The sequence below is a fragment of the Oryx dammah genome, unplaced genomic scaffold (genome assembly GCF_014754425.2).
Source record: "Oryx dammah isolate SB20612 unplaced genomic scaffold, SCBI_Odam_1.1 HiC_scaffold_26, whole genome shotgun sequence".
Taxonomy (NCBI): domain Eukaryota; kingdom Metazoa; phylum Chordata; class Mammalia; order Artiodactyla; family Bovidae; genus Oryx; species Oryx dammah.
The window spans coordinates 28,552,057-28,840,414 of NW_024070210.1; the positions used below are offsets into that span (position 1 = coordinate 28,552,057).

Here is a 288,358-nt window from a genome sequence, read left to right on the forward strand (position 1 = left end):
TAAATAAAAGGAACACAAATTGGAAAAGAAGTAAAACTCTCACTGCTTGCAGATGACATGATCCTCTAAATAGAAAACCCTAAAGACTCCACCAGAAAATTACTAGAGGTAATCAATGAATATAGCAGAGTTTCAGGATATAAAATCAACATACAGAAATCCCTTGCATTCCTATACACTAATAATGAGAAAATAGAAAGAGAAATTAAGGAAACAATTCTATTCACCATTGCAATGAAAAGAATAAAATAGTTAGGAATATATCTACCTCCAGAAACAAAAGACCCATATATAGAAAACTATAAAACACTGGTAAAGGAAATCAAAGAGGATACTAATAGATGGAAAATATACCATGTTCATGGATCAGAAGAAGCAGTATAGTGAAAATGAGTATACTACCCAAAGCAATCTATAGCAATGTAATCCCTATCAAGCTACCAACAGTATTTTTCATAGAGCTAGAACAAATAATTTCACAATTTGTATGGAAATACAAAAAACCTTGAATAGCCAAAGCAATCTTGAGAAAGAAGAATGGAACTGGAGGCATCAACCTGCCTGACTTCAGGCTCTACTACAAAGCCACAGTCATCAAGACAGTATGGTACTAGCACAAAGACAGAAATATAGATCAATGGATTAAAATAGAAAGCCTAGAGATAAATCCACATACCTATGGACACCTTATCTTTGACAAAGGAGGCAAGAATACACAATGGAGAAAAGACAATCTCTTTAACAAGCGGTGCTGGGAAGACTGGTCAACCACTTGTAAAAGAATGAAACTAGAACACTTTCTAACACCATACACAAAAATAAACTCCAAATGGATTAAAGATCTAAACGTAAGACCAAAACCTATAAAACTCCTACAGGAGAACTTAGGCAAAACACTCTCCGACATGAATCACAGCAGGATCCTCTATGACCCACCTCCCAGATATTGGAAATAAAAGCAAAAATAAACAAACGGGATCTAATTAAAATTAAAAGCTTCTGCACAACAAAGGAAATTATAAGCAAGGTGAAAAGACAGCCTTCTGAATGGGAGAAAATAATAGCAAATGAAGTAACTGACAAAGAATTAATCTCAAAAATATACAAGCAACTCCTGAAGCTCAATTCCAGAAAAATAAACTACCCAATCAAAAAATGGGCCAAAGACCTAAACAGAAATTTCTCCAAAGAAGACATACAGATGGCTAACAAACACATGAAAAGACGCTCAACATCACTCATTATCAGAGAAATGCAAATCAAAACCACAATGAGGTACCATTTCATGCCAGTCAGAATGGCTGCTATCAAAAAGTCTACAAGCAATAAATGCTGGAGAGGGTGTGGAGAAAAGGGAACCCTCTTACACTCTTGGTGGGAATGCAAACTAGTACAGCCACTATGGAGAACAGTGTGGAGATTCCTTTAAAAACTGGAAATAGAACTGCCATATGACCCAGCAATCCCACTGCTGGACATACACACTGAGAAAACCAGAATTGAAAGAGACACGTGTACCCCAATGTTCATCACAGCACTGTTTATAATAGCCAGAACATGGAAGCAACCTAGATGTCCATCAGCAGATGAATGGATAAGAAAGCTGTGGTACATACATACAATGGAGTATTACTCAGCCATTAAAAAGAATACATTTGAATCAGTTCTAACGAGGTGGATGAAACTGGAGCCGATTATACAGAGTGAAGTAAGCCAGAAAGGAAAACACCAATACAGTATACTAATGCATATATATGGAATTTAGAAAGATGGTAAAGATAACCCTGTATGCGAGACAGCAAAAGAGACACAGATGTACAGAACAGTCTTTTGGGCTCTGTGGGAGAGGGCAAGGGTGGGATGATTTGGGAGAATGGCATTGAAACACGTATAATATCATATGAGAAACAAATCATCAGTCCATGACACAAGATGCTCGGGGCTGGTGCACTGGGATCACCCAGAGGGATGGTATGAGGAGGGAGGTGGGAGGGGGGTTCAGGATGGGGAACATGTGTACACCCGTGGCGGATTCATGTTGACATATGGCAAAACCAATACAGTATTGTAAAGTAACTAGCCTCCAATTAAAATAAATAAATTTATATTAAAAAAAAGAGGCCAGGAATTTTAAGTCTAACACAAGTTGGACTTTCCATTGTGGATGCATCATTAACTCTAAAAAATGAAAGAAAGCTTAGCCACATGCATTCAAATGAATTTTAAGTTGCCCAGTAATCTTCAAGCAAAAAAAGCCAGGAATAATACTGACTCAGTCATCTGAATAATGTCTCAGAAAACAATAAAAAAAAATCAGAATTTTTTTCCATTTTAACATCTGCTGGTACATACTAACAGACTAACACTGATATATAATTGTTTGAAATTGATAGGCTAACTATGTATGGCCATGGGAAAATATCTTATTTAGAAGTAGTTCTGCCTGAAAATGTGAGAAAGCACACTACATACTATGTCAGCATCCATGAATCCAAGAGTGACAAGCACTGATCCAATGAATTTTTCTGAAGCCTATGCTATAGTGCAGGCAATGTTCTTGGTGCTAGGAAGAAGGCAAGGTACAAAATAAAAATCACTGCCCTCGTGCTGTTCACATTTAAGGGTCATCTTTTTCATCCTGGCTTAAACTTGTCCATGCTTAGACAATACAGTGTCCACGTCCACTGTATTTGGGTGTGGAGCTTGCTCTTACAAGTCACTCAGATCCACACATGGATAAAGAATTGGACTCTGAGCACAAACTCCCAGTTACAAGATAAATAAGTTCTAGAGATCTAATGTATAGCAAAGCAGCAATAGTTGACAATACTGTGCTGTATATTTGAATGTTGCTAAGAGTAGATCTGAAATGTTCTGACCACAAAAAAATTGTAATTGTGTAACGTGATGGAGGTGCTAATGTTATAGTCATCATCATGTTAAAATATATAAGTGCATAAGCTCAACACTTCCTACATCTTAAACTTATACTCTATTGTATGTCAATTATATCTCAATAAACTGGAAACAAAATAATAAAGGATTTATTCCTCAGTTGCTGAGCATGTAGCTGTCCACTTTCTTTAGAGATTTGAACTAGCTGAAGAAAACTGGTTTTCCTAAAACCAGACCTCCTTCTAGGGCAGCCCATAGCCAAAGACCAATTAATTATAAATTTCAGGACATGGGACACATCAGCAGAGACTTTTATTGGCTCTACATAGGGGTTCAACTATCCCTTCTGCTTCATTCCTTAAGAATTGGTCCCAGCAGCATTACCAAATACAATCAGTAATACGCCTCCTATATGCCTTTCTCTGTTTAACATGTGCTTCCCAGGGAACCCAAATGGCAACACATTTTGCATCAGGAGTGAGAAAACAAATGCCAAGATGAGAATTTCAAACAGGATCACATGCCCACCTGCTAACAATGCAGATCCATCTCTGACCACAGGAGCAGCATAGACAGTCCCTGGCACAGGGTAACAGTGCAGTTGATGAAACTTGTACACTCGGTGAACAACGTAATGCATTAGCTAAGTTTAAGGGGAAATAGCAACTCTAAGGACAGTGAAGGGCTTCCCTGGTGATTCAGCAGTAAAGAATCTGCCTGCCAACACAGGAGATGTGGGATCAATCTCTGAGTCAGGAAGATCCCCTGGAGGAGGAAATGGCAACCCACTCCAATATTCTTGCCTGGAGAAGTCCATGGACAGAGAAGCCTGGCGGGCTACAGTCCATGGAGTAGCAAAGAGTCAGACACGACTTAGTGGCTAAACAACAGCAACAAAGGAGGGTGAAATAGGGTGGCGGTTGCCATCTCTTAATGCTCTGGACTAGGATAACAAAAAGCTGAGATGGACAATTTGGCAGTTAAAAGCTAAGTGTAAAAGGCAGAGTACTTCTTTGGTCTTGAATGAAGTGGTCTTTATCTCCTCAGCAGGAGGACACAGAAAGCTATGGACCTCACTTAGGAATAGTCAAGTTTCATAGACTAAACTCTCAACTAGGGTAGATTAGGTGTGCCACAGACAGAGCCCTGATTTTGAAGGAATGAGATGCTGACACATGGAATGGCGACATCTACCCTGATGGACTCAAAAATCCTGAATCACAGTGACAAATTCTATAAACCTGCTTAAGTGGTCCAATCCTCTCAGTGAAGAGTAAACCCTCATCTTTTGCTTGAAAGTCACAGAGATCTCATCCATACCAAAAAAAAAAAAAAAGTGCCAGCTCAGGGTCTGACTCCATTCTCCCCCTCCTGCCCACTTGACCAGTAACTACGGTAAAATCACAACATAACTCAGTTGGAGACAGGCTAGAAGGAGGGAGACAATACCCCCAGAGTAACTGCCTAGTGCAGTTGTAGCTCGAAAAGTATAAATAGGGCTGGATTCTTAGTGTGTTGGACCAAGGTGGCTAAAACATAAATGGGAATAGAAGTATTGATACCGGAGTCCTCCTTCATGATACAACAATTAACAATCTGGCAAGAACCATCAGAAATGATGCAAACACAGCTAGGATGAGCCCTCTTGTTGTTGCTCAGTCACCCAGTCATGTCCAACTCTTGGTGGCCCCATGGCACACCAGCCCTCCAGAGGCATGAAAAGGTGATGGCCCAGACTAAGTGAGATAGAAATAGCAGAATTACTGTGCCAGACAATGGAAAAGGGATTTGAAAATGTAGAGAAGTTATGTCCTTGTGGATATACTACATAAGAGAAAAAAATCCACCAGATCACTTTGTTTCTCAGGAGAGCTAGAGGGGATACCATTTACTAAAGCAACAATGAGTGACTGGTGAGAGGGACAAGGACTTCACGAGAAGTTTGGTGGTGGCTCCCTTATGAAGGCCAGAGATGGTGGTAGGAGATGCAAACATGGACTCACATCTGATGACCACTGAGCATGCTAACTCGAAAGCAAGCCAGCCCCCACATCAGCACTTAACCAGTAGAAGCCAGGGAGATGCATGCATTGTGATGAGTGGCAAGGTCAATGTGGTGGCGGACGGAGGGCTGACAAACTAGGGGATATGTAGATCCTTAATAGAAAAGAGTTTTGCTAGGGGTGAACTCAGAGAAGGCAATGGCACCCCACTCCAGTACTCTTGCCTGGAAAATCCCATGGACAGAAGAGCCAGCTGGGCTGCAGTCCATGGGGTCACTAAGAGTCGGACACAACTTAGCATCTTCACTTTCACTTTTCACTTTCATGCATTGGAGAAGGGAATGGCAACCCACTCCAGTGTTCTTGCCTGGAGAATCCCAGGGACAGGGGAGCCTGGTGGGCTGCCGTCTATGGGTTCGCACAGAGTTGGACATGAATAAAGCAACGCAGCAGCAGCAGCAGCAGGGGTGAACTAGATGGGCAGTCAACAAGGATGCTTTTCAATCTGTATCATTCAAAGAAATCCAAGATGATTAATCAAGAATCTGAAGGCAGTTACCCCAATCAAAGTCACGATTCCTTTATCAGTTTCTAAACCTGAGTCAGGTTTCAGAATCAGAAACCATTGATTGAAGGAGATGCTGGATTTCCAGGAGAAAGCACCCAGTGACATCGTGGCAAGTATCAAGAAATGATTCCCCTCAATTTTTCCCCAGAACCTAAGCAATTGATTCAGGGAACTGAACTCTCAAGAAAGGGAAATCCAAACCTTTTAAGGACCTTTGCAAGGGGTCTGAATTCACAGTGACACTAGGATACTCAGTCTGCATCCAGTGACTGATCAACACAGCTAAAACACAACCAGGGGACCTCCCTGGTGGTCCAGTGGTTAAGAATCTGCCTGCCAATGCAGGGGACACAGGTTCAATCCCTGGTCCGGGAAGAGTCCACGTGCTGCGTAACAACTAAGCCCAAGCAACACAACCACTGAAACCCATGCACCCGAAGCCTGTGCTCTGTAACCATTGCAGCCACCGCATCGAGAACCCTGTGCACCACAACAAAGACTAGCCCCTGCTCACGGCAACTAGAGAAAACCTGCACAGCCATAAATGAATAAAGCGTGGAAGTTAATGGTTGAAAAAAATTACCAGACCCTTACTCCAAACTCAAGGGGACTCTGGAGGGGCACTGAAGCCCAGAGCTCATGCGTTTGGATGAGGCCTTCCTTGGGATGACTCTGCATCTCATCTTTCTCTGCCCAGTTCTTCCTTCTCTCCCATCCATGGGTATCCATTGCAAAAACACCTCATACTGAATACCCTACACGTTCATCTTCTCAGAGTCCACTCTCAGGTTAACCACTCTGCAACACTGGGCAACTCAGGGAAACTGGTGGGCAATGAGCAATTCCTTGTATGCAGTCTCCTCCAGGTCCGTTCTCCCTGCTTCTGTTCTCTGGACTGTGTCCTCTAAGCTCCTTTTGCCCACTGGCTTCTCAAGGGAGAACAACAGGAGATCAAAGGGTGGAAAGGAAAACAATGAAAGTATTTGTCCCCAGGTTCTCTCGTGGTTTTGCCACAGATTGGCTCATGGGCCACACTCATCAGGCTGCTTGCCCCACAATTTCCTCATAATTGGTCCAGTTACCATCACCAGTGACATTCACGTTGTTAAAACAGTGGGTTTGTTTCATTCCTAGTTTCATATGACTTCTAGGGAGCAAGCCGCCCATTTCACCTCTCCTGTTTGTCTTCTACAGCTCCATACGTACCCAGGATTTCTGCAACCACTCTTGTCACTTCTTAGATCCTCTGCTTACTCATCCTCTTCTACAAAACGACTCAGTACTGGAGAGTTAGTCTACTAGTTTTCAAACATTAGCATGAATCAGAATCATCTGGAAGGCTTCTTAAACCATTTCTGGGCTCCACCCCCAGAGTTTCTGATTCACTAGGTCTGGAATGGAGCCCAGGGATTTGCATTTCTAATCCCAAGTGGTGCTGCTGGTCTAGGAATCATACTTCAAGTATCATCATCCTACCTGACTCTCTTCTGGACTGCAGATATATGTATTTAACCAAACTATTTGGATACTTCCAGGCGCTACAGATGCTACTTGTCTAAAGCTATTGTCATCATCTAGTACCCACATCTGTTTCTCATCCAGTTGTATATGTCTTAATCTACTCAACTACTTGCTGAAGCCAGACACCGGATGCCATCCTTGATTACTCCCTATCCTTCACTCCCCGCAGGGTTTCCCAGGCGGTACTAGTGATAAACAACCTGCTTGCCAACGCAGGAGATGTAAGAGACGTGGGTTCAGGGTTTGATCCCTGGGTGGGGAAGATCCCCTGGAGGAGGGCATAGCAACCCACTCCAGTATTCTTGCCCAGAGAATCCCAGGGACAGAGGAGCCTGGCGGGCAACAGTCCACAGGGTCACAAAGAGTTAGACCCGACTGAAGCGACTGAGCACCTCACTCCTCAATCAGTTACCAACTCCTGATTTTTTCACCTCTCACATATCTCTCAAATCCATCACCTTCCTCCCCACCACTATCAAATCCTTTTCCCTAGAAGATTGCATAGCTTCCCACCCAATCTCCCATTATTCACACACTGAGCTGTTCTCTATGTATCTGCCAATGATCTTCTCTAAATCAAATCTGATCCCATTATTTTCTTATTTTAAACCTCTACACAGTTCTTCAGATGCTCTCAGATAAATTCAAAGTCCACAGTATGGCCAAGAGGTAGGAGATGTCCCCCGCCAACACACTGCCCTAGTCTCATACCTTGGCACTCTCCACTGGACTCTCAGTTCCCCAATCCTGGGGTCCTGTGTCCTGTTTTTCTCCCTGCCTGGCTCCATCACCCTGCTTCTTGTGTACACCAAATTAACTCCTAGTCTTTCTTGGCTTCCCAAACTAGATTTTTTTTAATTCTATAAGAATTTATTTGTAAATCTTATAAGAAAAATGCCCTTTATGATATTTAAAAAATGTTGATAATCAAATAACACTTCACTAACTACCACGCTTTGAAGAGCAGAAACCATGTGTGTCATTATTTGTGAACCCCCAAAATACTTGCATGCCTGTGTGCTGATTCGCTTCAGTCCTGTCCAACCCTTTGCGACCTTCCCTGCCTGCCAGTGCAGGAGACACAAGAGACGCAGGTTCAGTCCCTGCGTCGGGAAGATCCCAGGGCAGAGGGCATGGCAACCCACTCCAGTGTTTTTTACCTTGAGAATCTCCTGGACAGAGGAGCTTGGCAGGCTACAGTCCACAGGGTCTCAAAGAATTGGACACCGACTGAAGCAACTTAGCGTGCATGCGCACACTCCCTTCCCCAGAGGCATGTCACAAACAGCTAATGCCAAGATAGAATTCTTTGAGTCCTGGCCTTGAATAAATGCTTTAGAGACAAAGTTTATGTGACCACTTCCTCACTGTTGTCTCTCTTCTGTTTTAACAGATTTATATACAATTGTATACAACTATCCTCCTCCCTCTGTGTAGTGGCAGAGCAGGCTTTCAACGTGGTTAAACATCGCCATCTAGAGTAGACGAGCGTGTACTGCAGCATGTCTCCCCAAAGCGGATCTGACCGCAGAATCCCAGAATCACAGTTCATAACTTTGAAGAGAGCAAAGTGGCCATAAGGAACGACATGAAAATCCTTACCTCCTGCGTCTCTTTGAGATGGAAATGCCTCCATTCAGGAATGTATTCAAAAGGATTTATTCACAAGCTGAGGTCAACAAACCACCAGAAATCATTCGAGACTGTACAGATGTGTAAATTCTAAAGTTTATGAAATGATCTTAAAAATTAAGCAATGAATGCACACAAAGATTTATACATTTCTCATCAGGAAGATACTTGTGACACTGAAAGGTTGTTGTTGAATTACGACGCTGGGATTCTTGGCCCCCGGAGGAGAAGAATTTTATCTGGGGCCAGAGACGAGGCTTGATCGCTCAGAGCTTTTGTGTAACAAAGTTTTATTAAAGTATAAAGGAGATAGAGAAAGCTTCTGACATAGGCATCAGAAGGGGGCAGAAAGAGTACCCTCCTGCTAGTCTTTAGCTGGATGTTATATAGTCACCAGCAGTCTGTTAATGAAAGAAAGCAATGTCTCAAACCTTAGAATGGCACCAGGCCCCTCACCCATAGGATGTATTTTGGGATAATCTTGGCTCCAGATGGTTCATCTTGGGCCATAAAAGGATTAACTTGAATCTTGAAGAAGGGCAGAGCACCATACAAATAGTGTCATTTACACAGATTAGAGGAACCATATCGGAGTATAACATACTGGTTCATCAAGTAGGTTCTGAGCCCAAAAGGCGGAAATGACTAGAAGACAGAGTTTGGGGTAAAGGCATAGTACATTAGCTTAGCTTAAGATAAACATTTCCATAAGAAAAAGGCAATGGTTAACTTCAGGTGAAACCAGGTGTCATGGCAACACAGAATTTTAAGAGAAATCTCCTTTTAAATTTGTATAGAGAAGGAAAAAAAATATCGCTAGTTTGTTTCCTCCTGCCACTTAAGGGAGATAAAAATGTCTGACACTTGCAGGCTATTTCCTCCATTTGGAGACCCCTGGCCTTCCTGCCTGTTACCCTCTCAAAACCAGAAGAACCGAAAGAATAGCAATGTCCAACCATAGAGGCTTTTAAAAATTGTGGAGTATACCTGTGGCGGATTCATGTTGATGTATGGCAAAACCAATACAATACTGTAAAGTGAAAGAAAGAAAGAAAGAAATTGCAAATAAAAGTGCAAATTATGACTGAAAAAAATTGTGGAGCATTTTGAGACCAATACTGGAGGAAAATGAACAAATTTGCCTAAATGCTTGTTCCCTTTGTTTCCTATCATTGGTTCTTGTTGCCCTTTTTGATGGTGCCATTATAAGTTTTAATGCCACATCTGGTGACACTGAATATTCCCTGTAGTATTAGAAAGGTTACTAGTCTTCTTTTTGCTGCCTTTGGAATTATCTAACTTCCTCTTTTGTCATATGACTTTAGGAGTCTTAACATTTGCTTTGTCTATGGATGTTGCATGCTGGGAAGCTCACCCAACGCTCTGAACAGTGTCCCCTGTATCTACAGCGCTGAAGGAGGCTGCCAAGTGCTCCTTGGCTGTGATGTAACCAGGCCTAGAGCCCAGGAGAAAATAAAAGGTGATGAAGATGGGCTTCCCAAGTACAAACGGTGCCAAGGAAGGGAAGTTTGCATTTACAGAAGGCAACACAGATCAAGCTACCAGTAGAATCATTAGCTTTTACATGGGAGAAAATAAAAAGAGCCTTTTGTAAGACTTTTAATAATTCACAAAGATGATTTGAAAATGTCATAGACTCTACCACTGCCACAATTTCAGACTTAACAACAATAGCAGGTGATTGAATTCAGAGATATTAATCCACTGGTCCTATTCAACAAATATCAGTGAGCGCTTTCCACGCACAAGCTTGTAGCCTAGCAATGAAAAACAAGACAGACATTGTCCCTGGGATCAGAGGTCTAATAGTCTAATAGTTTACTGGGGAAAGTGATGTCTAGAATGCAGAGCTCTACAAGTTATAATATCCATGGTTGCCAGGCATGCCACTTTTGTGTCCTGATTTTTGTCTGGCATCTATTCCACCTCACAGTCCATCTGAGGGTAGGATATGTGACCTAAAGGCAACCCAGTCAGCTCATTTTGTTCCTCTCTGTTTAGGGATAGGTTCTGGATTGGGTTCAGAGTCCAGGGAAAGCCAGTCAGAACTAACAAGGCACAAATCCCAAACTTCGTGTTGAGCTATCAGAGAAGCGGGCACTCTTTTCTGGTTGGACGGTGGCAGCACCTTATCACCACCAGGGGGAGACATTGGCAAGCAGGCAGCACAGCGGAAGCCTGCACGGCACCAGCCCCTGTCTTAGAGGTTGTCTAAGCCCTCATCCGTTTCCCCTGCAAACCCAGCTATATTTCCAGCATTTGTGTATCATTTAAGTCAACATTTTCCATATTTGGATCGTGTGAAAATGTTCAAATGGATAGGTGAAGTTCATTCAGCGTGCCATTGTGATTTACAGTCACCAAAGTTTTCCCTGAAGTTCCTAAAAGTTCATCAGAGTAAGTAGGGGAGGGGGAAAATGCTCCCAGAAAAGGGACCAGCATAATGGTCAACAGAGCAGGGAGCCTGGACTATCATTTGTCACCAGATACACACTGCCTGCAACTGTTTTCATCTATATATGTACTAGGAATTGGGCCTCATGTGCATTCCTCACTTTAAGATGAGAAAAAGGCAAGATTTTGAAGCCCCCAAACAACCCCATCATTCATAATGAGTGTGAAAGTGTGAGAAGTCCATGTGGTAAAAAAGGAAAAGAAACAAACAAAAAGATATGAAAGAAATCAGAAGCAAGTCACAAAGAAAATACACATATACCAGACTCCCAATGACAGGCTCTTTTTCCAGAATAAATAAGAGATAGACATACTCTCACCACACTTGTGCACACATGTACATATTCCATGGTTGTTTCATGCTCTAACAGTGGTCATTTATTATGCTTTTTTTCAATGAAAGATATAGAAATACTAAGGTGTGCTGATATGAGCACTTTTAGATGCTATAACACAACCATTCTATAAAATAATTTAAGAATACATATTGAGTCTTATAAATATTAACTTGGCTTAGTAATTCCACTCCTAGAAATTGGAAAAGCTTTAGGTATGATACAGACAACATCACCATATTTGTAATATTTTGATATTTATATCAAAAATTAAAGTAATTTAAATATCCAACAGAAAGGTAACATTACTGAACTTCTAATTGAATGAATATTTTATACTAAAGAATGTTTATCAAAAGTTAAGAATCAGTTCAGTTCAGTCGCTCAGTCACGTCCGACTCTTTGCGACCCCATGAACTGCAGCACGCCAGGCCTCCCTGTCCATCACCAACTCCCAGAGTCCACCCAAACCCATGTCCATTGAGTCGGTGATGCCATCCAACCATCTCATCCTCTGTCATCCCCTTCTCCTCCTGCCCTCAATCTTTTCCAGCATCAGGGTCGTTTAAAATGAGTCAGCTCTTTGCATCAGGTGGCCAAAGTATTGGAGTTTCAGTTTCAGCATCAGTCCTCCCAATGAACACCCAGGACTGATCTCCTTTAGGATGGACTGGTTGGATCTCCTTGAAATCCAAGGGAATCTCAAGAGTCTTCTCCAACACCACTGATCAAAAGCATCAATTCTTTTGTGCTCAGCTTTCTTTATAGTCCAACTCTCACATCCATATATGACCACTGGAAAAACTATAGCTTTGACTAGACGGATCTTTGTTGACAAAGTAATGTCTCTGCTTTTTAATATGCCGTCTAGGTTGGTCATAACTTTCCTAAGCATCTTTTAATTTCATGGCTGCAATCACCATCTGCAGTGATTTTGGAGCCCAAAAAAATGAAGTCTGACTCTGTTTCCACTGTTTCCCCATCTATTTCACATGAAGTGATGGGACAGGATGTCATGATCTTAGTTTTCTGAATGTTGAGCTTTAAGTCAACTTTTTCACTCTCCTCTTTCACTTTCATCAAGAGGATCTTTAGTTCTTTTTCATTTTGACAGAAGGGTAGTGTTATCTGCATATTTGAGGTGATTGATATTTCTCCCAGCAATTTTGATTCCAGCTTGTGCTTCCTCCAGCCCAGCGTTTCTCATGATGTACTCTGCATAGAAGTTAAATAAGCAGGGTGACAATATACAGCCTTGACAAAATCCTTTTCCTATTTGGAACCAGTCTGTTGTTCCATGTCCAGTTCTAACTGTTGCTTCCTGACCTGCATACAGGTTTCTCCAGAGGCAGGTCAGGTGGTCTGGTATTCCCATCTCTTTCGGAATTTTCCACAGTTTATTGTGATCCACACAGTCAAAGGCTTTGGCATAGTCAATAAAGCAGAAATAGATGTTTTTCTGGAACTCTCTTGCTTTTTAAATGATAATAGAATACATTTTGCTACAGTAAGTGAAAAGAACTGAATACAAATTTGCAGGTACGACATAGTCTTGACTCTGGGAAAACAAGAGTTTTTCCATGCTCATTCCTATGCTCATTTCAATCTCTTTGTTGATTCAGTTTTAGTTTGTAGGAATAAGATGAGAAATGGATTAAATATATTTCCCAGTGAAACAAATCTTAGCTTTTCAGGTATGATCAAAGTAGTCTGCTCAATTCTCCCCTCAGTTATCTGGATGTTCATTGTGGTCAGCTGCCATGGGTTGTTTTACTTATGGAGGAGCCTTGATTGCCTAAGACTGAGTAGCTGACCAGACAGCAACAGGTGTGCAGGCTGGGCTGGACAGAAATTGTGTCAGTTATCAACAACTACTGCTGATAACTGACACGATTTCTGTTAACAATGTGATCACATGCACTGCTGCTGCTGCTGCTGCTGCTAAGTCACTTCAGTCGTGTCCGACTCTGTGCAACCCTATAGACAGCAGCTCACCAGGCTCCCCCGTCCGTGGGATTCTCCAGGCAAGAGTACTGGAGTGGGGTGCCATCGCCTTCTCCGACATGCACTGCTCAGTGTTTAAGAAATACCTTGTAGTTCAAAGCCTCATCCCTTTCGTTCTTTGAAGTGTACATTATAGATGTGAGTTGCCAAGAAGCTTCATTACTTACATTCAGTTACAATAACCTCACTTTAAAATAGATTTTCTTTCTTCCAGGATATGTGAAAAAATAATCCACTTGGCAAATAGTCCAGATATCTGGTTCCTACATTGAAACTAGGCTGCAGCCTGTTAAGAGAAGAAAAAAGAGACAGCCAATTCAGTTCCCTGATGTACTGATACAAGCAGCCATTGGTGAAAGACATGTCCTTAAGTCATCTCAGAAGATGTTCTGTTACACTATGGAAAGTGGGAAGGGACAATCAAGTTGAGAGTACATTTCACAAACAATAGTTTTCACTTGGTGGACGGAAAAAATAGCATAGGCTTCTACTATAATTGTTTTTTTTTTTTATCACAAGAAATGCCTGAAAATTTTAATCTCCAATAGATGCCTGAATATAATCACCAACAGCCTAAATCTGAAGACCAGTGAGTTCACACTGATGTTGAGAGGAGCAATTGCAAAGGCACATACATCCTCCCTTGGCAGTGTTGGTTCTCGCCTTTCTCACAAACCACGCGGAGCCAGTTACCACAAAACCCAGAGGGTATGGAGTCTATTCATTAAGTTGGTCCCAGCCAAACTAAAGAGCCCCATGGGTGTTGGGACAAGATTCATAGGATCTCAGATCTGGTCTTATATGCCACAAAATACAGCACCTTTGGAGAGTTTAGAATTTTTCCACTTATCTACAAAGCATTTCTACTTCAGTATCTCCTCCCTCATGTCTAACTCATGGACTCAAGGTACCCTAGGACTGGAAGAAGGCCTAAAAGGAGCCTCCAACCTCTGGAATCTGATGTCTGATGATCTGAGGTGAAGCTGATGTAATAATAATAAAAATAAAGTGTACAGTAAATGTAAGGTGCTTAATCGGAAACCATATCCCGCCCCCCACCCCCACCATGGAAAAAATCGTCTTCCATGAAACCGGTCCCTGGTCCCCAAGAGGTGGGGGACCACTGCCCTAGAGGATTACCACATTCACCAGGTGGGGGATGGGGAAAGAGCAGGTGTCAGAGATAGGGATACTTACAAAGGCAGGGATACTTAGAAAAGCCAAATGGCGGTCTGGGGAGGCCTTACAAATAGCTGTGAAAAGAAGAGAGGCGAAAAGCCAAGGAGAAAAGAAAAGATATAAGCATCTGAATGCAGAGTTCCAAAGAATAGCAAGAAGAGATAAGAATGCCTTCTTCAGCGATCAGTGCAAAGAAATAGAGGAAAACAACAGAATGGGAAAGACTAGAGATCTCTTCAAGAAAATTAGAGATACCAAGGGAACATTTCATGCAAAGATGGGCTCGATAAAAGACAGAAATGGTATGGACCTAACAGAAGCAGAAGATATTAAGAAGAGGTGGCAAGAATATACGGAAGAACTGTACAAAAAGATCTTCACGACCCAGATAATCATGATGATGTGATCACTAATCTAGAGCCAGACATCTTGAAATGTGAAGTCAAGTGGGCCTTAGAAAGCATCACTACGAACAAAGCTAGTGGAGGTGATGGAATTCCAGTTGAGGTATTTCAAATCCTGAAAGATGATGCTGTGAAAGTGCTGCACTCAATATACCGGCAAGTTTGGAAAACTCAGCAGTGGCCACAGGACCGGAAAAGGTCAGATTTCATTCCAATCCCAAAGAAAGGCAATGCCAAAGAATGCTCAAACTACCGCACAATTGCACTCATCTCACACACTAGTAAAGTAATGCTCAAAATTCTCCAAGCCAGGCTTCAGCAATACATGAACCGTGAACTTCCTGATGTTCAAGCTGGTTTTAGAAAAGGCAGAGGAACCAGAGATCAAATTGCCAACATCCAATGGATCATGGAAAAAGCAAGAGAGTTCCAGAAAAACATCTATTTCTGCTTTATTGACTATGCCAAAGCCTTTGACTGTGTGGATCACAATAAACTGTGGAAAATTCTGAAAGAGATGGGAATACCAGACCACCTGACCTGCCTCTTCAGAAATCTGTATGCAGGTCAGGAAGCAACAGTTAGAACTGGACATGGAACAACAGACTGGTTCCAAATAGGAAAAGGATTTTGTCAAGGCTGTATAATGTCACCCTGCTTATTTAACTTCTATGCAGAGTACATCATGAGAAACGCTGGACTGGAAGAAACACAAGCTGGAATCAAGATTGCCGAGAGAAATATCAATAACCTCAGATATGCAGATGACACCACCCTTACGGCAGAAAGTGAAGAGGAACTAAAAAGCCTCTTGATGAAAGTGAAAGAGGAGAGTGGAAAAGTTGGCTTAAAGTTCAACATTCAGAAAACGAAGATCATGGCATCTGGTCCCATCACTTCATGGCAAATAGATAGGGAAACAGTGGAAACAGTGTCAGACTTTATTTTGGGGGGCTCCAAAATCACTGCAGATGGTGACTGCAGCCACGAAATTAAAAGATGTTTACTCCTTGGAAGAAAAGTTATGACCAACCTAGGTAGTATATTCAAAAGCAAAGACATTACTTTGCCGACTAAGGTCCACCTAGTCAAGGCTATGGTTTTTCCTGTGGTCATATACTGTGAAGAAGGCTGAGTGCCGAAGAATTGATGCGTTTAACTGTGGTGTTGGAGAAGACTCTTGAGGGTCCCTTGGACTGCAAGGAGATCCAAACAGTCCATTCTGAAGGAGATCAACCCTGGGATTTCTTTGGAAGGAATGATGCTAAAGCTGAAGCTCCAGTACTTTGGACACCTCATGCGAAGAGTTGACTCATTGGTAAAGACTCTGATGCTGGGAGAGATTGAGGGCAGGAGAAATGGCTGGATGGCATCACAGACTCGATGGACGTGAGTCTGAGTGAATTCCGGGAGATGGTGATGGGCAGGGAGGCCTGGCGTGCTGCGATTCATGGGTTTGCAAAGAGTCGGACACAACTGAGCGACTGAACTAACTAACTAACTAACTAACAAAGGCAGGTGTGGGAGTGCTTGGCTGGAGAGAGCATTCATTACAGTTGCTAACTTGAGATCATTTTAGGATCTATGTGCCTTCAAGGCCACCAAGGCTCTTCCTCAAAAGCCAGGGTCTCTCATTAATTCAGCCCGCTGGCTCTCACCAGGGATGAGTGATCAGCTAAGCAAACTGAGATTCTTCAGCTGAGCACACAGGCCCAGATGGCCATCATCTAATAGAGACGATACTTTTCTTTCCTGTGCTGTGTTGCGCTCAGTCGCTTCAGTTGTGTCCAACTCTTTGCAACCCAATGGACTGTAGCCCACCAGTCTCTGTCCATGGAATTCTCCAGGCAAGAATACTGGAGTGGGTTGCCATGCCCTCCTCCAGGGGGTCTACCCAACCCAGGGATCAAACCTGGGTCTCCTGCCTTGCAGGCAGATTTTTTTTATCACTGAGCCACCAGGGAAGCCCGATTTTCTTTCCTATTTATAATTAATTTTGTATTTTCAGTGAGTTCTTTCAATAAAGTTTCTATATATGGTCCAACCACAGCAGGAGCTCATCTTCAAAACTCAGCCTCTTACTTTTGGCTTCCCAGTCTTCCTCCTTCTGGGTAATGGAAACTTCTCTTCATTTTTAAAAAAACCACATCTCCCCAATTTTCTATCTGTATGATATGGAGAATATTCCTGATATACCCTGAATATTCATCGGAAGGACTGATGCTGAATCTCCAAAACTTTGGCCACCCGATGCAAAGAACTGACTCATTAGAAAAGACCCTGACACTGGGAAAGATTGAAGGCAGGAGAAGAAGGGGATGACAGAGGATGAGATGATTGGATGGCATCATGACTCAATGGTCGTGAGTTTGAGCATGCTCTGGGAGATGGGGAAGGACAGGGAAGCCTGGCGTGCTGCAGTCCATAGGGTTGCAAAGAGTTGGACACAACTGAACAATAACAACACCCTGGCTCATCTTGCCTTGCCAACCACCTCCAATTCACTTAATAAAAGTCTACCCTTCTTTTGATCTCCTAGCAATTTTGGAGCTATTCTAGATTCTCTTCTCTTCTTTCAATCCGATCAACCTATTACTTATCCAGCAGTTGGTTCATCTGCAAAGGCTCCCCCCTCATGCCATTTCCTCTGTTCAGCACTTGACCCTGGGATTGATATTGATGCCCTGCTGCTTCCCTTTACTATCACTTCTTCAGCTCAGTGCATACTATACACTATTGTCAGACTAAACATCCTTACAAAATCATTGTCATCCTGCTCGCCCCTTGCTCAAGAAGCTACAGTGACTCTCTGACATCTGTCACTTCAAGCATAAATTCCTCTCCTTTGCCTTTGTGCTGTGCTGTGCTTAGTCGCTCAGTTGTGTCTGACTCTTAGCAACCCCAGGGACTGTAGCCCACCAGGCTCCTCTGTCCTTGGGATTTTCCAGGCAAGAATACAGGAGCAGCTTGCCATTTCCTTCTCCAGGAGATCTTCTCAACCCAGGAATCACACCCACATCTCCTGCGTTGCAGGTGGATTCTTTACCACTGGGTCACCAGGCTTCTCAGTTGGTGCAAGTGGGAAGGAATCCGCCTGCCAATGCAATCCATGGAAGCCCACTGAAGGAGATGGCCCACATCAAAGCAGATAAGAGGGTCCGTGACACAATCTCACCAGAAACCCCACTCCTGGTACAGATGCCCACAGCTTGGAGGGACCTCAAAACCCAGAGCTTCCGTCTGAAGAGTCAAGGGTTTCAATCCTGCATCAGGGACTCCCCAACTTTTAAGACATGTACTGCCAAAACATTGAAAGCCAATGGGGCTCACACCCCTGAGAAATGGCTATTAAAAGGTTTACCTGCTCAGATACACAGGCCCAGCATGGGAGCAACCAGTGGACGAGTGCCCAGACTTTTAAAGAGAGGCTCATTTGCTTGTCTTGGAACCTTAGCCTGAGGGGCAGGCATCTCATTTGGTGCATATTTCCAACTGGGGTGATCTACAGTAGTTCTACACACATCCTGCTGTCCCAGGTTTATATCTGATGCCCCAGTTTTTGCTGCTGCCAGGGGATGCCTATACATCTCCTGGCTATGTTGCCAGTGGGACACACTTGAAGGTCCTATAGGATTATATACAATGGAGAAAAAGTTCTCAGACAGCTACCACCCATGGGGCCAGCCAGCAACAACAGACCCAGGAGTTCAGTCTTCCTGTAACAGAGGCCTATTAGAGCTACAGCCTAAGAAGCAGGCTTCTAATTAAATACACATCTAAGGGCTGACTATAATCCCTTCTACAGGTTACAGCAAGTGGACACTCCCTCTGCTGCCCTCCAGAGCACCAGTACCTCCCAGACTGGAGCTTATACACTCATCTGGAGCCCTGGTTTTCTGACAGTCACCCAGAGGATGCCTCTAGATCACTTGAGATTGGTGGCCAGCAGGGCTGATGCCTGTAGGACTTATAAGGCTTATGCAGCCTATAAGACTGCGTGTATTTGACAACATATATTTTCATACTTTAAAAAGTGCTGCCTGAAGGTCTGGCTTCCAATCAGCCTGAATCCAGATGCTAAATGATATCCTTCTTTTTGGGACACTGATCAGGTATGATTAGCATACCCTCAATTACTGGAAACCATTAAAAATGCGATAGGCTGCTTAGACAATCACAAAGCTTTAAGAGACGAACAAGAGCTAGAGCAGGGTTAAGCAGTAATTTTCATCTCCTACACAAGTCCACTCCCTCAAAACTGGGAGCGGTGGCTATTTTATCTAACTCATAGAAACCAATACAGAGAATCAAGCAAAATGAAAAAAAAAAAAAAAGCAGAGGAATATGTTCCAAATGAAGAAACAAAATCAAAATATCAGAAGAAAAAACTTTAATGAAACAGAGATAAGTAATCTACCAGATAAAGAGTTCAAAGTAATGGTCGTAAAGATATTTACCAAACCCAGGAGAAAATGGAAGAATACAGTGCAAACTTGTACAAAGAGATTTTTAAAATATATGAAAGTCCCAAATAGAAGTTATAAAAGAAAATGAAAACACTGATTGCAAAATACATATTCACTCCCATGTTCTTTGCAACAATTTTTTAATACCATATGATCTGTGTAGAATCTAAAAAAGAAACAATAGAAGAGCTCTTAGATACAGAGAATTGACAGTTGCCAGAGGTAGGGCGTGGAGAGTGGGTGAAATAAATGAAGAGGATCAAACATATGAATTTCCAGTGACAAAATAACTAAATCTTGGGAAATAATGTACAGCATGATGACAATAATTAATAACACTGGATTACAAATTTGAAAGTTGTGAAGAGAGTAGATCTTAAAAGTTCTCAACACAAGATGAGTGGAGAAATGCACATTGTATGTATATGGGTTAATGTATTCAGTAAGATAATTCAATTAATATATTCAGTAAGATAATTATGGTAATATCAATTATGCCTACATTCATCAACACAATCCAATCAAAATTTTGGCAGGTTTTTTAACAGCAATAGATATATGAAAATTCAAAAGGTCTAGGATCACCAAACAACTTCAGGAAAGAAGAAAAAAAAAAGTTAAGTGACAGATACTACCTAATTTCAAGACTTTTCATAAAGTTATACAACAGTGTGTCACTTTTATAAACAAAGATAACTATGTAACTAGAATAAAAAAGAGTCCAGAGTTAGATCCATATCTATGCAAGCAATTGCATGTTGAGAAAGATAAGACGTTTATTCAGTGAAAAGGATAGTCTTTGCAACCAATGGTGCTAGAAACATTGAGCATCCATACACAAAAAATAAAAAGAATCTTTATCCATTCCTTATATCATATAAAAATTGACTAAAATTAATCATAGACATAAATAAATCTCCTAGATGAAAAAATAAAATGAGAATTTGGGGATCAGGCAGATGTTTCCTATAAAAGACACTAAAAGCTTGATTCAGAAATCCAAAAGTTAATAAACTAGATTTTATTAAAACTGAAAAATCTGTAGCTATGTGTGGTGATGTATGTTAGCTAGTTTAGCTAGAAAGGTGATCATTTCATAATATATACAGAAGTTGAACCATTACAGTGTACATCTAAAACTGTGCTGTGCTAAGTCGCTTCAGTCATGTCTGATTCTTTGCGACCCATGGACCAGGCTCCTCTGTCCAGGGGATTCTCCAGGCAAGCATATTGAAGGGGGTTGCCATGCCCTCCTCAGGGGCTCTTTCCAACCCAGAGATGGAACCCACATCTCTTTATGTCTCCTGCATTGACAGGCAGGTTCTTTACCACTAGCGCCACCTGGGAAGCCAACATGTGAAACTAATATGATGTTATGTAAGTATGCCTCGATCTTAAAAGAATTAACTATAATTAAATTAAGCTGGTTTCCTAATGTCCAAACTATTGATTGGATATGGGGATTATTTTGTCTCTATTCATGCTTAAGATACTTTTCTCTTAAAAGTAATACATAATCTTCACTGTGGAAATAAACAGGAAAAAGAAGAGGTTCTGTGGTGTCTCCAGTAGGATGTGCTTACAAGCTGGAATCAAGATTGCCGGGAGAAATATCAATAACCTCAGATATGCAGATGACACCACCCTTATGGCAGAAAGTGAAGAGGAACTAAAAAGCCTCCTGATGAAAGTGAAAGAGGAGAGTGAAAAAGTTGGCTTAAAACTCAACATTCAGAAAACGAAGATCATGGCATCTGGTCCCATCACTTCATGGCAAATAGATAGGGAAACAGTGGAAATAGTGTCAGACTTTATTTTGGGGGCTCCAAAATCACTGCAGATGGTGACTGCAGCCATGAAATTAAAAGACGCTTACTCCTTGGAAGAAAAGTTATGATCAACCTAGAGAGCATATTCAAAAGCAGAGACATTACTTTGCCGACTAAGGTCTGTCTAGTCAAGGCTATTGTTTTTCCTGTGGTCATGTATGGATGTGAGAGTTGGACTGTGAAGAAGGCTGAGTGCTGAAGAATTGATGATTTTGAACTATGGTGTTGGAGAAAACTCTTGAGAGTCCCTTGGACTGCAAGGAGATCCAACCAGTCCATTCTGAAGGAGATCAGCCCTGGGATTTCTTTGGAAGGAATGATGCTAAAGCTGAAGCTCCAGTACTTTGGCCACCTCATGCAAAGAGTTGACTCATTGGAAGAGACTTTGATGCTGGGAGGGATTGGGGGCAGGAGGAGAAGGGGACGACAGAGGAGGAGATGGCTGGATGGCATCACTGACTCGATGGACGTGAGTCTGAGTGAACTCAGGGAGTTGGTGATGGACAGGGAGGCCTGGCGTGCACTGAACTGTTATTAAGTTCAGTGTTCTCAGCGTCTCCAATAATCTGGCAAACATGAATGAAAAAAAATTGTTTTCCCATTAGTCTTAATAAATTTTGTAAAAAGATAAAACAAATAATTTTATTAAAGTGCTATTAAATATAAATTAATTTGGGAAAAACTATATGTTCATAGTTTTCAGGAAAGTGAAAGTGAAGTCGCTCAGTCGACTCTTTGCGACCCCATGGACTGTAGCCTACCAGGCTCCTCCCTCCGTGGGATTCTCCAGGTAAGAGTACGGGTTGCCATTTCCTTCTCCAGGGTATCTTCCCGACCCAGGGATCGAACCTGGGTCTCCTGCGTTCCAGGCAGACGCTTTAACCTCTGAGCCAGTTTTCGGAACTCCCACTCAAGTATATGGTCCCAGCTCTTTCATATATCCTTTTAATACTATGGTAACTCTATTATACAGGATACACTCATTATTACCTTAAATATTTGTTTTTATTGCTATTCTAAATGGTATCTCTATTACATGATTTTTTTTCCTAGTTGATATTTACTAGTTAATCAGAAAGCTAGTTTTTTAACAGCTCCTTATTTAAATGTTTTCTTTACTAATAGTGGCTTTTTAATAGATTATCTTGTATTATGTCTGTAGAAAAATGCCATCTAAAACTAATAATGTCTATCTCTTTTTGAACCCATACCTAGAAATTCTAGGGCACTATTAAATAAAAGTAGACAATAGTAGACGTTCTTGGCTCACTCCTAATTATAATGAAAGTGCTTCTGGGGTTTCATTAAGTACCTAATGTATAGATTTTTGATAGAATGATATTATCATCTTTTAAAAAATTCTTATGTATCTAGTTTACTCAGAGATTCATTTTTATCCAAAATTTTAAATATTCCATTTTCTTGCTTTAACTTACCAATGTAATATGCTTTATCACTAGTTTTCTAGTCAAATCATCCATATATCCCCAAAGTAAAATTAATTTGGTCTTGGTAAAATATTCTCCTAATTTACTGCCAAACTTACTATTTAGAATAAACAAAGTGAGTTTGTTCTTTCTTCTTTGTATTTATTTTATTGTGTTACATATATAACTGAATTACTTTGCTATATACCTGAAACTAATACAACATTATAAATCAACTATATTTCAATAAAATATTTTTAAAAAGTGAATTGAAGAGATAATTTTTTTCTACATTACATAACAGTTAATACATGTCTCCAAAGCTTGAAATAATTCATTGGTGAGAACATCTAAACCCACAGCTTTTTTATTGCTATCACTTGTTTGATAATTTTTTAAATTTTTCTTAGATAATCTATATCTTCAACTTATCAACTTCATGTTTTTTCATTTTTCCAAATTAATATTTAATAAAAAATTTTGATTAAAAAAATCTGTATTTTCAGATTATCTATTCATGTTATTCAGTTGTGGTTATTTACAATTTCTTAGAAAGTTATCCATTTTAATTTGATTTTCACATTACGGGCATAAAGAAAGCTATACATACCTCCTATTTTTCCAAGTTGCCCATTTATGGTGTTATAGCACTGTTTGTAAATCTTTTTGTCTGTTTTTTTAATCCAACTGGCAGTGATGACTCTATTTTATGGTTTGGTTTTTCTGAAAGCTATATATTGAATTTACTTACCAAAGCTACAAATTTCTGTTTTATAATACATTAACTTCTGAATGTATATGCTTTTTTCATGTCTGTTTTACTGTAATATTCTAAATTCTGCAATTGAATGCCTTATTCATCTAATTTCATTTGCTGTTTTTAAAAAAGAAGAATATATATGACTATAACATTTTCTCTGATTGTTATGTTCCACCACAGTATATAACTTTATTTATTTTATATATATATATATATATATATCTTATATACACACATACAATGTGTTTTTTATTTTAAAATAATCTGTATCTTTTCCTCCAATAGAATCACTTACTTTTATTATGTCAAGTTCCATAATGGTTAATTCAGCCTTAAAATACCATGCTTTCAGATTTTATGTTTTTGTACTTATTTTATAACTTGTATCGCTAAATGAGTCAGGAAGATCCTCTGGAGAAGGAAATGGCAATCCATTCCAGCATTCTTGCCTGGAGAATCCCATGGACAGAGGAGCCTGGCAGGCCACAGTCCATGGGGTCGCAAAGAGTCAGACACGACTGAGCAACTATCGCTACTACTACTACTTTGCCTAAATGGAATGCATTTCCTTTGCTTTTACCTTTTTCAGGGTAATAGCTCAAAGTCATTATAATTTTGATACCAAAACAGAAGAAAAAAGAACCATTTCACTACAAACAGAGAAAGGAAATTCCTAAACAAGACCTCAGCAACTCAAATTCAAAAGTGAATTAAAAGAATATGACTGTACAACTGAATAGCATTTATCTTACAAATGTTAAGAATTGTTCATCATTAGGAAATCTATTGAATAAAAAAATGAAACTAATCAAAGCATCTTATCAACAGATACTAAAAATAATTTCAATAAAATTTCACATGCTTCCTAATGAAAATCTAGCTGAAGAAAACTACAAGAAATTGTATACTTAGTTGTGTAACTTTTAAAATATTTCCACAAAGAACAGGACAAAGAAGCCCATTAGAACTGTTATTAGTCAACACTATATCTCAAGTCCAAGGAAAATCTATAACTAAAATGACCAGAAAAAAAGCAATGAAACTACCATTTTTGAAGTTACTCTACTACCTAGGTAAATGAGGTAAATGAAGTAGAAAACTATTAGAGTCAGTAAAGTGGCCAGATAAGATCAACAACAAAATAATCAACAGATTTCCTATAACTCAACAATGATAGCTGAGCAAATTTAATTTTTAAAAATGATCCAATTCTCTATAGCAACAAAGCCCATGAACTAATTAGCAATAAAGCTAAAACGGATGTGCAAAGCCTTAGGGAAATGAACTGTAAAACCCCACTGGATAAAACAACATTGTAAATTAAATATACTTCAATTTCAAAAAAATGCTCACTGGCAGATATAAAAGAAACTTAGAAAAACAGAAAGACTTAGTGTATCTGTAGGTTTACAAATTGATCCCGATACATGGAGGGCAAGGAGAGACTAAAGAAAGATGTAGAACCACCAGATTGGTAGGTGGCAGGTTTAACAAGCTAAGGAATTTATATAAATGTATTAATACCTGTGAAGCTTGCCCTGGGCAGCCACAGATGAATAGATCTCCACAGCTGCCCAACAGAATCTTGAGCTTATACGGAGGCCTTAACTGGGTTCATCCATGTATTCAGATCACATGGTCTCATTAACACCTTCTTCTCTTATGGCTGTGTCCTTGGAATAGTTCCTAATGTGGGAATGGTGGGCAGAATGTACCTTCCAAGGACAGAAAGGAGGTGAGGTGCCTACAATTACCCAGGTGGGGCTCACTGGTCACATGGTACTCAAGTCCTCTAGATGACCTCCCCAAAGGTGTCCCTGTATGGACAAATTTACTACTGTAAATATATAACTTCTCTCCAATGAGTCTACAATAATCACTGACCCTGAGAGCTGATTCCCAGCTGTATGAGTAAGATCATACAGACTTCTTTTTTAATGTGAAAAACAATAGTATGTAGTGGCTTACTCTACAGGACATCCAAATTTCCATTAAGGCTATCATAAAGTAGTGGACCAATGGCAGAAGAATAGGAAAGCATATCAATGACACAGAGGAGCGAATTCAAGAATGGACTCTCATATACATGGAAATTTAATTCAAGGTAAACATTGTCTTTCAAATGATGGGACAGAAAGCCTGGGGTACTCCTGGTGAATTACAAAGTAAGCAGACAAAGGAAAATTCACCACTACTACACATCTGACTCTCAAAAATTAGTATCACCAGATATGGGTTTGATAAAGGACAGAAATGGTATGGACCTAACCGAAGCAGAAGACATTAAGAAGAGGTGGCAAGAATACACAGAAGAATTGTACAAAAAAGATCTTCACAACCCAGATAATCACGATGGTGTGATCACTCATCTAGAGCCAGACATCCTGGAATGTGAAGTCAAGTGGGCCTTAGAAAGCATCTCTACGAACAAAGCTAGTGGAGGTGATGGAATTCCAGTTGAGCTATTTCAAATCCTGAAAGATGAAGCTGTGAATGTGCTGCACTCAATATGCCAGCAAATTTGGAAAACTCAGCAGTGGCCGCAGGACTGGAAAAGGTCAGTGTTCATTCCAATCCCAAAGAAAGGCAATGCCAAAGAATGCTCAAACTATCGCACAATTGCACTCATCTAAGAGTTGGACACAACTGAGCGACTTCACTTTCACTTTTCACTTTCATGCATTGGAGAAGGAAATGGCAACCCACTCCAGTGTTCTTGCCTGGAGAATCCCAGGGATAGGGGAGCCTGGTGGGCTGCCGTCTATGGGGTCACCCAGAGTCGGACACGACTGAAGTGACTTAGCAGCAGCAGCACATGCTAGTAAAGTAATGCTCAAAATTCTCCAAGCCAGGCTTCAGCAATACGTGAATGGTGAACTTCTAGATGTTCAAGCTGGTTTTAGAAAAGGCAGAGGAACCAGAGATCAAATTGCCAGCATCCAATGGATCATGGAAAAAGCAAGAGAGTTCCAAAAAAAATCTAGTTTTGTTTATTGACTATGCCAAAGCCTTTGACTGAGTGGATCACAATAAACTGTGGACAATTCTGAAAGAGATGGGAATATCAGATCACCTGATCTGCTTCTTGAGAAACCTATATGCAGGTCAGGAAGCAACAGTTAGAACTGGACATGAAACAACAGACTGGTTCCAAATAGGAAAAGGAGTATGTCAAGGCTGTATACTGTCACCCTGCTTATTTAGCTTATATGCAGAGTACATCATGAGAAACGCTGGGCTGGAAGAAGCACAAACTAGAATCAAGATTGTCAGGAGAAATATCAATCACCTCAGATATGCAGGTGACACCACCCTTATGGCAGAAAGTGAAGAGGAACTAAAAAGCCTCTTGATGAAAGTGAAAGAGGAGAGTAAAAAAGTTGGCTTAAAGCTCAACATTCAGAAAACGAAGATCATGGCATCTGGTCCCATCACTTCATGGGAAATCGATGGGGAAACAGTGGAAACAGAGTCAGACTTCATTTTTTTGGGCTCCAAAATCACTGCAGATGGTGATTGCAGCCATGAAATTAAAAGACACTTGCTCCTTGGAAGAAAAGTTATGACCAACCTAGATAGCATATTAAAAAGCAGAGACATTACTTTTCCAACAAAGGTCAGTCTAGTCAAGGCTATTGTTTTTCCAGTGGTCATGTATGGATGTGAGAGTTGGACTGTGAAGAAAGCTGAGTGCCGAAAAATTGATGCTTTTGAACTGTGGTATTAGAGAAGACTTGAGAGTCCCTTGGACTGCAAGGAGATCCAACCAGTCCATTCTAAAGGAGATTAGTCCTGGGTGTTCACTGATGCTAAAGCTGAAACTCCAGTACTTTGGCCACCTCATGCGAAGAGTTGACTCACTGGAAAAGTCTTTGATGCTGGGAGGGACTGGGGGCAGGAGGAAAAGGGGGACGACAGAGGATGAGATGGCTGGATGGCATCACCGACTTGATGGACATGAGTTTGAGTGAACTCCAGGAGTTGGTGATGGACAGGGAGGCCTGGCGTGCTGTGGTTCATGGGGTCGCAAGGAGTCGGACATGACTGAGTGACTGAACTGAACTGAACTGGCTTAAAAGCAGAAAAGGAAATCTGGAAATCTTCAGAAATAAACTACTTTTTTTGAGCAGGAGTTGAAGCTATATGTCTCAGATAAATAATTGGATTGGACATTAATACAGGCTTAGGGATTTATACTTTAATATAGATAGCTGCATTATATTAAGAACCAGGAAAGGATGCTCTTGTCAGGAAAATATACCTAACAATACAAAGTTGTAGCCTCAAAGTCTCCTAGTTATTGGTGAAAACGGAGTAAACCCAGAAGCTCTCCCATCTATAGCTTCTCATCACTGGCAAGGAAGACATGGCAGAAACTAGGCCTGTGAACACTGCCCATGCCCCATGCTAAGTTGCTTCATTTGGTCCAACTCTTTGTGACCCTGTGAACTACAGTTTACCAGGCTCCTCTATCCATGGGATTTTCCAGGTAAGAATACTGGAGTGGGTTGCCATGCCCTTCTCCAGGGGAGCTTCTCTACTCAGGTATCAAACCCGTGTCTCTTATGTCTCCTGCATTAGCAGGTGAGTTCTTTACCACTAGCATCACCTTGCTACTGGTAATAAAATCACTGATGCTATTTTTGACTGGATTAAAAAACTGCTGGCCCACTGGTAAAGAATTCACCTGCCAGTGCAGGAGACGTGGGTTCAATCCTTGGGTTGGGAAGATCCCCTGAAGTAGGAAACGGCAACCCACTCCAGGATTCTTGCCTGGAAAATTCCCTGGAGAGGGAATTTTTTTTAAGAATATGGAATTAATTAGATACAGAATATAAAAGTTAACCCATCTAAACAGGGGCCCAGAGAGCTCCTTTTATTCCTCCCCTAGGCTTTCCCACCAGAATCCCCATAAAAACATTTTGCACACACACAATGGCTCGTACAGACTGAGAAGTTGTAAAGCTTCCAAACTGACAGATCCTTAAGGGGGCTGATGGTGGGGTCAAACGCACTCATGCCTGAAGCAGCCCACTGTTTGGTCACAGCTCCAGGCCAGCACCCAGCCTTCCAGATCTGAACCTGGCAGGTTACAGTACATAGGGTCACAAAGAATCAGACACATTAGAGCACACACGCACACAAACTGCTACCAGAATACAGGTCTGTGAGCTTCTTGGTTTAGCAGTTTGAAGACTAGGTCTATTTCTGATATTGGTGATGATACTGAAAATGATAAGAAGTCAAAGTTGGAATTCTCTATTCCCTAGCCCATTGTGTTCCCATAGATGTTGCCAAGCTCTATAACTTCATATTATCACCACCACTGCCTTGCCACTGCAGTAAATCAGAAGGTTATATATGAGATCAGTTGAAACTTCAGTTGATTGAGTGTCCGTATGACACTAACTTTTAGTGCATGAATGGGCTGAAAACCCTGTAGGCATGCCTTAGATTCCTTTACTTCATTCTAATGGTCCTGCCTGCCTTCCTGAGATTATCTATGCCATATGGCCTCTTTATTTCTGAACGCATATGAAATGACATGCTGCAAAAAAAAAAAAAAAAGAAGAAGAAGAAGAAATGACATACTGTAGGCATGGTATCATACCTGCCTGAGTATTCACTTAGTGAATCTTGGAAGCACTGGTGGCCTTGGCCAGTGAGAAACAGGGAATAGGAAGGAGCTGAGCAGATAAATTCTCTCTCCCTTCTCCCCTCCATGGACTATCCAAAGTGCGGCTCCTTTCTTCCAACCTTTCAACTTGCGTGCCAAGTAAATGCTCCTGGTACATGACCTATCGAGTCTCCTCTTACTCTCTGTGAAGCTATTAACCACTGATCCATTTTTCTTGCTTCACTTCACTTTTTCCAGGTCTCACTATCCTTGGCTTGTGCTCCCCAAATAAAGTATTAGTAGTTTTGATCCTTAACTCAGCTTCTGCATTTTTAGAAAACCCAGACTCATCGGCAAGATTATTCCCTGGCGGCTCAGATGGTAAGGCGTCTGCCTACAATGCAGGAGACCTGGATTCAATCCCTGGGTCAGGAAGATCTCCTGGAGAAGGAAATGGTAACCCACATTAGTATTCTTGCCTGGAAAATCCCTTGGACAGAGGAACCTGGTAGGCTACAGTCCATGGGGTTGCAAAGAGTCAGGCACGACTGAGCAACTTCACTTTCTTTCTTTCTTATTTCCTCAAATTTAATAATACCCTAAATTTATGCAGACAGAATTTCAAATCAATCCCCATATCCGATGCCCTCTGACTACATGTGCTGTAGTCACAACTAAGGGGAATTCTGTTATAAAAGATCACCCATAGCAGAGTATACTCATGGATATGGCGCCCACTCAGTTGGTTCAATGTCACCCTTATTAGGCAAACACACTTTCTGCTGTCTGTTGCGTTGGGTCACCCGGTTCTCAATTGTGCCCATGCTGCCGTCGCCTTCAAGCCCAAGGGAAGCATGCAGTTTCTAGTTTGGTGCCCCACTAATTCCAAGCCATCCTCTATTACTAGCTTCCCATTATCATTCCCTAAGGAGATCTGATCAAAGTTACTGGGAATCACGCTCAAGTTGAGCAACACCATAGGTGTTGCTGAGGACTTCCCTGGACGCCTCTTGACCTGATGTATACAAAACATGCCACTGGTACAAAGCTGATAGAGGCGAGGATGAAGAGTTTTCTGAGGCACACAAAGACATGGAGGTTTTAAGATGCACCAATTTTCAGGGCAGGAACAGAGACACAGACATAGAGAATGGATGCATGGATACAGGAGGGGGAGAAGGAGAAATGGGATGAGCTGGGAGGTTGCGATTGACATACATACACTACCATGTACAAAATAGCTAGTGGGGAAATGCTGTATAGCACTGGGGACTCAGTTCCGTGTTCTGTGGTGACCTAGAGGGGTGGGACTGGCAAGGAGAGCAGTCCAAAAGGAATGGGATATAGGTATACATATAGCTGATTCACTAAATTGTTTAGTAGAAACTACTTATGGATTTCATATTGACAGTTTGCTTTGTTTCCAATATTAATTTTAATCTGCTTTGTATTTTTAACTATTGTGTAACTTCTCTGATCTCACTCAACTGCATCTTCACTTTTAACTGAAGCTCAACTAAAATCTTTTGTTTGCAACTTATTCTCTTTTTATAGCTTTCTCTTCCTTTTTTATAGATGCCACACCGTTACACATGTTACTGTAGACACTACTTTTTTTCTAAACACTTTTCTAACTCTGGGGATTATTCATTTAGAAAGATTTCTATTTTTTGAGGTATAAACATTATGTAATATTTCTTTTATTCTGTAATAGTTTTACATGTTGAGCAACACCACAGATATTGTTGAGATCTATTCTTATTTTTAAGTTTACTCCTCATGGAAAGAGAGGAAAATAGTCTAGACTCAATGTTTACCAACTGAGTTTTAGTACGGAGCCTTTACAAGTGGAAGGCATAGTGATATACAAAGCATCTAACTCTATTTCGAGAGCTTGCAGATATATCTCTATTATGACTTTGCTGGATTCAGTGAAATCATTAATCATCCCTATTCTTGCCGTTTGACTCTCTGATATTGTGAACCATTGGAGATTTACAGCTATTTTTGGTTTTGCCTGCACTAAAAGCCTTTTTGAACTGTATCTCCAATAATACAAAACAGAACTCTTTGCCACCTCTCCACCCAAATGCTCATTTCTTGTCCTGTTGTTTTGTGGAAGTTTCCATGCTCAAATTAATGTGTAAAGACAAGTACTAATGAGGCACAGAGAAACAGAGGGATGGAATGGTACTCAAATAGGAGAATAAAGTTCCCAGTCAGAAAGCAACAATGAGACAAGGATGAGGATGGTAAAATTTCATTAAGTTTCCGGTAGCAAAAAGATGTCAGCAATCATTTCAGTTCTTTTTGTCTTATACATTAGAAAATAATCCCAGAAGCCAGAAGCAGATAAACTGCAGCTTAAAGATATGTTGAGTTCTTGGTCTGGTGCATGTGGCAGAGTTGGGGTTGGGGGGAGCTGTAGGGAAAGGGTGCCTTTAGAGTGGACATTGTATTGGAAACTAGAAACTAAGTCAAGGAATTCTTGACATGTACATTTAAACCTCGAAGGCTTTTCCCCCCACATTATTTCCTCAAAATTCAGTTTTATTATTCATATAGGCTGCATAAATCTGTTAAGAAATTGTTGAGATCACCCATTATCTAAAAAGTCCTGAAGTTGATAATTAATTACTGTAAAGGAAAATATAGATACATTCAACCTCTGTTGGTATCAGGTGGAAGAGAATGAAGAGAGATTTTATATTCATATTTAAAGCACAAATTAAATACCATTAATTTATGTTGAAGTTACTGAAACTACTCATATTTTATGAATAATATTAATCACTGCTAGTAGAGCATCCCTTTTTCATTTGGGCTTATAAATATCAGCAGAAATCCAAGTCTATCACAAATTAGTACAATAAGACGGCAGTTCTGAAATATTATCAGATGTAGTTTTTACTTTCAGAAATTCTTGCACCACACATTAAAGCTGAAGCATCCAATGTTTCAGAAGAAAGACAGATACAGACAAGAACAACAAAAGAATTGCCCAACATTGACTTTCAAAATAAACTCTCTAAAAGAGTGTAAGTAGAAACAATAATCTTCAGTTGCCAGAACCAGGCACTGGAGCGAGTTCTTTGAATCCAACAGTGTCTCTTTACATACCCAGAATTAGCCCTGGCTGATTCTCCACCCTTCCTCACCCCAACTCTTACCTAAACTAGTTGGGTTTCTGTCACGTGAGACAAAAAGAATTCTTATTGATATATCATTTTTTTTAATATGTTAAACTCTAGCCTCATTCTAGCCCGTGTACAATACCAGAGGCTACCTTTAAGGGGAGTGGACTGAGCCCTGAGTTTGAAATTAAGAACCCCAAATTGTATATTTACTTACTGCTGACATTCAATAGAAAGTTGAGCAATCATTCATTTATTGCTTCAATGGAAGCACCTACAACTTTTCATGGATTGCTCCTAAAACCTCTTTTTTTTTTCCTCCCTGAAGCCTTTCTAAGGTCTGGATAAAAGCATGGTCAATCCTAATCTTTCCATCTATTCATATGATCTTTTGCAATGTATTCAAAAACTACTATATAAACACTTACCTCCTCTAATCATTTAATCTAGCAAGCTTTTATTTACCTGTTTGAAGATTTTCTCTGACCACACCAGCACCAGTTGTTCTCCATGGCGATGCTGACAGAGATTAGGAATTAGGTCTGTTTACCTTGTCCTGAAAACACCTTCCCTAGCAGCACATCCATTTGTCAATGTGTTCTACTTTAGCATCCGCATTTATTTAGCAGGTCTTTTACTTGGTAGTTTCATTTGTCTGTTAGTTTTTCATTTGCAATATTGATTCTCTTGCATTGTAAACATCTACTGAATAGGAATTGTGTGTTTTGTTGAAAGGACCTACTTTGACTACTATCCTAATAATTAAGTATGGGCCTACCTGAGTTTCACTGTGTGTGAAATGTTGTGTAAAGGGAATTTCACAGCGATGTGTATATCTCCTCATTTATTTATTCAAGAAACATTTATTTAGTTCTTGAGGATAAAGAGAAAAGCAAAAGACACTCTGTTTCTTGAGTTTCAAGGGATAGTGAAGGAGACAGACAAAAATCACAAATTACACAAAGTAACACATCTTTAAACACACTTAATATGAAAACTAAACTCTTAAATTATCTAGCATTTGTTAATAATAATGTTAACTGCATAATAAATAAGGCTTGTGAAGAAACTCTTCGAGTAGTCCAAACTACAAACTCTCAAACAGCTTTGAAATTCCAATTCTCTGCCAAATTGCCTAGCTGTGTTTATCTCCTCTCAAGATGAACTGTGGGAATGGGACTTAAAAATTGGACACATCATTGGTCCCCATAGTACATTCCTGTGAATCAGACCAATAGCCATCTGGCTCGTGGATGTGTTTGCATATACTGCCAAACTTGGGGGAAGGGCTGTTACTCAGGCTTCTGGCCACAGGTATTGAGTCAGATTCTCTGTCTGATTAGTACTCTTTTTTGGGAGAAGGCTTTGTGCTCGGAAGTTTATGGTTGTGGTTGTGTGATTGTGAATATCACTTAGCTCAAAAGAAGATGGCCTGGAAAATACCCAAGGGAAGAATGTTATAGCCATGTTTTACTCTTTGTCCTCTGACATCAGTGCCTTCATTTCATTTGTGGTGTGTATGAGTATATACATCTTAAGTTTCTCCAGCATGTCTTTGGCAGGAAAAAGGGACTCTTCTTTTGAAGCCTCCCATACAGAGATAATTAATACATACACACTGGAATAGAACAAAGCATCTTTTACAGAGAAGAAATGCCTCATGTTTTGAGACCTTTCCTCAGAAGCATCAGAATTATTCACTGGGAAGCATTTTATACCAGGCCTTTTTGGAGGGGATCCCAGGATAAATGGAAAACTAAGGATTTATTATTATTTCTGAATTAGTAGTAACACTTTAATAGATAACATTCAATTTAAAGTTTTTATAAAACATATATTCCCTGTGCTGAACAATACATTTTTGTAGCTTATTAATTGTATACGTGGTAGTTTGCATCTGTTAATCTCATACCTCTGTCTAGCTTCATACTTCTTCCTACTCTGTGCTGGTAACCAGTAGTTTGATCTCTATATTTGTGAGCCTCTTTGTTATATTCATTTATTCATTTTGTTTTTTAGATTCCACATATAAATGATAACATAAAATATTTGTCTTTCTTGTCTGACATTTCACTAAGCTTAATACACTCTAGGGCCTTTTATTTTGTCGTAAATGGCAAATTATTTTTATTTTTATGGCTGAGTAGTATTCCATTGTGTGGGTGTTTCTGTGTATATACCACTTCTTTATCCTTTCATCTGCTGATGGACACTAAGGTTGCATCCATATCTTGGCTATTGTAAAAAATGCTGCTATAAATATTGTGGTGGGTGTATTTTTTTGAATTAGTGTTTTTGTTTGCTTCAGACATATACCCAGGAGTGGAATTGCTGGACCAAGTGAAAACAGTGACAGGCTTTATTTTCTTGGGGTTCAAAATCACTATGGATGGTGACATGCACCCATGAAAGTAAAAGATGCTTGCTCCTTGGAAGAAAAGCTATGCCAAACCTAGACAGCATATTAAAAAGCAAAGACATCACTGTGCCAACAAAGGTCAGTATAGTCAAAGCTAGGGTTTTTCAAGTAGTCATGTATGGATGTGAGAGCTGGACCATAAAGAAGGCTGAGTGCCAAAGAATTGATGCTTTTGAATTGTGGTACTGGAGAAGACTCTTGAGAGTCCCTTGAACAGCAAGGAGATCAAACCAGTCAATCCTAAAGGAAATCAACCCTGAATATTCATTTGAAGGATTGATGCTGAAGCAGAAGCTCCAATACTTTAGCCATCTGATGAGAAGAGCCAACTCATTGAAAAAGACTCTGATGCTGGGAAAGATTGAGGGTGGGAGGAGAAGGGGGTGACAGGGGATGAGATGGTTGGGTGGCATCTCCAACTCAATGGACATGAATTTGAGCAAACTTCAGGAGAGAATGAGGGACAGGGAAGCCTGGAGTGCCGCAGTCCATGGGATTGCAAAGAGCTGGAGATGATTTAGTAACTGAACAACATGGTAGCTGTATATTTGGTTTTCTGAGGAAACTCCATACTGTTTTCCCTAGTGCCTGCACTAATATACATTGCCACCACGATCTACAAGGGTTCCATTTTCTCCACATACTCACCAACACTTATTATTTGTGGTCTTTTTGATGATAGCCATTCTGCTGGGTGTGAGGTGATAGCTCATTGTGGTTTTGATTTGTGTTTCTCTATTAATTAAAATGCTGAGCATCTTTTAATGTGACTGCTGGCTATCTGTACATCTTCCTTAGATAAATGATTATTCAAGTCCTCTACCTATTTTTTTAATCAGGTTGTTTATTTTATGATATTGAGTTGTGGAGCTTTTATATAGTATGGACATTAACCAGTCATTTCATTTGCAAATATTTTCCCATTCATTAGGTTGTCTTTACACTGTTTTGTTAATAGTTTCCTTTGCTGTGAAAAAGCCCTATGTTTTATTAGGACACATTTGTTTAATATTGCTTTTGTTTCCTTTGCCTTAGGAGACAGATCCAAAAAAATATTCCTACAATTTATGTGTTCTGCAAGTTTTCTTCTAGGAATCTTGTAGTTTCCAGTCTTATATTTAACTCTTTTATCCATTTCTAGTTTATTTTTGGATATGGTGTGAGAAAACATTTTAATTTAATTATTTTACATGTAGCTCTCCAATTTTCTGTGTGCGTGCTGCATACATGCTCAGTTGCTTCAGCTGTGTCTGACTCTTTGTGATACTATTGACTGGCCCGCCAGTCTTTTCTGTCCATGGAAGTCTCCAGGCAAGAATGCTGGGGTGGGTTTCTGTGCCTCCTCCAGGGGATCTTCCTGCCTGGGATCAAACCTGCATCTCCTGCATTGCAGGCAGATTCTTTACCCACTGAGCTATCTGGGAAGCTGTTTTTTCCCAGCAACACTTATTAACGAGACTGTCTTTTCCCTATTGTTTATTCTTGCCTCCTCTATCATAGATTAATGGACAGTATGTGCATCAGTTTGTTTTTTTAAATTCTGTTTTATTGATCTATGTGCCAGTTTTTGTGTCAGTAACACACAATTTTGATGACTGTAGCCTTTTAGGATAGCCTGAAGTGAAGGACTATGATATCTCAAACTCTGTTCTTTCTCAAGATTGCTTTGGCTATTCAGGGTCTTTTGTGATTCCATATAAATTTTAGGGTTATTTCTTCTGATTCTGTGAAAAATGTCATGGGTATTTTGATAGGAATTACATAAAATTTGTGGATTCCTTTGAGAAGTATGGACATTTTAAAAATATTAGTTCTTCCAATTCCATGAACATGAACTATTTTTCCATTTATTTATATTATGTTCAGTTCCCTTCACGAATGCCTTACAGTTTTCAGAGTAAAAGTTTTTCCCCACTTGGTTAAATTTATCCCTAGGTACTTTATTCTATTTGATACAATTGTAAATGGGGTTGTTTTCTTTAATTCTCTTTTTGAGAGTTCACTATTAATATATAGAAAAGAAACATTTCTGTATATTAATGTTATATCCTGCAACTTTACTGAATTATTTGTTAGTTCTAATCATTTTTGGTAGAGACTTTAGGGTTTTTTAATACTTGGTATCATGTCATCTGCAAATAGTAATAGGTTTACTACTTCCCTTCCAATTTGGATGTCCTTTTTTTTTTCCTTGTCTTATTACTGTGGCTAGGACTTCCGAAACTATGTTAAGCAGAAAAAAACATTCTTGTTTGATCCTGATTTTAGAAGAAAGCTCTCAGCTTTCACCATTGAGTATGATGTCAACTATGGGTTTGCCATAAATGGCCATTATTATTTTAAGATTTGTTCCCTGTGTACCAACCTTGATGAGAGTTTTTCTCATAAATGGATGTTGAATTTTATCAAAAGCTTCTCTGCATCTATTGAAATGCTCTTGTGATTTTTCTCCTTACTTTCTCTAATGTGGTATATCACATTGATTGATTTGTGGATACTGAAACATTCTTGCATTAATGGAAAAGTTCCGTCTTGGTCATATAATACACCATGGTGTATTCTTTTTAATGTATTGTTGGATTCAGTTTGCTAGTACTTTGCTTTGGATTTTTGCATCTATTTTCATCAGAGATAATGGCTTATAATTTTCTTTTTTGATGAAATCTTTGCCTGGTATGGGAATCAGGGTAATTGTGGCCTCATAGAATGAATGAATTTGATAGTGTTCCCTTCTCTTCAATTTTTGGGGATAGTTTGAGAAGGATAGTTATTAACTCTTCTTTATATGTTTGGTAGAATTCTCCTGTTAAGCCATCTGGTTGTAGACTTTGCTGGAAGTTGGTCTTTTGTTTGTTTTTACAAATTCAGTGTCATTACTAGTAATCAGTCTGTTCAGATTTTCTCGTTCTTCCTGGTTGTCTTACAAGGTTGTATTGCTCTAGAAATTTATCCATTTCTTTTGGGTTGCCCAATTTGGTGGCATAAAACTGTAATACTCTCTTGTGATTTTTTTAATCTTTCTGATATTGATTGTTAAGTCTCCTCTTTCATTTCTTACTTTGTTCATTGGGTCCTCTCTTTTTTCCTTACTATTGCTACTTCTCAGCTTCTTGTCATTTCCATTTACATGAAATATCTTTTTCCATCTCCTTACTTTCAGTCTGTGTATGTCTTTAGACCTGAAATTTGTGTCCTATAAATACGATATAGCTAGGTTTGTTTTTTAATCCAATCAGCTACCCTATGCCTTTTGACTGGAGCATTTCATCCATTGAATGTTTAAAGTGTTTATTGATCCCTATGTATTTATTGCCATTTTGTTACTTGTTTTCTAGTTATTTTTGAAGTGTTTTTCTGTTTTTTCTTCTTCAATTTCTTCCCTTGTGGCTTGATTTTTTTTTTTTTTTTTTTTAGTGACATGCTTGTGTTCTTTTTACTCAGATTTTGTATGTCTATTGTGAGTTTTTGATTTGTGGTTACCATAGGGTTCATACATGTTGACCTATAACTATATATTCTTATTTTGAACAAGTAGTCATTTAAGTTCAAACACATTCTAAAAGGTCTACATTTGTTTTACTTGCCTACCCCATCTTTTGTGTTTTGATGTCACATTTCACACCTTCATGTCTATCACTCCACTGTTTTGAGTTATGGTTTATTTTATAATTTTTTTCATTTTTAATCTTTGCACTAGCTATTTAAGTGGTTGAACCAAAGTCTTTACTATTATATATATTTGCTTTTACTAGTGGGATTTTCCCTTTCCTATAGATTCTTACTTCTTAACTTTTCCAGTTAGAGAAGACCATTTAACATTTATTTTAGGGTAGGCTTAGCATTAATGGACTCTTTCAGGTTTTGTTTGTCTAAGAAGTTCTTTTATCTTTTCTTCAATTCTAGATGAAGAGCTTGGCCAAGATGCCGGAGCAGGAAGACTCTGAGCTTATCTCCTCTCAGAGGCACACCAAAACTGCCACTATTTGCAGAGCAAGTGTTAATCAGAAAGCATAAAGACCTTCTACAATGAAAGATATAAAGAAGGAATCATAACGAGACAGATGAGAGAGGGAGAGTTGTGGTATAGTCAAGACCATACCACGTGGTCTTGACTTCTGGTGCATGATCAAGCAACTGCAGAGACTTTCCACAAGTAGCAATGGGTCTGAGCCTCACTCTGGACTCCCTGCCCAGGGGTCCACAGCAGGGAGGTTAGCCCAGAACATTTGGCTTTGAAGTCCAGTGAGGCTTACTTTCAGGAGACCCAGAAGGCTGTGGAAAATAGAGATACCACTCTTAAAGGTGGTACAGGGCAGAGGCAATAATTTGAAAGGATCTTGGGTTAAATCTACCTGCTGATCTTGGCGTGTATCCTGGAGATGCAAGAGAAGACTGGAGTTCACCCTGGCGGCATAAGACACTGGCTGCAGCCATTTTGGGGAGCTTGTTCAACCACATAAACACTGGTTCTGGCAAATGCCATTTTGGAATCTTCCTCCTAGCACATTAGCATAGGGTCCTGGTATCAACAACCAGCTTGTCAGCACCAGTACTGAAATGCCAAAGGCCAAGAAACTAGCCAGGCAGAGTTGCAGCCTCACTTTCTAGCAGGCAGGCTGCCTTAAGACCTTCTAATCTCACAGCCACCCCAAGACATGGGCCTGTCTACTAGAGAACCCAAGATCTAGCCTGACAAACCAGTACACAAGCACTAGCCCTAGGATTCCCATAACCCTGCAACTAGAGGCTCCAGTATACAACCCTGCCCACCAGTGGGGCAGGCACCAGCCTCGGAACCGCCTGAGGTCCTGAGGGAGCCCACCACCCAACCCACACACCAACTCAGGGACCCTTAAGTCCCTACAGCCAGAGTCCCTGGGACCTGGCTCTACCTACCAGTAAGCCAGAAGTATTTCCAGGAAAAAGACTATAACAAGAGACAAAGAAGGATATTACATAATGACCAAGGGATTAATCCAAGAGGAAGATATGCATGGTCAGGGCATGGATTGTGGCAGACCCAGGCCTGGTCAGAGTTCCAGACCACTCCAAAGATACTAGCATGGAAAGCAACTTTTAAAAAATAGCTTTGCATTTTTCAGGCAACAAGAAATACCCCCAAAGCAAAATATTTAAGGCAATAAGTTTTCCTAGTAAACTTTAACTGGAAAGTCAAGATTTAAAGTCAATACTTAGCCTACAGACTTTCTTTTAAGGATATGTTTTATAGGTGGAGTTGTCTTGAAAAGAACTGGATATTAGAAAAAGGGCTGGAACTATTACTGAACTATTGTCATACTATAATTCAGATATAAAATATACGCTTCTTCACCATGTCTGAGAGCATTTTTCCAGTACTGTAATTTTGATTATGGTTCAGTATGCCACCTGAATTCTCCCAGGTAATGTCAAACTCTACATCTAGGACTATCACTGAGTTTTTGTTCCAAAGCAATAGGGCACAAGTTTATAAAGCAGTGGGCTAGTAGTATGCAAAGAAATAAAAAACTTTCTTCAGATGAAACCCAACCAATGAAAAGAAATTAATTGTGAAGTATGTACAGAAGTGAGAGTAGCAATCACTTTAGCCATCTGTCTGAAATGCACTCACACCCGTAAAGCAAACTCAAAGAAGGAAAAACAATAATACTAAATTTTGGACCCATGCCCAGGGCCTTTTTTGGCTAAATATGAAAATAGGTATTTAAGTCCCTGGTGCATTTTGTATCCATTGTCCAGGTGGTTTCTGTGGTTCTGCCTCCCACAACATGACTGCTTCTTCTCCCCAGGCAAAAAGCTCTCTCCATCTATGCTGACTGCATCAGTTGAATTCCATTCAATTATGCAGGGACCCAGGAAAGTGGACATAATTCAAACCAGAGACAGTGAACTACCTAGTATTTTAGATTTGTCCCAGTTTCTAATGGCCTATCAACTATGGCAGAGTGAAGAGTTTTTAGAGTTGGTTTATTTTGAAAGCTAAATAGAAACGACAGTTGCTGGTTTATTTAGATCTCCTGTTATTTAATATCAACAGTATAAGTTTCCTTGGAGAGTCTGAGATGAGAAGGAGTTTAACCTACATGCATTTTTTAAAAATAGGGCAATCAAGATAAGGAGTCATTTCCTTATTCACAGCAACCACAAGTAATAAGGCTTAGTTAGCCCTGGCTGATATTGGTCTCCATGGTGACACCACAAAGATTGACAATTGAACTACTGCCACCTTTGATGGCAAGATGAGCTGATTTAAAGGGTCCCCCTTTCTTGTGTTGGGCTGAAGCTGACCACAGAAAATGGTTCTGGAAAAACCTTAGAAAAGAAGATAGTTCCCAGAAGAAAGACTGGACTTCCTGACAATGAGGTCAAGTGAGGGTGAAGTTGTTTCAATTTGATAATTAAAAAATGGTGACCTAGTTTGTATCACAAATTGATTTTAAAAAAGAGAATATGAGACATACTGATAAAACTTTTGTTTTTAACATCTCATTAACTACATAAATCACTGCAGATGGTGACTGCAGCCATGAAATTAAAAGACACTTACTCCTTGGAAGAAAAGCTATGACCAACCTAGATAGCATATTCAAAAGCAGAGACATTACTTTGCCGACTAAGGTCCGTCTGGTCAAGGCTATGGTTTTTCCTGTGGTCATGTATGGATGTGAGAGTTGGACTGTGAAGAAGGCTGAGCGCTGCAGAATTGATGCTTTTGAACTATGGTGTTGGAGAAAACTCTTGAGAGTCCCTTGGACTGCAAGGAGATCCAACCAGTCCATTCTAAAGGAGATCAACCCTGGGATTTGTTTGGAAGGAATGATGCTAAAGCTGAAACTCCAATACTTTGGCCACCTCATGCGAAGAGTTGACTCATTGGAAAAGACTCTGATGTTGGGAGGCATTGGGGGCAGGAGGAGAAAGGGACGACCCAGGATGAGATGGCTGGATGGCATCATGGACTCGATGGACATGAGTCTGAGCGAACTCCGGGAGATGGTGATGAACAGGGAGGCCTGGCATGCTGCGATTCATGGGGTCGCAAAGAGTCGGACACAACTGAGCGACTGAACTGAACTAACTACATAAATACTGTGACTGCAATCAAAGTGTTGCCATATTCTGCTTGTATGTATGAACCAATATTTTATTTAATATATTCTTTTTTAATTAGAGAGGAGTAATGATAATTCAACATAACTTGTATTTATACAGTACCATTTACAAACATTTCTAATCGTAAAATTCATGGGGCAACAGTACAAATGCCTTCCAGGGAAGTGAATGTTTGGGATTGGCCCTCAAACTGTGAAAGATATTTAATTCTGTGGACTCATATCAAATGATTTTAAGAAAACTGCCACAGTACAAAGGAATGATTGTGATTATTTAACCAGGACTTTATAAAGATAGGTCCTGGTAGAACTTGCCATGACCATTAATTTAGGTGATAGCAATCAAGTCACAACTAAAGGGCCTGGGCCAGGGCTGGGGTGGACTGAGGTGGGAAAATAATGTTGGGGGAATGGAAAACAAGGGGAAAAGATCATCAAATCCTTTTTTTGTGCTGGGTCTTTGTTTTGAGGTTAAACCTTCTCTGTATATGCTACCATCAACTCAACAATGTTACAATATTTATGCTTCTCAATGTGGCTTATCCAGGCTGTTTCTGTGGTTCTGCCTCCCACAGTATGACTGCTTCTTATCCCCAGGCAGTCATCTGGAGATGCTCTCTCCATCTACACTGACTGCGTCAATTAAATTGCATTCAGTTATGCAGGGATCCAGGAAAGTGGATTCTCATGTAGATTCCAGGCTTCCTAAAAGCAGTACTCTAGAGTATTCACACTTCTTTTACTTTTTAATAATAATAAATTTAAAAAAGCCCATCCTTCTGCAACTTGTGATTTCTCAGTGTGTGTATGTGTGTGTGTGTTCCTTAAATCTTAAATTAGGAAAGAAAATTATAACAACCTGCTTTTGGACTCAAAATAGAGCACAAATGGAAAAAATAAGAATCACTTGGACAAGATTTATTACCATAAAATACACTACTCATTGGTTCCTTATAGATTTGTTAGGCAAAGGGCAGGTAATTCACACCAGGAAGATACATTAATAGATTGCTTCTCTTTCTAGTAGGAAATGGTGTTTATTATCAGTTTTGCAAGCCTGGCAGTGTCCAAGGCACTTACATAACATATAAGGATTTTTTTTTTCACTTTCAGAAACCAATTGGCTCTTTATGTCACCCTCTTAGATGTGTTCATCCATATGTGTTCAGGTTTCCATTAACACATACATGAAAGTCTCTGTAATTTATACAGGTTAGTTGTTCCTAGATTGCTCAAGTAACTAAAATTAATCAAGCCTTTGTCTTGCTGGATGCACAGAGAAAAATGTTTTTGTTGTTCACTCAGTCATGTCTGACTCTTTGCGACTCCAAGGACTGCAGCACACCAGGCTTCCCTGTCCTTCACTATTTCCTGAAGTTTGTTTAGACTCATGTCCATTGAGTCCATGATGCCAATGTTGGTTATTTGGAAACAGCTTATACTTGGGTACTGATTTCCCACATAAGTCAATGGATTATAGGGGACATCATAATAACTGGCTTGCAAAACTGATAATAAACACCATTTCCTACTAGAAAGAGAAGCAATCTATTCATGTATCTTCCTGTTGTGAACCACCTGCCCTTTGCCTAACAAAACTATAAGGAACCAGTGAGTAGGTACATCTGCTGTTCTATGGGTAGAAAAATTATCTTTGACTCTGAGACTTGTGATCTCATACTTGAATAAGACCTAAATTGAGTGAGTTCTGTCGTGTGTTCTCATGACTCACACTATCTAAAAAACATTTCAGGGTCGATTCTAGTGAAAAAATTCACCAAGAGACTGGAAACATCTTCTGAATATTTAAGCAAATTTTGCAATGAAAATAAACTGTTCAAAGAAATATAGCTATATGCATTTAAAATGAGACCTCTGGAGTTGAGGAACATAAGGAAAATGCCATCATTTAAGACCGTCCCTCCCCTACTTAATAAAAGCACCTATATTTCACCAGAAATAAAATTTTATTAGTAACATGTCAAATATGCCTTAAAATACAGTGACCTTTCTTCTTCTTCTAAGTTTAAAAAACAATCCAATAAAAACTAAATCATGACCCAAATATTTTAAATGTGAAAAAGACATATTTTAGATTATGTAACAGATACACATTTTCCCACATAAATGTTGTAGAACACCATCTGTTTGGTTTCTTAGTGCATTCCACAGAACTAAATTTCTGCTTTTCTCCTTTCATTTTGTGACAAACTTATGGCACCATATTTCACAATAGCTATACCAACAATTTAAGACCAAAAGAGAGCCTGACAAAAATCAGTTGGCATGCTCAAATCAGACAATTCAGGTGACTCCCTCTTTCACACCAATCCTCACTCAGACACCAACAGCTTAAGAGAAACAGAATGTCTGTACCAAAGGGAGGACTTTTCATGGTATAAAACTCAAGAAAGAGTTCAAGACAAGAAGATGAAGTTCCAGGTACCATTTTCAGTTCAGGTTTACCAAATTCTTCAACCCATGCAGATATTCAAGAATGGTACATGACTACCTCCATATCCCCTTTCTGCACTTGATGTAGATAAAATTTATAAATCATTTTCTAGGGATTTTACTGTATAGAATATTGTCATATTTGTGGCCAATTTGAAAAATTAGCTTATGATACTTCTTGCCTTTCATTTCTTTGAATAAAAAATTTCTATGGAAAGCAGATATGAATGCATATGCTTTGAAAGTAATAAGACTGTAGGCCTGAGTGTATATTTTCATTCACAAAGCCATGTAGAGCATCGCTACTCAAAGTGTACTCAGTGAGCCAGCAGCACCCATATCATCTAGGAAACGAGAAATGCAGACTCTCAGACTCCACACCAGGCCACTGAAAAGAGTTTGTATTCTAACTTGATGTCTGGTGACTTGCATGCACAAGATTTGAAAAGTGTTAATGTAGAGGAATCTTCTTTATCCACTCAACTGTAGAATAATCTTTATGGAAAGACAGAAACTTTAATGGAGAAATACAATCCAAAGGGTTCAACCATGAAGGTACAAACTTTTAGACATGGCCCACTTACTAAGGAAATAATAATCATGAGACATGTCACATTGCTGATTTACAGTAATGAAGTTTGATGGGAAAAAAAGAACATAAATTTAAATTTCAAATATTACATAAATACTCATGAACCAACTGCTTGAATTAATTACACATGATCTTCCTTTGTTTCCAACCTAAGGTATTTAGCAAAACATGTAGAAATTATAACCATTACACTGAACTCCAGAAACATAAAGATTACCTTAGTAGATATTTAATGACTATGTCGAATAGTATTTAAAATAATTCTATGAAGAAACTATGATGGATTCTAGTTTGATACACTCTGGAAACCTTTCTCAAGGGGGTTCAACCAGCACTGCAAATTGTTGCTTTCTTCCAAATAGTTTTGAACAAATCAGTATCAACAGCATAAGGTAGGTAACTAATAACCTGCTGTATACTACAGGGAACTTTACTCAATACTCTGTACTGGCCTTTATGGGAAAATAATCTTTAAAAACAAAGAGTAGATATATGTATATATATAACTGATTCACTTTGCTGTACACCTGAAACTAACACAGCATTGTAAATCATCTATACACCAATCAAAATTTTAAAAAAGAGAGGGGAGAGAGTATTAGAACCATAAGCTCTACTTCCGACAGACTGAAAAGACAGGGGTTGGCTGAGCTGTGATTCAGAAAGGAAGCAACTGGGAGAGGAGCATGCCTCCAGCAGCTGATGTTAAGAAATCCCGAGGTTCATTTTAGCAATTTACCAATACAAGGCAAATTAAAGAAAACTGCCCTCTAACTTGAACACATTATATACAACCCTCAGACTGTGATTTCCTGATTCTGCTATCCCTTCAGGGATATCATTGACAATATTAACCTGATTTGCTGTGTAAAAGTACATCAAAGTTAGAGAGGTGGGGAGGAGGAATTGTTCTGCACTTTCATTGGTCTCCCTTCCTCACCAACAACTTCTTGTGCCCCAGGGATGAGCGACACCTCCCTTCCGCAGCACTGGTTTTCTCTCATTCTTCCAAACATAAAATACACTGCAAAGCAGAATGTACTCTCCTTCCATTCTAAAATCTAGCTCAGTATACCTTCTCTTCTCCCTGTGCCTCTTCTTGGCTACAAACACCTTTGGAGATACATGTTTGATAACCATCCCAGAGTTTGGAAAAGAGAAATGCAAGTGCTACTCCCAGTAAAGAATTCTTACTTTTAAAAATGAAACCAAGTATCTCTGAGTTCCTCCCTCATCAATGAACAGCTTGGACAAAAGAACTGTGCATTGCTCACCTGTGTATCCTCAACCCTGGCACCACGCCTGACTCATAACAGTTAACCAATAAATGGTGGGGAATTGCCCTTATTTAAAAGTCCTCTAGCACTGACTTTATTACATCTTGGGATGCACACTGAAATCCTTTCATGTGTTTGAGATTAACCACATGTACACCAGCTCACTCACCATTTAGTCTTTCTTCCAACTTAATTTCTATTTTTCCTTTTTTCATCCACCCAAGGAGTTCCATTTTAGGGATATTTCGTAGTGGTACCACATTTCAAATAATCTGTATACTGAATAGAATCTAGTCTTATGCATCAATGGTGAATAAAAGAAAAGATCAATACACTGTGGGTATTCAGATTTGGGGAGTACAGCAGACAAAGGAAAGAACAATTGAGTATAGCAAGCAAGCAACAACCCTCACATGAAACAACTTTCACTTTCACTTACTAATTCTATTCCTCATATCTCTGCACCTCCCCCTCCTTTTTTCTTCCTCTTTTTTCCTCTCTGTTTCTTTTTCTTCTTCTTTATGAGAATTTAAGGCTGTTTGGGCACCCACAAAATTAGTCTACATTACCAAAGGCACTCATACATTTCCCATCCTATCTTACCTTAAGCATGGTTCTTGTTACCAAAGAAAGGATGTCCAGGTTCAAAAAAGTTGTCACTGTTTTCAAAACTTGCCATTGTTTTCCTACCTTTGCATCTCCCATAACAGATCGTGCAGGATGGAGACAGCAGAGCAGGTCCCTATGTAACAGGTTGCCATGGTAAAATCACAGCAATCTCATTGGTTAACTCAGACAAGTTTAAATAGCTTAAATACAAATTATAATTTTTCAATGAGTCAAGATAACATTAGTCAGCTCCTTATCTATGAATTATTTATTGGAAAAGAAATTAAATGCTCTAAAAGATAGTTTTTAAATAACCTGGTTTGAAATCAACACATATTTCTTAAAAAAGAGAAGCATATTCACAAATACCAATGAATTCTAAGACAGTTCCTTCTGTGTATATGAATGCAAAATTCAGAGAGCTCAGTTAATGATGTCATCAAATAAAACAGATTTTATGTCTGTTACAGGTTCATTGCCCAAGAGTTCTTGCTTTAAGATTTCAGACAAACAGTAAATTTTACAATATTACACTTTCTTGGTAATTTTTTCTCCCCCTCTCTCTTCAGTCCCAAAGTATACACATTTATATCCTCAAACAATTTCAATATGTTGCATTTCTGTAAGTCATTCTATTAGCACTGGTGTGTTTTTCTTGTAGATACTGTCCCAAACCAAGCCAAATGTCCCTATTGGTAAGAAGTTTTAAACTATTAGAGAACTAATTCCATTTTTCAAAGTACATAATTATCCTATCAAATTTGGAGTCTGTTCAATTAATATTTTCATTGTTTAAGAAAACTATATTTTAATAAACACATTCTGGGAAGTAAGGTATGGTATAAGTAGTGAAATAAATTTTTGAAATTTGGTAAGAAATTTTGTCCTTAAATTAATTTTTAAATATATTTGTATGTCAAAGCTATCTCACCATTCATACTAAATTGCCTTAAAAATTAGCCCCAATTATAATATTTTAATTTGTTCCAAATCATTTTTCTCTAATTCTGACTGAGCAATTAAATAGAAACCTGATAATCTTATCAGTTATATATTTATGTGGTCTTTAACAATGCATGCTAATTAGGGGACTCATATTCTTTATACCAAAAGCATCCATGTTAATCACCCTGATAATTCATTAGAGGGAGCAAGTAGTGAATCAAAACTAAAAACAAAATTCTCTTGAAGCGATAAAGACCTTCTTGATTACGAGATGGCATTCAACAAGGGAAGATACAATGCTGAAAGGTCACAATGTTTAGATCTGTGAAAACATATGACACTGAAGGCCCAAGCAGTGCCCTTGACTGTTACTATCATGTATGTATAAAGTGCTCTGAAAGCACATTAGTAAGCAAATCACTCCAAATCCCTTTAATAATGTTCTTCCATGTCCTGTAAAATCCTTACTTTCGGTTCTTATCTTCATTATCATAGTCTATCGAACACTCATCTTTGGGTCTTTGGTATTTTCTTAAATGTACCTTTGGCACCTAGTTTTCCAATCTGTTTTATCAGTTAATGACAATTCTTTAAATGATGTGCGCCATGGAACATAAGTCCAGACATTGAAATCAGACATTTCACTCAAACCTCAAAGAACATCATGAACCATTTCAAACAGTTTCAGGAATGTATGCAACTTGTTAACTAATTATCTTTCAAATTGCAAAATATAGGAACTTATCTCAACTTCACCACTAAAGGCATTCTGAAACGTTTTGTCAAATAGTGAACGGTCGACTATTATACAAAAATCAGTGCAAAGGTTCATCTAGACAGCCTTAAATGAACTCTCAGATGAAGAAATAACATTATGTAGGATTTCTTGCAGATAAGATTCTTTAAAGTTTTCTGCCTATTAAAATTGAAGATGACCTGCCTACCCATTTCCTGAGCTTTACGGCCTGTAAATGTGACATCATAAAAAAATTTAAATGCAACTAAAGGCCAACCACAAATTTTAATTGACCCCTAGAACTTAGAGATAAGCCCATCTGCAAGGCTATTTTATAAATTCCACTTTTAAAGAGAAAATCAATGAAGCAAAAAATAAATAAATAAAAGAAATGTAAAATGGATCAGTGTAGAGTGTTCTGGTTGTTAACATTCAGCAGTTAAATTATAGAAGGTTGGTCACATCTTGAATTGCCACTAATGGTAAAAGGAGAATGGTGTCAATTATTTGGCACAATGCTTGACAAACCAAAGCATTTCAGAAAGGGCTGACCCTTCCTTTCGTCATTTACAGAAAATTAAATTTGTTCTACCCTTAATCCTCAGGGACAAAACATTATCTGTTTAATATGAATCTGTTACTTTCCACAAGAAGTGGTAGAATTTGGAAATAGGTGGTTTGAAATATTTAAATTTGCAAAGGAATTTATTTAGGTCCCTTCCTACGCACACTATCTTCAAAAAAAAAAAAAGCAAGAAAACTTAGCTTCTAAAGCACTTATTCTCTGCTTTATAATACGTGGACATATTTTCAATTTGGCTGGATGATACTAAGGACTGCTGAATAATAACCAGGGTTCTCTCCAATCAGTTCAGCATGCATCTCATCTCTGATCTCAAGGGCACTGATAATTAGTGCCTTATATTAACATCTTCACTATGAACAGTTCAGGCATTTAGAAACAAGGTATCAATGGACTTTAACAGTTAATTTAATTCATTTTATAAATAAGCAACTGAGAATTTTGCTCCAAGTGGCTGCTAGTGTAGCCCATTCCATAAATGGCATTCTCCGAAGCATAAGGCACAATATGATACGAATGCAGCTCTTCATAATAGAGAGACTGAGAACAGCATTCCTGTACCATAAACTTCAGCCGTTTTCTTGTATCAGAATAAGCAGTCTTATAACAGGGAGCTTCTTTAAAGTATTCATAGCTCTCTTTCTCCGTCTCTAGATGGATCTTCCTCAGCAAATTGTTAATTAACACAGACCTTCTTAAGTAGGTTTCTGGGTCTTCAAGAAATCTGAGCTTCTCCAGCGAAAGTTTAAGAATGCAGGTCCTGTCCTCAGGCAATATCAGGTGCTGAAAAGCAAATACAACCATCATGCAATCGACATTTCAGAAAAATGAAAACAAGAACCTTTGCTATTGACAAGACTCAAACAAAATTTAAAAGTATACCCTTACTTTTGGAAAATACCCATGGTAATCTTGATGTAAATCTTCTTCTTGTGCATATTTTCTCTTAAAGTAGGCTACTTTCGACGTTGTTAACGTAGATGTTAATACTTTTGTTGGATAAGCTAAACAAAATAAAATAATTGGAGAAAAGTCAGATTTTACTATAGCAAAAGAGTGTTGGAAAGAGTGTTTAAAAACAAAAGTTCTACTTGTCAAAGTAAACTGATGACCCCAGAAACTAACATTCTCTCTTTACTTACTAAGCAACGCAGTGAAGAAGTCAGTGGCAATTGTCCTGTGGCTAAGAAGCCTGTTTCTTAGGCAAATGACACTATTCAGACCCAAAATATAGGTTCAAGGTTGGAGAATTATATTTATTTCCTTATGCAGCCCCTCAGAAACAAAGTGTTAGAATTATGATACATTCTTGAAGTGTTAGTCACTATGTCTGTCCAACTCTTTGCAATCCCATGGACTGTAGCCTGCCACGCTTCTCTGTCCATGGAATTCTGCAGGCAAGAATACCAAAACGGGTAGCCTTTCCCATCTCCAGGGGATTTTCCTGACCCAGGGATCTCCCACACTGCAAGCATATTCTTTATTGTGTGAGCCACCAGGAAAGCCCCCAGTCCTCTATTTAATGTCATGCCATTTAATGTCAAAACATATCCACATTTGAAATTGATGCACAAAATGAATGGAAAGAAATGTTATTTTTCATCATGCTTTTCGTTATACTGCTTCCCTTACAGAAGGCATTTAATGTTTCTCAGTTAACCAAATCTATGTAAAATGATTGGTGACCCAATTATATACTTTAAAGAAATAATCACATGTCTACAGACAAACGCTATTATATGGTCATGGTATAACCATCCTCATAACACCTGGCTTAGCATAGGTTAATCATAAGCAAACAGTTCAAATATACTGATTAGAAAACTTAACCTTCGTATAATTTTTAAAGTAAAAATGTTGTTCTCTCCTTTAATACACTATTGTTGAAAATCCTAACTTGTTTAGGGAAGGATGGTGTTCTGAAGGCCGATTTTCAGAGGTTTGGTTTAAAGGGAATTTTTAGTCTGTACACTAGGTGGTGCTCTTATCATGGAAAAGAGGCAAGTATAGCCTTGAACCCTAAAGATACAGAAGGAGCTTCCTAGTGAAAGCACTGAATGAATTTAGAACAGAAATTGAGTCCAGTTCAGTACTCATTCAACCTCAGTAGACCAGATCAGAACATAAAATTTTACTTAAGCATTATCAATTTTACCCTTAAACACACCTTTGAATATTTCTGGGTGTTGAGACCACCTGATTCACAAAATGAGTAGTTAATTAATGTGTTGGCTAAATAAATTCATGATTAAGACATTTGATGTTTTTTCCCTGACATCTTGAATTTTTTAAATCTTGACTATTAAAAACATACTCTTTAAAAACATGACTCTTCTAAGTTTTCCTCCTTTTGGTGGCATCTGTATAACATTTCCTGAAGCTTTTTGTAGCTGGGTGGTTTTCCTTAACCAGTAGGAAAATCTACCAAAAAAAAAAAATCACACCTAAAACTTTCCAAATTTTCACTGGCACAGCTGTGGATTATAAACCCAAGAGTCTTAAATTAGAGTTGGCATGTTCTGTAAGGGAAATAAGAATTTTAAGCCACTGGTGTGTCTGACCTAAAAAAGAGATGAATGTGTAATGATCATTCACAACTGAAAAAGTCAGTATACAATTCCTGAGTTCAGTTAGCACATCTCAGTTTATATGAAATTTTCACAGATTTCAAAGGTTAGAAAAAAAGGAAAACAAAATTATTTGTAATGAAAACATCAATGAACCTAGTTTTCTCAGGGGCTGTTTTTTTAGTTAACATTTTCTTAGGTATATTTTTGAGCTTCCCCAGTGACTCAGATGGTAAAGAATCTGCCTGCAATGAGGGAGATCTAGGTTAAATCACTGGATTGGGAAGCTCCCCGGGAGAAGGGAATAGCTACCCACTCCAGTATTCTCGCCTGGAGAATCCCATGGGCAGAGGTGCCTGGCGGGCTACAGTCTATGGGGATGCAAAGAGTCAGATATGACTGAGCTACTAACACACTAACCCTTGAAGGACTGAATCAATAAGTAAGCGAAACTTTGGGTTATTCTGTGATAACAATTAATTATTACTTACTGCTTTTTAAAATTTTTGAACTTTTTACTTTATATTATAGCCTGTTAACAATACTGTAATAGTTTCAGGTGGACAGCAAAGGGACTTAGCCATACATATACATCCATTCTTCCCCAAACTGCCCTTCCACCCAGGCTGCCACATAACGTTTAGTAGAGTTCCCTGTGCTATAGTAGGACCTTGTTGGTTAACCATTTTAAATATAGCAGTGGGTACATGTTGATTCCCAGTTCCCTATCTCTTCCCCTCACTCTTCCCCTGGGCAACCCCAAGAATTACCGATTTCTTTTAAACCACTTAACCCGTTGATGCCATTATGGTTCTCAAAAGTCAGGAAGCATCTGAATTGTCTCTCCTAAAAACACAAATTGCTGGGTCCCACCCCCAGAACTTCTAATTCATTGTGTCTGGGCTAGGAGCAGAGAATTTCTATTTCTCACAAATTCCCAGGTAATGCTGAAGTTGAAGACCTGGGGACTGAATTTTGAGAGCCTCTATGTGATAGCATTAGGCAAGTGTAGTAGTAGCACTACAACAACAAGTTGAAAACAGAACGTTCAGCCCATCAACTGATTGCCTAATCGTGAGACTGCCAAGCAATTGACTTGATTGATTTTTGTTGCTGTTATTGTGACATTGGCTACGTTGACTTAGATGTTTTAGCTTTATGAGCAAAGCCAGACTCCATTTAAACTAGTAGTGAAAAATGAATGAGATCACTTTTCAACATAAATTCCTCAGTTCGCATTAAGAAATATCAATGATTGACAGTTATTAGCATTATAAATGACTGGACAGGTCACTAATTTTTTTTTTAAACAAGGCTTGATGAATTACTGTAGTGAAAGAAAGGGTGAAGAAAGATTTGAAAATATAAATATATATATGTATATATATTCACATATATATTTGGAAGTAAACACATATTCATTTATTTTACAAAGTAATGCAATGTCTACAGCATTAATAGCCAAGTAAAGGCCTTTTAGTGAATGACATAAGGCAGGGCAGGTGGCAACTTAGAAAAACAAGTATCAAATAAACCAAGTGATGATCTGGTAAAATACTTTTTATTTAACAATAAGACCAAAAAATATGTATGGTCCCAAGCAAGGTTCATAAAGATTCTGTCTGCTGTATTCAGGCAGTTATCCTAAGATAGAGAATGTATTGGACCCTGGAAACACAGTAAATTCTCAGAGGTTTAGATTTGTGCCTCAGCTCTGTGGGCGACACACTTAGCCACTTAGTTTATTGCTCTTAAAAAATACCCCCATGGGTTGTTGAAATGCTGAAAAGCTTTCACAGCTGGTATCCATTCAACAATTACTTCCTTGCATGCTGTTTAGCTATTCACAATGTTTTCAGCATCAAATTTTGGAGGATGCTTTTAGCCACTTTGAGGCTAAAATATATAGCAAACATAAGTTCCTACATCTGTTTTCTTGGCTGGATGAGAATTCAAAAAATTCAGAGCTGGGAACTATTTATTGATCACGTGTTCAGCCTACATGATCTACAGATGGGGAAACTGAGACCCAGAAGGGTTCAGTGGTTTTCAATTTGGTGTGTGTGGCTGAGAGTCTGGGTTTTGAAGGCAGGTGGAAGTGGTCCAGATCACCACTTCTTAGTTGTGTGACCTTGAGAAACTTACATGAACCTCCACAAATTTCATTTGTAAAGTGGGGATAGAAGTAATACTGGCTCACAGGATCACTGAAATAATTCGTGGAAAGTGACTGGCATTATGCCCAGAATATAGTAAGCCCTCAATCAAATCCTAGTTCTTATTAGGGCCAATAGGCACAGGTCTATCCCAGAAGCAAATCCTAGCCTGGCCTTCTAGCTTTGACCTTAAGATTCTTTCTACCACCCTGCCTCCTAGAGATACTAGATTATAATTAGAGACTTAAATCTGTGTGTGTGTGTGTATGTGTGTGTATGTATGTGTGTGCATGCGCGTGCTCAGCTGTGTCCGACTCTTTGCAACCCCATGGACTGTAGCCCACCAGGCTCCTCTGTCCATGGGATTCTCCAGGCAAGAGTACTGGAGTGGGCTGCCATTTCCTCCTCCAGGGGATCTTCCTGACCCAGGGATAAAGCTCAGGTCTGCTGCATCTGCACTGGCAGGTGGATTCTTTTCCACTGAACCATCTGGGAAGCCCCAACTAGAGAGTTAAACGACTGCAAAAGTGAACTTCAAATGATCAAGATGAAAATAGCACAGATACTATAACAGCTCCAAGAAAATGCTTCTAGATATATTGTCACTGGTTATACATTTTGGGTGAAGGAAATATAACTGTTTTTTAAAATATCCAAATAGTCATTTGAAGAACTAAAATTACTCTGAATTTCCAAATAAGTTTGCCTGTTATGACCCAGTAAACGTATGTAAATCTATTTATATAATTCTCCCATAGCTAAAAAGCCCAACTCAACCCAGACTGTTATTCAAATAAAGCTGATGAAATAGACAAGAAAAAATAAAATGGCCTTCTGTCTTCATAGTCTGTGTCCTGAACTCTGCGAAAAGCATATAAATTATAAAATTGAATGAGGCTGAGCCTAAATTTATCTCTGAAAGTAAAATGGCTAATGCTGACTTGAATATTCAAATTGTTTTTAATACTCTAACCTCTGGGTACATAAAATATCTGTGCCAACCTCAATGTCTTTCCTAGTCTAAAATGTCAACAAACAAATGAAAAGTCACAGAACAGAATGACCATCCTTGTCATTAGAGTTCTGACAGAACAATTTATACATATTTCTTTAAATAAATGTTTAAAATATAATTACAAATGGTTGCTTAAATGCTCTTTCTAACTCTTCTGTTTCTGCCTCCAGACAACTGAAATCCCATTAGCACACAAGTGATTTCATTTGGTGCACAGCCCACGGACAGTACATTAAGGAAAAATCATCAGCAAATTAATTTACAAACACTTCAAGAGTACAGACGATCATAAAAGGACAACTCCTGTGATAGTAAAACCATTCGTTGTCCAAGACTGTAAAAAACCTAAGAAACAGTAAAGAAGTGATGAATTTAACCTATCTTAATTTTGGTAAGGTTTTCATTTTCTACCCCACAATACTTTAATCAAAACAGAAATACCACAAAACAGAGTTTAGACCATCCTATTGGCTGTATGCATCTGTACCCAAAGTCAAAGGAAGAATTTGATCAATGAGGAAAATAAAGGGATTCTAGTCAGATCAACAACCAATCCGTGATGTGGACAAACCACGTGACTCAGCTTCTAGTCTCTCAATGATTTATTTCTCTTTGCCTAGCATTAGCCTGGGATGAGCTTTAAAAAAGTATGTATCCCTGCTGCTGCTAAGTCGCTTCAGTCATGTCCAACTCGTGCGATCCCATAGACGGCAGCCCGCCAGGCTCCCCTGTCCCTGGGATTCTCCAGGCAAGAACACTGGAGTGGGTTGCATTTCCTTCTCCAATGCATGAACATGAAAAGTGAAAGTGAAGTCACTCAGTCCTGTCCAACTCTTAGTGACCCCATGGACTGCAGCCTGCCAGGCTCCTCCGTCCATAGGATTTTCCAGGCAAGAGTACTGGGGTGGGGTGCCATTGCCTTCTCCGATGTATCCCTGCATATACACATAATGCTTTGCTGATGGCAAAGTTACTGAAACCCTTCCTTAAGTGCCACGGGCACACCTGTTTACAAAGAGCTCCTCTACCTCTCAGTGTTACTTACATTCTGCAGTCTTGCGGCACTGGCTACGGACACTACAGCATGGTCTTCCGGGGCACTGGTTCTGATCCCAGTTCTACAGTTCACTTTCTTAGTGACTTAGGACAAAGTATTTAACCTCAAAGAACCCTGAGTTTCCTCATTGATTCAGTTCAGTTCAGTTCAGTCACTCAGTCGTGTCCGACTATTTGCACCCCCATGGACTTCAGCACACCAGGCTTCCCTGTCCATCATCAACTCCTGGAGCTTGCACAGACTCACAGCCATCGAGTCGGTGATGCCATCCAACCATCTCATCTTCTGTCATCCCCTTCTCCTCCTGCCTTCAATCTTTCCCAAGATCAGGGTCTTTTCCAATGATTAAGTGAGGCCAAATATCAAAATCATTGAGTTGTGCATGGATTAAATGAGATGTTTAAAAAGCAGAGAGTCTGTCATACATCCACATATTTTCTGCTCAATATTACACATTACTATTGCAGTGGCCTTATTTTTGAAGCCATATATGTGAGTGTATACATGCCACTCAGCAGCCCTATGTTGTATGGGGGACATCTGTCCTCTCTTTAGTGTTAAGCAGAGGATGCATGAAACATCCGTGAGTGGATTCAAGAAGACAGACAGGTGCAATATGCAAGGCTGTAATGCTACATCTTCTGTAGACCTTTAGCTTTGCTGATGTTTAGCAATATCCCATCGATCTTCTCCCTCATAACCTCCTGCCTGGCACCTTTCTGGATAATACGCTCTAGAGGAGCAGAAATCATTGCGTTTTTAGCTGTGAATCAATGGAGCAACCTGTTCCTTCAGAAGTATCTTTCACTCCAGGCACATGATTGACCCTACTGGCAGTTTAAAATTACCAACAAGTTGCAGCTTCTGGAAAACTTTCTAAGGAACTTCCAAGGGATACTGACAGCCAGGGAGTTACAGAGTTTTTTCAAGAAACTAGCAGCGTAAAAGAGAGCCCCAAGCACAGATATGTAATGTTAAATCAAAGACCATTTGATGTTCCACACGCCTACCTTGTTTCACTGGCGATGGTCTCGGAACCAAAGAGAACATCTTTAAATGGACAGGATCAGCCAGGGAACCATATTTACCTTTGATACTGCGCTGAAGCCTACATAATGAGATCTGGCCCTACTAATGAGAGAGACGCAGTGCAGCAGGTTCCTGGGGGAAGTTTTGTGACTTATCACCCCTTGAAAGTGCATTCCTTATTTTGAAGGATGAGGCTCCCTTACACTCTACCTTTTACCTTAGAAAGTGGGAATGAATCAGAAACAACACTGGCAAAACAACCACACTGACAGGTGGAGGTGACAGGAAATATCAACAATGTCTAGGGAAATGCTCTACTTCCTTAGGCACCCCAATCTGTTGCTCAGAGAAGGGTTTTAAATCCCTGCTATGTGTATGGAAGTAGCCTTTTTTGTTTAAGTATAGTTGATTTATAATGTTAGTTTCAAAGCGAATCTACTATACATAAATGTATATCCAGTCTTTCTTTTAGATTATTTTCCCATGTAGATCACTACAGAGTATTGAGTAGAGTTTCCAGTGCTACGCAGGAGGTCCATGTTATTATCTATTTTATATGTAGTAGTGTATCTATGCGGAGAAGGCACTGGCACCCCACTCCAGTACACTTGCCTGGAAAATCCCATGGACGGAGGAGCCTGGTGGGCTGCAGTCCATCGGGTCCACAAAGAGTCAGACACGACTGAGTGGCTTCACTTTCACTTTTCACTTTCATGCATTGGAGAAGGAAATGGCAACCCACTCCAGTGTTCTTGCCTGGAAAATCCCAGGGATGGCGGAGCCTGGTGGGCTCTCATCTATGGGGTCGCACAGAGTCAGACACGACTGAAGTGACTTAGCAGCAGCAGCAGTGTGTCTATGTTAATCCGAATCTTTCAATTTATCCCCCCTTATACCCTGATAACCAAAAGTTTATGTTCTACATCTGTAACTCTATTTCCATTTTGTAGATAAGTTCACTTGTACCCTTTTTTATACTCCACATATAATATGATATTTGTTCTTCTCTGTCTGACTTATTTCACTCAGTTTGACAATCTCTAGGTCCATCCATGCTGCTGCAAATGGCATTATTTCATTCTTTTTAAGGCTGAGTAATAGTCCATTGTATATATACACCTGCTGCTGCTGTTATTCAGTTACTAAGTCATGTCCAACTTTTTGAACCCTATGGACTGTAGCCCATCAGGCTCCATGGGGTTCTCCAGGCAAGAATTCTGGAATGGGTTGTCATTTCCTTCTTCAGGGGATCTTCCTAACCCAGGGATTGAACTTCTGCATTGGTGGACTCTTTTACCAATGAGACACCCAGGAAAAATATACGTACCACATCTTTGCTTCCATGTCCTCTTGGCTATTGTAAATAGTGCTAAGGTATCACCTTACACTAGTAAGAATGGCCATAATAAAAAAAATCTACAAACAATAAATGCTGGAGAGGGTGTGGAGAAAAGGGAACCCTCCCACACTGTGGATGGGAATGTAAACTGAACAGTCATATGGAAAATAGAACGAAGATTCCTTAAAAAACTAAAAACACAGCTACCTTATGATCCAGTTACCCCACTCCTGGGCATATATCCAAATTTGAAAAGATTTACTTAATTTTACAAATTTACTTAATTTGAAAAGATCCATGCACCCTGATGTTCAAAGCAGTAGTCTTTTCAAAAGTACCTCATTTGTAACACCCTCATTTTCTTCCACTTTGATACTACCATCGAGTTTGGGTAGATCACCAAAAAAATTAAGCCAGATATCCAGAAGTGTTGTAGAAAAACATAAATTAAAACTAATCATTAACTTTACTCACTAAGAACAGAGTCATTCCTCAATTTCAGGGCACTGGTTCCAGGGCCCCCACAGATACCCAAATCTATAGATGCTCAAGTCCCTCATATAAACTTAGATTGTACAGTTGGCCCTCATATTTGTGGGTTCCATGCCCTTGAACATCTTGCTCTGGAGTTGCTTAATTCTCTGCCCTCACTCATTACTGCCTCATTTATGTCACCACCTGGAGTTGTTGTGGTGATAAAATGTTCTTTATTCACTAAAGAGTAATAGATACCTCTTTAAGTTACATTGTGTTCAACTCATGCATACCACTTAGTAGATGTCTTATCCCCCACATAAGATATTGAGCCATAAAGCGGTAAAATAAGACTCCAGGTTTCTGAGTCCTGATTCTCCGCAACGTCCCCAACTTTTCTTCACATCTTAACCCATGCCCCCTTTTAATAAACATTTTAAAAGTAACACAAATTCTGATACACCACAATGGAGGGGATTTTCCAGGTTCCCTGTCCCTCCTCTCCTCTTGATTATCACTAATATTTAGAAGACTCATATATTTCTATCTACCAAGAAGATTTATTTTTTGCATTTTACTTTCTATAATTCATAGCATGAGAAAAGGTTTAAGTTTTTCTAAATATAGTTACATTACAATACTGAACATAACACTAGCAGATCCTTTGTTAATATCCTCCACCACTCCTACTGAGAATTATGGCAGCAAACTAGATAACTGCTTTTAGCCTGTTAAATTTAATCATGAAAAATTAAAAAATAATTGTGTTAAACTAAAAAGTGGAAACATTAATGCAATGTATTGAGACTATCTGGATAGACAGCTTACTAAAAATAAGATGGAAGGCAGGGAGTGCTGACAAAAATTAGCTCCTCCCAATATCTAAAGATGCACTTCAGTTTTCATACTGCACAGTTATGGTAAATTTGCCCCCTGCTTCTGAAATCATTATGTAGGCTTTTTCTGGGGTTCTGAAGCGTGTTGCTTTGACAGATACAACAACCTGAACTGGTTGTGCCTTGGCTTGGCTCTAGAGCTATTGGCTGGGATGTTGGTATTTTGACAGTGAAAGCCAACTGGCATGAGTCCTCAATGGAAAGCCCAGATGTAGAGGCAGTGGTCCCAGCATCTTAAACCTTTCAACATTTCTCCACGTTTCAAAGCATCTTCTAAATCCCACGAAAGCAACATGACATAAAACTGAATGCAGAATGATGTTCATGAACACCTAAAAACTTCCAAATAGAGTACTGGATGAAAAATTGAAACTATAACTTGATTTCAGTTATAACTTGCTTGATCTCAGCCTTAAGTCTTAGTATACTCCTAAGCCTTAAGTATACTCCTCTCTATAAGACGTGATATGTTCAAGTGCAGCTGGTCTTCCCATTGACAAGAGAGACTAGCTACACTGGCTAATTACAAATTGGTGAAATATTTTTTCATGCTCTTAGAATCTACTAATGTCTCTAGGATTAAATGCTTAGGTTATAATGATTTGTTTTCGTTTATTTAAACACCATTATAATATTTTCTGGTGAATGACTTTAAATAGATATGGTCATCAAGATTGCACAGTAAATATTCTGTACATTATACATTCATGATAGAATCAAAATTAAAATTTAAGAACTCTTTTCACTTGACCTTTTGATTATGACAGTGGTTTCAATGAAAGAGCAGACTCATTCACATAAATTGAAGGGCCCTGAATGATTTTAAACTTCTATGCATATTAAATAGGGATAGGATGTATATAAATTACTAATGCAAAGGCTAATAATGCATATACATGAGCCAATACTTATGGTTGCTTTACTCAAACTTTCCTCAGATTGATAGCATGACTAGAACTCTATATGTATCTCATGACAGCTGACAGTAAATCTTATTGGTCTCTTTGGGTTTGTTTCTCACCATAAAATGTAGTAATTATGATGGAGGAAGGAAAACAGGTGGATATGCTAAAGACTAATGAAACAAGCATTTTGGGACTAAGCAGTCATCTTTAGTACTTAAAATTATTAAGCTACAGATATTTCAATAAGTGATCAAAGAGACCAGTACTTGTAAAGTCTCAAGACATCCACAAAAACTAAACAACCAGATTAGAATAAATTTTCAAATAGGTTTCTGAATAAAATTGCTCAATTATTTATTTTTGCAAAAGGAGGTAAGGAAAGAGAAAAAATGTGCCATGGTATATTTTTATGTATTTAATTATAATCTGCTAGACTGGTTACCTATAGGAACTGCACATGGATAGCTCAGTACATGTGAAAGTTACACAACACTGGAGGACTGAACACTCAGTAAAAGACTATGTTATATTCTGAAAATTGAGTTAAAATGCTTGACACTCATGGGTTTCTATCACAATGACTTTAATGCAAATTAAATTTTAAAAATCACCACATTCTCTTTTTGCAGAGAGCTCTCTTTATTGCCTTCATTTCAGACATGTACCAATGTGCTCATAGGGTTTCCGCTTGACATGTTCGCCAAGCCAGGCTACCTAATTTGGCCCCACCCTACTCATATGAGTCTTCAGGAGGAAAATCTGCCAGCCCACAAATGTCCTTTCTACAGAAAACCTCTATTGACTTCTACCCAGCAACCATCTATATAAACAACCCCTTATATTGATCTTGTAAGTTATGGTAATGCTGCATTAGCATTTATTTCTCTGGATACATATTTAAACAGTAATTTCTTTTAAGCTAGTGATTACCTGGTAATGCTGAATCAATCTGAAAAGTGTATTTCTAGGACAGCTTCAGAAAATCTGGTGAAAGTTCCCCTTTTCACAGTGAGCATTTCTCAAAGCCTCAGACTCATGAATGGCTACCTGAGATTTTGAAACAAGGAGAGAAACACAGATCACATTGGAAGAGTCAGAACTGCACTGACTTGAACTGGTTATCAAGTCAGGAGAAGGCATGCAATAGGAAGACACTAAGATGTTTGAGGTGGAGTTGATCTGGACCAAAGAAGTAAGTAAACGTTCAAAAATACACAGTTACTATAATGTTCTCCATTTAATTTAATTGTAAATATGAGAACTCTTAACTATTCTAAGAAATGTGAAAAGAAATGAATAACATCTCATCACATATTTACTGGGCAATTATTTGGGGGACGTTATTAGTAGGTTGACTTAAAAAAACAGGTATAATTAGTTCTTTAAATGCCAGATTTTTGTATGATTTCAAGAAATATTCTCTCTAAAGTAACAATTCAGCAGTTAACTCAAAACAGACTTACTCAATCGTTCACCGGAATACACACTATTTCTCACAAGATTTGAAATTGTCAAAGGGTACTTTATCTTTGAAGACAGTTTTTCTTTAAAGGGCCATGTTTAACTGCACCTTTATTTTTACATGGATGTATGCTTACAGATCTCATCATCTTCTATATTTAGAGAGATGAGCTTTCCAAAGGAAGATAGGCAGCCAATGAGGAGGATCCCGTCAAAAGAGAGGTGAGTTACTATGGTTACTTTTCAGGAGATTGAGTAACAGTGAACTGGCTGCTCCCAGCCAAATGGACCCTTTTCCAGAGCAGGACCTAAAAAGAATGTTGCTCTCCATACGTGTTGATTCAATTAGCCGAAGCTACACTATCCTTTTCGCCTTAACCACAGGTTTTCTTTGGGATCTCCCTGTTTCCAGCCCTCCTAGCTGCACACAGGCAGTAAAGTCAAAGGAAAAACAGGGAGGACTGAAAACTTCCGAGCACAAACCTAACAGCGACGGGCAGGAGCATCTGCAAGAACAATCCCAAGATTTAAAGAGGAAAAATCAAATCATATTGTTCGGGACCACCAGCTAGCTACTTTTCAATGACTGGGGCGGGGTGGGATCCCAGAACACGTTCCGATCCACGCCCTCAATGAAAGAGTCTTTTCTGAGCCTGAGGCGGGCACCTGGCTGGATAAGTTCAGACATACCTTGCAAGCTGGGTCCACTCACCCGGAGACCGGCGCATGCACCTGTTTCATAAAGGCGCGGGGTTCGGTGCTCCCTCCCGCTTTTACGGCGCTGTCACTCTTCAGAAGGGCACTGACGGCGACAGCGACGGCGGTGGCGGCGGCGCGACAGTGGCAGCGGCGGCAACTGCAGCTCGGCGGGCAGCCCTGGCTCCTGCAGGTCCGTCCCTCCAGTCTCTGAAGCGCCTCTCGCTCGGGGTTCGCAACGCGAGGCAGGCGCGCAGCTGTTCTCAGCTCGCATTGGACCAGAGGGAGCAGATGTTATCCGGTTGCTAGGAGCGTTGCTAGGAGGCGATGACGCCCCTCCACAGCTCGGGAGCAACTTTTCTGCAGGTCGGTGCGCTAGTGGGGGCTGCTGGGAGGAAGGTTTAAGAGCAGGAACCAGGAAGGCGGCGAACAAAGAGCCCCAAATAGAGGGTCCTGTGCTCGCCCGAACTGAGGCCTAAAGAGCCGGTTGGGTTGCTGCGGTCGGGTGAACGCCGTGGCTCTGCGTGCCGGGCTGCAGGCCCTGGTGCGCTAGCCTGGGCAGGTGATGATGGCCGCGCCTCTTATGGGAGGGTCACTCGCTGTAGGCCCTGGCTGGGTGTCCTGTAGAAGGATCGGGTGTGGGCATGCGAGAGGGTTGGCACTTTCAGCGGCTGAAGAAGCAGCAGGACTCTGTTAGTGCCTCTAGACCCACTGGGATGCTGTTCACCTTGGGGCAGGTCCCTGGCAAGGTGAGAGATGAAGGCGTGTGCTTGTGTGAGGAGGTGAGGTGCATGGGACAATGAGTAGAGGATCTTCCGCCCTCTGGGACTCTTCTCCCCAGTGTGTTCCTGTTTGTGTCTGCAGGTTTGAACATTTGATAGATTTTGAAGAGGGGAAAAACAACTAATACATGGAAATCAGTCCAGAGTCTAAATCCTTTTGGCACTGTCTGTGGCTGCCTACTGGTATAGTGCCAAAGGTTTCAGAAAAAAATGACCCTGTGGTCTGAAGTACTTTATGCAGTTAGAAAGGCTTTATTTTGATCCAGTGGCTAATTAAAACCTTAGGCTAATAAGCAAACTTCTTTAAAATGAAAATATACAAAAGAAAACGTACTTTTCACAAAGGAGACTGGAGAAGGTATGCAAGTTTCAGTCATTCACACTTTAGTATAAAGTCACCCAAATGCTTGTGCTGTCTCTGTACTGTATCACTCAGGCTATATTTTTATTTTTTTTATCATAACTTCTTCTTGTTGTTGTTGTTCAATGGGGTTGTTGTTCTTGGGTGGAGGGGGATGTTGAGAATGCCAATGTGGGCAAATTTGGGTAGCCAGTGAGCCAAATGAAAGAAGGGAAGATAACAAACATAGCAGAGAAGTTTTGCCCAGTGCTATTCTCAGAAAAGGAATATCATTGAAGAAGTAGATACACAACTTCCCTATAGGGTCAGGTCAGGGTCTGGAAGGAAGAGGACACCTCTGGGAATCAATTAAAAAGAAAAGTTGCTTTCTTTGGAGCCAGAGCAGAGCTGCTATACAGTGTGAAGTTGACTCCTGCAATGGCAGATTTTCTTCACAGTTCAAGGGGCTACAGAAAGTGGCCCTACAAATCTCAGGGACCTCTGCCCCTTGGGTACCCAGTACCAACTTAATACCTATAATAGAATGTAGAGTTAAGAGTTTGTTGGCCCTAAGATTGAAATACTGTAAACTTGTACTAATAATAAACTCAATTTTAGACATCCACTCACGATATATATGTATATCAAATCATTATGTTGTATGCTTTAAATATTTTAGAGTTTTGTCCATTACACCTCTGCAAAGTAGTGGGGGAAAGTTGGTAACTTAAAATCCATCTGGAAAAAATAAATAAATAAGTAGGTCGAAGATCTGATGATTTCATGTCAGCTATAAGGTAAGCAAGGTGGCTTTGAGACTGGCACACCTCAAATCTGGGCAATGGCCACAGCCAGAATTATACCACTACTACCTGTTCTTTACTGTGAGTGAAGAAAAGAGCTGATATCTCAATCAGCCTTGCCTTCTTGGCTAGCTCATTTCCGGAGGCGCTCTCCTTTGCTGTTCGTGGCCCACTTTTTTCAGGTTCCTTGAATGGGGAAGGTTCTCACTGGTCTCAGGTATTTTGTACATGCTGTTTCTCCTTCCTTAATGTGCCTCTCTTTCACCTGGTTTACTCCTACTCAGCCTTCAAGTCTCAGCTTAACTACCACTTCCTCATAACTACTTACTTCTTTACACACTTCCTGAGTGACTTTCCCTCACAGACTCCCACCAACTAGATGAAGCCCCTAATGACGTTCCTGCTGATCTCACTTCACAACAGTCGTCACACCAGGTTTTCAGCTAGTTCCACCTTGTTAACACTGTGTCCCCAACACCTAGCACACAGTACCTGGCTGTGTTGTGTTAGTTGCTCAGTCGTGTCCGACTGTGACCCCATGGACTGTAGCCCACCTGGATCCTCCATCCTCGGAATTCTCCAGGCAAGACTACTGGAGTGCATTGCCATTCCCTTCTCCAGCAGTACCTGGTACGTCAAAGCTAATTATGACGACATGCGTGTGCATGGCATCACCCAGCCTGGCTTGGGGCTTCTGTTTTCACCTTAGCTGTGTGGCTATCAGTTAGTGAACTTACATAAGCCATACGGGTGGCCACTACTTGTTGTCCTTTTTGTTAAGTGAAGGAGAGGAAAAAACTCTATTACACAGAAAACTGTTTTCTTCCCTTAATGAACATTGTATTGGTACAGCAATTCCTCTTCCCTCTTAAACCATTTTATAAAGGTCACTCACTCTCTGTGCACCTACAACTAACATAACATTGTAAATCAACTATGTGAAGTGAAATGAAAGTTGCTCAGTTGTGTCTGACTCTTTGCAACCCTGTGGACTATACAGTCCATGGGTAGCCTTTCCCTTCTCCAGGGGATCTTCCCAACCCAGCCATCAAACCCAGGTCTCCCACATTACAGGCGGATTCTTTACCAAATGAGCTATGTGCCAATATAAAATAAAAATCTTTTAAAAGAACACTGCCTATGGCTGAAAGTGATTAGGAAAAAGAAAACTTTAACTGATTTCCACTAAAAAAAGTCACTGTCTGGATTTTAATGGCATTGGAAAATAACCTAAAAGTCCTTTATACTCCTAATTCTTTTCCTCCAAAGTAGGTGTGAGTCCTCTGAGCTGAACTGTTTCATCTTTCCTTAAAATTCTTTTCCAACCTCAGGTAAAACATAGCCTCCATCATCACATGCTGCATCTCTATGGAGCAAAAGAAAAAAAAAATCTGTTTAGAAGCAGCTAGCTAACTTGACCAACATGGGCAGAACTTCTAGTCTATGTTATTAGAAAAGACCAGGAAACTGCCTTTTTTGCTGTCAATATAACTCATCAAATAGTTACCAAATTCCTCTTCATCTTGAGGGACCACCTCAAGAAAAATAACAGATGTTTAAGGTAATCTCAAGATCACAGAGTTACTTGGTGGTAAAGTCAGAAATAGAAACGGGTGTAAGAGTTTAATCTGTACTGAACTACACAGTGGTATGTCTGCAGATATAATTTTATAAATTCTTTAATTCTTCTGGTAAGTGATTAGAGCATACCTTTCACTAAACAATTTTGGGTTTAAAAATTAAATATTAAAATACCATACCACTCACCTGAGAATTCATCTAAATTCTAGTTTTTCACCATTGAATCTTTTCCCTCCTTGAGATAACCACAGAAATAACACTAATCCTGTCTCCTACTACTTATCTATTTGGTGAAAAGAATTAGATGTTTTCTTATGTAGTAGAATGCACATTAAAATTCACCAGAGCTCTGAATTGTCACCCAAGTCCTCTTGAGCCATGTCTCTGAATCTCCCTGGCGAGATGCTAGAGAAATTATAAAAAGACTATGAGGTTTACAAGACATATAATGTGATTTGATTCATCCATCAAATGTTACTCAAGATAATTAAGATTTTTTTTAATTGCTGCAAAAGACTTTAAGAATCACAGTCATGGAAGTTGTTGCAATTATTTTAACACTTAAGGATGTTTAAGTCTCTGTTGAAGGAATGTCAGGAGACAGCAATCACTTGTCAAGTTTGGTTCTGCAGATGATTGACTTTAAAAATATCTTTCCTTGGCAATATTCTGCTTTTGCTCATAATTTTTATATTTTCTTTGGTGTTTTAAAATATCACATAGGTATGCAGTGTACAGACACACGTAGAAATGCTCGACTGCACTCAGTGTGACTGCTCAAACTCTGCCCTGTGACTTTAGAAATGGGACCTCAAAAGATCTTCATTTGCAGCCCCCACCTACTACCCTAAAGAGTGTTAAAAATGCTCTAAGATGACTAGGGGAACAAGTAGAATTCTTAATCAGCATGTAATGTTCTAGTGCCACCGTAGGTTAGGAAGAACTTCAGCAACTTAAGAAATGAGCTTGTAGTTAGGAAGCTTTCCTTAAATAATTATGGCTACCACAACATTTGAGATAATTTTTCTAAAGAAAAGATAAAAAACTAAGGGTGCTAAATGCTATCTAGAAGATTCTCACTAAATTGATTCATTTTCCTATATGCACAAATAAATGACAATTACAAGCCTTCTTAAATGTAAGTGGAACCAAGTGACTAGTCCTGGTCAGTGGACAGAAGTAGAGATTGCCACCACTTACCCTGACTCCTTAAAGAGATTTGATTCCCATGCTTTTTCTTCCCCCTCTATTTGCATGACTAAATAAATACATATTCCTCTAGAGGCTCTAAGGATTCTGAGATGGGCCTCAATCCCTAAAATGCTAAGATAGCAAGCTGTATGGACAAGAACATCTTAATGAGAAATAAACCTTTATACTACTAACTCATCAAAAGTTTGGTTTATTATAACACATAGCATTAATCCCCTCAACTAACACAGTAGGCAAAATGGTAAAAATAAAATTTCGCTGAAACATCTACAGATTTTTTTCCATTTTCTTTTTTGGTTTTGGGGGATGTCAGTGGTGTTTTTACTGCTGTGGAGGTGTCTGTTCATAACAGTTCTGTTCCCTCTACTTCTGGCTTGCTGCATCTGAGCCTTGTAAACTTATCAGAACTGCCTATACATAGAAGGGAGAGGACTCTGGAAGAGGGCCTTTCAGATGAGTAATTCCCCACACATTCCATTTGTACAGGAATGCCTACATTTTTCTCAGAATCCTCCTCAGATGAAATTATTTCAGGTGATCTTATATTTATAGAGCTCCTTGTGCTGTGTGCTAAGTCACTTCGGTAGTGTCCAATACTTTGCAATGCTATGGACTGTAGCCCAACAGGGTCTTCTGTCCATGGGATTCTCCAGGCAGGAATACTGGAGGGGGTTGCCATGGCTGCCTCTAGAGGATCTTCCGAACCCAGGGATCAAGCTCACATCTCTTCTGTCATTGGCAGGCAGGTTCTTTACCCCAAGCTCCACCTGGGAAGTCCACAGAGTTCCTTGAATGTGTGCTAAGTTGCTTTAGTTGTGTCTGACTGCCCACCAGGCTTCTCTCACTTACCTAACATTCTTAATTTAAATTCAGCACTTTAAGCTAGCATTTGAGTCAATATATACTGATTTGTATCTGTGTTCCACATAAAAGCCTACCTCACCCTAAAACCAAAATAAATTATATGGGTCATAAATGTAATGCTTATAGTTCTAGTATATCTATGTCTGAAGTTGGTATGATTTTGGAGTTAATGTTTTTTGTATATGCTAAAATAAGCAATATCATTCAGGCCCATAAAATTTGCATGTTGATGCTGCAAAACTGTATCTTTTTTAAAGATGCAAAAATTTCACACGTATGCATAGAAGCCATCTGCTTAAACTTTATTGATAAGACCAGTAGCAGCAGTTTTACAAAATTGGAATGATTTTCAGTTTTGAACTAATGTGAGTTCAGTTGCAGCAGACATTTTGTACAAACTGGGGCTAATGCTTCTTCTATGTTTTTGTTTTAAACAAAAAGCAATTAGAATTTATCCTCATGCATTTAAATATCTAATACAGAAATAGTTTTTAGCCTGCATAAAATATGCTTCCAACATCACTGTGAGACTGAACATCTGCCTTAAGGATTATTTGTACATGAGAAACAGTATAATTCTTCCAATCACAAACTTATTCTTTATCACAGGTAAACCATTTTATATTTTCCAACATAGTTTCAAAGGGTATTTCTAATATAAGAGTATTAATCTTGAATTGAATATCAACATTGAGTATTTCACTAGCTTGCCCAGTTAAAACATAAGATATAACAGTGTAAGAATAATACATTAAAACCATTGTTATGAAATCTTGAACATTACAAAAGGTAGAAAGGTAATCTAGTTAAGCTGAACAGTTAAAAAATTTCCAAACCTTTTCCTAAACACTATTCACTGATAGAATTAGTAGTTTTAGAAATGGTGTAGGTCATTACATTCTATAGCTGTTTGTTCTGGTAACAGCTAGAAATACATTCATGCTTCTTAAATAGGAGACACCATAAGTCAATAAGTCATATTGTGAGAAACACGAGGATACCTATATGGAATGTTCTGAACATTTTCAGAAGTTTCTAAAATAAAAATTCAACCTTTTAGGAGAAAAAAAATAATTTGTTTTTCTCTTAAACCTCTGTACCACCCAGAGATTGATTCTCTGCTGGGAAATTGAGCAAATATGACAGCAGCTGGATCTGAAAAGGCCCATGAAGCAATGGGAGAGGTTGGGGACAGCTCCTACCTTACAACCAGCAAGTTGTAAGGCCCTGCACAACAATTTGCCCAGGTACACCTGCTAGTGACTTAGAAACCTAAAGTAGGACCAGCTTTTATATTACACCATATCATAATAAACTTTCCCATAAGTGAAATCCATGAAACTAATAACCAGCATTCACAACCACCAAAAAGTCAGGGCAGTCTGGTACATATAAATAACTCACTGAAGTAAACACAGGAAAGAAAAGGTACAGGTTTACAATATTAATACATCTCCAGCATCCAGCTGTGAACAGAACAGAAATACAAAACACACTCCCTACTAAGAATAGTGTGTTCCATGTAGGGTAGCACAATCTCTCCAAAACAGTTACATATGTTAAAAATGAATGAATCATTCACATTTTTTCATGCAAGTTCCTCAAGAACACCCATCAAAAGTTGAGATATAAAGGAAAACCAATAAAATATTTTAAAACAACAGAGTTGCGCACAGTATGCATATGGTAAAACATAAATGTGTGAATGTGAACAACTGTTTCGGATGCCATATGAAGACCAAAAAAAAATTAAGAGTCAAATTTATCTTGTACTGTGAACACAAAATATTGCTATGAAATCTTGGATGTACCTTGAAAATATTTCTTTTAATCTTTACTTCCTTCTGAGAGATAATAAATGCTATTTAGGAAGAAAATGATTTTGTGGATGAGGACAGTCACTTGAGAGGAGAGAGATGGAGAAGACTGCTTCAAAAGAAAAAAATAATAAAGACTGAGGGACCTTTTTTGATGGGGGAAGAATCTTTCCAAATACTGTATTCAAATCCCATTTTGTGAAAAAAAAAAAAAGCTATTTAATACTTTCCTTGTTCTTGACCTAAATCAAACCCCTTATGATTATACAGTGGAAATGCCAAATAGATTCTGATAGACAGAGTGCCTGAAGAACTATGGACAGAGGTTCGTGACATTGTACAGCAGGCAGTAATCAAACATCCCCAAGAAATGCAAAAAGGCAAAATGGTTGTCTGAAGAAGCCTTACAAATAGCTGAGAAAATAAGAGAAGCTAAAGGCAAAGGAGAAACAGCAAGATATACCCATCTGAATGCAGAGTTCCAAAGAATAGCAAGGAGAGATAAGAAAACCTTCCTCAGTGATCAGTGCAAAGAAATAGAGGAAAACAATAGAATGGGAAAGACTAGAGATCTCTTCAAGAAAATTAGAGATACCAATGGAATATTTCATGCAAAGATGGGCACAATAAAGGATAGAAATGGTATGGACCTAATAGAAGCAGAAGATATTAAGAAGAGGTGGCAAAAATACACAGAACTATACAAAAAAGACCTTAATGACGCAGATAACCACAATGGTGTGATCACTCACCTAGAGCCAGATATCCTGGAGTTGAAGTTAAGTGGGCCTTAGGAAGCATCACCAAGAAGACAGCGTATTAAAAAGTAGAGACATTACTTTGCCAACAAATGCCTGTATAGTCAAAGTTATAGTTTTTCCAGTAGTCATGTATGGATGTGAGAGTTGGACCATAAAGAAAGCTGAGCACCAAAGAATTGATGTTTAGAACTGTGGCATCAGAGAAGACTCATGAGAGTCTCTTGAACTGCAAGGATATCCAACTAGTCAATACTAAAGGAAATTAATCTTGAATATTCATTGGAAGGACTTATGCTGAAACTCCAATACTTTGGCCACCTGATGCAAAGAACTGACCCATTGGAAAAGATCCTGATGCTGGGAAAGGTCAAAGGCAGGAGGAGAAGGAGACAACAGAGAATGAGATAGTTGGATGGCATCACCGACTCAATGGACATGAGTTTGAACAAGCTTCGGAGTAGGTGATGGACAGGGAAGCCTGGCCTGCTGCAGTCCATGGGGTTGCAAGTTCAGACATGACTGAGTGACTGAACTGAACTTATTCTTGAGGTTAAAATGTTCTTAAAAAAAAAAAAAAAGGTCTGTGTTCAACTCAAAGATTGGCAAGCCTACTGAGAAGATATGTTTGTGATTCGTCAGGTGTCTGAGGAAAAGAATTAGAACCTAATACCTTATTTTTAAATTCTCAGAGGCAAAATGGCTAAATACCATTCCAACTTCAACTTTTAGTCAAATTACTAACATTTTATGAATATAGCTCAATGATTGGCAAAGATCTAAAAGCATCAATTGCTTCAATGTAAGTAAGAATTGATTTACCTTTAAAAATAATGAAACATCTCACAGTTCACAAACTCTTAATTCTGCAAAGTATTTTTTCATCTGTTACTTTGTCAGACCTATGGCCCTGCACACAGCAGGGACTCAGTTTGTCATATTAATGGAGGAATGAATGAAATGTATTCTTACAACAACCTGGCAAAAATAAGTAAAATGAATATTATCCTTCCCATCTGACAGCTGCAAAACCGAAGGCTTACAGAAATTGTGACCTGATAGTCATTTTATAGCTCATTTAAAGGAAGACTTGATACCAGAACAAAGGCCTCATTAATTTTAACCTAATCCAATATTCTTTCTACAACCACACCATCTCTGCAATAATGCCTAGTTGCACAGGTTGCTGCAGCTACAAAGCAAAGGGCAGTTACTACACATAAAAAATGACATCAAAATAGTCCCCAGATCTTGATCATCAGTCAGGCTTCTCCCTCCACCCAGTTTGATTATCAGTGTTATCACTCCACACCACCCCCCCCCACTTGCTTGGTCAGCCTATGCATTATCAGAGCAGGCCCTTCCATTCAGCACTCAGAGCTCCTGTGTGATCCAGATGCTACATACCACTTTCAGCTAATTTGTACAATTGACTATGGCAGGGCATGATCACAAAGATTCCTTTCTCTTGGCAGCAGTGGCAGAGATGTAAAGACATATAAACTAGTAACAGAAGGTAGTTTTCTGTCATGAATCAGGAATAATGTAATTAGCACTTTTATCAGTGTATATTTAAATCATTGTTCAACAATAAAAATACCACAGTGTCCCTGAATTTAGGGATTACATTTCAGAGCCTTTGGAATTTTCTCTCATTAGCTTTTGGAACTCCTCTCTCCATTAGACTCTAATGGAGTGAGGAAAGGCTTACACATGTTAACACAGATGATAAAACTGTTTTTATTTTTTTTAATGAATTGTCTCCTCAAATGTAAAATAAACTCAGTTTCACATAGGTGAAATTGATCCCAGATTGTAAGTTGCTATATTTTATTTGATGAATCATATGAATTAATTCATCTATTATTGGATTCAGATCAGACACATTAACAAAATGTAACATAGCAATTAGAACAGTAAATAAAATTAAATAGATAATAAACAAACTGGTACATGCAGACAATGACATATTATTACTCAGCACTAAAAACAAAACGAGCCATCAAGACATGAAAAGACATACAGGAAACTTAAATCCATGTTACTAAATGAAAGAGGCCAATCTGAAAACACTACACACTGCATAATTCCAACCATATGACATTCTGGGAAAAGCAAAACTATGAAGACAGTAAAAAGATCACTGATTGCGAAGTATTATCAGGGAGGGGTGACTAAGCAAAACACAAAAGATTTTTAGGTTTGAGAAACATCCAGGAGTGAAACCTAATGTAAACTATGGACTTTGGGTGGTAAGGATATGTCGATGTAATTTCATCAGTAGTAAGAGATGTACCCATCCTGGTGTGGAGGGTTGATAGTGAAGGTGGGTGTGCAAGTGTGGGGAGAAGGGAGTATATAGAACTCTTCACTTTTGCTCAATTCTGCTTTGAATTTGAAACTGCTAAAAAAAATTAAGTTTATTAGTTTTTAAAAAAGTAAATAGGTCAGAAAGACCATCATGCTTTTTACCCGAAAATAGAGGTCAAATCTTATTTCAACAGATATTTTTATAGAAATTTCTGTCACAATAAAGTATGCAAATACTAACCTCTTACAAATTTAATAATAGAATCTTCAACAAAATAAAATTCAAAATTCTAGAAAAGACTGTTTCATAATATTAATACTAAAGTTTAATTGACAGCTGCATTACTATGGTGGCATAATAAAAGATTGTATTATATTTGGGAGTAGTTGTAAATTGATAAACATTATCATGTCCACAAGGAAATGTGGCAAAATTAGTCAGCTTTGCTTGAAGGTACCAGCTGTAAAGAACTTGAAAAACTCTTGAGAGACATGTATTCCTAGAAAGTGAACATATTATATAGAATAAGTTACATGAAAATATTCTTTTAGTGCATATTTTCTTCACCGATCAGAGTTTTTATTGGCAGCTGTCTGATATATTATCCCAAACATCTAGGTCTTAGTAAATAAGAGATGTGAACTTTTCTATTAGGGACCATCAACTAAGCAACACTAAAAAACTGTCTTCAGTAAGAATTTCTAGGCCACCAAACATTCTGACTTAACTTACATGAATTGAGACATGTTTAGTATTTATCTGAGATAAATCTGAGCTATGGGGAGCCGGTAGCACGGTTTTATTCTAGTGTCCTAGGCTTCCATGCCTGCCTCTGAGTTTGTTCTCGAAACCTCAAGCTGTTTTATCAGGTCCACAGTGGTTATAAATATAGCTGATTATTGTCTGTGTGTCTAGGATACTGCTTCATAACCCGAGGGAAACAAAAACAGTCAAAGCACCCCAGGAGAGGAAATTCACCTGGAGCCTGCAAGCATCCTCAAAGTAACCTAAACAAAGGCCGAGCAGGAACTCCCTGAAGAAAGCCTTCTATGATGCAGGGAAAAATCAATGTGGAAAAATGTCCAAAGGGGAAGAGGGCAGACCTGGTGTGTTGTTACTGTTGATCCTGTTTGCAGGTTATGTGTACAATATCAGGCTCAGAAGGAACTTCAGAAAGACTGTCTTTCTGGGTGCCCTGCTGTTCTCCTTTAGTCAGAACCCACCACTAATGCAAATGTTTCTATTTCAAAAGACTTCCAAAAGTGATGATTCTGTGATCTCTCCAGTGTGACCAAGGCCTGCTCCAAGTCTCAGACTTCCCACATGTTTCTTCCAATAAATTGAATCGATACATGTCACCTCTTTCCAATAACTCAAAGTAAGGAACTTGACTTCTGTGGTATATAATGAGACTAATTGAACAACTGTATGCTGGTAAGCACTGTTATTTATTTTGTGACTAATTGCTTCAAAGTGTAGTCATGGCACTCATAAAAGATTTTAAGTCTTGTGTTATCCCAAAGAGCATGGTGCCATAGACAAGGAAATCCCAAGAATGCATTATGAATTAGCACAAAACCCCCTTCATATCATTCTTCTTACAGCTCAGTTAAACTCTCTTGACTTAAAGCTCTGACTCTGTCCACATGTCAAGAAGAGAGGGGGTGAGTGGTCTTCTTGGTAAGCACTCTTTATATCCTGGATAACCATTCCTAGAAATCACCCCTCAGCCTTCTCAATACTCAGCCAACCCCTTTACCTTCCCTACATACTGAATTACTCCCAGCTAAAACCCCTAAGCTAAGGAATTCTCCAATCTCTTCATGTTTCTCCTTAACTGAGAATAGTAGGATGTGAGTCAACACTTTAGCAACTTCAGAAATGTGGTCTCACACGTCCTCATCTCAGAACCCTGTTCAGTTTAAATCCACTAGTATGCAAGACTGGTTCGTGGCACCTGGTTGTGCTCAATATGATGACTGAATGTCCACAAAGGCTCTTCTAAGTTCTTTGGAAACTCTTTACTGGAGGACAACGGAACACATTTTCTATTGCATCAACAAGGCACTCTTGAAAACCAGTTAAAAAGGACTTAATATCAACCCTGATAAAATTCCTTTCTTTATGGTCTCTGAAGGGAAACAGAGATAAATCATTGGTCCTGACTATTACTTCCCAGTCAAACAGCTAAATGTAAATAGCTGCATCATTAGATCACTAAAAAAAAAAAAAAATTACCTATAAGGATATAAAGAAAGCTGAGCACTGAAGAATTGATGCTTTTGAATGGTGGTGTTGGAGAAGACTCTTGAGAGTCCCTTGGACTGCAAGGAGATCCAACCAGTCCATCCTAAAGGAGATCAGTCCTGGGTGTTCATTGGAAGGAGTGATGCTGAGGCTGAAACTCCAATACTTTGGCCACCTGATGCGAAGAGCTGACTCATTGGAAAAGACCCTGATGCTGGGAAAGATTGAGGGCAGGAGGAGAGGGGATGATAGAGGATGAGATGGTTGGATGGCATCACCGACTCAATGGACATGAGTTTAGGTAAACTCTGGGAGTTGGTGATGGACAGGGAGGCCTGGCATGCTGCGGTTCATGGGGTTGCAGAGTTGGACACGACTGAATGACTGAACTGAACTGAAGGATATAATATGGATATAAGAGCTCCCAAAAAGAATGTTTTCCATTTTGAAAAGAGTGTCAGTAGTGTTAGTTGCTCAGTCTTGTCCAACTCTTTGTGACGCCATGGACTATAGCAGCCAGGCTCTTCTGTCCATGGAATTCTCCAGACAAGAATACTGGAGTGAGTTGCCATTCCCTTCTCCAGGGGATCTTCCCCACCCAGGGAAAGAATCCAGGGCTCCTACACTGCAGGCAGATACTTTACCATCTGAGCCACCAGGGAAGCCAAGGAGTGTCAGTACGTGTGTGTTACTTGCTCAGTCATGTCTGGCTCTTTGCAACCCCATGGGCTGTAGCCTGCCAGGCTCCTCTATAGTGCCACACTATTTATCTTACTTTTCAGGTCAAAGCTGAAATAGGTACTCAAGTCGCCACCTTTAGCAACTCCTTTGATAGGAACAAGATGCTCTGTCCACATATGAGCAGTAGAGAAGAGCTGGGTGTGAGGAGAGATCTTGAGTGTGATTTATCAAGATGTACATACAAGCACCAGAGTGGATAAACTGGTTATCATACAATTATAAATTGGTCAGGATTTGGTCATTATACATCATTTAGGGATTTATTAAGACTTAATTTCTTCCACACACTAGGCTTATCACGGTTGAGGTTGTCCCAAATGCAGACTAGCTTCGTGTAGTGTTACTAGCATAGCGGTGAACATAGCTGCCTTCCAGACTAGCTTCACCTGCCTACCCTTTTTAAAGTATCTGCAAATTGTTCTTAGTACTTCTCTAGCATTACTATTACTTTCACTAGAAAGAGAAACAACTCTTAAATGCATTTTTAAGCATCATCGTGAGAAGGGAACATTGAATGGTTACTATATGCCCATCTCTATATTGTTATTTCATTATCAAAAAAAAAAAAGACCTTTTGAGGTAGGTATTATTTCCATCTTCCAGTTGAATAAGCAGGGTCACAGTGTGGCTAAGCAATTTTCTTACGGCCACACAGTAGGCAGAGTTTATTTAAAACCAGACTAGGGCCACAGCCTGTGCCAACTTCTCTGAATTGTTTAGACTAATTTCAGCCACTCCATCTCTCTTTTCTAGAATTTCACAAGTTGTGAAAAATGATAGTTAATCTAATTTGGCTTTTCATTTATACTCGTTTATTTTTCTCACATATATGCAATAGATGCTGATGGTATCTAGCATATTTATCTTGTAATTCTTCCATACTCATGCTACATCACTTGTTTCTTTTATAACTTTTCCTAGCTTTTCTTTTTGGAATGAACAATTTCTAATACAATAAAAATACTTGGGCCATTTCAGGATTATCTATCATTTGTTTTCCCTGGATCAAATAGACTGGAATGGTCGTTAGCCGCGGTTTATGCAAAGGTTAGACGAGAGGCCACATGTAGTTTCTAGTCCTGTTTCTTCATCATTAAAGGATATGATGCTTGCTTTTGATTTTATGTCATCTACAAATAATCCTTTCATATTCACTTTTCTGATCTTCACGTCTTGAATACTAAGCCCTTTGCTGCAAACGGATAACCAGGCTTTTGAGAAACCCTTAGTTCCACGGTCTTTGCTAAAGATCAATTTAATCAATTCAATGGCTATCAGAGAAGCATTTTCACTGAACCTGATGGGAGTTCCAACTTAAATAATGCATTATTTGAAAGGAAAGAGTTTTGGTTGTCAGATAAGACCATGTGGTACAACCAGAATGCAAACCATAGTGACTGAGAAGTGTTAACAATCTGTCAAATATTGTGAGTGCTACATGTTACAAAGGCAGAGGCTGTGTTTCAGGCTGTAGCACCATGAGGAATACCAACGTTTGAGGTCAATCTGTTACTGTCATGAAAGTTGATGCAGAGTGAACAGTGCCTATAGTGAGCAGCAACATAGTACCATGCTTTCTTTTTCTCTTCTCATCTCCCGTCATGGTAAGGATTCTTTCTCCAACTTTGTGCAGGTGGAATGTCAAGTCTATTACATCCAAAGACGGTACAAGCTTTTTCTATTAAGAGAGATAAGACTTTCCCCTTCACAGTTATGCAACAGCAGCAAAAAGAGGGTCCAAAACAACTGTGCATCACACTGGGAGCCAGTGGAGGAGAGAAGTGAGAGCAGGTGCTCAGCTGCCTGGTGAATGGCCCATTTAAAAATTCAACAACAGTCAAAGGGGTGTAGGGAACACAAGAGCCACCTCCGTGATTGGGGAAACAGGCACTTCCCAATTCAGTGTTAACTCATGCCCTGAAAGAAGGCACGCTGTAAATCACATTTCCATAAACCTCCTGCACCATTTACCTTCCAAAATAATATTTTATAAGCATCCTCATAGAAAGAACTACTCAAACAACAAATTCTAGTGCTTCTTCAGTTTCATATGTCACTATAAGATATTAATTATTAGCTAGATAAAATAGGCAAAAGCAGCTTTAACATGGCAGAACCAACAGATTATCTTTCATAACTCTTTTGAAAAGCAAATGTGGATATAAAAGCTCGAGTGAAAAACACGCTAAGTGCATTGTGTCTAGACTCTGCCAAGAAAACAAGGAAATTTAAGTGCACAAAATAAAGATTTTACTAAACCAGAATTTCAAATCAATGTAAAAAAATTCAGCTTCATATTTTAATGTGTCTTGTCATTAGCATTTTATATTTATACAAGCTTTAGGGTGAATGTGGCTGGATATTCAAGATGTACATGCATCCTACATGGTGAATAGCACCAACATAGTAAAATTATACAAGTGAAAAATGCTTTTCAGGCAGCCCTCCCCTTAAAATTTCTGTAAACTCTACCATAAGCAGACTATGAGAAAAAAGATCAAGCACACAAAGATATTTTCACTATATCAGAAGAAAACCTTAGAAATGGTGGGTCAAGGCAGCAGAAAATGAAGTATAGGTGATTATTGGGTACCATAAGACTACGGATGCGGCAAACACAGCAGGAAAATATGAGGAGGAAAAATCCAGGCCGTCTGTACAAAACATGCAGATTTTTTTCAAATGTAAATTTAAAGTGAATGCTGCTTCTATGTCACTGGATAAAGCAAAGCATAACAAGGCTGCTCTGCTTCCCCTTAAGCACAAGCGCATAAAGAGTAAGGGATGTGAAAAGCCAATTCTTTGTGCCACTACTTAATCAATTGCACTCAGTTCTACTCAATGACACGCCACACTGCAAAGACCACTCAACAGTTAATGGATATGATGTTGGAAAAGCACTTTGAGGTCTTCCAAAGCAAGGTAGGGGAAAAACCCAGTGGAACATGGTTTTACTACTTATTCACAGTAACTGAGCAGCATTATGTACAGAACTCCCATGAAAAGAAAGTAAGATATTCATTTATTTTTCTAACTCTGATTCTTCCATAGGAAATCACTTCTTTCAAAAGCTTGAAATTGGAGTCGAGTTATCCAGTGTCCTAGTCTGGGCTTGTCAGGATAACCATTACAGGCTGCAGGAATAAACATAGCTTCAAGTGCTACAGCCTACGTTTACAATCTGTCAAAATGCAGAGCTGAGGAGGAGTTCTGTGTTTTTAACTGTATACATCCATCACTAGCTATCATCCTTCCCCCAGACAGTGAAAAGTCAACAATGAAACATAAAAGCTAAAAATAAGTGACAGCAATTGCTCAGAAGAGCTGCACATGGGGCTCAGTGTTACACGTACACACATTCCTTCCCTTTTTCATGACTGCCAATTTAAAGGAATTGAAATTAAGGGCTCAGACCTAAGAAAATAAACATGCAATGCACAATAATGTAAAAGTCAGTCAGAAGTAAAATTTCATGCTCATAAACACATGATCAGTGTTCTAAATGGTATGTGACCAGAACACAAGTAGTGACTAATGCACGTTGCTGCAAATACCATGAAAAATGACAATTATAGGCACTTCAAATGCTCAAAGAAGAATCAGTGTCATTCCTCACAAACTGAAAATATTCTTCATTCATGTTATAACATGTTTGTTTCTAAGTATCAATCAAATCAACATTTATTAAAGACCTATTGTATGCAACGAACTATGCTTTGATGGTCAAAAATATTGCAATAAAAATATGGTTTACATGCAAGTACACAATCAAAATATATGTATGAGTGAGTATATTATATTGAATATAGAAAAAGTATCATCTAGGAGACCACTAGATTCAGAAAAACCAATATACCCATGACTTAAATAGGTTTTTTTGGTTTTCTTCTCATTCTATAAGAATTTGTCAGGTAAAGAAAAACAGCATAAAAACCTTGACAGTTTTAATTTTGAAATCTTACATGCTCAAAAGGACACAAGTTGTCTTGTAACAGTAGTTTTCTAATTCTTTTTCAGATTCAAAATGGTTCACCTAACCAAATCTCATAGGAAACCACACTATATAAGATAAAAAGAGCTATTTAATTCATACAAATTTGCTTTATAAGCGCAAGTTTATAACATTTATTTGTTAGTCAAATAAATGAAGGGTTTTTTTAATAAAGAGAAAAATGTGAAATGGGGAATTATGAATGAGAGCTACATTCTTTTATGAGACTTAGGGTCAGATTTATTTCTGTATTTTGGAGTGTTTTGCACCATATTAAGGAAATTCTGATTCCCACACACAAGTGGTTTACAAATCGTAACTTTTAACAGCACTCTTACTGTTAAATCTCAGGGAGCAGAGGCAGCCAGAGAGCTTCATTCCAGAGCCTGACCCAAAACTCAATAACCTACTAACACAAATTAATTTATCATCATTCATCTTAACCATGATGACATTTCCCATAAAGTTTACACAACAGCACACATCTGGGCTTTTTTTAAATTATAGTATTTAAATCTAAATCAAACCTGTGAGAAACTCAAAGACCCTCCCACCCTCACAAGGTCTTAGGGGTTAGTAAAATTCAATCCCTTCTTACAGCTTGTCTGTAAAAAGCCTGCCAGCAAGCACTGAGTTGGTATCAGTAATCGGATCATGTATCACCAGGGTGGGTACAGCCTATAAACACCTCTTGACAAACCTATGATTCGAGTAGTGTGTGCCACCTGCAGACCTGCTGCCCTTTGGTCTCCTTCATTTCCTCCCAGTGGTCTCGCTCCTCCTCTCCACTGCTGTTTTGACCCAAAGCAATCCAACCAATCATCTCTTTACGCTTCATGGTACGCCTGTTATACACGGAAATCATCAATGTGACATCAGACAGCTGAAAGAGGGCCACCTGGAAAACAAAGGTCTCCTTATAGACGGGATTGGGCTGACCACGTCGGATTGACGTCTTGCAGCGAGACATCTCTTGACCCACAGAATTGAAGAGAAAGAGCTTTCCGTATGTATCTAAGAAAGAAACAATGGAAATGAGAAGACATCAGTGCCTTCTGTTTTGCTGGTTTAATTGCAGTATCTACATGGGCAGTACATTTTTCCTTTTTAACATACTGAGCAGCATCTTTAGGCCTGGAACTTGCTGTTGGACTAACACACGGGCTTTTCTGCTGACTCAGTCAGTAAAGAATATGCCTGCAATGCAGGAGACCTGGGTTCGATCCCAGAGTTGGGAAGATCCCGTGGAGAAAGGAATGGCAACCCACTCCAGCATTCTTGCCTGGAGAATTCCATGGACAGAGGAACCTGGTGGGCTACAGTCTATGGGGTCACAAAGAGTCAGACACGACTGAGCGACTATCAAACACAAGACACACCCCTTACATGAACTCTTCAGGAAAGGGATGATTACCTTTAATGCTTCATGTTTCACGTGGCCAACCATGGGATACCATGCTGATGCTCACTGGAAGGTCTACATGTGCAGGGGTGTGTACGTGCAAAGGCATGTGTGCAGTGGTATTTGTGGACATGTACATTCTTTATCCATATTTTATTTATGTAACAATATATATACATTTTGCTCTATGTGTTTTTCTTTTCATTGTCAAAGTACTATTTATGCCTAAAGAGTCTCTTCTTTTCTCATTCTCTACTTATTCTTTGGACCATCTCATCCCCTCAATGACACCTACCAGATCTGTATCTCTGACCTAGACTTCCTTTCCAAGCTCAAAATCCAATGGAATACCACATTGTTTCTTGTAAAATCCCATCTTACACATATCATGTCTCCTTTTAAAAACTAGCTGCTTTAGTATCCCCTAACTCTGTGAATGTAGCATCATCTGCTCAAGTCTGAAATCTGAACTCAGGACCACATTTTTGACAAGACTGGCTTCCTTACCCCTAGTCCAGCTGATCAATCACCAAGTTCTGTTGATTCTGCCTCCACAACAACTCCCAAATCCACCCACTTTCTTCCCTCCCAGTGCTGCTGAGCTCTTGATGTATACTGTCAGCTCAGGTCACCAACCTCTCCCACTTGCATTACTGCATGTTTCTTTGCTGATGTCCAGTCACTGTATTGACAAATCCCATAGTCAAAGGTCTGTATAGTCAAAGCTATGGATTTTCAAGTAGTCATGTATGAATGTGAGAGTTGGACCATAAAGTCCTGAACATTCATTGGAAGGACTGTTGCTGAAGCTGAAGCTCCAGTACTTTGGCCACCTGATGCAAAGAGCTGACTCATTAGAAAAGACCCTGATGCTGGGAAAGACTGAAGGCAGAAGGAAAAGGGGATAACAGAAGACAAGATGGTTGGATTTGGCATCACAGACTCAGTGGATATGAATTTGAGTAAGCTCTGGAAGATGACAAAGGACAGGGAAGCCTGGCGTGCTGCAGTCCATGGGGTCACAGAGTTGGACACAACTGAGCAACTGAACAACAACAATAGTCAGAGGGGTCTTTATAAAGTACAGATCTGGTTGTATCACTCTCACTAATAAACGAAGACTAAACCTTCAATACACCCCACTAGTCTCAGGATAAAAAACTAAATTTCTCAGCATAGACTACACACCCTGACCCTCTTATCTTCCAGTTTCATTGTGCATCACCATTGCCGTTGTACACTACATCCCCACTCCACTGAACTACCTTCATCCCTCCAACCCATCCTGCTTCTCTTTCTCTTTCACCTCTGCATAAGTTATACATGCCCTCACATCCCAAATGATACCCACCTTCCAGTTCACTTCAGTAGCTCAGTCGTGCCCAACTCTTTGCGACCCCATGGACTGTAGCACGCCAGGCCTCCCTATCCATCACCAACTCCAGGAGTTTATCCAAACTCATGTCCATTGAGTCAGTGATGCCATCCAACCACCTCATCCTCTGCCGTTCATTAGTTTGGTTTAGATGTCACTTTATCCAAGAATTTTGGATGACTACTTTCCCCCATGCTGACCATCTGCAGGCTCCATCAAAATATAATTTTATCTCTCTCAGCACTCGTTACCCAGTATTTCCATCGCCTGTTTACTTGCTGCAAAACTGTCAGTCCCCAGATGGGAGAAAGAGAGATTTCCCTGTTAACCATTGTACCCCATGCCTGGTATAATGCCTAACATGTGGTAGACACTCAATAAATATTAAATATTTTATAATGAATGTTTGTGACCAACCAGGAGGCTCAACTTTCTGTTTTCTTTTGGACTTAAGTTTTCAAATTTGCAAAATGGAGCTAAATCCCTCATTTTATAACCTCTGTACTAGAATGCCATCAGATGGTCACTAGCATCATAGGTTTAGTCATTTATAGAAAGTAAGTACTAACATAGTCTATTACTTTTGCTAAAATTCCTGAATGGATAATTATAAAAAAATTATATCTTAAGACAATTCTATTTTTACTAAAATCATACAATGTATCAATATCTTGACTTTCTCTTAACTACAACTTTTGCCACTCATTTATATGGGTTTTATCCTTTAAACAAATCTACATTTTGGTGTTTCCCAAATTTTATCTTTTTGTACATTCTGTTCAATGTGGGCTAAATGCTGATTAGTGTTTACTGCTCACTTTCCCACCTAACAACCAATCAAACTTTTTGAAGTGTAAACCCAGATCCCTGTAATTTATCGTTCTCTACAAAGGCACTGTAAGATAGGAAACAAATTACAACCTGCAGTTTTCTTTCTATGTTGATCTTTTTCTATTCCGGTTTGATGTGTTATTTTATGCACTTATCTGCTGAGAAACACAAGGTGTGAAATTGCACTTCAGGTGTGAAAACACTTTTCTGTCTCAGAAAAAGGGCTCTCCACTCTTCAAACTGCTCTATGGAAAAAGCTGTCAGCAAACTGACAATAAGGGAGTGAACTTGTTTTTCTGCAGCCGTACAGCTACACAATTCCTAGAGGAAAAGTTCAATTCAGTCACCAAACTGATCTGGCAATGCTGCTGCCAGTTATGGCAGTGGGAATTCAGTTAATCTTGCAAACAAAGACTTGCTCATTTCACAAAGAGAGCAATTTCCAGCTTTCTCCTGGTCAGAAGATTATTTTCTAATTACAAGAAAGGCTATTTACAACCAAACCACCATCACTGAAGCTGAATTGTACATGATTGACAAAAGGGGAAAATAATAAAAGTATAAACGATCCAGTCTGAGGACATCTGACCAGAAGAAGAGAAATACCATGCCAATTGTTCCAGCTCAAAATTATTGAGAGTAATCATATGCTTACTATTTAGCTATCCAGGGCTATGACCAGAAAATTCTGCTTGTGAGGAATAGTGAGGAGTAAAGTTGGAGCAACCCCACGTCCAAGGAGTGGTGGCTGCTCGGGCGCAGGAGGGCCTAGAGGAGCTATTCCACTTTCAAGGTAAGGAGGGGTGGCAGTGAGGAGATACCCCTCATCCAAGGTAAGGAGCAGTGGCTGCACTTTGCTGGAGCAGCCGTGAGGAGATACCCCATGTCCAAGGTAAGAGAAACCCAAGTAAGACGGTAGGTGTTGCAAGAGGGCATCAGAGGGCAGACACAGTGAAACCATACTCACAGAAAACTAGTCAATCTGATCACACTAGGACCACAGCCTGGTCTAACTCAATGAAACTAAGCCATGCCTGCAGGACAACCCAAGACGGTAGAGTCATGGTGGAGAGGTCTGACAGAATGTGGTCCACTGGAGAAGGGAATGGCAAACCACTTCAGTATTCTTGCCTTGAGAACCCCATGAACAGTAGGAAAAGGTAAAATGATAGCATACTGAAAGAGGAACTCCCCAGGTCGGTAGGTGCCCAATATGCTACTGGAGATCAGTGGAGATATAACTCCAGAAAGAATGAAGGGATGGAGCCAAAGCAAAAATAATACCCAGTTGTGGATGTGACTGGTGATAGAAGCAAGGTCCAATGCTATAAAGAGCAATATTGCATAGGAACCTGGAATGTTAGGTCCATGAATCAAGGCAAATTGGAAGTGGTCAAACAGGAGATGGCAAGAGTGAATGTCGACATTCTAGGAATCAGCGAACTAAAATGGACTAGAATGGGTGAATTTAACTCAGATGACCATTATATCTACTACTGTGGACAGGAATCCCTCAGAAGAAATGGAGTAGCCATCATGGTCAACAAAAGAGTCTGAAATGCAGTACTTGGGTGCAATCACAAAAATGACAGAATGATCTCTGTTTATCTCCAAGGCAAACCATTCAATATCACAGTAATCCAAGTCTCTGCCCCAACCAGTAATGCTGAAGAAACTGAAGTTGAACAGTTCTATGAAGACCTGCAAGCCTTTTAGAACTTACACCCAAAAAAGATGTCCTTTTCATTATAGGGGGCTGGAATGCAAAAGTAGGAAGTCAAGAAATACCTGGAGTAACAGGCAAATTTGGCCTTGGAATGCAGAATGAAGCAGGGCAAAGACTAATAGAGTTTTGCCAAGAAAATGCACTGGTCATAGCAAACACCCTCTTCCAACAACACAAGAGAAGACTCTACACATGAACATCACCAGATGGTCAATACCAAAATCAGATTGATTATATTCTTTGCAGCCAAAGATGGAGAAGCTCTATACAGTCAACAAAAACAAGACCAGGAGCTGACTGTGGCTCAGATCATGAGCTCCTTATTGCCAACTTCAGACTTAAATTGAAGAAAGTCGGGAAAACCACTAGACCATTCATGTATGACCTAAATCAAATCCCTTATGATTATACAGTGGAAGTGAGAAATAGATTTAAGGGACTAGATCTCATAGACTGCCTGATGAACTATGGACTGAGGTCGTGACATTGTATAGGAGACAGGGATCAAGACCATCCCCATGGAAAAGAAATGCAAAAAAGCAAAATGGCTGTCTGAGGAGGCCTTACACATAGCTGTGAAAAGAAAGAAGCAAAAAGCAAAGAAGAGGAAAGATATAAGTATCTGAATACAGAGTTCCAAAGAATAGCAAGAAGAGATAAGAAAGCCTTCCTCAGTGATCAATGCAAAGAAATGGAGGAAAAGAACAGAATAGGAAAGACTAGAGATCTCTTCAAGAAAATTGGAGATAGCAAGGGAACATTTCATGCAAAGATGGGCTCGATAAAGGACAGAAATGGTATGGACCTAACAGAAGCAGAAGATATTAAGAAGAGGTGACAAGAATACACAGAAGAACTGTACAAAAAAGATCTTCACGACCAAGATAATCACGATTGTGTGATCACTCACCTAGAGCCAGACATACTGGAATGTGAAGTCAAGTGGGCCTTAGAAAGCATCACTACGAACAAAGCTAGTGGAGGTAATGGAATTCTAGTTGAGCTATTTCAAATCCTGAAAGATGATACTGTGAAAATGCTGCACTCAATTTGCCAGCAAATTTGGAAAACTCAGCAGTGGCCTCAGGACTTGAAAAGGTCAGTGTTCATTCCAATCCCAAAGAAAGGCAATGCCAAAGAATGCTCAAACTATCGCACAGTTGTGCTCATCTCACATGCTAGTCAAGTAATGCTCAAAATTCTCAAAGTCAGACTTCAGCAATACGTGAACCGTGAACTTCCAGATGTTCAAGCTGGCTTTAGAAAAGGCAGGGGAACCAGAAATCAAATTGCCAACATCCAATGGATCATGGAAAAAGCAAGAGAGTTCCAAAAAAACATCTATTTCTGCTTTATTGACTATGCCAAAGCCTTTGACTGTGTGGATCACAATAAACTGTGGAAAATTCGGAAAGAGATGGGAATACCAGACCACCTGACCTGCCTCTGGAGAAACCTATATGCAGGTCAGGAAGCAACAGTTAGAACTGGACATGGAACAACAGACTGGTTCCAAATAGGAAAAGGAGTACGTCAAGGCTGTATAATGTCACCCTGCTTATTTAACTTCTATGCAGAGTACATCATGAGAAACACTGGGCTGGAAGAAGCACAAGCTGGAATCAAGATTGCCGGGAGAAATATCAATAACCTCAGATATGCAGATGACACCACCTTTATGGAAGAAAGTGAAGAGGAACTAAAGAGCCTCTTGATGAAAGGGAAAGAAGAGAGTGAAAAAGTTGGCTTAAAGCTCAACATTCAGAAAACGAAGATCATGGCATCTGGTCCCATCACTTCATGGGAAATAGATGGGGAAACAGTGGAAATAGTGTCATACTTTATTTTGGGGGGCTCCAAAATCATTGCAGATGGTGACTGCAGCCATGAAATTAAAGACACTTACTCCTTGGAAGGAAAGATATGACCAACCTAGATAGCATATTCAAAAGCAGAGATATTACTTTGCCAACAAAAGTCCGTCTAGTCAAGGCTACGGTTTTTCAAGTAGTCATGTATAGATGTGAGAGTTGGAGTGTGAAGAAAGTTGAGCATCGAAGAATTGATGCTTTTGAACTGTGGTGTTGGAGAAGACTCTTGAGAGTTCCTTGGACTGCAAGGAGATCCAACCAGTCCATTCTGAAGGAGATCAGCCCTGGGATTTCTTTGGAAGGAATGATGCTAAAGCTGAAACTCCAATACTTTGGCCACCTCACGAGAAGAATTGACTCATTGGAAAAGACTCTGATGCTGGGAGGGATTGGGGGCAGGAGAAGGGGATGACAGAGGATGAGATGGCTGGATGGCATTACTGACTTGATGGATGTGAGTCTGAGTGAACTCCAGGAGTTGGTAATGGACAGGGAGGCCTGGTGTGCTGCAATTCATGGGGTTGCAAAGAATCGGACATAACTGAGCGACTGAACTGAAGGTTGGAGTCTTTGGGGGTTCAGTGAGCATCAGTCAGAATGGAAGAGAAAGGGTCAAGTAAATACGCAACTTTACTGAGCTGTTTTAATTATTTGGAATTGATAGTGTAATACTTGCTGTAGAGCACCACCAAGCAGTATTTTATCTACTGTTGATGATTCAGACACTTCTCAGTGTCTCTAGCAACATAAAACCATCATCAAAAGGCTGAATGGGTCACAATCCCCTGGTATTCTGGATGCTGTCCTTCTGACTCAGCTTGTCAACTGTGTCACTTTCTCCACAAAGAAGACACCACATGAACCAAAACAAATTATAACAGCAAAATGTTTCCAATTTATCATGGCACAAACCTATGTCACTTGGGATTCAGAAGTCATCTTTTCAAAGAAACAATGCAATACCACAAAAGTTAGTTACATAGCTCATACAAAACAGCTGCCCCACGGCAGCATGATGGTCTGTCACTTGTAACGGACTTAGCCTTGGGGTGGGGGTGGGGCTTATGATTCTCTGGGCAAAGGAAAGGAATTTGGTCATTTAAACTCTCCTTAGCTTCTAATGTATTCATAATTATTAAATATCTTCAATATATATGAGATATACAATATACATTGTACATAGTATGTATATACAATATACATAGTATATACATTAATACTACCCGTACTTAAGTACCAATCACAGATGCATGCTTAGTTGCTTTACTCATGTCCAACTTTTTGTGACCCTATGGACTGTGGCCTGCCAGGCTCCTCTGTCCATGGGATTCTCCAGGCAAGAATACTGGAGTGGGCTGCCATGCCCTCCTCTAGGGGATCTTCCTGACCCAGGGACTGAACCTGCATCTCTTACTTCTCCTGCATTGGCAGGTGGCGTCTTTACCACTATCACTACTGGGGAAGCCCCATTTGACATTTAGCATTTTTCATATTTACTATTGACCTTTGTGGAGAAGGCAATGGCACCCCACTCCAGTACTCTTGCCTGGAAAATCCATGGACGGAGGAGCCTGGTAGGCTGCAGTCCATGGGGTCGCTAAGAGTCGGACACAACTGAGCAACTTCACTTTCACTTTTCACTTTCATGCATTGGAGAAGGAAATGGCAACCCACTCCAGTGTTCTTGCCTGGAAAATCCCAGGGATGGGGAAGCCTGGTGGGCTGCCATCTATGGGGTCACACAGAGTCGGACACGACTGAAGCGACTTAGCAGCAGCATTCACCTTTCTGCTTGATATTTAGGAAATAAAATATAATTGAAGATCCTTGAGTATTCCTCCTACATCCTGTTTGGTTTCCTTTCTCGCTACAGGTAGTTTCTCTCCTGGATTTGGAATTCATCAACTTTATGTATATTTCTAACCTTTCACTATAAAAGTAGCTGTAAATAAAGCTATCCAGATTATACTTAAATTATTTCACACATTTAAAAGTATTTAGCATTTTATGTATGTCCTCCCAAAGCTTGTCTTCTCTTGAATTCAGCATTAACTTTTTTATATTACTTAGACTGTTGTATACACCAGTGATGCATTTAAGTGCATAGTGTTCTAGTATATTAATAAACCACAAGTAGCTTATTCATTATTTTAATTAATGGACATTTGTTTTTAATGATAAAGAATTGAAAAGATTTCAGTGAATACTTTGGTATTTTATATCATACCAACATTTGAGAATTTCTCTAATACATCCCTATGAGTGGATTATTGGCTCTTTATAAATTCCAGAGACAAAATCTTGTTATTTTTATTGTTAATGCCTTCTCCATGCCTGTGATTTATCCTTTTGCTTTGTGTATAGTAACTTTTGCCATTTAAATGCTTTAATTTCTGTGGAGTCAGTCAGGTTTATCAATGTTTTCCTTTTCAGTTGACACATTAAAAAATTGTTTAAGAAATCCTATCCAAACTCAATGGTCTTCCACATTCCTTCTATGAGTCTTAAGAATTTGTTTTGCAATCTGATCTTTAATCCACCTCAGATTGCTTTTTGTATGTGGCGTGAGGTAGGGATCTGATTATTTTCCCAAATCAGAAGCATTATACATTAAATAACCCATTATCTCCCAGTTGTAATGTAATGTTGATCAGATATCAAGCATCTAGCTTTAGTGTCCTTCCCTTAGCTTGATATTTATTATCATCCTTTTATGTCTTGATATCTGTTAGGAAGAATCCTTATATCATCTTTTTAAAATTTTAGTTATTCCAAAACCAATACAGAATTGTAAAGTAAAAATTAAAAATAAATAAATAAATTTAAAAAAATAAAAAATAAAATAAAAAAAAATAAAAATAATATATTTTAAAAAAATAAAATAAAATTTTAGTTATTCCAATCTCTTTCTTTAACTGGCTCTTGCATATGAATTTGAGAATCAGTTAGTCAAGTCCTTTTTGAAAAAAAAAATCTGTGGGGATTTTGATTGGGATTGTACCGGATATATAAATTTGAGGAAAGCTATTATTTTCACAATATAGATTTATTCTAGCCAATAAACATGTTCATCTATTTAGTTTTATTTTGTGTATTTCAAAAAGTGTTGTGATTTTTAAATAATTTTCTTACTCATGTTTTATCAATGCTATCTTTTGGTATCATAGCTACTGTTACTTTTGTATATATCAATGTGTTAAAACTCTACTTTCTATTTGTCCTTGATGTATTAGAAAACAAGTTTGTAATAAAAAATGTTATTAAATTTATAGGTTTTTAATGCATTTTTAATGCAATCATATTTTCTATAAACAATGACAGTTTTGTTTCCTCTTCTCTAGTTTTAAATTTTTATTTCTTTTTCTCATTCTACTAAATTGCCTTGAGTTTCCAGTTTAATGCTGAGTGAGAGTGATTCTAATGGGAATCCTTACTTCTTGCTTGATGGACTTTAAGATTAAGAATGATAGCTAGTGTCCCTTTTCTTAAAATGCTCACCATCAGGGTTAAGTATGTTCCCTTCCCTATTCCCTGGTGGCTCAGATGGCAGAGAATCTGCCTGCAATGCAAGAGACCTGAGTTTGATCCCTGGGTTGGGAAGATCCCCTGGAGAAGGGAATGGCAACCCACTCCAGTATTCTTGCCTGGAGAATTACATGGACAGACAGTCCATGGGGTTGCAAAGAGTTGGACATGACTGAGCAACTAACACTTCTCTACCACATACTAGTTGTTGACATTTAATACCACTTCTGCCTTTCTAAGCTCTTTTCTTTACCAAACTTAAAATTACATCCCCCTGAATCTCTTGCCAGTAAGATCCCAGTTAGATTTCACTAATGAAAGTGAACTGTATGAGAGTGGAAAGCCAAAGGAAAGGGGAATCACAAATCCTTTCAGGCCACACACCAGTTGCAGGCACGTGGACAGGAATTAGCAAGCAGATGGCAAAGTAGGGTGTTCACCCATGGCATTCAAAGATCCTTATGAGAACCACTCCTTTCACCTGCACAGCTCAGACTGTACCGGTGCCTTTCTTGTGATGCCTGTACTTCTGGATTTCCTGGAGAGAGCTTTCCTGACCTTTACTGACCAGACTTCCCATGCTTGAAGCCTATAAGAAGCAACTTCTGATTCAAAATATAGCTAGAGTATTTCGTATCTTCCTGACAAAATCGTGACAAAGTAATCAGTAATCTAAACTGGAATGCAACTAAAATAAAAATACAAGAAGACCACTGGCCTAGAAGTTGGGTGCCAGGTGATGGAGAAACTCCTATCAGACACTAGGATAGTGGAGATCCATCATTCATATTAAGTGATGGTAAACTGTCATCTGCTATCACTTGGAAGGAAGAAAATATGCTTAATATTTGTAGTTATAAGGGAAAAAATGAAAAACAGAATGTTAGAAGTGTGTATTCACTACTACTGGCTTCATCTAGAGGCTGGGGAGAGGTGAAAAGTAACCTTGGGAAAGGTGAATGTGCAAGGAAGAGAAAGAGAATCGAAATTCAGACATTTCTGTGATTGGAAAAGTTCCTTGCTTCCAAATCTCCGAACAGTAAGAGATAAATTTTTAAAGGCTTCAAACAACAAAGGCTCAATAAACCTTCTCAGGTGAATAATGTGATAGTGACTTGGGTTAAGTATCATATTAAGGATGAAGGCTTCACACCAAATTTGAGGTGACTGAGCCATGTGAATGACTTCTGAATATAGAATATTAGAAGTAATACATTACCTTCAATCACAGCTGAAGTCAGTCATTCCCCCTGTCTCTTCCCCTTCCATGACAACAAGGCTGGTCACATTTTGAGTATATTATCACCTCATTAAATAGAAAGAATCTGTATCCCTTACTTATAGCTTAGAGGAGCATTGCCTGCCTTACTTTGGATTGTGATGAAAGGCAGAAATAAACCTTTGTTGTATTAAGCCATGAACTCTGCAGAACTTGTTATTGCACTGTAACTTTGCCTATACTGATACATCTTCTATTATTCATCTGCCGTGAATTATTTTTGCCAATAAAGCATAGTGTATTTCATCAAGAGCTTCTTTTGCAACTACTGACATGATCAAGTTTTCCCATAAATCAGTTGGTATAGTGAGCTATTAAATACATTAGATTTTCCTAATGTTAAGTCATTCTTGCATTCCAGAACTAAGCCCAATTTGTTGGTAATTAGTGTTTCTTTTTCTTAAACATTATGAGGCTAGGTGGGCACCCAAAATAAAATGTAGTAGAAGTGAGAGCATGTGAGGTGAGAGAGATAAGGAGAGATTGGGAGGAAGAGAAATATTAACCTAATGCTATATCTATCATTAACAAAGCAGTTTTAGTCCCTTGACATTTATTATTATCACCAATATATTTTGATTTATTTTTATTGATTTTGTTTATGCCATCTAGTCTGCATTTTCTAGGCTTTTAAATATCTCTGCTTTTTATGGGATTAACTGAATTTTCTTTATTCTTTTTTTTTTCTCTTTATTCTAATTTAGTCTCTCTACTGGGTTAAAAGTTGGATTAAAATTTTAACATGTACCCTTGATTTAATGTCCAAAATGAATCAATACCTCTACCTTTTTTCTGTGGCTCAGCTGGTAAAGAATCCCCCTGCAATGCAGGAGACCTGGGTTTGATCCTGGAGAAGGGAATGGCTACCCACTCCAATATTCTGGCCTGGAGAATTCCATGGACTTTGTAGTCCATGGGATCACAAAGCGTCAGACACGACTGAGTGACTGTCACTTTCACGCTCTTTCCAAGTACCATCAGTACCTTAGAATTCTTTGATTTCGGTCTCCCCTTCACATCTTCCATATTATTCCTGCTAGGGATTTCAGCTCCACCTTATTGCTGTAGTCCCAATATCAGGCACGTTTCCCACTTCTGCTGTTTCTGCTTCACGCAGTCTACACGAGCTCACATTTACCTACATGCTGATCTTTTTGTCCCTGTTGTTCATTCCCTTTCTTGAACTTTACTCCTCTCAGGTTCGATTTCTTTCTCTCTCCCTGAAATCACACCAGTTAGTAGTTCTTCCCGTGATAAACCCTTTAAAGCTTTGTAAAAGAAGAAAAAAAAAAAGATCTTTACTCTTCTGCCACTTGAAAAGAATAATAAGTTGAGAGTGTCTTTTTCTCAAGCCTGTGATGATATTCTCCCCTTGTCTTCAGCCTTCTATTGTTGCTGTTAACAAGGCTGTCTCCAGTCTGTCATTCTTCCGAAGAAAGCCGAGTGGTTTTGTTTTTTTTTTTTAATCGGTTTTATTGAGATATAACTCACATACTGTGGTGACTGTGTTTTTTCTCCTGTTGCTTTTCAGATTTTCTAACGTTGACATTGTTGTGAGAGTTAAATGAGGTGATATAAGTAAAGGAACATCACATATGCAGTCAATAAGTTATGGCTGCACATAAATCTTCATATGTATTGGCCTTAATTCTGAACATGTAATGGCTATTAATAAGTATTTACTATTCTTAATGGAAAATTGGACCAAGATTTTAAAAGAAGGTGGTATATCCTATATTCATTTCTGTGTACTCCTTTTTTCCCTGTGTTTCATCCATAGAGGTTACCCCCCGCCACTTCCCATTTGTTCCTCACACTAAACATGAGCCTGCTTGACTTGCTTTTTTGTTTTTCCTTCCTCTAGTCTCTGCTATTGTGAATGCCTAACAAGGTTAATATGCTGCTGCTGTAAGTATTATCATTGGGGATGTAATTATCACATATAGCTAATCATGCCCACACTGAGAGGCTGGGGAATGCATTGTTTTTAACCAGAGGGGACATCTTAATGATAATTTTTGACTGGGATCATTATATATGTGTATATATACACAGTGCAGTAATGCACTGGAGAAGGGTGGAGAAGCAGAACCTGCCAACAGAATAGCTAACTTTCTAAAATGTAGACTTGTATAGGTAGCATTAACTTGTGAACCCCACTTAATAGGGAAGTAAATGGGATTCTGAGAGGTTAAAACAATTGTCCAGGCCATGCAGTAATTGGGTGGTAAGCCCAGGAAAAGAACAGAACAGAGTTGCTAGTTAGCTGTTAGTGAATTGTTTTCCCACAAAGCCAAATTCAAAAGATAATCAAATGCTTCTAATCCTCAATGGTGACTTCTTCAAAAGCTTCTGTATAAGGATTTTAGAAGTCTAGCAGACGCTGAAAGAGGGATTTTCACCTAGACCATCTGCCATGTACAGATATGGAGACTATTCCTTGCCACCATGTTTGTAGACTAGCCTGTACTATCTTAATAGCAAATATGACAACAATAATGATCTCTTGTACTAAGTGAGATTTTACCTTGAATGCGCCTGACATCTTGACATTGTTCCCTGCTTTGAGCTAAGATTAGTTCATTTTGTTAACTTGTTTACAGATTATTTCTGAATAGGTTCTATGGAATAGTTCCAGTAATTTTCAAACAGCCTAGTTTACCTTCCCTGGTCCACCTATGATTTGAAAAATATATGTAAACATATTTAAAATTTTATAATATGGACATTTTCACCAAAATGGAAGGAAGGAAAGAAAGAAGGGAGGGAGGAAGGAAAAACGGAAAGAGAAAAGAGAAGGAGGGAGGGAAGATAGCAGGAAGAGGGATGTAGATATAAAAATCTATCTATCTGATGAATAGAGAAAAGGTTAAAGTTAGAAAGAAAGAAAGGCCCAAACATATACTTTGTCTTGGGATGGATGTGGTTTATGAAGGATGCTATAGAAGATGCCCTTGGGTTATTTGATTGAAACCCTGTCTATTCTGTCCCAGGTTGAGTCAAGGGTGGACCTTGAGATGTCAACATAATTTAAAAAACAATGTAATGCCCACCACAGTATTCCCTATCAATGGCTACATTCATATTTTATTTTTATCTACCTAGCCCAACTGAACTATTCCAGACCAGACCACTTTTTTATGCCTATTATTTTATAATAAATTATCAAGTATGCTGAAATTTTGAAATAATTATACAGCAGATACCCATATATTCATCACCTAGATTCTTCAATTGTCATATTTTGTTCCACCTATGCTATGGCCTGATGTGTCCTACCAAAATTCGTATGTCGAAGCCCTCATCCCCAGTATGACAGTATTTGAATGAGGGATCTTTGGGAGGTAATCAGGTCATGAGGGTGGAGCCCTCATGAATGAGATCAGTGCCCTTAGAAGAAGAGCCATGAGACAGAGGTATTCTTTCTCCATCATGTGAAGATACAGCAAGATATCTGCCTGAAAACCAAGACGAGGGTTCTTATCAGGAACCAAATTAGCTGATCAAATTCAAATTGATTTTGGATTTCCCAAGCTCCACAACTGCAAGAAAAAAATTTCTGTTGTCTAAGCCAGCAGTCCCCAACCATTTTGGCACCAGGGACCAGTTTCGTGGAAGACAATTTTTCCATGCATTGGTCGGGGGATGGTTTCAGGATGATTCAAGCACACTATATTTATTGTGCACAATAAATATAATGTTACATCAGCTCCATCTCAGATCATCAGGCATTAGATCCAAGAGGTTGGGTACACCTGGCCTAAGCCACCCAACCTATGGTATTTTTGCTATAGTAGCCTGAGATAACAGACTTTGCTTTCTCATATATCTATACATCTATCAACCTGTCATACCTGTAGCCATCATTGTTCTTTACCCCTAAACATTTCAGCACGTTTCATTAACTAGAGTTCAATACTTACAGTTCTTTCATATTATAAGGTAAAATTTACATGCAGTGAAGTACACAAAGCCTAGCACCATTCAGTAAGTTTTAACAAATGCAAACATCCATTTAACCCACATCCCTATCTAAATACAGAATACGTCCATCACCCCAGAATACTCCCTCATGTCCATGCTCAGTCATCTTGATACCAATACCAATCCTGAAGCAACTACTCCTCTGTTTTTTTTTTCACTATATGTTTAAACAAATTTTGCCTGTTTTAGAACTTCATATAAATGTAATCATGCAGTTGGTACTTGGTATGTTCTTGAGATTCCTCCATCTTGTTGAATGCCTCTGTTAATTTCATTCCTTTTTATTGCTGAATAGTATTCTACTATAGAAACATATCTTAATCTATTTATTCAGTTATGAGGACATAAGGGCTCTTGGCCATTTTTGTACACTACAATAAAGCTGCTATAAACCTTCTAATGAAAGTCTCTTTTTTTAACTTATGGACAAATGCCCAAGGATAGAACTGCTGTATTTTCAGAGCATGGTCAGCTATATGAGACAGCACCAGGCCTTTTCCCAAAGCTGTTATTCCATTTTACACTCCCACCAAGAATGTATTTGCCACATCCTCACCAACATTTGGGGGAATCAGTCTTTTCAGTTTTAACCATTCTGGGGTGGGGAGGTGTGGTAGACACACATCTTTAGGGATGCTCTCACCAGCTCCTACCCACTAGAGCTAAACCTGCCTCTCACTGAGCCTTCTCCCCCAGGGATTTGGGGAGAGGAGCATGCATCTGGTGGCTTATTTCTTCTAAGGCCTGAAAAGAGAAGGGTAACAGCATCTATTATTAGTCCACCTCTCCTCTATCTTGCTTAGAAAGAAAAGTTTAAAATATCAGAACAGTCATTTAGCTGGATCAAGTTGGCAAATTCAAAGTTATCTTTTGGCCGACAAAATATTTGATGCAAAAGATCCTCACTTCAAAATCCTAGCCTTTGTCTCTTTCTATCAAGATTTAGCACCTTCAGCATTCTATAGAAGTTCCTAGTCATCAGGCTCAACTTCTCTTTCTTTGGACTTCCTTAAGAACTATTCTTTACATTATCAATGCCACTCTTTAAGGCAGGACTGATAACCCCTTTCTACAGAGGAGGTGACTGCCACTGAGCTGAGGGTCTCAAGCACAGCATTTGTGACCTTCACACACGTTTCTACCCATGCCTCCCTCCTGGCAGGCAGCTCCCTCAGGGTGGACTCTGACGCAGGGTCCTGGGACACCCCCTGACCTCTGTCCACTTTCACCATGGAGATGAGTGCAGTTGGCAGTGTCCCCATTCCCCACTCCAGGCCCATTCATTTCTCAGCTTGCATCCTTTCCTCTTCTCCCTCTCTTTCTTCCAATGCTGCTCAGTTACCTCATAAAACTCTTGTTCCCTCATCCTTTCTCTCTCATATTCTCTTCCATATGGGAACTCGAACTGTACCCTGAGCTCGTCTGATGACTGCCAAAGTCCTGCTAGTGGCATAAAGAAGTGAGACATAATGAAAGACCAACATCATCAACATCTCAAGCTCTTGAAAGTACCAAGAGGTCCCTTTTAGAATCTCCACAAAAGAACCTTCTACTTTCTCAGTCCTTCCTAATTAAACTGGCTTTTCCTTAAGTACCAGCATTCCATGTAAACAGAAAACTTTTGTCTTCACCGTTGGGTTTCTGTTTTAATTAATAGCATCACAGCAACATTGTCTTCTATTACTTTGGTCGCAAAGATACAGCATGTCAGTTACATTTTCAGTTACACTGCATCACTATTTTATGTAAAACCATGTAGTAAATGCCAATCTGACTTAAACTTCTGGAAGGAAATCAATTTCAAAATGAGGACTTGACTTGTTTTCCTACTCAGTTTTAAATATTTGTTATAATAGTTTCCTTTTTGGCATATTTTCCTTTATAAAGAAATGTGGAAAGATACCTTAGCACCATTCTCAAAGCACAGTTTTACATGTAATATCCCTACCTGAAAAGTATATATTATTATGAACCCATTTTACAAATAAGAAAACAGAGTCAAAAAATTCAGTAACTCACAGCTAGCAAGTGGCAAAAACCTTAGTTTAGCATCCTCGAGTTGATACTTTCTTAGCCACCATACTGTCCTTCTCCCCTGTATTGCCTGGAACCTCTCAGCATGCAAATTAAAGCCTCCCAACATGCATTGGAATAGACATGATTGTGTGGTCCACCTCCCCCATCATTCTCAGCAGCTGCACCATCTTCTTCCCCCCAAATTGTTCAGATCTCACCAAATCTCAGAAAACAGGAAAAGAGACCAGCAAAAGTTCTACAGGGAAAGCAGTAGATCCAGATCTTTAGTAAACCCAGAGCTATTTTTTTAAAAGCTATATCTAGAAAGGATAGTCTATCCATACAATTAATAATCAATATGTACTATGGATTTTAGATAGCTCTTATGTGGTTCTGAGCCTTGATACAGAATATAGTTTATGCCCCTGGTCTCTTCTGTTATCCAGACTGCTGCACTTTCCTTACTAACTTGCTCTAATGACTTTAATACAGACTGACTAACAAGATATTATGGAATGGAGACATTGTGGGTGGTGGCACAGTCAGAGACTAAAAGGAGTGAGAGTCCAGATCTGATTGTAGGAGCTGATCTTTTTCCACCAGCGTGGCTGGTGCTGACAGGTGAGGCCAGAGTCCATTGGCTCTTGCAGCCTATCACGTTGTTACTGACCTGGTACTTATTTCAGAAAAAGATTTGGCAGCCTGTGGGGAACAGGCTTACTCACACTCTACCCTACCCCCATCTATTTTACCTTCTTGGACTCAAAAGGCTGGAATTTCAACATTTCCCAGACTCAGCATCTCCCAGACTCTCTTGCAGCTAGAATTCTAGATATATATTAGATTCCTCTAATTAGATGTGCTTGCATGAGATCCAGCAGACAGAAGTGAGGCAGAAACCATCTTCCCTCCCTTTCTTAAGCTGTTTCTAACGAGCAAGATCATTAAATGTGAGCTGATTTTTTAGTAGCATTATTCCAAGGTTCAATTTCTAGTTTCTTGGGTACTGAGAGGCAGTTTGGGCAGTTGGCAGCAGCAACACTTTTATTCTGGCTTCCTGAGCCCTGGACAGCCACTATGGGGTATGTTTTGAGTTGCTCTTTCCAGGGGTAATCTCAGAAGGTTCCCTGGTGAGTCAGGCCTGGGTTGCCCATGTCTTCTTACTCCACCTCCTCTGCCATCAACAACATAACCACTCACATTTCTTGCATGCTCACTATGTGTCAGGCACTATGCTAAGTGTTCTACATAAATCATTTTATTTAAGCCCCAAAACAACACACAAGGAAGGTGCTCTTACTATTCCTTTGTTCCAGATGAGTTTGCTGAGGTTCAGAAAGAGAGGTAAAATGTATAGGATCAGAGCAAAACTCACATAAATGAGCAGAGCTATAGTTAGATCCCAAGTCTTCCTGGCTCCAAAGACTGAACTCTGCCTCTTTAAAGTATTTGAGGGCCTGGACCTATTAGCAGATTTTAATTGTTCATACATGTTATACTGCTGAAAAGACATCATTCTTTTCTCTTTAATACACTCACAGAGACCAGCCTGTTTTGTATCAAGATTCATCCAGGTATCAGCGAAGCCTTCAATCTAATTAAATAGAAAAGTATTTGAAAAATCCAGAGGTATCATTTGGTAAAAATTGTCTAAATCACACCAAGATCATTTTTATTTTACAAGTTACAGAATTGAGATGGAAGCAGACACAACCTTTTGCCTGCCTCTGGGAGGACCAGAGCTGGGGGTGTAGGCATGAACTTACCAGGTGCTCTGTTCACAGCGAGGTTTCGGAAATGGCTGCCTTTGATCATCTCCACGGATAATCGCCCCGTTGTGGCATTGTATGACAGCCCCACCAACAGTTCTGGCGCCCCTCCATGCGACAGCGACTGCGTGGATGAAGCACTATCACTGTGAGACACTGCAGATGGGCTGAGCGGAGACTCTCCACTCTGGAGGGGAAGAACAACAAAGGATCCATTGGCCCCGGCTGTGCGCCTCTCCCATACAGAAAGCTGATATGTTTGGCGAAATTGTGGCCCCAATCTCCACTGCTGCCAAAGATTACTAAGGGCGCACTCGGTGTGAATGATAATAGGGCCTGGAGAGCGCAGTCCTGGATGGGATCCCCTGCGTTATTAGCTGACATATTTGTTTCAAGCGCTGTCTCCATTCACCCTTTCCTCTCTAAAGACAAAATGGACAAAGATGTTATTACTAGTGTAAATCAAACCCAGAAAGATACATGGAGAGCTAAGAAGACATTTACTATAGACCCAAATTCCCTCCTGTGCAATTTGTGCTTAAATGTTTCACGTCCACCCCAGGCATGAGTTCAGCTTCTGTTTTCTGCAGCTTCTTGAGGAATGCAGCAATATAGGAGGCATTTTGCCTTCACCAGAAAAGAAATGACCACTGGCTGCCTACCACCCCATAGAACATTTGGCCCCCAGTTCTGCTTCTTAAGGTTGTCAGGAATACAGTAGATGCTATATTTTTTTTTCTTTCTAAGGAAATGAATTCTATTGAACATGAGCACTTTTACAACTGCTTAGTAAGGAAGTTGACACAAGGACTGTGTGTCTTAGAAACCTTAGGCACCAGCAGAGCCCACACTTTCTGTCATATATTTGTGCATTGCTTGTCCAAAGCATCTGCCCCTGTGCACCAGACATGCTGGGAAGAGAAGAACAAAGAAGATCAGGACACTGACTCTCACCCAAGAAGCAGCAGTGGGAACGGGCTCTGTGGGCCGGCAAGCCAGCCTCCTAGAGCCACCACCTCCTTCATCAGAAACATGTGCATCAAACTCTGTGACAAGTTAGAGGGGTGGAACATACGTATACCTATGGTGGATTCATGTTGATGTATGGTGGAAATCAACAGGACATTGTAAAGTAACTATCCTCCAATTAAAAATAAATTTTAGAAAAAGAAACATGTGCATTGGACTCTGCTCAAATCTTTCTTCTCAACATCTGAAATCATTTGCTAAAATTTATCACCAGGAACCTCGATAAATAAATGCATTGAAAGAAATCAAATATTTCTTAACATCTTAGGAAACTACCCTGCTTACAAAGCCATGGCATCCCTATAGAGCCCACAGAGGTTTTCACAGAACATAATTTATAAACTCGGAGAAGGAAATAACAACCCACTCCAGTATTCTTGCCATGACAGAGGAGCCTGTTGGGCTACGGTCAAAGGGTTGCAAAGAGTCAGACACTTCTGAAGCAATTTAGCACACACAATTTATAAACTACAGGGCAAGGTGGTTTTAAGAGATGCCTTATAGCCCCTGCTGTCTGGATAATGATAATCCCACAAGGAAATAGTTGCTTAGTTTGGGGTGAGGGCCACCCCATCCCCTGGGCTTGTGCAGAAGTGTCCACTGTGAGACCTGTCACTGCACAGCTTGCCTTTCCCCTCAAATCCTCAGCCTTATATTATAAACCCCTCAGTCTGTCACAGTGCATTGTCCAGTGTATAGCTGATAATCCCACTCAACAAATAACAGGTAAATGGGAGGACTTTTACTTCAAGGTTCTTTCACACAGCTCATTTCCCCTGCTCAGCTCTGTGCCCCCAGCACAAAGCCCAGGATCCGACACAGAGTTACAGGGGTGGGAGCAGCCCTGTCTCCATGCTTTATGATGCAGGACTCCTCTGAACTCCCAAGACTTCTGTTCCTCAGGATTTAAGACACACTCTACTCTGAGCTTAGGGGAAAAAGAAGGATTTGAACAGAGACAAGAGAGGGAAGCCTGATGTGCTGCAGTTCATGAGGTCTCAGAGAGTCAGGCATGACTTAGTGACTGAACCAAAACAATAAAGATATGATCTAGTTTATGTCTCAAAGGCTCCTTCTGGTCCCCAAGCTGGAAGTAGTTTATAGGGGTCAAAGGTGGAAGCTGGGAGATGACTAGGAGGCCATTTCAATAATCCAGCAGAGAGTCAGGCTCTGGTTGGATTTTTGATTAAAAAAAAAAAAAATCCAGTAGGATTTCAGATGGAGAGAAGTTACAAATGACTTCTAAGATTTTTGACCTGAATGCAAAGCATGAGATTGTCTTTAGCCAAGATGGGAAGACTGCAGGTAAAATAGATTTGTTGCTATTTAGTCGCTAAGTCTGGTCTGACTCTTGCTACCCTATGGACTGCAGCCTACCGGATCCTCTGTCCCTGGGATTTCCCAAGCAAGAATACTGGGGTGGGTTTCCATTTCCTCCTCCAGGGGATCGTTCAAACCCACATCTCCTGCATTGACAGGCGGATTCTTTGCTACTGACAAACCAGGGAAGCCCAAAATAGATTTTGTGAGGCAAAAATCAGGATTTTGAGTCTAAACATATGAATTTTGAGACATCTATTAAAAATGTAAGTGACTGGATCCCCCATCAGCACAGTCTGAACTCTCTGGCTCCTTTCTTCTTCCTCAGACAAGTCAAGCCCCTTCCCACCTGCTGGTGTCTACATAAGCCAGCCCCTCTGTCTGGAGACCCTGTCTGCATGGCACCTAGGCTGGCTCCTTTGGTTCCTTGTTTTCTGTGTCACACCACCACCTGAAAGATAATTTTTTTGACCCTTCAGAATAAAATGCAGCCTCTGTCACTCTCTACCCCGGCTGTCTATTGTTGCCCTCCTCCACCAGATTGTAAGGCATCACCTGTTTTGTTCACCTTGCAAGGGCATTCCCCATTTCATTCCTTCCTCTGCCTATGTGGCATCTGACATATAGTAGGTACTCATGAACATTTTGGAATGAATGACTGATTGGCCCAATAGCCCAAGATAACTACGTGATCTTTTATGTGATTTTTAGCAGGAGAGCCTCACACTGGGTGATATATATATATATATATATATATATATATATATATATATATATCCCACAGGAAGAGAGAGTTACTTGTTTGTAGATATAAAGGCTGTGCCGTCTTATTTTGAAACCCAGGGACATAGCAAATGGGCATGTGGAAAAAGCCCAGTCATATAAATGGAAGGTCTTAGAAGTGGCTGGAGTTCAGGACTACTCTACAGCCTACTCAGGCGCACGTGTTAAGAACCTCATTTTGAAAGCCCCATCTCTGAGATGCATCATGAGATGTATCTCATACATCTCTGAGATGTACACTGGGGTCAGGGCAGGGGGATAGGTGGTAGAACCACTTATCAGCTAATGAGAAGGCCAAGAAATCTCTCGCAGTTTCCCTGTGTCCTCCTTTACTCTGCTGCTGTCATGTCCAAAAACGGATAGGGATACATCCATCAACCAAAATGGATAGGGATACATCCATCATCCATAGGGATACATCCATCATCCATAGGGATACAGGGGCTATGGGCACACACACACAAAAATAAAAACCCCCTTGTACCATGAAGTGCAAAGCATGGCTCACAAGGATGAGAAAGGCAAAACGGAAATTAAATTAAGGGTGTCTGACTTCACAGGCTGAATATACTACATTACGGGCTGACAATTTCAGATCCTCCAACATAGCACGTCATTAGCAGCACCATTTAACATACTCACACTGATATTACTTCTTGGCTCCAGAACAAGAGTCACTTTCATTTCCCCATCTTGGTACAGGTGGCTGAGATAGAAGAGCCTCTCACCCATCATTCTCTCCCGGGTCATCTTGAGGGCAGCGTACAGGCGGAAGCGGACCGCACAGGCAGCCACATCTCTGGGCTCCAGCTTGGCGAAGGTGACCTTCTCCTTGAAGATGGGGTTGGACCCTCTCTGTACGCTGGTCCTGCCCCTCTGTTTCTTACTGGGCAGCAGCACAACGTGCACTTGCCAGGAGTTGACGCCACTTCGGTCCTTATCCGGGAGGCCCTGTGCTCTGACAATGGTCACAGTGAGCTTCTGGCTGGCAGCTCTATATTCAAAGATGACATCCAGGTCACCACATTTTGAGATGGGCTCTGGGACCCCAGGTGGCACCTGAAAATTGGTCCCGTCCTGTTCCTGCTGTAGACAGAGGGAAAGATTAGGAATGGAACAACGCCTAATACATCTTGGAAAGATGGTGCCCCTCTATGCTTCTTCAGAACCTCACACTTTTGGACTGGTAGCTTATAACCTCACACATTAGAAAGGTCTGTTTCCTGGTCTCTCCATCGGACTGGGAGTTCCTTGAGGGTACAGCACCAGACATATGGTGAACCTTCAAAGCATATGAATACTTTTGGAATGAATGAACAAAGCTTTTACAATTTGCAAAGTGCTATCATTGAAACCAACTGAAATACTAAGTCTAAAATTAGTTAATTATGCAACTGCCAAAAGCTAACTTTTCCTTAAGTTCCCAGGAGAAATGACTCTGCCTGGGCCTGTGCTCTCTGAGCCAGGAAGCCCTGCAGAGAAGGATCCTGGTGCAGGTCATGGACAGGTGAGCCTTTAATAGATTGTCTATGTACATGGTGGAAAAAGTTTAGGATAGAGCTTCTCAAACATTCTAGTGGACTTGAATCATCTGGGAATTCTGATTCAGTAGGACCAGGAGTCAGGTCTGAAATTCTGCATTTCTCAGGCCACAAGGAAGTCTCAGCTAGCCTCCAGTCACTCTTGGAGTAGGAAGGGTTTAGGAGGGCATCCCCTGCAGCCATTTAGCAAATACAACACTGGGCTTGGGGACAGAACACCTGAGACTTGCTTCTCCAAATTAAAATTCAACATTGACTAGATTTTTGGCCCTGGCCAAAAGGGTCATGCTCTCTGTACTTCAGCTGAAAAATGAGCATTAAGGTGCCTGCTTGATAAAGTGTCATTGTGAGGTTTTAATGTGCCAAATCGCTTCAGTCATGTTTGACTCTGTATGACCCTATGGACTGTAGCCTGCCAGGCTCTTCTGTCCATGGGGTTTTTCAGGCAATACTGGAGTGGGTTGCCATGTCCTCCTTCCATGGGTTTTTGAACCCATTCTCTTATGTCTCCTACACTGGCAGGCCGGTCTTTGCCACTAGCATCACCTGGGGAGCTGTGGGAAAATGCTTGGCTCAGACAAGCCTCCATAGATATCTATTCTCATCACTGATCTAATGCTTATTTCCAATCATGGGCCCTTGTTATGAAATATCATTTTTAGACAGAAGTTCACCTCAGCCAGTCAGATCCAATGACCTCACTGAGAAAACTGAGCTGAATCACATTTGCTATAACGAACCACCCTCGAACAAACTATTACTAATGTCAACATAATTTGATTTTTTCCTCTGAAGGCATGCCTCTTACTCATGACTAAATTTTGGTCTGATTCTCACTGTAAATAAGAATCAGTTCTTCTTTATGTACTAGAGTATCAACTGTGCTAAGAACTCTTTTATTTTTAGATCAATATGTACACACTGCTTTTTAAAATGGGTAACAATCAGGGTCCTGCTGTATAGCACAGGGAACTCTGCTCATGTTATACAGCAGCCTGAAAGGGAGGGAGGTTTGGGGGAGAAAAGATACATATATATGTGTGGCTGGGTCACTTTGCTGTATACCTGAAACTATTACATTTTTAATTGGCTATACGCCAATATAAAATAAAAAGTTTAAAAAGCAAAGAACTCTTTATTTTTAAAAATATGATAATAGACCTCAAAAATGCATGTTCATCAACAAAACTCACCCACAGAATTCAGGTGAAAGCGCATGGTTCTCTGGAATGAGATATTGTTAGGAATCCCAAGTCTACCACATACTACCTCTAGGACGCTGGGCAGTTATTTAATCCTTCCCTCCCTAAAATGGAGATGATACCTACTTTACAGGGTTGCTGTGAAAATTAAAGCACTTGACACCTATTAGATGTCTAATAATTGCCCTCTCTTTAAGATTCACATTAGTCTACCAAGAAAACTTGGGCTCCTTGTTTAAGGGAAAATTTAGGCTTCTTAAATTTTTTTTCTGAGCATGCATTCATGTGTGAGTGTTTCTATTCAGAGGTACTTAGTTTCAAGTGATAAAAAGTGGTTGCTATAGAGACTTTTGAATACAACTGACTAGTGTAGATATAATATTAGAAGCAAGTCTCCAAGGAGTTATGCCAACTCAAAAATCAAGTCACAGTCTTCTGTTAAAACTCCCATCTATTTTAACTTACCCTTGATCATCTCTACATTGCTTGCTGGACCATAAGGAATAACAGTTAACACTCACTAAAGCCCTTCCTTATACCAGGTAGCACACTAAACCCTTTATGGACACAAAGCCCATTCTTATGCACTTCAGACCTTCTTGGCCTCTTGTTCCTTCTTCCCCTACAGGCTGGGCTCTAAGGAGCTTCTGTCTGGCACAAGCCAACAAAATCTTTCCTCCCTCCCACACAAGGTAGCTCTCAACTCTCACCAAAGGCCTATCCGCTGATGTCAAGGCTTGGAAATTTACAGAATACTTCTTGTCACCCATCAACATAAAGTCCAGAGTATGTGAGGGGTTCATGCCCCCCATGCAGTAAATTTTTCACCCCTTGGACAGATGTCCTAGTTCTAATTTCTATAGTTTCTTATAGTATAGTTGCACAAGATCAAGTCAGGAGTCACACTTAGTGGTAGACAACTGGATTATATACTCTCATACTGGCTCTCCCTTCCCTGTATCACTTCCCTTGCCCCTCACTCTTGATTCCTGGGACTGCATGTCCTAACAGTAAGCTGTACTTTTGGGAAATCCAGCTAAGAAGCATTATCTTTCTAGATATGCATATTAACTTTTCATTAACCTAATAAGATAGGTTTCCAATATCCTCATTTTGGGGCAGAGTGGAACAAAGGCTTAGAATGCCTAAATAACTCATTCTTTGCCCCCCCAAATCATATGCCCAGCCAGAACTACCCAAGATTTGCCAGTATTAATGCTCAAAGTCCCAAATCTCATGTGAAACAATGGTATCTACCTTCCTCCCCCACAAACCTGTCACCTTAACTACTTACATGCATAGTAAGTGTGTGAGATGAAGAGGAAATAAGATAGGAGATGGGAGGTGGAAACACACACTACTTTGAATTTCACATCCTTTTATGCTTCTGCTCTTGATATTAGCTAACAGTTCCTAGCTTTGTCATCAATGTCAATGCCAAGGTAAAAATATCTAGTTAATGAGCATTTCCCCACTTATCTACCAGGCTCTGCATTCAGATAAATGTTCACTCCATCTGCAGCTTTGTGCTGAGGTCCTGGGGAAGGGTCTGAAATAACTGTCCTGAGTATCTTGAATCAGACACAGCTCCAGGCAACAGCCAGACTCTGGATGGGGACAATCCAAGCTATGGCTCATAAAAACTGGGCTTCGTGGTCCCTTCCTGGGTTGATCTGAGACCAAGATTTGTGAAGGCTGATATTTTCATAGCAATTAATTATTTCAGCATACTCTACCTATCACCAGGCAACTAAAGGCACTCCTCAGGTGGGTACTGTTAATACAGCTAATCCATCTGACCTTCCTGCAAGGTAAAAATCTCTTCATTTTATCCCCATTTGGCAGATTTTAATTAACTTCTCAAGGCCAATCAGTTAATCAGTGAAAAGCCGAGATGAAAAGTGGGACAGCCGCCTCCCTGTGTGCTCAAAATCGCCAACCACCCTCCTATCGTCGTCCTTGCCAAGCCTTGGGTCTGCAGGAAAAAGTCAATGGCCTTTTCCAGCAGAGAAGAGCAATGCTTGCAAAACCATCAGCCTAACAGGTAGGCACACTGCATGACCGGTTTCCTTCTGAGGCAAAATAAATGATCCCTTTGGCTCTCATATCCTGGGTTTTCCTTTAAGATGGGAACACTTGCACCACACTGGCAAAACCCATGAAGATTTAAAGATGTTTCTATCAAACTGAAAGCTTTTCTGTTTTAACAAGATACTGTTGATGTCATCTGTGTGGCCCAAAGTAAACAACCCCACAGCGTGTTCCTGATGCCAGATACACAGGGGAAGAGAGGCTTCTTAATACAGCTAAGAGGCAAATAAATCAATTCTTAAAAGGCGAGCTAAGCCTGCAAAGCAGGCATTTACAGGAACTGCCTCCACACTGCACCTGAGGTTCTACTGTAGGAGCACCAAATTACAGTTTTTGTCTCAAAATAGATAGGAGGTTGAATGGAGCACACAGAGATGTCTGGGTATTTTTGGAGTCTGAGAACATTTAGTGCCCTCAACACCCAGTCTTCTATTGAAGCTCCATGAGGCAGGCAAACGGGAGGTGTCCTGGAGAAAGTAATTCCAAGCCAGTGGTACGGTTATCAAGGGGACAGACTGTCAATAGGCAGGTAAACAGTTCTGTTTTGTTTATGTGGTGAGAGAGCCAAAAAGAATCATATTTTTAAATGTTGAATGTTAGTGTGTGGGATTTGATCTGATTCTTGGCAGTAAACCAGTAGGAAGCAGACTTTTTTTAAAACAAAATGTAAAAGATAGGTAGCTTTGACGGTCTCTACATGAAGGTTTTCTTTTAACCAGCAACAAACCATGTATCTGAGTTGCCATCCCTGGACTTCAGCAATAACTCTACACAGAGTACACATATCCCTGTATCATCTCCTTATGCTTTCTCTATGTGCTCCCGTACCTTAGCAGTCAGGCTTTGAAACAATTTTCTGTGATTTTTTTTTTTCTCCTCCTTGACGAGCATTTGGTGTGTATAACAGTCCAGGTTCTAATAAGAGATTCACCCTGTTTATTTTCTCAGGCTAACAAAATCCATCTACCCTTCTCCTTCTTCTGTTCACACAAAGTTTTATATAACTACATGAGTTATTTCATCAACATTAACTTCAAAGTAGGTATTAGACATATTAAATATTAGACTATTTAATATCTCTTAAAGTCATGCATGGAGAAGGCAATGGCACCCCACTCCAGTACTCTTGCCTGGAAAATCCCATGGATGGAGGAGCCTGGTGGGCTGCAGTCCATGAGGTCGCTAAGAGTCGGACACGACTGAGCGACTTCACTTTCACTTCTCACTTTCATGCATTGGAGAAGGAAATGGCAACCCACTCCAGTGTTCTCGCCTGGAGAATCCCAGGGACGGGGGAGCCTGGCGGGCTGCTGGAGTCGGGCACTACTGGAGCGACTTAGCAGCAGCAGCAAAGTCATGCAAGGAGATCAACCCAGTCAATCCTAAAGGAATCAACCCTGAATATTAAATAGAAGGACTGATGCTGAAGCTCCAATACTTTGGTCCTGATGCTAAGAGCTGACTCATGGAAAAGACTCGGATGCTGGCAAAGAATGAAGGCAAAAGGAGAAGAGGGCAGCAGAGGATGAGATGAGATGGTTAGACAGTATCAGTTACTCAATGAACATGAATCTAAGCAATCCTCCAGTCATACTTCTGGATGTTTAGGCACATTTGGGAGTAAGTTTCAACTGGAAAAGAAATTAGGCAATGTATGTTTTATCAGAGATTTATCCAAAAAGCAAAGTCAATGGACAGAGAGACATGACAGACTAATGCCATCTCTTAGAACTTCAGCTCAATTTGGACCTAATAAATAGGTTCATACTATACGATCTTCATCATAACACCTTGTATAATTTCATTTGCAGGGTCATTGTATTTTTTCATTTCATTCCCAAATAATTATCATATTCAAAAATTCATAACTTAAGATTTGGTATAAAGATATATATATATATACTCCATTTAATTGAAACTATGAAGGAAATAATCCAGCCTCCCTAAAGAACTAAAACCTCCTTTATATAAAAAAAGAAGCCTGATTGTTGCTGGGTTCAATCTGCCACCAATGCTTCTTTTTATTTTCCATTTTGATAGATTTTACTTATATATGATTTTTTTTAGTGGCACACATAGGAACTGGGACTTGGTCATCTGAATAAAAAATATATTTCCATTAAAGGCTGTTTAGGTGTTTGTTTTTCAAAGTAATGCTTCCTTTGGGGAAAAATTTTCTTCTTGAAGGGTGGGGAGAAAGGGAGGAAAAGAACAGGGAAGGGAAGGGTAACAACGAACTAGGGAGCTGACAATATTCAAGCAAGGAAAAACAAACAACTTGCCTCTGGACTCCACACAGAGGAGCTGTCAGTAGCATAGGAATCTTCAAATCCCCGGTTATTAAAAGCTGTCTCCATCTCCAGGCTGCCCTCTGTGGACTGCCGGCTGAGGCTGTGGACCACGCTGGTCTCTCCAGGAGATACACCATGGTGCCTGGTGTCCCCCAGCTCACAAGGGGACTGTGAATGGGCAGAGATGGAATCATCTTCACCATAAGACAGAGTCTCAGAATAAGTCAGTTGGCTGGCTCCATCCAAACCTAAATTTGCAAAAAGGAAATTCTTTCAAATGTACTGTTATGTTTCATCTTTTTATCTAGAGAAAATGGGCAATAGCCACTACCCCAATCAAGTTTGCTAAAACAAAACTCATTAAATAATATCTGCTGAAACACACTTTCATCTATATGGTGGATAAACTTGGCCCATAAAATCAAAATCCATTAGTTCATTATATACGATACAAGAAGACTGAATGTTTTATGATAATATGAGCATATTTAGGATGTACATTATGTTAGAAGGATAAAATAAGTCCAACTCTTCACAACTCCATGAACTATAACCCACTAGCCTCTTCTGTCCATGGAATTTTCCAGGCAAGAATCCTGGAGTGGGTTGTCATTTCCTTCTCCAGGGAATCTTCTGAACCCAGTGATCAAATCCACATCTCTTGTATCTCTTGCATTGGCAGGCAGATTCTTTACCACTAATACCACTAGTGCCACCTGGGAAGCCCCTGGAATCAGAGGACCTGGGTTTAAAATCCAAGTTCTGATTAAGAACTTGAACAATATTTGAATTGTCTTAACCTTTGTTTTCTTGTCTATGTGTGTTTGCTTATTCAGTCATGTTCGACTCTTTGTAACCCCATGGACTATAGCCCACCAGTCTCCTCTGTCCATGGCAAGAATTCTCCAGGCAAGAATACTGGCCATTTCATCCTCCAGGGGATCTTCCCACCCAGTGATTGAACCCAAGTCTCCTGAATCTCCTGCATTGCAAGCAGATTCTCTAACCACTGAGTCATTGGGAAAGGCCATCAGAAATTCACTGTGGACATGTGAAATAATATCTGCCTAGCAACCACCAGCCTTTCTATAAATATTAGCCTTACTTATCTGTCTGGCCTCATCCAACCCAGCAAAGCCCATTCAGTACTACCACCAAACTTGTAGACATCTATGGTCTCATAGGCCATGAAAACAGCAGCTGTATATTTTTGTTCACAGCAGTCTTCAAGCCCTCACTCCTCTCCTTTCCTTCTTGTCCATCCGTAGACCCGACAACTCCCAAATCTTCCCTGACTCATTTAGACTCAGAGTTTCTCAGCCTGTAGTGTCATTCTCTTCTCTCTCAGTACTCCCTTACCCTGTTCATCCCCTTCCTCTTCCTTGACAACCAAGTTACCCTCAGATAATAAGGAAAAACTGACAAGAGTCTTACTGTTCTTCCTAAGCAATAGCTTTCACCCTAAACTGCCTCCCACATCCAGAAAGTAGCCAAGGATGTCTTTTCTCTTTGGCCTCTACTCTTCTCCAATGTCCCCCACTCCCAGGATGATGGAAAATTAGAGATATAGACAGGATTCGTGAGGATGACAAACTCAGCTCTTATTTACACACTGTATGATAGCAGTTGTTCCCACCATTGCTCTTAAAATCTGAGCTAGAACATAAGGTCCTTGAAGCTGCTAAGCAACATACACATACTGCATAGTCTTGTCCATGAAAACAACAGTTGTGTATTTTTGTTCACAGCGGTCTTCAAGCCCTTCCTCCTCTCCTTTCCTCCTGTCCGTCCAAAGTCCCGACAACTACTGAATCTTCTCTGACTCCTTCAGACTCAAAGTGGGTTTTATTAAATCCCAAGTAGCTTTCAAGGCTATGCAGATAACAAATTCTTGAAACAGCCAGATGTGTAGCAATATGGAGCAGTGTGGACACTGGTTTAGCAGACAATATTTGACCCACCTACAATAAACACATAAACTTAAAAACACATCATCACCCTCTGCAGACCAGATACAAAAATCTTTGGGAAGACTTGGTTTTCAGGGCACGAATTCCAACCCCTCATTTGGAATTTTGCCAGATCATGGCAAGCCATTGAGAAGTTTTCCATCTGCCTTGTTTTTCTTAATAATTCACTTCAGGCCTCCTGGAAACACTCTCATAGGGTACCTAAAATCTTAACATTCATACTTTAGTTATTTGTCAAACACACATACACACACAAAGACCCAGAAAATGACAGAACAAGGGTTATTCCATTTGCAAAACCCTATAACACAAAGCGGAATTTTCTTCTCAGGCTCTAATTAGCCCATCCATTCCTCACATACACGAACACTAAAATGTCCTATTAAACAGTGGGTCATCCATCAACGTGTGTAGCGCCCAGCAGGATCTCAGCACAAAATCTAACTCTGCCAAGAAATTACCCCCATAAAATTGTCTCATGACTTCAACTCCTACAGTGATAATACTTAGATCAGTAATAAGGGAATTTTCAAAAGCTACATTAAAGCCTTAAAAAGCTATTCATAACTGAAAAACGTAAGAACTAAATTAATGTAACAAACCATTTTCCTTGACAGACAAGCAAGGAATGAATTAGAAAGGCAAATCTTGGGGACAAGTCAAGTTGCAAGGAGGGGGAAGGGTTATTCACTGTTACATAAAGCATCTTGGCGTGCTTTAAATTAAAGAAGGTCATGTCACCTTAAACACACACAGAAAAGTATTGCCTGTTGTCAAGAAATGTATCCTGGCTTCTTAGAAATTATAGAGCATAATTGTGTCACATCAACCATATTTATTTTATTAGAGGAAATTTTTTAGTCCATATCCCACTTTGATGGAGTATAAACCTATTATCCTTTTATGCTTTCTTTTCTACTACAAGACCCTTCCCTCCATCACCCATACTTTTGCCTACCATTCGTGATGGTCAATTTTATGTGTCAGCTTGGCTATAGGCCTCAATTATTCAATCAAATGCTAATTTAGGAGTTGCTGTGAAGGCATTTTGTAGATATAATTAAAGTTGACTTTCAGTAGAGGGGATTATCCTACATAATCAGTCCCTTGAAAGGCCTTAAGAGGAGAACTGAGGCATTCCTGGAGGAGAAGCAATTTCATCTATAGACTGAAGCTTTAGTTCCTTCCTGAGTTTCGGCCTCTCCTTCTGAACAGTGGATTTCAGAGCTCCCACAATCACATAAGCCAATTCTTTGCAATAAATCTCTTAAAATACACACACGCACGCGCGCACACACACACACACACACACACAGGGGATAACTGACTTGTTTTAAATGACACCAGGAAGGTAATGATTAATTACTATGAAACATCTTAAGAACTAAATATTTCACAAACAAAAATAAGGCTTTGCTCAAAACAAACAAAAAGTCCAATAAGTGGGCTAATATTCTGTAGCCCACCTTGCATGCATAGAGACCTCATGCACAGCTCCTGATTCAGATCACTTAGGCCAAGCCCTCTTTGACATTATCAGGAATACAGTGACAACTAATTCACAATAACACTAAATCAGATACGTGAAACAAGAGAGAACTTAGCTGGAATATGAAGAAGGTTTTAAGTGGGTTTGGACCTTAAATTTCACTGGTTCTACATTCTGAATGCACCCTTTAAGTGAAAGAATTGTCTACAATTAAATTTGATCTTGGGGCTTCCCAGGTGGTACTAGTAGTAAAGAACCCACCTGCCAATGCAAGAGACATAAGAGATGGGGGTTCTATTCCTGGGTGGGAAAGATCCCCTGGAGGAGGGCATGGCAATCCATTCCAATATTCTTGCCTGGAGAATCCTAAGGACTGAGGAGCCTGGTGGCCTACAGTCCATAGGATTGCAAAGAGTCAGACACAACTGAAGCAACTTGGCATGCACGCATGCAAATTTGATCTTAGAAAAACAAGTTTAAGGTAGAGGGGAAAATAGCTAAAGAGAGAATAGGCGTTAAAAAAGTTCTCTCTGGGGTGCATGCTTAATCTTTTCATTATTCTTTACTGCTGACACAAATTCAATGATCTAAAAATGAACAAAAAGAAATGGCACAGAAAAAATCATGCAATAAAAATTACATGAACATTTCCACGGCATTTGATAGCCTAAAATTTAGCCTGCAGTTAATCATTCTTATGAAAACTCCTGCTGATTTTCTTCAAAATGTACAGGTAATTCATTCAGTGTAGTAGACTCATTCCACCCTCCGGTAGAGAAAAATGCAGACTTTCTATCACCATCTGTCAAAAAACTCAGAATCCCACCAGTTACGACAAAAGTTGCTGCTAATTCCAGGAAGGTTGAGGGCTAGAGTGTTTGTCAGAACTCTCAGAACAGTGTGTTTGTATAAATCAAAATCCAGACACTTAGGCCTCTGGGAAATGGGGCCATTAGCTTTAGAATTAAACAAGCTACTCATTGGGGATCAACTGGGATTAACTTTCATTAGCTAACATTTGCCCTCTCAGTGGAGAGAGAGGAGTGCTGTGATGTAACAGCAGCGAAAAAGAAAACAGGAGAGAGGGTGAGGAGATTACAGAGGGCCTCTTGCCACTGTTACTATTCTTTGGTTACACTGAGTGTTTCTCTCTTGGCTTACCTGGGCTAAAAAGATGAGCAATAAAATGCTATGTGAACCATGTGCCTAAGTAAAATTACATTAGGTCAGCAAATTATTATATTCCTGCTAAATAATAGGGCTCATTTGTGAATTTTCCTTTCTGCCTCCTTTGTTCTTTTTTTGCCCACTTCATCCATGTCATCAAATCAGAAATTTCTTCTGTTATCATCTCTCAGTTCTACACTCTCCTTTTTGTCTTCCTACTACTAAGTGCTGAAAAGCAAGGAAGACCAACTATGACCCCATTGGTTGGATGAACCACAGCACCAGAGGAAAGAAGGAAAAGATAAGAGAACCCAGGTCATTTTAGACCAGGTCACTGTGGTAGACAGTATGACATTTTCTCTGGCTTTTTTTTTTTTACCAGATACACTTCACAGACTGTTCCCTGTTTCAGCGTCCTACACCTTTCAGGGTTCTGGGCATAAAGGAGTCAGAGAGATAGAGATGCCTGACCTTTGCTATAGAAAGCACTAAGAAATATCGTACTGTTCTTTCCCTAGGTTGTTTTGTGTGCCTGGTGGGCAGGGAGAAGGACCCTTGACAAGCCCCACTCACAGTCACAGGCTGTGCTCACCCTGCCCTGAGTGTCCCCCTCTCCCTTTGTGAAAAATACACTTAATATGAAGATGGAGGGTGGCAAGAGATCTGCTCATTCCCAGGATTCTAATACAGGTTGGGCTCCAGAAATCACAGGGCATGAGGGAGAGTGCAGGGTACATGTTGTTTAAAAAAGGTTATTCAATATTATGAAAACACATTATTTTTATTTGGAAGGTAAAACATAGCTATTGTTTTAATAATACAACCTATCATCTGGGGTTACATAGATATATGGAAAATGGATCCTACATTTTCAAATGGGAGGAAAGGCACAGAAGTACAACATCAGCAGACACGTATATAACATTTTTGTACTTGTCAGAATGGAATGAAATTTTATAAACCTTGAAAAATACTATTCTAGTTATTAGCTGTCAAAATGTACAAAGCAGTTAACTATGAGGAAGGAAGGGGGTTCCACAATTCAGGATCAAGACTTTGGTACTACTGATCCATTCTCTCTGCATGAGGCTCCTTGGAAGATCTGAAGCAGCCCTTTTGCCCTGCCCCACCTTCTAGACATCACCCTTCTTTTTGCTCTCCTCTCTGGACTCACAAATACCAGTGCAGTGACTCAAAATCATTCTTACCATTAGACATACCTGGTCTAGATAAAGGAAAGGTTTGATGCAAAGAATACCTTTGCAGGTGGACACTTCTGTGCTGTCTTCTTTGTGGGTAGAGAGACAGTGACTGGGTTTTGGTTTATGCTCCAATCCTGTCTGCTTTCCTTTCTCAGGTGCTCCCGAGCGGAAACTCTGGGACCGGGACACAGAAATCTCAAATTGTTTGATCACCTCCTCATCACTGTCAGAAGATGTGGACAGCTCTTCACCATCTCCGAAGCTGTTAACTGGAAGCAAACGAGAGCCATGAGTCTTCTATGGGGTCCACAAGAAAACAGAGACAGGTATTCCAGAGAAGCAGTGGTCAATTAATCTGGATCAAAGCAGACAGAAGGTGGGTAGAAAGAATTTAAAGCACTTTTGAAACACAAGTTTTGAGTCCAAAGGAATGAAACAGGAAAAGAAAGCTCAGAAGGGTAATTAGAACTACAGGGCTAGAGCTCAGAGAAAACACTGGTACCCCCTTCCCCATGCCACCCCCCTGCCAGCGCCCTGTAACCAACATACTGAGCCCTCTTGAGCTGGGCAGCCTGCTGGGCCGTTACGCTGCTGACATGTGCGCACGACTAGGAATAGGACTGGCAACCTGGACACACATGTATCTTATGTGTATTTCTAGCTGCTGCTGATGAAAAATATGCTCTTTGCCTCATCTCAGCTATTATCACACAGAAAAAGAGATATTAGCTACTGAGATCTTCCAAAAGCTTTCTAGATTTGAAAAGCGACACCACGATGTGTCTTAAAAAATAATGAATAACTAGTTTATACTAGAAATGCCCTTCTTCATCACCAACAACCCAACCCAGACACTCTGAATCAATCATTCATACCGCCTTCCCACCCCAGCACACTGGTCAGTCCTCTTCACTTCTCCAGCAGTATCTGATCATTCCTGCCCTTGCCCATGTTGTTCCTTCTGCCAGAAACCCTCCCTCCCCACACGTTTACCTGGTTGACTCCTCTCAGCTTTGTGGTCTCAGCTTGACTTCATCCTAAACACTTCCCTGATTGTTCTACATTAAGGAGCTCTGTGGGCTTACCTAGACAGCATATTAAAAAGCAGAGACATTACTTTACCCACAAAAGTCCACCTAGTCAAAGCTATGGTTTTTCCAGTAGTCATGTATGGATGTTGGACTATAAAGAAAGCTGAGTGCTGAAGAATTGATGCTTTTGAACTGTGCTGTTGGAGAAGACTCTTGAGAGTCCCTTGGACTGCAAGGAGATCCAATCAGTCCATCCTAAAGGAAATAAATCTTGAATATTCATTGGAAGGACTGATGCTGAAGCTGAAACTCCAATACTTTGGCCACCTGATGCAAAGAACTGACTCATTTGAAAAGACCCTGATGCTGGTAAAGATTGAAGGCTAGAAGAGAAGGGGACGATAGAGGATGAGATGGTTGGATGGCATCACCAACACGATGGACATGAATTTGAGTAGGCTCCGGGAGTCGGTGATGGATAGGGAGGCCTGGCGTGCTGCAATCCACAGGGTCGCAAAGAGTCAGACACGACTGAGTGGCTGACCTGAAGGAGTTCTATTCCCTGCACTTGATATTTTTTCTTTCTTCTCCCCAATAAATTCCATGAAAATAAAGATATCGCCTGTTTTGTTATCTGATGTCGCTATAGTACATAAAACAATGCATGCTAAGGAGTAAGTACTTAATTAAACACTTGTTGAATGTTGTCTGGATTGATGAATACTCAGTGTTTTCTCTCAAGCCTGAGCCCTTCTCTCACCCCCAACACTCACACATGATCCCCTGTGTCTGGAATACTCTTCTCTAGTCCCCGTCTAAACTAGTCAAGAATCCAGCTCACCACTAAGGTCTCAGCAGAGGTATCATTTCTTCCAGAGATTTCTTCCTTGATCCCTTAAATCAACTTTAGGGATTTAAGGCTCCTTCCATGTGCTATAAAATCACTCTCTAGCCTGTCCTGTCAGTGCTTCCTCCAGCTTTGTGGTAGAAATTACCTATTTAACTGCCAACCATTCCATCTAACTTGTACACACCCTGAGGATAAGAAGCATATAAAACCGCCCACCCCTGTGTCCCTCCAGGCACTACCTCTCTGTCCGGCAAGGGCAGATGACACTGTAAATATCTGCTGAATATGGACTGGAACTATAAATAACAGGAAATTATTTTTTACAGATTTCCTCTTTTCATCCAAAACTCACAGTGGTTCCAGGGAAGGATATGGTTGTTAACAGGACAGTGGGTCCTGAAGATCAGTTAAGAATTAGAGGCTAGGAAGAAATTTAAAGGCCACATTTTAAGCGAGAGAAAATACTTGAAAACACTCACCTGGCCAAACATTTACTCTCTGGCTTAAGAGTTGATTTTCCTGAGGCTCTTTGGAAGCAGTTATAACAAACACATATTGAATGTCTTTCATATGCCAGGAAGTGTCCTAAGTGTCTTACACATATATCATTTAATTCACAAAAAACCTCTGTTACTGTTCCCATCTTTCCCATATGAAAATTGAGGCAGAGAAAAGTCTACAACTGTCTGAAGATCACACTGCCAGGAGGGGGTAGAACCAAAATTTGAATCAAGGCAGTCTGTCTCTAGAGGCCACACTTCTAATCACTCTGCTGGAGAATCAGAAAGAGGTGGTAGAAAGAACTCTTATTCTTTGTGCTCACTCATATTAGCCAGCTGAGTCTATGTGGCTGAGACTGTTAATCTCTCTGACCCTGTTTCTTCATTTGTGGATCATTTCTAATGTATGGATCATTTTCCAGGTCTTTTCTGGATCTAAATTCTCTGACTCCAAACTCTCTACCTGACAGGTGTCAACATTCAATCTATTTCTCTCTTTTATGGAGTAGCTGATCCAGTGACTTAAGAGCATATTGTATTCAGCTCACTCAATTTTATTGTTGTCTGGGACCAGACCCATGGCAAGACATTGAAAGCTAAGTGTTAGAAGAGATTTCATTACCATCCCAACAGAACACCATTACGATGAACAGTCTCTTCACGTCTCGGTGTGCTAGGCATAGTTCTCTAGCATGGGATGGACCATCACATGTGGAAGAGATCCATACACTAATAGGACCAAAACTAAACTTTCCCCACCTTTAGAGCATAGGACCATCTACACACCACGGAGGCAGTCAAGGGAATATATGTACTGGAGAAGCGGTTGTATTAGACATCCACTGGCACTTTTTCCAACTCTGAGATTCCATTCCATGTGTACTACTAGGCCATTTGTATTCCATTAGTATTACTATACCAGGCCACATGGCCTGCCTCCTGAGAAATCTGTATGCAGGCCAAGAAGCAACAGTTAGAACTGGACATGAAACAACTGACTGGTTCCAAATTGGGAAAGGAGTACATCAAGGCTGTATTTTGTCACCCTACTTATTTAACTTATATGCAGAGTACATCATGAGAAACGCTGGGCTGGAAGAAGCACAAGCTGGAATCAAGATGCCAGGAGAAATATCAATAACCTCAGATATGCAGATGACACCACACAGCAGAAAGTGAAGAAAAACTAAAGAGCGGCTTGATGAAAGTGAAAGAGGAGAGTGAAAAAGTTGGCTTAAAACTCAACGTCCAGAAAACTAAGATCATGGCGTCTATCCTATCACTTCATGGGAAACAGATGGGGAAACAATGGAAACAGTGTCAGACTTTATATTTTTGGGCTCCAAAATCATTGCAGATGGTGACTGCAGCCATGAAATTAAAAGACACTTGCTCCTTGGAAGAAAAGTTATGACCAACCTAGATAGCATATTAAAAAGCAGAGACATTACTTTGCCAGCAAAAGTCCATCTAGTTAAAGCTATGGTTTTTCCAGTAGTCATGTATGGATATGAGAGTTGGACTATAAAGAAAGCTGAGTGCTGAAGAACTGATGCTTTTGAACTGTGGTGTTGGAGAAGACTCTTGAGAGTTCCGATCCAACCGGTCCTTCTAAAGGAGATCAGTCCTGGGTGTTCATTGGAAGGACTGATGTTGAAGCTGAAACTCCAATACTTTGGCCACCTGATGCGAAGAAGTGACTCATTGGAAAAGACCCTGATGCTGGGAAAGATTGAAGGCAGGAGGAGAAGGGGACGACAGAGGATGAGATGGTTGGATGGCATCACCGACTCAATGGACGTGAGTTTGAGTAGGCTCTGGGAGTTGGTGATGGACAGGGAAGCCTGGCAGGCAGCAGTCCGTAGGGTCACAAAGAGTCAGACACAACTGAGCAACTGAACTGAACTGTATTACTATTAAATTACATACTATTAATATGCTTAATTACATTAATCACATTAACATATTTTAATTGTATTAATAGTGACTAATATCATTAATAGTATACTATTGTTTTACTATTAAAACTTTTCAGAGTCAAAAGTCATCAATTTCAAATTGAGTTAGTCCACAAGAATTTCCTCATATATAAAATTAAGAATTATAATTCATTAATTTTACAGTATTGGGTCCCTGATTTTTTTCCCAGTGAGTCACTGATCATCCACAGAGCACAGATTCTCCTCACTCAATATAATAACCATTACTGAGTCCAAGCTTGCTCTGCTCGCTGCACAACGGTCCAATGAATCCAAGTCTCAAAGGGTTGCAGCAAGGAAGAGATGTTAATTGGAGAGTCGGCTGACCAAGAAGTTGGCAGGCTATCATGTCAGGGCCTGGTTGCCAGGTTCTTTATAGATCAGAGCTTCGGGGGTGGGGTTGGGGCGGGGTGAGGAAACAAAGTAAAAGGACTATTCGGTCCTTGCAAATGTCCCCTAGAATGGCAAGCTTCAGGCAGGGGAATGTGTTACTTTCACTTCCTTAAAATCCTTCACAGTTGGGCTGCTTAGGTTATCTCCCTGAGGCAGACCATTATGTATTCTTATAATACCAAAAAAGGGTTAAATCACAGAAACAGATCCAGCATAAATTTTAAATTACTCTTCCTTGTTGCATAATCATAACAGCAATTATAATGTTTCCCATTAACTAAACATAGACTATATGCCAGGTATCTTCTGGGGACTTCACATATATTATTCCATTTAATCACCACAGCAACACCATGAAGTAGGGATAATTATTATTACTCTTATTTTAGAGATAGGAAACAGAGGCATAGAGAGATTAAGTAACTTATCTTAGGCAAAGAAGTTAGCAAAGTAACAAAGCTGGGACTTGAACATAGAACCTCTGTTCTTGGTCAGTGCACAAATCATCAGACATTATTGCCTCAGGACACTAGAGCCATATCTAGATTACTTTTCAGAATGTGCGAGAGGGGGTTTTGCCATTTCCACCCTGAAATCTGCCAGGACATTGCTTCCTTTGTGAGGAGAGAGCAGTGGGAAGACGAGTCACCCTATATGAGAGTGAACGCACCCAGGTTGCAGTATAACTGGTCCAGTCTCCTCAGTTCAGTTCAGTTCAGTTGCTCAGTCATGTCTGACTCTTTGCGACCCCATGAATCGCAGCATGCCAGGCCTCCCTGTCCATCACCATCTCCCGGAGTTCACTCAGACTCACATCTATCGAGTCCATGATGCCATCCAGCCATCTCATCCTGGGTCGTCCCCTTCTCCTGCCCCCAATCTCTCCCAGCATCAGAGTCTTTTCCAATGAGTCAACTCTTCACATGAGGTGGCCAAAGTACTGGAGCTTCAGCTTTAGCATCATTCCTTCCAAAGAAATCCCAGGGCTGATCTCCTTCTGAATGGACTGGTTGGATCTCCTTGCAGTCCAAGGGACTCTCAAGAGTCTTCTCCAACACCACAGTTCAAACACATCAATTCTTCGGCGCTCAGCCTTCTTCACAGTCCAACTCTCACATCCATACATGACCACTGGAAAAACCATAGCCTTGACTAGGCGGACCTTAGTCGGCAAAGTAATGTCTCTGCTTTTGAATATACTATCTAGGTTGGTCATAACTTTCTGCCAAGGAGTAAGCGTCTTTTAATTTCATGGCTGCAGTCACCATCTGCAGTGATTTTGGAGCCCAAAAAAGTAAAGTCTGACACCGTTTCTACTGTTTCCCCATCTATTTCCCATGACGTGATGGGACCAGATGCCATGATCTTCGTTTTCTGAATGTTGAGCTTTAAGCCAACTTTTTCACTCTCCTCCGTCACTTTCATCAAGAGGCTTTTTAGCTCCTCTTCACTTTCTGCCATAAGGGTGGTGTCATCTGCATATATGAGGTTATTGATATTTCACCCAGCAATCTTGATTCCAGCTTGTGTTTCTTCCAGTCCAGCGTTTCTCATGATGTACTCTGCATAGAAGTTCAATAAGCAGGGTGACCATATACAGCCTTGACATACTCCTTTTCCTATTTGGAACCAGTCTGTTGTTCCATGTCCAGTTCTTACTGTTGCTTCCTGACCTGCATACAGATTTCTCAAGAGGCAGGTCAGGTGGTCTGGTATTCCCAGTCTCCTCATGGGATTCTAAATGCAACAGCACATGCTATTCTAAGCCTCAGTCCTCAAGGATCTCAGGAAATTCTCTGTCTAAAAATGAAACTTGTCATCCCTCCTAAAAACCCACTGGTAGCAACAAAAGTCAATAGTGGTGCTATTATAACAATAAAAGCAATTCCACATACAGCATTGATCATGAGCCAGGCACTCTTCTAGAAAGTTACATCTGATAACTTATTTACTCCTCACAAAAACCCAATGAAATCAGTACTTTATTATCACCATTCTGTGAATGGGGAAACTGAGGCATCATGAGGTCAGTAATTTGCCACAGTGATAACAGGCAAACATTAATAAACATTGTAACCAGGATTCAAACCCAGGTGGTCTGGCGCCAACGTCAATATTATTATGACCATATTATGCTCCTTCTGTCATCTCTTGCTTGAAAGAAAAAAATCCTGGTCAAAATCTATACAACTGTGTTTGATCATTAAGAATATAAAATCACATATGTTGGGTTAGAAAGGATTTTCATGAGCATCCATCTATTCTCTCATTTTCACAAACAGAAGCCAAAACCCAAAGAAGCAAAGTGTATACCAAGCCAGGACCAAACAGAGGTCTCCAGGTTTCCAGGTCAATGGTTTTGCCACACTATTTTCCATGTTCTCTCACCAATCAGTTATTTTCTCAAATTCAAAATTTGATTCTTACCTTTTTGAAAGATCCCAGCTGCTACTTTCCTTGTAATGAGTCTGTGTCAACAACTAAAGAGTGGATCTGGATTTCATTCAACTTAAATCTTTGAAAATCACTAAGTCTTGTAGTTGTGGCACTTAATTTTCAGACATAAGATAGTACTTTTGGAAACATAGTATAAATACCAAGTTCAAACCTCTTTCAAACTAAGCACTTGGGATATTTAATACAAATGGAAATTTGTATTAAAATCTTCACCTCTTCATCCAATTAGCTTGCTAAAACAACAGAGAAAATGTTGCACCAAGGATGTGGACACACCTTGAAGCTGAGATTGTTCACTTCACTCAATCACAGAATTTGGAAAGATCTTAGACACCACCTCAGTATCTACCACCAGAGAGAATTCAGACTCTTCTGCAATCTTCCTGATGCATGGCCACCCAGCTCCTTCCCTCTGTTCACACACTATTGAGTTGCTACTGTGGGCTTCTTGCACTGACAGGAAGTTCATGACTTTGAATGAAAACAGAGAGTTATCTATAGATCCATCAATACCAAGTCTCTATAGCAGTGTAATCAGAATATTCCTCCCTTTGACTTTTAGTGAATCTTTTCTTCCTTGTAAACAGAGGCAGAGAAAATGCCATCTTCATCTTTCACAACAGGAAAGTGGGACCTCAGTGCCACAGAAACTGTCTGTCCAGGTCTAACATCAGTGAAGCCAGAATCTGGAGTCAAGCTGCCTCTGTATGAATCTGGGACCTTTTCAGACCATTTGCTGGTCTGAAATCTAAGCAAGTTCCTTAATCTTTCTGAACTATGGTGTCCTTATCTTGATATTCCTTACATCTTAAAGTTGTTGATAGGGCTAAGTGGGATAAATCATGAAAGGGAAAAAAAATGCTTGGCATATGATATGCTAAAAAATGTTAATGATTATTATTATTACTCCTCATCACAGCAGTGCCCTATACAGAAACCCATCTAGGAAGCCCTGCCATTTATAAGCAAAGGGAAGAATGCCTATTCTTGCAGGGTCTGACTTGAAAACTCCTCAGAACTGTTTCAGGGAAAGGATGAAAGAAATGAGGGCTGGAATAAGAGAAAATTAAGCTGACAATGTGGGTTGTATCAGCTTCCTTCCCTCACTATGCATTTTTCCAAGTTTAGAGGTGGAGCACTCTGTAAGAGTTGGCAGTGCTGTCTGGATGTGGGCAGTGCTCAACACCTGCTCATTTTGTTGTTTCTTTTAAGGCAACAAAACCACCAACTGGTAGTGCAAAGAGAGGCTTTCTTAAGCCTGTCTGCTGCTATTTTACAGATGGAGAAAGACTTTATAAATGATCAGTGCAGATCCAAACTTATTAATTCCTTCCCACTCACATAGGAGCAATTAGGTGGAGGGAGGTACTGCTCATATATTGTAGATGGGACACGGAGACAGGCGGAGGTGGGTTGTGCTCGGTGGTGCGGTACCTGAGTGCTCATTTTAGCTACGCTTGCAAGAATCCCTAATACACCAGATTTCTCAATACCTACAGCAAGTGTCTGCCCAGGGTGGTTGGATAAGGATAGAAATAAGAACAAGAAGTTGGTTAAAGTGAAAAAAGAACAAAGGGAGGGTCAAAGGTGACAACTGCCCCTCTCAGATCCTTAAAAAAATGACCACATTTTTAGATGCATAATCCAGTCATTTTTTAACTCAAACAGGATAGGAAAAGATTTATATAAATCATCAACCTTGATTTTTTTTTTTCAGACTATGCTCTGTGGAGGTCTGGGATTCCACAAAGGAGCTTCAATGCCACCCACGGTAAAAGTAAAGATGTAGGTGGTTGCTCTGAGCAGGCTGAGCTATACACTTTGTACAATCAGGGCTGTTTTGCTTTATTACAGTTTATATTTTTATAAGATTCTGTTGGGAAAAAATAAAAGTCCTGACATTTTTTTAAAGGTTGAAAAACATTGATATAACTTAACTCACTCATTCTACAGAATAGAAACTAAGGCTGAGACTACTTAAGGCGCATACCTATGTGTCAAGCAGCTAGTTAGTGGCAGAGGAAGGATTACAACCTAGTTCTCCTGTGCACACTCATTTTGTCACCCTACACCTTGTATGAGATGTTTTGACAACTCCATTTCATATATGAACAAAGATATGGCACTTGTAACAGCTAAATATTAATTAGTCCAATGGAAAAACTTTTATGAGTAACATAAAGATCACTGCACTAGGGAAAAGTTACAATATTGAGGATTCTAGTTATGACAGCAGAAGAGTACATGACTTGAACTAACCTAATAATAATTATAAATTCATGAAAAACAATTAAACTATCTGAAGGCATAGAGAGTGAACAGAAAGTAGAAACTAGAGGAGATCTAATTTGTTAAAGAAGAAAACATTACTGGATGACTACATGGTTATACTATTTATCTGCTAAAAGTATTCCTAAGTCTATGAGGCACAGGGCATCAAGGACTCAGGCAGAAATCACAAGCCTTATTGACCTGAGGTGTCAGAGGGCAGAATTCAAGGCAACCAGAGCAACTGGAAATGGAAAAGGAAATCCCAGAAAAGAGGGACCCAGAGAGAGAGAGAGCTCTGAAATTTGCATATGAATTTGGCTCAAGCATTTGGCTGAAATCTGTACTATGTATACATAAGGAAAAATTCAAGAAAATTAGAAAAAGTAATAGCTAAAGGACTAAAAATTTGATTAGACATTTTGTCTGAAGCCTGTCTCAGCAGAGTGTGAGTTAGGAGTTTGAATTTGGCCAAGGGATAGAGTAGCTAGGTAGACACTCCACATTTTCTGTTCAAACTTTAGAAGGGCTAACACTAGAATTAAGACTGAGTAAAACTGAAATAAGCCCAACATAACAAACTTTAAACCATTATACTCAAAGGAATCAACTAGTAATTTCACTGTTGAAACTGTGCTAAAATGAAAAGCAATACTCTTTACAGGAAGGTTAAAGAATCCAATATCTTTACAACATTTGATCAACAATGTCCAGTATACAATCAGAAGTCACTAGACATACAAAGAAACAGGAAAAATATGAATCACCAAGGAAAAACAGCATTCAACTGAAACTAGCCCTGATGGGCTGCCGTCTATGGGGTCGCACAGAGACGGACATGACTGATGCGACTTAGCAGCAGCAGCAGCAGCCACAAGATGACTCAGATTTTAGACGCAGAAGGCAACATCTTTAAAGTATCTATTGTATAACTTCAAAGAATCAAAGGAAAGGGTGATCATAATGAACATGAATAAGGATAATTTCAGTGGAGAAATGAAAACAATATTCAAAAAACTAAATAAACTTAAAATTGAAAATTAAATCTTCAAAGTTAAAAAATTCAGTCAATTTGCCTTTTAGCAGGTTGTAGATGGCAATGAATTTTGAAGGAGCTCAATAAAAAGTAATCAGTCTGAAGAACATAAAAAATTTGGAAAGAAAATAAACAAGACCTCAGTGAACAAGGATAGCATATCTAGTTGTCTGAAATATGTATAACTGGAGTTCAAGGAGGGAAAAACAAAACAAAAAAATGTGGAAGAAAAATATTCGAAAAAATAAGAACTGGGAATCACCCAAATGTGCTGAAAAAAAACACACAGAAAAAAATCAACATACAGAATCAAACATTTTAATAATCTAGCTCAAAAGTTCTGCAGTGAGGCACGTCATTGTCAACTAACTAAAAATCAAAGATAAAACAAAATATTTAAAAGTAAGAAGAGAAAAAGAAATGCATTGCATACTAGAAAATAATAAAACAAAACTGTCATCTCTCAGAGACATTGGAAGCCAGACAGAACACAACAAAATGATAGGTTTAAGAGCTGAAAGAAAAAATAAAACATCAACACTAAATCCTATATCCAGAGAAATCATCCTTCAGAAAAGTATGTGAAATAAACACATTTTTATATAAATAAAAAGAATATTCATCAAACCTTCATTTCAAGAAATGTTAGAGGAAGTTCATCAAAAGAAAGGGAACTGGCAACAAACTGAATCTCAGATATAAGGGAAGGATTGAAAAGCAATGGTAAATATGTGAGTAAATACCAAAAAAAAAAAAAAATTGGATGTTTTCTCCTTTTACTTTTTCTGAAAGATAATTGAAGAAAATATATACTATTGCCTGGGAGTGGAGAGTTGATACTCTGAAAAAGTAAAACATGGGATAACAATAGCACAAAGGAGAGGGGAAGTAAGTGATTTATTCTGTCACAAAGTTGTATAATGTTGTGACATAAAACAAAGAGTCATGATATTATACATGTTTCAATACCATTCTCCCAAGTCATCTCACCCTCTCCCTCTCCCACTGAGTCCAAAAGTCCGTTATACACATCTGTGTCTTTTTTGCTGTCCTGCATACAGGGTCATCATTGCCATAATATCATGTAAGAATCGAATTGCCAGTCTATGTCCGATGCAGGATATGGTGCACGCTTGAGGCTGGTACACGGGGATGACCCAGAGAGATGTTGTGGGGGAGTGGGGGGTAGGAGGGGGGTTCAGGTTTGGGAATGCATGTACACCCGTGGTGGATTCATGTCACTGTATGGCAAAACCAATACAGAATTGTAAAGTAAAATAAAAAATAAATAAATTTAAAAAAATAAAAATAAAAATAAAAAAATTAAAAAAAAAAAAAACAAAGAGTCAATATAAAGCAGTACAATACTAACTCAAAGTGGACTGTGATAAACTAAGGATGCATGTGTAATTCTTAGAAAATCCATGAAAAAAGAAAATACAAATGTGTATAGCTAAAATTTTAGAGGAATTTAAATTGAACACTAAGGACATAGATGATTAACACAAAAAGAAACTAGTAAGAGCAACAGAAGATGAAAATCAGAAGCAACATTTAGAAAGCAAATAGCAAAATGATATACTTAAACCCAATAATTTCCACACATTAGATGCAAATGAAATAAAGACCACATTTGAAAGTAAAGATTGTCAAACTGAATAAAAAAGCAAGACCCAATTATTTAATGACCATAAGTACAGATACAGAGACAAGTTAAAAGGAAAAGGATTTAAAAAATAAGTTATGCAAACTATAAGTATAAAGAAGGTGACGCAGCTATTAACATCAAGACAATAGTTTTACCAGAGAGGAATTATATTTTAAAACAATAAAATGATCAACTCACGAAGACATAAAAATTGAAAGTGTATGGAACTATTAACAGGGTTTCAAAACATATGATGGAAAAACTAATGGAGCTCAAAGGAGAAACAGACAAACTCAAAATAAACCTAAAGATTTTGACACCCTTTTCTCAGTAGTTAGTTGACAGAGTAACTAAGAAAAAAATCAGTAAGTGTATAGATTTGTATGACTCAACATACAGTCCACTGTGATAATGTGGACTTAAAAAGAAAGAATATTCTGCAGTTTTGAGGTACAGAGTTCTATGAATGTCAAACAACACCAATATCTATACAACTCTTACAGAAACCAGAGGAAAAGAGAGCATTTCTCAATCCATTTTATGAGGCCAGCATAATACTAATGAAAAAAACTGACAAAGACGTCACAAATATAGAAAATTATACACCTATATCCTAAAGTTTAACAGGAGGCATTCCAAACTACCATACCAAAAGCAATAAAATATTCCTGAGAAAAAAATAGAGAAGACTCAGTATTGTTAAGATATTAATTTTCCCAAATTATTCTATTGATTTAATGCAATCTAAATCAATATTCAAGCAGACACTTTGTAAAATTTGACAAGCATACTCTAAGGTGTATAAGGAAACATAAGGACTTAGAATATTCAAAATAATTTTTAAAAAGAACAAAGTGGGAGTACCAACCTACCTGCTTTTAAGACTTAGCAGCTACACTGATCAACAATTTGATAACGGCAAAAAGGTAAACTAATTAATCAACAGAATTTGGTCCAGAAATAGGACTACGGAAATATGGTCCACTGTTTTTTTTCTGTTTGTTTTTGTTTGTGTCTTTTAACAAAGGTTCCAAAGCAATTTAATAGGGGAAACTGAAGTCTTTCAAATAAGCATGCTTGAGCAAAACGAATTTTATTAGTAAAGTAGAACATCAACCCATAGTTCACACTATGTGTGTGGGTATAAAAATTAATCATAGATTGAATTGTAAAACTTTACAAAACTCCTAGGAAAAAACATAGGAGAAATTTTTGCAACCCTAAGATATATAAGTCCACATAGTCAAAGCTATGGTTTTTCCAGTAGTCATGTATGGATGTGAGTGAAGTGAAAGTGTTAGTCGCTCAGTTGTGTCTGACTCTATGAAAGCCCATGTACAGTACCCACCAGGCTCCTGTGTCCAAGGAATTCTCCAGGCAAGAATATTGGAGTGCACTGCCATTCCATTCTCCAGAGGATCTTCCCAACATAGGAATCGAACCCAGGTCTCCTGCATTGCAGGCAGATTCTTTATCAAATGAGACACTAGGCAATCCCAAAGAAAGGCAATGCAAAGAATGTTCAAACTATTGCACAACTGCACTCATCTCACACACTAGCAAAGTAAGGCTCAAACTTCTCCAAGCTAGGCTTCAACACGTGAACCGAGAACTTCAGATGTTCACTCTGGGTTTAGAAAAGGCAGAGGAAACACAGAGATCAAGTTGCTAACATCCGTTGGATCATAGAAAAAGCAAGAGAATTCCAGAAAAACATCTACTTCTGCTTTATTGACTATGCTAAAGCCTTTGTGTGGAGCACAACAAACTGTGGAAAATTCTTCAAGAGATGGAATTACCAGACCACCTTACCTGCCTCCTGACAAACGTGTATGCAGGTCAAGAGGCAACAGTCAGAACCGGACATGGAAAAACAATCTGGTTCCAAATTGGGAAATTAGTACATCGTAGCTGTATATTGTCACCCTGCTTATTTAACTTATATGCAGAGTATGTAAAATGCCAGGCTGGATGAAGCACAAGCTGGAATCAATATTGCCAGGAGAAATATCAATAACCTCAGATTTGCAGATGACACCACCCTTACGCCAGAAAGTGAAGAGGAACTAAAGAGCCTCTTGATGAAAGTGAAATAGGAGAGTGAAAAAGCTGGCTTAAAACTCAACATTGAAAAAAACTAATATGGCATCCGGTCCCATCATTTCATGGCATCCAGTCCCATCACTTCATGGCAAATAGATGGGGAAACAATGGAAACAGTGACAGACTTTATTTTCTTGGGCTCCAAAATCACTGCAGATGGTGACTGCAGCCATGAAATTAGAAGACACTTGTTCCTTGGAAGAAAAGCTATGAAAAACCTAGACACCATATTCAAAAGCAGAGATATTATATTACTGAAAAAGGTCCGCCTAGTCAAAGCTATGGTTTTTCCAGTAGTCATGTATGGATTTGAGAGTTCGACCATAAAGAAGGCTGAGCACCAAAGAACTGATACTTTTGAACTGTGGTGATGGAGAAGACTCTTGAGAGTCCCTTGGACTGTACGGAGATCCAACCAGTCAATCCTAAAGGCAATCAGTCCTGAATATTCATTGGGTGGACTGATGCTGAAGCTGAAACTCCAGTACTTTGACCACCTGATGTGAAGAACTGACTCTTTAGAGAAGACCATGATGCTGGGAAAGATTGAAGGCAGGAGGAGAAGGGAATGACAGAGGATGAGATGGTTGGATGGCATCACCAACTTGATGGACATGAGTTTGAGCAAGCTTCAGGAATTGGCGATGGACAGGGAAGCCTGTCATGCTATAGTCCATGGGATCACAAAGAGTCGGACACAACTGAGCAACTGAACTGAACCGAACTAACTGAGCCAAAATCTAGAAGCAACCCATACGTTCAGCAAGAGGAACATGGATAAACAAGTTATGGCAAATCAATACAATGGAATACTAGTAAGCAAGAGGGCTGAACTATTTATACCTCCAACAATATGGATGAATCTCAAAAACATTAAGCTGAGAGTAGTGGGAAAAAAGTCAAAAGAGTACAAATAATATAATTCCATTTATATACTATTCTAGAAAATTTAAACTAGGATACCCTGTCGGAAAGTAGATCAGTGGTTGCCTAGAGGGCGGCAAGGGGGAAGTTACAGAGAACAATGGATTACGAAGGACAATGAGGATACTATCGGAGTGATAAAAATGTTCGTTTTCTTGCTTCTTGTGATGGTTTCACAGGATGTCAAAATTGACAAATTGGACACTGTATACATGTGTGGTTTATCAATTGCACCTTGGTAAAGCTTTTAAAATGTGAATCAAAGTAAAGCTGGTTCCCATGGCAGCCTTCTCTCTCTCCCTCACTGCAAGGTACTGAAGTTCTGTCCTCCCCTTACCAACTCAAATATTCCCAGCCATTTCTGGGCAGTTGAGAAAACTCAAAACCAATGAAATCTAGAACTTGTCCTTCTGCTCTAGCCCAGGGAGAGAAGTTTGAGGACCACACCAAATGGAATGTCTCTCTGATCCCTTCTGTGTCCACCTGGGAAACACTCCTGGCTTTCTGATTTATATTTGAGTTACTAGATAAACCTTGAGATGTAGGCCACAATTTAGCTCTTGTCTGACACCTCTGTGTCCCCAGTTACTGGACCCTATTTGCAACAGTCAGGAGCCACTAACTCAAGTCAAACTTAAAGAGCCCTTAAAATAGATAATGCTGACATAGCCTGGATTCCTCTGCTGCCACATTCAGCTCACTCTGTTTATTCCCGTGAGCCAAGTGTTTGCCAAATAAGCCCCCAATTTTCCTGGCATCTCTGGACAGATATGTGTAAAGCTAGTTAATGTGTAAAGCTAGCTATGTGAATGGTCCTCCATCCAGGGCTATGATAGCCTCATTGAAGCTTATTTCTCTTCCCTTCCAGGCCACTAACCCAGGATAAGAAATGAAGCAACAGGAAAGCATTGAGAGGGAGAAGGAAATGGCAACCCACTCCAGTAGTCTTGCCTGGAGAATCCCATGGACAAAGGAGCCTGCCGGGCTATAGTCCATGGGGTTGCAAAGAGTCGGACATGACTGAGTAACTAACACACACACACACACACACATGTTGAAAGTGAAAGTCACTCAGTAGTGTCTGACTCTTTGATACAATCCATGGAATTTTCCAGACCAGAATACTGGAGTGGGTAGCTGTTCCCTTCTCTAGAGTATCTTCCCAACCCAGGGATCAAACCCAGATCTTCCACATTGCAGGCAGATTCTTTACCAGCTGAGCCACTAAGGAAGGCCAGGTCTGACTACGGAGATCACAAAAAGCCTTCTCTCCAGGTAGTATTCTGAGCAAGACCTATGTTTGTACTCATTGGGTCCTCATTTCTCACTATTTTGGAGTTTCTCAAATAAAAATATTTTCTGAACACTTGGCTTTGACAATTACTCTAAGCTGTTTGATCGTTGCAACAGGGCTAACCTGAATGAGAGAAAGCGCTAAACCATTTACTTGCCCAACTCTTTTAAGCTCTGATAATTTGTATGCCTCCTACAAGGGCATCTCTTGATAGGACTCAAGCGTTGTGTTGTCTTCCTACAATGGTGGCATTTACATACAAATTAATGACCAGGACTGTAATTTACTCTTCTTAGAATGAAGTGACCTGATAATTAAATTTCTGCACATGCAGAGAAAACGTGAAACCAGAGTGTTTGTTCTTGCTTTCTTTTCCCCAACCCCCAATAGTTCTCTATCACTCGAATGAATCCTTACAAGCAAATGTGAATCAACATTTTAATTTACAAATGTTCTGATTAAGAAGACAAAAAAATCTCATTGCCATGGATACTAAAATGAAGGGCTTGGGATATATTAGCAAGGCTGAGAAAGATACTGAACAGATCGTGTACTTTGCAGGTGTTGAGTTTCTAGATTTCTATAATAATTGTTCAGTTTATTCACTCATCTTCCCATTCCATGCAGCAAATCATCCTTAAGGCAATTTCCAAAGTTGTTTTATCTTGAGATAAAACTCAACTGTAGCCCAGTCAAGCTACAGTGATAATTTCTATAAGGTAATTTCAAAGTGTCTTCAGCACCAAATTCACAGTAAATATACCCAAACATATCATGATAACTGAAAAAATTATAGACTGAACATACTCACTTAGCTAAGTAACAGCTTTTTCAGGAAACATAAAAGCGGAAAAGCTATATTCCAAAAGTCACACAATTTGCACATCAGATATTCAGTGGTGGTATGCACATATCATAATAATAGCCCCCCCAACAATCTCCCTGAAAATTAGATAATAAATAATGTTTCTCCATTTTCAGAAAAATTAATGGAATATTTTCTAAATGTTCCATTTTTTCCCATACAGCTTTGGATGCCCATATGCTTTGGGTGCCTGTTATCACACATATGTTGACAAGCACAAGTAGGTAATAACAGAAATGAATATGAACAAAGAAATATGGACATCATTTATCATGCCTTTATGAAGTGACTTAGCAGCAGCAGCAGGGCTTCCCTGTGGCTCAGTGGTAAAGAATCTGCCTGCCAATGCAGGAGTCATGGGTTCAGTCCCTGGGTCTGGATCCCCTGCAGAAGGAAATGACAACCTACTCTAGTATTCTTGCCTGGGAAATCCCAGAGGAACCTGGTAGGCTACAGTCCATGAGATCTCAAGAGTCAGACATGACTTAGTGACTAAACAACAACAAATCATGCCTCTTTCTTTAACATGCTTTGTCATGGACGTGCATACTCATGGCTATGACTATTACATGGCTTATACAGTCCAGCTATAGTTTCTACTGAGAAAATGATGAAAATAAATGCATTAAAATTTCATAGGGTGCCACAAAAAACACCTCAGTTTTCAGACACTGAACCAATTGAACAAGCTTAGTACCACTGAATGAGAAATGCTGCCCTGGGTACAATAATGTCCCTGTTCTCTGTATATTCTTAACTGCCATGAACAGTTCACCTTCTATTACTTTTCTTCCTTACATTTTCTAAGTGGGTTTCTGTAGCTGTGACTTCTCTAACATCTTCAAAGAATTCGCAGTCTTAACTCATTCTTCTCTAGTCTGTCCTCTTAGTGTCTAACATACAATTAGAAATTAAACAAATGCTTCAGTAATTAATAAACATAAACTATAATAGCATATTAGTATAATATGTATATTAGCACAAAAGTATAATAGCATATTAGTTGGAGTGCTCTAGAGTAACAGAACCAATAGTAGAAAAAAGACACACACACACACACACACAGAGAACTGGCTCCTATGTAGTTATGGAAGCAGAAAAGTCCAAAAAACTGCAGTTGGCAAGCTGAAGACCTGGGAGAGCCAGTGAGTCATTCCATCCCGACTGAGAGAACCAGGAGAGCCAATGGTATAAGTTCCAGTCTGAGGGCAAGAGAAGATCAACGTTCCAGCTCAAGGAGTCAAGCAGGCAGAGCTCCTCCTTGCTCTCAGGTCTCCAGTTGATTAGGTAAGGCACACCCACCTTAGGGAGGGCAATCTGCTTTATTCTGTTGACCAGTTCAAATGTTAGTTCAGTTCAGTCGCTAGTTGTGTCTGACTCTTTGTGATCCCATGGACTACAGCATGACAGGCTTCCCTGTCCATCACCAACTCCTGAAGCTTGCTCAAACTCATGTCCATCGAGTCAGTGATGCCATCCAACTGTCTCATCCTCTGTCGTCCCCTTCTCCTCCTGTCTTCAATCTTTCCCAGCATCAGGGTCTTTTCTAAAGGGTCAGTTCTTCGCATCAGAGGTGAAAGTATTAGAGGTTCAGTTTCAGCACCAGTCCATCCAATGAATATTCAGGACTGATTTCCTTTAGGATGGACTGGTTTGATATTATTGCAGCCCAAGGGACTCTCAAGAGTCTTCTCCAACACCACAGTTCAAAAGTATCAATTCTTTGGTGCTCAGCTTTCTTTAGAATCCAACTCTCGCATCCATACATGATTACTGGAAAAACCACAGCCTTGACTAGATGGACCTTTGCTGGTAAAGTAATGTCTCTGCTTTTTTAAATGCTGTCTAGGCTTTTCATAGCTTTTCTTCCAAGGAGCAAGGGTCTTTTAACTTCATGGCTGCAATCACCATCTGCAGTGATTTTGGAGCCCAAGAAAATAAAGTCTGTCACTGTTTCCATTGTTTCCCCATCTATTTCCCACGAAGTGATGGGACTGGTGCCGTGATCTTAGTTGTTTTCAATGTTGAGTTTTAAGCCAGCTTTTTCACTCTCCTATTTCACTTTCCTCAAAAGGCTCTTTAGTTCCTCTTCACTTTCTGCCATAAGTGTAGTGTCTTCTGCATATCTGAAGTTATTGTTATTTCTCCTGGCAATATTGATTCCAGCTTGTACTTCATCCAGCCCAGCATTTCACATGATGTACTCAGCATATAAGTTAAATAATCAAGGTGACAATATATCAAAATCAAAGGAGCCTTGATGTGCTCCTTTCACAATTTGGAACCAGTCCATTGTTCCATGTCCAGTTCTAACTGTTGCTTCTTATCTCGCATACAGGTTTGTCAGAAAGCAGGTAAGGTGGTCTGGTATTTCCATCTCTTGAAGAATTTTCCACAGTTTGTTGTGTTCCACATAGTCAAAGTTTTAGGCATAGTAAATAAAGCAGAAGTAGATATATTTCTGGAACTCTTGCTTTTTCTATGATCCAACAGATGTTGGAAATTTGATCTCTGTGTTTCCTCTGCCTTTTCTAAACCCAGAGTAAACATATGGAAGTTCTCAGTTCATGTACTGTTGAAGCCTAGCTTGGAGAATTTTGAGCATTACTTTGCTAGTGTGTGAGATGAGTGCAATTGTGAAGTCATTTGAACATTCTTTGGCATTGCCTTTCTTTGGGATTGGGATGAAAACTGACATTTTCTAGTACTGTGGCCACTGCTGAGTTTTCCAAATTTGCTGACATATTGAGTGCTGCACTTTCATGGCATCACCTTTTAGGATTTGAAATAGCTCAGCTGGAATTCCATCACCTCCACTAGCTTTGTTCCTAGTAATTCAAATGTTAACCTCATCACAAACATCTGCCCAGCCACACTCAGAATATTTGACTAACAATCTTGTCCTCATGGCCCAGTTAAGTTGATAAATAAAATTAACTATCACAAATACCACATAAAAGCCAAAGGGAGGAAGAATGCCAACAAGAAGCAGATCATGCACAGGGTTTAATCCTGGCTCTGAAAATTTCCAGTTGAATAATCTTGGGTCATCAATAAACCTCAGTTTACTCCTCCTTAAAAATTAGACCAGCTTTTTGTTCTTGCTATTCAGAAGCCTGAGGTCATACAGAACCCCTTGTACTACAAGCTCACAGAAATGCCGATAAAATTAGAAAGACACCTGGTATTAGCTCAGAAGGGTAGCCAACTTGTTTGCAGGTCATAGACTGATACCTCAGATATGAATAGCTTTGGGATCATGCAAGGTTGGATTCAGCACCTCAGCATAAGACTACTACTCTTCATGTACACCCATGGCTGATTCATGTCAATGTATGGCAAAACCACTACAATATTGTAAAGTAATTAGCTTCCAGTTAAAATAAATAAATAAAATAAAATAAATAAAAGTGACTAAGGAAGCAAAAAAGAAAGACTATTACTCTTTAAAAAATGCTGCCCTTTCTTTGAAAAGAAGACTAGTAAAATTCCATCTAACAGTTTGTACTTAGAGAAGTGGGAAGAAAGCTTGCTATTTGTTTGGAGCTGTGAATGGAAAAAAATTATCCTGTGAGAAATAAAAACATCAAATCTTTACCTCTTACAGAAGTATAATATCAATGCAGGGCAGGCATCTGAAAGCAAGAAATTAATAAGCAAATCCAAGAGATTTTGTACTAACAGAGGCAAGTACAAAACTGTTCTAAGGAACACTTCCATAAGCAAAGGTACAGGGGATTATATCTATCACCACATTCAAAACCAAATGCCTTATGAAGATGAGCTCACCCACAAACACACAGAAGATAATACATAAGAGGAATTAAACTAGCATGAGGTGAAATGCAAAACAATCTAAGAATATACAGTAATTGCAAGCATATGTGAAAGAGTTATAAAAATCAGCCATGTATCAGGCCACAAAAGAAGCTTCAAAAATACAGTTAGACCACATTTTAATTTCAATGCAGTTAGAAATAAAACAAGACTTTTTTAAATTATAAAAATGCTTCTGGAAACCAGAAACCACAATTTTAAATAATTGATGGGTCAAAAAAAGAAACCCTAATTGGAATGATAAAATATTAATAACTAAAAAATAATGAACACATCACATATCATACACTTGTGGGATATAGTTTAAGTGGTACTTAAAGAAAATTTATGGATTAATTTAGAGTATATGAGTCAAGAAAAAGATGAAAAAATTAATAAGATAGAAATGTCAACTCAAGGTATTATTGATCAATAGATTAAACCAAACTACACAGAAGAAATAGAAAAGAGGAAAGCAGATATTTAAAAAATATAACTATAAAGAAAACACTAAAAAATACAGAAGATATTATAAAAACTATGTTTTAAAGATAAACCATTGACAAGGTTGATTCAGACAAATATAACTATAGACACTGTGGGCATTTAAAAATCACAAGAGAAAAAAGAGATTTAAATTTTTTTGAAAAGCAAAAATAGAAAACATGTAGACCAATAACCACTAAAAAAAAATAAAATGTAGAAAAACAATTCAAAAGGGACATGTCACGTCCAGATGGATCTATATGACTTTTTCTAGCCTTCAAAGGAAGGCAACTTGCTCCTTTATATAAGCTATTCTAGAAGGGAAAACCCATATCATTTATGAAATCAAAGAAGGTAATTTATATAGTAACTCAATCTCTGATGATCCTAGTTATAAACATCCTAAAGAGCAGGAAACAAAATTTAAATGTATTTTTTTAAATGTACTGAAAATAAAAATTCAGAGACATTTAAATACTTGGAAATTTTCTAAAGTATAAATAATCACACTAATATAATCATCTCAATAGACATATAAAATCATCAAATAAATTTCAACACTTTCAAGAGTTTTTGCGATTAAAAAAAAAACTCTTTAGAAACTAGGAATAAAAAGAAACATTGTCAAACTGAAATAGATCATCTACCATTCATCATACTCAAAGATAAACTTTAACATTCCTTAGAGCAACATTCCAGGTTGCTCAGATGGTGAAGAATTCTCCTGCAATGCAGGAGATCTAGGTTCCACCCCTGGGTCAGATATATCTCCTGGAGAAGGGAATGGTAACCCACTTCAGTATTCTTGCCTAGAAAATTCCATGGACAGAGGAGCCTGGTGGGCTATAGTCCATGGGGTCACAAAGAGTTGGACATGACTGAGAGACTAACACTTTCACTTTCAGAGAGTATGTAAAACTTGGAAAACAAGAAATAAAATTCCAAAAGATCAAACTAAGTTTAAAAAAAAATTGAGGTCAATTTTAAATTAAGAGTTCATTAAGGGGATCTCTGCCTCTGATCAAGACAGAAAAACAAATACTAAGTCTGCTCTCTCACATGAAACAACTAAAAACCTGGACATAACCCATGGCTCAAAAGATACTGAACAAAGGCAACAAAAAGTAGCTATGGTTTTCCTGTGGTCATGTATGGATGTGAGAGTTGGACTGTGAAGAAGGCTGAGCGCTGAAGAATTGATGCTTTTGAACTGTGGTGTTGGAGAAGACTCTTGAGAGTCCCTCGAACTGCAAGAAGATCCAACCAGTCCATTCTGAAGGAGATCAGTTCTGGGATTTCTTTGGAAGGAATGATGCTAAAGCTGAAGCTCCAGTACTTTGGCCACCTCATGCAAAGAGTTGACTCATTGGAAAAGACTGATGCTGGGAGGGATTGGGGGCAGGAGGAGAAGGGGACGACCCAGGATGAGATGGCTGGATGGCATCACGGGCTCGATGGATGTGAGTCTGAGTGAACTCTGGGAGATGGTGATGGATAGGGAGGCCTGGCATGCTGCGATTCATGGGGTCGCAAAAGGCGGACATGACTGAGCGACTGAACTGAACTGAAGTGAACTGAACTGAAGTCCTATGATAGTCCAAGCTGATTACCCAGAGAACGTTTTGAAGCCATTGTCTAGGGAAAGGGAACCCAGGCAAGGTTGGTGGTCTCCCTGATTTGAGGTGATAAAGCTAAGAGGCCAGGGGGGGCCACACTATGAAAGCTCAGGAAACAGTATTAAAGAGGAGAGCTAAAAAGAGAGAGAACTCTAGAGATCTGCCATACTTGAGTTTTCAGCTGAAAACTGGTAAGTGAGCAAACTACGGAAAGAACCACTCAAACTGGTCAGGAAACAGACCCTTGAACTCACACAGAGTCAAAAATAGTGCTCTGGTCCAACTAACTAGAGTAGAAAATCTTATAACTGATGTGTCACTGAGTAAACCACTCAGAAGGGTTTTGGCTCAGTGGGGAAGAACAATTAAATCTAGATAAAACATTACTTAGGTCCTACCTAAAAAGGCTTAAAACAAAGACCTAAAAGGATCACGCAGTTTTCAAATTGTTTAACCACAATTCAGACCAATGCTTAAGAATATTTCTATATCCAACATGCAACAAAATTCATGATGTATGACATTCAATCAAAACTTTATAGGCACGCCGAGAAGCAGAAAAATATTGTGTGTGATGAGGGGGAAAGTCAATTAATTGAAATGGAATAAGTAATGTCACAGATAATAGAAAACAGGTGATTCTTAGCCAAGGACATTAAAACAGTGACTAACACTGTACTCCATGTATTCAAGAACGTAGAAGAAATTATGAACACAGTAAGTAGAGAGTCAAATGAAAAGTTTGAAGCTGAGAACTACACTAAAATGAAGAAACTAACACTGATTGGGATTAATCACAGAACTGGACAATAAAGAAGAAAAGAGTAGTGAGCTTGAAAACAGTAAAAGCAATTCAAAATGAAACACTGAGAAATATAATCATTGGGCAAAGATGAATAGAGCACCAGTAGCGGTAGCACAATTTGCGGTAGCATAAAATACATATAATTGATGACCCTGAAGGAGAGAGTGGAGCAGGAAAAATATGTGAAGAAATCATGGCCAAACTTTTGAATATTTGATGCAGATTATAAACCTACCAATTCAAGAAGTAGAAAACATCCTAAGTCCAAGAAATATGGTACAACTACACTAAGGCAAATCATAACCAAATTGCTAAAAACCAGTTGGAGATGATCAGAAACAAAACAACACAATGAACCCTAGTATAGACTATGAACTAGTTAATAATAATGTATCAATACTGCTTCATCAATTATAACAAAAGTACCACACCAATCTAAGATAAATAAGGAGAAACAACGCTGGAGGAGAGTATTTGGGAACTTTTCATACTTTTTACTCAATTTTTCTGTAAACCTAAAACTGCTGTGGGAAAGTAGTCTACTGATTTTTTTTTTTTAATAGAAGGGGGAAAAGACACTATGAACAGAGAAATGTAGACAAGAATGTTAGGAGACTTCTCATTGTGAAATCTCACAGTGAAAAAATATTTTTAAAGTGCTGGAAGAAAAAACTGACAGTATTCTAGACCTAGAGAAAATATCTTTCAAAATACAAGGCAAAATAAAGACTTCAGAAAGAATCTGAGTGGCAAAAAAAAAAAAAACTAAAAAGTCCTTCAAATAGAAGAAAAATGATACTAGACATAAATCTGCATCTACACAAAGAAATAAAGAGCCCCTGAAATTACTATGTGGGTAAATATACAAAGACTTAGGTTCTTTTAAATTTTTTTAAGTGTCCCAAGTTTTACAACAGACTGGTTTCAAATAGGAAAAGGAGTACATCAAGGATGTATATTGTCACCATGCTTATTTAACTTATATGCAGAGTACATCATGAGAAACGCTGGGCTGGAAGAAGCACAAGCTGAAATCAAGATTGCCAGGAGAAACATCAGTAACCTCAGATATGCAGACAACACCACCCTTATGGCAAAAAGTGAGGAGGAACTGTAAAGCCTCTTGATAAAAATGAAAGAAGAGAGTGAAAAAGTTGGCTTAAAGCTCAACATTCAGAAAACTAAGATCATGGCATCTGGTCCCATCACTTCATGGCAAATAGATGAGGAAACAGTGGAAACAGTGTCAGACTTTATTTTGGGGGGCTCCAAAATCACTGAAGATGGTGATTGCAGCCATGAAATTAAAAGATGCTTACTCCTTGGAAGGAAAGTTGTGACCAACCCAGATAGCATATTGAAAAGCAGAGATATTACTTTGCCAACAAAGGTCCGTCTAGTCAAGGCTATGGTTTTTCCTGTGGTCATGTATGGATGTAAGAGTTGGACTATGAAGAAAGCTGAGCACAAAAGAATTGATGCTTTTGAACTGTGGTGTTGGAGAAGACTCTTGCAAGTCCCTTGGACTGCAAGGAGATCCAACCAGTCAGTCCTAAAGGAGATCAGTCCTGAGTGTTCATTGGAAGGACTGATGCTGAAGCTGAAACTCCAATACTTTGGCCACCTCATGCGAAGAGTTGACTCACTGGAAAAGACTCTGATGCTGGGAGGGATTAGGGGCAGGAGGAGAAGGAGATGACAGAGGATGAGATGGCTGGATGGTATCACCAAGTCGATGGACATGAGTTTGAGTTAACTCCAGGAGTTGGTAATGGACAGGGAGGCCTGGTGTACTGTGATTCATGGGGTCGCAAAGAGTTGGACACGACTGAAGGACTGAACTGAACTGAACTGAAGTTTTACATATGTGTTACAATACACAGATGTTAATTCTGACATTTCAGAATCTTTCTCGCTCAGGAAAAACATCTGGTTTTCTTTTATGAAAACATGCCTCCATGAGGTTTGAGTAGGCAAACAACTCAGACACAGGCAATGAGAGCCAGCCTCAGAAATTTGCTGTGTGTATGCATTAGTCACTCAATCATGTCCAACTCTTTGTGACCCCATGGATTGTAGCCTGCCCAGTTCCTCTCTCAGTGGAATTATCTAGGCAAGAATACTGGAGTGGGTAGCCACTGCCTCTTCCAAGGAATCTTCCCAACCCAGGGACTGAACCTAGGTCACCTGCATTGCATGTAGATTCTTTACCACCTGAGCCACCAGAGAAGCCCTAGAACTCCACTGGAAATATTGAAAAAGCTTCCCAGGTGGCACAGTGGTAGGTTCAACCACTGGGTTAGGAAGATTCCCTGGAGTAGGAAATGGCAACCCACTCCAGTATTCTCACCTGAAAAATTCCATGGACAGAGGAGCCTGGAAGGCTGCAGTCCATGGGGTCACAAAGAGTTGGACACAACTGAGCGACTAAACACACACACACTCCTGCAGCTGAGGTTAAGGTAGTAGGATATAGGCCTGTATCTGCCATCACCTAGGAGACAGTCTGCCTGAGAAAAAAACCAGCACAAGAAACAGTAGAATCAAGAATTTTGGATTCTTAATACTAAGACCCCCTGTGAAGTGGAGCCAATCGTTTCCATATGGAAGCACAATTCACTGGGCTTTTCACTTCTGTGAACTAAAAAACTCTAGTGTGTGTGTATGTGTGTGTGGGTGTGTGAACGCACGTGTGAACGCGCGTATTCACGCGAGCATGCACACTTAAGCCCCTTTTGATTAAATTTCTGTCACTTGCACCCAAAAGGATTCTGACTGGTGTAGTCAAGTGCAAAGAGTATTACAGGTAAGAGTGAAGAGATCTCTATTCTAGGTTTTCCCCTGACAATATAGAATTATAAAATCTTGGCCAAGGAACTTTATATCGCTCTCTTCTCTGAATTTCTACAAGAAATGCTGTCTACATAATTCATTAAGCAAATAAGTATCTACTGCTTTGTGATATGTCTTTTAGCTTGACTAGCTATTTTAAAATCTTTATTAACATTTTATTCACTTATGCCTTATTTCCCCAACTGAATTATATCCTTGATTCCTCCCACACAGCTGATGTATCCACTGAACCCAAACACATTTACAACACAGCTAATGTGAGTAAGCTAACCTGTTAGGGTTCTCTCAGTTTAAAAGAAATTTGTGATACTTTAAGAGTCAGAAACCACTGAGCATCTGAGCACAAACACAGTTTAAAGCAACCAAATACCACAAATACCACAACTGGGGCACCAAATACCACAACTGCTCTCTGATTCCACAGCATTTATTTCATCCTGACAAAGCTGCCCCATGCTTTGTCCCTTAAATACCATGATTCTCTGGAAGCAGAGTCCACTATAGGACTTTACAGCCCCAAGATGACAAGTGATGAAAGTGAAAGAGGAAAGTGAAAAAGTTGGCTTAAAGCTCAACATTCAGAAAACTAAGATCATGGCATCTGGTCCCATCACTTCATGGCAAATAGATGGAGAAACAGTGGCAACAGTGGCAGACTTTATTTTGGGGGGCTCCAAAATCACTACAGATGGTGACTGCAGCCATGAAATTAAAAGGCGCTTACTCCTTGGAAGAAAAGCTATGACCAACCTAGACAGCACATTAAAAAGCAGAGACATTACTTTGCCAACAAAGGTCCATCTAGTCAAGGCTATGGTTTTTCCTGTGGTCATGTGTGGATGTGAGAGTTAGACTAGAAACAAAGCGGAGTGGTGAAGAATTGATGCTTTTGAACTGTGGTGTTGGAGAAGACTCTTGAGAGTCCCTTGGACTGCAAGGAGATCCAAGCAGTCCATCCTAAAGTAAATCAGTCCTGAATGTTCATTGGAAGGACTGATATTGAAGCTGAAACTCCAACACTTTGGCCACCTGATAAGAAGAGCTGACTCATTTGAAAAGACCCTGATGCTGGGAAAGATTGAAGGCAAGAGGAGAAGGGGACGACAGAGGATGAGATGGTTGGATGGCATCACCAACTCAATGGACATGAGTTTGAGTAAACTCCAGGAGTTGGTGATGGACAGGGAGGCCTGGCGTGCTGCAGTCCATGGGGTCGCAAAGAATCGGAGACAACTGAGCGAATGAACTGTACAATGTACTCATTATATTATATATAATATCCCATTTAAAACTGAGTAATATCCTCAGAGGTAGCCATTGTATGCTCACTCAACAGAAGAAGTTCCTGGGATCCACAGAAATCAAGTGATGTGTAGGCTCTGTCTGACTCCAAAGTTCATATTCCTTCCATTACATTATTCTACTTGGTAAACACAATGCAATATGCAAATAACAGGTGTTTCATTCCCCAGGTGCCAGGGAACCACAAAAAAATAAAGGCTGGGCCTCAAACGATAAAGGACAATAGGACCCAAAGAGTTTCTGCTTATCCACGGTAGCTGGGATGGTAAAAATTCAGGTATGTGTCCCAAGACAACTTTTCCCTCCTATGTCCGAAGCCAAGGATACTGTTTATGGCCCTCTTTCCTGATGAGGCTCAGAATCTGTAGATGTACTTCAAACAGCAAAATCCACTGATCAGAACTGCCTACAGGATGAAGCTACTGTTCAGACTTGTGCCCTGTAAAGACAGCTTTCATTCTGTTTAGAGACTATAGAGCAGAGCTACAGGCAAGCCTGGAATCAGGAGAGGAAAAGGAAAGATAATGGAAAGGAATTCACTTATTTAAAAGTCCATCTGCTAGGACTTCCCTGGTGATCCGGTGGTTAAAGAATCCACCTGCCAATTCAGGGAACATGGGTTCGATCTCTGGTCTGCGAAGATCCTGCATGCCACAGGGCAACTAAACCCATGCACCACAGCTACTGAAGCCTGAACACTCTAGAGTCTATGCTCTGTAACGAGAGAAGTCACCGCAGTGAGAAGCCCATGCACTGAAACTAGAGATTAGCCCCCACTTGCTGCAACTAGAGAAATCCCAGGTGCAGCAACAAAGACCCAGTGCAGTCACAAATAAATAAATAATTTTAAAACATGCTTTAGAAGAAAAGTCCATCTGCTTAATAAACAGCATGAAGGTGTTTATTAAGATGCCAGTCCCAGGGCCTGATGTCAGCCACAGTTGACAAACAAAAAAAGACCCAGCCCTCACCTGGCAATTATAATCCCATTGACTCTCTTCTAGGAAATGGCAACCCACTCCAGTATTCTTGCCTGGAGAATCCCATGGACGGAGGAGCCTGGTAGGCCACAGTCCATGGGGTCAGAAAGAGTCGGACATGACTGAGCGACTTCACTTTCACTTTCACTATGATATCAAAAGCCTTCAGAGGGCCAGAAAGCAGGCAGAAAAAGTGGGCTCATCTCAGAAAGCAGAAATAGCCTAGATGGGTCAGTAACTTCAAAGACTGCCAAGCATGCAGCTGGAACACTTGGCAGTTAGATTTCAGAATTCAGGTTCTCTTGGATTTTTAAAAAGGAAAAAACAATGCACATATCATAATCTATTTAACACCCCAGTAGGGTCTGGAGCAATATCTTGTAATAAGATGCATTAATAATTAAAACATGCAAATATTCACTCTAAGAGAAATAAGTGAAAGTTCTAAATAACCTCGTCTCAGTTCAAGTCATCCCTGATATTTTGAAAAAATTCCGGTTTTCAAGGTCTTGGATTTGGAGATTCCAAATAAGGGTTTGTACACTTGTATCAGGGATAAATGCTGCATATATCAATCTAAGATAAAAGTTAATTTTATGTGTCTGATCTCTAGAAGAGACATCCCAAATTATATGTTGGTGTTTAAAAAGCTATGCAAAATTTTTCTCCACAAGATTTATTGAGAAATATTTTTTTAGATATAGGAATCTCAAATATTCTAAAATCTTTTAAGATATTAAATAAATTCATTTTTAGAATAAAACATAACTCTAGGGGTTGGAGATAGCACAGAGTAACTGAAGAAACTGTACACATAACAGATAAACATGAGAAGTGCTTGTCTACCAAAACCCAGGAATGAACCAGAACTGTGGTGTGGGAGAAGACTCTCGAGAGTCCCTTGGACTGCAAGGAGATCCAACCAGTCCATCCTAAAGGAAATCAGTCCTGAATATTCATTGGAAGGACTGATGCTGAAGCTGAAACTCCAATATTTTGGCCACCTGATGCAAAGAACTGACTCTCTGGAAAAGACCTGATGCTGGGAAAGATTGAGGGCAGGAGGAGAGGGGACGACAGAGGATGAGATGGTTGGATGAGTTTCAACAAGCTCCTGGAGTTGGTGATGAACAGGGAAGCCTGGCGTGCTGCGGTCCATGGGGTCACAAAGAGTTGGACACGATTGAGCAACTGAACTGAATTGAAACATGAGAAAAGTAAAAAGACCTGTGAACAAGGTTCCTGCCACAATTAAGCTGAAGGGGTCAAAAGCCCATGCTGCTGAAAATCACTTAATGTGGAAACCAGGGTTTTCAGGGCACCTGAGACCTGCTGTTGTGCAGTGGCTCAGACAGTAAAGCGTCTGTCTACAATGCGGGAGACCCGGGTTCAATCCCTGGGTTGAGAAGATCCCCTGGAGAAGGAAATGGCAACCCACTCCAGTACTATTGCCTGGAAAATCCCATGGACAGAGGAGCCTGGTAGGCTACAGTCAATGGGGTCACAAAGAGTTGGACACGATTGAGCAAATGAACTGAACTGAACTGAAACATGAGAAAAGTAAAAGGAACTTGTGAACAGGGTTCCTGCCACAATTAAGCTGAAGGGGTCAAAAGCCCATGCTGCTGAAAATCACTTAATGTGGAAACCAGGGTGTGCAGAGCACCTGAGACCTGCTCTTGCACCAAAGGCAAAGGTGTCGAAAAAATGCAACGACTCATCCGTTGATGATGCACTCCGAGGCTGCTGCTTTGGAGTCCTACTTATTGATCCACACGTGCAATGTGATACCATGGAGGAGGCTATTCCCCTGATCTTCCACAGCAAAGCAGCCTCATGCTTCCCTGCATCCTTCCTGTTCGTCTCTGGGTGCCAGTGCTCTGAAGGGTTCTGCCTTGAGTACTTGGCTCAGTCCACATGCTGGACCTGCTAATCTCAGACCACCCACAGCTTCAACTGCCAAGTCCAGGACGGGGACTGGCAAAAGCAGCTCCTCCATTCCCTCCCGAGCTCTTCACTCATGCGTTCAACACTGGCCTCCAGCTGGGGTCTCGCTAGAGCCCCCACCATGCCCATCCTGCACCCACCCACTCCCAACCTTTCTCCTTCATTCCTATCCTCGTGTTTCTGTGCCCAGAATGACCTCTGCTCCCTCAACTCCCACTCACAACTTTTTATTGGAGTAAAGCTGATTTACAACATTGTGTTAGCTTCATGTGTACAAAAAAATGATCCAGTCATACACATATATGACTGAATATATACATGTGTATATACATGAAAGTGTTAGTCATTCAGCCGTGTCTGACTCTTTGTGGCCCCATGAACTGTAGCCCATCAGGCTCCTCTGTCCATGGTATTCTCCAGACAAGAATACTGGAATGGGATGCCATGTCCTTCTCCAGGGGATCTTCCTGACCCAGGGATCGAACCCTGGTCTCCAACATTGCAGGCAGACGCTTTACCATCAGAGCCACCTGGGGAGCCCATACGTCTATACATATTCCTTTTCAGATTGTTTTCCCTTATAGATTATTACAAAATACTGAGTATAGTTTCCTGTGCTATACAGTAGGTCCTTGTTGGTTATCAAGTTTATATATTGTTGTTCTTGTTTAGTTGCTCAGTTCTGTCCGACTCTTTTGCTACCCCATGGACTATAGCCTGACAGTTTCTTCTGTCCATGGGATTTTTCAGGCAAGATTACTGGAGTGGGTTGCCATTTCCTCCTCCAAGGGATCTTCCTGATCCAAGGATTGCACCCACATCTCCACGTCTCTTACATTACATGAGCCGCCAGGGAAATTCATTTTATATATAGTAGTGGGTATGTCAATCCCAAACTCCTAATTTTAACATCATTCTTCAAAATGCTTAAACTTCTTCAGGATTTGTTCTCCCCTCCCCTTTCCAAAACAGAAACCTGAGCTTGGGTTTCTTTCCCTTATTCTTGCTCCTCCTTCTGTCAGTGCTTACCCCAGTTGAAACATTTTACCAAAACAATTTAACATTCTCCATGTACTTGTACACATCACCTCTAGAGAGGCAGCTCTTTAAAAGTGGGAGCAGAGTCCCTCTCTTTGCATCCTCACAGCCAAGCTAGTGTAGTGTCAGGCCCACAGCAGCTGCTCAATAAATATTTATTAAATGAAAGCAGTAATTAATTAGCCACATCCAACTATAGTGGGAAGAATTGGAACCCCCAAAGCATCAAGCACAGAAAAGTACCTGTCACCATAATCAGGCACAGAGTGGGTGTTTAACACATATGTGTCCAATGGTTGTTATGTATTTCACTAGCATTTATTCAACTCCTTATCTTGTATTTCTGATATACACAGATTAAATGGGCTTATGTGGTCTGGACGACAGCCCCAACTCTTAACAAGAAACAGCCTTTCACGTCCCAAGTAGCTTATGAAGACACCCTTGGAACAGAACCCATTGGTAAGTAGGGGTGGAAAGTAACCACTGTTCATCAAAATTGGCTTTTATTTATCTATTTCAATTTCCTTTTGCTAAACTTGTAAGTGAATATCTACTTCTCTGTTTAATAAAATTTAAAACATTTTCCCTCATTAATTTCTTCCTGTATTCTACATCCTACTCTTAATTTTTTTTTTTTTAACTCTGTTGTAGAATGTCTTCCAGTCACCAGCTACTAAGCAAACTGGGAATAGAATGGGTACCTCAGTCAGGCTTGCTTTCCCTCCTGACTCTGAGGGAGTAATTATACTAGCTCCAGATGTGATCTGGGAGGTTCAGTTCAGTTCAGTCGCTCAGTTGTGTCCCACTCCTTGTGACCCCATGAATCGCAGCACACCAGGCCTCCCTGTCCATCACCAACTCCCGGAGTCTACCCAAGCTCATGTCCATCGAGCCAGTGATGCCATCCAGCCATCTCATCATCTGTTGTCCCCTTCTCCTCCTGCCCCCAATCCCTCCCAGCATCAGGATCTTTTCCAATGAGTCAACTCTTCACATGAAGTGGCCAAAGTATTGGAGTTTCAGCTTCAGCATCAGTCCTTCCAATGAACACCCCGGACTGATCTCCTTTAGAATGGACTGGTTGGATCTCCTTGCAGTCCAAGGGACATGCAAGAGCCTTCTCCAACACTATGGTTCAAAAGCATCAATTCTTCGGGGCTCAGCCTTCTTCACAGTCCAACTCTCACATCCATACATGACCACAGGAAAAACCATCGCCTTGACTAGATGGACCTTTGTTGGCAAAGTAATGTCTCTGCTTTTTAATATGATATCTAGGTTGGTCATAACGTTCCTTCCAAGGAGTAAGCGTCTTTTAATTTTATGGCTGCTATCACCATCTGCAGTGATTTTGGAGCCCAGAAAAATAAAGTCTGACACTGTTTCCACTGTTTCCCCATCTATTTGCCATGAAGTGATGGGACCTGATGCCATGATCTTAGTTTTCTGAATGTTGAGCTTTAAGCCAACTTTTTCACTCTCTTCTTTCCCTTTCATCAAGGCTTTATAGTTCCTCTTCACTTTCTGCCATAAGCGTGGTATCATCTGCATATCTGAGGTTATTGATATTTCTCCTGGCAATCTTGATTCCAGCTTGTGCTTCTTCCAGCCCAGTGTTTATCATGATGTACTCTGCAAATAAGTTAAACAAGCAGGGTGACAATATGCAGCCTTGACGTACTCCTTTTCCTATTTAGAACCAGTCTGTTTTCCATGTCCAGTTCTAACTGTTGCTTCCTGACCTGCATACAGGTTTCTCAAGAGGCATGTTAGGTGGTCTGGTATTCCCATCTGTTTCAGAATTTTCCACAGTTATTGTGATCCACACAGTCAAAGGTGTTGGCATAGTCAATAAAGCAGAAGTAGATGTTTTTCTGGAACTCTCTTGCTTTTTCGATGATCCAGTGGATGTTAGCAATTTGATCTCTGGTTCCTCTGCCTTTTCTAAAACCAGCTTGAACATCTGGAAGTTCACGGTTCACTTATTGTTGAAGCCTGGCTTGGAGAATTTTGAGCATTACTTTACTAGCGTGTGAGATGAGTGTAATTGTGCGGTAGTTTGAGCACTCTTTGGCATTGCCTTTCTTTGGGATTGGAATGAACACTGACCTTTTCCAGTCCTGTGGCCACTGCTGAGTTTTCCAAATATGCTGGCATATTGAGCATAGCACTTTCACAGCATCATCTTTCATGATTTGAAATAGCTCAACTTACCCTGCTTTTTTATCATTTTTTACCCCCTTAATTCAATGGATTCAGTGTTGTTAAGAGCTATTGTAATACAATAGAGAGAAGAACAGAATTATATAATTCTGACAAAATAATTCAGACAAAGTACAAATCAAAGCAATATACAAGCACAAATAGAAACAATGTGTATTGTCAAAAATAAGATGTTAAACAATTGAGCTATGTGTCCTTGGAACTACTTCACCCTGAGTTCTAGAACAAACACTAAAAATGATCATGAAGCAGGGTGAAATTAAGGGGGCGACCATTTCCAGCAACGTGTCAAATAACCTGAAGGTTGGAATCTGACCCTAACAACACCCTAGGAGCAAGATCTGACCTTTCACAGGGCTTCCCTTGTGGCTCAACTGGTAAAGTATTTGCTTGCAATGCAGGAGACCTGGGTTCAATACCTGGATTGGGAAGATCCCCTGGAGAAGGGAAAGGCTATCCACTCCAGTGTTCTGGCCTAGAGAATTCCATGGACTGTATAGTCCATGGGATCACAAAGAGTCAGACATGACTGAGCGACTTTCACTTTTCACTTTCAGGGCTTCCCAGGTGGCGCTAGAGGTAAAGAACCTGCCTGCCAATGCAGGAGATGTAAGAGATACAGGTTAGATCCCTGGGTCAGGAAGATCCTCTGGAGAATGGAATGGCAACCCATTCCAGTATTTTTGCCTGAAGAATCTCATGGACAGAGGAACCTGGCAGGCTATAGTCCATAGGGTCACAAAGAGTCAGACACAACCGAAGTGATTTAGCACAGCACTCAAAAATTACCCATCTAAGCCAGCACAATAGATAGGCACATGCAAACGTGAGGTCACTTAAAGAAAAAGACACCGCACCTGTCATAGCCACAGAAGACACAAGACAAACTAAGAAAACTATGGTCTGCAGGTACGATGTTCAGCCAAGTTCACCCTTGACAGTAAAGCTTTTGTCATTTTCTGGAAGATGACTGTGTTGACAGTCAGAAAATTGACAGTTTTTATTTCAGAGTGAGGGGTAAGGGTTTTGAGGGTTATTTAAAACACCTTTGAATTGTGGTGCTGGAGAAGACACTTGACAGTCCCTTGGACAGCAAGGAGATCGAACCAGTCAATCCTAAAGGAAATCAAGCCTGAATGTTCACTGAAAGGACTGACACTGGAGCTGAAGCTCCAATATTTTGGCCACTTAATGTGAAGAGTCCACTCATTGGAAAAGACCCTAATGCTGGGAAAGATTGAAGGCAAGAGGAGAAGGGGATGATAGAGGATGAGATGGTTGGATGTCATCACTGACTCAATGAACATGAGTTTGAGCAAACTCAGGGAGATAGTGAAGGACAGGGAAGCCTGCTGTGCTGCAGTTCATGGGGTTGCCAAGAGTCAGACACAACTTAGCAGTTGAACAACAACAATATTATAAATAATCTTGTGATAGTTTCAGGCAAACAGTGAAAGGACTCAGCCATACATATACATGTATCCATTCTCCCCTAACTTCCCCTTCCATCCAAGCTGCCATATAACACTGAGCAGAGTTCCATGCATTATGCAGCAGGTGCTTGTTGGTTGTCCATTTGGAGAATGACCTACCTCTACATTTACAGCTGATGTATTCCTAAAACTACAGAATTTAAAAATAAACAAAATCTGATGGGGTACCCAAAATAATGAGGGATAAAAATTTATTTCATATATGGTCATGACACTTTCACTAGATAAATGGGCTGGGAGAAAATCTGTTTACCAAAATACTCTATTCCTGGGGAAAAGAACACATTAACCACTCCTATTTTAACGCTTCCTTAATTAGCTTTCTAAAATTTTGTTAAATGTACCTTAATGAGTTTTTTCTTAACTAAATGTGGAACCTCCCCAATCTACCAATACTATGTTTAATCAGATTTTCAAACTTGTTAATGATACTCTTGTCTGCAAAACTTACCAGGCATTTAGAGGTAATACACATTGTCATTATTCAGTATCATTACCCTATGTGGACTCATTTTTATAAACTCAAATAAGTGATATATTTATAAACACAAGTAAGAATGTGTTGAGTATTGGCTAAATGAAAGCATCCTTAGCTAATGGATATTACAAAATAATAGAATTGAAATTGTCACTATTTACAGAAATTTTTAAATAAATAATTTCTGATCCTCCTAAATGTCATAATTAAAATAATATACTATTAGGAGACTATGCTACTTTAATTCTGACCACATAAGGAAAGAAATTAAAGCCAACAATACTATGTGGCTTTTCCATAGTGAAGAAAATGATTTTTAAAAAAGTTATCTTCAAATAATCCTATGTTTCTTTGACATTTCAAATTTTATTAAGATATTCAGTTGCGGACAATAATGCCAACATTCAGCTACCTTCTTTATTTTTAGGATTCTACCATCTTTCTTTTATAATCTGACTTTCCTTCCACTTCCCATGTTTCTCTTTCTTTCAGCTTATTGGGTCATTTATCTCAGGATTCCTGTTTCATTCATCTATGCTACCGAATTCCCTCCTAACCTCTCTAGCCATTGTCAAAGTAATTCACCTGCTATTCTGAACTCCATAAAATTCCCTTCCAAATTTATAGTCTGAAAATTGTGCTGCTGCAATTTTTTTAGGATTTTATTATCTGCAGCCTCTTGCAGATGAAGTCCATCTTTCCTGAATAGGCCCTTTCTCATGTCCAGATTTCCTAATTTACCCAGGGAGGTGAGTTTGATATAGTCACTGCCTGAGTCATGATGCAGGTTCTCCATCATCACCTACTTGTGTGATATAGGGCAAGTTCGCTATATCCTCCAGGTCCCAGCTTCCAGGACCATAACATGCAGGGATTCTGATTTCTAAATTATTTTCTAAATATTTTATCTAAATTATTTTCAGTCCTAAAACACTATCACTTACAGGCTCACATTTGCCTTTCTTGTTTTCATGATCAGTAGAATTTAAAACATGTCCCAAAGTTCAACTACCCTTCACGTAGATTAGTAACTATTTGCCTTTCAAATGAGGTTGAACTATTTTTTTCCACCTTTGAAATATACTGTGAACATCATCTCCATTTCTGAACAGCTTCACGGTGTTTTTCTAACTATAGTGTTTGTGCTAAATGTGAATAGACCTGCAAATTAATGCAGTTTAGCTCATTTGAAACCCAGATTGTAAGTCTTTCTCTGAACTCAACCAAACAGGAGTTAGTTTTGAGGACATCGTCATGTTTAATATCAAGAGGCCTATAGTTATTTGTACATTGTGACCTTTTATCCTTTAATGTGCTGCTAATATTTTCAAAGAAACTTTACAGCCAATATTCAAAATAATAAACTAAGTGGATTTTAACAGTTCAAGAAAATCTATTCTGTGTAGCTTGTGTGCTTTTCAATATCTCATGTAATTTTCCCAACAGTTCTACGAGACAGGTATTATTGTTTCTCCCCATTTTATAGATAAGGAAACTGAGGCATGGAGAATGTAACTTAACATGCCCAAAGTCACCTAGGCTTTAATCACCGGCAGTTTGGTTCCAAAGTTCATGTTCTTCAACTTGAATTAAATGATGTGACATGTCTGATGTTTATTAATAACCAAATGCAACAGACACATTACGATCTCAATTTTCTTTCTTTGCAGCTTTTCACTTGATGAATACAAAAGACCACTGTCTGGAAATCCATTTTATTGCATCTATGCTTGACTTCAATCAATGATAACACACTATTCACTAAGAGAGAGAAAGGTTAAAACCACCTTTGAATCTGAAGAACATATAGCAAATGAAAACCTCTACTACCATGCTGCAGACTGATGAAAGCTACATTCTGCTCCTGGCAAGGAAGTGAAACAGGTAGTTCAGTGCTAACTACGTGAGAGAGAAAGTGAGGGCAATAAACAAAATTTACGGCACGAAACTAGATGGGATTTGGGCTGGTGTGAGGCTGGCCTCCATGGATCTTTTATTCAGTATTTTCCAACCAATTAAAGTCAATCAAGGCCACACTTGTCTCAGTACAATTCATCATTCAAAGACATTTCAAAATGATTCCTACTCAACGGATTCATCTCTTTGGGGTTGAATTTTCAATATCCCATTCAGCAAGCTCTATTATAGCACTTTCAAAAGTAATTTTTTCCCCTCACAGCACAATAAATGTGGCAAAGGTACCATTCTACTGAAAAGGAACTGATGGGAAAAAAGGAGTCAGAGAAAGATGTGTAAGAATGGCTTTCACCGATGCAGACAGACACATTTCAATTTGGTTTTGTATTGAATCTTTCCAATAATGGTCAAACCTCCCTCACAGAGCTAAGCCTCCCCAAGCTTTCCAGCACTGTCTGTTGATGCCCAGCCGAGGAAGAGAGTGGGAGGAATGGGTGGTGGAGGGTGGTCACCTACCAGCTGCTGTTAAAATCTGTCAACTGGCAAATGAAGCCTTCTGATTTGTGAGCAATTTCCAAAACAAAAAAAAAAATCAGAACTACCATCTGGGAAGTGGGAAGAAGATACCGCTTGGCAAAAATGTTTCATAAAACATGAGCAAACACAGAAACACACACAAATACACCGATGTGTACACACACATACACACACAGAAAGGCAATGCCCTCAGACTGATAAAACCGGCAATCTCTTCCTACTGCTGAGACATTTTTCCCCAATTGCCTAACGTGAAGAGGGAGTTGGGAGATCTTCTCCAGAGAGTCGGCAGGTGACAGAAAAACTGGATTTTGTTGGAAGTCCCACTGCTGACTCACTACCTGACTTCAAGCAAACCACCTGTTATGAATGTAGGGCATAGTTTATCAATTTGCAAAGCGGGTGTAAGCATTCTCACCTTCTGCAAACCATGCAGTGCATGTAAATGAGGATTTCAAAGAACTGTACTATTCTGGGAATAGAATTCCCAAAAGGAAGTGTAACATATCATTTTTAGAGTTGCACATGGTCTCCACACATGCAGCAAGAAGTTTCACAATCAAGATCAAACCACTGGTGGGCATTGCTATTTGTTCACACAGGTGCAGCAGAAAAGCCTGATGTCTGTTCCCAGTGGGAAGTGTGGCACAGCCAGTCTAGGGGAAGGCGATGGATGCTCTTTGTATCTCCTTTCACCTCACATTCACCCAAGACATTGCTCCAAAAGGACCACTTCATTCCTAATGGTGATGCTTAGGCTGGAACTATGGGGACCATGCAGATGAAAGGTAATTGTGCAAAACATCACACACTGCATTAAATGCTGGTCCCTGAATGAATTTTCTCTGTGGAATAGACAGATATTTTTGCTTTAAATAGCTCCCAGAATACTGACATGTTCTATATTTGTTTCTCATTATACTTAACAAATTCCACCAAGTTTCTCCTACTTCTTTGTCCTGATTACACTTCATGGTACTGTCTATAGGTTTTATCACTTTAAAGTTTCCATTTAGAAATTAATTTTCAAGTTCCCTCTTTATATTGTCCTTTAAACCCAATATAAAACTGTTGTGTACATACTTTACTAAAATCTGTATCAATACGGGTTATAATAATAACATAAGACTTTAGCCTTTCAGATGTTTACACTTTGGTGACTTTCTGCATTCAGCTATAAACTTGTTCTTCTTAATCAGTCCTTTTAAATAATTCTTCTATTTTGACAACTATAATTAACATGAAAATTCATATAAAATATTCTACAACTCACCTAAAAGTTTAAGCAAACAGAAGGATGCTACAGGTTAATTATTATAAAGACAATACAACATTTTGGTCAAGAGCCCAGACTTTCTGTGTTCAAATCCTGCTCTCTCATAAACCAGTATGTCCTCTGTGCCTCAGTTTCCTCTTTTGTAAAATGGAGTCAACAATCGAACTTAAGACTTGTACATATAAAGCACTTAGAATTGTGCATATAAAGCAGTTAGAACAGCCTGGCACCTAATTAGCCTTCAAGAAATGGTATCAGTTATAATACCATCACTACCACCACCACTACACTGTTCAGTATAAACCAGTAAGTACACAATCCACTTATCTGAAACTCTGATTGAACAATCACAAGACAACCAATTGAAGGCAGAGGCCAAACATAAATTACTATCCAGGGCACTGAACAGCGGCACAGCACAACTGAGCTAATTCTGTCCGCCAAAGCCCAGCCAGGCCTGGAGCAGCAGTCACAGTCCCTGAATATAGAGTTGCTCAGGAGGAAGCAGCAAAGTCTTCAGGAATACAGAGGGTAAGGATAACAACTCTTTGGTGTATAAAACTCAGAGGTTTCTCCTTCCGAAGAAATCATTTCCCCATTTAACATTACCCCTAGTAACGAAAAGCTCTGCAGTAAAATTGAACAACTTTTCAGAGATGCACTGACTACACAAAGTACAAAATTCCCTCTAAAATAAAAAAGGTTATTTTCAAGCAATTTGGGGGAAGACAACAGAACAGAAGATTCATATTAAACATGGCTGTTTTGAGACTTCTGAGTTGTGTTTCCAATCTGGTAATCACACCTGATTACGTGGAAAGATCAAGAAAAGTAAGACGTCCAACATCACATCAAACATGCAAGGTCATGACCCTGGAGGAACTAAAGGATAGTGATCAGTGAAATGTCATCTGTGAGTATTAATGCAAAGCAGGTAAGGTTGGGCTGAAATACACGGGACAGCAACTCACACTTCAATCTAAAAAACAGAATACTGTAATGGTAGCAGGATAATATTAAACATTTTTAACAGCCAAAGAGACATCAGCACCAATCAGAATAGCCTCTGGCTGTAAAAGCTCTTATACCTATTCCTAACATACCCTTAGAGAAACCCAGATCTAGAGCCACCAACCAAAAAACAAGGTATGTCTTTAGTTCAGACCACAGTCCTTCTTTCTTGGGCTCTGCCTTCGAGGTACTAGAGTCATTACTCTTTCCTGGCTGCCTCTGCTATGTTCATTCTGGAAAGCACTGCTATCAGAGATGCAATATGGCCAAGGCTGCAACTGGGTATGAATCCAGATACTGAAACTTATGAATAAAGTCACAGAAGCTAGGGGAGGAAACAGAAAAAGACCCTCAACAAGCTCTCAGGGAACTTTCCCCATTTTTCTCACAGATTGTTTTGATGAAATAACTTACAGATTAATTTCAGAAAAAGATAAATCTAAGGCAAATAGCACTGAGCAGTCAGAGAAATTAGTTTTGTAAATGATGAAAGAGAAACTCCACGATGAAGATATCACTATCACAGACAATTCTGTGGAGAAGATACAGCACCTAAATGTGCAAAGGGAAAGACTAGAGATCTCTTCAAGAAAACTAGAGTACCAAGGGAACATTTCATTCAAACATGGGCTCAACAAAGGACAGAAACAGTACGGACCTAACAGAAGCAGAAGAGGTTAAGAAGAGGTAGCACAGAAGAACTATACAAAAAAGATCTTAATGACCAGGATAACTACAATGATGTAATCAATCACCTAGAGCCAGACATCTTGTAGTGCAAAGTCAAGAGGGCCTTAGGAAGTATCACTACAAACAAAGCTAATGGAAGTGATGGAATTCCAGCTGAGCTATGTCAAATCCTAAAAGATGATGCTTCTAAGGTGCTGCACTCAATATTGCAGCAAATTTGGAAAACTCAGCAGTCGCTGCAGGACTAGAAAAGGTTAGTTTTCATTCCAATCCCAAAGAAAGGCAATGCCAAAATATTTTCAAGCTATCACACAATTGCACTCATTTCACAAAGGTTAGCGAAGTAATTCTCAAAATCCTTCAAGCTAGGCTTCAACAGTATGTGAACTGACAATATCCAGATGTTCAAACTGGATTTAGAAAAGGCAGAGAAACCAGATATCAAATTACTAACATCTATTAGATCATAGAAAAAGCAAGAGAATTTCAGAAAAATAACTACTTCTGCTTCATTGACTACACTAAAGCCTCTGACTGTGTGGATCATGACAAATTTTGGAAAATTCTTCAAGAGATGGGAATACCAGACCACCTTACCTGACCCCTGAGAAACCTATGTGCAGGTCAAGAAGCAATAAACAGAACTGGATATGGAACAACAAACTGGTTCAAAATTGGGAAAGGAGTATGTCAAGGCTTCATATTGTCACCCTGCTTATTTAACTTATATGCAGTGAAGAACAAGCTGGAATCGAGATTGCTGGGAGAAATATCAATAACTTCAGATATGCAGATGACACCACTCTTATGGCATAAAGCAAAGAGGAACTAAATAGCTTCTTGATGAAGGTAAAAGAGGAGAGTGAAAAAGCTGGCTTAAAACTCAACATTCAAAAATCTAAGATCATGCCATCCAGTCCCATCACTTCATGGCAAATAGTTGGGGAAACAATGGAAATAGTGACAGACTTTTGGGGGGTGGGCTCCAAAATCACTACAGATAGTGACTGCAGCCGTGAAATTAAAAGATAGTTGCTCCTTGGAAGAAACACTATGACAAACCTAGACAGCAGATTCAAAAGCAGAGACATTACTTTGCTGACACAGGTCCATATGGTCAAAGCTATGGTTTTTTCAGTAGTCATATATGGATGTGAAAGCTGGACCATAAAGAAGGCTGAGTACCAAAGAATTGATGCTTTTGAACTGTGGTGTTGGAGAAGACTCTTCAGAGTCCCTTGGACCACAAGGAGATCCAGCCAGTCATTCCTAAGGGAAATCAGTCCTGAATATTCATTGGAAGGACTGATATTGAAGTTCCAATACTTTGGCCACCTAATTCAAAGAGTCCACTCATTGGAAAAGACCCCGATTCTGGGAAGGATTGAGAGCAGGAGGAGAAGGGGATGACAGAGGATGAGATGGTTGGATGGCATGAATAACTCAATGGTCATGAGTCTGAGCAAACTCAGGGAGATAGTGAAGGACATGGAAGCCTGGTGTGCTGCAGTCCATGGAGTTGCAGAGTCAGATACAACATAGTGACTGAACAACAACAATACCTATAGTATGCTTCCCATAACAAATTATCCCCTATCCCTAAAAAATATATATATATGCAAAGTTATAACTTTTCTTGAATCCTTTAGAAAGAGCTTATCTTTCAGGGAAACCAAGTAACTCAAAATCTAAGGAAAGACAGGAGCCTCCAAAAAGATACAAGACACTAAAAGCTGCCTACCTAAGATAGACCCTGGACCCAAGTCAAGGCATAATGAATAATTTAGCTAAAATGTTTAACAAATTGCTAAAATCTAAGTATGAGGTAGTATAAGAACATGAAACCTCTAGGAGCTACAGATACAGCAGAAATCTATACCCACTCACAGACTCTTCACTGCTATCCTCACTGGATACTAGTAAGAAAAACTGGAGGGAAAGACAATGTCTCCCCCTAGGTTCTGTCCTGTTGGAAGGAAACAGCAGCCACTGTGGAAAATGGACAAAGTCCACACAGATTCTTCTCCCCTCTCTCCACTAGAGCATAGGAGATGTAACCTTCACTAGAGGAAAGACAGAAAATTCTGTTGGCTTTAGGGACAAGTGAAGACTTCTGCAGCTAAAGAAAAGGAATGGAAAAAACTCTCTAGCTCTACCAGCAAAGAGTGACAGAAACACGTCGGGGATCCAGATCATTAGCTCTCCTACACCACTGGGGAAGAGACAGGATTACCAAGAACGCCACACCCACAAGAGTCAGGCAGATGTCACTCCGCTAAGAACAAATCTATACCAGATGAGAGAGAACACTATGCCACTCCACCCACTAGGCTAGCGAGTATCATGACTAGAAACAGCGATCTCCAGCTAGGGGATTTGTCAAGAACGTGGAGACAGACCTTCTGTGATGTGGGTATCAAAGGGAACACTTAAACCAGAGAGTGGAGAAAACACTAAGGAAAAACTCTCTGGTAAACCCGCCTCTATCCTCGATACCACGATAACACTAGAAGAATTTGAAGTCTACAATTCATAGAAGGTAACAACAACAATAGCTAAACCTAAACCAAGCTCGATCTTGGTTAGTTTGACTCACCTCCTTATATTAAAGATGTAGTAAAAGATAAGTGAGGCTAAGTGAAGTCGCTCAGTCGTGTCCGACTCTTTGCGACCCCATGGACTATAGCCTACCAGGCTCCTCTGTCCGTGGGATTCTACGGGCATTAATACTGGAGTGGATTGCCATTTCCTTCTCCAGGGGATCTTCCCAACCCAGGGATCGAACCCGGGTCTCCCACATTGTATATAGACGCTTTACCATCTGAGCCACCAGGGAAGTCCAGAAATAAAAGATAAGGTATGCATATATCCAATCATAAGTGCTATTCACCTCATTCACCTCAGTTTTCAATACATATACGTTACACAAGATATCTAGATTTCAGAAATAAATGATGAGACACACCAAAAAAACAAGGAAAAATGAGACACCATTGAAACAAAGCAAACCAGAGAACCAGACACAGATGCTAGAACTATGAGAAAGGAAAATTAAACAATGATGATGAATATGTTAAAGACTAAGAGTAAAGGTAGACAACATGCACTATTAGATGAAGTATTTCAGAGATGGAAAGTATTAAAAAAAAAAAAAGATCCAGATGGAATGTTAGAAAAGAAAACCCTGTAAGAAATAGAGAATCCTTTTAATGGCATCGCAATAGACTTAAATACTAAAGGAAGAGCTATAAACTTAAAAAAGAAGTCAACAGGGATATCCCTGGTAGTTTAGTCATTAAGAATCCGCCTTGCAATGCAAGGGACAGGGTTCAGTCCCTGGTTGGGGAGTTAGGATCTTATATGCCTCAGATCAATGAAACCCACATGCTCTGGAGGCTATGTGCCTAGAGAACCTGTTTGCCACAACAAAAGATTCAAAGATCCTGCATGCCTCAACTAAGACCCAACTCAGCCAAATAAATATTTATTTAAATGGCTGTTGCTTAAAGCCATTAAGTTAAAAAAATAAGTCAATGGTAATTATTCAAATTAAAACACAGATGTAAAAAAAAAAAAAGAACAGAACATCCAAGAACTGTGATCAATATTTAAAAGTATAACATATGAGTGAGACATCAAGATCCCACTAGGAGAAGAAAGAGCAGAGGAAAAGAATGTGTAGGGATAACAGCCAAGAATTACCCCAAATTTATAAACATCAAACCACTGATTCAAGAAAATTAAAAGACACAAATCCAGATAAGTTAAACACACCATATCCAAACTGCTGAAAAACGTTTAAAAAAAAATCTTGAAGCAGTAATAGGAAAAAAAGCACATTATATGTGGGGGAACAAAGGTAATAATTATGGCAGATTCTATGTCATTTATTTGCAACACACCTGTAATACAAAATCTACTTTGAAGTGAAGAACGATAATATAGACAGAAAATTGAAACTACATAAAAATAAATAAAGAGTGATAAAAATGGCATTGTTGTTGTTTAGTTGCTGAGTCATGTCTGACTCTCTTGTGACCCCACGGACTGTAGCCCACCAGGCTTCTCTGTCCATGTCATTACCCAGGCAAGAATACTAGAATGGGTTGCCATTTCCTTTTCAGGGGATTTTCCTGAACCAGGGATCAAACCAGCAACGCCTGCACTGGCAGGCAGATTCTTTATCACTGAGCTACATGAGAGCCCAGAAACCATGTAAATAAAGGTAAATTTAAAATTTTCTTATTTTTAATTTTTATAAAAGAAGTGTCTAAAGCAAAATTAATAGCAACATATTGGGAATTAAAGCATAAGTTAAAGTATATGCATGACTGCAAAGGACCTTAGATAGTAGTTAGGAATATACTGTTATAAGGACTTTACACTACCTGGGTCTCCTGTGCTGGAGGCAGTTGCTTTAACCTCTGAGCCACCAGGGAAGCCCTTACACTACACAGCAAGTGGTAAAATATTTAAATTATTCCTCAATAGAAACAAAAATTAATTATAACTTCCTGGAATATTTGTATAAATAAAAGATATGACCACAGAAACACAAAAGTATAGAGGAGGGTATATGAGATCATAATGTTATAAAATTTTTACACTGCTCAGAAAGTATCTGATAAACACACCTAATTTAGAGTAGACTTTAAAAAGTCAATAATGAATATTATAATCTCTAGAGTAACCACCTAAGGAATAAAAGAATATATAAATAAAAAGTTAAGAAACAATGGAATAATACACATATTTGATTAATCCAAAAGGCAAGAAAGAAAATAATGGAGCAAAGAGCAGACAGAATGCATACAGAAAGTAAACAGTAAGATGCCTTAAACCCAATTATGTCAGTAAATGTAAACTGATGGACTAATCCACTTAAAATATAAATATGGTTATACTAGATAAAAATGAAAAAAAAATCCAACTACAGTTGACCCTTGAACAATCTGGGTTTGAACTCATGGGTCCACTTATTTTTCAACAGTAAATAATACATAATCCAAGACTGATTGGATCTGCCAGATGCAGAACTGCAAATGTGGAGGAAACTACAAGGAGGGTTGACTGTAAAATACATGCAGATATTCGACTACCTGGGAGAGTTGGTGCCCTTAACAAGCTGTTGTCCAAGGGACAAATGTATATCTGTTTACAAAAGATCCACTTTAAATCTGATGTAATTGGAAAGGAAAAAGATCTAACATGTAAACAGTAACCTAAGACAGGTTCCAAATAGGAAAAGGAGTACGTCAAGGCTGTATATTGTCACCCTGCTTATTTAACTTCTATGCAGAGTACATCATGAGAAACGCTGGACTGGAAGAAACACAAGCTGGAATCAAGATTGCCGCGAGAAATATCAATAACCTCAGATATGCAGATGACACCACCCTTATGGCAGAAAGTGAAGAGGAACTAAAAAGCCTCTTGATGAAAGTGAAAGAGGAGAGCGAAAAAGTTGGCTTAAAGCTCAACATTCAGAAAACGAAGATCATGGCATCTGGTCCCATCACTCCATGGGAAATAGATGGGGAAACAGTGGAAACAGTGTCAGACTTTATTTTCGGGGGCTCCAAAATCACTGCAGATGGTGACTGCAGCCATGAAATTAAAAGATGCTTACTCCTTGGAAGAAAAGTTATGATCAACCTAGATAGCATATTCAAAAGCAGAGACATTCCTTTGCCAAAAAAGGTCCATCTAGTCAAGGCTATGGTTTTTCCAGTGGTCATGTATGGATGTGAGAGTTGGACTGTGAAGAAGGCTGAGTGCCAAAGAATTGATGCTTTTGAACTGTGGTGTTGGAGAAGACTCTTGAGAGTCCCTTGGATTGCAAGGAGATCCAACCAGTCCATTCTGAAGGAGATCAGCCCTGGGATTTCTCTGGAGGGAATGATGCTGAAGCTGAAACTCCAGTACTTTGGCCACCTCATGCGAAGAGTTGACTCATTGGAAAAGACTCTGATGCTGGGAGGGATTGGGGGCAGGAGGAGAAGGGGATGACAGAGGATGAGATGGCTGGATGGCATCACTGACTCGATGGACGGGAGACTGAGTGAACTCCGGGAGTTGGTGATGGACAGGGAGGCCTGGCGTGCTGCGATTCATGGGGTCACAAAAAGTCAGACACGACTGAGTGACTGAACTGAACTGAAAGTAGTATGGTACAGTTATATTAATATCAGAATAAACTTTAATACAAAAAGTGTTATTCAAAATGAGAAACAATGTTTCATAATGATAAAATGGTAAATTTAATAGGAAGACATAACAACCCTAAATAATATAACTTCAAGTTATATTCAAGAAAAAAGAGAAAAAAGAACATTTTTTCTTCAAGGAAAAAAGAACTTCTTATATTTCAAGTTTTTTTTTTTTTCCCACTACAACATCTTGAACTTCCAGGTGCTCCCACCAATACATCAACTCTTAGCTTTATGCCAAGGTCTAGGAACACGTCAGCAGTCATCCAATAGGAAAACAGAGACTATAGCTACAAAAATAACACATAAATGAGGTAGATAAATTAAAGCTTTCACATCCAGGAGTTGCCTGTTCCAACTTGGTAGCCTTCATGCAATACTCAGAAGAAAAAAAAGTTCTTCATAATTACTTGGCATAAGTCACAATCAAGGAAATGCTGGTACAAATTAGTATAAGAAGTTATTAGTATATAATAAGAAAACACACTCTTCCGTGAGTTTGTTTCAAGAATGGACACCTAGCTCTTCAACAGAGGAGGCACTGGTGAACTAAATTACATCACCTGAGATGTTTTAAACATTTTTTTTAACATTCCCCTCACCAAAACTGAGGTAAAAAGAGGAAACAGATCACATTATATAAAAATTGAACATGATTAACCAAATTAACTTAATATAGAGAATATACATAACACACAACTTGTTGATACTCCTTATGCTTATTGAAAATGAACTTTCAGTTCAGTTCAGTCACTCGGTTGTGTCTGACTCTTTATGATCCCATGGACTACAGCACACCAGGCTTTCCTGTGCATCACCAACTCCCACAGTTTGCTCAGATTCATGTCCATTGAGTCAGTGATGCCATCCAACCATCTCATCCGCTGTTGTCCCCTTCTCCTCCTGCCTTCAATCTTTCCCAGCATCAGGATCTTTTCAAATGTGTCAGTTCTTCACATCAGGTGATGAAAATATTGGAGTTTCAGCTTTAGCATCAGTCCTTCCAATGAATATTCAGGACTGATTTCCTTTAGAATGGACTGATTGGATCTCCTTGCAGTCCAAAAGACTCTCAAGAGTCTTCTTCAACACCACAGTTCAGCATCAATTCTTCGGCACTCAGCTTACTTTAGAGTCCAACTCTCACATCCATACATGACTACTGGAAAAACCATAGCTTTGACTAGATTGACCTTTCTTGGTAAAGCAATGTCTCTCCATTTTAACATGCTATCTAGGTTGGTCATAGCTTTCCTTCCAAGGAGTAAGCGTCTTTTAATGTCATGGCTGCAGTCACCATTTTTTTGGAGCCCAAAAAAATGAAGTCTGACACTGTTTCCACTGTTTCCCCAACTATTTCCCATGAAGTGATGGAGCCAGATACCATGATCTTCATTTTCTGAATGTTGAGCTTTAAGCCAACTTTTTCACTCTCTTCTTTCACTTTCATCAAGAGGCTCTTTAATTCTTCTTCATTTTTTGCCATAAGGGTGGTGTCATCTGCATATCTGAGGTTATTAATATTTCTCTCAGCTATCTTGATTCCAGCTTGTGCTTCATCCAGCCCAGCATTTCACATGAGGTACTCCGCATATAAGTTAAATAAGCAGGGTGACAATATACAGCCTTGACATACTCCTTTTCCTATTTGGAACCAGTCTGTTGTTCCATGTCCAGTTCTAACTGTTGCTTCTGACATGCATACAGTTTTCTCAGGAAGGCCATAATGAAAGCATCACAAATTTCAAAGTTCAAAGAAGTGAAATCAAAAGTATATTCTCTGACAAAGAAGTAAACTAGAAATCAATAAAAGAATGATATCCAGAAAAAACAATTGGAAAAATCAGAAACTATGTTGAACTTACTTACAATAAAAATATAACATATTCAACTTGTGGGTGGCAGCTAAAGTAGTATTTTTAAGGAATAATTTTACATGCATACTTTGGGGAAAAACGTTATGCAATTGGGCTTCCCCCGTGGCTCAGATGGTAAAGAATCTGCCTGCAATCTAGGAGAGCCAGGTTCGACCCCTGGGTCAGGAAGATCCCCTGGAGAAGGGAATGACTACCCACTCCAGTATTCTTGACTAGAGAATTCCATGGACAGAGGAGTCTGGCAGGTTAGGGCTATAGTCCATGGAGTCACAAAGAGTCGAACACAACTGCACGACTAAAAGAAAATAATAGAAGAGATTCAACAAAAGAAGAAAATCTGAAAGATCCACTATGTATTAAATAAATTTAATCAACTATTTCTTTTCATCAATAAAACTCCAGCCTCACATGGCTTTAGTAGTGAAACCTGCCAACTTTAAAAGAAGAAATAATATCAAACTTACATAGTGGGAGAATAGAAAAAGAAGTAAACACTGTCCATCTCATGTGATGGGGCAAGCATAAGCTTGGTACAAAAACCTGAAAAGGACATTTCAAGAAAATGACAGGCCAGTATCATTCATGAAAAAGATATAAGAAATCATAACCAAGATATATGAAATTCAAATCCCTTGATATATAGGAAAAATAAAATACATTGCAACCAGGCGCAACTTATTCTGAAAACACAAAGCTGGTTTAACATTTGAAAATCCAGTATAATCTACCCAGTAGAATAAAGAAGGGGAAAAAATCCTATGGTTACTTCAAAAGATGCAGAATAAGTGTATCATAAAATGTATCTCCTATTCTATTCCTAAACAAACTAAGAATAGAAAGAAATGTCCTTAATTTATGGTGGTAGAAGTGAGAAGAGTGCTTATATTACAGAGCAGGTAGGAGGAAGAGGTTTGAGGTTTCCAAGTGGATGTGGGTGGTAATGACAAGAGTGGAAAGATAAACATTCTTCAAGCCGTACACTTAAGACTCGTCACTTCACTGGCTATAAGTAATACTTCAATAAAAGAGTAAAAAATAAAAGAACAAGAATTGAGCAACAACTAAGAAACTAGAGAAGGCATCTCTGAAACAGATAACAGAATGTGATAAATGATAAAGGAAGCTCCACAGCTTCCCAAAAATCAATGGGGAAGGAAGAAATTGCTCAACAGATGGTACTTTGAAAAATATGGCCATCAGAGAAGCCTCCAATTTGGAGTTTCACCTTATACCATATCCAAAATGAACCCCTAAGGGATTAAAAAGCTCATTAAAAAACCATCCCCATCTCACCCTTACCAACCTCATGGGCAAAAAAGCTACACAACAATGTAGGTGAACGTTCAATTGATGAAACTTCATATGGTTAATGTTCATGAGGACTCTCCTACAGGCCAGGCACTCCTATAAACACTGCATACAGCACACAGGAACACTGACAACTAGATTACACAGATAGGAAAACTGAGGCCCTGGGACCCCAGGTAACTTGCCCAGGAAATAAACTCTCAGATCAGAACTCAAAGTCAGATTTCTCTTACTTATTGCATGATATCTTGCTGCTTCAGGGTGGTTCCTTAGAAAATGAGACATTCTGTAAAATTTATTTGGGATTTTAATTTTGTCTCCTGGAGTGATTCAGAACCAAACAACAATAACAACGAAACAATCACCTCCCCGCAAATGACCAACTGACACTAGACCAAAGCCTATTTGGAAAAATGACAAAAGTTTACTAGTTATACAAGAAGAGCTCTTAGGTAGAGATGGGTTAGGAAGAGAATAACGGGCAATGAATAAACCCATGAGGTCACCTATACTGTCAGCAGACACGTTTTTTGTAAATCACGAACATTAAAAAGAATACATTTGAATCAGTTCTAATGAGGTGGATGAAACTGGAGCCGATTTTACAGAGTGAAGTAAGCCAGAAAGAAAAACACCAATACAGTATACTAACGCATGTCTATGGAATTTAGAAAGATGGTAACGATAACCCTGTATGCGAGACAGCAAAAGAGACACAGATGTACAGAACAGTCTTTTGGACTCTGTGGGAGAGGGAGAGGGTGGGATGATTTGGAAGAATAGTATTGAAACATGTATAATATCATATAAGAAACGAATCGCCAGGCTAGGTTCGATGCAGGATACAGGATGCTTGAGGCTGGTGCACTGGGACGACCCAGAGGGATGGTATGGGGAGGGAGGTGGGAGGGGGGTTCAGGATTGGGAACACGTGTACACCCGAGGCGGATTCATGTTGATGTATGGCAAAACCAATACAATATTGTAAAGTAAAAAATAATAATAATAATAAATAAAATGAAAAATACTCAAAAAAAAAAGTGAAAAAAATTTAAAAAATAAATCACAAACAGTTCACACTCCAACAAAGAATAAAATGTCGCCTCTCACGAGTGTGAACCACACGACTTTTCTTTTTCTCAAACCACCCACACCGTGAGAACTCAAGGACTCCTTTCCAGCGAAGACCCACGTAGATTGCATGCGTATGAATGTCGGTGCTGGCGGTTACCGCCAAGGGGCGCAAGCGGCGCGCACCAGCGCTGGGGACCCCGGGTTCCCAGAGGAGCGCGCCGGCCATGCTCACCGCTGAGCCTGCCAGGATCAAATTCCCAGCTGATTCAGTGATGTCCGGTTTGTGCCCACTGGGAATTTTAACTACATCTCACAGAGACTCCACATGCTCGAACAAAGACGTGTCGGAGGTGGACAGAGCCCACCGAAGGTGAGGGCCGGGTCTGCGTTTCTGCTGAGAATCAGGAATGCTGGTTGGTGAAAACACTTGAGAAGGAAGCTTTGGGGAAGATGAAGGGAAATCTTCATTAGCTATTGCCCGCCCCTTCCCTAGGAAAATAGGAAAATGTAGAACTGAACTCTTCAAATTCAATTCCACACTTAAATTCAACACTTGGGCAAATTTATAGATAAATTTAGGAACTCTTCAAAGCTCTGTAAAAATAAATTTTCTTTTGTTTGTTTAAGAGAGAGGTGTTAGGTTTGTAAGCTACTCTTCTCAAAGAGAAATAAGGTGATAGGGAGATAAAGAAAAAAAAATTATATAAGCTTTGACAAACTTAAGTTTGAACATATGTTAATTTACTTTTACCTATTTACTATAGAGGGAGAAAAAAACTTCTTTAATAAAATGAAATTAGTGAGAGCTCTTAAAATAAGGTCTTAAAATCTCTAAAGTTCTTTACAACTCACTAAAATAAGGAATAACAAAGAAAATTTTGAAATTCAACATAATTCCAAGATTGTCAGGTCAATTTCTTTATAAACCATTAAATATGATTTATGGAATAACCCAGATAAAATCTAATGCCTTTGCTAATCTAATGCCTTTGCTATCTCTAATAGGAGGAGAAAGTGAAAGGATTTGTTTATAGAAAAAAGAATTCCCTTCACTAATTCCCACTGCTGCCCATCTCCAAAATTTCAAACACTGCAATAATACTGTGTGATGGGATTATGATATGTCACCATTTAGAACAGAATGTTGGATCAGCAGTACTGAAGGATGCGGTTCAGTTCAGTTCAGTTCAGTCGCTCAGTTGTGTCCGACTCTTTGCGACCCCATGAACTGCAGCATGCCAGGCCTCGGGGCAGCTCATCTTTCTCAGGGGTCCTGGGAAAGAAGGAGGGTGTCCTGTCTGCTGGGCACTCTCCTCCCAGAGGGGGACTGGAGTCTCTTCCCACAACTTCAGCTCTACTCCAGCTACCACCTGATCACATAGCAAAAGACAGTTCCATGTGTTGGCAAATGTATCGCATGAAGAAATACCTGGAAGCCTGGAGCACCTCCTCTGTGTCTAGGCCAACCCACAATTTGCAAAAGACAAAAAATAAAGAGTAGGAATATTTGAGAAAAAAAATACACCTGTTACATGCCTAACATGTCTTGTGTAGGTTTTCACATTTAACTAGATATTGCTATTTACATGTTATAAATGAGGAATGAGAAGCCTCTTTAAGTGATGCCCATGCACAGCACACAAGAAAATAGGGGCTTCCCAGGTGGCGCTAGTGATAAAGAATCAGCTTGCAGTACAGGAGAAGCAGGAGAGCTGGGTTCGATCTCTGGGTCGGGAAGATGTCCTGGAAGAGGGCATGGCAACCCACTCCAGTATTCTTGCCTGGAGAATCCCATGGACAGAGGAGAATGGTGAGCTGCAGTCCACAGGGTCACAAAGAGTCAGACATGACTGAAGCACTTAGCATGCAGTACGCAAGCACACAAGAAAATAGCAGTGCTGTCATATGAATCCAAGTGGCTCTAAAGACCAGAGTCTTCACACCAATGGTTCATGATAATAATTCAGAAAATAGAACTAATTCGTTCCACAAGAGAAAAAGGCATAAAACGTAACATCTTCATTTGTATGCTTTCTTCTTCATTTGTAGGTTTTCTCCAGATTCACTTAAGAAATAAACGCATTCTAATTCTGTTTGATCATCTGTTGAAATCTAAGCCTTAAAAGAAAGTCTTTTGGGCTTCCCTGGTAGCTCAGCTGGTAAAGAATTCACCTGCAGTGCAGGAGACCCCAGTTTGATTCCTCAGTCAGGAAGTTCTCCTGCAGAAGGGATAGGCTACCCACTCCAGTACTCTTGGGCTTCCCTGTTGGCTCAGACGGTAAAGAATCCACCTGCAATGCACAATCCATGAGTTGGGAAGATCCCCTGGAAGAGGGTATAGCAATCCACTCCAGTATTCTTGCCTGAAGAATCCCATGGACAGAGGAGCCTGACAGGCTACAGTCCATGGAGTAGCAGAGTCAGACATAACTAAGCACAGCATGAGTTTTGTATTACTACAGTGTTACTTCTTCCATTAAAGTTTTAGCTTCATTGTTTATAATATACTGTGAAAAGTGAAGAAAAGCTATAGTTCATACATTTCAATAGTTTATCATTCCTCTTATTACAAATCTAAAGGCATCTCATGGCAAATTCAACCACTTAATTTGTTAATGCCGTTGGAATAAACTATTTGAAAATAGGATATACCAATTACCAAAAAAGTATTCACCAATTTATTCAATAAATATTTCTTTCTTATCACCATCAGGTAAGCACTTCTAGATGCAGGGGGTATGAAATTGTTGGAAGAAATGAAAAGAAATGGTGAAATGAAAGAAATGGTTGGAAATGCCTCCTGCCTTCACTGAGACAGACAAGTAAAACAGGTCAAATAGTGAAAAGTTCCATAGAGGAAAAAAAATGGTATAGAAGTGGATGGATACAGTTTAAACTTGTGTGATCAGTGAGGCCTCTGATAAGGGCCATTTGAGTACAGGGAACAACCTTAAAGATGTGAGGGTGCAAACCTGCAGCCATCTGGAGATTGGGCATTCCAGGCAGAGGAAACAGATGATGGCAGAACTGGAGAGCCACACACTGCAAGTACGGGGTCCTTGTGCTCTAGAGCTGCATGACACAACTAGAGAGAAGTCCATATGCCTACAACAAAGACCCGATGCAATCAAATAAATTAAAAAAAAAAAATCCCTGAAGCAGTAGCACAGCTGGTGTTTTAGGAGAAGAGCTAAGGGGGCCAGAGTTGCTGAAGCAGAGCAAACAGAGGGAAAAGAATGTAATGAGGTCAGAGCAACCGTATGGAGCTAGATTAATAAAGACCTTATAGCCACTGAAAAGGCTGTCTGTGGCTTTTATTCTAAATGTGATGGAAGTTACTGACTGCAAAGGAATGATAACACACTACCTTGAGTTTTAAAGGAACACTGAGTACCGTGCTGAAAACAGATTACATGAGAAGAAAGGTGGATTCATAGAAATCAGGAAGTAAGTTCAAGGGGCAAGATGACGGTTGTTTAAAGCACCATGGTAGCAGTGATGGTAGGAAGAAAGAGCCTGATTCTAGATATATATTTATGGCAGAGCCAACAGGGTTTGCTGATGGGTTATATGCAGAGAAAAAAAGGGGAGAGGTGTGAATGATGACTCCAAGAATTTTGGCTGAGAAACTGGAAGGATGAAGTTGCTATTTAGAGATAGGCAAGACTGTGGGAAGTGTAAGATTTTGAGTGGAGATTAGAAATTCAGATTTGGACAGATTGGATGTGAGGTACCCAGTAGACTGGGCTTCTCTAGTGGCTCAGCGGTAAAGAATCCACCTGCAAGGCAGGAGACGCAAGAGATGCGAGTTCAATCCTTGGATGAGGAAGATCCCTTGGAGAAAGAAATGGCAACCTACTCCAGTATTTTTGCCACAGAAATCCCATGGACAGAGGATCCTGGTGGGCTACAGCCCATTGGGTCTTAAGAGTCAGACCCGACTTTAGCAAATAAGCCACCACCACCCAGTAGACATCCAAGCAGAGTAGCAAGCAAGCACTTAGACACAAAAGTAGACCATAGACTCATTAACATATGTTGTTCAGTTGCTCAGTTGTGTTATGGACTGCAGCACGCCAGGCCTCCCTGTCCCTCACCATCTCCCGAAGTTTTCCCTAGTTCATGTCCATTGCATCAGTGATGCCATCCAGCCATCTTATCCTCTGACACTGTCTTCTCCTTCTGCCCTCAATCTTTCCCAGATCAGGGACTTTTCCAATGAGTCAGCTGTTCACATCAGATGACTAAAGAACTGGAGTTTCAGCTTCAACATCAGTATTTCCAACCAGTATTCAGGGTAGATTTCCCTTAAGATTGATTGATTTGATCTCCTTGCTGTCAAAGGGACTCTCAAGAGTCTTCTCCAGCTCTACACTTTGAAGGCCTCAATTCTTCTGGGCTCTGCCTTCTTTACAGTCCAGCCCTCTAAACCACGCATGACCACTGGGAAGACCATAGCCTTGACTATATGGACCTTTGTCGGCAGAGTGATGTCTCTCCCTTTCAACACACTGTCTAGGTTTGTCATAGCTTTTCTGCCAAGAAGCAAACATCTGATTTCATGGCTGCAGTCACCATCCACAGTAATTTTTAGAGCCCTAGAAGAGGAGATCTGTCACAACTTCCACCTTTTCCCCCTCTACTTGTCATGAAGTAATGGGGCCAGATGCCATGATCTTAGTTTTTTTAATATTTAGTTTAGGCTGGCTCTTTCACTCTCCTCTTTCACCCTCATCAAGAGGCTTTTGAATTCCTCTTCACGTTCTGTTATTAGAGTGGCATCATCCACATATCTGAGGTTGTTGATGTTTCTCCAACTTATCTTGATTCCAGCTTGTAACTCATCCAGCCTGTCATTTCTCATAATGTGCTCAGCATATAGGTTAAACCAACAGGGTGACAGCAGACAGGCCTGTCATACTCCTTTCTCAATCTTGAACCAGTCAGTTTTTCCATATTAACTGTTGCTTCTTGACCTGCATACAGATTTTTCAGGAGACAGGTAAGATGGTCTGGTATTCCTATGTCTTTAAAAGCTTCCATAGTTTGTTATAATCCATATATTCAAAGGCTTAGGTGTAGTCAATGAAACAGAGGTAGATGTTTTTCTGGAATTCCCTAGCTTTCTCTATGATCCAGTGAATGCTGGCAATTTGATTCATTAACGTGTGAGTGAGGGAGGGAGGGAGTGAGTCGCTCAGTCATGTCCAACTCTTTGCGACCCCATGGTCTGTCCATGGAATTCTCCAAGAAGAATACTGGAGTGGATTGCCACTGCCTTCTCCAGGGGATCTTCCCAACCCAGGGATCAAACCCAGGTCTCCTGCATTGCAGGCAGACTCTTTACCATCTGAGCTACCAGGGAAGCCCCCATTTCACTGCAGATGGTGACTGCAACCATGAAATTAAAAGACGCTTACTCCTTGGAAGAAAAGTTAATGACCAACCTAGATAGTATATTCAAAAGCAGAGACATTACTTTGCCGACTAAGGTTCGTCTAGTCAAGGCTATGGTTTTTCCTGTGGTCATGTATGGATGTGAGAGTTGGACTGTGAAGAAGGCTGAGTGCCGAAGAACTGGACTCTTGAGAGTCCCTTGGACTGCAAGGAGATCCAACCAGTCCATTCTGAGGGAGATCGACCCTGGGATTTCTTTGGAAGGAATGATGCTAAAGCTGAAGCTCTAGTACTTTGGCCACCTCATGGAAAAGACTCTGATGCTGGGAGGGATTGGGGGCAGGAGGAGAAGGGGATGACCAAGGATGAGATGGCTGGATGGCATCACGGACTCGACGGATGTGAGTCTGAGTGAACTCCAGGAGATGGTGTTGAATAGGGAGGCCTGGCGTGCTGCGATTCATGGGGTCGCAAAGAGTCGGACATGACTGAGCAACTGAACTGAACTGAACCGAGCTATGATGAGATTAGGAAGAGAGGCAAGTCCAAAGGCTAAACCCTGTATCCTGATATTTGGAGGTCAGGGAAATATGAAGATCAGCAAAGAAAACCAAGAGGAACTGGTCAATCATCAGTCAAGTAGAAAGAAGCATTTATATTCCCATTTCAACAACTGGATCTTTTAAAAATTATTAATAAAACAGGCATTTGTTAAATATCAGTTTTCCACAGATTTTCTTCTTAAATTCCCCATATTTCAAAAATTCCTGAATAACAAGGCAGGCTTAAAGAGTAAGCCACCATGAATTCTTTTGACTTGTCCCCCAAGTCAAACTTGACTTGTCTTTGATTTTGCCTATACCTGAACCTGAACTAAACCTAAACCTGAACTATGCCAGAACCTGAGCAAAGTTTAACATTCCCATTAACTTAATTGACAAAATATTTATTATGAATCTAGCATATGCAAGTCACAATGCTATAGATACTGGTGACAGGAGATAGGGGTGATTAATACATGATCCTTGTTCTAAGGAGTTTATTGTCTAGCAGGGAAGATAAAACACATACATCAGAAGTAATGATACAAAGTTAATGTAGATAAAATTAGAACAGTTTCAGAAACATATTTGGGGGCCAAATTCTTATAGTTTAACAAGGATTCCATTATAATCAGGGCTTCCCAAGTGGCTCAGTGGTAAAGAATCCACATGTCAGTGCAGGAGACACAGGAGATGTGGGTCTGATCCTGAGGTCAGGAAGATCCCCTGGAAGAGGAAATGACAACCCACTCCAGTATTCTTGCCTGAAAAATTCCAAGGACAGAGGAGCTTGGCAGGCTACATTCCATGGAGTCACAGAGAGTCAGACACAAAATAGCATGAACTTGTGCCATTATAATCAAGACCATATCTCCAAACCAAAAATACAATCAAAATATTTCAAAGATTCCACTGATCATCAGGAAAATAAATATTCTTTTGCACTAACATTGAATGGTAGTACCTCTCTGATACATAGAACATCTTGCCCAACTTAGCCAAACATCTTCTGACAAGGAGACACCTCTTAGGAAAATGACTTGGGGCTGTGCTGCTGAGAACTGAGATATCATGACTTCACTGCTATAGTTAGAGTGCCAAAGAAGAGTTATTGCTCCCTTGATCTTTGTCTCCAGTGCATACTCAGGAGATGTTGCCAGAACATATCAATTGGATCTACACTTTAATGGTTTTACCCCTGCCAAGTTGTCTGAGACTGTCCCATTCACAGGTGCTCCACGTGGTAATGTCACCGCCATCTCTCCTATGCACCAGAGCTCCCCACTTCAATCGCAGAAGCAGAACCCCTGTGTCTTGCTGTATAGCTCAGAGAAAGAATGAACAACTACAAGTAAAGGCTGACACACTAACATTCATAGCTCATTTTCACTTGTCTTTTAAGTCCCCATTAATGCTGGGTGGGGAAGGTCAAAGCAAGCCTTAAAGTACTTTTGCCTATGTCTTCCAACACAGTGTCAAATGTGTTAGCAAACCTGGAGAGTGGCATTGACTAGATTCTTCCAACAGTCTGAAATTTACAGTTACTTGTAGAATATTTCCAGGCTGCTCATTTTCTTGAAGGTAATGAGATATGATGGGGCAAGCAAAGATAAGATGTATGTTCATTCATTAAGTCTTTTTTTTTTTTCATTCATGAAACTGATGCTGTGCTAAATTCTTGTACTCTAAAGATAATGAAAGCACAAACCCCTGCCATCAAGAAACCTACAGACTTGAGTGGGTGCAATTAAGTTATATACAACACGAAACCTATATTACTGAGAAATGAGAAATGCAACAAACTACTGGAACAGATAAGGAAGCAGCTAACTGCCAGAAAAAGGCCAGGGGCATGGGGGTGGGGGTGGGGAGCGGCAGTGTGGGGAATATGCTGAAATATTATGGACTGTTATGACCTGAATCCCGGTATCCTCCCAGAATTCCTACAGTGAAATCCTACTCCTTCAATGTGATGGTATTAGGAGGCATGGCTTTTGGAAGGTAATTAGCTCATGGGGGTAGAGTAGTCAGAATGGGACTCTTGCCCTTATAAAAGAGACCCCAGAGAGCTCTCTTACCCTTTTCCACTATGTGAGGAGGCAGCCAGAAGCCTTACGGTCTATGAACCATAAGGTGAGCTCACAGAGACAGAGAATCTCCTGTGCTGGAAAACTTGAGTATCTAGAGCTCTGAGAAGTGTTAAGTCACTCAGTCTATGCCAGGAGCCAGCTGAGGAACTCCGCCCTTGGCAAAGGTCATGAGGAAGGAGGCTCAGCATGCAAAGGCAGGTTGAGCCTCAGGAAACTCCCTGTCCCTGAGCATCTACCCCCAAAACCAGAGTCTACCTACTTTACTGTTTCATGCTCTCACCTATACCTCTGACTTTACGGTGGGCTCTCCCCCATCAGCATCTCTCTCGGAGAAGGAGTTAACTTGCAGCTCCAGTCAATAAAAATTCCTGGGCGTGACAAGAGTGTTTCAACTTACAAACTCCTCTGAAGGTTCTCTAGCCTGCCTGAGTAGGTTTGTCTGGCCACATGTGATTATTTACAGCCTCCCAACCATGAGAGGCACGAGATGCTCTGCTGCTGCTGTTGCTAAGTCACTTCAGTCGTGTCCAACTCTGTGTGACCCCATAGACAGCAGCCCACCAGGCTCCCCCGTCCCTGGGATTCTCCAGGCAAGAACACTGGAGTGGGTTGCCATTTCCTTCTCCAGTGCATGCAAGTGAAAAGTGAAGGTGAAGTCGCTCAGTCGTGTCTGACTCTTAGCAACCCCATGGACTGCAGCCCACCAGGCTCCTCCATCCTTGGGATTTTCTAGGCAAGAGTACTGGAGTGGGGTGCCATTGCCTTCTCCGACAAGATGCTTTAAACTTTCTAAATACAGACTCTTTTGAGAAGTTAGAAAATTATTAGTATAGTATAGTGGGTTGATTAGAAATTTTATTGATGAAGGGTTTTTCATTTATTGTGCCAATCAGTTTTCAGTCACTCAGTCGTGTCTGACTGTTTGCAACCCCATGAATCACAGCATGCCAGGCCTCCCTGTCCATCACCAACTCCCGGAGTTCACCCAAACTCATGTCCATCGAGTCAGTGATGCCATCCAGCCATCTCATCCTCTGTCGTCCCCTTCTCCTGCCCCCAATCCCTCCCAGCATCAGAGTCTTTTCCAATGAGTCAACTCTTCACATGAGGTGGCCAAAGTACTGGAGTTTGAGCTTTAGCATCATTCCTTCCAAAGAAATCCCAGGGCTGATCTCCTTCAGAATGGACTGGCTGGATCTCCTTGCAGTCCAAGGGACTCTCAAGAGTCTTCTCCAACATGACAGTTCAAAAGCATCAATTCTTCAGCACTCAGCCTTCTTCACAGTCCAACTCTCACATCCATACATGACCACAGGAAAAACCATAGCCTTGACTAGACGGAACTTAGTTGGCAAAGTAATGTCTCTGCTTTTGAATATGCTATCTAGGTTGGTCATAACTTTTCTTCCAAGGAGTAAGCATCTTTTAATTTCATGGCTGCAATCACCATCTGCAGTGATTTTGGAGCCCAAAAAAATAAAGTCTGACACTGTTTCCACTGTTTCCCATCTATTTCCCATGAAGTGATGGGACCAGATGCCATGATCTTCGTTTTCTGAATGTTGAGCTTTAAGCCAACTTTTTCACTCTCCTCTTTCACTTTCATCAAGAGGCTTTTTAGTTCCTCTTCACTTTCTGCCATAAGGGTGGTGTCATCTGCATATCTGAGGTTATTGATATTTCTCCTGGCAATCTTGATTCCAGTTTGTGTTTCTTCCAGTCCAGCGTTTCTCATGATGTACTCTGCATAGAAGTTAAATAAGCAGGGTGACAAGATACAGCCTTGACGTACTCCTTTTCTGATTTGGAACCAGTCTGTTGTTCCATGTCCAGTTCTAACTGTTGCTTCCTGACCTGCAAACAGATTTCTCAAGAGGCAGGTTAGGTGGTCTGGTATTCCCATCTCTTTCAGAATTTTCCACAGTTTATTGTGATCCACACAGTCAAAGGCTTTGGCATAGTCAATAAAGCAGAAATAGATGTTTTTCTGGAACTCTCTTGCTTTTTCCATGATCCAGCAGATGTTGGCAATTTGATCTCTGGTTCCTCTGCCTTTTCTAAAACCAGCTTGAACATCAGGGAGCTCACGGTTCACGTATTGCTGAAGCCTGGCTTGGAGAATTTTGAGCATTACTTTACTAGCATGTGAGATGAGTGCAATTGTGTGGTAGTTTGAGCATTCTTTAGCATTGCCTTTCTTTGGGATTGGAATGAACACTGACCTTTTCCAGTCCTGTGGCCACTGCTGAGTTTTCCAAATTTGCTGGCATATTGAGTGCAGCACTTTCACAGCATCATCTTTCAGGATTTGAAACAGCTCAACTGGAATTCCATCACCTCCACTAGCTTTGTTCGTAGTGATGCTTTCTAAGGCCCACTTGACTTCACATTCCAAGATGTCTTGCTCTAGATTAATGATCACATCATCATGATTATCTGGGTTGTGAAGATCTTTTTTGTACAGTTCTTCCGTGTCTTCTTGCGACCTCTTCTTAATATCTTCGGCTTCTGTTAGATCCATACCATTTCTGTCCTTTATCAAGTCCATCTTTGCATGAAATGTTCCCTTGGTATCTCTAATTTTCTTAAAGAGATCTCTAGTCTTTCCCATTCTGTTGTTTTCCTCTATTTCTTTGCATTAATCGCTGAAGAAGGCTTTCTTATCTCTTCTTGCTATTCTTTGGAACTCTGCATTCAGATGCTTATATCTTTCCTTTTCTCCTTGGCTTTTCACCTCTCCTCTTTCCACAGCTATTTGTAAGGCCTCCCCAGACAGCCATTTTGCTTTTCTGCATTTCTTTTCCATGGGGATGGTCTTGATCCCTGTCTCCTGTACAATGTCACGAACCTCATTCCATAGTTCATCAGGCACTCTATCTATCAGATCTAGGTCCTTAAATCTATTTCTCACTTCTACTGTATAATCATAAGGGATTTGATTGAGGTCATACCTGAATGGTCTAGCGGTTTTCCCTACTTTCTCCAATTTGAGTCTGAATTTGGTAATAAGGAGTTCATGATCTGAGCCACAGTCAGCTCCTGGTCTTGTTTTTGTTGACTGTATAGAGCTTCTCCATCTTTGGCTGCATAGAATATAATCAATCTGATTTCGGTGTTGACCATCTGGTGATGTCCATGTACAGAGTCTTCTCTTGTGTTGTTGGAAGAGGGTGTTTGCTATGACCAGTGCATTTTCTTGGCAAAACTCTATTAGTCTTTGCCCTGCTTCATTCTGCATTCCAAGGCCAAATTTGCCTGTTACTCCAGGTGTTTCTTGACCTCCTACTTTTGCATTCCAGTCCCCTATAATGAAAAGGACATCATTTTTGGGTGTTAGTTCTAAAAGGTCTGTAGGTCTTCATAAAACTGTTCAGCTTCAGTTTCTTCAGCATTACTGGCTGGGGCATAGACTTGGATAACTGTGATAATGAATGGTTTGCCTTGGAGATGAACAGAGATCATTCTGTCGTTTTTGAGACTGCATCCAAGTATTGCATTTCAGACTCTTTTGTTGACCATGATGGCTACTCCATTTCTTCTAAGGGATTCCTGCCCGCAGTAGTAGATATAATGGTCATCTGAGTTAAATTCACCCATTCCCGTCCATTTTAGTTCGCTGATTCCTAGAATGTTGACGTTCACCCTTGCCATATCTTGTTTGACCACTTCCAATTTGCCTTGATTCATGGACCTGACATTCCAGGTTCCTATGCAATATTGCTCTTTACAGCATTGGACCTTGCTTCTATCACCAGTCACATCCACAGCTGGGTATTGTTTTTGCTTTGGCTCCCTCCCTTCATTCTTTATGGAGTTATTTTCCACTGATCTCCAGTAGCATATTTGGCACCTAATGACCCGGGGAGTTCCTCTTTCAGTATGCTATCATTTTGCCTTTTCATACTGTTCATGGGGTTCTCAAGGCAACAATACTGAAGTGGCTTGCCATTCCCTTCTCCAGTGGACCACATTCTGTCAGACCTCTCCACCATGACCCACCCGTCTTGGGTTGCCCCACAGGCATGGCTTGGTTTCATTGAATTGCTGCTAATTCCCTGCCCTGGGTGGGACAAGGGTGTCTCAGGTCAAACCTCTCTGCTGACAGATTAGTTTGTGAGACAATCTCTCAACCATAAACAGCACAGAGAGTTTGGAGTATTTTGAAAGTCTTAATTAGCATAAGGCTTTTCTCATTGTTGAGTCAATGATTGCCGCCAGGCCTCCATATCCTTAGGCACCTGGGAATATATTAATCAATGTATTTGGAATATAGAAAAGGAAATATAGTAGTTTTTTATGTTAGCAATACTAGACTTTTTGAGTTAATGAATTTTCTCTTTTGTTATAGATCACTGTACTTTGTTATAAATCACTGTGTCCTTGCTATGCAAAAATGTAACTTTATCACTATCTTAAGACTAAATAGATCTTAAGGAGAACATTGGTGAAGGGTTTTCATTTGTTGAGCCAATATTTGCTGCTAAATCTCCATATTCCCTGCCCTTATAATGAATATAACTAGCATATAGGAAAAATAAGTATTAATCTTTAAGATTAATCATGTTAAACCTTAGGCTAAGTAAGTTCCTTTCTTGATTGTAACCCATTATACCCTCACCCTATAGGAATGCAATTTTATTTGGAGGGTGGCGCTTGGTTTAAGAAAAAAATCACCCCTGGAAAAATAAGTTTCTGGTTGACTGACCGTTATCAGAAAGGATCATAAAATGTCAGCAGGCATCGTGGCCAGAAGATGATGTAAAACCCATAAGACCTTTGTATAATTTTAAATGAAGCACCTGATTTTGACAAGGGTCAGGTCTGCTGACCCCCGCTTGACTCTGTATTCATCCCTATGTATAACAAAGGTATATAAGCAAACCTGAAAATAAAGAAAAACGGATCAGTTGCTGGAAAGACTGGTTCCCCCATGTCGTTCTTTCTTGCTCCCCGTTTTTCTGGCTGAATTCCCATCTGGAATGTGGGTACTCACCAAGCCTGCTAATTCTTCCTGGGCTTCTAAGATCGGACCAGGGAGGCCTCAGTGCCTCCTCTCCTTCGGGAGAATGGAAAGACACCTGTGGCCTACGTAGGTGGTGATTGGTATTCCACGTAAACCAAGTTATTCAGCCTCCTTTTCTCCACTAATTTTCCTACTACACTATCCGTTTCTAATCTCTCTATATATGTGTAATTTAAGTTTTTTCCTAGGACGCCAATTCCGTCCCCACCTTCGAATTACCCTGGATCCACCAGGGCTGGACCCTGGCAAGTCTATACTATTTTTTTATAGCCACCTGAATGAACCAAGCTTGCTAGAGACAATGGTACATGAGAGGACTCTCGAAAAATGAGCAGTTTTCACTAGGCAGGAGCAGGGAAAGGAAACTGAATGTTTAGATGTGAATTATCTTGGTATTTCTGGAAGCTGGAAGACAATGGCCCAAATCCTTGAAGGCTATGCACACTTCAAACGAAAGAAGTCATCCTGGAAGGCTTTTTGTATGAGAAGGTATGAAATATGGTGCAGAGTTTGGAATGAACATTCTGAGGAGAACTTAGAAAATGGATAAGAGGTGGAATGAACATAGAGAAACCAGTTAGGACATTATTGAAAGAGATAGACCAGCAGAAGAGGATATAGATAGATAAATTAGGTAGATAGATACAGATATAGATATAGAGAAGCTAAGGCAGAGGGGACAGAGAGAAGCTGGACTGATCCAAGAGAAATTGTAGAGACAGAATCAATATAATTTGGTACATACTAAATGTAGGGGAAGGTTAGGAGAGCCAGGAGGGATAAGAAACTGAGTGTGTGAGAAGGAAACCAGTGTTTAAGGGATGGGGAGAGGAAGGTGAACAAAAAAGACGTGGCAAGGGGAAATCTAGGAACAAGTGGTATCCAGAACCCAGGTGAGGAATGAGTTTCAGAGGAGGAATATTCAACACTGTCATTCCCAAATAAGTAAAATGAAGGTGGGGAAACTAGTCAAATAATTCAGTGCATGATCATTAGAGTTGAAGACTAGAGGCCAAACAGTAGTGAAGAAAGAAGCAAGCAGGGGCCAGGGAAATGGAGACTGCAAATGCAGCCTATTTCTCCATTAATCCCTTAAACCAGATTTAGTGAAGTCACTCAGTCATGTCTGACTCTTTGTGACCCCATGGGCTGTAGCCCACCAGGCTCCTCAGTCCATAGGATTTTCCAGGCATGAATACTGGAGTGGGTTGCCATTTTCTTCTCCAGGGGATCTTCCCAACCCAGGGATTGAACCCGGGTCTCCCGCATTGTAGACAGACGCTTTAACCAGACTTAGGAGGGTTTAAGTCCACTGTCAGAAGCTATAATGCCCAGTCATTTGTTGCTAGTAATTGCTGTTGAGCCGGACCTCTTGTAACAGAGGACAGAGGTGCAGGACGGCATGGGAGCGCTTCAGTCTGCTTTGGGATGCTGGCTACATGGGGAAGGCACCTTAAGGTTTTGAGTCAGGCACATGTGGTTTGGCATCTCAGCTACTTGACCAGCTAGAGACATTACTGAACCTCTCTGGAATTCTTTTCTTTAAAAAACAGAACTAATAATCCACCCACTTACTCATGGACACACTTCACAAAATTATGATGATTAAATAACATAATGCAATTAGATAGTCTATTTAGCACAAAGGCAAGGTTTCCCTTTGTTGAATACCTATTGCTGTTATATTTATTATGTCTAATATTAACAATAAAGAAGTTCTTCACTTGGAATGATCTACAAAATCAATAAGGACTCTTGGCAAGGTCTCTTGGGCATTTGCAATGAGAAAGCACATGCCAGTAGTGAGTTTTCCTGTGAAGTCTGCATTCCCTTTACACTCTGCCATCTGAAAGTCAATTCAGGTCTATAGATCTAGGTTCTAACCAAAATCATTTTATGAACAATTCCTGGATGAATCATTTGTAGAGCAGCCAAGAGAAAGGAACAGTTGATTTTCAGAACAGAAATACAATTTTCTCATTTAAAAAAAAAATCTGTGAGACTAAACAACTCACATGAAGTCATTTAAGTAACTTCTATCTTTCATGTAGTTTCTCTGTTTATATAGCAAATCTAGGATCCTCACCCCCCCACCCCCACCTCCTAGTATTCATAATTTTGTATGATCTCCTCCCCTTCAGTGTGGGCAGGACTTACGATGTGCTTGTAACCAACAGAGTATGTAACCACCAACTTGTGATGTGCTTATAACCAACAGAATGTCATGCCCATGATTTCATTACATAATACAAGATGTCTTTTGCCAGTGGCCCCTCCTTGCTCACTTCATGTAGTAAGCAACCACGTGCTCATGTGGCAAGGAACTGTGGGCATCCTCTAGGAACCACAGGTAGCCTCTAGGAGTGAAGGACAGCCTGCAATCAAAAACCAGCATGAAGCTGGACCCTTAATCCTACTTCTACAAGGAAATCAATTAAGCCCATGACCTGAGAGAGTTTGGAAATGGAATTTTTCCCAGTCCAGTGTCCAGATGAGAACACAACCCAGTTGATCTTTTGTGAGACCCTGTTCAGAGGACCCAGATAACTCATTTCTGGATTTCTAACCCACAGACACTGAAATAAATACATATAATATAAGCTACTAAATTTGTGGTGATTTCACATGAAGTTAAGTGTGCAGTTAAACCAATCTAAAAAGATGAGTTAGCAAGATTTTCTAATATTCAAGGGAGGGCTTCCCTGATGACTCAGATGGTAAAGAATTTGCCTGCAGTGCTGGAGACCTGGTTTGATCCCTAGGTCAGGAAGATCCCCAGGAGAAGAGAATGTATTGTTGCCTAGAGAATTCCATGAAGAGAGGAGCCTGGTGGGCTACAGTCCACCAAAGAGTCAGACACAACTGAGTGACTAACACTAACTAAGCCATGATCAAAATCCAAATTATCAAATAAAAAATTGCCTTTCCTGACTCATAAGAGATGTGCATTCCTAAACACGGAGAAACAGGTGTTCATGGCACCTGTGATGACAGTAAGCCATATGCGATGATACAAGGAGTCCAGATTCACCCCTGAAACAGGCTTCTGATCAGTGTACAGTGTAAGGGCAATGGAGACATCCATGAGAGGCACTGACTCCTGCAATAGAGGTTCATTTTCTTTGCCACCCAATATCTACTCTTTCAACTTTTGGAACCCTGATTTTCTTCTAGGTAAACCACCTTTTCTCTACACTTAGACCTTGCTTCTGATAAAGCTCTCTCTCTCTACACCAGCTATAGAAATGACAAATGACTTAGGCCTGGCCAATCAGAGTTCCATATTTCCTTGATTTCAAAGATTGCTAAGGTTTGCCACATAATTCAAGCCAAGCAGGGAGAATCAAGCCAATGAGTGCTAACCTCAGGATTTTTTTCAGTTGCCAGAAAGTGGCATTTCTTTCTGCACTGGATTATAACCTAAGAGGATATAAATCTGGAGCTTTGGCAACCATCTCACTACACATGGAGCCATAGAAGGGAACCAGCCCAGATGGATGCAGAAATAAGAGACATAGGGAGGGAGAGAGACCGAGTTCCAAAGACATTTGAACTCCTGGATATAACTTTTCATGGAACCAGATTTATCCCCATACTTATCAGTCACTTGAGCTCAACCACTCTTCTTATAAGAAATTGAGAAATCCTCCATATAGTTTGAGTTTTGTTCAGTTTTGTAAATAGCATCTCTTCTGGTACATAAACAATATTTGCTCAATGCCATCTTTATGGCTAAGAAGTCCAACCTTGCAAAGCAAAGTAGCAAGAGTAAAGCTCATCTATCACAGACTCAAATGAAAGTAACTGTTTGTCATTATGGGTCTAAATGCAGGAGAGCAATTTTCAAACGTTCCATATAAGCAATGGCTGCTTTTTGCAGGATCAAAACAGAATAAAATCTAGACAGTCTCAGAAAAACTTGAAGTTCTTATTTTGATTTTGAAATAGACTTTGATATCATAGCTTAAGAAGGTAATGCTTTAAGTTTCAACTTCATAATGGTTTCTTTTTCCCCAAAGGAACTGATTTTTGAAATAATATAAAAGTCCTTCCATGTCATGAACAAGAATGTCTCCTGTGATAATCCTGTACCTGACATCCTTAAGAAAAAGATTCATGAAACATCAGGAAATCTCTAGAACAACAGAAACTCAGGAGTAATACTAGACAGTATTACTGATGACCAGCTACTGAAAAGCTTTGGCAAAGCCACAGTTTATGATCAATCCACCAAACAAAATTCTCATCCTACCCCATGGCTCGTCCTTTTACTGTTCCCTCTAGTAGGATCTCTGGTTCCTCTGCCTTTTCTAAAACCACTTTTGGCCTGTGGTGTTGAAGACTCTGAGAGTCCCTTGGACTGCAAGGAGATCCAACCAGTCCATTCTGAAGGAGATCAGCCCTGGGATTTCTTTGGAAGGAATGATGCTAAAGCTGAAGCTCCAGTCTTTGGCCACCTCATGCAAAAAGCTGACTCATTGGAAAAGACTCTGATGCTGGGAGGGATTGGGGGCAGGAGGAGAAGGGGACGACCGAGGATGAGATGGCTGGATGGCATCACGGACTCGATGAACGTGAGTCTGAGTGAACTCCAGGAGATGGTGATGGACAGGGAGGCCTGGCGTGCTGCCATTCATGGGGTCGCAAAGAGACATGACTGAGTGACTGAACTGAACTGAACTAGTAGGATCACTCTTTCCTTCAGACCTCAGTGTAATCGCTTCTTCCCAGACAGTTCATTGTGTATAAAAATCAGAAAAGACCACCCTATATAAAACAGCACTCACTCAGTTAATTTCTAACCCCTTATCTTGTTCTATTTTTCTACATGGCATCTCTCACCTGACATGTTATATTTATTTGTCCACCTGGTGAATATCAGAATGGGTAAGACTTAGATGTCCATCATGTCAGTTACTTATCATCTCCAGAAAGTCCTGCTTCACCTGCAGATTGTAGCTCTTGCACATAGACTGCTTCTAAACCTACACAGCTGCGTGGACAAGACTTTAATTAGTACACTGGTCAAGGTCCAGTAAGGAAACAAAACCCACAATAGGTATTTAAACAGAGGGAATTTAGTATAGAGAATTGGTTCCTTGGGTAGTGGGAATTGGATGAATAGAAGGAGGAACAGAGAAATAGCCAGAGACTGGAATAGCAAGAGGCAGCTACCACCCTCTGGCTGAGGAAGCAAAGGGAAGAGGTCAAGGTTATTATAAACTAGAAGCTCAGAGGTGAGGCCCCATGGATATGCAGCTCAGACATCTGTGGAGGGAAAATGACCTGGTAAGTGCTCCCACCTCTGAGAGGAGTGCAAAGAGGCTGGCTCTGGAATGCTCCAAGAAGCTGGAGACCAGAACCCATGCTGCTGACAGCACCATGAAAGGCAGTGCTAAGATGCCAACAACAGAAACAGTGAGCCAAAAGCTGGAAAAAGGAAGCCCTTTCTCCCTACTTCCATCTCCCCATAGTCCTTTTGTCACAAGATCAGAGAATGCCCCCCAAGCAAAGGCAAACTGTAGTTTGCAGAATTCCAGCCTTAACATTCAAAGCAAGATATGAAAGAATGGATTTGAACTGAGAGAAAATAGTTTAAAAACAAGCACAGATCCTAATACATATCTCCAATTTCCTTTGCATAAAAGAAAAACCAAACTTCAAATGAAATGGTACAGTGGTTTTCTCCTGACACTATTGTCACTAGTTTCTCTCTTATAAACTGCGTTGATTTTAATCTAGAGTTGTTGTTGTTCAGTTCACAAGTCATGTCCAACTCTTTGGAACCCCATGAACTACAGCACACCAGTTCTGCTGGAGTTTGATTCCCTGTCCTCCACTATCTCCTGGAATTTGCTCAAATTCATGTCCATTGAGTCAGTGATGCTATCCAGAGTACCAAAGATGAACTCTGGGTGGTGCGGGAACACATGAATTGTGTTCCTATTCAGGATCCCATCAATAGTGGGGCTACAATAAGGGGATCTATTCAAGGGACCTCAATCAAAGAAGAAATGACCATGTTTAAAAAGGGGGCTCAGAATAGGACTGTCTCTTTCATATATTCCATCTAACTAAGCTTTAGTATAGGTGCTCAGAGATATACTTACATTACAGAATTATCTGTTATGGTAGTGAAAATTTGGAAATAAATTAGATGTTCACATGAAGAGATAAATTAGATCAATAGAAGAACAGATCAATTAAATGGAATGTTAATTAATACAGTGGATTTCTATATAGCTGTTAACATAAACCATATAGACATGTATCTGAACAATATAGAAGCGTAACATTGAGTGGAAGCAAAAACAAGTTGCAGAATCAAATATGCTCAATATTCTATCATTTGTATAAAACTTTAAAACATGCCAAATTATGTTGTGTGTAATTTACAAATACTTGCAGCAAAAGGATAAAATCACAGAGGGAATCATAATGCCCAAATTTAGATTTGTCTTACTCCTACTAGGGAGAGAAAAGAAACATAGAGGCATCCTCAGGGAACTCCAATGATCTCCAACCTGGATGACTTCTTTAAAGTAAGTCTGAATTAAATATAGCAAAATGTTAAGACTTGGCAAAGTTACATGGTGGGTGTTTGTTGTGTGGTGCTATATTTTTCTATGTTTCTGAAATGTTTCATAAATTTTAAAACTGGGAAATATGAAGGGCACTGAAAGCTCCATTAACAATGGCCTAGACCACCCCTTAGCATAATTAACAAGAGCTCGAAGAAAGGAGGAACTTAAAACCACATCTCAGCAACTCCATTGCAACGTTCCTTTTCAGAAACTCTCTCTCCACAAAAGTGGACACTGGAAAAGAGTATCAGGGAGGGAGAAAGAGGACTTAACAAACAAAGGGAAAGATAAGAGGGGAAGAAAAGAAGAGGATAAATTCTCCATGGTATTTTAAAAGATAAATACACAACACAGAGAACAACACAGGTAAGAATCTTCCTCAGCAAGAAGAATCAAGGACATAAATGAAAAAAGTACTTATTAAATTATAGTTACTACTTGACTCCAGCTTCTTCCCTGTTGGGCTAGATAATTGCAAAAAAGATATACCTGCATCAATTACAGTGTGTGTCTCAGGGCAAGGAAGCCTCCTGAGCTTTTAATTATCAGATAATTTCATTATTAAGGAAAATTTTCTGGTTCTCTGGGAATTGTGAAAATGGAATTAAAGCTTATTTGTAGCATAATTTACCTTTAATTCCTCTAATCCGTTCCTAATGGTAGTAAGAAGAGGAAAATAGAAAATGGGCTCTGTTACTTTAAACTTGTCGTTAAAAATGTCCTGCCACCTAGTATAATAATATTCAGAAATCAAGGCAAAAATTGGATCTCTATTTGACCATTCATATAAATTATATGTTCTAACTTCTGTCCATATAAAATTGTGTTACACATCTGAAATTTCCTTTTAAAATGACACAAAATTGAAAAACAAGTAACACTGACAATAACAACCTCTGAAAACTAGAGGTTTTTTCAAGGTTCTTAAAACTAGAGATTCTGAAATGTCAAGGTTCTAGAGGTCAGGTACTGGCATATTCACTAATACCCAGCTTTTCTAAAACATGCAAGTCAACATAGCAAGAAAATTAACTTCATAAAGCTTTTAGAAAACAAATTCTGAAGCTTGTACAGAATACTCAAACTTTTTCATGGACAGTTCTAGATAACCAGTGACATGGTGGCAAATGCAATCAAACCAAGTATAATGTTGTACTAACTAATGAAGATAAATTTAACCAGGGACGGGTTTGCTTTCAAGAAATCACTTGGGCAATAAAAAAGCAAAGTTCCAGTACTGCAATTAAAGGAAAGCAGGAAGTAGCATTCTGTGCTCAGAAAGGCATCCTCTAGAAAAGAAATGACTGAGAAGGCAATGGCAACCCACTCCAGTACTCTTGCCTGGCAAATCCCATGGATGGAGGAGCCTGGTGGGCTGCAGTCCATGGGGTCGCTAAGAGTCGGACACGACTGAGCGACTTCACTTTCACTTTTCACTTTCATGCATTGGAGAAGGAAATGGCAACCCACTCCAGTGTTCTTGCCTGGAGAATCCCAGGGACAGGGAAGCCTGGTGGGCTGCCGTCTATGGGGTAGCACAGAGTCGGACACGACTGAAGCGACTTAGCAGTAGCAGCAGCAGAAAAGAAATGAAGGTTGTATAATTTACAAATCAACTGCATTCTCCTGCCTGAAACCATTTAGTCTCAAATGCCACAAGTAATCCTCAGAACATCAACAGAACAAAATACCTTCAATCCATAAAAACTTGAGATCAACGAGTAAGTAAGAACACAGTATGGTTTTCCCTTCCATGTTACATTAGCCTTGTAGAATAATCTGATTGAAAAGTCAAATTATATCACCATGATTTCAAAGCCTGCTGTTCTATTTTTTAAATACATTGCATCTAGCCAAAGAGTATTTCTAAAGTTCTATATGCCAATGTACTTGGAACACATTAATTCCATTAGCGAGCTATTTCAGGAAACAGTGAGCATATTTCTTGGAAACAAATACATGTGGTTAAAAAACAGTCTCAAAAAAAAAAAAGTACGAGGTGAAAAACTGTAAACAAAGATGATTTTTAAATGCAATTAGAACTCCTTCCCATCACATATCAAAGGTGTCATAACTGCTTCTAGACTGAGAAGTTGCTGTTTGGGATTTGGGTCTTTTAACCAAAAAGCCTCTCTTGAGATGGCACTATAAGGACTCTATCTGTCTCTTAATCATAGGCAACTGCTAAATGAAGTGTATCTATTTTCTCTGTTGCATTACTATTGGCAACCAGGTCCTCAGTAAGTGCCCAGAAATGTTTCCATGGTTACAAAAAGCATTCAGCATCCCTCTTGTTTTGGGCCAATTTAGCTGAAAATCTATTGTGGAGAAAAATATGGCACATTAAAAAGCATGAAATCAAGATACAACGTTATGAAAAGAATTCAAGGTTAAATGGGAAAAGCAGGCTTGACAAGGCTTTTTAAAAAGTGCATATAAATCACTGATTAAAATGCTGCCTTCTCCTACAGTATCTCCAAATACATCTCTCTAGTAGACTACAAAGAAGCCCATATGCTGAAGCTGATGTGATTCTCTGGTATAAAGGAAAAATTGAGCACATGACAATAATTTAAGACTATTAACTGGCAGGTAAAATCCCTCCCCAAAATAGGCTTTTAACATTCATGAAGCTGAGAGTCCAGTCCCTTATCCCAGTTTAAGACAGTCCTGAGGGCATTTAAATAATTTGACGAGAGGAATAAGAGCTTTTGTTCATTGGCTATAAGGCATCTGAAGTAAATTAGTGGACTCCATCTCATCAGGGAGAGGGAGAAAGATGCAAGTTCTCTAGAGATAACTCAGTAATGCTCCTCCATCTGTAAAGTAATGAGTGATTTGGGGTAACAGAACTATCTCATTCTCATTTTCTGCTGCATTCTCAACTCCCACTGCAACCAAACATTTTTGAATCTTCTGTAACGTATTAAACAAATGATATAAACATTTCACCAATCTGAAGGAGTGGTCCACAGCTTATGCTTGTGTAGGTGGGTCCATTCCCTCAGTGATTTGTACATGGTAGGCATTCAATAATATTTGGTTTACTGAGGAAGGCCATCATACATCTCTTTATAGAGGAATATTTCTCCCTATAGAGAATATTTCTCCCTATACTATCTACACAAACATTTGCCCCTTTATCATTTTTTCTATTCCTCTTATTTTCACTGTGAAATGGAGAGAATTGGGTGGAAACTAAAGTCACAATGTTATAAAGGGCTAATTTGAAGATTTTTACCTCCAAGAAGATAGAATAGATATACTTTTCCCTATTCTTTCCTCCAAGTACAACTCAAAACTCTGGGCATTGTATATAAAACAAAGATTAGAAGATTGAAAGGTACCAAGAAGAAGGCAAACCAGCTAGGGACCACAAGACTCAAGGAACAACACGGTGGTGAGTTTCCTGGGCTCTTCTGCCTCATGTATTGCAGACTTGAAGCTGAAGAAGGTGGCAACCCAGAAACACCAATAAGCAAGGACACAAAACTCAAGAGATGCCTGCTCTCTCTGTGCAAAGGGCCAGGAAAGGGACAGAATACCGAAACAGAAAAGTTTTAAACAATAAATATTATACTCTAGTCAAATAGTACAGGAAAACTGTGTCCCCCATGCTCAATCATGCCAGCAAAGGCCAGGTAGGCAACCTAGGCTTCCATCCTCACTAAGCTTTAATGAGGATCATTTTGGCTTGTCTCAGGTCATATTTGGAGAAGGAAATGGCAACCCACTCCAGTATTCTTGCCTGGAGAATCCCATGCACAGAGGAGCCTGGGAGGCCCTGGTCCATGGGGTCTCAGAGAGTCCTTACATGACTGAAGCGACTAAGCATGCGCGCACACCAATATCCCCACTAGGGGGTGCCAGAGAAGGCTGAGGAGGAATCTGGAACTTTCATCCTTGATGGCCAGTTACAAGTATCTTGTGCCCCCACAGTATCAGTGGAGGGCTCATGGGGAGTCTGTACCCCTCCTGGAGTAATGAGGCACCCCTGCCCCTCTCCACTTGGGTGGTGTCAGAGGAATGTCTAGTGGAGACAGGATTCTCACCATCATCAAGGCTACCTTCAACTCTATGTCAGGTGAATCTCTCATCTAACCCAGCATGAGTGAGGAGCACCCTTTCAAGGGTTAAGGAGGCCAAGAGAAAAACTGGATGTTTTTCTGGATGTAATTGGAACTGGATGTTACTGCCTCTGCCTAGCAGTAATAAGGTGGTACCCCAATAACCCGCTACAAGCTTGGCAATGACTCTCTTTAGTTGAGAGGCCTTTCAGGGGGAGTAATGTCAAAATAAGGACAATCATTTCTTTTTATGCATTCACATTGGCTTACACATTGTTTCTTCTTACCAGCTACTGTGAAAACTGGATTTAATTCAGATGACCATTATATCTACTATTGTGGGCAAGAATCTCTTAGAAGAAATGGATTAGACCTCATAGTCAACAAAGAGTCCAAAATGCAGTACTTGGGTACAATCTCAAAAATGACAAAATGATCTCTGTTCATTTCCAAGGCAAAGTATTCAATATCACAGTAATCCAAGTCTATACCCCAACCACTAATGCCAAAGTAGCTGAAGTTGAACGGTACTATGTAGACCTTCAAGACCTTCTAGAAATACACCAAAAAAGATGTCTTTTTCAATATAGCAGACTGGAATGCAAAAGTAGGAAATCATGAGATTCCTGGAGTAACACGCAAGTTTGGCCTTGGAGTACAAAATGAAGCAAGGCAAAGACTAACAGAGTTTTGCCAAGAGAACATGCTGGTTATAGCAAACACCCTCTTCCAACAACACAAGAGATGACTCTAAACGGGGACATCACCAGATGGTCAATACCAAAATCAGATTGATTATATTATTTGAAGCTGAAGATGGAGAAGCTCTATACAGTCAGCAGAAACAAGACTGGGAGCTGAGTGTGGCTCAGATCATAAATTCCTTAATTGCCAGATTCAGACTTAAATTGAAGAAAGTAGAGAAAACCACTAGGCCATTCAGATATGACCTAAATCAAACCCCTTATGATTATACAGTGGAAACGATAAATAGATTCAAGGGATTAGATCTGATAGAGTGCCCAAAGAACTATGGATGGAGGTTCATAACATTGTACAGGAGGTGGTGATCAAAACCATCCACAATAAAAAGAAATGAAAAAAGGCAAAATGGTTGTCTGAGGAGGACTTACAAATAGCTGAGAAAAGAACAAAAGCAAAAGGCAAAGGAGAAAAGGAAAGATATCTCCATCTGAAAGTGGAGTTCCAAAGAATAGCAAGGAGAGATAAGAAAGACTTTCTAACAGGACAATGAAAAGAAATTGAGGAAAACAATAGAACTGAAAAAGACTAGAATTCTTCAAGAAAATTAGAGATACTAAGGGAACATTTCATGCAAAGATAGGCACAATAAAGGACAGAAACAGTATGGACCTAACAGAAGCAGAAGATACTAAGAAGAGGTGGCAAGAATACACAGAAGAACCATACAAAAAAGATCTTAATGACCCAAATAAACACGAAGGTGTGATCACTCACCTAGAGCCAGATATCTTGAAGTGCAAAGTCAAATGGGCCTTAGGAAACATCACTAGGAACAAAGCTAGTGGAGGTGATGGAATTCCAGCTGAGCTATTTCAAATCCTAAAAGATGATGCTGTTAAAGTGCTGTACTCAATATGCCAGCAAATTTGGAAAACTCAGCAGTGGCCACAGAACTGGAAACAGTCAGTTTTCATTCCAATCCTAAAGAAAGACAATGCCAAAGAATGCTCAAACTACTGCACAGTTGCACTCAGTTCACATGCTAGCAACAGACTGATTCCAAATAGGAAAGGAGTACGTCAAGGCTGTATATTGTCACCCTGCTTATTTAACTTATATGCAGAGTACATCATGAGAAATGCTGGGCTGGAAGAAGCACAAGGTGGAATCAAGATTGCTGGGAGAAATATCAATATCAGATATGCAGATGACACCACCCTTATGGCAGAAAGTGAGGAAGAACTAAAGAGCCTCTTGATAAAAGTTAAAGAGGAGAGTGAAAAAGTTGGCTTAAAGCTCAACATTCAGAAAACTAAGATCATGACATCTGGTTCCATCACTTCATGGCAAACAGATGGGGAAACAGTGGCTGACTTTATTTTGGGGGGCTCCAAAATCACTGCAGATGGTGATTGCAGCCATGAAATTAAAAGACGCTTACTCCTTGGAAGGAAAGTTATGACCAACCTAGACAGCATATTAAAAAGCAGAGACATTACTTTGTCAACAAAGGTCTGTCTAGTCAAGGCTATGGTTTTTCCAGTAGTCATGGATGAATGTGAGAGTTGGACTGTAAAGAAAGCTGAGTGCCAAAGAATTGATGCTTTTGAACTGTGGTATTGGAGAAGACTCTTGACAGTCCCTTGGACTGCAATGAGATCCAATCAGTCCATCCTAAGGGAGATCAGTCCTGAGTGTTCATTGGAAGGACTGATGTTGAAGCTGAAACTCCAATACTCTGGCCACCTGATGCAAAGGGCTGACTCATTTGAAAAGACTCTGGTGCTGGGAAAGATTAAAGGCAGAAGGAGAAGGGGAAAACAGAGGATGAGATGGTTGGATGGCATCACCAACTCAATGGACATGAGTTTGGGTAAATTCTAGGAATTGGTGATAGACAGGGAGGCCTGGCGTGCTGCAGTTCATGGGGTCACAAAGAGTTGGACACGACTGAGCGACTGAACTGAACACATGCTAGCAAAGTAATGCTCAAAATTTTCCACATGAGACTTCAAAAGTACATGAACCGAGAACTTCCAGATGTTCAAGATGGATTTAGAAAAGGCAGAGGAACCAGAGATCAAATTGCCAACATCTGTTGGATCATAGAAAAAGTAAGAATTCCATAAAAACATCTACTTCTGCTCCATTGACTACTTAAAGCCTTTGACTGTGTGGATCACAACAAACTGTAGAAAATTCTTAAAGAGAGAGGAATACCAGACCACCTTACCTGTCTCCTGCAAAACCTGTATGCAGGTCAAGAAGCCACAGTTAGAACCGTACATGGAACAATAGACTGGTTCAAAAGTGGAAAAGAAGTACATCAAGACTCTATATTGTCACTTTGCTTATTTAACTTAAATGCAGAGTACATCATGCAAAATGCCAGACTGGATGAAGCAGAAGCTGGAATCAAGATTCCAGGAGAAATATCAATCACCTCAGATGCGCAGATAACACCACTCTTATGGCAGAAAGCAAAGAGGAACTAAAGAGCCTCTTGAAGAAGGTGAAACAGGAGAGTGAAAAAGTTAGCTTAAAATTCAACATTTAACCAAGTAAGATCATGGCATCTGGTCCCATCACTTTATGGCAAATAGATGGGGAAACAAGGACAGGCTTTTTTTCTTGGTCTCTAAAATCACTGCAGATGGTGATTATAGCCATTAAATTAAAAGACACTTGCCCCTTGGAAGAAAAGCTATGATAAACCTAGACAGAGTATTAAAAAGCAGAGACATTACTTTGTCAACAAAGATTTGTCTACTCAAAGCTATGGTTTTTCCAGTGGTCATGTATGGATGTGAGAGTTGGACCATAAAGGAGGCTGATCTCCAAACAACTGATGCTTTCAACTGTGGTGTTGGAGAAGACTCTTGAGAGTCCCTTGGAGGGAAAAAACCAGTCCATCTTAAAGGAAATCAGTACTAAATATTCACTGGAGGGACTGATGCTGAAGCTGAAACTCCAATACTTTGGCCACCTGATGTGAAGAGCTGACTCATTAGAAAAGACCCTGATGCTGGGAAAGATTGAAGGCAGGAGGTTAAGGGGACAACAGAGGATGAGATGGTTAAATGTCATCACTGACTCAATGGACATGCATTTGAGCAAGCTCTGGGAGATGGTGAAGGACAGAGGAACTTGGCATACTGCAGTCCCTGAGGTCACAAAGAGTTGGACACAAGTGAACGACTGAACAACATGATAGCTCTCTAACACATATCCTTTCCTCCAGTGTAGTCTGGAAACTGATGCCACAGTTATCCTTCTAAAATGGAGTTCTGTTGGTATCACTCTTCATTAAGAGCTCTTTGAGAGTCCCAGCCACTTACAAGATAAAAGCTAAACCCTTAACACACACATAAAAGTCTTTCCCAATTGCAGCCTATGCTTCTAGCCTAGCCTTATGATCCATCCCTGAAAATGTCATGCTTGTCCACACATCTGTGTTCATGTCATTCCTTCAAATGGAATGCTTTTCTCTCTCCATTCATTTGTTAAATTATAACTCATTCCTAGAGTTTGTAGTCCTATATCATAGGCTCTGTGGAACCTCCTCTAATCACTACTAGCAAAACCATCTCAAAAGTTACCATGTTGTTAATTGTTCTAATTTTCCACAGTTTTTTAAAATGGGACCTCTTACATGTAACTGTCTCTTAGACATTAGGAAACTCCTTAAAGGAAGATCAATATTTTATTTGTACGTGTATCTCCCAGTCCAAACATGTTACCCAAATTAAGGAGAATGTCCAGCTTAATTTTAGAGTAGAGTATTAAGTGTTCTAGCTTCCACTTAGAATATAAAACAAATGGAAATGATGCTATCACTCTTTAAATAAAAATGAAATCTACATAATACGTAAAAGTACACATTTTAAAACTTATTAGAGAGCTGAGGTCATAAGGCAACCAACTAATCCAAAAGTTACAAAAAGCAAACTTCTTTCAGTGGGAGAAAGAGCAAAAGCATTTGCTTGCCAGGGGTAAATGCTGGATTCATACTAGCTGGCAAGAAAAATTAAGATAATATTTTCAAAGAATTTCTAAAGATCAAGTGTGTACTGGCACAAGAGTAGAGAGCCCACAGGAGCCACAAACCCCAGGGAAATTGAAACCCACTGAGAGGCTTGGCTCCACAGAAGTCACCTGGTACTCACAAGCATGAGCAGAGCAGGGCAGGCAGGGCAGGGGTGGAGAAAGCTTCCCGCATGGTATGGTTCTGGAGGAGGGGAAGAGCAGCTGCTATAGAAAAAATCAGACGCCTCACCAGGATTCCTCTCTCATCTTTCCATTGTAGAATAAAAGCCACAGGCCACTTGGGAAATGGCAGCAAATCCCATCACCCTCAGACCTTAGGTAGAGACACATGAAGGTGATGAATAGAACAGAATAAAAATTACCACCTCTGGGGAAGAGGTAGAAAGAAGTCCTGGGGTCAGACATGTGAAAATCCCCTAACTCTGAGGGAGGGGCAGGATAACTGAGAAGGCCCGAACCCAAGACACAGGAACATATCACCTGCCTAAGACAGAGGCTGCTCCAGAACAGCAGGGGACAGACACTTCCAACATAACCACACCAAACGAGCAAACGCCAAGTACTGAATAGCGTCAGGCTCCTTCTGGGAAAGGGCCAGCATCCCACAAAGAGAAACCCTCTCTGAGCTGCAAGCAATAAGAAGAGACTCGGTGCTAAAGATGGAGCAGATAATGACCAACTCTGTAGCAAACATGTCTGAGCCCTAAATACAATGTAATAGTAGAGGGTTTTGAACGTTGTGCTTCCCTTGTGGCTCAGCTGGTAAAGAATCTGCCTGCAATGCAGAAGACCTGGGTTTGATCCCTGGTTGGGAAGATCCCCTGGAGAAGGAAAAGGCTACCCATTCCAATATTCTGGACTAGAGAATTCCATGGACTGTATAGTCCATGGGGTCACAAAGAGCTGGATACGACTGAGTGACTTTCACTTCATTTTGAAGGCTATACTACAAGGAGATTAACAATAAAAACAGCAAAATCCAAGCCCAGCTCGAATTCTGACTAAATCACTCAACATCTTCACACTAAAGGCCCAGCATTAGAAAAGGCTAATCTACTTCTAGGCAGAAACACCATTTACTTCCCCTACATATGATGTTCAATTCTCAGTCAAAAATATAAGAAAAGCAATAAAGCAGAAGGGAAAAATTACACTGTCTAGACACAAAGCAATCAAGAAAATGAAACTGAGATACAACTCACAGGTTAGAGGTATCACAAAGAATTTAAAAGTACTATGACTAATATGCTAAAAACATATCAGTAGTCGAAAAAGGGAGAAATATGCATGAATTGTTGAGGAATTTCATCAAAGATACTGAAATAATTTTTAATCAAATCAAAATGTTAGAAATGAAAAACAAGGCAACAGACATTGAAACATATTTTTGATTGGCTCATCACCAGACTTCATACAGCCAAAGAAAATAGTAGTCAACTTGAAGACTATGACATTAAATACTACTACCCAAACTGAAATACAAAGGAAAAAAAGAATGAAGGAAAGAAAAAGAACATTCAAAAGCTATAGGATGATATCAACTAGGCTGATAATTATATAACTGGAATACCAATAAGAGCAAGAAAGAATGGATGAGAAAAAATGTTTGAGGAGGTGATGGTCAAGAATTTTCCAAAACTAATGAAACTCACTGAACCACGGACACAAAAAGGACAGAGAACACCAGTAAAAATGAATGCCAGGAAAACATACACATATACAGTATTCATAGAAATGCATACACACACGCCCAGATATATGCTTCTGAAAACCAAAGATAAAATCTCTAAGGCACCCAGTTGGGGGGCGGGGGGGAAGACACATTATATTATGTGCAGAGAAACAAAAGTAATAATTATAGCATATTTCTCATATGAAAGCTATGCAAACTACAAGACAGTGAAATGGCAACATTAAAGTGCTGAAAGAAAAATAACTGTCAACTCAGAATTCTTTACCTATCTAAAATGTATTTCGAAACTAAATATTTTTCAGACAAACAACTCAGATAATTTATTAGCTACATATATGCACAAGAAAAGTTAAAGAGTTCTTCAAAAAACATAAATGAGGTAAATATAAAATTCTTATTTTAATTATTCTAGGAGATAGCCAACTAAAACAAAACTGTATCAGCATATTGAATATTACTGAATATGTAAAAGTAAAATAGGTAGTAGCAAAAAGTGAAGGATGAGAAGAAAGAATTTGGAGCTTGCTGTTGTAATATCACCTAACTATCACTGAAGTAGTACAGTATTATTTCAGGATAGGCTGCAATTAACTAAAACTATATGTTGTAAAATCTTATGATGATCATTAAACTTTCTTTTAAGAGATAAAAATAATGAGCCCATAGTGGAGTTAAAATAGAATAACAAAAATATTCAATCCAAAAGAATGCAGAAGAAAACAAGACAGAAGAAACAAACAATAGATGAAACAAAAAGGAAACAATCTAACAAAATGACAGACCTTAGTTCATTATCGATAATTACAATAAATGCAAATAGTCTAAACACACCAAATAAAACTAAAAGATTGTCAAATTGGATAAAAAAGCAGGACCCAATTATATGCCACATACAAGAATCCCACTATAAAGATAATGATAGGTTTAAAGTTAAAGAATAAAAAAAACATGTCATGCCAACACTAATCAAAAGAAAGCTGGAATAGCTACATTAACATCAAAGTAGACTTTAGGTCAAGAAATATTGTCAGGGATACAAAAAGGTGTAATATATAATGACCAATAGGTCAATTCACCAAGGAGACATATATTTCTAAAGTGTGTACATATTTAACAACAGAGCTCCAAACTACATGAAGCAAAAATTGAAGAACAGAAAAGTGAAACAGAGCCAATTCCACAAGTAGAGTTGAAGGCTTTAATACTACTGTCTCAGTAACCAACAGAAGAAAATAAGTAGACAAAATCAGTATAAAAATAAGTATATAGAAAATCTGAAATAGCATCAAACAGTTTGAAGTAATTTATAGAACACTGTACCCAACAACAGCAAAATGCATAGTCTTTTCAAGTACACACGAAACATTCAACAAGTTAGAACAGGTCAAGATGACAAAACACAAACTTTAATATCTTAAAACTAAAAATGCTCAGGCCACAACTGAATTAAACCAGAAACTGGTAACAGAAAGTTATCTAGAATATTCCCAACATTTGTAAACTAAACTATACACTTTTAAGCAAACAATGCATCAAGACGGAAATCAAAGGTAAATTAAGAAATATTTTAATACAATGAAAATAAATATATATAATATTTTTAAAGTGAAGTCACTCAGTCATGTCTGACTCTTTGCGAACCCATGGACTGTAGCCTACCAGGCTCCTCTGTCCATGGGATTTTTCCGAGCAATAGTACTGGAATGGATTGCCATTTGTAGTGCCTAGAAAAATGTATCCATTAAATGATTATATTAGAAAAAAAGACAACTAATACTCAAAGCAAGCAGAAGGAAGGAATACGAAATAATAGAAACAAATCAATACAACTAAGAACAGAAAAACAATAGGGAAAAATTAATGAAACCCAAAACTAGTTCTTTGAAAAATATATAGACATATACAAAGTCCTCTACTCAGACAGGCCATTGCAAAAAAATGAAGATAAAAATTACCAATATCAGGAAACAATGGAGAACTAACATAAATACTACAAACACTAAAAAGATGAAAAAACTATGCCCACAAATTTAACCTAAATGAAATGAAAAAAAAAAAAATTCTTGAGAAGCCAAATTGCCAAAAGTCACTCAAGAAAAAGACAGACATTTTGAATAATTCTATATGCCCTAAAGAAATGGGATTTGTATTTCAAAATCGTCTAACAAAAATCCCAAATTCAGCTGATCTCTATAGAAAATTCTAGCAAACATTTAAGAAAAAAATACTGATTTAACACAAATTTGTCCAGACTATGAGAAAAGGAGAAACATTTCACTAACTCATTTTATGAGGCCAGCATTACCCAGACACCAAAACCAAAGAAACTATGAGAAAACTATATATTAAAATCCCTTATGTAAATTGATGAAAAAATTCCTCATTAGCAAATAAAATCCAGCAATATATGAAAAGAATAGTAATATCATGACCGAGTAGATTTTATCCATGTATGCAAGATGGGTTCAATATTCAAATATTAAACACTCATATGATGAAATTAAAAGACGCTTACTTCTTGGAAGGAAAGTTATGACCAACCTAGATAGCATATTGAAAAGCAGAGACATTACTTTGCCAACAAAGGTCCGTCTAGTCAAGGCTATGGTTTTTCCTGTGGTCCCGTATGGATGTGAGAGTTAGACTGTGAAGAAGGCTGAGCACCGAAGAACTGATGCTTTAGAACTGTGGTGTTGGAGAAGACTCTTGAGAGTCCCTTGGACTGCAAGGAGATCCAACCAGTCCATTCTGAAGGAGATCGACCCTGGGATTTCTTTGGAAGGAATGATGCTAAAGCTGAAACTCCAGGACTTTGGCCACCTCATGTGAAGAGTTGACTCATTGGAAAAGACTCTGATGCTGGGAGGGATTGGGGGCAGGAGGAGAAGGGAACGACAGAGGATGAGATGGCTGGACGGCATCACTGACTTGATGGACGTGAGTCTGAGTGAACTCCGGGAGTTGGTGATGGACAGGGAGGCCTGGAGTGCTGTGATTCATGGGGTCGCAGAGAGCCGGACATAACTGACTGACTGAACTGGACTGAACTGATGATCAATTCAATAGATGCAAAATTGCATTTGACAGAATTAAATATCCATTTTGATTAAAAATTCTTAACAAATTGGAATAGAAACAAATTTCTTCAATATAATAAAGAGCATCTACAGAAAGTTACACCTAACTAATACTAAATAACAGTAAAAGACAAAGCTTATCCACCAAGCCCAGGATCAAGACAAAGATACCCACTTTCACCATTAATTAGTCAAGAAAAAGAAATAATAGACATGATCTTGAAAAGGAATAAACTGTTATTTCTCTGATATTATCTACAAGGAAAAGTCCAAAATAGCTATTTTAAAAAGTTATCAGAACTCATCATTGAGTTCAAGGAGGTTGCAAAATTCAAGATTATATGCAAAAATCAATGACATTTTTATATATTAGCAAGTAGCAATTGGAAAATGAAAGTTATAGATATACTCTTTCCAATTATATCTAAGAAAAGGGAAATACTTAGGTATAAATCTAACAAAATATATATATAACCTGTATTCTGGTAACTACAAAACAGATGGAAAAAATTAAGAACTAAATAAATGATGTGGTATACCACATTAGTAAATTTTAAAATACGGTATTATTAGCATATTATTGTCTCCAAACTGATTTATGGATTCAACACAATTCTAATGAAATTCTCAACAAAGTTTTTTGTAATAATCAATAAGCCTAATTTAAAACTATATGGAAACAAACTAGATTAGTCAAAGCAGTTTTTGAAAATATAAGTCAAATATTCACCTGATTTCTAGACCATAATGCTATAGCAATCAAGACAGTGTGTTATTAGAGAAGGAATACAAACACAGATTAAGGGGGGAAATGGAGTCCAGAAATAGACCCACACATATATAGATAATAGATTTCTGACAATGTTATCAAAACTAGCCATGGAGAAAGAATAGTCGTTTTAACAAATGGTGTAGGAATGATCAGATACCCATATGGGGAGAGGTCTTCATTCATACCTTACATCATGTAAAAAATTAACTCAAAATGGAGCATAGCTCTAACTGCAAAGTTTGAGCAAACTCGGGGAGATAGTGAAGGACAAGGAAGCCTGGTGTGCTGCAGTGTATGAGGCCACAACGAGTCGGACGTGACTGAGCAGCTGAACAACAACAACAACAACTAAACACAAAATTCATAACTTTAAAATTTCTAGAATAAAACACAGCAGACAGGTTTAGATATGATACCAAAAGCACAATTCATAAAAGCAATACTTGATAAGGTGGATTTCATTTAATTAAGAATCTGTTCTATGGAATTTAGAAAGATGTTTATGATAACCCTGTATGTCAGACAGCAAAGAGACACAGATATATAGAACAGACTTTTGAACTCTGTGGGAGAAGGAGAGGGTGGGATGATTTGGGAGAATGGCATTGAAACATGTATACTATCATGTAAGAAACGAATCGCCAGTCTAGGTTCAATACAGGATACAGGATGCTTGGGGCTGGCGCACTGGGATGACCCAGAGAGATGATATGGGGAGGGAGGTGGGAGGGGGGTTCAGGATTGGGAACTCATGTACACCCGTGGTGGATTCATGTCAATGTATGGCAAAACAAATACAGTATTATAAAGTAAAATTATTAAAAAAAAAAAAAAGAATCTGTTCTTTGAGGGATATTGTGAAGAAAATAAAAACTCAAGCCACAAAACTAGGAGAAAATATTTTTAAAGTACATACCTAAAAGGTAACTCATATTCAAAATATCAACATAACTTTCAAATCTCAAGAATAAGAAAACAATTCAATGAAAGTAGGCAAAAAATTTTACAGCCCTACAAAGATGTCTTACAGAATACAACCTCATGAAAACATCCTCAGTGTCATTAGTTGTCAAGGAAATGCAAATGAAAGCCAAACGGGATGTTAAAACCTATGAAGGATCTATGATTTGACCCTATTTGCACAATAACAAGTTTGTCTGCTACTGTTTTATAGAGGTTGGCAAAGATGCAAGACTTCTGGGTCAGAGACAACGGACAATTTATTACTCACAGTACCTCCAAGTATCAAAGGGGCAGCACAGAGGCAGGCCCAGAGAGATTCCATGCATGCGTTGGGTTTATGTCACAGCCAGGGAACACCAAGTTTGGAAAACCTCTATCATTTGCAAGCGAATTTGCCTAAGATTTGCCCTGAAGAGAGACATTACTTTTCTAGACTGGATAGCAAACAAATATCCTCTGTGCTCTGGAGGGAGACACTAACGTCCAAGGCTGTCATACAAACACCCTTGAAATCCAAAACAAAAGGCTGTTTGTGGCTCTTGCCCTGCTCATAGCATATGCAAGACACCAATGGAAACTTATCTCCCAACATGAGTTATCACTACACATGTATGAGAATGGCTAATAATAATAATATCACAACCATAAGAATTTGAGTGACTGGAAATCTCATACAGAACTTTTGAGAATATAAAATTATGAAATGGAATGGAAAACAGTGGAATATTTTTTTATAAAGTTAAACATATAGTTTCCATATGACCCAGAAATACCACTCATAGGCATTCGCCTAGTTGAAAACAAAAAACCTGTTCTGCAATTATTTACAGCACCTTTACTTCTATTGCTTAACGCTAGAAACAACACAAATATCCCTCAAGGGATGAATGGATCAACAAACTGGCCCCATCATGCAATGGAATACTATTCAGCAATAAAAAACCAAACTACTGGAACACAGGACAACATGAATAGATCTCCAGTGCGCTACAGTAAGTACCTTATGGGATGAATCAGACTCAAAAGGCTACAAACTGCATGATTCCATTTATATGACATCCTAGAAAAGGTAAACAATAGACAGAGAAAATATATCAGCAATTTCCAGGAACTGGAAGTAGAAAAAAGGATTGACTCCAAATGGGGGAATTTTTTGCGGTGATGGAACTGTCTTATAACCTGTGTGGTGGTGAGGATACCACGTGTTTGTCAAAACTCACAGAACTGTACACTAAGAAGAAATTTTACCATATGTAAATTATAACTTTTAAAAGATTAGGGGCAAGGAAAGTTACATGTATAAGCTCTAACATTAGACTACCTAAGCTCTGTGTGTGTGTTAATCACTCAGTTGTGTTCGACTCTTTGCAACCCTATGGACTGTAGTCCATCAGGCTCCTCTGTCCATGAATTCTCCAGGTAAGAACACTGGAGTGAGTTGCCATTTCCTTCTCTGACCCAGGGATCGAACCCAGGTCTCCTGCATTGCAAGCAGGTTCTTTACTGTCTGAGCCACCAGGGAAACCCCCTAAGCTCTGCCTCTTCCTAAATGTCAATCTTAGGTATATTCTTGAATTCTAAGCAACAATTTTCTCAACTGTAAAGTGAGATTAATAATAGTATTTAGAGTTGTTAGCTTTCCTTGTTGTTCCATTGGTAATTATTATTTGATGTCCTATTATACATTCAACATTGTGTTTGATATTGAAGATACAGAAATGAATCTGTTACTTGGCTCCCGGCTTCCATAAGGCTACAAACATTTCCTGAATGAACAAATTAACCACAATTGTTTAACTGCCATTAGATTATTATAAAAATTAACAGAAGCCAATGTTAAACACTTATTGAGCCAAGTTCATGTTAATTATTTTAAATACAGTTCAACTTAAGCAAGAATTTTCTAAAATAGGAATAGAAATTTCAAGTCAAGTCTAAGAAATCCTATTAGTAGACCAGACATTTCTAGGATTATCTCTATAGATAATTTTTAAAGACTTTAAATTGCATCTATTTATAGTTTATCAGATACAGAAAGCATATTAGTCTAAATTGTTTTCACCAATTGATTCTAGCATATAATATTACTTTAATTTGAATAAGAGGATTAAAAAAGCATTATAAAAAGAATATGAAATTATATTTCTTCATTTACCAAGACGTCATGTATCTGGATAAGACATTTCTCTAAAAAATAAAGCTACAAGGAATCACTGAAAATGGACGAAGAAACTATGAAAGTATTCTATAAAAATCTATTCCTGCCAACAAGAAGAGAATTAATGATTTCACTTTTATATAACATAAGAGATCCAACCATCTGCATGAGCTTGTGTACAAACCCACATCCTATAAAGACACCCAATACCTTTCTCTGTCTATCATGTACCTTCTGTCTGTCAATAATATGGAATGTCCTTATTTCAGGCTTAGTATAACAGAAATGTGAGAAATGTATGCCAGAACATACTACAGCTACTTTTATAGAGTTAATTACATTTTCACCATATTCCTTATACATTTATTGAAGGCCTATTATATGCTCAGTTCTGACAGGATGATGCTCTATAGGCAGTTTGTTTTAAATGTGTCCTTTCCATTCAAGGCTAGAAAAAAAGTGAGCTATTCTTATTCCAAAGATTTCCTATCTACTGTCATCTCACATCACGTCTCAGTACAACACTGTGAGAAGTGTTCTTGGAGTGTTATCAACTAAAATTTCTGCAACGAGTATGGCTTTTTGCACAGGATTTCACACTGAATAATATAGTAACATCTAGAGATTCCTAACCTAGTTTAAAAAAAAGAGAGAGAACATTTTAAGATATTTTAAACAGCATGACATATGTACAAGGGGCTTCTCAAACAGAACCCACAGACTCGTTTTTCACCATTTCACTTGCTCAGAACTATTATTTTGGAATATGGAGCCCACCAATATGGATCTCCCAAAGTTTCATACGTTGAAAATATTCTTAAGGATTATATTACTCATTAAGAAGCCAGTGTGTGAAAAGATATGAGAGAAAAATAAAATTCAAATGATAACTGAAACAAATAAAAATAAAATGAGTACAAATTTCCCTTGGACAAACCCAGAGAAAATGATTACTGGCTAGCTTACCTTGCTTTTTCCCATTAACATTTTCTAAAATACCACAGAGGTGGCTGTCAAAGCCATGTTGAAGGCTACTCCTTTGCTTTTCAAGGTGATGTTCTTCCTCAACAATAGAAGAAAGCACATGTGGTGGCTTCTGGTCATCAAGGGTCTGACTGGGCCACAGGGTCATTATGGAACAGGAGTTCTTTACATGTTGGCTAAGTCTGGGGCTTGAACTTTGGCCAGAGTCCTGAAAATCACTATTACAATAGGAGAAATGATCCACTTCAAGAAACAAGGAATCTGTGTTCTCTTGGCGCTGATCAGTACCTTGTTCTTCATCTTCAAAGCCAGTTTCTGGAATCTGAATATCATTTAAGTCCTGGTCTAGCATATCACTCAATTTAGAGTCTTGTTTGCTGAAGTTAGCCAGCAAAGCAGATAATGTATCCCCTGCTTGCTGGAGAGCTTCATAAACCCTAGATATCCAGGACGAGAGAGGCTGGAAGAAGTTCGGAGCATCCTGGGATGCCATAGCCAACAGCACGGCTAGCTATCTGATGTCTACAAGTCCACTTGCTCCATTCCTTCAATACTCTGGACTTAATGTGAACTATAGAACATGCATGATGAGAAATTAAACTGGACGTCTCTTAATGGCTGTGAATATTTCTCTCTCAAAACTTCTCAGCTGAAACAGAGGAAAGAAATACTTACACCTGTTAAAGTTACAACCTCAGGCCACCACCAGATTCCTACAGTCTATGTCAAACAGCATTTGGGGACTAAAAGGGGTCATCATTGGAATCCTTAAGGCAGCTAAATAAAACTGACTGTGAAAGTCTGAATGTAGATTATTTCAAAGCCTGTTCACCTTTGCAGACATGTACAAAACTTCCATTAGCAGTAATGGACTCTATTCATGTGGACTGAAAGAAGTCTGTCCTCATAGGCCATGTTTAACAGTGTGAAAAGGATAAATGAATCTTCATTAAGAGGCAGTTGAATGTGACATCTCAAAATAGAAGAAAGGTTGGATACTTCGTCTGCAGATCCCAGAGAGCAGGCTAATAAGCATCTCCACTTTGTGATACAAAGAGTTATCCTTTCAAAGGAAAAGTATACCAAGAATTAAAAAGCTTTTAACAAATCTTAGAGCAGGGTTATATATTTTTATGCAATTTTCAAAAATTACACATATTCTTGGGGAACAATCAACCTCTGAAAGATTGAGGGTGGCAAGTGGATTACGCAGCTTACTGGAAACAGGCCCTTAGCATTCTGTTACCCTTGTCTGTGTTCCAAATGCCCAAAGATAGCCCTCCACAACCTGTGAGATTCCTGGGAGATACTTCTTCCCACAAGATTCACAGCCTGAAGTAGGGAGCTACAGGACGTTGACAGAGTAACAAGGTACAATGAAGATTCTAGGGCTAAATAGCTATACTTTCACAGACATACATGCATACAAACAGGTACATATATACCTGTGATACATAATCATATGGATGTGCATTATGTATGGACACACTTATTGCCTTTACACGGCTCATCAGTATCTCACGATGAAAGTTATAAATGACAGCAAAGCAGTCACTGCTTGTACTTAATCGCCCCCTCTCTTTTATAGTAATGGCTTCTTTCTGACCAAATCTATCAACCATCCTTTAAATTTCAGCCCTCTTGACCTCAGGCTACTACATGTGACATGACTGCCTACCTAAAAATTTCTCTTTAGACTTTGTGCTAGCCATACATTGATTCATTCAATAAACAAATATTGATTAAGTGACTATGAAGGGCTGGGCACAATGCCAGTTATAAGGTATCTGTCCCTGTGGAGCCCACATTCCAGTTAAAGGGAAACTGAGCTCTCTGCACTTTCTTGAGGCTGAATAATTCATGTGCCTGTCTTTCAGGCTCTTCCTTGTCTACCCACCAACTACATATATGCAATCACTCATTGTTCTACAGTTTCTCCCCTCCTCCACTTCACACTCATCAGCTGGGAGAGCTGACCTATCCATAAGTTTCAATTAACACTCATTTTTAAAACTCCAAAATATACATCTCCAGGCCTAACTAAATCCCTTTTTACCAGACGCACATGTGGTTGTCTAAGCCAGTGGTTCTCAAGCTCTGCTGTGTCAGAATCAGCTGGTGAGCTAATAAAGAAAACAGAGGCCCAGGTTCATTGAAGGACCTGGACCTTTGGATTTTTGTCAGGCGCTTCAAGTGAGTCTGACATGCACCCCACAATGTGTGACAAATGCTGTTCTAAGGAAAGAGCTACACTTGGACCCCTCACCCAAACCTCAACTTCAGCTCATCAAAACACAGCACACCACTTTTGCTACAAGTGTCCAACTCTCTAGACTTACATTTAGAAGTGAAGTGTTCATCGCTCAGTGATGTCTGACTCTGCAACCCCACGGACTGTAGCCCGCCAGGCTCCTCTGTCCATAGGATTCCCCAGGCAAGAATACTGAAGTGGGTAGCCATTCCCTTCTCCAGGGGATCTTTGGTTGTGAATTTCTCTTCAAATCTCCCCCTTTCCATTCCTTCCATCCCAAGTTCTGCTAATTTGGGGTCTATAAAGACTCACTTCCATTATATTTTATATAGTTATCACCTTTCCCCACACTCTAATATCCTCAGATATTATGTACCTAGTCGCTTTCAGTTTCTAGTCTTCCCCAGCTTCAATCTATCCTCTAGGTTTGCTCACCATACTTGATATCGCGTCAGGTATACTGCCTGTCTTCTCCCTTAGAATGGAAATTCCATGGAAGGCAGGGACTGTCCATTTTGTTCTCTGGTTTATCCCAGTGCCTTCAAGTATGCTGAGCACATGATAAATTCTCAATAAATGAATTAACAAATCCTATTTAAAATTGTGCAAAGAACAGTGTCTAGCATATAGTGTGTACTCAAATGTGTTAAACTAATTAATAAAGCCTTCTCAGAACTGTTGAAAACATCTTAATGTTACCATACAAATTCCTTGCTTGTAACACTGAAGAGTTCTTCCAGCATTTGTTCCACCCCATTTCACCATCCACAATTTTTGTGTTTTGTTTTTTTTTTTTGTATGTTTGTTTGCTTTTCTTCCATAAATATTTTTGCTTAATTTAATATGCTTTGGGCATCACAAGCCTTGAAAGTTTCCTTAAAAAGCACTAGGCTTAGCTTCTACCACTGTGCCTTACATGAAACTTTTTAAGATAGAAATGACATATCTTCCTTGGTAATCCAATAATCCTTTTATTTTTCTGTTATACAAAGAAAGCTTTATTTTCCTATACAACCCAAAATCTTTGAATTTATACCAGAATTTTCTTATCCAGTTTTGGATCTAGTAACAGCCCATGCTTTTGGTCTCATGTCTTCATGTTTCCTGAAATCTCAGTCCATCAAACCCTCATGGCAACATTTTTAAAAACAAATCTTGCATCATTCTCCTAGTTTAAAAACAAACCACAAAAAAAATAAAATAAAGATCAGTATGGCTCCCTATTTCTTCTTCTTCAAAATTTGAGCAATGGCAAAGGTTAATTCCTGTTTGCTAACACAGAATTTTTTAAAAATTAATTTGAATGCCTCCAGCTCACTGCCGTTGTCACCTCTCTCTGTTTATACCCACTAGCTTCACTCCTTTCTGTGTAGTCTGTCTGACCCCTGGAGGCATGTGGTTTTCAAGTTCTACCCGGTAGGATAAAGTTTACGTTCTTTACCATGGCAAGCAAGAGGAGATACGCTCAAAAAATTGATACCAGCACTGCCTTACTGCCCTTACAGCCAGAGGGGGTTCCCTAAGGCCTCCTGCTGCATGTCGACTCTTCAACTGCTGAATCACTAGCTGTGGGGAGGTCTAGGGGTGCAACAGGACAGTTGCAGGGGCCTCAGATCAATGGCTCTTATTCAACCAACTTGGAACTATTTCAATACCCTACCTTTTGCCCTAACTGAAGGCCCAGCTGAGTGTGAGCATTCCCACTGACACTGCCCACAGTGGGAACTCAGCCAGTCCTCACCACTCCTCACTCTGAAGTCCTACTGACTCATCACACTAACACACTGAGCATTTTCCAAAGTGACTGTGCTCCTTCCTGAGTTCTGTTTGCTCTGCCCAGGATGCCCTCACTTCCTACCCTGCCTGGCAAATACATATTCTCTAGAATGAGTCAACTCTTCATCTACAAAGGTGTGGCCTCAGAGTGCTTTGAGCGTGCCATTATGACAGAAGGTTTTACTTGTTGTGGTAATTATTGGTCAGGCTTCCTCTTCCAGTGGACTGTGAGAACTTTAGTGCTGGGACTGTGTTCATACTTTCTAGTTCCAGGACACACACATGGTAGAGACACTATCAAAGTTTGTTGAATGAGTAAAGGAAAAGTACTAGTGAAAAAATGTAAAGCTAAGTAGCCCTAATTCCTTCATTTTTCTTCAGCAGTAAAGTAGGTGACTGCTAACAGTGCCCTTTCACTTTAAAACCCAAGGATTTATCAGTGTGGGGCAAAAAGCATTTTAACACTGAGGCTGAATGTGTTCTACAGTAAGTCACCTTTTCAGGGATTTGTTCTTTACTTTTCTCAATAACTATCATTAAATGATCTCAAAGTGATTGGAAAGAGACCAAGTCTCAGTCTATATGTGAAAGGATATTCACTTGTTATATACCAGAATAGTTCAAGGAAAAGACATCTAGAACCAGAATCTGAAAACTTACCAAGTTAGCAACACTGGAAAGCTTTCATTGTATATTAAAGCAGTCTGAAGCCAAAGGGTTATGAACTGGCAGAGTAATCGTGGAGATATCTTCACTGCTTAGGTAAATTTCAACTTAACTGGTGAAGCATGCAAGGGTAATACCAATTATATACCTAGTATACTAGTTGGGCGGAGAGGAGGTGGCTTTCTTACTGCTTAGAAGACAAAGTTGATTCTGGTGCTCTATTAAAATTTTTTAATAAAATGAAACTACATGAGAAAAGAAAAGATGGTCCAGATTCCTAGATTAGAAGGAAAATACAGGTAAAGTCTGTGGTAGTTGAGAGGCTGAGAGGGCTCATTATTTAAATTAAAATAGTTCATGAGCTTCTATAATATTAAGTATAATATATACTTACAGGCCTCTCAAAGTATTCATAATAAACTAACAAGCTAATAAAGAAATAGTAGCAACTGATAAAGATGAAGACTCTTGAGAGTCCCTTGGACAGCAAGGAGATCATACCAGTCAATCCTAAAGGAAATCAGTCCTGAGTATTCATTGGAAGGACTGATGCTGAAGGTGAAACTCCAATACTTTGGTCACCTGATGCGAAGAACTGACTCATTGGAAAAGACCCTGATGCTGGGAAAGATTGAAGGCAGGAGAAGGAGATGACAGAGGATGAGATGGCTGGATGGCATCACCAAGTTGATGGACATCAGTTTGAGCAAGCTCCAGGAGTTGGTGATGGACAGTGAAGCCTGGCATGCTGCAGTCCATGGGGTTGCAAAAAGTCAGACATGACTGAATGACTGAACTGACTGGCTAACTGATAAAGCTGAAAGTAAAGCCACTGATGAATTCCTAATGGCTACATTTCTTTAAATTTTGTTTTAATCAGAATTACACTTTAACTATAAAAGTGTTCAACTAAGGTCATTTAAAACATAAGAAATGACCATACAGTCAACACTAAAGAGTTGTGCTTATGTAGGGAGAAAATGATCAAATTCCTGAGCCATATGCTTTCTCACACATTTTGACCATCCTGCAAAGGGTAACTGTGAACAAAAGTGTGCTATCCCCAGAATAAAAATGCTCAGGGTCTTTTAAAGGCTATTAGGTAAATCTTTCTGACCCCACTTCCTATCTGATGACAGATGGTTGGATGGAAGAGGAGAATGATGACTGAAGAATAAAACCAGCTTCTAGGAGCTATGTCTTTAAAAATCCATGTTATTTTGATGAAATCTCAAGTGGAAGCCCATAAGCATGTATGGTTTTTAAAGGATTATCAGCTCCTGGAGAGAGTCAGATATATTCTGAGAGAGAAGAAAATGTTTCAAATGATATGGTCCCCAGGAAACCAAACTCCAGATCAAAATCTTATACAAGTTCATCTACTGAAGTATGTTAATGTTTAACATTTTTTAAAGGAGAAATCACTTTGGAAAATATACTCTTCTTATTCTCTATCAAAATCTGTAGGGCAATCACAAGTAAACGTCAAGAATACTGGGTTTATTTAAAGTCCCTCCTGGCAGCCATTAGTTAACTTCCTTGTGTCATCTCTTAAACGTGGGTTATTTATTACTGGTTTCCTGGAGTGGCCATGAGGCTAATTAAGTCTATAATTTTTATGACAATTATCATACCTTTAGGAGAAAGGCATTTTGCATTACCTAGCATGAACAAGAAGGCTTAGAAAGATGAATAATGCATGAAGTCAAAATAAGAACTACAATATAGGCTGCAAGCCATCTTTAGCATGATTCCAAAGAGTCTACAGGTGTTTTCTGTTAAGAGAAAATTTGGTATGTGAGTATGAAAATGTGAAATTGAGATGAAATGTCTTCTGGAGCATTTGTCCAAAGTGTGTTATAAATGTTGGGTTTTAACAAACACAAAAACTGACTACTGAAGACTCTTGATGTCAACAATATAGTTATAATACAGCCATATTGTCATAGCTGAGGAATGGGCAATCCAATAGACCCTTCACAGCTGGGCTTCAGGGGGGCAATTAGCATAAAGCAAAACATGAAACTTCATTCTAACCAAAACATACTTTCATCAGTAGACACTGAGAAAAATTAGTCAGTGTGAAAAGAATTAGCAGTGGCTTTGGAATCACACAAAATCACTGTTAGATCTTCCCTCAATTATGGCAGAGCATGGGACCAGTCAGGTTACCTGGGTGCACCTACGTGTCTTTATCTGTAATATGGGGAACACTACCCCCTATCCAACTATGGAAACTGGATTATATAATGTTTTTAAAGCACCGGGAAGAGTCCAGTACATAACAGGCACTCAATATCAGCTTTTCATTACTAAACTAAAATTTTTGACTTTTTTTTTTTAAGTTTTGACATTTTAAAAGGTAAAAATACATTAACCTTATGTATACAATGGATAAACAACAAGATTCTATTGTATAGCACTGGGAATTATATTCAGTATCCTTTAATAAACCATAATGGAAAAGAATATGAAAAAGAATGTATACATATGTATTACTGAATCACTGTTATACACCAGACATTAATACAACACTGTAAATCAACTATACTTTAATAAAATGAATTTTTTAAATTGTAAGGTGTTTTCCTAATAAGTAGTCAATGTGGGATTCAAATCCAGGTTTAAGGATTTCATGGTCTATTTTCATCCAATTTCCATCCCACCTTGGTTGCCTATTTTACTAATGAAATCCTTCTAAAAATAAGAAATTTTGCAATTTTCCAAAATAAGTTTGATAAAGTTTTAAAAAACTACCTTTTTCCAAAGTAAGTGTAATAAAGTAAAAAAATTCTAAACTATGACCTAAGTCAAAGAAGACTTATTTTAAAATCTATTATCAGACTCTATGCAACAGAAAGCTTTGTACTTTGCAACCCATAGACTGTAACCCACCAAGCTCCTCTGTCCATGGGATTCTCCAGGCAAGAATACTGGAGTGGGTTGCCATTTCCTTCTCCAGGGGATCTTCCTGACCCAGGGATTGAACCTAGGTCTCCCACACTGCAGGCAGATGCTTTAACCTCTGCACCACCAGGGAAGCCCCTATATGAGCATAATAATCTCAAAAAAGACTTGGGTTGATACAACAAGAATTTTTAATTGCTCAAGGTTTCTACCACTGTAACAACATCTTTTACATATTCTCCAAATTTCATAAGCCAATTGGGTATATTGAAGCACCTATTATCTACAAGGCAGAGATGTAAATACATTTCACAAATATTCAGTGGTTACATGAACACATGAGGTCCTCAGCATTTCCAGAGGGACCATTTAACGTGACTTTAATAATATAATTTTCTTAAGACATTGTCACTGCTTTTGCATAGGAATACATTTTCAGACACACATTTTCATTGAGAATTTAGAATGAATTATATTTGACTAATATTTATCATTTTAAAGACCCAACCAAAATGAAGAAGAATCTCACTTTGCATCACACTAGCTAGAGTGATCAAAGTCGACTTCCCACAAGAGTGCACCTGTGCTCCAAGGCCACTGGCACATATCCGGCCTTCCCTGGTGGCTCAAATGGTAAAGACTCTGCCTGCAATGCAGGAGACCCAGGTTCAGTCCCGGGGTCAGGAAGATCCCCTGGAGAAGGAAATGGCAACCCACTCAGTATTCTTGTCTGGGAAATCCCATGGACAGAGGAGCCACAGTCCATGGGGTTGTAAAGAGTCAGGCATAACTGAGTGAGTGGCACATATTAACTGGCACCAAATAAAGGAGATTCTAAAAATCTCAATTAACATCCATAGCACAAAAGAATGTAATTAGAAGGTAATGTAATGAAATTGAGGAAAGCAAAACGCAGGCACAATTAACAGAAATTACTCTCAGACTACTCAGGTAAATCTCAGCAGATTTATCAGGTTGTTGATTTTTGTTCCAAGAGAAGAGATAGAAACATCATTGATATCACTTGAAAATGCACTAGGCTTGAAGATAAGAAAAAACTATGGAACTAAGATAATTGCAGCCCTCTAGAGATAAATTAAGCAATACTGTAATTATCTGCAATCATTTAGTGTTTGTTAAATTTTTTCATTAATTATAGAAATAAATCAGCTTGATGAAAATTTGTTTTAAATAAGAGGGAAATAATGTATAAGTCCCCCACCTAAACCCACCTCTTGTTATCTTGTTATTTTTGTGTATTTCTTCTATAATTTTTCTTTGCAATTTGCATAGAATGGTAATCACAATACATAGCAACCTAATAGTTCACTTTTCTCCTTATCTTTCATCTGGACTTCACCAACAAGGCCTACTCATGCTTTCATCTCTTGACTCTATCCACCTGCCTTCAACCATCTGCACAAGTAATACCCAAATCCAAGTCACCATTATTTCCCACCTACACCACTTCAACAGCCTCTGAAATGAATCTCTACATTCTCTCCTACCAACCCCTCAAAAAAAAAATCCTCCTCAAAAATTAAAAGGCTATGGATGGTTTGACTTCTTGTCTTTAATCACTCTCTATTTGCTTTCTATGTTTTAGCATCTCACCACCTCCTTTTAGCATCTTACTTCACCAGGCTCCTCCCCACTGGCTGAGAAAGCTATCTTCTCTCTAGGTCTCTCCTGTCCCCCAAAGCCCATTCATCTCCTTTCAGGACTTAACTTATACTTTGCTCTTCAGAATGCTTTGCTTGACAACCAAACTTCATAATCCAGACCCAAATGTGTCCCCCTGAAATACTCTCTTCTAGTATCCCTTTCTTCTTCTTCTTCAGTTCAGTTCAGTTGCTCAGTCATGTCCAACTCTTTGCGACCCCATGAATTGCAGCACGCCAGGCCTCCCTGTCCATCACCAACTCCCGGAGTTCACTCAGACTCACGTCCATCGGGTCAGTGATGCCATCCAGCCATCTCATCCTCTGTCGTTCCCCTTCTCCTCCTGCCCCCAATCCCTCCCAGCATCAGAGTCTTTTCCAATGAGTCAACTCTTCACATGAGGTGGCCAAAGTACTGGAGTTTCAGCTTTAGCATCATTCCTTCCAAAGAAATCCCAGGGCTGATCTCCTTCAGAATGGACTGGTTGGATCTCCTTGCAGTCCAAGGGACTCTCAAGAGTCTTCTCCAACACCACAGTTCAAAAGCATCAATTCTTCAGCACTCAGCCTTCTTCACAGTCCAACTCTCACATCCATACACGACCACTGGAAAAACCATAGCCTTGACTAGACGGACCTTAGTCGGCAAAGTAATGTCTCTGCTTTTGAATATGCTATCTAGGTTGGTCATAACTTTTCTTCCAAGGAGTAACCGTCTTTTAATTTCATGGCTGCAATCACCATCTGCAGTGATTTTGGAGTCCAAGAAAATAAAGTCTGCCACTGATTCCACTGTTTCCCCATCTATTTGCCATGAAGTGATGGGACCAGATGCCATGATCTTCCTTTTCTGAATGTTGAGCTTTAAGCCAACTTTTTCACTCTCCTCTTTCACTTTCATCAAGAGGCTTTTTAGTTCCTCTTCACTTTCTGCCATAAGGGTGGTGTCATCTGCATATCTGAGGTTATTGATATTTCTCCTGGCAATCTTGATTCTAGTTTGTGCTTCTTCTAGCCTAGCATTTCTCATGATGTACTCTGCATAGAAGTTAAATAAGCAGAGTGACAGTATACAGCCTTGACGTACTCCTTTTCCTATTTGGAACCAGTCTGTTGTTCCATGTCCAGTTCTAACTGTTGCTTCCTGACCTGCATACAGATTTCTCAAGAGGCAGGTCAGGTGGTCTGGTATTCCCATCTCTTTCAGAATTTTCCACAGTTTATTGTGATCCACACAGTCAAAGGCTTTGGCATAGTCAATAAAGCAGAAGTAGATGTTTTTCTGGAACTCTCTTGCTTTTTCCATGATCCAGCAGATGTTGGCAATTTGATCTCTGGTTCCTCTGCCTTTTCTAAAACCAGCTTGAACATCAGGAAGTTCACGGTTCACATATTGCTGAAGCTTGGCTTGGAGAATTTTGAGCATTACTTTACTAGCATGTGAGATGAGTGCAATTGTGCAGTAGTTTGAGCATTCTTTGGCATTGCCTTTCTTTGGAATTGGAATGAAAACTGACCTTTTCCAGTCCTGTGGCCACTGCTGAGTTTTCCAAATTTGCTGGCATATTGAGTGCAGCACTTTCACAGCATCATCTTTCAGGATTTGAAATAGCTCAACTGGAATTCCATCACCTCCACTAGCTTTGTTTGTAGAGATGCTTTCTAAGGCCCACTTGACTTCACATTCCAAGATGTCTGGCTCTAGATGAGTGATCACACCATCATGATTATCCAGGCTGTGAAGATCTTTTTTGTACAAATTGTAGCTTATTGATGACTTATGTAATTATTTAACAGTATCTTCCTCACTAAACTAGAAGCTCCATGAAATCAGGTGGTGTTAATTTATCTTTGCCCTTTGTCAGCATCCAGTTGAGCCACTACCATAGAATAGGCAGTCTATAGTTTTGGATATCTGAATATACACACAGACAGTATTATATCACATTTCATTCATTTAACATTTTAAGGCCTTCTGTATATTTTCATAGTGTTTTGTGGTTACCATTTTTAATGATTTAACATTTAAAAATTAAATTTTCAATTAAAACTTGAATAACTTTTCCCAAATTCAAATCTATGAAAATACTTTATTTTAAAAACAATATGCAATCCTTTACATCTCAGAAAAAAATATATCCAGTATACTCTATCAGAATATAGTTAAATTATATTAATCTAGACATCATAAATTTTACATTTATAAAAACTTTGACCAAAGTGAAGGTAAAGCTTACTTCTGCATTTTCTATTGAAGTAAAATTGAAAAGAAAACTAGCTAAATAAGATTATCATCATCAGCACCCTCATCATCAAAATATTTCAGGGGACTATTTACCTTACAGTTCTTTTTTTTTCATTAAGAGGTTAGGAGAAGGGTCTAAAATGTTTTCTTTTCCAATCAGGTCCCAGTAATGCTCATGCTGCTGGTCTTTGACACCTCAAACAGCAAAGTTTTACTGAGGAATGACTTACATGTCATAAAATTCACCTTTCTAAACACACCCATTCTAATTATAAACAGATCAATACTTTTTAGTAAATTTATTGAATTGTGCAACCATCATTATCACCCAATGTTAGAATGGCTTCATTACCCCAGTAAAATTTCTAATGACTGTTTACAGTTACTCCCCATTCCCACCTCCAGTCCCAGGCAATGACTAATCTACTTTCCATCTTTATAATTTGCCTTTTCTGGGCATTCCATATAAATGGAATCACACAATAAAGAAAAAGATTATGAGAGACGATTGAAATAACACTAAAATAGATATGTGGCACCATCAGCCAGTTCCACTTCTGCAACTACTTACGATCTTGGGAAAGATGTTTAATTCCCTAGACACTCATTTCCTTATCTGCAAATTGATAGAGTTGCACTTGGAAAGTTGTCAGTATTCCTTGAAGAGAATATTCTAAATCAGGAGTTTGGGGAGCTCTCCTTAGCCACCCTCTGTTGGACTTTGTACTCCAACACACATGAAATTCATTTTGCTTCAAACATAGCTATGATACAGACATCACAAATTCAAGAATTTAGCAACCATATCAAGCATATAGAAGGCATTCATTTTCTGAATTAAACTGAACTGAATTTGGTTGGCCTCCACAAACTAGTTTTCCTTAATCCTGTAGGATCTGGGATTTTTTTTTATAAACTTTAATCTATTTGCAAAATGTTGAATAAATAAATTTTTTCCTAAAGATTATTTTCTCATTTTTTCAGAATCTCAAAAGGGCTCTTTTTAATTTTAATTTTTTTAATTGAAGGATAATTTCTTTACAGAATTGTGTTGGTTTCTGCCAAACATCAATATGAATTAGCCATAGGTATACATATGTCCCCTCTCTCTTGAACCTCTCTCCCACCTTCCTCCCGATCCCACCCCTCTAGGTTGTTACAGAGCCCCAGTTTGAGTTCTCAAAGGGGCTCCTTTACCCACTGTCACTTCTATAAAGAGCACAGGTTTGTGAGGTTAGTCTGTCTCTGAAAGATACTCACCAATCAAAACTACACAAGTTTTAATTTGGTTCACACCATGTCTGTGAGGAGGGAAATAGGAATCTTTCATCTAATGAGATTTTCATGTATAGCCAGAAAACCATTCCAACACAAATTATTAATCCATTGCACATGTTCCTGCTAGGTCCTGGAACATGGCCTCACATTCTTGTTTATACTTGCCCCCTTCTGTCTATGAATGAACACAGCAATACTCTTAGGTTGGAACTCTCAACCTAAATCAATGCTAACAAACGTTCAATATTTTCCGTATGTTTTCCTTTCCTTTGTTTACAAAAGCTACAAACTAAACAGGTAGTAAAATTGCTTATTTTAAAATGATGATTGCTACACATTTTATCTCCTTCATTAGTGGTTACCAAAACAAAGTCTCCAGGGGTCCTTGATGACTTGGCTCTTAGAATAGTAATGTTAATAACACAACAATGTCAATACTTCTGTGTCTGGCAAACATTAATAATCAGATCCCCCTGGGATCCCATCAAAAGCAGCAGCCTTAATGGGATCTTTGTGGCTTCAAACATAAGTAGGTTGGGTGGGTGGTACATGATGTCTCTCAGGTCTGCCCAGCCACAGTGGCCCCAATCAAAGAACATTTGAAAACATCCTTTTTACACTTCTCGTTGCACTGGCAGGGAATTTCACATAAGAAATGGGAGCATATTTTCTAAGCATGATAGTGGATTCATTCTTAACTAATTATACATATAAATGTGACCTATTTTATAACATTATATATAGCTATACAAATACAAATCGTATCTATTCAGTTAGACCTAAATAATAGTTATTTTTCTAATTTAAGCCAACAAGGCCTATATTTTACTTTTTACTTCTCTTTCTTGTTTAATACTTCCAATTTCTCACTAAAAGATGTGAACGTTTGCTTACTGAAGAATAACAAATACCCCTTCAGACTTCTGTTAACACAGCTCAGTTCAACTAGCATTTACTACCATAATAAATGGGATCCTACTTTCTAGTAGTAAAATACTACCTTTCATTCCAAAAAGCATCCTAGTATGAGTCCTCCAATAGAGCAGTTAATGGAAAGGAAAATCCTCCAACTGACATGGAAAATGATATTTCACACTGGTGTCCCATTTCTAAATAGAGTGCCACATAAAATACACATTTGGAGTTCATTTCAGATTTGGTTGGGGGGATGGGAATTCTAAATGGAACTCGCACTAAAATGTTCTTAAAATTAATACCTGTTGGGTCTTTGACTACAAAGCCTCCCCGTGGGAAAAACAAACATTTAAAAGGACTCTGACATCCTTCCAACATAGAATAGTGAGCTACAAAGTACATCTTTAATAAGCATTACTTCTTTAGGTGCAGAAGAGTGATGGAAAGATTTGGGAAGATCAAAGACCAACTTAAAAAACAACTAAACAAGGTTTTCTGCTTAAGAGTCCCAGTAAGACAGAGAGCTTCATCATACTTTCCATAATGTGCCTTATAATGCATGATTTATATTTTGCTTCAAGATAATTTTAAAAGAAACATTCAAAAAGTTAATGCCCTAATGGTAAGGTTTTCTCCATCACCCTCTTTCTCATCAAGTGGCCCACACTATTGTGGAATGACGATTATAAATTACCATTCTGTGGTTAATATTCACCAGGGAAAATAAGGAGAAGGCAATAGCACCCCACTCCAGTACTCTTGCCTGGAAAATCCCATGGATGGAGGAGCCTGGTGGGCTTCAGTCCATGGGGAAGCTAAGAGTCGGACACGACTGAGCGACTTCACTTTCACTTTTCACTTTCATGCTTTGGAGAAGGAAATGGCAACCCACTCCAGTGTCCTTGCCTGGAGAATCCCAGGGACGGGGGAGCCTGGTGGGTTGCCGTCTATGGGGCCGCACTGAGTTGGACACGACAGAAGCGACTTAGCAGCAGCAGGGAAAATAAAAGAGAAAATCAGTTTTTAAGCAGATAGCAGTTTCAGTCTATAAAACTGACATTAATTGTTCCTAAATAATAAGAACTGTTTTGAGGATCCAGAGAATAGAAAGTAAGAAAATAAGATTCAAAATGTTTTTGGAATCCCTAAATTCATACATTTCAAATTGTACCCATCACCTTGTCATTAAACCTCAACATTAAAGCCTGAATAATATAAGCTCGTAATTATGTGAGATTTTGTGAATAAGGCATTTGCTCCTGTAAATGGGTTTTAGAGGAATGTGGATATTTTGATGGAACTGTATAACCATAGACATGCCCTTCCTTTTACCTTAATCTGTCAGACTGCGAAAAATCATGAGATTTTTTAAGCTGGTACTCCAATAACTAGTTTAGAACTGACAACTCAAATAGCTAGCTAAACATATGCTCATAGACACCCACTTCAATTCAGAAACAGTGACCTGTGCTACTGACTATTCTACACTAATAATCCTTTCTCTTGCCGCCTACTCATCAACTGATTTTTTTTTTAAGGCATGTGTGTCTTTAAAGTATAATGATCCTTGCTGACAAGAGAAGCATACAACCCAGCATCCTCTGATAAGTCTAACTCATAGCATGATGGATCTCTGAAAGATATCACAGTGAGATCAATTGTTGGTGATGATAACATTCTTTAGCACAAGCAGAGCAACATACGAGTGTTAAACTTACAAGTAATTTCCTCATCTATAAGTGAAAATGACATGTGCGTCTTCAATATATCTGCTGCTACTGCTAAGTCACTTCAGTCATGTCTGACTCTGTGCGACCCCATAGACGGCAGCCCACCAGGCTCCCCCGTCCCTGGGATTCTCCAGGCAAGAACACTGGAGTGGGTTGCCATTTCCTTCCCCAATGCATGACAGTGAAAAGTGAAAGTGAAGTCGCTCAGTCGTGTCCAACTCTTAGCGACCCCATAGACAGCAGCCTACCAGGCTCCTCTGCCCATGGGATTTTCCAGGCAAGAGTACTGGAGTGGGTTGCCATTGCCTTCTCCGTTCAATACATCAAAACCCCCCAAAACTACCCACAAATTTGGTGAGAAAGTTTCACTAGCTCCAGCAAAAGATGTGTGTTTAAGGCCTTCTCAGATTATCCAGGGAACCCATGCTGGAGGAGTAAAGAAAGACTTTCAACTCACCAAACAATCAGCAATTGCTTCTACCTAAACTATCAAGGTTCACTGAGGTCTACCCAGAAGTCAGTCATAAGATTTCATAGTATGGCTATTCCAAATACAAAAGTCTCAGAGTTTCTGCCAAAAACTGACACGAGACTGTATACAGTATACACACACACACACACACACACACATATACACCCTACACACACACATACACTATAGTCATTGGGAAGGTGAAAAATCATGAAGGGAATTATCTGCAGCTTTTGAAACAGTGATGTGTGTTTTGGGAGTTCTCAAACTTAGGTGTTAAACATTTCCACAGCAGCTTGTACCTATAGAAACCTTCAGATTTATTTTTATTAATATCCTAGCATCACAGAAGCAGCTCAAATGCCACAAGAAGAATCTGTTTCTAAGGTAACTCACTAGGCACCCTCACATAAATAGCTTGGAAAATAGAGCTGCTCATATTCCGACTGTAAAGTGCCCAGATCTGTTGAAGGACTTTTAGTAGCATCCCAACCTTCAACCTAATGTCTCCCATCACCAGCAATCAGCTAGCTGTGTAACATGGTCATTTGCTGGGTCGAATTCTTGAGCAAGGGACAATAATCCATCGTCTAAATTGCAAGAAAATAAACAGCAAAGGAGGGAAAATTTAAAGAGACAGATCTATTCCCTCTTGGGCAAAGAAAACAATGAAATGGAGACAATAGGGTGTAATTTAGAAACAAAATGTCTTTGTTAATAAATGTTGAAACTGGGTGATGGGTACATGGGCTTCATTATACCATTCTCTATTTTCCTATAAGTTTGAAAATTTCCATAATAAAAAGATATTTTTTAAATGAATATCTCTTCCCAGCCTCCCTACCATAATACACTGAAGGAAACAGGGATTCAAAGATATTAAGTAAGCTCCTCTGATGGTTAATTTTATATGCCAACTTGGCTGGGCCACAGTGCCCAGATCTTTGATCAAATATTACTCTGGATATTTCTGTGAGGATGTTTTTTGTGGATGAAATTAACAATTAAAACAGTGAACTTGTGTAAAGCAGATTTCCTTTCATAAAGTGCATGGGCTAGACCTGATCAGCTGAAGACCTTAACAGAGAGTGACCTCCCCTGAGCAAGAAGGAAAGTCACCAGTAGATGACCTTCAGACATCAATTGCAACATTTGCTTTTACCTGGGTCTCTAGCAATCAACCTGCCCTGCAGATTTGGAACATGCCAGCCTCTGTAAGATAATAAGCTAATTCCTAAAAAGCATAAAAGAAAAAAAAACAGAACCAATATAATGTATTTGTGTGTTTATCTCTCTCCACCCAACAGTGAGCAAGATGTGTTCTACCACATCCAAGGTCAATCTCTCCATCCTGTCAATTAGTCTTTATTTTAGGCCCTTACAGCATTTATAATAATCTATAATTATTTTATTTGCTTCTTCACTTTGTTTTGTCTTTCTGTCATTATCCAAAAATAGAATTTCCAAGAGAGTGGGGACTATATCTCTTTTTATCATTTTTTCCCCCCAGGATTTAGAAACTGAGTAACATAACACTGATTCTTACTAAATAATATTGAATAGATGAATGAATATTCTCAACCCAGTAACTTTTCAACTGCATTCTTTGGAATTTTTACCCATCAAACAAGGTTCAATCAGTCCTACTTTGATGGGTTTGTTAAGAGCATTCTCACTTATTTGTGTCTTAAGTCACCAAAACAAGTAACTAGACACCACAATGAATATTACCAAGGCTTATTCTGGTGTTTAAACTCTTAAGCTCCTTACAGCTTTTCATCTCAGGTATAAGTTGAAACATATGAAACTTCCAACCTACAAAAACAGTAATTTCAAAAGGTTTGACCTAATATAACACATACTTAGAAAAATATGAAATAGCATAGCACAAATGAAAGCATTAAAATAGGAAGAGAAGATACTTTTCAATTTAGACTGTTAACAAGTGGACTTCCCCCTCTAGGCATTATTCTCCAGGTTCGGTCTTTTTTGCATAAGCCTCACTGGGGAAGGGTGACAAGAAGAAAAGAGGGGCTATTCCATTTATTCCACTATTTAAGGACAAAAAAGTACAATGAGGGGAGACGATGGGAGGGGTTGAAGATTTCAACTTTATAAAAATAGCTAATTCATGATTTTAAAACAAACTGTTGTACAGCCCAAAAGTTTATAAATTGTATCAAAAGCATTTCAGTGGTATTGACAGGTTTTAATCGTCCTATTGGAAAAAGGAGGGAGGGGCATTTTAGTCTTTTCTTGATGCCAACAAAGGTCCATCTAGTCAAGGCTATGGTTTTTCCAGTGGTCATGTATGGATGTGAGAGTTGGACTGTGAAGAAAGCTGAGCACTGAAGAATTGATGCTTTTGAACTGTGGTGTTGGAGAAGACTCTTGAGAGTCCTTTGGACTGCAAGGAGATCCAACCAGTCCATCCTAAAGAAGATCAGTCCTGGGTGTTCATTGGAAGGACTGATGTTGAAGTTGAAATTCCAATACTTTGGCCACCTGATGCGAAGAGTTGACTCATTTGAAAAGACCCTCATGCTGGGAAAGATTGAAGACAGGAGGAGAAGGGGACGACAGAGGATGAGATGGTTGGATGGCATCATCAACCCGATGGACATGGGTTTGGGTGGACTCGGAGTTGGTGATAGACAGGGAGGCCTGGCATGCTGCGGTTCATGGGTTCACAAAGAGTTGGACACGACTGAGCGACTGAACTGACTGACTGACTGACTGATTCTAAAATACTTGATCAGTCCAAACCCAAAACCACCCCCACAGACCTGCAGGCAAAGAAAATACAACTTTAAACACAGCAAAGAAAACCTCCCAGAAAAGAGAATGAATTGTATTGCTTTTATATTATCCTTTAAGACACCTTTTTCAACATATACTTTATTCATCAATCATACTAAACGTCAAATACAAAGAAACCAACACTGTTTATTTACAACTGCAGGATGGGTACTTGGGTAAATGTCCTTCTCTATCTTAAGCTAATAATAATAATGATGATGATGATGAATCTATCCATATCCAATATCAATACCCTTTATATATATATATTTTTTTTTTTACATGTTTCAGATCCTGATTCATACCAGGATCTGTAAAATTTGTCATTGCCCTTTCTTATTTGGGCATAAAAGGAAAATGGAATATAGGCACAATGGAATATAGGAATAATTCGAAAACAATGGAAAGTTACAAAGATGGACAGCCAAATTCTTCTGTCTGGGTCCAATTTACTAAAATTTTGTAAACTCAGAATCTTGAGTATAAATTACAGATGGTTATAATTTGACAACTTTGAATAATCTTATAGACACTTTTTCTAAATAATTTTTTCCTTTTTTAAAATCCCTGTGCAGAAGTCATCTGCTAAGAGGGCCATGGTATACATAAGATGATAGGGAGGGGAAGCATCGTAAAGGAAAAGCTTGCCTGCTGACCAAGGTAGAACTGAAATAAACCAGTCAGGGAAAGAAATAGGTGGGGAACCACCAGATGGATACTTTGTGGGCAGAATAAATGTGAATTGGGCCAGCATTAACATTGCTCAAGCTCTACCCTCTCTAACCTGAAAGGGGATGTTAGCAGTGAACACACCCCTTCCATCCATGGCACTCCACCACAGCCACACCTTTAAATTACCTGGTATTCTTTTTAAACCTGTACAGTTTGCCTCACTACTGTCACTCCCTATTCTGATATAATTAGTTTGCAGTGGGATTTGATCACTGGTTGTTTTTTAAAAGCCTCGCAGGATTGAGACTCAGTGTAGTTCAACCGGGCTCACAGCTGGGAAGCACTCTGTCTGCTGATTATAGTCTATACCAAAAATATCTGACCAGCTTTTGTTATCTCTCTTTGTAAGAATCATTCTAACCCAGATGGAGAATGTGAAATACCACTGTTCAAGGATAATGGAGAAAGAAAAAATTTCTATTCAATTCTTCATCAACTCTCCTAATGCTAAATGGTAATCCCTAAAAAGATATATCCATGTTCTAGTCCCTGAAACCTTGAATGGTGGAAGGATATCTGCAGGTGTGACTATGTTAAGGATCTTTAGATCTTCCTAGATTATCAGGGTGAGACCTAAATCCAATGACAAGTGGCAGAGAGAAGACACACACAGGAGGAGGTAATGTAAAGATGGAAGCAGAGACGGGCATGATGCAGGCACAAGCCCAAGAATGCCAAGGATAGTTGGCAGCCACTTGAAGCTGGGAGAGAGTGTGAACACCTTGATTTCAAACCTCTGGTCCCCAGAGGTGGAAAATCAATTTATGTTCTTTTAAGACACCAAGTTTGTGATAGTTTGTGTGGCAGCCACAGAAAACCAAACCATCCTCCAAATCCTCCCTTTCCCCTACTTTCTCCCATTCCAGAAGTTCAAAAGCATGAAAGAGTAGCCTGCGTTGAGAAGAACAGGTGGGCAAGAGAGTAGTGCAATTAAGACCTTAGCTTCTGACATTAATCAGTTTTTGGATATGAGTCTCCACTTTGCCACTTAATACCTTGGAAAACAATTCATCTCTCAAAGCCTCTGTTGCCTCATCTATAACATGGAGATTTTAATAGTATCTACTTACTGAATTATGCTGTAGGAAGGTTGTACGTGAACATACTCTGACCTAAATACAGAATTGAAACCAAAAGTATCTGACAACCACAGCCATCATGACCCAAGCAGAAAAAGGTGGGGCTGGTCGGAGCTCCTGCTAGACCAGAAGTTAATCATCCCAATGCAGGCGAAGGGGTGGGAGTAGTCTTGAGGAGGAACTGGCCAGTTGGGCTTCCCAACCAACTGGTAGGTAGGGAGACTCTGTCACATGTGAACCACCTCACTCCCAAGCTCCAGCTGGCACGGCTGACTGCTGAGCCCTGGCTGAGCACCAGCTTTGCTTAAACGTACAAAAGTTGTCAATACCCTGTCTGGGTTTCCCAGGTGGCACTAGTGGTTAAAGAAAAAAAAAAATCTGCCAGTGCAGGAAACTTAAGAGGTGCAGGTTTGACCCCAGGGTCAAGAAGAACCCCTGGAGGAGGTCATGGCGACCCACTCCAGTATTCTTGCCTGGAAAATCCCATGGACAGAGGAGCCTGGTGGGTACAGTCCATAGTGTCGCCAAGAGTTGGACCCAGCTGAAGCAACTGAGCATGCAGACACACTCTGTCTCATGCAGCGCTTGTCACCCCCATGCCTTCCCATGCTCCATGGTGAGACACTAAACTTCAGCCTGCTTCTTCAGTCAGTCAGTTTCGTTTGGGATCAATAATCAGTTTGGGGGTTTTGCACTCCCACTCCACGCTCTTGTTCATCAGAGAGCAATGGGCACAGATGTGTGCTCATTTGCTATGATGTGCTATTCCTCCCTGCTGGCTCCCCTGACCCAAAGAGGAGTGTGCCTCTACAGCCTTCCCAGGGAAGGCTGAGTACCTGCAGTATCTCCTAAGATCCTTCCAGGCAAGACAGGTACATAATTTGAAGACCCAGTGCAAAAATGGAAGGAGCTTTGGTTCAAAAACTATTAAGAATTTCAAGAGGGCAACAGCAGAGCACTAACCCAAGAGAAGCGTCCCTTTCTGGCATGCAGCCCTGTGCAGCTGCACTGTTTATGTGCCCTTGAATCCAGTCCTGGCTCTAGGAGGCCTCAGGCAGTGTGCTCCCCAGCCTCTGATACAGGCCACCCACCACAAGGTGCAACTACTCCCTACCAGGAAGACAGTGCTCTTAGATTGCTACTGTCTTCTCCCCAGAGGGTCATGCAGAAACTCCTAAACCCTATGTGACATGAGCTACTCAGTGAGGAACTGTGCTAGAAATCTCCAGGTCTCTTTCCTTGCATCCCCACCAATATGTTCCACCTCTGCAGCAGCCATGCTGGGCCCACGTGGGACCCATGTGAGGCAGTCTCCAGCCACCTTCCACAAGGGGATGCACATGGCGCTCTGCTTTTCCTCGCGCCATGTTGGACTCTGATCTTCTCACTACAATGGCAGGCGGCCCCACACCCGCCACCCTTCTCAGGGTCCAGGCAACTTTCAAGCCCTCCAAATCTCTTTTCCTGTAGTCCCTCCAAGCCATGGGCTGCCCTTCCCAGCAGTGGAAAGCCTTTCTTCTTCTCCTCCCTGCCTGGGAGGAACCACCCTCCTATATATCCTCCATCCTTTCTATACTGTGCTTCTGGAAATTAAGCTCTCTGCTCCAACTTCTAAATGTTGCCTTTGATACATAAAGAAAGCTTCTGAAGGAAAAACAAACAAAACAAAATCTTATCTCTTTCAAAGCTAAGATTCTTTAAAAACTATTATTTCACCCTGGGATTTTTATTTTCAATCAACTTTTATCTCAACACTGAACATTTCCACCAATTAAAAATGAATAAAATTTTTAAAAACACTGAACAATGGCTTCTTTGTTACAACCTATATCTACCCTTCCCCAAAATCAATCACTACCAATAAATAACACAAGTACTTTGCATTAAGAAGTCAAATAATCCATGTAACAGACTTAGCAAGTGTGTGAATAGTAAATGCTAAATAAATGATAGCCATCAATTATCATTATCTAATTACTATTATTACCTATGTTATTAGGAAGAAACTGTTTCAGTTCTTTATTCCTTAACTACATTCAGATAAATGATACGTGAAAATCCATTGAATTTTGAAAACAATATATAGCCTAAAAGGCATTTTTGTGGGGCAAATTATTCTGTACAATGGGTTCCGAAAATAATCTGTCTTGTCTGCTTCTCTAATATTATCACAGAAACAAAAAAATTATTTTATTCTTCAGAACCTCACACATATATTAGATTATAATGATTAGGTTGCTAATATCCAGCCTTTTTTGATATATAAAAATGGAAATTTCATATGGTTCAACCTCAGAGTAAGATGGTCTTATTGGTTTTTAATCATTTTCATTAGGTCTCCATTCGTAGACTGAGACCTAGGGAAGAAATTGCTAGGGTAACCCCAAGGATCAAATAGGACTGCATTGTAGCGATGGAGAGAAACCTAGCCCAGACTCACAGATTTGCAAGTGAGGACTTAAGACCCAGAGAAGTGAAGTGAACCTCCCAAAATACCACAGCCAATTAGTGGCAAAACTAAGCTCTGGCTGTCTTCACTGTCTCTTTCTACCATACCAGGCTGCCTTCCTCCCTTCCTAACATTTGTCAAAATATGTTCAGAACATCCCATCTTCACTGAGAAGTCAGGACTCTGCGGATGATAATTAAGGCAGACATCAAAAGTTAGATAAAATCTGGGCTAGAGGCACATTTTTCAAAGACTCTTGATCAATAATAATTAAACTTTCAAAGGAGAAATGTCAAAATGAAGGTGTTTGTTTCTTCGTTGTAATTTGTAGATTCTCCTGATTAAACTATTTTTAAAGCTCCCTTCAGATGATCCCACCCTCAGTGTTGCTTGAGCTAACAGCTTCTGGTTCATGCTTTATTGTTATTGTTTCAATATTATCTTCGACTTATTTGCAAGTATAATTCATAATTGTCTCTAAATTACTCAGATAACATGTCAAACAAGACAAAAAGAAAATAATCTTAAATAGCTCTAACCTTAGTTCTTTGTACTTATTAAAGTCTGAAAAGGAGAAAACATCACCAACTTTAATCTCCCAATTTAAGCAATGAATACAATGTGTTCATGTGTGATGTCACTCCTAGAAGCCACTACTGTGACTGAAATTGTGTTAATACTACACAACTATGATTAAAGTTCTATTAGGTCTTTTATCATAGGCATTATGCTGGTATCCTTAAAAAATTAATTCACATAATCGAGACCAACCCTGTAAGGGGTGTGTTGATGACCCCAATATACAGATAAGGAAAACATTTAGAATGGTTCCATAATTTGCCTCGGTCATACAACTAGTGAGAGTGAGTTGCTGGAAGAGGAAAGAATCACTATGAACCCTAACTCCATATCACCTCATGACGAAACAGAAGTCTCACCTATGTCCCAGCTGAGACAATAGTGGCTAAAGCATTTGTAAGACCCAGATTTCACATGAAAAATTCTATTTTAAATATTCCACTCTATTTTCAGAAGACAAGCCAGATGTCTCAAGTGGAGTTCAAAAACTAAGGCTACTGCAACAGTAGGAATGCCGAATCAACTGTCAGAACTACACTTTACACCCCTTCCATTATTCTCCCCTATGGTGATTTTAAGAGACATTGCACATTCTTTGATACTGTCTCCTTAAAAAGTGGAACTTAATCCCTCTTCCCCTGAAGATAGACTGTACTTAGTAAACGACCAGAATGTGGTGGAGGAGATATTGAATGACCTTCCTAGACTAGGTCATTAAAAAACTGACTTTCTCTTGCTCTTCTCTCTTGGATCATTCACTCTGGGGGAAGCCAGCTGCCATGTGAAAAAGACATTCAAGCAGCTCTGTGGAGGGTTCACATAGCAACTAAAGCCTTCTGCCTGGAAGTGAAATCATCAGCCCCAATCAAGCCTTTAGATGGCTGCAGCTGACATTCTGATTGCAGCATCATGAAAAACTCTGATCTGTAATAACCACTCAACTAAGCTAACTGCATATTCATCAACTTTGAAAACTGTGAGAAAATAAATATTTGTTTTGGGGTAATTTGTTAAAGCAATAAGTAATTAATACATGTCAGTGAAGTGAAAGTGTTAGCTGTTCAGTCATGTCCAACTCTGCGACTCCAGGGACTGTATCCCACCAGGATCCTCTGTCTATGAAATTCTCTAGGCAAGAAAACCACAGTGGGCTGCCATTTCCTCCTCCAGAAGATCTTCCTGATCCAGGGATCAAACCCAGTCTCTTACATTGCAGGTGCATTCTTTACCATCTGAGCCATCAGGGAACCCCCATATTCATCAATTTTGAAAACTGTGAGATAATAAATATTTTTGTGAGGGGTAATTTGTTAAAGTAATAGATAATTAATACATATTTATTCCTAAATTATGCCTTTGATTACAGCAAAGTGAATAAGTTAAACCATATCTACATAAGGTACCATATCAATAAATCAAATATTGTCATTGGTCCAGGCTGTGGGATAGCTAAGGGGTGTTTTTCCTCAAGGCCTTGCCCCAGCTCAAAAACATAATGTAAGACTGTCCCTCCACCAGTTTTGTCATGCCCACCCATGGGCCATGGGGGAGAAGAGTGAGAATCAGACTAACAAAAAATTTTTTTTAAGCCAAGTGGTTACCTATAAAATAAGAGCACTGTCTTTAAATGTCCAGCTTTTGTGTGATTATAATCACTTTGTGATAACATCCTGTACCACAAAGTTCTATCCTTCAGTAATTGAAAATAGAATATGTTCTTTAAGAGCTGGAAGCTGATTATTTCTTTTAGTGTGTTATTTTCCCCGTTAAACTGAAGGAAGGAAGTTAGTAAATGAAGTAGTAGATTCAATGAACTTAAAACCTCCCTTTAGAAAAGTGACTGTTGCCATACGAGGTGGGGAATGACCCTAAGCACTGAAAATCTCAGAAACATCTAACCAAAGTGAAGTGTCAATATCATTCCAAAATAATGAAACCAAAACACATCAAGGCTCTTGTCAATCAAAATCCTTTTTTTTTTTCTTTTCCTTCAAGCATTAGTCAGAGAGAAACTCAACACAGACATCTAAAAAGCTAAGAAGACAGGAAGCAGTGGTCAGCCTTTTCCCATCTGCTCTTTGGATCCTAAAGAGAGCATTATTTTCCTAAAGCTAATGTATTCTTTGGTAATGTCCATTCACGCCATCACAGCAGCTGCTAAACTGCTCATGTGTGATTTCTTGATGGGGTCCATCCAGGAACAGTGACATTCCTTCCCTGACCAAAACCACAGCCAATGCCAAGCTCAGGAGACTGCAAAGCATAATGCTTACCTGGCCCTTGGCGGATTCCAGTCTTGTCTTTAGAGTGTTTTCTCTTCCCGCGTTGCTCCAGGCATGGAAGGCCTCCTGTGGTCTCGAAACTCAGCTTTTTGTTGATGAAGAGGAAAAGGACAACCAGAAGAACAAGAAAGACCCCAGCTGCAGACAAGAAGCCGATGGCCTCAGGAGGGACTAGCAAGAGAACACAAAGGAAAAAATATCACCAAGTGAACCACCTTTTAGTTCTAACAACTGATCAAAGTTATCTGGAATCTTCACAATTATTAGAATGCCAGATACTCTGCAAGTCCTGACCTGCTGGCAGCCCCAGAACTGTGTACAGGGGAAAGGAAAAGGATTATTGCCAGGTACAACAGACTAGGCTGGTTCCTAGATGACAGACCTCCATTCCTTTACACATATGGCTTCTTCTGCCTATAATATAACTCCTCTGGCCCCTATCCTTCACTTAATATTCAATGTCAAGCATGCAAGCTATTAGGTATCAGTCAAATGAGTTGAGTTTGAAATGGCTGACCAGTGTTATAAAAGCAAGTCTTTTAAGAATACAACTGCCTAAAACTTAGAAAAACTAATTATACAAGGCAAAGTTGCAGACATACATCCGTCAAATTAACAATTGGAGGGAAGTCATTTCCTGGATATGGTCTTTCTAATTCAACTAAGCAACACATGATGGTGATGATTCCAATGGTGACAAGAAAATTCCTAATCTGTGCATCCATATTATAAATTAGAATTATATTTTGAATGCTAATATTTTAGAATTTTGGAAGATGAATTTCCATCTTCCCCTGTCCCCTCCTCATCAAAAAATTCCCAAGCTTTAAATGACTCTGTGCTGCCCAGGTCCATAGTCCCAGCTATTGATTCAGCTGTGAGGTACATAGAACAGAAAGGTCAGAGCTAGTTCCAGGTTGAGAGAAGACTCCTTCAAAGAAACGTCGTTTGAGTAAAGACAACATTTCACAAAGAAATCCAAAAATCAAATTGTATAAAGGAATCAATCACAAAGCAGGTGTTAGGAAGAGTTATTCAAGGCAGTTGGGTATATGTGAAAGCTTATGAAAATGACTCTCGTGAGAGTAGTTTTAATCCTTGAGCAGGTTTAATATGTGGATTAATAATATAAAGAGATAATATCCAGCTCATGCTACCTTCCAGATAAAGAGAGAAAGGATGAATCAAACCAGTCCCAACCCTATGAAAAGAAAATAAATGGCACTGCCTCACTAAATCAATCTAGTGGCAAGCCAGAGAAAGAACAAACAAGACAAAAACAGCTCTGTAATCTGCAAAATGATAATAGTGCCCGCTTATCAAAACCAACGTATATTGTGAATTTAAAAAGTATGCATGCATTGATTATTTCCTCTGCCTCTAGAGGCAACACAGGTAGCAACGTTTACTGGCATAGGTTCAGCAGTCACACCACCTGGGAAGAAATCACAATCTGCCACTTGTTATCTGTGTGGCCTTGAGCAAATCATTTAACCTCTCTGTGCTTCAGTTTTCTAAGTAATAAAAGAAGACAATAAATATAGCTACATTAAAGATTAAATGAGCTAACACATGGAAAATAACCTGTATGGCACCTAGCACATAGAGCGTTCTCAAACAGGAATTAACATCTTCCTCAGTAGCATCATTATCAGCTTTGCAGACCTTTTAAAATACCTAGGAGCAGTCAAATATGAGATGGATGTGTTGCTTTGTACACAGGCTGTGCTCCACACCCCATTTCCCTCTCTTGTATTAATTATCCCAGAGGGATAGGGAAGGGATAAAGTAGGAGCCTGAGAATAGCAGCTACAAACTACTACATATAAAATAGATATTTTTAAAAAAAAGGTCCTATTGTAAAGCACCAGGAACTATATTCAATAACCTATAATAAACCATAATGGAAAATGATATGAAAAAGAATGTCTGTATATGTATAGCTTAAACATTTTGCAGTACACCTGAAACTAACACTGTAAATCAACTACACTTAAAATCATCTCTATCTCCCCCCTCCCACCAATTCTTGTATTTTCAACTACTTCCCTTAGCAGATACCACATTGTTTTCACCTGCATTACAAATAATGTCACTAACTGTCTCCCATCCTTAAGAGCCCCTCCTCGTCACCATATGCTCTCTTCAACCATGCTGCTGCTGCTGCTGCTGCTAAGTCACTTCAGTCATGTCCGACTCTGTGCGACCCCAGAGACGGCAGCCCACCAGGCTCCCCCATCCCTGGGATTCTCCAGGCAAGAACACTGGAGTGGGTTGTCATTTCCTTCTCCAATGCATGAAAGTGAAAAGTGAAAGTGAAGTCGCTCAGTCGTGCCCGACTCCTAGGGACCCCATGGACTGCAGCCCACCAGGCGCCTCCGTCCATGGAACTTTCCAGGCAAGAGTACTGGAGTAGGATGCCATTGCCTTCTCTGCTCTTCAACCATAGCCCTGCTTTTTCCCAGTCACAACTGACCATCTTCAGAGTACCCTACACTCACCTCCACTTTCTTACCTCGAAAGCCTCTAGGATCCTTTACCCAAATTCCCACTGCTCTCCAAGTACCCAGCCTTACCCCCCGACAAATCCCTTCTCCACAAAGCAGCCAGAGTAATCCTCTGAAGTAAGTCTGATTTGTTCAATTGCCCCACTAAAGCCCTCTGCAGTGGGTTTAATTGTGACCCCCAAAAGAGACATCCACCCTGAATCTCAGAATGTGACCTTATTTAAAATAAAAGGGTTTTGCAATGTAATTAGGGTAGGATCTTCAGAAGAAATTATCCAGGATCAGGGTGGGCCCTAAATACAGTGATAAGTATCCCTAAAAGACACTGAAAAGGAGAAAACACAGAGATAAGATGACCATGTGAAGATGGGAGAAAAGATTGAAGTTATGAAGCCAACTGAGGAATGCCAAGGCTTGCCAGCAGCCACCAAGAGCTAGGAGAGAGCCCTGGAAGAGGTACTATCTCAGCGATTCCAGAGGAATCAACTTTGCTGATATCCTAAATTTGGACTTCTGGCCTCCAAAATTGTGAGAGAACAAATTTGTAGTCTTAAGCTGTCAAGCATTTGGTAATATGTCATGGTAACCCTCAGAAACTAATTTACCCTCCAACAGCTTCCCATCACCCATAGGACAAAATTTGAAGTCCTCAACTTAGTTTGCAAGACTTTTCATGACCTAGCTGCTGATTCTAGCCTTTATCGCTCATCACTCCCCAGCACCAAACTCTTTGTTGCCATCATATTCATCTATTTCTGGTTCCCCAAACATAGCTCACCTCCAGCCCTTTGGAGAGACTATTTCAAATCCATGGAATGACTGTGCACTCTCTACTGTCTAATACTGATACTAGACTTCCTCTGAAAGCCTTTTTTGTTCCTCTTGACCAGGCTGGATGCTTCTACTATGAGTTTCTACCCACTGAGACTTCAACAGCTTTTTCAAGTGTTTTCAAATGTTAAATTTTCAACTTCATAAGAATAAGGACTTTGCCTCAGTTACCCAATGTGCTCTCAGCAGCTAGACTAGGAGATGCATGATACATATTTGATGCTTAAATAAATATTGAATTCTTCTGTGCTATGATATGTTGATACATGGAAAGAAAATATATACCTCAAGTAGGTCAGTAACACTAACAACATAAGATATGATTTATAGCAGATCCAGGCTTAGGGAAAACAAGGTTCATCTATTGTCTATAAGCAGAAGCATTTGCACCTAATAATGCCATTCATTAGTGAAATTAAATCTTGATTTTTTTAATACACTGTATTTTTCCATTATAAAACAACATGATGCATATTACATAAAATCCACAAAATATAGAAAAAGATGATGACAACCACAGTTAAGTTTTTTGTACTTCCTTCCAGTCATTTTGATATTTGGGCAAATACTAATTGTCTGTATTGATTTTACCTTTACTGTCTTGTAAAAAAATTTTCTAGATAAAAACTTCTATTTTTTTTTTTAGAGATTTACAGAAAAAATGATTCATGCATTTAGTAAAATATTTTTAAAATATTGGAAAATGTTTTTTTAAAGATCATGTTGAAACTCACCACCTATCATTGTTTTCTGTTATATTTTCTTAACTATTTTTACCAACATTGAGATACTGTCTTATATTAATGCATTTAATATAAAAACATTCACAAATTCCAGATTGAAGACAATATATAATATATATATAATACATATATAATATATATTATATAAATCTCCAAAGATGAAAGAAAGAATTGGGAGAAAGCTCTTGTATTATTCAAAATAACTCTGCTTTTTGTAGATGAAAATATTTTTGTTAGTAATCATTCTTGTAGCAGTGACTAAACTATGAGTAAGTACAAAATTCCTAGGTAGGTACCAAAATGTTTTTCTCCTCAAAATTATCTAGACGTCAGTGCATTAACTTTTAATGTTTAATGTTTCATAAATGAATGTGAGACTGCAGCTACTTTTTATTACTGTACGGGCAACAGAATTTTTTGGTCTAGAATCTTTTCAATACAAAATTTTAATTTAATTTTTCTTTTAATACCAAAGATGATCAGAATGTGATATTTTATGGAATCTTTGGTTGATTTTCCCTAGAACCTAGTCTTTTTGCCTATCCATGACTTTCTTAAAGCTTGGAAGAATTTTCTTCAATGATGTCTGATAATTTGTGCCAAGTGTTCTTCTTTCTGTCTTAAACTAGGGTACTATTTCTTTAGTTACCAATTTTTATATGGCCTACATTTTTCATTTAACTAAAGAGGTGAAAGTGTGCTGTTACCTACTTCACTACTGTAAACTCCGTATATCTGAGTCCGTGGCAGACAGTGGGAGAAGATAAAGTCTTTTGAGCTGGATGGTGAAGAACACTAGGAATAAGCACAAATGTAGCTAAAGCAGAGGGAAAACTTAGTTCAAGGAGTGTGGTTATTTCATAAGACTTCATATTCCTCTCATAATGTATCAATTTTAATTTCATCTTTTCCTGTGTATTTATGGGTACTTAATTGGAAGTCTGAAGAGGTGCATGAGAGACTGGGAGCCAAATGCTACATTAAGCTATAGTTTAGTGTATGTATCTGGTTGGCCAAAAGATGTGTTCAGGTTTATTTGTTACATCTCATGAAAAACTTGATCAAAATTTTTGGCCAACCCAATACTTTCTATATGAGTAGAGTATCAAGGAAATGACTGAGAAGTTAGCAGTGACGTCAGACTTGTAAGAATTGCTTCACCAGAGTTGCAGACAAACAAACCTCTCTAAAAATTGTTTAAAATTACAAATATAACCTAGCAATTCCACTTCTAGGTATATATACAATGGAATTGAAAATACACACATTCACAAAAAAAAACCTGTGAATGAGTGTGCATAGCATTATTCATAATAGCCAAAAAAGTGGAAATAGACCAAGTGTCCAGGCACTGATAAATAAAATGTGGCATATCCATACAATGGAACATTATTCCACCAAAAAATGAAGTACTGATACATGCTACAGTATGGATGAAACTTAAAAAAAACTATACTAAGTGAAAAACATCTGACAAAAGGCCACATAATTGTGTAATTGATTCCACTTATATTAATTGTCTAATGGACAAATCCAAGGTGACAGAAGGTATATGAATTATTTCCAGAAGCTAGCAGGATAGTGGGAGGAATAGGGAGACATGAGGAGTGACTGAAAATGGGTATGGGTTTTGTTTTGTTTTTTGAGGTAATGAAATTATTCTGAAATGAGATGGTGCTGATGCTTGTACAATTTTGTGAATATACTAAAACCCAGCGAATAGTACACTTTAAGAGGTGTGAATTTTAAGGAATATGAATTTCATCTCAAAAAGATGTTTCAATTCCAGTCTTCTAGTAAAGACTGGGAAGAAACATGAGAAAAAATGAGCTTTCTGAGATTTGGCCTGGAAGTGATTTTCTTCATGTTTAAAGATTGTGTAATTTTATTATTCAGAATTTAGAATTAAAAATAAAGTCTGAATATTGTACAGTATGGGAATTGTATCAGCAGAGCTCTAGCATCAATGTGTAACACCGAACACAGCAAGCCAACAATTCTATTGGTCAAAGCCAGAGAGTTTGATGCCGCTGAGTTTGAGTCTAAACAAAATAAGGGAATTTGGCAGGAAAGTCTACAGTCATCTTGCATTCCATATATACAAATGCTATGATGAAGAACAAGCATTACATGTATCATCTGCGATAGATGACAAGGCCACATATGTCAAGAAACTTCATTGCCATCTGCAGAGTAACTCATCTAATTATTCCAGTAATTACTAAATTGGAAATCAGATGGCTGTGAAGTTCGGTCACATAGTTCATACTGAAAACTTCCTCAAAGTTAAATATACCTCTCATGTTCCACTGGAGAGCCCCATCTGTTGGTTCAGAAGCAGTGACTCAAGGAGAAGACAGAGCATGCAAAGATATGAACAAAGAGGCCTCTGCATGTCACATGGTCGATGGATGTTTGTATATTTCATTCCACAGCTATTGAAAAGGTTAAAAAAAAGGGGGGGGGCGCTAGCCAGTTGCAGCCATCTGACTCACAAGTACTAGATATAACATAAGAGGAAACTGAAATTTTACTTAACAAAATGCTAAGGCAGGGAAATCAGAAATAACTGAGTAATGATAGTAGAAATAATTAAAGAGTAAAGTTATAATTTCTCAGGAATAAACTTTCTTGTCACTGCTCTGAAGATTGTGAGGAATCTCATTTAAAAAAAGGAAAGTCTGAAGTAAATCTAAAACTCTACTCACTTAAACACCTCTACCATCCTCAAGTAGCCATCAACCTGATAGTCCTATTTTCCATCACACCATTTTGATTTCATTCCTCCCTTTTAAAACCAGCATTGGAAGAGAACAAGATGGCGGAGGAGTAGGTGGACGTCGACTCTCCACAGATACATCAGAAATACACCTTCAGACACAGAAGTGTATGCACACCACCAGCTGAGAGCAGACAGGAGTACCTGACCAGCAGAAAAGAATATACAGGACCACGCAAAACTCGGTAGGAGGAAGGAACTAGGGAGAAAAACAAGAGTGTTGGTAGGACTGGACCTGCCCTCAGCAAGTGAGGGAACTGAAGCAAGGGTCCGATCTCCACATCAGGGCAACTGTCTGAGTCAAAGGAGAAACATTTAAGGCTGAGAGTCAAACAGCTGATCTGTGGCAGCCTAAATAGAATGAGAATCAGACAGTCCTTGCCGCAGCCATACTTACCCCGCAAAGGGATGCCGGTCCCCTGGAAGGTGCAGCAGCTGGAGTGGGAGTTTAGGGATTGTGGAGCAATCCCAGGGTGAGGGCTGCTGTTGACTGTGGAGAGACTGATAGAGGGGATGTGAGAGAGGAGACTGTGGTGAGAAATGCCTGTGGAAGAAAGCCAGGCAGCCATGGAAGCATGGCGATACTGCTGAGTCACACGTAGGGGGTGGAGCCATCACCATAGCCTCTCTCTCCCCACAGGCTGGCGTTGGCAGCTGAACAATAGAGAGGCAGGCCCATCAAATGCCTGACACACTGAACTACAGAGTAGGACCCCAACCAGGGGGCCCCTCTATGTGCCTGACGCACCAAACAACAGAGAAGGACCCCACGCAAGGGAGCCCTCTAAGTGCCTCAACAGCGGAGCTATGGAGAAAGACTGGCCAAACAGGCCTTCTGACTGCCAGCTACAAGAGGCTTGATAAAAGACTCTGACAGGGCCATAACTCCTGGGACGAAGCAGTCTGTGACCCTGCACGCTTTGCACTGCGCCATCTTCACGCTCAACTCCCACAAAGGCAGAGCTGCCATAGGAAAAAGAAATCTTGTGTCTATGTGTGCAGGGTTACTTCAGTCATGTCCAACTCTTTGCAACCCTGTAGACTGTGGCCTGCCAGGCTTCTCAGTCAGAGGGGTTCTCCGGGCAAGAATACTGGAGTGTATTGGCCAATACTGGTTGCCATACCCTTCTAGAGCACTATATTTCCTGCTGCCCTAGCTGCCAACTCCCCTGAGTGGCTGGTGCTGCCAGAACCCCTGCAACCCAAGCAGCTACACCACTTCCACACCTGGCCCTCACAGGGTCAAACCCAAGTCCTCCAGGGCAGCCTCAGGAGCAATCCCCAGTGGACGACCCAAATGCAGAGGTGGAAATAAAATCACAACTGAAACCCAGGGGCAGTGTGGCTAAGGAAGAAGACTCAAAAACTTCCCACCAGCTGTACAAGCTGCAGATTAAATCCACACAATCAACTAGGCAGACCCTGTGTCTATAGAATATATAAAAGCACATCGAGAGCTCCTACAAAAGAAAACGCACTAGTTCAGAGAGCTGTGGGCATTGGAGGCAAGAAACACAGGAGCAGGACCAAATTAGAATCTGAGCTGCCCCCACATCAGGTCCAGAGATGAGCACAGTGTTGAAGGGCATCCTAGGGAGGTGAGGTAGACCGTGACTCCCAGCGAGAGAAGGACTCTAACAGCAGTGACTTAAGAAAAACATTTATTATGCTTATGTTTTGACTTGTTCTGTAGATGCTTTTGGATTTATTTTCATTTTTTTTTCTACCTCTGTTGTAGTTGACGATTTTATTGGCACTATGAAATTTAATTAAGCTTTTGAGCTTTTTATTTTTCCTCAGTCACATTTTTTATTGCTGTTATAAACCCCTGCCTCTATGTTGGGCTTTTGCAGTTCTGTGGAGTTTTCCTTTCTTTTTTTCTTTTCTCTTTTTTTAATTCTAATTTTTAATTTTTAAACCTATTATTTTTTCTACATTTCTTTTTTTTTTTTTTGCTTTTCCTACTGTTCTTTTCCCCTTGCAGTTAATCTTTAATATATATAAATCATCTATATCTACCTCTATTTAACTTTGAATATCTGTTCTTTCTTTCTTTTCTTTCCTCTCAACATATTTGTTAGTTTTATTTTCATTACTTTATTCCCCAACTGGTACCTTGCTTTAGTTTTGTTTTCCAGTTTGTGCTTTAGGTAGTTTTGTTCTTACTGGTAGATATAATTTGTGGTTTCCTTTGTTTGCCAGGTCAATCTATTGTACTTTATTTTTATTGGACTGTTTTGATTTGCATATGGGTATATATGTATATGTGTATATTCAGTTACACTTTTTATTGTTATAAACCTCTGCCTCTATGTTGGGCTTTACCAGTTTTGTGAAGTTTTCCTTTTTTTTTCTTTTTTTCTTTCTTCTTCCTTTTTTTTGCTTTTCTCTTTTTTATAATTTTAATTTTTAATTTTTTAAAAAAGTTATCTTTTTCTACATTTATTCCTTTGTTTGCCTTTCCTGTTCTTTTCCCCTTGCAGTTAATGTATATAAATGTTATATACATTAATGTATATAAGTGTTCTTCATCTACCTCTATTTAACCTTGTATATCTATTCTTTCTTTTCTTTCTTTCCTTTCCTCTAAATATATTTGTTAGTTTTGTTTTCATTGCTTTATTCCCCACTTGGCATCTTGCTTTAGTTTTGTTTTCTGGTTTGTGTTTTAGTTAATTTTGTTCAACTGGTAAATATAATTTTTTTATTTACTTTGTTCACCAGGTCAATCTACTGTACTATTAGTTGGACTGTTTTGATTTTGCTGATGGGTGTATATGTATTTGTGTATATTCCATTATTTTAATTAGTATTTGCTTGATTTTGTAATTGCCATTTGTCTGGGGTTCATCTTTGGTTTCTCGTTTTGGGGTATTTGTTTTCATCTCACTTAATGCCATAACAAACCACTTGTGGAATCTTCATTCCTGACAAGAGATTAAGCCCTGATCCTTTGAAGTGGGAGCACTGACTCTAAGACCTAGACTACCAGAGAACTAACCCTAGGGAGTATCAAATATTGAGAACTCACACTAAGGAAACCACTTGAATGCAAGACCTGGCATCACACAACCACCAGTAGCACATTGTGCAGGACGCCTCATCTAGACAACAAACAAAACAAAAATACAAACCCAATCATCAGCAGACAGATTTACCAACTCACTCAGCCTTACCCATCAGAGGAAAAACAAACAAACAACAAGAACAACAACAGCAACAACAAAAACTCAGCACAAATCTCACCCTATATGAAGCGTACACAAACCACTAGACCAACCTTAGGAGGGCAGAAACCAAGAGGAAGAAAGAATTCAAACTTGAAGCCTGGAAAAAGGAGGCCTCAAACACAAAAAGTTAAAATATATATATAATGAAAAGGTAGAGAAATACTACCCAAATGAAGGAACACATTAGAAACACAGAAGTCCAAATAAATGAAGAGGAAATAGGCAAACTACCTGAAAAAGAATTCAGAATAATTATAGTAAAGATGATCAAAAACCTTGAAAACAAAATGGAGAAAAATGCAGGAATCAATTAACAAAGACCTAGAATAATTAAAGGATAAACGTACAAACAACACCATTACTGAAATTAAAAATACTCTGGAAGGAATCAACAGCAGAATATCTGAAGCAGAAGAATGAATCAGTGAGCTGAAAGATAAAATGGTGTAAATAAGTTCTGAAGAGCAGAACAAAGTAAAAAGAATGAAAAGAACTGAGGATAGTCTCAGAGACCTCTGAACAATATCAAACGCACCAATATTTGAATTATAGGGGTCCCAGAGGAAGAAGAGTAAAAGAAAGGGTATGAGAAAATTTTCAAAGAGATTATAGTTGAAATTTTCCTCAACATGGAAAAGGAAATAGTCAATCAAGTTTAAGAGGCTCAAAGAGTCCCATATAGGATAAACCCAAGGAGAAACATGCCAAGACACAGACTAAACACCAAGAAAGAATATTAAAAGCAGCAAGGGAGAAGCAACAAGTAACGTATAAGGGAAACCCCATACATTTGACAATTGATCTTTCAGCAGAAACTCTGTAGGCCAGAAGGGAATGGCAGGATATATTTAAAGCACTGAAAAGGAAAAATCTACAACAAGATTATTGTATCCAGCAAGGATCTCATTCAAAATTGATGGAGAAATCAAAAGCTTTTCAGACAAGCAAAAGTTAAGAGAATTCAGTACCACCAAACCAGCTTTACAACAAATGTTAAAGGGACTTTTATAATCAAGAAACACAAGAGAAGGAAAAAGATCTACAAAATCAACCCCAAACAATTAAGAAAATGGCAATAGGAACATATATATCAATAATTGCTTTAAATGTAAATGGATTAAATGCCCCAACCAAAAGACACAGGCTGGCTGAATGGATACAAAAACAAGACCCCTATATATGCTGTCTGCAAGAAACCCACTTCAGACCTAAAGACACATATAGACTGAAAGTGAGTGGATAGAAAAATATATTCCATGTATATGGGAAGCGAAAGAAAGCTGGAGTATTGATCCTCATATTAGACAAAATAGACCTTAAAATAAAGATTACAAGAGATAACGAAGGACACTACATAATGATCAAGGGATCAATCCAAGAGAAATACATAACAATTGTAAATATCTATACACCCAACATAAGAGCACCTCAGTACATAAGACAAACACTAACAGACATAAAAGGAGAAATTGACAGTAACACAATAATAGTAGAAGACTTTAACATCCCACTCACACCAATGGACACATCATCAAAATAGAAAATTAATAAGGAAACACAAGTTTTAAATGATACATTAGATGAAATAGATCTCATTGATATCTTCAGGACATTCCATCCAAATGCAGAAGACTATAGCTTCTTCTCAAGTGCACATGGAACATTCTCCAGGCTAGACCACATCTTGGGTCACAAATCAAACCTCAGTAAATTTAAGAAAGTTGAAATCAAGCATATTCTCTGACCACAACACTATGAGACTAGATATCAATTACAAGAAAAAAAACTGTAAGAAACACAAACACATGGAGATTAAGCAATACATTTCTAAATAACCAACAGGTCACTGAAGAAGTCAAAAGGGAAATCAAAAAATTTCTAGAAACAAATGACAATGAAAACATGACAACTCAAAACCTATGAGATGCAGCAAAAGCAGTTCTAAAAGGGAACTTTATAGTGATACAATCCTACCTCAAGAAACAAGAAAAACATCAAATAGACAACCTAACTTTATACCTAAAACAACTGGAAAAACCACAAAAAAATAGCCAAAATTAGTAGAAGAAAAGAAATCATAAAGATCCAAGCAGAAATAAATGAGAAAGAAATGAAAGATAAAATAGTAAAGATTAATAAAACTAAAAGCTGGTTCTTTGAGAACATAAACAAAATTGACAAACCTTTGGCCAGACTTTTACAGAAAAAGAGAGAGAAGAATCGAATCAACAAAACTAGAAATGAAAAAGGAAAGGTTACAACAGGCAATGCAGAATTACAAAGGATTATAACAGACTATTATGAGCAATTACATGGAAATAAAATGGATAACCTGGAATAAATGGACAGATTCTTAGAAAAGTTCAAACTTCCAAGACTGAACCAGGAAGAAACAGAAATTATGAACAACCCAATTACAAGCACTGAAATTGAAGCTGTGATCAAAATTCTCCCAAAAAACAAAAGCCCAGGACCAGATGGCTTCACAGGAGAATTCTATCAAACATTTCAAGAAGAGCTAATGCCTATCTTTCTAAAACTCTTTCAAAAAATTGCAGAGGAAGGAACACTTCCAAACTCATTCTACAAGGTCACCATCACCATGATACCAAAACCAGACAAAGACAACACAAAAAAAGAAAACTACAAGCCAATATCACTGATGAACATAGATACAAAAATCCTCTACAAAATTTTAGCAAACAGAATTCAGCAATACATCAAAAAGCACATACACCATGATCAAGTTGGGTTTATTCCAGGAATGCAAGGATTCTTCAATATACACACATCAGTCAATGTGATACACCATAATAACAAATTGAAAGATAAAAACCATATGATCATCTCAATAGATGCAGAAAAAGCCTTTGACAAAATTCAGCACCCATTTATGATTAAAACTCTTCAAAAAATGGGCGTAGATGGAACCTACCTCAACATAGTAAAGGCCATATATGATAAGCCAACAGCAAACATTATTCTCAATGGTGAAAAACTGAAAGCATTCCTCCTAAGATCAGAAACAAGACAAGGGTGCCCACTTTCCCCACTATTATTCAACATAGTTCTGAAAGTCCTAGCTACAGCAATCAAAGAAGAAAAAGAAATAAACGGAATCCAGATTGGAAAGAAGCTCTCTCTGTTTGCAGATGACATGATACTCTACATAGAAAACCCTAAAGATAGTATCAGAAAATTACTAGAGCTTATCAGTGAATATAGCAAAGTTGCAGGATACAAAATAAATACGCAGAAATCACTTGCATTTCTATATACTAACAATGAAAAACCAGAAAAAGAAATTAAGGAATTAATCCTATTCACTATTGCAACAAAAAGAATTAAATATCTAGGAATAAACTTATCTAAGGAGACAAATGGAGAAGGCAATGGCACCCCACTCCAGTACTCTTGCCTGGAAAACCCCATGGATGGAGGAGCCTGGTACGCTCCAGTCCATGGGGTCACTAAGAGTCAAACATGACTGCGAGACTTCACTTTCACTTTTCACTTTCATGCATTGGAGAAGGAAATGGCAACACACTCCAGTGTTCTTGCCTGGAGAATCCTAGGGATTGGAGAGCCTGGTGGGCTACCATCTATGGAGTCGCACAGAATTGGACACACCTGAAGCGACTTAGAGGCAGTAGCAGCAGCAAGGAGACAAAAAAAAAAAACTGTACACAGAAAATTATAAGACACTAATGAAAGAAATCAAAGACGATATAAACAGATGGTGAGATGTTCCATGTTCCTGGGTAGGAAGAATCAATATACTGAAAATGATTATACTACCAAATGCAATCTACAGATTCAATGAGATCCTTATCAAATTACCAATGACATTTTACACAGAACTAGAAAAAAAAAAATTCACAATACAAATGGAAACACTGAAGATCCTGAATAGCTAAAGCAGTCTTGAAAGAAGAATGGAGCTGGAGGAATCAACCTTCCTGACTTCAGATTATACTACAAAGCTACAGTCACCAAGACAGTATGGTACTGGCACAAAAACAGAAATATAGACCAATGGAATAAGATAGAAAGCCCAGAAATAAACCCATGCACCTATGGGTACCTTATATTTGACAAAGGAGGCAAGAATATACAATGGGGCAAAGACAGCCTCTTTAATAAATGGTGCTGGAAAAACTGGACAGTTACATGTAAAAAAATGAAATTAGAACACTTCCTAACATGATACACAAAGATAAATTCAAGATGGATTAAAGACTTACAGGTAAGACCAGAAACTATAAAACTCTTAGGGGAAAACATAGGCAGAACACTCAATGACATAAATCAAAGCAAGATCCTCTATGACCACCTCGTAGAATAATGGAAATAAAAACAAAAGTAAATAACTTGAACCTGATTAAACGTAAAAGCTTTTGCACAGCAAAGGAAACTATAAGCAAGGTGAAAAGATAACCCTCAGAATGGGAGAAAATAATAGCAAATGAAACAACTGACAAAGGATTAATTTCCAAAATATACAAGCAGTTCATACAACTCAATGCTGCTGCTAAGTCACTTCAGTAGTGTCCGAGTCTGTGCGACCCCAGAGATGGCAGCCCACCAGGCTCCCCCGTCCCTGGGATTCTCCAGGCAAGAATACTGGAGTGGGTTACCATTTCCTTCTCCAATGCATGAAAGTGAAAAGTGAAAGTGAAGTCGCTCAGTCATGTCCAACTCTTCGCAACCCCATGGACTGCAGCCTACCAGGCTCCTCCATCCATGGGATTTTCCAGGCAAGAGTACTGGAGTGGGGTGCCATTGCCTTCTCCAACAACTCAATGCTAGAAAAACAAACAAACAAAAAAAAAAAAATCAAAAAGTGGGAAAAAGACCTAAACAGACATTTCTGCAAAGACATACATAAGGCCAACAAACACATGAAAACATTCTCAACATCGCTCATTATTACAGAAATGCAAATCAAAACTACAATGAAATATCACCTCACACAGGTCAGAATGGCCATCATCAAAAAGTCTACAAGCAATAAATGCTGGAGAGAGTGTAGAGAAAAGGGAATGCTCTTGCACACTTGTGGGAATGTAAATTGAAACAGTCACTATGGAAGACACTATGGAGATTCCTTACAATCTAGGAATAAAACCACCATATGACCCAGCAATCCCACTCCTAGGCATATACCCTGAGGGGATCAAACTTGAAAAAGACACACGGATACTATTGTTCATTGCAGCACTATTTACAATAACTAGAACATGGAAGCAACCTAGATGTCCATCAACAGATGAATGGATAAAGAAGTTGTGATACATATAAACAATGGAATATTCAGTTCAGTTCAGTTCAGTCCATCAGTCCTGTCTGACTCTTTGCAACCCCATGAATCAGAGCACGCCAGACCTCCTGGTCCATCACCAACACCTGGAGTTTACCCAAACTCATGTCCATCAAGTGAGTGATGCCATCCAGTCATCTCATCCTCTGTTGTCCCCTTCTCCTCCTGCCCCCAATCCCTCCCAGCATCAGACTGTTTTCCAATGAGTCAACTCTTCACATGAGGCGGCCAAAGTACTGGAGTTTCAGCTTTAGCATCATTCCTTCCAAAGAAATCCCAGGGCTGATCTCCTTTAGAATGGACTGGTTGGATCTCCTTGCAGTCCAAGGGACTCTCAAGAGTCTTCTCCAACACCACAGTTCAAAAGCATCAATTCTTCAGCGCTCAGCCTTCTTCACCATCCAACTCTCACATCCATACATGACCAAGGAAAAACCATAGCCTTGACTAGACGGAACTTAGTCGGCAAAGTAATGTCTCTGCTTTTGAATATGCTATCTAGGTTGGTCATAACTTTTCTTCCAAGGAGTAAACGTCTTTTTATTTCATAGCTGCAATCACCTGGAGAAAAGGAAAGGAGTGATTTTGGAGCCCCAAAAAATAAAGTCTGACACTGTTTCCACTGTTTCCCAATCTATTTGCCATGAAGTGATGGGACCAGATGCCATGATCTTCGTTTTCTGAATGTTGAGCTTTAAGCCAACTTTTTCACTCTCCTCTTTCACTTTCATCAAGAGGTTTTTTTAGTTCCTCTTCACTTTCTGCCATAAGGGTGGTGTCATCTGCATGTCTGAGGTTATTGATATTTCTCCTGGCAATCTTGATTCCAGCTTGTGTTTCTTCCAGTCTAGCATTTCTCATGACGTACTCTGCATAGAAGTTAAATAAGCAGGGTGACAATATACAGCCTTGACGTACTCCTTTTCCGATTTGGAACCAGTCTGTTGTTCTGTGTCCAGTTCTAACTGTTGCTTCCTGACCTGCATACAGATTTCTCCAGAGGCAGGTCAGGTGGTCTGGTATTCCCATCTCTTTCAGAATTTTCCACAGTTTATTGTGCCACACAATCAAAGGCTTTGGCATAGTCAATAAAGCAGAAATAGATGTTTTTCTGGAACTCTCTTGCTTCTTCCATGATCCAGTGGATGTTGGCAATTTGATCCCTGGTTCCTCTGCCTTTTCTAAAACCAGCTTGAACATCAGGAAGTTCATCTCTAATTTTCTTGAAGAGATCTCCAGTCTTTCCCATTCTGTTGTTTTCCTCTATTTCTTTGCATTGATCACTGAGGAAGGCTTTCTTATCTCTTCTTGCTATTCTTTGGAACTCTGCATTCAGATGCTTATATCTTTCCTTTTCTCCTTTGCTTTTCACTTCTCTTCTTTTCACAGTTATTTGTAAGGCCTCCTCAGACAGCCATTTTGCTTTTTTTGCATTTCTTTTCTATGGGGATGGTCTTGATTCCTGTCTCCTGTACAATGTCACAAACCTCCATCCATAGTTCATCAGGCACTCTGTCTATCAGATCTAGTCTCTTAAATCTATTTCTCACTTCCACTGTATAATGATAAGGGATTTGATTTAGGTCATACCTGAATGGTCTAGTGGTTTTCCCTACTTTCTTCAATTTAAGTCTGAATTTGGCAATAAGGAGTTCAGGATCTGAGCCACAGTCAGCTCCCAGTCTTGTTTCTGCTGACTGTATAGAGCTTCTCCATCTTTGGCTGCAAATATAATCAATCTGATTTTGGTGTTGACCATCTGGTGATGTCTATGTGTAGAGTTTTCTCTTGCGTTGTTGGAAGAGGGTGTCTCTATGACCAGTACATTCTCTTGGAATATTACTCAGCCATAAAAAGGGACTTTGAGTCAGTTCTAATGAGGTGGATGAATCTAGAACCTGTTATACAGAGTGAAGTAAGTCAGAAAGAGAAAGATAAATATCATATTCTAATCTAGAAAAATGGTACTGAAGAATTTACTTACAGGGCAGCAATGGAGAAACAGACATAAAGAATAGATTTGTGAACATGGGGAGAGAGGAGGAGAGGGTGAGATATATGGAAAGAGTAACATGGAAACTTACATTACCATATGTAAAACAGATAACCAATCAGAACTTGCTGTATAGCTAAGAAACTCAAACAGGAGCTCTCTATTAACCTAGAGAGGTGGGATGGGGAGGGAAATGGGAGGGGAGTTCAAAAGTGAGGGGAATATGTATACCTATGGCTGATTCATGTTGAGGTTTGACAGAAAACAACAAATTCTGTAAAGCAATCATCCTTCTACAAAAAAATAATAAAATAAGTAAATAAAAAGCAGCATGACTTTGTTTCTGTGAGGTTCTCAAGTGTGGTCATACAGCATAAGTCCCTGACTTAAGCATAAGCTTGTTCACCTTTAAAATTCCAGCTCCATCTAAGGCTCAACACAATGGCTACAGATAGCAGTACTCAAAGCTGCTAAGAGACTAGATCTTAACTGTTCCCGCCACACAAAACCAAATTCATGACGTGAATTATGTGAACAAAAAAATCAGTTATGTGACAAGATGGAGGTGTTAGCTAACACTATGATGGTAATCATAGACAATATATGAATTATCAAGTCAACACACTGTACACCTTAAACTAACACAAGTTATATCAATTGTGTCTTAATACATTTTCAAAAAGAATTTAGGATTGCTTGGACATGTCGAGAAGCTTCCCTGGTAGCTCAGCTGGTAAAGAATCTGCCTGCAATAAGGGATTCCTGGGTTCGATACCCCAGAGAAGGGAATCCTCTTCCAGGAATCCATCCACCTCAGGACCCAAGGATCCTCCCAGGAAGGACAGTGAACAAGGTCAGAGAAGAGGTGACCTGAGTGCAGTATGGGTGTCCACCACTAAGATTAGCCCAAGCCCAGACTCCTTTGGTTCCAGGGCAAGGAGGTGACAATAAAAGCTATAGCATTAGATATCAGCAGCTTTTGCAAAACAAGATGTTTTCAAAAGTAATGGTGGCACAATAAGAGTTGAGGTCCTTGAGCTATAGTTTATGCCCAGAACTTCTCTGCAAAAAGAAAAGAAGTTAAGAAATGAGAAACTTTTAAGAGCTGAACACCAATGTGACAACTCCATATACAGCTAATTCAGTGCACAAAGTCAAAATATCTGTACAATTAGACTCATTTATACTATTAGCTTAAAGCTCAACATTCAGAAAACAAAGATCATGGCATCTGGTCCCATCACTTCATGGCAAATAGATGGGGGAACAGTGGAAACAGTGTCAGACTTTATTTTGGGGGGCTCCAAAATCACTGCATGGTGATTTTGCATGGTGACTGCAGCCATGAAATAAAAAGACGCTTACTCCTTGGAAGGAAAGTTATGACCAACCTAGACAGCATATTAAGAAGCAGAGACATTACTTTGCCAACAAAGGTCTGTCTAGTCAAGGCTATGGTTTTTCCAGTAATCATGTATGGATATGAGAGTTGGACTATAAAGAAAGCTGAGTGCCAAAGAATTGATGCTTTTGAACTGTGGTGTTGGACAAGACTCTTGAGAGTCCCTTGGACTGCAAGGAGATCCAACTGGTCCATCCTAAAGGAGATCAGTCCTGGGTGTTCATTGGAAGGACTGATGTTGAAGCTGAAACTCCAATACTTTGTCCAGCTGATGTGAAGAGCTGACTCATTTGAAAAGACCCTGATGCTGGGAAAGATTGAAGGCAGAAGGAGAAGGGGATGACAGAGGATGAGATGACTGGATGGCATCACAGACTCAATGGACATGAGTTTGAGTAAACTCCAGGAGTTGGTGATGGACACGGAGGCCTGGCGTGCTATAGTCCATGGGGTCACAGAGTCGGACACAACTGAGCGACTGAACTGAACTGATACTATCAGCCATGCTTTTACAACCAAATACAAAATTAAATGTCATTAAAAAAAATTAAGAACAAGTTAAACTGAGAGTTTTAATGTTCCTTTTTCCTACAGTGATGCTTCTGCAACCCAAAAAATAAAAGAACAAAGCCTTAAATACTTAGAAGCATATCATTTTGCCAGTATACTAAATTTAGGGCTAGTTAGGCACTATAACCTCAAACAACCATCATGGATAGTCAACCACTTCTCTAAATATTTCTAGAACTACAAAATATAAAATATTACATATATATGTGTGTGTATGTGTGTGTATGTGTGTGTATATATATATATATATGAAAATGGGTAATGCTACTTAAATTTTCTTCCTGGTAGTAGCTAACAAGGATATGCTAACTACATATTCAAATGAATTCTTTGGAAGGGAAAAATAGACCTTTCAAAAAATAGGGAAAAAAAATTGGCTTAATGAAAACTAAGTGAGATTTTAACATGTTCCAAAATAAAACATAGCAACATATGGAGTCACTAGCAACCAATCATTTCTAAAACACTTGAGAACACAGCATTTGGGGGTATACATGGGGTGCTATCTTTAATACAGTAATATATATGTGTTAAAATGTGTCCATCTTCTCCTGAGAATTAAGTAATCTAACCTGTCTGCTTTACATGTTTAAAATGTAAATCCCCCTTTAGCATGAACATGAACACACATACACATGCACACACTCACACGTCTCTAGAAGCCAAGAATTATCAGCTAGCTTGCTTTCCTTTTCTTTAATACTCAGAGGGTGAGCTCAGAAGCAGCATTTAAGGATGAAAATGGTTGAAATGCACCAATAGGTCCACAAAAGGATCTCTGAGACTTTGTTCATTTCTCTGAGTTTCCCGAACTCTTTAGCTCCTCTCCACCATCCTCAGTCTCTCCCTTTCCCTACAACTTCCCAGTGGGGAGGACGATAGAAAAAGAAGCAAAAGGAATGAGATGATGTTGATGGTTTATAAGGCTACAATCAACATTTTTGGATTTTGGGATTTTAATGGCATGTTTATATTGCTGAATTTAAATAAATGATATATGGGCCTTGTACAACTTATATGTCATTCACCAAAAAAGTTTATCAGTTAGCATGGATATAATTCAATATAACTTGAACATCACTGAACTTAAGTATATAGTCAAATTAGGCACATACGCCCAGTAAAAGCATGTCATGTAGAAACATCAGGGAACATACACAAGATTTTGGTGGAATGGTTGTTGAATCAACGTGGCAATTTATCTTTCAAGTAAAAATAGAATATTTTTATAAATGAGAAATTGAGAGACAGGTCTACTTAAGACAGGAAAAATGTCTCAGTAGAAAGATACCCAAATTCCTTCAACTCTCCAAAACAAATCCATTTGGAGAGCATTTGGAGTGAAATATAATTTTGATTTGTTTATAACTTTTTTTCAACTCACAGAACTGCCCACACAGTGAGACTGAATTTTAACAGAACTGTTTTTCACTAATCCAATATCCTCAAAACAAATTTTTTCTTGCAGTCTCAAGCAATTAAATATTTTTAAAAGATTATTCTAAAGAGTCTTCAAATTTACATTTTGACCATAAAAAGTAGTATGTAGATCTTTGTGCTCAAGGGCCAAGCAGCACATGGGACATCTCGAAATAGGAAGATTTAAGGATTATTTAAAGCCCCAGTTTCTCAGATGATATAAGTATTGCCTTGTGTCCAGAAAATTATGCATCCACAGAGATATAAGTTCACCCTGTTACTAAGAATTTGCTGGGAACACTCAAAGTCTACTGGCATTTTAGCTAAGAGCATAATGGATAACAGTAAAATTGGTGCTTCCCTGGAAGTTCAGCAGAGAAGCATCTGCCTGCCAATGCAGCAGACGCAGGTTCAATCCCTGGGTCAGTAAGATTCGCTGGAGAAGGAAACAGCAACCCACTCCAGTAATCCATGCCTGGGAAATCCCATGGATAGAGGAGACTACAGTCTATGGGATCACAGGTGAGCTGGACAAGACTTAGCAAGTAAAACAAAATCTACTATCTAACTCTTTGTGTCCTTTTTTAAAGTTCAGACCACTCTTGACAACCATTTAAGTAACAACCCTTGAACAAAATTATCATTGTATTCAAATAAACTAGGCACATTTTACCTATTCTTGTTCCTTAGTGGATGTTAAGAAGCCTCCTTGGAATTAGTTTCTGAATAAAACAGATGGGATTCTAATCGATTCTCAGATTTCTCTACTAGAAGTATTTACTGGTTCTTTTTAATTACAAAGAGAAAAAAAAAACCACCATAAATTGTCTGTTTTACTGTCTGGGCTAATTTCATTTCATTATATCCTTGGAGTAAGCTATTATTTTCCCACCGGTTCCCATGGCATTCTTCATTATCAGCTGCTAATTGTCTAGCATTCACATAGGACTGTGAACCAAGTAGGCTGCTGCGTGGGCTGAAGTTCTAGGGGAAACTGAACAGCAGTGGATTCTGCTTTGTTATTATTGTGACACATTAAGAAAGTGTCCACCCACTTACATGCCCACATCACTCTGCTGCACAGAATCCATACCCAGAGGGGCTGTGTGCTGAAGCTGGGAGGCCGTCTGCACTTCCCCACGGTGATTAGCATCACACATCAGGGCAACATTACACAGGGGCAAACTGTTGCATTATGACAGCCAGAGATCTGGCTCCATATGGCAGACCTGAATACTAATCTTAAAACACAGCTAGGAAAGGTTCATCTAAAAGGTTTGCTGATTTCTTGTTTTTTTAATCTCCTCGCCCTCAGCCTAAGTAGCCGACCCAGCCCAACCACTCCCTCAAACTTCTCCCTGTTTATCCTTCCAGAATCAAGGTCAATTTAGAAATCTAGACATTTTTGAAAGCTGCAGAGGCTAGAGACCTGCAAGTACGTTTTGAGATGTACTGCTCCTTGGTGGTTTAGTTGCTAAGTTGTGTCCAACTCTTGCAAGCCCATGGACTGCCGCCTGCCAGGATCCTCTGTCTTTGAAATTATTCTTAATGGAGACTTCGGTATCTGGAGATAATTACATTTGACCTTATAAATTCGAAATGTGCCAAACAAAAGCTATTTAGAAGAGCCAAAACAACATGCAATATTTTACACATTTAGGTCAAGAGGGAATTGTGAAAGTCTCTTAATTAGCAAAGCAAACAAGGACTATGAGAGCAGGGTTTTGAGGCACAGAACGTGATGTTTTTATTCACGTGCTTTGTGGGCACCATGTTGCAAAGTCTGGTGAAACAAAGCCCTGATGTCAGAGCAGGCTGTGTGTTGATCACTTTCACCAGAGAACTGTGCCTCTTGAGACACCTGTGCCTACTTCAGGCAGATCCTTTCAGGGTACAGAGCTACTCTCATCAGATGGGAGTCACAGAGAGCTAGATTTCCTTCCTGCATTAACCAGGATTATTTGAATGCTCTAAAACATGAAAGAGGATGACAGCTTCAAGTGGAATCTTACTTACTGGTGCATCCTAGTGTAGCCACCAGAATCCAAAAACTATTTCAGGTCTTTAAAGTTTAAGAATACGATATTCAAAGTCTACTTAGACATGCTCAAATTCTTGAGGACTAGTTCACTCTAATTAAGCCAGAGGCTGAGGGGCAGAGAGGCATAGAAAATACAAAAAGAGTACTTGGCCCTGAGTTCCGTCCAGCACCGTACTACCAAACTCTACAGCCCAGGGTGATACGAAATCTTGGGGACAGGGCTGTGTCTTGACTGCATGACATCTATGTGCTTTTCCAACAATAATACACATGATAAATCAAAATCCTTCAAGCTAGGCTTCAACAGTAGGTGAACAAAAATGTCCAGACATACAAGCTGGATTTAGAAAAGGCAGAGGAGCCAGAGATCAAATTGCCAACATCCTCTAGATCATAGAAAAAGCTAGAGAATTTTAGAAAACATCTACTTCTGGTGGCTCAGACGGTAAAGCGTCTGTCTACAATGCGGGAGACCCAGGTTCGATCCCTGGGTCAGGAAGATCCCCTGGAGAAGGAAATGGCAATCCACTCCAGTACTATTGCTTGGAAAATCCCATGGACAGAGGAGCTTGGTAGGTTACAGTCCATGAGGTCACAAAGAGTTGGACACAACTGAGCGACTTCACTCACTCTGCTTTATTGATTATGCTAGATTATGCTAAAGCCTTTGACTGTGTAGATCACAACAAACTGTGGAAAATTGTTAAAGAGATGGGACTGTCAGATCACCTTACCTGCCTCCTGAGAAACCTGTATGCATGACAAGAAGCAACAGTTAGAACTGGACATGGAACAACGGACTGGTTCCAACTTAGAAAAGGAGTACATCAAGGCTGTATATTGTCACACTGTTTATTTAATTTCTATGCATAGTACATAACGTGAAATACGAGGTTGGATGAAGCACAAACTGGAATCAAGACTGCCAGGAGAAATATCAATAATCTCAGATATGCAAATGACACCACCCTATGGCAGAAAGTGAAGAGGAACTAAAGAGGAGAGTGAAAAAGCTGGCTTAAAACTCAACATTCAAAAAACTAAGATCATGGCATCTAGTCCCATCACTTCAAGGTAAATAGATGGGGAAACAATAGAAATAGTGACAGATTTTATTTTCTTGGGTTCCAAAATCACTGCAGATGGTGACCACAGCCATAGAATTAAAAGACACTTGCTCATTGGCAGAAAAGCTATGACAAACCTAGACAGAGTATTAAAAAGCAGAGACATTACTTTGCCAACAAAGGTCTGTATAGTCAAAGCTATGGTTTTTCCAATAGTTGTGTAGAGATGTGAGAAGTGACCATAAAGAAGGCTAAATGCCGAAGAATTGACGCTTTTGAACTGTAGTGTTGGAGAAGACTCTTAAGAGTCCCATGGACTGGAAGGAGATCCAACCAGTCAGTCATAAAGGAAATCAGTCCTGAACATTCATAGGAAAGACTGATGTTGAAGCTGAATCTTCAATACTTTGGCTATCTGATAAGAAGAGCAGACTCATTGCAAAAGACCATGATTCTAGGAAAGCCTGAAGGTGGGAGGAGACAGGGATGACAGAGGACGAGATGGTTGAATGGCATCACCAACTCAGTGGACATGAGTTTGAGTAAACTCCAGGAGTGGTGAAGGTCAGGGAGGCCTGGTGTGCTGCAGTCCATGGGGTCACAGATATGACTAAGTGACTGAACAACAAAAATCAGGACATCAACTTTTATTTTATAATGGTTATGCCTGGTCCAAAAACTAGAACAAATCTTGTATCCACAGAACCACAATGAATCTGCTGCCTCAGTTCAGTTCAGTTGCTCAGTCATGTCCGACTCTTTGCAACCTACCTCAGATGGCTCCATTTTAAGATGAAATCACAGTTCCAAGGGTTGCCTGGTGAGCAGTGAATAAAAGCAAGAAAAGCTGGATCTTGAGGCCTCTTTCCACCCTGTACATGGGTGGAAACATAGATGTTTCAACAGTCTTCTTTCAAGAACTCTCTCAGTCACATCTCAGAAAAGTCCTTTAAAATCAAAACACCTAACCCTCTGAACAGAGCAAGAGCCCATATCACACACTTTAATCTTCAAGTTTTCTTTCTGTATGCCTAAAACATCACCAGAATCTTTATTTAGGGTTCTCTTCCTATCACACAGATGGTAAAGGATCTGCCTGAAATGCAGGAGACCTGGGTTTGATCTCTGGGTTGGGAAGAACCCCTGGAGAAGGGAATGGAAACCCACTCCAGTATTCTTGCCTGCAGAATTCTGTGGACAGGAGTCTGATGGGATACAGTCCATGGGGTCACAAAGATTAGGACACAACTGAGTAACTAACACATTCACTTTTTTCTACCACTCTAACAACTCTGGCAAAGCCCCACTTCTCACAGTTTTTATATTCTTAAGGACTCCATGTTTTGTCCATTCCCACTTTAACAAGAATTTCTTCTATTTTTTTATGTATTCACATGGCTTCAGCCATCATTGAGGTCTACAAGTGGAAACGCTCACGCATGTATCTCTACCAGGATGTCCTACAGGCATTCCCTAGTTATCAAGCCTAAAACTCATTATCCTCTTCAAATGTCCTCTGAAACTGCTGAATATCCACCATTCCATCCCCAGGGCAGTGCTTTAGACAGACCCTTACCATTCTGGGACCAGATTGCTACAAAAGCCTCCAAATTGATATTGTCTTGCATCTCCTTTCCCTTTTACTCCATTTTTAAAGATTTTTTTTTAAGTCTAGCTCAAGTTTTCAACTGTTCAATTTCTTTAAAATTATGAATTTAATTTAAAATAATTGATTAAAGGAGAAGAGGGCACAGAGGATGAAATGGTTAGATAGCATCACCAACTCGATGGACATGAATTTTAGCAAACTCCGGGAGATAGTAGAGGACAGAGTAACCTGGCATTCTGCAGTCCATGGGGTCACAAAGAGTTGGACACAACTCAGCGACTGAATAAACAATAATTATATACTGTAGACTCAAAGTCATGCATAAAACCTTCTAGGATTCCCCCTGGCCTAAAGATTAAAGCTCAAACTAGTACCTTAACATCTGTGATCCTTTCCAAACTAGTCCCAAACCACCTTTCCAGTCTGGTCACTAACCACACATCCCGGGCCTTGTATTTAGCTTTACCAGATACCTATTATTTCCTAAGCATGCCATGGCCTTTCAAACCTCTGTGTATATCCTCATAAGAATCCCTATCCCTGGAATGACCTTTCCAAACAGGCAAAGTCCTCCTCAACTTCTAAGAACCCACTGGAATGCCAACTCCTCTGCAAGTCTCTCCCTGTCCCACCAATCAGTGTATACAACCATGCTGTATCTTTACACTGAACTTGGGACATTGCATTACTGTTAGTTTAATCCAGCTGTAATCCCCACAAGACTAAATTTATTGAAACTAGAGATGGCGTGTTCTTACTTATCTTTATAGTCCTGATGCTTTGCTCATAATAGATCCATAATGCAGGTGAGTTTAATTAAATTAAAAATCATAACCTCCAAGATTATATTTTATTTTATGGGCTAACTGATGGGTTATTGCATACAAACCATTACTATATTAGAGTATGGAACAAGAGGAGTCTCAGGAAGGTTCTTTTCAAATACAAGTCCCATAGACAGTACGTCTTTGTCTTCAATAAGCATACGGTTCTGTTGTTCCTGCCTATGGTTTTGGTCCATTAATATTTTAGGGCCTACTGTCAACTATCCAAAGTGCTGGCTGGGAAAACTATTACCCTAAACTGTTGATCCAGAAAGAACCCTGGATGACACTGATTCTAATCTCTTTGTTAAAATAAAGGCTAAAGAACAAAGAGGCCAAGAGACCTGCCCCCAAATACCTGCCATTACAGTGTCAGCATCTAGGCTTGCCCATGTATTCTAACAGTGTTGATTTTACCACTCTCTGATGTTTCTCCCCTTATAGAAGCACAGCATCTTTGGATCAGGGTGCTTCTCTTCACCAAGAACTTCCAACATCTCACTAAATGAACAAATCTAGTATATGCTACCCTGATTGACAGGTATTAGCATCTACCTGAACATTTCTAGAGCCTGGGGAGCTCACCACTCTGCCAAGCAAGCCATTCCTTCTTGATTCCTATCTTCTGAGTATACCTTTTTCTTCACAGAGAAAGCCAGTCTCAACCCTGCCAATAGCTGAAGACAACAATTCAGTTCAGTTCAGTCGCTCAGTCTAGTCTGACTCATTGCGACCCCATGAATCGCACCACGCCAGGCCTCCCTCTCCATCACCAACTCCTGGAGTTTACCCAAACTCATGTCCATCGAGTTGGTGATGCCATCCAGCCATCTCATCCTCTGTCATTCCCTTCTCCTCCTGCCCCCAATCCCTCCCAGCATCAGAGTCTTTTCCAATGAGTCAACTCTTCCCATGAGGTGGCCAAAGTACTGGAGTTTCAGCTTTAGCATCATTCCTTCCAAAGAAATCCCAGGGTTGATCTCCTTCAGAATGGACTGGTTGGACCTCTTAGCAGTCCAAGGGACTCTCAAGAGTCTTCTCCAACACCACAGTTCAAAAGCATCAATTTTTTTGCACTAAGCCTTCTTCACAGTCCAACTCTCACATCCATACATGACCACTGGGAAAACCATAGCCTTGACTAGACGGACCTTAGTCGGCAAAGTAATGTCTCTGCTTTTGAATATACTGTCTAGGTTGGTCATAACTTTTCTTCCAAGGAGTAAGCATCTTTTAATTTCATGGCTGCAGTCACCATCTGCAGTGATTTTGGAGCCCCCCAAAAATAAAGTCTGACACTGTTTCCACTGTTTCCCCATCTATTTCCCATGGAGTGATGGGACTGGATGCCATGATCTTCCTTTTCTGAATGTTGAGCTTTAAGCCAACTTTTTCGCTCTCCTCTTTCACTGTCATCAAGAGGCTTTTTAGTTCCCCTTCACTTTCTGCCATAAGGGTGGTGTCATCTGCATATCTGAGGTTATTGATATTTCTTGCGGCAATCTTGATTCCAGCTTGTGTTTCTTCCAGCCCAGCGTTTCTCATGATGTACTCTGCATAGAAGTTAAATAAGCAGGGTGACAATATACAGCCTTGACATACTCCTTTTCCGATTTGGAACCAGTATGTTGTTCCGTGTCCAGTTCTAACTGTTGCTTCCTGACCTGCATACAGATTTCTCCAGAGGCAGGTTAGGTGGTCTGGTATTCCCATCTCTTTCAGAATCTTCCACAGTTTATTGTGATCCACACAGTCAAAGGCTTGGGCATAGTCAATAAAGCAGAAATAGATGTTTTTCTGGAACTCTCTTGCTTTTTCCATGATCCAGCAGATGTTGGCAATTTGATCTCTGGTTCCTCTGCCTTTTCTAAAACCAGCTTGAACATCAGGGAGTTCACGGTTCACGTATTGCTGAAGCCTGGCTTGGAGAATTTTGAGCATTACTTTACTAGCATGTGAGATGAGTGCAACTGTGCAGTAGTTTGAGCATTCTTTGGCATTGCCTTTCTTTGGGATTGGAATGAACACTGACCTTTTCCAGTCCTGTGGCCACTGCTGAGTTTTCCAAATATGCTGGCATATTGAGTGCAGCACTTTCACAGCATCATCTTCCAGGATTTGAAACAGCTCAACTGGAATTCCGTCACCTCCACTAGCTTTGTTCATAGTGATGCTTTCTAAGGCCACTTGACTTCACATTCCAAGATGTCTGGCTCTAGATGAGTGATCACATCATCATGATTATCTGGGTCATAAAGATCTATTTTGTACAGTTCTTCTGTGTATTCTTGCCACCTCTTCTTAATATCTTCTGCTTCTTTTAGGTCCATAACATTTCTGTCCTTTATCAAGCCCATTTTTGCATGAAATGTTCCCTTCGTATCTCTAATTTTCTCAAAGAGATATCTAGTCTTTCCCATTCTGTTGTTTTCCTCTATTTATTTGCATTGATCACTGAAGAAGGCTTTCTTATCTCTTCTTGCTATTCTTTGGAACTCTGCATTCAGATGCTTATATCTTTCCTTTTCTCCTTGGCTTTTCACCTCTCCTCTTTCCACAGCTATTTGTAAGGCCTCCCCAGACAGCCATTTTGCTTTTTTGCATTTCTTTTCCATGGGGATGGTCTTGATCCCTGTCTCCTGTACAATGTCACGAACCTCATTCCATAGTTCATCAGGCACTCTGTCTATCAGATCTAGGCCCTTAAATCTATTTCTCACTTCCACTGTATAATAATAAGGGATTTGATTGAGGTCATACCTGAATGGTCTAGCGGTTTTCCCCACTTTCTTCAATTTAAGTCTGAATTTGGTAATAAGGAGCTCATGATCTGGCCACAGTCAGCTCCTGGTCTTGTTTTTGTTGACTGTATAGAGCTTCTCCATCTTTGGCTGCAAAGAATATAATCAATCTGATTTCGGTGTTGACCATCTGGTAATATCCATGTGTAAAGTCTTCTCTTGTGTTGTTGGAAGAGGGTGTTTGCTATGACCAGTGCATTTTCTTGGCAAAACTCTATTATCTAGGTTGGTCATAACTTTCCTTCCAAGGAGTAAGCGTCTTTTAATTTCATGGCTGCAGTCACCATCTGCAGTGATTTTGGAGCCAAAAAAATAAAGTCTGACACTGCTTCCACTGTTTCCCCATCTACTTCCCATGAAGTGATGGGACCAGATGCCATGATCTTAGTCTTCTGAATGTTGAGCTTTAAGCCAACCCTTTCACTCTCCTCTTTCACTTTCATCAACAGGCTCTTTAGCTCCTCTTCACTTTCTGCCATAAGGGTGGTGTCATCTGCATATCTGAGGTTATTGATGTTTCTCCTGGCAATCTTGATTCCAGCTTGTGCTTCTTCCAGCCAAGCATTTCTCGTGATGTACTCTTCATATAAATTAAATAAGCAGGGTGACAATATACAGCCTTGATGTACTCCTTTTGCTATTTGAAACCAGTCTGTCGTTCCATGTCCAGTTCTAACTGTTGCTTCATGACCTGCATATCCAAGCCTATGCCCCAACCAGTAATGCTGAAGAAGCTGAAGCTCAACGGTCTATGAAGACTTACAAGACCTTTTAGAACTAACACCCAAAAAAGATGTCCTTTTCATTACAGGGGACTGGAATGCTAAAGTTGGAAGTCAAGAAACACCCAGAGTAACAGGCAAATTTGGCCTTAGAGTATGGAATGAAGCAGGACAAAGGCTAATAGAGTTTTGCCAAGAGAACGCACTGGTCATAGTAAACACCCTCTTCCAACAACACAAGAGAAGACTCTACAAATAGACATCACCAGATGGTCAACACCGAAATCAGATTGATTATATTCTTTGCAGCCAAAGATGGAGAAGCTCTATACAGTCAGCAAAAACAAGACCGGGAGCTGACTGTGGCTCAGATCATGAACTCCATATTGTCAAATTCAGGCTTAAATTGAAGGAAGTAGGGAAAACCGCTAGACCATTCAGGTATGACCTCAATCAAATCCCTTATGACTATACAGTGGAAGTGAGAAATAGATTTAAGGGACTAGATCTGATAGACAGAGTGCCTGATGAACTATGGATGAAGGTTCGTGACACTGTGCAGGAGACAGGGATCAAGATCATCCCCACGGAAAAGAAATACAAAAAAGCAATATGGCTGTCTGAGAAGGCCTTACAAATAGCTGTGAAAAGAAGAGAAGCAAAAAGGAAAGATATAAGCATCTGAGTGCAGAGTTCCAAAGAACAGCAAGGAGTGATAAGAAAGCCTTCCTCATCAATCAATGCAAAGAAATAGAGGAAAACAACAGAATGGAAAAGACTAGAGATCTCTTCAAGAAAATCAGAGACACCAAGGGAACATTTCATGCAAAGATGGGCTCAATAAAGGACAGAAATGTTATGGACCTAAGAGAAGCAGAAGATATTAAGAAGAGGTGGCAAGAATACACAGAAGAACTGTACAAAAAAATATCTTCATGACCAAGATAATCACGATGGTGTGATCACTCACCTAGAGCCCGACATCCTGGAATGTGAAGTCAAGTGGGCCGTAGAAAACATCACTATGAACAAAGCTAGTGGAGGTGATGGAATTCCAGTTATTTCAAATCCTGGAAGATGATGCTGTGAAAGTGCTGCACTCAATATGCCAGCATATTTGGAAAACTCAGCAGTGACCACAGGACTGGAAAAGATCAGTTTTCATTCCTATCCCTAAGAAAAGCAATGCCAAAGAATGCTCAAACTACCACACAATTGCACTGATCTCACACACTAGTAAAGTAATGCTCAAAATTCTCCAAGCCAGGCTTCAGCAGTATGTGAACCGTGAACTTCCAGATGTTCCAGCTGGTTTTGGAAAAGGCAGAGGAACCAGAGATCAAATTGCCAACATCTGCTGGATCGTCAAAAAAGCAAGAAAGTTCCAGAAAAACATCTATTTCTGCTTTATTGACTATGTCAAAGCCTTTGACTGGGTGGATCACAATAAACTGTGGAAGACAACAATTAGGCCTCCCAAATTTATCCTCTCACATAAAGAACTGCAAGTTTCTTCAACTGTTCCTCATGACACGATTGTGATCCACGATTTTACTGGTTTCCCTTTTCTGCCCCATAGAATATGACCGAGCCCTACTGAAAATGGAATAGAAATAAAGCCTTTGAAAGAAATGTCCTTCAGGGCCTCTTTAATTGTTCAATGCAAAATTGCCATCTCTATCAGCTCTACAGGATATCCAAACAGTAATACGAAGGACCCACTGACAGAAAACATTACTGGAGAATGTTGTTTTGAACCAGTTTATATTTGGTACAGATCTCCCAGGTGGTGCAATGATAAAGAATCTGTCTGCCAGGGACATGGGTTCAATCCCTGGATAAGGAAGATCCCTCATAGTAGGAAATGGCAACCCACTCCAGTATTCCTGTATTCCTGCCTGGCAAATTCCACGTCAGAGGAGCCTGGCAGGCTACCATCCATGGGGTTGCAAAGAGTCAGACATGACTAAGCACAGCATAGTTCAGTTCACAAGGAGGAGAAACTACATGCATTATGCAAATACCAAAAACAAAAAAAATTTTAGGGCTACAACATCCCAGAACATGAACAAATCCAATTAAAAATTTTCAGAATGAATTAAAACATCTCAAAACAGTCTCTCCTATTTTTTCTCCTTTCAGTCCCCATCCTGATTTTTGAAAGCACTCACTAAAATATCAATTCAAAACCAAAAATATTCTATACATAATCTTTGATAAGATCACAACCATCTAAACTCCTGCAGCGATTGTTTCAGAATCCCACTGTGAGTAGAAAAACAGAAGAAGAAATTTCTCTCTTGGCTTATCTAACATCTCTTCCAGCTAAATTTTCATATTTAAACCTGGTGGAGTCCCATATTGATATCATCACTGGTATCTCCACTGAAGAGCAAAAAGATTGAACACAGCCTGTTCTCCCACATGGAAAATCAACCTGAGGTTATTCCTTCAAAAATTCAATTGGTTATTGAGCACCCACTCATGACTGGACTTGATACCTAACTCCACGAAGTTTAAAAAAGATTTTCAAGGAAGCCTTCATAGGTAGAAAAGTTATTCTACACAAAATAAGAATTGAAGAAGGGAATTTAAGAATCAGTTGTAAAATAACAAAAATGTTAAAGGAAGCTGAGTGACTTAGCAAGAAGTGCTCCAACAATTAAAACAACCCATAATTCATGTCTATAAGCAATGCCTTATCTTATTAATAAAATAAAAACACAACCAATATCTGAAACTTGTAATTTATATAATATACCTTGTCAGATTGCAGTGAGATAGTCCAGTCTGCCAAACTTTTGAACATTTTTAATACTGATAAACAAATGAGTGTGACTGATGAGTAATATTTTGGTATATATGGCCAAAGAAGCCTTAACTCGCAAAAACAAAGAAACTTTCTGCCTTTGGATGAATTTAATCTGGCTCCAGATATTTTCCTGAAATGCTTGTTGACTTGTCTTTAGATACCATCTTTAAGATAAATCATTTCGATTGTCCACAGACTGGAAATTAAGTACCTGCCCCCACACTTCATTCACTTCACTGAAGCAGAAAGATGAGAGTTTGCTGTTGCTATGAAGAGATAGGCATGTCTGCAGCCTGGGTAATGGGATCTAGAGGAACTATGGGGACTGAAGAAGAAAGACAGGAGCTTCTAGCTTCTAGGTAAGGAGGAAGCTGCAGGCTGGAGAGAGAGGTTAGACTGAGAGATGCTGAGCAGGAGGCTCTCTCTTATGGACAGGAGCATCCTGGAGAAAGAGGAAAGGATGAAGAACTTCTCACAAAATCACCAAGAATTGCAAGAAGAATCCAAGATTACAAGGAAGAAATGGAGAATTAAGAATGCAAATTTCAAAGATTAAAAAAAAAAAAATCACTCTTTGCCCAAGGCAAAGACTAACCTGAAGAGTGAGGGTACTGGTGTAGATCTGAATTACTATGCATTGATACCTTAATGGCAAAGCTGTGAATCTCAGAGCCCTTGGAGTCCCGTTACAATCAAGTAATTCACAAGGAGTCTCTAGGGGCTTCCCTGGTAGCTTAGATGGTAAAAAAAAAAAAAAAAATCTGCCTACAATACAGGAGACCTGGGTTCAATCCCTGGGTCAGGAAGATCCCCTGGAGGAGGAAATGGCTACCCACTCTAGTATTCTTGCCTGGAGAATCCCATGGACAGAGGAGCCTGGCGAGCTTGAATCCACGGGATCACAAAGAGTTGGACACAACTGAGAGACTAACACACACACAGGGGACCAGTTAGTGGTTTGTAAAGTTCCCAGCAGTTGCCAGCCCAAGACAGAGACACAGAAATTTACCTTCTAGACCAACAGTGATGCCTTTGTCCTGCAGATCCTAAGAAGGATAATAAGAAGGTAACAAGAAGACGTACCACTCCTCCCCAGTGGGGACTGTGCAAAATTTCCCTCAGATTATAACAAGTTCTTGGCTCCAAAATGGTGGCACTTCTTGCCAGGGAAAGGAACAAATATCTCCCTTCCGTGGAGCCTTTGAGGGCCCGTGGTGGCTGGGTAGGGGCCTGTTCTCCAGGCGCCAGCCTGAGGGGAAGGCAAAGACCCCAGAAGAAACTTTTGTAACTGTGCCAGCATATAACGGCCTCCAAGGCCAGAATAACTTACAGACCTTGTCAGCTACTTCCAGTTACTGGTCAGATATATAGACAGCTGATCAGAGGAGGACTGTAGGAAAGGCTGCCCACCCCTACGTGGGTACAAAAGGGAAGTCTGGAAGGGGGAAATGGAGAAGGAACCAACAAGATCTGACTCTCCAGGGAAGTCACTCAGAACAAAAGCAAGTATGATAATAATTACTATATTTTACATGTACATGGCATTTACTCTGTGCTAGGCACTATTTCGGAGAAGGCAATGGCAACCCACTCCAGTACTCTTGCCTGGAAAATCCCATGGACGGAGGAGCCTGGTGGGCTGCAGTCCATGGGGTCCCTAAGAATCGGACACGACTGAGCGACTTCACTTTCACTTTTCACTTTCATGCACTGGAGAAGGAAATGGCAACCCACTCCAGTATTCTTGCCTAGAGAATCCCAGGAACGAGGGAACCTGGTGGGCTGCCGTCTATGGGGTCTCACAGAGTCAGACACAACTGAAGTGACTTAGCAGCAGTAGCAGCAGGCACTATTTAATTTCATTTACACTGCTCATTACAGGCACTCATTTAAATTTCACAGTAAACCTCTGATGTTAGAATATTATCATCATCATTTAACAGATGAGGAAAAAACGAGGTTTGGAGAGTAACTTATACAAAGTTATAGGGTAGGAAGTGGCAGAGCCAGGATTTGACCCCCACAGGATGGTTGGAGTCCCCAATTGTTTGGGTTTTTTTTCAAATTGATTGATTGATTGATTGATTGTATTTGGCTATGCTGGGTCTTCACTGCAGCGCTTGGGCTCTGTTGTCCCACAGCATGTAGGATCTTAATTTCCTGACCAGGGATCGAACCCACATACCCTGCATTGGAAGGTGGAGTCTCAACCACTGGATCACCAGGAAAGTCCCTGAAGTCTCCAGTTTTAATTACTCCGGTATCCTGCCTTTTTCAGGGCTCTTTTGAGGCTGGGCTGCAACAGACATTGTCAGTAGGGGTTCATACAACTGTGAGGAAAGCAATTCTAGCTTGAAGTCCAGAGTGGAATAAGAATTTAGAAGTGAGGACATGAGGATCTGGGGCCTCAGCCTGAGCCAGCTGATGGAAACAGAGAACACGAGAAGTAAAGAGGATGCCCCTCAGAGACTGAGGTCAGAGAGGTCAAAAGAAAAATCAGTGCCAATCCTGCAAGGAGGACAATAATGAGCACTATGTAGCTGTAACTTCATGCATCTGTTTATTGTACATATTCTGTTCCTTTTCAAAGATCCCCTCCCATTGTGATAAAATTATCATGCATATAAACAGACGACTGCAAAAACTTTGGTAAGAGACTAGCACTGCCAGAGAAGTTAAAAGAAAATAAAAAGGAGAAAGACTGCTCCTCCTAAAACTGGGAACTGAAAAGCCCCCAAAGATGACATCAGCCTAAATTGTCCGAGAAAAGAATGACAGAAGGCTAGCTCAGGGAACTTTCTGTCTGGGGATGGCCTGTTTTTCTACCAGGAGAGAGAGCAGGGGGCCAGAGGCAAGTGAAATGCTTGACCGACGTCCTCCTGCAGCTTCTCTTCCTCTTTCCCTTGGGTGCTCATAGGGACACAGTTGTGTCCCCCACAAATTCAGATGTTGATGTCCTGACTCCCAGTATCCGAGAATGTGACCATATTTGGTCTTTAAAGACGTGGTTACGTTACAATGAAGTCTTTTGAGTGGCCCCTAATTGGATAGAACTGGTGCCTTTATAAGCAGAGGACACGTAGACACAGGGACAGATGGGCACAAAGAAAAGACCACGTGAAGGCCAGGTTGGAACACAGTTGACCAGAAGCCAAGAAAAGAGGCCTCCAAATAAAAGCAACCCTACCCACACCTTGATCTGGGACTTCAAGTCTCCAGAACTGAGAGAGAATACATTTCTGTTGTTAAGTGTGCAGTGCTTGTTATGAAACCCAAATGGGTTAATACAGGTATCTTCCCTTGAACTACAAGTGTACATCAGAGAATGAGTAGCTGTCTCACTGAATAAACATGAATGTTTCCTGCCCTGAAAGAGACTGACAATCAGTTCTCAGAGGGGATCACATACCTAGTGGGGATGGAGAAGAAAATGATGAAGGTCCCTCCAGAATTCTGTAGCTGACTTTCCAAGCATCACCACCCCTCAGTTCATATCCTTTTTGTACCCATGATAAATGACCACAAATTCTCTGTAGAATTCTGTTTCTATGCTGTTTCCTAAATTCATCCTCCTTAGCACTCTACCAAATTCATCTTCCCCCCCGAGTACTATTTTTATCATGTCACTCCCCCTCAGCTGGTGGTAGTGGTTTCTCACTAGTTATAAGATACAGTTCAAATTCCTTTACTTGTCTCATAAGACTATAAAGGGTCCAACCCCTAGCAATCTCTCCAAGGAGGGTAATAAAACCAATCTAGCAAGGTTGTTTGGGAAGAACTAAGCATAGAATTGGCACATGCTAAAAGTATGATGAATGCTAGTTCCTCCTCCACATCACATTTCATTGGAAAAGTGCTTGGCTTGTGAATTTAGAACCTTCTTCTGGATGAGTCACCTATTGACTCTAAGTCAGACTTAGCAGGATGTTTCTGATCATAATTGCATCGTGTTTGTTCTTGACCTTTCTTTGCATTGTGGAATGCACAAAGGAGGTGCTTTCTAAATACAAATTCTTTTGAATGACTTTTTAAAACCACTCAACAAGGACTTAAGAAAATCAATGTCATCTGGATTTTTAGTACTTCACTTTTCATCAGGGCTTTAATAAACTGAGCGAAGGACAGTTTATTAAATACTCTAACCCTTTGACCAGGGCTTGGAAATATTCTCACTGAGAGAGCTTTCACTTAAACTATATTGCTTTAATGGAATTTGAGTTGTAAAGGAACATTTTAATTATCAGAATCTTCTTTAGAAAAAGCCTCTGAGATCTGAGATAAGTTTACATATTATTATATGAATCACAATTTGCTTTAAGAGCTTATCTAAATCCCATCTGTTTGATTGGAAAAGGGAACTCGGAATGAATCCATCTAATTTTCAGTTTTCTTCCTTGGAGAGAATCGTGATTGAAAGTTAGAGTAGGGTTATGTGCTGCCTTTTTTTTTTTTATGGTTTCTAAAGGAAGTTTTAGGGTTTCCATAGTAATGCATACGGAGTCACTATTTTCTGCTACAATTTCCCAGCACAGAGAAGAGCACTGGGAGCTATGGTTTAGTAAAAATGAAAAAGTCAAGAGTAGATCATTCTAAATTTGTTCTGGCTGTTGGGGGATGGGTGGGATAGAGCATTATACTATTAGCTGAAGGGGACTGACTCCCAGCTACACAAGACGCAAAAGCTGCATTTACTGGTCTTACAGGGGCAATGTCAAAGATAACCTAGGCATTTTGACCAGGCGTGAGAAAGGTACAAGTCCCCTCCCTAGTGACCCTAAAATTCTTGAGAGACCTTGCATTTAAGGAAATACTGGTGTGGCTACGCCTCCTCCATGTGCTCCCTTTCCTTTCTCTCTTGCCCTCTCATTTTTCTCTTTTCTTTTCCCACACTCCCTGTCCTTCCCTCTCTGCTCCTTGCCCCACCCCTCTCCTCTGTTCCTGTCTGCTCTTACAGCTGTGGTCTCTGCTGTTTTGGAGGCAGAGGAGAGTGGTCTAGGACACTGGTGAGGCACGCCCCCTCACCTCCCCAACCCCTGCCCTGGGAGGGGCTCACGTTCCCAGGCACTGTCCCCGGTGTCCGTTTATCACCCTGGGGCTGCTGGGCCTGCCATATTCCCTTCCTTGTAACAATTCAGCCTGTTTTCAGGTTTTTTGTTTTTTAGAATAGTATCTCTTTACCTCATGTCACAAGGTGTACCTGCACATCCTTGCTTTGTTAAATCTGAACAAACTGTTCTCATTGGTGAATTTACAGGGACTAAAAAAGCCTCCCAGCAGCTGTCCACTGTAACTGAGGACTCGTCTCACAGACAACAAGGCCACAGAAAGGACTGTTCCAGCACCATGCACCTCGGTGGTGGTCGGGAAGGGACTTCTTAGCAGGTGGCAACGTCTCTGTGATTCCACTTGCAAGAGTTTCAAAGCGTGCATTTGCTTTAAACTGATTTTACTTTGAAATGGTATTTCATCATGATTTTCAAAGTTGGTTATTATTCATAATCGCTAGAGCAAGCACACTGTTAATAGCAACCATACCTAGCCATTTAAAATCCTTTCTCTGCTTATTCAACAGAGCTAAGTGATTTAGTGAACTTTAGAAAACTCAAGATGATCCCTGGCTTTAGCAGAAGACTAACTTCCTAACCTTGCCCATCATGAAGGCAAGTCCCTTGAAAGTAAGACACTGTACATAAGAGATCAAGGTTTAACTTAGCTTTTAACATTTATTTAACAATTATCAATTCCTACCTATGTGCCACCTCTCTCTGCTCTTTTGGTTAAAATCACTGACATATATGCTAACAAAGTCTCTGACTACCTTGAAACCAGTCAAGGTAATTGTCTTGGCATGTGGCAACTTCAGACTGGCAGGAATCCCTCCCCCTCCTTTTCATGTAGAGGTGGGGAATATTGAGACAGTTTCCAGTAAGGCAGAACTGTTGACACTGTTGTTTCTATAACAGAAATGAGGACCCATCTGAGATCCCAGACTCTCCAGATATGAAATAGTTAGGGGATTTGGTGGGTCAACGACTTGGAGGAAAGAAGAAGAATGGGAACATCTCGCTGCTGTGACAGTGTGAAGCCCCAGAGAGTAGCATGATTGCTCAGAATCTATTCATTCACCCAGGCATCCACCCATCATATATTGAAGGAATTCCTACTTGCACAGGAAATAGGGAGGTAAGCATGGCACACAAGTGTCCTGACTTCACAGAGCTGGTGGTCCAGTGAGGAATACTCACTCTAAATTTCACCTGATGCCTCTTTTGAACTCTCCCTGCACATGGGTGCATACACACACATACATATACACACACCCACACAGTTTCAGAGAGGAAACTTTAAGGGAAGAGATCACACACATCTAGGCTATAAGTTTTAATTCTCTAAGGATAAAGAAACTTTTATGAAATGAGATGCTAAAACAGGGCAGAGACTCTCAGGCTATCTCTTCATGGATTCTCCCCCTTCACTCCTTCCCTGGCATTTAGTGAATGTTTCTATTGCCAAACTCCATGACAGATGCTGTTTGAGACTGAGGGTGAGGCAGGGTACAGGAATATTTGACATTTACCTTTAAGGATTTCACAACACAAGAAAACTAGCTATAAAAAGCTGCTAAGCTTGCCCTCATATGTGTACCAGGTAAGTGGTGTGGAAACGCCGTAGAGTTCACCTTCAGAGTGGACTGGAAAGGAATCGTGTAAGAGGGGACTTGAATGGAGTAGCATCTGACAAGGGAGGCATTCTGGGGGAAGGGGTTGGAGTGCAGGACCAGAGGCCTAGAAGTGGTCACGGACCGCTCTGTCTTGGGACAATGAATTGAGGATGCTAGTTTTGTTGAACCAGAAGTTTCCCTCAGGTGGGATGAGCTCACTAATACAGATCAGGACACACAGGCTTAGAGAAATGGAGTGACCTGCCTGTTGGTTCCAAAGCCCCAGCTAGCTGGAGAACCAGCACCAGCAAGGAGAGCTAGGGTTTTTCTGTAGCAGACAACAAAATCCAACTCTGGCTAAAAAGTAAAACCATAATTTGATGAAAAGATATGCAGTGTTCACAGATTAGAGAGAAAAAAGAAGTAAGACTAGAAAAGAGTCCGAATGAGGGCCGTTTGGGAACCTGGATGTGGTGAATGAATGGTAGGCACTATCAACATGATTCAGTTTTGATAATTGCAGGGCTGTGAGTCTTGCTGAAGAGACATGCAGATCTCCCAGCTGGAAGGGTGGAGCCACTTGATTGACAGTACAACCCCAAATGCCCACCATCAGGACTGGTGGCTGTCCCAGGCAAAATTAGCAGGGAAGAAGAAATAGATACTGGGCAAGCAAAAATGTTCTTTCTCTAAATAGTATTGAGCCCATTACAACAAAATTGCAGTAATTTGCTCAGGCCATAAGGTTTTGTACTCTTAGAGGTATGTGAAAATTCCATGCTGTGTTCTCCATAGATTACTACACATGAATTAAATAAAGCAGAATCAGTTTCAAACCACTGAGTTTTAGAGCTAAAAGGAACCTCAGAGTTTAAATAGAACAATTCTATCACATTGTAAGGAAGGAACCAAGAACTTGTACAAGGTTCTACAAGCTAGTTAGTGGCAGAACCAGGAGAAGGCTGGCTAGCTGAGCCTGCCCAGCTCCAGGCCAGGCTCCACTATGCTGTACCACATGTCATCGCAATAGAGTCTCCACACAGTATAAAAATTTGGTAATCAACTTGGCGTTGGATGTGATGCAATTTAATGTCTCCTAGAGCACATTTTACTCACCAGTATAGTCCCAAATCATACCATGTCTTCCTGAAGTTTCCTTTACATAGCCATGCCTCAATTTAGGAGCTAATATGGCAGTTTTAGAATGTCAAATGTACATAAAGCCACTCTATGAGTTCAGTCATTAGAGTTTTTCTAGGCATATTTACCAGTTTAGGAAAAAAGAAAACTTAGATGACTAATGTTTAATAGGCTCTTGATGCTGATTTGTTGGGTACATTCTTTAAGACATTTACATACAAGTACAAAAGAAAGTAATTCCAGAATTGTTAAAAAAAAAAAAAAAACAGAAACTCAAAAATAACCTAAATGTCAAAGGGTGGAATGGTTGAATCAACCCATACTATTAAAAAAGATTACATGATTATTAAAGTTACAGGCATGGAAATATGATAGCAATACATAGTTGAATGAAAAATTTTGGCAACAAAATTCCATATTTCTATGAAAACAATAGCAATGCGCATATACAAATATCTGTATAGTTATGCATGTGTATATGTCTTTATGGTTGTTGTTCAGTCACCAAGTTGTGTCCAACCCTTTGTGACTCCATGGACTGCAGCACACCAGGCTTCCCTGTCCTTCACTCTGTCCTTCACTCAAACTCAGGTCTTTGAGTCGGTGATGCCATCCAACCATCTCTGCCTCTGCTGCCCCCTTCTTCTCCTATCCTCAATCTTTCCTAGCATTAGGGTCTTTTCCAATGAGTTGGCTCTTCACATCAGGGGGCCATAGTATTGGAGCTTCAGCTTTAGCATCAGTTCAGTTCAGTCACTCAGTCATGTCCAACAGAACTTCCAATGAATATTCCGGGTTGATTTCCTTTAGGATTGACTGGTTTGATCTCCTTGCTGTCCAAGGGTCTCTCAAGAGTCTTCTCCAGCACCATGAACACATACATAAAAACATACATATATGTGCGTATGTACACATGTACATGTATAAAATTTCTACCAAAATGTTGATTGGAGGCGTACACAGTGAAATACCGGTGACCTTTTTATTTTTCTCCTTATTTTGTATTTCATATCAAAATTTATTTTTTCCTTAAATAGAAAATAAATTTATTTTCTACATTTTACTTTTTTAGGATTGCTTTAGGCAATCCTAGACATGTCGGATAACCTAAGCCTCACTATCCATACAATCGCACTGTAAAGAAGAGAAACAAGGCCCCCAGGGTTGGAGAAACCATGCTGGCTGCTGCTCACAACCAGCTGTGTTAGCCAGGGAAGGACCACACTTCCTGGACACGTTCTCCTCAGAGCACAGCAAGAAGGGTAATGATGGGATCGCCTACTCTGAAAGGGCCAATTTTGTTTTTCCCAGAACTTCTTCTGTTTCAGGGTCCCCAGATGGTCCAGCACTACTCTTGTACCCTTGGACTTTCAAGAAGTATATAACTGCACTCTGTGTTCCGGGAGTAATGGCAGTGGAGGGGTGGGAAAACAGGATGAAAAACACAGGTACGGAGGATCCAACTCTCAATGGTTTTCTTTTATCATTTTAGAGATGCTGAGAGATAGCTCTTGCTCCAGATTCAGGTACCTCCTCTCCAAAGCCAGACTCTTTTGAAAGCAGACAATGAGAAAAGGGCTTTGCGGCTGTCCCTTTGCCTTCCCCCAGCTCTCCTCTCTGACAGGCAAGAGGGTGATTTAACTGTCAAACACTGGGCAGCACATCTTCTTTCAAGAGGCTCCACAGACCACTCCATAAACCAACAAAGGATTAGAACAAACAAACAAGTGCCTGAAAGCTTTTGTGTTGCTATGGCAACTAGCCTGGCTTTCCCAAATTCACAGGGGAAAACTCTGCCACCAAAAAGAGAATGTAACTAATAAGCCTGACGTTTTATGACTGCTTCTGCAGACACCAGATCAATGATTCTAACACAGCCACAATCAAGTCTAACTACCAACCATCCCAAAGCTGACCTGGCCTTGGAGGTCCAGCATTAAGCGTTGGCAGTCAACTTTGAGTGAGCAGAGGTATCAGGCTGGTCCACTCAGTAGATGCTTATGGGACTCTAAGCATCCATACAAAAATACACTCTATTTTTTATAGAGTATAAACCAAGTTTTATATTCTATAATGCAAACAGGTACCTATCTGTTTCTAAATAAAACTGCCTACATCCCCCCACCGAAAAAAAAACCTCTCACCTAAGGAGATGTCTATATTTCATAATATGCAGCACCTGCATACATGAGTCATGAGTTGCTCAACTTCATGAATAAATAAGTTCTGGAGTAAAGGTGGTGGGGGGCAGGTCTCAGAGAGGTAGGAGGGTCTGTGTGCCCCCATACCAAGTTTTCTTTACAGACTCCTGCCAGAGATTGGAGGTCTATAAAGACTGGAGGGGGCTGTGAGTCTATGCTTGGTTCCTGGCATTGGGTGAGGTGGGAAGAGGGGCCAGTTCACAGACTTTTCTGAGTAGTTGTGGTACCAACCCTTTGGAGGGATGATAGGAGGATGTCTCAGTTATGCTGGAACTGTCCGTGCTGGTTCTGACCATGGAGCTGTCTGTGTTCAACTGCTGAAAGCAATGCCCACTTTCATTGTAAAATAGCCTTCTCCTCACCTTTGATGTCATGCTCTCTGGTCCTCCCATGTGTTCAAAAGATGGAAAGAGCAAGAAGGTCAGCTGGATGAAAGGACTGGTGGGAATGCAAATTGGCACAGTTTTCCTGGAGGGCAGTTTTGTGATATACACCAGACACTATAAAAATTCCAGAGTCTTTGACCCAGTTAGTACACTTAAAGAATTCATTCTAAGGAAATAATCAGAGACATGCACAAATATATTGCAAATATATTAACTGTAGTGTTCACAACACAGAAAAACTGGTAACAATATGAAAGCTTAATAACATGAGAAAGGTGTTCAAAATAAATTTTAGTACAGCCCACCCAGAGGAATTCTGAATGCCTAAAAAAGTGCTATAGAAAAACATGCATACTATAGTATGTAAAACTTTATATATGTATTTTTTAAGTATCATTTCTCACATACTATTTTGCTAACTAATATTTTATAATAAGTTACTAGAAAGCTACACATCAAAACAATGGCAATGGTCATCCCTGAGTGACTTCACTGTTTCTTTTTTTTTTTTTTACTTATCAAGTTGGCTATAAAATCTTCTATTTTATAATTTTAAAACAACAGAAGCTTAAAAAGGGGAAAATAAGAAAGAATAGAATATATTTCGACTCCACCCTGTTCCCAGAAAGAGATATATAAAATGTAACCAACTAATTTTTAATTTATCTCCTCAAGTTAAAAATCATGAATTGGACCATGGAAAATGAGCTATTTCCTTTATTCATCCAACAGTTGTTAACTGACCCCTAGGTATAAAGTATTGAGGTGCTGAGTTAGAAAAAGACAATGTGAGTGTGGGGGGACCTAGCAAAAGCTTTCAAAGAACAAGGAAGTAGCATGAGGTCTGCATATGGACTGGGACGGCAGCACACCAGAGGTAGAAAGGCCAGTGCGTTACTTTGTATTGCTGCTGCAACAAATTGTCATGAACTTAGAGACGTAAAACCACACAAATGTATTACCCTATAGTTCTGTAAGTTCAAAGTCCAAAAGGAGTCTGTTGAGACTAAGATCAAGCTGTCAGCAGAGCTGCATTCCTTTCCGGAGGCCTTTTCCTGCTTCTAGTAGCAGCTCAAATTTCTGGTTCCATGACCCTTTCCTCCAATTGCAAAGCTGCAGTAGCAATATTCAGAAGAGTCCTAAGAGATAATCTGCTTCCCTGCTCAGTGGTAAAGAATCTGCCTGCCAATGCAGGAGGCATGACTTCAATCCCTGATTTGGGAAGATTCCCTGGAGAAGTAAATGGGAATCCACTCCAGTGTTCTTGCCTGGAGAATCCCATGGACCAAGGAGTCTGGCGGGCTACAGTCCATGGGACCACAAAGAGCCAGACATGACTTAGCGACTAAACAACAACAAGAACAAGAGATCATCTAGTGAATTTAACCTCCTCTTCCATCTGAGGCTGCTAAGGAACAGGCAGTTAGTGGCGTGCCCAAGGCTGCTTTACCAATGGCAGCATCAATCCAGGATCCTGAGCCCAGCTCCCAGGCTATTCTTCCTCACAAGACCCTTTCCAAAATATCTCCCTCACCTGCCCAGTACACATTCTCCTCTACATACACCTTACAGCTTTCATCTGTTCCTGTCCTTCTATCTGTGTTAAGTTATACATGCCTAGAATTCTCCTTCTTCACTTCATGCCCACCATCCAAACCTCTAGCAACTCCAGCAGCATTTTTCCAGTCTGCCAAACCAGAGAGGTTGGAGAGGAGGCATGATGAGCAAACTTCACAGAATCTGCTCCATCAGTTCCTACAGAGATGCACAGAGCAGAGCTGGAAGAACTGACTACATAAATAATAACTAGAAGTTTCTTTCCAGAAGTCCCTTTCTCACTTTCCCTTCATCACTTTCCCTTCCGGCTTCAGAATGGATAGAAAAGCAGAGCTAAGCCAATATTGAAGAGGCAAAGAAGCAAAATTTGTTGAGCATGAAAAATTTTCATAGACATTTAGCAATGTTCTTTCTCCACAGGACAGAGTCAATTTCCCCTCACCCTTACAGGTTGTCACTAATGACTGTGTACGCAGGAAGTGTCAGGCTTACGTGTATTAAATCACCTTTTTTTCCTCCAGGGCTCTAGGATGTGCTTTCATGCTTATTTATGTACTTATCCTCATTATCATGTTCCGGATAACAAGCTGTATACTATGCTCCAGCCCTTGAAGGAAGCAATGCTCAGTTCTTCACCCAGGTTATTTAAAAAAAAGAAATAACCAGATGCCTCCATTTGCCTTTGAAGAGAGAAATAGCCAATATCTACAGACATCAGCCAATCTTACAGCAAAGAAACAAGCTCTGCGAATGAGAACAGAATGTCATTGCCACCACCTGCTCCTGACAATTCCCAGCAGACTGGGCTTCTCATCCGACTCAAAGGAATCAAGGGTCCACAAATGTCAGACCATGTTGCCATGGGATTTCTGATGACTCCAGAAACTCATATACTACCTCTCTTAGCTAGGTATTTAGACAAACAGATGGGGAAGCTATATACAGGCTCGTTAGGCTCACAGTTCTGTGTCAAGGTCAAAACTAGTTTTAAAATGGACACAAGCACGGGGAGCAGACTTTGTTTATGTCCTTTCTTCCTGCCAATGGCTACTCAGAGAACAGCTATTGCTTACTTCCCTCAGGGCCCTAAATATCCATTCCTGTCTCTGGTGATGGGAGTTGAAAACAAAGCAGTTCCATCGCAGCACTGGTGAACATCCCTCCCCTCCTTTCCAGGCATTTGCGCCACCTCCAATCTCTGTCCACCTCCAACTTTCAACTCCCTTCATTTCTAGACATGGTCAGATGAACTCATAAGACACAGATCCATAAAGAGTTTAAAAGTCCATAGCACAAAAGATGCTCAAATTAATTTCAAATAAAACAAAGCTTTAAGAGGTTAAATATCAAATTTGCATCTATTGTGGTTCTTCCTCTATTTTCAAAAACCATGCCCTCCCTCAGAACACCAAGTGAGCCCAAGAAATGTTCAAAACCAAACATACCTGGCTTTGTGATAGTCAGGACTGTAAAGCAAATTAAATTACGGTATTTCCTTGATAAAGTTGATTCACTGACTGCTTCAGTTCAGTTAATTCGCTCAGTCATGTCCGATTCTTTGTGACCCCATGGACTACAGCACACCAGGCCTCCCTGTCCATCACCAGGACTGCTTCACGGCTACTTAAATACTTCCTAAAAAAAGTACTTCCACTTCCCCTTCCTCTCTGAATTCTTATTATTAATTTTTCTCTAATTCTAAGTCATAATGACTTTTTGCCCTTCTTGGAGTTAATAATATGCTCTCCAAAACTACGGAAGATCACAGTTCCCATCTAAAAGGGGTAAAGGAAAGCATACTTGAGTGTGAGAACCACCCAAAGGAATGTTTGCTAAAGAGGAGGTAGAGAAACTGGTCTGACTCACCACATAGCTATCAGAACCTTCTGCCTTAATAACCTAAATATTTTACAAATATATAACCACCTGTTCAGTGGCACTATTAGTTTTCTATGGGCAGAATTATCTTCCTGATAAATTTGCTACAAATTATTATTCATGTGCTATCAAACTGTAATTATTCCCTTTGGGGGACAAATGTAATTTGCTGCCCTGACTAAACTCAGACTCTGATTATAAATATTTTGGTTCATCAGAAAAACGCTTTGTTTCTCTTATTTGTAGCTACAGCTCCTACAATAAAAAGTAAGTACAAGATCTGATGAAGACAAAGTGCCCTGTCTCCTTTGAATACTGTAACCCGGAATAAACATACAGTATTTTCCAAGCATTAATCACTTACTTTTTCACTGCATAGCTTTATAGAGCTTCAGACTGAGATGAAATGGATAAAATTCACTTCCTGGATTTAAAATCTGGTGGGTCACAGAGGTCATAGGTAAAACTGTAAAGATAGAGGCAATCGCTAAGCTTGTACTTTTTGAAAACTAAAAATGTGAAGTTATATGGCATGAAGGACCATTGCTGATGAGTTGTAACAGGTTTTAAAATACTACTTCTTCATATAAGAGGAGTCACATAGTTACAGCAGAGAAATTGTTATAGAATGTCTAATTAGTCTATTTCCCCTATGTATAAAAGAAAGAGAACTGGTATTTTATTTTCATGCATACTTATTTTTCATAAGCATAGAAACTCAGAGTTATAGAAGACCTTCATATCCTTGGAACTAAGAACTCCCATTTAAACTGATAAAAACTTTGAATCCTCTCCCAGGGGGTGGGGAAAAAGGAAAAACAATGTCTTATAAATACATTTATAGAATGCACTGATGCTCCCTTAAAATCTACCCCCAAAGCCCTTTGGGTCCTCAGACTCCAGGTCAAGAATTTCTGCTTCAGAGGTGATATCTGGCCCATTCTGAAGTCCTATTCTCCCATCAAGCCAACACAAAAAACAGTTCCTCTCTTCAAAATAATAGAAGGTGCTCTCCTTCCAACTGAGCCTGATTAGACATTATAGTTGCACTCATTTTTACTATTGTTCACATTCTTCTTTTCCCAAAGTATAGAGGCAGAATGTTCTGGTAAATGGAAGGGTATGTCTCTAACTAAATTGAGTCACTCATCTGTCATCAAGTGAGACTGGGTCCTCACTCGTTAGCGGTGTTGCTGAAAAGATCCAAGAATCAGGAAAGAAACTGGAATACACAGCCTCTCCAGTCTACTCCAATATGAGACTCATACACTCAGATGCCTATGTGTCTATGCCCTTCCTTCACCGGGGTGATGCTTTGTGCTGTGCTCATTCGAGTCCGACTCTGTGACCCCATGGACTGTAGCTCTCCAGGCACCTCTGTCCATGGGATTTCCCAGGCAAGACTACTGGGGTGGATTCCCATTTCCTACTCCAGGAGATCTTCCCAACCCAGGCATCAAACTCTTGTCTCTGTGTCTCCTGCATTGGCAGGCAGATTCTTTACCACAGCACCTCCTGAGAAGCACACGGTGGTACGAAGGACTAAATACTGCGCTTCCTACCATGAGATTCAGCCAGGCTGAGTACATACCCTACTTTGGTTCTGTGCATTAATTTGGGCACGCTGCCACTGCTGCTGCTAAGTCATGGCAGTCGTGTCTGACTCTGTGTGACCCCAAGGACAGCAGCCCACCAGGCTCCTCTGTTCCTGGGATTCTCCAGGCAAGAATACTGGAGTGGGTTGCCATTTCCTTCTCCAATACATAATCAACCTCAAACTCATGTTACCTCCAAAACATATTGCTCCTATATCTACTGCCTCATTAATTGTTTGGAAGTCACAACTTGACTTCTGTTAAGTTCTAAGTAGATCAAAACCCCTGTATCTTTTACATAAGCACTGTTAAGTCACATCACCCACCATTGTTGGCAATGCATGCATTCAACTGGTTCATTTTTTTAGACAATATATTTTTATTAAAAGTGGACCATGTGCCTAGCACGTCCTAGAGCCACAGCCAGGACTCAGGCAGAAAGTTCCTGCTCTCATAGAGTATCCACAGCACCTTACACAATCTGAACTGTGATTCTGGCTCTTGAATGTCCAAGTTTTCTCCTGATTTGTCATTCTTGTGAAATATCCACAATAATAGAGGATAAAACACCTCCTTTTCATTAAAGATAAAACACAAGTCCATGTGTAGGCCTTACAGAGCTTTCAGATAATTCTTCTGGGACTTCACCTTCAAGATGACAGATTCTGACTCATTCACTTTAAGTGAAGAGAGGAATACAACAATTACATCACAGAATATTAGAAGAAAATAAAGTAAAACCATGAAAGCCATCCACATTAAAGCCTAACCTTGAAATTTTCCTAAGAAGAGAATACATAATATAAGTGCACAGGAAAACTGTAATTACACATTCTTTAAAAATCCTGGAGAAGAATCCCTTCTTTTTATTAATTACAATGGGTCTATGCAGTGTTAAAGAGCTCTGAAGTAATTTTGGGAACTGTTTGTTTTCCACATTTTTAAATGCTGAGAATATAATTAGGTACTTAAACACAAATGCTAATACATCAGTTTGTGTCCACAGAGAACACTCTTTGCACAACACATGATTTGATACTAATCTATGCCAAGATTTTCTTCCACAATCACAAATTAGCTGAAACTGGCCACAGGAATTCCCTCCATACTGCCAAAAATCTCTCTTCTCAGGCTTAACACTTTCCAATCTAAACATGAAGATTCATTCCAGGTGTGAAAAACTGAGAAAAGTAAAAAGGGGGCAGGAGGGGCAGGGAACAAGCAACTGAAAAACATGTTAGGCCAGAGACTCTCCTAGGCTGCCAGGCCAGACACTGCTGGCTGCCCCCAATATCTAGTCTCGTCTTCTTCCTTAGGAATAGAACCCACCAATTATTAGCCAAACAGTTGGCCATCCCAGAACAAAGATGGCATGTCTCAGCATCCCGCAAAAATGGATGAGGTCATATGATTAAGGGGGAAAGCAATGGCAACCCACTCCAGTGTTCTTGCCTGAAGAATCCCAGGGACAGGGGAGCCTGGTGGGCTGCCGTCTATGGGGTCACAGAGTTGGACACGACTGAAGTGACTTAGCAGCAGCAGCAGCAAGCACATGATTAAGAGCAGCTTGTCCAAGGAGACACACGTACAAGCATTACGAGAAAGTTTGAAATTGCATTAAGGATGCTGACACAACAAGACAGAAGGAGCCTGAATCCCTGATGATGGAGAAGCCAGAACAATGGCCCCTAGCTAAAAGACCCTGATGCTGGGAAAGAGTGAGGGTAGGAGGAGAAGGGTGTGACACAGGATGAGATGGATGGATAGCACCACCCACTCAGCAGACATGAGTTTGAACAAACTGGGAGATGGTGAAGGACAGGGAGGCCTGCAGCCCATGGGGTCACAAAGAGCCGGATACCATAGCAACTGAACAACAACAAAACTACCTGTGGACTTTGCTCAGAGGAAGGAGAAGTAAACTTCTGACTTGTTTAAGGCATAGTAATTTGGGGTTTTCTGTCACTTGTAGCTGAATTTAGGACACAGCAACCTTATTTAATCCATACACTACTTCTATCAGGTCGATATTATCATCACCATTTTATACAATAAGGAACTGAAGAACGTATCTGCTCAGCCTCTCATAAGCAAGAGAATCACACACATGAAAAAGAAAGCGTGACGGCATGAGAAGCAAGCAGCTTAGTGCAGGATGCAGACAAGCACACAAACTAGATCACTGAAGTTTTTGTATAGAATTTTGAGAATTTATATAAAATTATATAGGTTTTATATAGAATTATATATAGAATTTTATATATTTTATATAGAATTTTGAAGCCAAACCAAGGCTTCCCTGGTGGCTCAGTTGGTAAAGAATCTGCCTGCAATGCAGAAGACCTGGGTTCAATACCTGGGTGGGGGAAGATCCCCTGGAGAAGACCCACTCCAGTATTCTTATCTGGGAAACACCATTGACAGAGGAGCCTGACGGGCTACAGTCCATGGGGTCACAAGGAATCAGTCACTACTGAGTGACTAACACTTTCAATATCCAAGCCAAGAGTTAATTCAAGTACATGATTTTATACTAGAAAGGAAACACACCTCAGTTCTGAATGCATAACATACTAGTTGTTGACACACCAGATGGCTGCTCCTGCTATTCTTAGGTTAAACTGCAACATAGTTTTCAGGCCTTGCTCCACAATTTCATCCAATGACACTCTAAGCCTTATACATCACAGTCAAATATTCCATAAATGATGAGATCTGGGCATTACCTTGGCTTAAATGTCTCAAATTACTTTGAATATTCTCAAAAACCCACAAATTATTATGAGTCCTGTGGTGCTTGAAATTTCATCATCTCAGTAAATAAGCTTCACCCAAATAGCCCCTGCTCTTTGCCCCCTCTCTTCCCTATATTCCTCTTCTGTGTCTCTCCATGCCCCTAGCACAGTGACAGGTATATCTAAGGTCATAAAAAAGGCTATTTGAAGCAACTGTCTAATGTATAAGAATCACCACCTCAACTTTTATATCAAAATAACTTCAGTGTCTTCATACCCCTTTCCCATCCATCCTGATCCAGCAAGGACAGTGGCATTTCATAGACAGCACTGTCTAAGTATTAACTTTGCTTGAGTGAAGCTTAACTTTTAAGAGAGACTATTCATTTCTCCAAACAAAAAGACTGACAGCTGTTCCACAATTTATTAATTATGGTCTTAATAAAGAATGTAGTCTTAAAATCATTTTTGTCAACATGGTTTTGAAGAAAGGTCAAATTTCTATTAGTAAGGTGTTAATTTTGAATCATTATAAAGAACTGACAGCATGATTTTCAAGAACTTTAGAAAACACACCAAATACCAGATAATTAAACTCTGAGTATTATAATAAATACTTGAGCTGAAATTTCTTTTCCATTTGTTTGGCACAGGCATTTAACTGTACTGCATCCCAATAATCACATTAGGGTGCTCAAAATAATGTTTTGCTCCTGATCTTACCCAGTCATCTAGAAAGATACAACTGCACAATTAACTCAAAGGGTTACCCTCACTCATTAGCCAAAACACACACAAAAAAGATTGTCCTCTAGTGGTGAGGTCAGGAAGTAAGAGATTTGAGGAAGAGAGATTTTTGGGTCCCTGGAATGGTTGCTTGACTCTGTGCAATCAACCAGAGCAGTAAAAATCTGTACAACTTAGCATATGGCATTTAAAAAAAGAAAAGTAAAGAGATAACTGTTTGATTTTATCAATATAAATTAAATGGCTTGATTGAGTTTGGTACCACAGTTGCCATAATTTGTAGACCAACCTCTTGGAATATTCCCTTGTTGTCCTAATCACTTTCTACATAATTAAAAATTCTCAAGGCCCATTCTCTTCCAGTATGCCAGAGTGAACAGAAAGAATGGTACACAAATAATCAGTCTGCTTTTTTCTAACAGAAGTTTCATCACCACCAATTAGAATGTATAAAACATTTCTTTACTTCTTCACACATGGTACTAGGAAAGGCCATCAGTGAGCTCTTTCTTTTGAAACTGTGCTTTGACTACTCAAGGCATATATGCTTAGTCACTCAGGTGTGTTCAACTCTCTGCAACCCCATGGACTTCAGCCTGCCAGGCTCCTCTGTCCACGGGATTCTCCAGGCAAGAATACTAGAGTGGGCTTCTATCTCCTACTCCAGGGGATCTTCCCAACCCAGGGATCAAACCTGCATCAGCAGGTGGATTCTTTACCACTGAGCCACCTGGGAAGTCCTGACTATTCAATATGTACTAGATAGTCTCATTTTACACATAAGAACCCTAGGCCAGCTGTAAAGCCAAGGGGAAGAACTCATAGAAGGACTTGTCTTGAGTAAAGCAGCTAGCATTTTATTGAAGCTGAGACTTGAAACCAGGCCTGCCTCTTCCAAAGTCCTTTCTCATGACCACTCTGCTAACTCTTTCATCTCACTTCCAATGGGACTTGTACTTTAAGGTTGTCACCCCACAGGGGAAAAACTGTTATTTCTCTCCTGCTAAGTCCCCATGTAACTAATAACTTGCAGAGTAGCTGGTTTGGGTCAGACAATGTTAAACCAGAAGAAGTGAAGTTGCTCAGTCAGGTACAACTCTCTGCGATCCCATTGACTCTAGCCTACCAGGCTCGCCCATCCATGGCATTTTCCAGGCAAGAGTACTGAAGTGGGTTGCCATTTCCTTTTCCAGCGGATCTTCTCAACCTGAGGATCAAACCCAGGCGTCCCACATTGCAGGCAGTCGCTTTACCCTCTGAGCCACCAGGGAAACCCTAAGGTAGACCAGGCCAAGCAAAATGCTCCTTCTGTGGCTTTAAGCCCCTGATTCTAAACAACAAAGCTGCCAGGACTCAGAGAAGCAGCTCACAACCTAAGGTGTCACTGCTCAGTATGCAACGCAGACAGCTAAGGAGAACACAGAGAAAGAACACACAAACCGGGCAGACACGAAATTCAATATTGACACTGCCTACAGAGCAAAGGCTATGAATGCAACAGAAGCCCAGACGTTTCCTGTTAGCGATATGGAACTAGGGAAATGGTCCCCTCGCTTTCTGTGATTAATTACAGACGGCTTCTCAGAGGAAAATTTCAGGTGCTGTCAGAATGAGGATGTTGCTAGTGACCTCTGTAATAAAGAGTGATGGTGTTGGGCCTGATCAAAGGGAAAAGTGACACCCTTGTGAGGGACAAGATTCTAAGAGAGCCCACTGTTACAGTAACATGGGTAATGAAAAGAATGAAGCAAAATAGGAGCATTTGTTTGGTCCAACAACAAATTTTTTGGTGCTTACTGTAGCCAGGTCTGCGCTGGATGCTGAGGGAACAAAGATGAGGAAGTCCGTGTGCATTCTCCAGAGGGAGATAAAAGACACAGATTTAGCTATCATGTGTTAACTACCAAGCTGGAAGTGAGCACAGAGGACTGAGGGAACCCAGAGGAGGTGCTCTTAAGTCAGCCTGGAGGTTTGAGGAGAGTTTACTGGAAACAAGTCTGAGACTGGTTAGCTGTCTAACCTAGTTATTGACAGCAGGAAATCCACAGACGATCAAGGTTCAAATCCTACCACTCCCTCCTCTATAAATGAGGCAGATGACTAAGCCTTTGGGGGCTTCAACTTCTCCAGCTGTAAAAATGGAAATAAGAATAATAACTACATTGTGAGGATATTCTGAAGATGAATATACTTTTCTAAGTTTTTCTGGCACCTGCAATAGTCAGTCAATAAAAGTTCCTGGTTGTACTGCAAAACAGAACAATAAACATGTATTCAACAAATAAGTGAATGAATTCAACAATTTGGAGGTGGCAGGAAATCAAGAGGGAAGCCTGTCTTGAATGTCAAATGTCTATCACGTCTATGGGACACACAAGAGAAGTTTTCTAGTGGGCAATTATATATGCAAGTCAAGGACAGATCTAATGTAGAGGTATAAATTTGAGAATCATCAGGTGTTTGAAGTCATGAGAAGGATGAGATCATCTAAGAAGGGAGAAAGAGGACAGAGATGAAGGTTATGAACAAGTTCTGAAAGCTCAAACATTTAGAAATTAGGAGGGGAAGAGAAACCAGCAAAGGAAAGATAGGAGGAAAATCTAACGCATAGGAACCAGATGAATAAAGAGAAAAGGATCAGTATCAGCAAAGGCAAAGGGGTGTGAAACAGCACTGTGTGTGCAAGGCAGGGGGAGAAATTACTGTAAGGTTAGTACTATCTGTGCACAAACTGAGAGGCAAGGGGGAGACAAAGACTGAGATAAAAGTAAAGCCAGAGGATGACAAACCTTGTATGCCTTGGGATGATTAAGAGGCTCGAAGGGATTTTAATCAGGATAGAGTTCTACCCAGGTGTGCATACTAGAAGACTTATTCTGGGAGCTATGTGAATGATGTCTATGGGAAGCAGAATAATGACCCCAAAGATGTCCATGTTCAATCCCTAGGACCTGTGAATATGTTAGGTTGATGGCAAACAGGCATCAAGGTTGCAGGTGGAATTAAGGTTGCTAATCATATAACCACAAAACAAAGATTATCCTAGGTTTTCTAGATGGATCTAATGTAACCAGAGGTCCTTAAAAGTGGAAAGGGGAATCAAAAGAGAGAACCACAGAAATGGTAGCATGAAACGAACATAACTATCTACGGTTGGCATGATGATGGAGGAAGAGGACCATGAGCCAAGGAATGTGGGCTGTCTCTAAAGACTGCATAAGGCAAGAAAATTCTCCTCTAAAGCCTCCAAAAAGAAGTGAGACACGTTTCAGACTTTTGAACAACAATAAAGTGAGTGAAGTGAAGTCACTCAGTTGTATCCAACTCTTTGCAGCCCCATGGACTGTAGATTACCAGGCTCCTCTGTCCATGGGGTTTTCCAGGCAAGAGTACTGGAGTGGGTTGACATTTCCTGCTCCAGGGGATCTTCCCAACCCAGGGATTGAACTCGGGTCTCTCACAATGTAGGCAGACGCTTTACCGTCTGAGCCACCAGGGAATTCCCAAATCACAATACTGGATGATATTAATAATAAAAATCTGTGTATGTTTAAACTACCAAGTTTTGTGGCAATCTTTTACAAAAGTGAGAAGAAATGTCTTTGAGAAGTAAAAAGATTGGAATCAGATCAGACAAGAAAAAGAAATAAAAGGAATCCAAATTGGAAAAGAAGTAAAATAGTCACTGTTTGCAGATTGCTTGATACCATACATAGAAAATCCTAAAAGATACGATTAGAAAACTACTAAAGTTCATCAATGAATTATTTAAAGCTGCAGGATACAATATTAACACACAGAAATCTGTTGCATTTCTATACACCAGTATGTCAACAAATTTGGAAAACTCAGCAGTGGCCACAGGACTGGAAAAGGTCAGTTTTCATTCCAATCCCAAAGAAAGGCAATGCCAAAGAATGCTCAAACGACTGCACAATTGCACTCATCTCACACACTAGTAAAGTAATGCTCAAAATTCTCCAAGCTAGGCTTCAGCAATACATGAACCATGAACTTCCAGATGTTCAAGCTGTTTTTAGAAAAGGCAGAGGAACCAGAGATCAAATTGCCAACATCCACTGGAACATCAAAAAAGGAAGAGAGTTCCAGAAAAACATCTATTTCTCCTTTATTGACTATGCCAAAGCCTTTGACTGTGTGGATCACAATAAACTGTGGAAAATTCTGAAAGAGATGGGAATGCCAAACCACCTGACCTGCCTATTGAGAAACCTGTATGCAGGCCAGGAAGCAACAGTTAGAACTGGACATGGAACAACAGACTGGTTCCAAATAGGAAAAGGAGTACGTCAAGGCTGTATATTGTCACCCTGCTTATTTAACTTATATGCAGAATACATCATGAGAAACGCTGGGCTGGAAGAAGCACAAGGTGGAATCAAGATTGCTGGGAGAAATATCAATAATCTCAGATATGCAGATGACACCACCCTTATGGCAGAAAAGGAAGAAGAACTAAAGAGCCTCTTGATGAAAGTGAAAGAGGAGAGTGAAAAAGCTGGCTTAAAGCTCAACATTCAGAAAACGAAGATCATGGCATCTGGTCCCATCACTTCATGGGAAATAGATGGGGAAACGGTGGAAACAGTGGCTGACCTTATTTTTCTGGGCTCCAAAATCACTGCAGATGGTGATTGCAGCCATGAAATTAAAAGACCCTTACTCACTGGAAGAAA

At 39.7% G+C, this 288,358-nt stretch overlaps 1 protein-coding gene, 1 long non-coding RNA gene and 1 other non-coding gene across 3 annotated transcripts; all 3 read right to left on the minus strand.

Moving 5' to 3' along the window:
• Positions 1 to 22,139: 22,139 nt before the first annotated feature.
• On the minus strand, positions 22,140 to 22,214 carry TRNAS-GGA. The gene has a single exon. It is a non-coding gene; the product is annotated as a tRNA-Ser (tRNA).
• Positions 22,215 to 44,730: 22,516 nt separating this feature from the next.
• LOC120852844 lies at positions 44,731 to 61,461 on the minus strand. The gene is made up of 3 exons (XR_005718669.1): positions 61,345 to 61,461; positions 49,865 to 49,980; positions 44,731 to 49,759 (listed from the first exon to the last, which is right to left on the minus strand). It is a non-coding gene; the product is annotated as an uncharacterized LOC120852844 (long non-coding RNA).
• A 15,390-nt stretch (positions 61,462 to 76,851) lies between these two features.
• SYT16 (synaptotagmin 16) lies at positions 76,852 to 239,885 on the minus strand. Its single transcript, XM_040227593.1, has 8 exons — positions 239,792 to 239,885; positions 232,083 to 232,262; positions 206,253 to 206,777; positions 115,938 to 116,150; positions 110,045 to 110,301; positions 103,571 to 104,011; positions 99,794 to 99,983; positions 76,852 to 81,032 (listed from the first exon to the last, which is right to left on the minus strand). The coding sequence occupies exons 1-8, from the start codon at positions 239,883 to 239,885 to the stop codon at positions 80,719 to 80,721; spliced, it is 2,214 nt and encodes a 737-aa protein (XP_040083527.1). The 3' UTR covers positions 76,852 to 80,718.
• Positions 239,886 to 288,358: the final 48,473 nt, after the last annotated feature.

Excerpts from the sequence above, each read along its gene's own strand:
- SYT16 (XM_040227593.1), bottom strand. The coding sequence starts at position 239,885 with ATGGCGCAGTGCAAAGCGTGCAGGGTCACAGACTGCTTCGTCCCAGGA. Across the intron at positions 232,263-239,791 it reads CAAGCCTCTTGTAGCTGGCA|TCCCTCCTGAGGCCATCGGC; the intron begins GTCAGAAGGCCT and ends TTCTCTTGCTAG. Across the intron at positions 110,302-115,937 it reads AGAAGTGTCCACCTGCAAAG|GTTTGGATGGAGCCAGCCAA; the intron begins GTATTCTTTGCA and ends TTGCAAATTTAG.